The sequence below is a fragment of the Notechis scutatus genome, chromosome 1, assembly GCF_049901735.1.
Source record: "Notechis scutatus isolate UNSWTSFEM ecotype Mainland chromosome 1, rNotScu1.2, whole genome shotgun sequence".
Classification (NCBI taxonomy): domain Eukaryota; kingdom Metazoa; phylum Chordata; class Lepidosauria; order Squamata; family Elapidae; genus Notechis; species Notechis scutatus.
The window spans coordinates 143,414,440-143,655,953 of NC_142009.1; the positions used below are offsets into that span (position 1 = coordinate 143,414,440).

The window sequence follows — 241,514 nt, forward strand, 5'->3', positions numbered from 1 at the left end:
TTTCTGTCCACAGTGGAGCCTTTTTGATGATCAGAATCAGTGACAGAAAATCTATGACATTTAGGGAGCATCTGTGTATTGAGCATTTAAACAGAAAGCATTCCTAGGATAAGCTGGGTCATGATGATGTCATTATTTAATCCATACAACACACTGAATCTTAATTACAGAGGGTGGGTTTATGCAACAATCTGGACTTGTGTTTATTAGCTAGATTGTGGGACAAAGGTGATACCTATTCATTGTGGCTAACCCACACCAAAATAGGGAAGCTGGATGACCAATAGCCTGAATTGTTTTGCAAAAAACAAAGGAAAATACACAAATTAAAAAATTAAAAAAGGTAAAAGAGAAGAAACAAACACACAAGATGTATATTTACCAACAATAAAGTGATGCCATAGTTCATTGCAGACTTATAGTAATCAATTTTTGGGGTCATATTTGCATTTCTGGCGCTAAACAGTAAGTTTTGATTCTATTTTCTTTGTCAAAAAGTAAAAAATAAAGTGTTAACTTCAGTGCATCTCCAGTAACAAATAAAATAATCTCAAAACATCATTTGTTATAGAAAAAGGCTATAAATCTAAAAAAATCAAACTGTTGCATATTTTTTTAAAAAATTATTATTGGTTAAGGCATGCAAGCAAAGCAAAAAAATAATAATTATATGTATATATCTAAAGAGCTTTAAAAAATTAAAAAGCAAAACAAAAGGGAATTTTAAGATAAATCAAAAGAACGTTTCAGAAGCAACTTTCCCTTTCTTCAGACCCCATTTTCCCCAGCTACTAATTGTTACTTGTATATTTTAATCCTACTTTGGATATTATTAACTCATATCTGTTTGGATCACATTAATCATTTTTACTAATGAAACCAGTTCCCCTGTGCACTTTCTCCTTCATACAGAATCATAATTGAAATCTGAGAATAAAGAACATTTTCCCCAAACTTATGCTGTTACAGCTTGAGATAGCAGTAGCTTTCTTCTCTCTCTCTCACTTCCAGACCAGTTCAGGGCTACAAAAAATGATATGACAATGTCAAATGTAACAAAGCAATTAAGTTCATAGCATATTGTCAGCAATAAATCAGTGGGACTCCTTGGTTTTGGTTTGCTTTTTTACTTCCAAAAAGTCATCTCCCATCATTTTCTGTTTCCAGAGTACAAGGTATTGGTCTGCTTTTCCTCAAATTTGGGGATGCAAAGCCTAAGAGAGATGGTGGCTAATTGTTTCCAGTTCCTCTATTGCTTTGAGGGGAAAAGTGCTGCCTTTGTTCTCTGCTACCTTTAACAGGGTTAGTTTAGGTCTGCAGTGAAAGGCCTTCCTTGTCCATTGATTTAAGAAGAGCCTCTGTACACTACAGTGGGAAGATTGGATTGGCTGTGCTTTTCTACCTTGTTTTGTGGTCCAAGTCGATAAAAAGGGGGGTGAAAGACGAAGAAGTAAGCCTAGAATAGCCAATATAAGTTAGGAATGTTTGCTTTCCTTTTCCCTTCCCACTCCATTCTTTTCTGAGCTCATTGTGGCCTCAGTGATTTCCCTAACCTTCACCCACACTCGGATGTTGCCAGAGGTGATATTCAGCAGGTTCTGACCAATTCTGGAGAACTGGTAGAGGAAATTTTGAGTAGTTCAGAGAACTGGCAAATACCCACCTCTGACTGGCCCCGCCCCCATCTATTCTCTGCCTCCCGAGTCCCAGCTGATTGGCTGGATCTTCTTTTGTTGCCCTGCACAGGAGAACGGAGCTGGAAAGCAGGTTAGTAGGGTGGGGAGAGAATGGGGATTTTGCAGTATCCTTCCCCTGCCATGCCCACCAAGCCACGCCCACAGAACCGGTAGTAAAAAAATTTGAATCCCACCACTGGATCTTGCTGTTCAGTCATGGCTGGTGCTGGCTTATGGTATCAACAAGGTGTTTACAGAATTGTGCTGGATATGGAATTTGGTACTTTGAAATATGATGTTATTGTCATTGGTGGGGGCTCAAGTTGAACCAAGTGATTATTCCCCCTCCTGCTTAAAACAGACATTCATAAACATATAGCATGCATGTTATATGAAATATGTATAATAGTATATCAGAGGTGGGAGACTATGGCCCCTTTATGCCTTGTGGACTTCAACTCTCAAAATCGAACTCATGGCTGGCTCAGGAATTCTGGGAGTTGAACTCCACATCATAAAAGGGCCATAGTTCCCCCACCATGCCTTAAAGAAATGATTGATGTGGCCCAGGGAAATATCATTGCAACATGGACGGATTGAACAAGAGATTTAATACCGGTAGTAAAGGTTAAATAATGATCTAAGTGATTGTGTTCTTCACTTTTGATCCTTGGATAGAATGAACTTTATTCAGGCATGTTGAACTTGCTTTCCCCTTGGCTCTTCTTTGAGTGAAACCGTTGGGTCAAACCTTTTCACAGCTCCTTTTTCCACTATTAGCAACAAATAAGGTTACTCTGAGCCAGTTTACAAGATGAAGAAATAGGAGTTGTCATTCCTCTTGTGAAAGAAAAGGAAAACTGTGGCTGTTAGCAGCCAACAAAGCAAAAGTTGCCACTTTCTTGGTTGCTGGCAGCTACAAAAGTGCCACTCAATATAGAAAGCAGTACGGGATTTGCCGTAAAAAACTGCATTTACCTATTTTCTTAACCAGAAACGAGCTAAAGAACCACCACTGCTTTGCGGAGGGGTGCATGCCCTAGAGCAGGGGTGTCAAACTTGCGGCATCACGGCAGTGTCACGTGACATATCAGGACTTCTCCCCCCCCTTGCTAAACCAGGCGTGGGCACGGCCAGCACGTGACACATCTGGCCCGCTGCTCGCAAGTTTTGACAGCCCTGCCCTAGAGCAATGACAAACTAATCCTCTCTCGGCTCCTGTACTGACTGAATTTAGCCCTGCAAGTTTGACAGTTTACTGATTCAGCTCCACTACCAGAAAAATAAGCTTACACTATTGCAATTGCATAACTAAATAATCTACGTCTATGGAGATTCTAGGTCATCCAGGTCAGGGTTGTCCCAAAGGTGCCTTTTTTTTCAAGAGGCAACTGGACTTTCTGGTTTTTCTTTGAAGATGTTTCGCTTCTCATCCAAGAAGCTTCTTCAGCTTCTACAGCAAGATCCTCCTTAACTGAACTCCATAAACCCGCCAGGGTCCTCCTCTACGTGCAAGCAGCTAATTCAGCATATGCTGACTCCAAATGTTAGATTCACCACAGCCCTGTGGCTCAGAATGTCCCCTGAAGAGGCAGCAGCACTATAGACAGGCATGATATTCCGCTCTGAAAAAAAAATCGGGGCCGGCCAAAAGAGACCCCCCGCCGCGCGCCCGGGGAGCGCCCGCTGCCTTCCTCGCCAGGGCCGGGCGGCGGCGTGTTGCACGGAGGCTGGTCTGTGGCTGGCCCAGCTCCCTTTCCTGCCGTTCAGTGGCCTCCACTCGCATCGCCCGGGCTCCGCTCAGGTATCCGACTGGGGCTGTCAGGAGTTGCTACCGCCGGCGCAGCTCACGCGGCTCCAGTCCCGCGTTGCCTCGGGAAGGAAAGGCAAAACCAGGAGCCGCTGCTGCCGTTGCAAAGCGCCGCCGCGGCTCTTCCTTTTGCCTTTCCCTTACTGAGGCAACGCGGGACTGGAGCCACGCGGAGCCGCGCCAGCAACTCCTGACTCGGGCCTCCGAGGGGAGGGAAGGAGAAGAAGGGGTGGGGGGAAAGGAGGGGCGATTCCCAAAATCGGAATTCGATTTTAATCGGAAGAATATCATGCCTGATAGAGTAGACAGCCAAAGTTAACAGAACAGGACCTCTGCTTTCTACAGCTTTAAGAAGTGAAGGGGATTCAGAAGCTACAACTGGAAGGGAAGGCAGTAGCGTGGGGAGTTCTTAGGGCCCCTAAAGTGGCTCATGTTATATCACTACTTCATGAACTGCACTGGGTGCCGGTCTGCTTCCAGGTACAATTCAAGGCGTTTGTCATCATCTACACGGCAGGAGTCCAGTCTACTTGAGGAACTGTCTCTTCCTGATGGGAACTGGTCTGTCCCGTCTGCCTTGGTCTAGGGGGCAAATTGTGGCTCCTGTCAAAGAATTTTGACTGGCAGGATCCAGGAGAACCTTCTCTGTCGTGGTTCCTGCCCACTGGAACCTCTTACACCCTGAAGTGAGATGGGCTACTACCCTCCTGATGTTTTGTAAGAGCCGCAAAACTCGAGGTGGTGACTAATTAAAATTCAACGCCACCTTCCCCACCTCCCTCAGCTTCCTTCTTTGCCATTTTGTCTCCTGGATTTTTATTGTTTGATGTTTCCATTTGCTATGTTTTTATAATGGATGATCTTAATGTTTTTCAATGTTTTTATGTTGTAAAGTGCCGAGAGTTGTTGGATATGCGATGGCAGTAAATACATTTTATGAATGAATAAATGAATGAATGAAATCTCTGCGTCAAAATTGTTCCTAATGGAATAAATCAGGATATAAAACTAGAGCAACTTTAATTACAAAAACTAAGGAGTGCTCAGAAGATATGTGCCTCAGTAGGAGGTACTTTTACTTTTTCCCAAGCTAGTTGGGGAAGGGAATAGGAAAGAATGGTACATCTAAGTCCACCTTTGTGACCCATAGACCCATAGACCCTAAAGCTGGATCTATGGCTCCCCATTAACAAGAGGGTTTTATTTTGCCAGAGCAAACGCCAACCTGAGTGAACCCACCTATCAATGTACACCTAAAATGAAAACATAACCATTATTCAAAACAATCAAGAGACTCAGGAGTTTTACTTGTCCTCTTTATTCAAGTATTTCACAGCAGTTATATTACAAATTACAGTAATATGTTCAAAATATCCAGAATTTTAAAAAAATTAAATAATTTACTTAACTAATGCAAATAAAGTCAAGATGCAAAAAGCATAACACAATTCTCTGAATACAACTTATAGAATCCAAGATTTATTATAGCTGATGAAGTAAATCTTATTTTATCAAAAAACAGACACACATGAATAACCCAAAAGACATCCCCACTTCTGAAGTAAACTAATGTACAATACAGAAAAAAGCAGGTACAAGCTCCAATTCAAGCTTAATGTTGAATTTATATAAAAGGGAGAGAATTATGAGTTGCTGCACATATCCAAATATGACCTCCAACTTAACAAAAACTAAAAGAAAAAAAATGTATATAAAACATGGGAATGTAAATTGTTAGCAAAATCAAAACAAAACAAAACCAATCACCCAGTAATGCAATAAATACATTGGCATATGAGAAAACTCAAATAATAAGACTGAAAACACAAAACATAAATTAATCACAGCTGAAATTCAAGCTTGCAAACACAATTAACTCCACAGCCATGGTTATCTTAGAGCAGTTTCATCATTATCCCCACAGAAATTTAACCTCCGCCTGGCCTAGGATGTGGCCTTGCACAGGAGCTCATTGGTGATTCATAACAAGATACAGGAATTGAATTTATTGCCAATTCTCTATGGCAAAACAAGAACAAAAATACAAAGAGAGGTGACCTGACAACATGAATAGAATAACAGGTTTAACTTTACAATTGCTAAGCTATTAATAAAGAAAAGTAATACATGGTTAGTGTGGTTTTGGAGCCAGAAGGATGGATATATAATTTTATTCATGTTGCCCACTAACACATTTATAGAAGCTAATTCTTCTCAAAAATCTATAACAATTAGAGGCAGTTCCTCACTTTTCTTTTTATCAACATTAAAAACTACAAATATTTTCCCCCTCAACTGATAAACTGGAAGCATTCTTAATGCCAGACTTGAATTTAAGATACCCTTTTGAAAATTATTTGACAACTATTTTAAAGGATTTAAACTTGTACAAATTTAACAACCTGTTAAAAATGTATGCAGTTTTTCTTCTCACAAGTGCTGCTGCTACATGAACTAAGGAATCGTTGAACTACAATATCTTAAAAAAATGCTGCAAGAACCTGAGACTTGCAAAAAATTATTTTACCAGAAACTTGCTACAAAAAATCTGCTACATTTTATTTCTGAAAGTTTTATAACAATCCTCATCATATTACAAAATGCTAATGGACTGACAGAGAAATGGCCTAAGCAGATATAATGGCAATAAATATTGACAGAAAAAATGAGAAAGTCCCCCCAATCAAGTTTCTAAAACGAAGTACTAATTTAAAACGTTTTGATTTTAATCGCACTTTCCCATCTAAAAATACAGCATTTCTACAGAAGTCACATTCAGAATAGCATCCCCTCAATGCCTCTCAGGGACCCAAGAGCCAGTGAGCGAGCGAGCGAAGTTGGCTTGGGGAGCTCAGCTAGAAGGACCAGGCTCGGATGTCAACTTTGCAAAGAAAAAAAAGGGAAGGAACTACTGGTCTAGCCGATAGCCAGAGCCAGATTCTCAGCTGCGGCCAGCACACGGGGTGACAGGTACCTTAAGCTTCAGCATGTAAATGGCAGCAGGGCAGATTACAATCTCCCGTAAACACTGTTGGTAACTGAAATACAAAAAAGCTGAGGTAGCTGAGCATCTCTGCAGTAGTCCAACATTGAGTGATTTCATTTTTGCTTCTTGGAAGCAAAACACAATGAACTACATATGGGGGAGGGGGGGGCGCTGTACTCCCTCAACTACAGCTTATATTGTAAAGGGATATTAGTTTATAGATGACACTAAGACCAAGAGAAGCCACGGAAACATGCTGGTCTTTACATGTTGATGTGAAACAAATCTGAGTGTAGCAGATTGTTGGCTGCCTGGAATGTCCTCTTCCTTTAATTCCTACAACAGGAAAAGTGGCTGAAAACATTCAACTATCACTGAGCTCTGGAGAACGGCAATAATTCAGGGGCAGAATTCAGAGGTTCAAGAACTAACCATTTAAGGCTACTTGGTCATTTCCTCTTTAATACTGTCCCAAAATGAATTGGGGTGAATCAGTTTGGTCTAATTCATACGGAGATGAAGAACTGCAGGACCTACTTGCCTTTCCTGTCTATGACCACCCAGCAAATCTTCACTTCCACACTAACGGAAGTTTAAAAAGAAACCTGTTTTTAAGGACTTTAAACAAATAAAATGGAGCAACATCAACAACAAAAAGGACCCCACATAACTACAACCATCTTAGATATCCACAGTGAGACATTTTTTTAGGAGTATAAATTTGTTTTAGAAATGAATGTATCTTATCATTTCAAGATAATATGAGATTAAACTTATTTTCATAATTTGGATCACCTGGAGAGCAACAGAGAAACGTTAAAAAATACTACTGGCTGCCATTTGACAGTGCAGGAACCTGAATCTGTTCTTTGGGAACACAGGCTTTTAAAAATAACTAACTCTGTCATTGGCTACAATCTCAACTTTTTAATAACTTCCTCCCCCTCCTCCTCCTCCTCCTCTTCCTCTTTCTCCACCATCACCACTGACTAAAAAGGCACATTGAAGGCAGCTCTAAAGAGCCTCATCTTCATATTATTGTATACCGAAGTCAATTCCTTTGTACCACAATTCTTCACTGCCAGCTTTAAAAACAGGCTTCTGTCCTTTACCTCAGAGAATAAAAAGAAAGAAAGAAAAACAAATCTTGGAAATTGCCCACTTAAATAATCAGATCTGCTCTATCCAGTTTGTGGGTGTTTTGTCAGCCTGCTCCGTTTTGCCTGAAACTTCTCATAAGATAACACATGTAGACAGCAGAAATGAAAGCAGTTTCTGTAGCACCAAAAAAATCTCTGTGTTGTGGCATTATATTCTTTATTTATATCAAGATACAAATATTTTGAAGTTCTGTTTGGTTCTTGTAGGCTGGCTGGTTTCAGTTACCTGAGACGATAGCACCAAATTCATAACAGAACGTGAGACCAAGAGCGAGCATGTTAAGACCAAGGCTCTGCATATACTTGGTGCAAGTGGAAAGCGAATGGCTCAGAAGGCTGCTCTCCCCTGAGCAGCCAATGAAAAGACAAACCTGCACAACTTGGAGAAATGTGTTCACAGGAATGTTTCAAACATATCAACTGTTCTTTCCATTTCCTGGAAGGAAACAAGATTATTTGATTATTCACCATCAATAATGTTAAACAATAACATTTCTCTACAGAAGTCTCAAGGAGACTTCAGTCTCGTTAGGGTTCTAAGAACTTCCATGCTCTTCAAAGTAGTGCCAAAAGCTCAGAGACAATTTGCACTATAATTTGGATAAACTTTACTTAAACCAGAGCATCCAACATTAATAAAAATGACATTTTGTCTGGCTTTGTCTAGTGCTCCTTAAATGATAAATTAAATGGGAAAGTGACAATCTTTACGTTTTACTCTTAGAATACTGAGATAAACTTTCTCATGAATATATTTCACGAAGGATGTAATTGGATGTTTTAATTTGTTTAATACTCTATTCCACAAAATCACTTCATAGATACATGTTTAACCTTAAGAAATCACACCAATACCATTTGACCTTAGGAAACGTAGACAGTTATCAATCAATCATGGATCCGTCTTTCAATAATCAATTTTGCTCTAGCATAGCATTCCAAAAATCAATACCATAATAATATTTTCACTACCAAATTAAAAAATTGACAACTACCAATTGCTAAAATCTTGATTCTTCTTTTCCAAATAGAGCTCAAAGTGTTTAAATAACATTTAATGCAATACAAGCAATTTCTGGACAAAATTGAATAGAATTAGGTGTGATACTGGAAGAAGTGCCTCTGCCCTTAATCAGTGGGGATGGAATGATTCCTCTTGTTGTGATTGTGATGCTGATATGCAAACAATTAAACATATTATGCCCACAATATGTGTTCCCTAGAAGAACTGCACGAAGCAACGCCAGATGCGATCGCCTGGAGAGCTGAATTGGATTCCGGTTATGTTTTGCAAATAATTTATTTGGGCAATGTGCATATGTTTACTTCTCTTCTCTCATGTTCTCATCTTATGCTAAAAAATATAAATAATATTGAATATGAAAAAAAAAAACCCAAAACATTTTTAACAAAGTAGTCTAAACACTTTTAAAATAACATTTGTTTTCCTACTAGCAGAAAGCTCCCTGAGACACAACTAGCTGGGCTTGCCTTGACTTAAAAGAAGATCAGATGAATCGCTTACAGCATGTTCTAAAAACAGGTTGCAAACTTACTTGTACAAGTTGCGATTTGTCATAATCTTTACGATGCCGATAGATGCACTGGTTAAGTAGAGAGTATAGCCTCTCCAGCTGGTCAACTGTCAAGTTGTCACTTTTTTTAACCAATAAATCGAGTAAATTCTATGAAGAGAAGTTTGGAAAAAGCTCAACATTAAGTTTGGAGGCAGTGTAACACTTTGCTTAATAACTGTTTTCTGTGATTGTTAACTATGTGCAGGATTGAACAATGAGGCTTTGAAGATTTGTTTATAGATAAGATATGGGAAGAAGGTATTTTTGTTGTTGCATTTTTAGAGAAAGTGATAAACTATGGTATCAAAATTGAAGTTACATTTGCAAAGGAATTTCTGGAAGGAAATGAAGAGAAGGTGATAAAAAATAATTTGTGGGACATTATTTGATGGGGTTAAATTACAGTATGGTAATTGTCTCTGGTATGGAATATTTTCTGATTAACTTTGAATGATGATGCTTTAAAGATTTGTTTATAGATATAAGACTTGGGAAGAAAATATTTCCTTTGTGTTTTTAGAGAAAATTGTGTTATTGTGTAAGTAAGTGAAAGGACTATGAAATTTACTTACTAGATTAAAGTTAAAATAGTTATTGTTATTTCTGGTAGTTCTTAATGGATTTTTGCTGATTTAAGATTAAATGGTAAGGCTTTATTGATTGCGAATACATAAGTATGGAATGAAGAGATTGTTAGAGATGCTAGAGAAGATAAGTTACTGAAATTGTTTGCACTTCTCTTGATGAAGGGGGAAGTAATTTATTTATATACTTCTTCCTTTTTTCTTTTATATATTTTTCTTGCCTTACCCATAGTTCTTTTCTCTGCACTTCCATCTTTTTTGTATTTTTCTTCGTATAATTTTTTATCTTTGAATTTTTAAACTCGAATTTACAATTAAAATTATTTCAAAATTCTATATATTAAGAGATTTTTCATTTTTTGGTTGAGGTAAATTATAGTAATTTGATCCAACTTGACCTTATGAAATACATTTATTATATGTGAAAAAGAAGGGGACACATTTTTAATTTTATAACAGATACTTGGGGGAAAAGAAAAGAGAAATAACAAAATGTTGGTATTAAGATTTAAGATTGTATATCCAGTTAACCTTACCATTAGTCTGACACGATCAACAACTACAGGAGGTATAGGATCTAACTGTTCTTCTGGAACTTGTGTCAAAGCAATTTTACGAAGTTTCTTATTTTTCAATGTACCTGCAAATAAATATGGATAAGATTACAATAATAATTCAACTGCATTCCAAGCAATGGAGCTAAATTTATTAAATGGAAATGTTTAGATTTATATAGTTCTTGCTAACTTATTTATATAGAAAGTGGAAGCAATGACAACTGGCTTTTTAGTTATTTTTCATCAGTTTCCTGTCTCCAACTCATCATCAAGGCTAATGTAACAATGTGGTTTTTATAAATAGCATTCCCCTCGTAGAAATGGGAGAAGTTACAATGAAATTTCAAATCAACCTTGATTAAGCCTTTCCTTCCCAACTTCTTCTGAATTCATGCATCTATCAAGTTAACAAGATATTCTGAGGTTTTTCCTAACATATAAATATTAATAATATTATAAATTAATATAATTTATGAAAACTTCAGAATATCTGGTCAACTGGATAGATGCATGAACTCAGAAGTTGGGAAGCAAAGGCTTAATCTAGGTTGATTTGAAATTTCACTGTGTCTTGAAGCCAAGATAAACTTGGTCAAAAATGATTTGAATCGAGAGAGAGAGAGAGATACATATTACAAGCAAAATATTTTGTACTAGTGGTGTGCAGAATTCAAGTGCTCATCTTTTTCCGGGCTTCTGTGCAAAACGCTTCTTTCAAATCATTTCTGAAATCCTGTTCTGCATTTACCTCAGTTATGAGATGAAGAAAAGAACAAAAAGTAATATATATTTCATATACCTTCTTTATCTGATTCCGTTTCTTTAGTTTCCATATCTGTGCTTGGTGATTTCTTTTCGTTATTGCTGCACTGTGATATCTCACTACCAGACTGTTGTAGTACATGTTCTCCTTCTGGACTATAATTTGAAGCCTCTGATTTTGGGGGAGGGTGGTCATCAGTTGTTACCACTTGTTTGGGTGTACCCATATCAACAATGAGACTGACATTTGACGGTTCACATTTGTCATACTGACATGGTAGAAGAGGTGTGCCTTCAGAGGCCTCACCATTTAGATGGTCCCTCTGGGAACCCAACTCCTCCTTAGAGTCTCCTTCTACATTGATCATAACCTTGTTATTTACTACCAAGGATTCATTGGAGCTCTCTTCTGTAGACGGAATGCTATTTTCTTTCCCGACTGTCCCATTATCAAGTCTCTGTTCTCCATGTATATCCATGACATCACATGATGACTCATCGTTTGTTAGAGAAAGATCTCCGGTTTCCTCTCCGTTCTCCTCAGTGCAGTCGATGCTTCCTTCAAGCTCCCCATTTTCCAGGAGTTTGTTATCGTCCACTGGATTTTCATCATCTGCAAATTTGGCATCATCTTCATCTTTTTTCAAATTATTCACTTTTCTCTTTTTAATAATGCCTTTCCCCCACTGTGAACGTCGTCTTGATTTCCTTCTCAATCGAACTGTATCATGAAAAGACAATTATTTAATCAACTTCATTATTAGATATTTAAATATTTGTTTGACATTTATGCTTTTTAAGCTAAGAATAAGGTATTAATAAAGTCAATATTGTAATGTTAAAATACCATCTACCATGGTGATATTAAGGTCATCCAAGGTACTTTTGATTCTAAAAATGTTTTTTTTAAAACCTGTACATGCATTACTCCAAGTAAAATATTGCAGCAAACTTCTGAATAGAAATATTTTATTCTGCTGTCCCGAATAGAATGATCATTACTGCAGGGTGGATTAACAAAGTTGGAGGCAGTTTTTATATTTTTAAAAAATAGAATTGTAATAATTATGTGTTGAAAATCAATCCACAAAGCAGAAATCAAAGAATATTATTAAAAATGTAAATTAAAAATGGATTAATTCTTGTCAAAGTTCAGTACCTTCACAGCCATGGTGTCTGTTTTAAAGCAAGTACAAACTTTTATAAATTTAACAGAAAAACAATGTTTTATATATAGCAAAACAGGATACATTTTCAATTTCTGTTATCTTACGAACAAGCATTATCCTGTCTGTATGATTCTATTTAAGAATTCCATCTTAAGATGTGGGTGGAGAAGTAATTTGAAACTTAAAAGAGCTTTTCTTCAGAGAAAAAGAAGCCATTAACAGAGATCAAATAACCAAACCAATTTCTAATTTATAAAATAAGATTCAAAGATATTACAGAATTTGAGAGTTTAAATTAAAATGAATCTCCTAAAAGTATAATTGTGACTACTATCACATGGCAGTCCAATTAGGAAATTCTCTAAAACCAATAATCTTCATGCTACCTCTTCAGAATTACAAGAAACTCCCATTCTACCATGAGACATGAGAAGCTGAACCCAAACCTTTCTATATGTAAATTATATATTCTTCAATAAGCCAGAGCATCTCATTAAAATCAGAACTAGCAATTTAAGCAATGCAACAAAAGAGAAGACTTGAAGTGCATTCTGTCAGGCCAAACAAGAAAGACAAAATAAGTCTGTATCTGGAGAATATTAGTTGTCATCTACAAAAGAAAGAACTACATTTCTGATGTGAAAATGGGCTGGCAATGTTAAGGAAAAAAACAAAAGTTGGCATGTATTTCTAATATTTTGGGAGCACATTTTTAGAACTTTGTCCTTTCAAGTGGGCCAGGCTATATATAACTGAAGGTCTTATGAGTTATTGGACACTGTTTACAGAGGATATTTCTGAAAATACATTTGGGCAAGGGTAAGTCTCAAGCCTTAAAGCAAAGTAGTTGTCCATGAGGTTTCACCAATTTTACATGTTCAAGTCAAAATTCAACATCAGATACAAGTCAAGCAAGTGAGCTAAATAATTAAATAGCATCATCGAAAATGTAAAGTAATGTGCTTTTGACACCATCTACTGGCAATGTTAAGCAACAATCTAGATTCTATAACTAAGTAAAATTTATATTTAGTATAGTTGTATTTGAAATATGTTTTAATTCCCAAAATTCATAATGTGCACTTCACCCAGTATTGAGTGAAAATACAATTTTTTAAAATTAAATATAAGTAAGGAAACTAGCAACCTGTGTGTGTGTGAGACAGAGAGAGAGAAGCTTGTGCTGTGGCACATGGAAGCAACAATTAATGACTTAATAGCCAGACATCCACCTTCCAATTAACAGCTAAAAGCCATACACAACCAGGAACCAAACAAATACAACATACAGAACAGCCCAGTGCAAATATTCTGGAGAGAGAGAGGTTTCCCTGATGATATGCTACAGCTTGAGCCTGAAAGCTAGGAAGAATAAACCTTTGGTTCTGGTGATCAACTCAGATTGAATCCTGTATTAATCACATCCTCCCAATCACATTGCAATTTCCATATTTAAATGAGAAAATAAGTAGATCTTGAATTTCTTTGTTTAAAGATGAAAACATGCAAATAACATACAGTGTTTCTTCCTCAAAGCCTATGTTTCCCAAGCAACCTTCAGACGCCATCTACCTCATACTGCTAAAATTTGGTCACAAAATGGTGGATTTTTTTTTTTTTACTTTTTAACAGATTATTTTTTTTATAAAATTCAGACTAAAAGTCCAAAAGTTTCTTTTGGGCTTCATACATTTCGTTTGAGCAATTCTATCTATAAGCTCTAACAACGGAAAAAAAATCATCTACTTCCCATGATGACATTCTAATGCACCTTGGGGCTTTTATGAGACCAATCCCCCCTCCTCCCTGTTTATTTTTCCTAGTTCTCTAGAACCTGAGCAAGACTTTTAAAAAAACTGTTAATTACAGACAGGAAACAAATACATGATATCAGATTTGCATGAACAGGTACAGTATAGCAATTTAGTTTCCTATGGTATCCAAAAGGAACTCAGATGTCTAAAGCTAAGAATGTTCAAAAGCCTTTCCACAGACATTTGATAGAACAAAACATCTGAAGAGGACGCATTCAAGTTCTTGATTTCTCTGCAATGTGGTGATTCATTTCTTGATCATATTTATTAACTTATTGCAATGTTTAAATGTGCTGTTATTGGTAAAGAAATCGCAAATTGTGATCTCATGACTCCAGAACTCTGCAACTGTCATAATACTACTAAGATTTTAAAAATCTAGTGTACAAAACTGGTCCAAGCAAAACCTTCCCAATTAAAAGTTCTTTCATCTCTTTTAATATATTCATATGGTTGAAAGTTGATCTCTTCCATATATATGAGAACAGTATATCCAATTAAGTTTTTAAAAGGCTAATAAAACTGTTTTCATTGCCAAAACAATCTAAGAAGAGGTAGAGACTGAAATGGTGGTGAAAAAGGAGGAAGAAGAAATAACAAAGAGTCTTTTCACATGATACTTCTGGTCACGCAAAATAATCTGAAATACTCACATGCACATTTGTTTGCAGAATTGTGCCACACTGTCATTGCATTTTTTTGCCGGTTCAGGAATGCCTCTTCAGCTCTGTTTTCTGTTTTCTGCACAGTGGAACTATAAGCATTTGTTTGCTCTGTTACAACTGATAAGCCTGTGCACAGAAAGTAAACACAGAAGGTAAACACATTTCAATAATCCGAGCAGCATTAACCAGCCAAGTTTTGGAAATCTGCTGGAGTGCTATATTAAAAATTACACAACAGTTAACTGTGTTTACCTTAACACAGATTTACACAAAATATTTACATCAAGAAACTTTTACTTTTCTCCAGCAAACACAAGCATCAGACCAGTGGTGGGATTCAATATTTTTTACTACTGGCTTGGTGGGAGTGACATGGATTGGTGGGCGTGGCAGGGGAAGGATACTGTAAAATCTCCATTCCCATCCCACTCCAGGGGGAAGGTTCCTGGGGGAAAATCCCATTCCCTCCCCACCCCAATAACCTGCTTTCCAGCTCTGTTCTCCTGTGCAGGGCAACAAAAGAAGACCCAGCCGATCAGCTGGGACTTGGAGACACAGAATAGATGGGTGGGGCCAGTCAGAGGTGATATTCCGAACTACTCAAAATTTCTGCTACCAGTTCTCTAAACTACTCAAAATTTCCGCTACTGGTTCTTCAGAACTGGTCAGATCCTGCTGAATACCATCTCTGCATCAGACATATAGCTTCAAACCTATCTAAAAACTGTTTTAAGGAACATTCATTTGGCTTATACACAAAGTTTAATATCCTAAGAGTGGTCAGGTGATTTGCTGGTTGGCATGCAAAAACATGGCAGCAAAACATACAGAGAGTATATTGCCTTAACTCTCCTATAGTCAGTCACCTAGCAGGCTCCATCCTATCAGGGATACCCAAACTAGCTGACAAAAACCATTTTAAGTCCCTTCTGGAGGCAAGAAGGTTTGGGGTCAACCGCACCTCAATGGGAATGATGTTCCACAGGGTAAAGGCAACAATAGAAAAGCTATCCTGGGCTTTGCCCAACAACACTCCATGGCTGATGGGACCCACAACATACCTCTCTTCATCCTATAATTGTGCTGTAATCCACTCTACAATGCCAAGGATAAAATATTAACCCCATATTGGACACGAGGATTAAACTTAGAATGGGATAGTTTGTATAAAATAATCCAATCATTCAAGAGTAAATGTTTGGTTCTAGCATGATTTATAACTTAATTTCTGTGCTGTAATCCTAAAGTCCTATGAGTAAATTCTATGAAAGGTGTTAATGCTCGTTTACAAAGAAAAGGGGACAGAACTATGCTACTTGTTCAAATACTATTTCACTTTGACAATAAACTGTGCTCAAAGTTGTTTAGCTTCTCCAGGAAGTGAATTAATTATGCTTTAATCCTTAAAAATCAATAGGACAAGTAAATCATGACTAATTTAAATTCCTCTGATTTCAACAGACCTTAATTTAATGTACATCCAATTCAATGTTTTTTTCTTACACCATATGTACTGTTATTTAATGTTTTGGCAAAGGTTGTACCCAAGTGCTTTTTTGTAGATTATTTGTCAATAAAACACCATTACAGCTCCAGTAAAAGACAGTATACGTTTTAATTATGACTCCTGTAGCTTCAATGGCTTGCAGAGTGTTTTATAGCTCTTTTCTCACCATTACCCCCATCTCAGGAGGACTGCTACTACAATTTTAGGGAGTGTCAATCAAGAGTGATGAGAAACATGCTCAGATTACTGATAAGAAATTATGGTTGAGCAAAAATCTGAAACCCTGCATTTAGGATAGGAAGAGGAAGATTTACAGAAAACGACTTCCTGCGACTGCCACAGCAGTCATGTGATAATTGGATCACATTTATGAGAAGAATTGCAATGGGAGGCTGGATCCAGGCTGGCAAAATCTCTCTGGAGGAAAGAGAGATGTCCCAGCAAGTCCTTGTGAATAGACCACAAGGAGCTGCCATTTTGCAGTTGGCTTATATAATAAGAGTCCAAGAACTGGGATTCCGTCAAACGCACACTTGTAATGCAAAAGGGTGCTTGGAATAAGCATTTTAGAAAGCTAATAGAGGATTAAGGGTTCCAAATGGATTTGGAATTATAGTTTTGAATTTATTAGAAGAAATTTTCCCATGGGAAATGATTATTGTTTTGGGGTCTTTCTATGAAAAGAGTATCTTGATGTTTGGACCCTAGAGGGAGCTAGAGAATCAAGAAAAGAATGGACGTTTTGATAAAACAGACAGAGTATGTTGTAATGAAGTGATTAGAACAAGCTGCAATTGGTAATTTTGAAATTATTCTGAAGAGGGATTTAAATATGATAAAAAAGGAGAAAGAAATGGGCATACAAATGGAATTGATTGATTACTTATTTCATTAAAGGAGGTGCACTGAATAATCACTGAATCAGGAAAATGACTCGGATAACTTTTTTATTGGATATACACAAAGCTCTGTTAAGTGTTGAACAGCTTTATTAGAGGTGACAAACAAATGAACAAAATTTACTTATTACATAAACAAAATAAATTTGTTTAAGTTTTGAAAAAGGTTAGCTGTAAAAAGATGAACAGAAAACTAGCCCTCAGGCCCTTTTGGAAGGGGTTAAAAATGTAATAGTTCAGTCAACAGTGGAAGCAAGAAGATGGCAAAAGTCAGTAGGGCATCAGGGACCGCAGAGTGCTTGGCCTGGGGGGAGGGGAGGGGCAAAAGGGCATAAATGGGGAAGAAGATAGGCAGGTAGGGATATTTGAAGTGTTCCTGAATCAAAAGTATAGGCAGGCTGCAAATACCTGAATTTTGGCCACGTGACAGCTGGGGTGCTGCAACAACTGTAATGTCAGAGACTGGTCATAATCCCTTCATTCAGGACTGCTGTAACTCTGAACAGTTGCTGAACAAATTGTCCTAAGTCAAGGACTATCTACATCTCCTTCACTTCGCATACATAGGCATCGTTAGAAGCAGGATTTTGTCATACATATAATCCTAAAAATGTTCTGATAACTTCAGAATAATAGCCTTGATGATACCGCATTAATTATACTATTATTCAGTACTCTACCTAAAAATTCAAACACTTTTATATGGATGATCATAAAGTTTATAAAACTTTATAAACTGATTTTGATTATTATAAAATGCTTCCAGTGTTCTTTCAAAAATAAAATTATCTCTGTTCTCCTGCGAAAATAAGAGATTTTACAATGCCTGTGTCATAGAAAACGGCGAGAATGTTTACAAATATATACTATTTGTAATTAATTAAATATGGCAAACTATTAATAGGCAGCTCTTAGATAGGATTCAATATCTACAAGCAGAAGAAAAACAGAAATGTATTCTTTTGTTCCATGCTTCTTGCGGTGACCCCATGTGGCAGGGATCTGTGATGAAGAGAATGGAGCATACAGCTCCGTGAACCGAGAGTAAAAGATTGTGCAGTAAAAAAAAAATAAGAAGCACTTTTGTGATTCCTTCATAGAACATCTTCCATGCATTTATCCATTACAGTATACTCTCTTTTCACTTTGAACGTTTCACTTTTCCTTGGAGAGGTGTCTGAGGACATAGGAAAAGATGTAGCAGAAATATATTCCACCCACCGTATGCTGCTGAAGGATCTTGGATATTATCCCATGGTATGTTAAATGGCCTAAGGTTAAAATGTTGTTCAGTTGATACAACAAACATGACTTATATTCAATAATGAATGAGACCGACCTTACCACTCTTCTCTTATAACCCCTCAATGGCCATTGCTAGCTCATTTTAAAATTCTTTGAGCCTCTTCCTGCAGCCTAGCTTGTGTAACGATTACTATGCCGCTTGCCTGTAGCTGCTACATGCTGTGAACCAAAGGAACAAAACTAAAACAAGCTTTGGATTATTTTGTGTTTGCCTCTCTGATTAGTGGAGGCAGAAAGGGCAGAGAACACACTGTGCTTCAAAAAGGAACAGTCATTGGGAAGGTCCATGGAGTGGAGGGCAGTAGCCAGCTGACCTGATCAGATAAATGCATTCATAGCTATCAATGCCTGGGATCGCAGAAAAAGCTAAAGGTTACCATTATCTATTCAAATATTAAAGTTAAACAGATATAATTATAATTGGTCTTGCAAAAGCCACTTAGGAAGAAGCTAAAAATCTATTTTTAAACTGGATCTATTGTTAAAAGCATCTGTGGAACAAATGTATAAAACTGCAAAAATGCCTACAAACATAAAAAAAGAACACTCTACTGAAATGCTTGAGTTTGGTACAGTGCCGCAGCAGTCGTCAGATTTCTTATTCCAAAAAGATATATCTCATTTTTGTGTTTTCTAAATAGCATTTCCTGAGACAAATTGATTTTTTCCCTGCATGTTGGAGTTATTTGAATTTAAATATTCAACTTAACAAGTTGATTCGTGTATTCTAAAACCATTATTTAAGGTAGCATCTAAAATAAGCATGATTATTAATTTGCTTAGTCTTCCAGCAGCGACTTGAACAAACCTCATCAAGTTTTATTACAAATAATTAGTACTACAAATATTCTGTCTGATGACTTCAGCTCACTGGAATCTATGTGTCCTTTTTCAAAGGAAGGAACCATAGAGAAGGATGAATAATACACATTGTTGTGCATATAAACTTTTCTTATAATGGGTGTCCAATGAATATTTCACTAACAACTGAGAACTGGGGATCATACAAACAGTATTAAATTTACAAACTGGACTTAAAGGGTCCACTCTCCAAATCAAAATAATGTAAATTAAAAAACAATACAGTTCAAAAAATTCTTTCTTCTGACAATAGGCTCATTAGAGACAGTCTATCAAGAATTCAATTACATTTATACATTTTCCCTACCATAGCAATAATACAGAATAAAACCAGGATTATAATACCTCGTTTTTTTCTTGCTTCCTTAATTTCTTCACACATTTTGTTGAATTCTGGATCCAGCTCAGCAGCAATGATAGCATGTGCCGTATCCTTCAGAGTACAGGCTCTGTGTCTAATAATTTTATCTATAAAATGAGTATAATATAACTTTATAGTATCATAATGCACCACAAAGACATTTTTTGTTGATTTTCAGATTTCTAATCATTTTTTGCCCTAGGAGGTGTAGGTATATAGAAGTACCATAGGAAAAAATGACATATTTACATCAAACTGCAATTAACAGAGAATAAAGAAATCATATTTCCAGCATGAGTCAAATAGTAAATAGAATGTAAATAGAAAGACAACTTAAGTTTTTTCCCCCCACATAATAGAAGAAAAACAGAAAATGAACAGGATGCGTCACTGGCTGCAAAACCAAAGCAGAAAATGAATGATGCTTCTGAAAATTAGCCTCTCAATGGTCCGAGCTCCAGACGAAAACCAAAGCAAGATGCCACTCGCTGTGATTTCCCAATGGTTTATTTCACTGGAATCTCGGCACACAGTGAGTTCAGTTCAAAAGGAAAAAAGTTAGCGCTGGAAGCTTCTGACTCCTAGGGCCCTATGAAGGCTGGAGCAGTGCCCTTTCTCTGCTGGAGCAGCTAAACATCTGGCAAGCCAATCAGATGTTTGTCAGCCAGCTGCAGGCAGCCTCGATCAGCTGCTTGTCGGCTGGCTTGTAGGCACACAGGATCAGTTGCTCATCGGCTCTGCTCCGATTCAGCTTGCCGCTTGCTGCTCGCAACGGAAGGTCCAAAGATCTGAAGCTTCATTAGCCACCACCCACCTTCTGTGCCTCCCTCCCCAGGTATGGCAACCCCGAGATGGCGTTTGTCATTGTTGCTGTTTTGGGGGTTGTCATAGCCTAACAATCAGTTGTTGCGTGCAACTAACAGTTGGCCTGGTGAATTTAACCTTGTTACTATTCGTCTGTCATTTCATGCCTTTTCCTACCCTCACGTCTATTCTGGTCTTCTCCCGTCTTTTTCTCTTTCTTCCCCTCCCCGCAGCACTTCTCCCCCATTGCTAGCCTTACTTTTTTCTGTTTGTCTATTTCTTCTGAAAGGATACTGGATGTGTATTTGTAATGTGTTTGTGGTAATGTGTTTCTGTGTGAAAAAAAAAGACCAAATGGCATATCTAGACAGGAATCAATCAATTTTTAAAAGTAGGTAATTTATTTTATAGGCAATTAACTTTAAATGATACTTATTTATGCAATTAATTTTTCTCTTCCCCTTAAAGCTATTAAATCATCAGAATTCTTCCCAACGGGCAGGAAACGTTATACACTCTTGAAAAGATTTGGATGAAAGAACTGGTAACACAGAGATCACTATAGTATCTGTCTCTGGTGATATTGGCCATTTATGTGACCATGAATTTTTTGAGGACCTTTACACAATACATATGTATCTAATTATAACAAACTAACAGGAAACAACTGGAGAAAATAACAAAATACAAAGACCTGCAAATAGAAGTAGAAAGACTGTGGCAAAAGAAACAAAGATAATAATAATAGGTGCCTTGGATATAATTCCAAAATGTCTGAAGCACCACTTGAGCATTGAGAAAATCACCATCGGTCAATTGCAAAAGGTAACCTTATTTAGAACAGCTTCCATCCTTTAACACCATCAAATACACACTTCTGGCAAAACTAACTTTCAAACAATTTATATCAATAGGAAGCCATTTACACAGATATTTAAACTGAAATTGCTTTACAGTTAAATATTCTTTCATATTTAAGTAAAAGTTGAAATAATATTTTCTTACCTCCAGGATCTTTGTCAGGATTATATTCCAAAGCATTGCTGCAGATGAGATCTATATCTATTAGAAAATCCTTTGCACTTAAATAGTTGTGTTTATCAATTTTACTTATTATTGTAGAAAGATCCATTGGTTCTTTGATCACTTCAAGATAATCTGAAACCTATAATAAAAATGCAAGAGTGACACAGATTTATCATAACTCTTATATTCAACAACTTATTTACATTTTCAGAATGTTTCATTCAAAACACATGAACAATCAAGGCTACAACTAGCATTGATATAATCAATATATTATGCTGCTCTGTTCACTCTGAAATTAATTTACTCTGAGGTTTCAGCACAATTTTAACATTTCCTTGTTCCAAAGTCATCTTGTTTTGTATAAAACAAGTAATTTAAAAAAATTCATTTTAAATACAGTGTATGAATAAAAGACTTCAAACAAATATTAAAGAAGCCCATTCACATATATTTCTATGGTATTTAGAAGACCTAGCAAGTTTTTACATTGCCAGTTAAAAATGGAACCACGAGAGTTGAAAAGTCTAAATAGAGATTACATATTTTGGGCAAAGCTATGCTATACAATCAGGAAAAAAGTGAAATTTCACCTATATTACTCGTGACAGATCTTTTTATGTTGGCCATCCATATTACTATATACTCTAATTTGGGGGCAGGAGAATTAGGTCAACATTTGTGGATCTCTGCACAAACGTCAGATATTGTTGCTCAGTTACACTGAATCAGTAGAAACATTCTTAAAATATAATGCCTGCTTAGAAGTAATGTGTCCAAAGTATTAATCCAATATGTAACTTAAATAACTTTAAAAATATTAGTGAAGAAAAGGAAAGAAAAAGAAAGGAAAGGAGATAATTTCTCTTATTTTAAAAAAGCTGTAAAATCAATTATTACAGGGCTATGCAGATCCTATATTTGAGGCCGTGTAGGAATTACAAACTGAAATATTCATAATTAAAAATTTTAATGTGCAGAAGTATTCAAAGGATGTAGAATCTAAAGCACACAACATGCAAGAAACTCAAGCAAAATACCAAACTATAGCACAAACAAAACAAGAAATCTAACTTGGGAAAATGCCTTCTTAATTTAATCCATTTATTCCATTCTCTCAAAAGAAAATTACATATTAACAAATCTGGGCCAAATTTTACTTAGTTCTGAAAAGGAGAAAAAAATTAAATGTCTTGTGTAACAGAAGACAAATTTGCAATAGTTAATCTTAAAATGTCAATAATATGCCAGGAATGGATTTTAATGCAAAGTTTATTATGTTGAACTCTTTATTTTTTTTTCTCTTGGTTATATAATATTCAAAAGAAAAAGATTTCCTAAATTGGATCAGACTCAACATATACAGCAGTATATGATGGAATACTTTAATGATTCATTCCTATTATGATTTATGACACATTTGTTACCAACCCCTTTATGATTACTAATCAAAATAATTTCACCCTTTAAACATACACCATTCTTTAAAATGCTACCATTTCTTTTTATGACGTCAGGCTGAGATTTTGAAGCCATTAAAGCAAGAAGGCTCACTGCTTAAGATATCTCTGACGGTCAGTGCAACTGGAGAGGACAGAATAACCCACCAACCACAGTTTCAAACATCAAGACTTGTTTATTCCTTCTAAATGACTCTTAAGAGCCAGATGGGTTCAAAAGCAAAATCTTTAACCCAAGACACTCTAGAATGAGTCATTCTAACCTCACTCACCAAACTAAAAGACATGCATTTTTAAGTAGAGAGCTGGAAAATATAGCAATGAAATTCTGGATTTTAAAAAATAATAAACTCTAGCATCCATTCCTTTTCAGCCTGAAAGTCTGCTTTTTAGTGTAAATTTTTGTTTTTACAATACTGCTTCTTGCTCATCCTGATTTCAGCACTGATATTCTCCCAATTGCAATTATAAACTGTAAATTAAAATAAATTAGTACATATACATACCTCTGTTAAAATGCCAGGATTCTGAGATGTTAAAAAAAAAACCAGACCAGGATAGCAATAGCAGTTATACTTATATACCACCTCATATTGCTTTATAATAGCGGTCCCCAACTTTTATGGTTTGCAGCCTGGCAGGAGTAAGGAGATGGGAACCATTCTATACAAGTGCGCAAACAGGCTGCGGCCCAGGGGTTGGGGTCACCTGCTTTACAGCACTCTCTGGGTGGTTTAAAATATCAGCATATTGCCGCCAACAATCTGGATCCTCATTTTACCAACCTTGGAAGGATGGAAGGCTGAGTCAACCTTGACCCATCAAGATCAAACTCCAAACAATGGACTGAATTAGCCTGCAATGTGTTCTAACCACTGTATAATCAGGGCCCCTATTTCTCCCCCCCCCCCCCATTTTTAATGTAACGTAAGTTGTACAATTAAAATTGAAAAACAGTCTCAAACCTCTTAAGCCAGAAAAATAATAAAGATGTCCAATAACATGGTTTCATGAGTATGCACGCCCTTAAACTAAAGCACTTTTTGATTTATGACAACATTCAGTCTTTGGGGATAGGAGCCTATCAGCATGGCATATCTTGCCTTGGGAATCTTTGCCCTTTCTTCTCCTTGCAAAAGTGCTCCAAATTTGTCAGATTGCTAGGACATCTGTTGTGCACAGCACTCTTCATGTCACCCCACAGATTTTCAATTAGATTCATGTCCGGCCTCCTACTGGGTCATTCCAAAATGTTGAGATTTTGGTGAAGCCATTCTTTTGTTGATTTGAAAGAACGCTTAGGTTTGTTGTTTTGTTGAAAGGTGAAATTCCTCTTCATCTTTAGCATTTTAGCAGAGGCCTGGAGGCTTTGTGCTAAAATTGACTAATATTTGGAACTGTCCATCATTCCCTCCATCTTGACAAAAGCCCCAATTCCAGCTGAATAAAAACAGCCCCAAGCATTATGCTGCCACCACCATGCTTCAACTGGGGGTATGGTGTACTTTTGATGTTTAGTTTAGTTTAGTTTAGTTTATTGTCATTGCACCTCGTACAACGAAATCAAACACCATCTTCAGTGCACATCATGGCCATGACCATGAAAATAAACACAAACACACATCCTTCACCCTTCACACATTGAACTGGAAACCCCCAACACCACACCAACACTGCACTATACAGCAGAATTCAAAAGAGCTACTGCCCTGGGATAGAAGCTGTTTTTCAGCCTATTTGTCCTTGTTTTTATTATTCTGTACCATCTGCCAGATGGTAATAGTTCAAAAAAAAGGGTGCCCAGGATAAGATGGATCTTTGAGAATATTTTGAACTTTCTTAAGGCAGCAGGAGCTATAAAGCTCTTCCAAAGAGGGGAGAGGGCAAACAATGATCTTCTGAGCAATGACGTTAACCCTCTGGAGTGCTTTCCTATCTGCCACTGTGCAATTGGGAAACCATACAGAGGTGCAGTAAGTTAAAATGCTGTCTATGGTACAGCGGTAGAAGGTCACCAGCAGATTTTCATTCAGTTGTTGTTTTCTGAGAAGTCTCAGGTAGTATAATTTCTGCTGGGCCCTTTTGACCAGGGCTGCAATGTGGGCACCCCAGGTTAGGTCCTCTTTTATGTGCATGCGGTGTTGTTTTTGCATTAAACATATTTTGCAATTACGGCCAAAAAGTTTGACCTTGGTTTCATTACACCATAACACATTTTCCCACATGCTTTTGACAGACTTGATGTATGTAGCCAGGTTTGGATGTTTTCTTTGTAAGACAAGGCTTTCATCTTGCCACCCTACTCCACAGCCCAGACATATGAAGAATACAAGTGATTGTTATCACATGCAGTACATAACCAGTATTTGCCAGAAACTCCTGCAGCAACTTTAATGTTGCTGTAGGCCTTTTGGCAGCCTGTTGCACCAATTTTCATGAATTTTAGAGCTACTTCAAGTTCCTTATAATATCACTGTTGTAAGCTCTTTGCAGATTATGGCTTTTGTTGTAAGAAGCAACTGGGTAAATGTCGAATGTGATGCATCCGGCCCGTGGGCCACTATTATGCAGTCACATTATTCTAGTTTTGTATTGTTATTTTCCCCCTAAAAGATTTTGGTTTATTTTTCAACTGACTTGTACAACTTATAGATTGCAGTAGGTGGGAAAAAAATCGGAACTGGTTTATCTTGGTCTGATTTTTTTTAACATCTCAAAAACCTGGCTTTTTATCAGGGGTATGTATACCTTTTATATCTACTTTAGGCTCCAAAATGTGTCAACTTCTACTACTTCTCTGAAATTAAAATCCAGCTGAGTTATACACTTGCAAAGCGCCATTTCTTTAGATCAGCCTTTCTCAATTAGCACCCTCACTTGTTAGATTATTCACATGCTGATAGAAATATTAAAGTATAATTGAACAACCTGAAAAAAGTTAGGATAAGAAAGGCTGGTTTAAATCATATAAGAGCGCATAAATGGTACCCTGGTAAATATGATTAGGGGGTCTGGATTGCAAAATTCCCTTTCAGTTTCTGTACCTTTTTGCTGCCACTTGGTGATCTGGATTTTTGCAGCCTTCATCTTTAGCTCTATCCATGAAATAATCAAACCCTATACATGCTAGCATAATGGAAATTACATTTTTTCCTAAGCACATCACAATTTTTATTTCTTGAATTATTTGTGCAAAATTGAGCTCTGAAGTTGACCAAAATGAGTAGATGTCACAAGATTTGTCTAAAAAGTGACATCCTATCCATACAAATGACACTGTAACAGCTTTGCCTCATGACGTTTTTTTTTTCTGTGCAAAGCCCAACATTTTTTAAAGTGCCTCAAACTTGACTAGGCAATTCCAATCCTTTTGTTAATTTGTTATACAATAATTACAGAAATAGTAAGATCAAATAGCGCAGCTAAAGCCTTTAATTTTTCAATTCTCTCTTCAGCTAGAAAAAAGTAAAGAGGAGAGATTAATGTCCAATTTGCAGAATTTTCTGGATTAGGCAATACAATTCACTAATTTTTTTCTTATACTTCCAATAGCTCAATGTTGTTTCTTCAGGCATTTATTTCTGTGACCAATTAAAATCATTGCCATATTATAGAAGTTACAGCCTGAATAAGGCAGTGTTAGCCAGATGTTTACGGCAAGATAGCTGTGGCTTTAAGAGTTACAATTATGCCACCATCCCTGAAAATGCGCAAAATAGGTTAGATGTAAGATATTGTCTATGAAAATAAGTAAGAGGTAAATTTTGGATTAATTGCTAGTAGGTCAACTTCATTGTTTGCACATTACTGAAACAAGACCTCTTCAATATCCACCGGTTTGCTGAAGATGTTAAAGCGCTTGTCTGTAGCCAGCCTCTTGGTAACATCTCTGAGAAACAATCGCAGCTCTCTCAATGTGTTTTCTTCCTGGTCTTCCATTCTCTGCTGTTCTGTCTCTGATAACTGGCGGTTAGGAGGTGGAAGTGCAAGAGGAAGCACCTCCATATCGGAAACAGCTAAAACAAAACTTGAAGTCAGACAAAGTAGGCTTTTTAATTATAACCTCCACATACTAAAACCCCAAACCATTATGCTCCTCATCTCAGTTTTATAGATCATGGAAGAACCACTGAGATGGTGAGTGTAAAGTGAGTTGTAGAACTTTACAATAAGCAATTGTACGCATCCTTCTTTCAATCAAGGAGGTATTGACACCAAACATGATGGCAGGCATTTCAAGCTCCTACGTGGCTATTTATATTAATGAATACCAGGAAAATTGTGCAGAGTATAGACCACAGAGAATCTATGCTCCTCCAGATATTCTACAAGTTTCCAACATTCCTCTACTACTGCCCATGCCAATTGGGGCTAGTTGGACTGAGAAATTCAAGAATTAAGAAATTAAGAATTGGAGGACCAGAGTTTCCCCAGGCTGCTATAGAAGATTATGCAGTAGACACATTTGTGACACTTAATTCCAAAAGGAGTTGGGACCAGGCTTAAGAGCCATAAACTGGGAGATTATAAATTCCACTCAAGCATTTTCAAAGGGAATAAGAGGCATGCAACTTTTTCAGCCCATTGCATTTAATTTTTTTGTAATGGTATGCCAGATAGCTTTATAGGTTTAAAAAATTGGCAAAGACTACTATCAACTATCTATATACTACTAAATTTTTTGGGTCTGTAATCTTTAACTGGGCAAAATAGTGCATCACATTTCAACCAAAGTACCTCAAGTGGGCTAATTTAAAAAATGCAAGGACCCATTACTCTCAAGAGTAATGAAATATGGGGAGGTTGTGGCTGCTTCGATGCTACTGGGCTGCTGTTGCTTCAGTGCCGCCTCCACCATGTTGCTACAGTCATGCGATTTTCAATATTCCTTGACAGCTTCCTGGTCCCTCGTATGTTCCCCTCGATCTCTCCCCCACCCAGAAGCAGCAACTTACTTGTATTCTGGGAAGGGAAGAAGAGGGAGGGAGGGTTTCCAACTCTCATTACCAGCTTTCCTTAAGGAAATTCAACAATGACCCAACAAAAGTCACAAATTGTGTGGTTTGATTTCTAATTATCCTCACCAATGAATTTCCCCCCTCTTCAGAGCTATTACATAAAATGTTCGTGCAGGTCGTATTTTTAACTGAACTACAAAAAAATATTCTTCTGGTTAGTCATTGCCAGTTCAAGTTCTATCATAATGTAATTCAGCAGCACTCCATCTTCATTTATAGTGACTTATATTAGTTATTTCACTCCACATTTGCATTTACCCAGTTTGGAAATATAATCCTGGAATTGTTAACCATTCATCTTGGTATGACCTGCAATCTTTGTCACTTAATTTTTCATGCTCAAGTCCGCAATGTGTATTAGGCGCTAACTGTGAACAGATCTGGGACTTGAACTTTGATGCCACCTCAAAGCTGAAACTGAAGACTTAGGAAATTATATTTGAACATAAATCCCCTACAGTATAATGGTCTATTGATGTTATTTTTAATGTTCAAATATACAAACAATATGATTTTCATATGGAAAAGCCATACATTCCAGATTTTCTAAATTATTAATTTACCTGTGTGTTTTCTCCTTGGAGGAGGCATTGATGCCTGATTGAGAACCAGCTCTTGGAAAAATTTGAGCCTGTCTTCTTTGCTAGGTCTTTGAATATAAAAAACCTCTTCATACTGAATTTTAAAGATGCACTTCACCTACATGAAAATAGCAGCAATTAGAAATATTGAAAATATATTCTGGCTATTTCATAACCAATGGTTAATGATTCAGCAATGAGGAAGAATACCATTCCATATGTAGAGAATTGAAATATTATGCTAATTTATAGTTTATGTTGTCAGGAATATTTCAAGTCGCTGTAGATATACCTATTGCCCTTTCTCTATGAATGATGGAATACAATTCTCATAGGTCCATATCAGTTATTCCAGTGGTCCAAATAATGAAAATAGTAACCCAACACTACTGATTAAATGCTATGAAATTTTTATGGTGTCTATAAAGTAGTAACTGGTCTCAAAATACTTTCTCGAAATAAACTGACTTAAATATCTGTTGCCCAGAATATCGAGTCCCACAAAACATTGAAAAAACAGAGCAGATGGCTAGAGCCATGTGCCATTTGAATACAATAATAGATGAATATCAAAGAGGCTGGTATCCAAAGAACACTTTAGGCCAATCTAAATAATTATAGGAATTTTTCTCTCTGTCCCTTCCAAATTGCTGTCCTATGACCATGTATTTACTCTCTGCTTATGAATTTGCTATGAACATAATAGAAAGACTGATCAATATTACTCCTTGTGACCCATGCTACGTTTAAAACTGGGCTCCTCTTTCGTATCTATGATAAGTTTTATAACTTCTTTTTGTCTGACTTTTTAATTTGTAAATGTTAAAAACATGATATTTTTAAAAAATTAAAAAGACAATCCCTTCCCTCCCTGCCGTTTCTCTCCTACTTTATGACTGGGTGATGACAATTCAAACTTTTCTATTATATATGGTATAGCTGCAGAATTAGATAGGTCATCTTGGCACGTAATAATTTATTATTAACTAGTTATACTGAGTTCAGTAATACAGAAGAAAATCAACAGTTCACAATGTTTTCCAATTAATGCAAAGCCAGTTATTTCAGCAATCACAATGTAAGAAGCCTGAACATTTAGATCAGATATTTCTTCCATTTTAGATAATTTGTAAATATAATTACCATCTGGACAAAAATGTGGAGAGCTAGTTTGGTGTAGTGGTTAAGATACCAGGCTAGAAACTGGGAGACTAAGAGTTGTAGTTCCACTTTGGACACAAACTCAATTGGGTGACCTTGGGCCAGTCACAAAGAAAAGAGGCAGTGGCAAACCACTTCTCAAATTTCACCAGTAAAACTGCAGTCAACACCGTCTCAGAGGCATGCACACACACATACACCCCCCCCCCCATTTTTTTAAAAATTCCTGTCTAATAATTCCTATTATCAAATTGCAACCTCTATTTTTAACACATAGCAATAGAATTGTTAAATTCCCCCAGATATAAAAAAATGCTTATCTAATGCAGTGGAGTGGAGGTTACCCTCCCATATACAAAAAACTGACAAAGTTTAGCATCAACAAATTAGGATGCTTCAGATCTGGTTTGCTATTACCTAAGTGGTGCTTGTTATTTCCCAAGAAATAACTCTATGCTCACCTCTTCAGGCAACTCACTATACATTGTTTCAGAGGTAGAAAGTAGAAATATTGGTGAGAACGATGGAATATCTTGCAGCAAAGTTAGAAAAGTTGCTCTCACAGTTTCACTGACAGCTTCCCACCAATCACCAATATGAGGCATGTAAACAATACTTGGTAGGGTTCTTCTTGCTTCACGAAATATCTAGTTGAGAATATTAACATTAACAAATATTACCATTAACTAAATATTTAACTAATACTTACAATTGCAGGCAGAAATAGTGTTATGAAACATTTCAAACAGATGTTTTTAGTAGAATATCCCTAAGTATTTATAGGTGTATATGAGCATTTGTCCCATAAAATGTATTTATAGTTTCAAATTCTCCTTGGATAATTATACAGTAAAACCTTGATTTTATAGGCCCCCATTTAGCAAACTTTAACTTTACTTGCAAACAGTGAAAAACAATATTGTTTCACAAACCAATTTAGACTATTTACGTGAATTACCTAAAGAATGTACACTAAAATAAATTTAATAAATTTTGCAAATTCCGTTTTATCAAATATTTCACTTTAGTAGAACTCTTCCCCCAACTGTTCCATTAAAGTATTAAATAAATGCTATTACAATAAAATCTCAATCTTTTACTATAAACAATGGGTTTACATCTGAACATTAAATATAACATGTACTGCACACATAAAATTTGATATTTAAAACTGCTATTAATTTTGAAGCATAACTGCTTATTGAAAAACTATTTTTCTACACACCAAATGGGATCTATGAAATCCTAAATTTTCACCTACAGAGTTAACAAAGAATAAACTATTTCTCTCTCCCTTGCTCCTCCATTTAAAAAAGGGACACAATATATTCTATTTGCCTGAGAGTTTCACCTCCTCACAAGGCAAATGAAAAGATCTTCTCAATGGTGGCCCCCATCCTTTGGAAGATGCTTATCCCAGAGGTATGACTACAACAAATTAAGTTAAATTCTACTACTCTGTTTAAATGTGTTTTTCGTATTTCATTCCTGGAGCTTTTGTCTCTCTTATAATTGGGATGGGATATGAAATAAAATGAAGGACTGTGAACTACAATACAATAAAACTGAAAGAAATGTTCACTACTCCAATACCTGGCTTGGGCATAAACTGAAGTCCAGAAGAAAGGAAAAACTATTTTAAAATATGAAAACACCTGTTTTTCTATGCTGTCCTGAAACACAATTTGGTGGTGAATAGTTTTGTTAAATCTATCTATCTATCTATCTATCTATCTATCTATCTATCTATCTATCTATCTATCTATCTATCTATCTATCCATCCATCCATCCATCCATCCATCCATCCATCCATTTCTATATCTATCCATCTCTATATCTATCCATCTTGGTATCTGTCTGTCTGCCTGCCTGCCTGCCTGCCTGCCTGCCTGCCTATCCATCTCTATATCTATCCATCTCGGTATATCTATCTATCTATCTATCTATCTATCTATCTATCTATCTATCTATCTATCTATCTATCTATCTATCTATCTATCAAGTTGGTTTCTGAAATGGTTGCTGCAGCTATTGTTATCCTGCTAATATCTTAAGCATATTTGCCTTATTCAAACTTCACTAAGGAGAGCAAGTAGTTCATTCTGTAAGGATTAATCTTAATCTAATTTAAACAGATTCCTTTTCTCCACTTGCTGTTTTTCATATATAACCTGTAGCTGTATTTCTTCTATAACTGTGTGCTTAATCTGTTATCATTTAAAAACAATATAAGCATAAAAAGCTATCTGACTGCCAAATCAAAGTAAAAATAATCAGAAAGAAGGTTCTATCTTTACTAAATTATACCCATCTTTTTTTTTACTTTGTTTTACATATGAAATCTATCACAGAAGAATCTTTAAGTATTTCTAGCAACACTATACCTCAGAGAAACACTGAGATATTCAGCATTTATAATTTAATGAAGGCCTCCATACACATTGAACATTCAATAGGTGCTGCATTAATCAAAAGCGATATAAATGCAAACTAACCTGTGCACATGATTCTTCAGGCGTTTTGGCACTGACCGAATAAAGTGCTGGCAGATCTAATCTGTGTACAGCAATTTTTTCAAGAGAATGTAATAAAGCTGGAGCAAGGTGTGAAGTCTGACCTGAATCCCTTTCTCCGGAAAGCAGTAATCTCGGCCTGTAAGATGTGGGCTGGTGATAAGCTGACCTGCAAAAAAAATAATATTTTGTTCAGATCTACAAAGCACTTATCATTACTTCTATGTTTTTACTGCATTAGCAGAATATGAATAGCCTGAAATATTTCATCGTAGTATATTTTCAACATTATCTAACCATTTATCAATACTTCGATAGAATCAAAATATTGTTTATAATTTACACACAAAGAGATTAATGGGAATTGTGTTATATAAGCAAAAAGCAAAATGACTAATTCCACATAAAAGACTTGTTCCAGCTGTATTATCCTCCCTGTTCCAGGCAATATAATAATCATAATAAAAACTACTGAGGAATAACCCTGAATTATTTTATCCTATTTTATTTTATACCTTACTCTGTTTTAAAGTGGAAATTCATTGTGGCCAGCTGTTGCCAAACGGTGGGCTGCGGCCCACTGGTGGGCCATGAGAAAATTTTGGTGGGCCGCAGAGAAATCTCACCCCCCAGAGCACCCCCACAAAGCAATCAATCCAGGCTGCGCAGAAACACAAGGAACCCTCCCCGCCCATTCACTCCTTACCCGGTAAACTTGCCTGCTAAATTGCTATTTTTCCTTTTTCTGACCATCATCTGTTCTGCTGTGCAGGGAGATTTAGATTAGCTAGGAAGCAGGAAATGGTTGGATTTCTTGCTTTCTAGCTAGTCTTTAGATCTTCAGTTTAGCACAGCCGAACCTCCCTTAGGACTTAAGGCAGGCAAATTTGAGAGACTGAGCTAGCCGATGGCAGATAGATAGATCATGGAATGATTCTGTGAGCAACTCAATCTGCCTGCTTTGCCTGATTTTGGGTAAAAGTTGCTCTTTTTTAAATAAAAAATTCAATATGTACATACATGGTGTATTGTGAGTTAATTTTGTGAATTTGCTTGCTAGCAAATTTTTATGAGTTTGCTTGCAAGCAAATTTTTTGTGACAGACTGAGCTATGAAAATGGCAGATAGATCTCTGAATGAATCTGTGATTCTGTGAGCAACTCAATCTGCCTGCTTTGCCTGATTTTGGGTAAGAATTGCTCTTTTTTATAAAAAATTCAATATTTATATATTTATAATATTTACATACAAGTCATGCCCAGCCAGTCACATGACCACCAAGCCACACCCACAAATTAGGCCACGCCTACAGAACCGATTAGTGGTCCCTGGGATCTAAAATTAGGAGTTTGGTGGTCCCTGAGGTCCAAAAGGTTGGCGACCCCTGATTTAGGCAATGACAAACTATAATGATAATGAACAAAAACAAACTAGTTCAATTTTAACAAACATACACAATTTAAATAACCTATACATTTTCTTTTGTAAAATTTTAAATATGAAGTTTATTTGAATAGTCTTTTTGCTTATATTATAGGGATGTATTAAATATTAAAAGAGTTTCACAACCCAACACAAAAAAATTACACTTCTTTGAATCATTAAAGCAACCTTGTCTCTTGCAAAACTCTTCTGGGTGTTCTGGAAGATGCTCTGTTATGCCCACTTCACTTTGCTTTCTTCCTACTGAAATTGACAATCATGCTGTTTCCCTAGAAAAAATTACCCTAAAAGATTTCCTTGAAACACTACAAAGTTTTTTTGGAATCAAAATCCGAATTAAACTTTCATATTAACAGATGAAAACCAGCATATTTACTAGAGAAGTGGTATCACAGATTTTAAGCATACTACTGATTTTTTAAATTAAAAATATCACTATTCTTATCATAAATCTCCCTATATTTTATTGGTTTCATTATGATTGTAATAAAACTATTCTGCGTAAATATATATAGCAAAATAATAAAATGCAGTCTCTGACCTGCATGGAACTTTCTAGACTGTTCTACACAAGTTGGAGTGCCTTCCTATCCCCTAGATTGCTTCCATTGATTCCCAAAAACCTGCAGCACTGTTTTGTTTATTGTTTGTATTCCGAAAAGAAGCCTGGACCAGAGCCATGATCCATCTATGGATTAAAAAACTTCTCTTTTTTTTCACTGGAAGGGAAGAATATAATTGTTTCCATCTGTTCTCAAGAAAACCTCTGCAGATTCTTTTTCTCAGTCAGAGAATTGGGAGTCTCAACAAGTCTCAGTGCCACAATGCCTCCTATTCATTGAGAGTGGGGGAGTTTTTTAGAATGTTATATAAAAAGCACAAGTAAGGAATTAAGTATAGGAAGTAAACACTTTTAAAAATGGACCTATCTGCTTTGGTTTATGTTTTCCTCAGTTTCTGAAATCAACAGCCTCACAAATCCTCTCACTGGGCAAACATCATATAGGCCTCTTTTTTTTTCTTTTTTTTTTGCAGAGAGTTGTCCAACAGTCCCTTTTAAAAATATGTATTTGCTGGAGAGGGACAAGCCACAAGATTATCTAGAGGTTTGCAGTGAGAAACATTCTGGCATCTGGAAATAGTCACTACTGGCTTCTGACTGAACAAATCCTCTCAGGATGACAATAGCAAAATCTTCTGTTTGAGTCTAGTTTGAGTCTATAACTTCTCAGGTCTCTTCTCAGGTCAAATCTACTAACACAACCACCTGATTCCAGATAATCCCCATTTCACCACCAGTCACTTAGTGATATTCAAAGTTACAACAGACCCCACAATTTGGTGGGTCTTTCTGAATTCACAGTTGCTACTCAAGGGTTAGACGGCAGCAGTGGCCAGGAAAACCTTTATGCAAATTCATGAAGCATATCAATTTTCCTATGTCAAAAGCAGGAGATAAAATATTTCATGTTTGCATTTGGACTATAACAATGCATTCTACATGGGGATGTCCTTGAAGACCATTCAGAATGTGTAGCTGGTCCAGAAGGCAGCAGTACAGGCCATTAAAGGCATGTCCATATAACCTCTTTGTTTTGTGAGTAACAATAGCTATAAGCAGGTTTTTGGTGCAAATCAAGGTGCTAGTTATTATCTACAGAACCGTTCATGATATAGGGCCTGGGGGAACTGTCCCTTATCCAAAGCTCCTATCCACCCTAAATTATTTGGCACAGTTGGCATAGTCAGGGTCCCATCAATTAAACTATATCACCTGACGGGGAAGTGCATCTTAATCTGCCATAGCACCTGATTCTGGAACAACATTCTCCCAGAGATTTGTACATCCATTACAATGACCTTGTTTAAACAAGCCCTTAAAACATGCTATTCTCTCAATGCCTTGGGCTGGAAAAAGAAGAATTAATGTTAAGAATTAATGTTATTTTTCTCTAACCATTTGCTTTTTGTATTGTTTGTACAGTACATTGTACACTACCCAGAGTCATTCTGGAGTTGTGTAGCCTATATCTTAAAATATACAAAATATGATGCAAGGCCTATTTCAATTAAATATTTTACCACAGCAATGTTATTTGTAAAATAATATTTAACTTCAAACTATGAGGCCATATTACTCTACCACAGATAAACTCTTCCTATTATAAATACTGTACATTGGATTACTACATTTAAATATATACTTTTCCACACAGTCATTAAATATCTATCAAGAATCATTATTTATACTGTTTGGTTCTTAAAAGCCTAATATCAAGATCTGATATATGAAAAAATGGTTATTCATCTCAATTTTTATATTAAAATAATGTCGCACATTATATACTAATAAACTTATTTGGCACTACAAGAGATATGTTGGTTAATTCTTGACGAATACAGTACCAGAGTTATTAACTTACATTGTATAATGAAGGTAAGGTTTATGTACAGCAGCTGGTAATTGTTTCTTTGGTGATTCCGGCTGGCAACTTGATTCAAATATTGATGAAACATTTTCATCTTCACTATCATCCAAAATTAAATTTGGTGCATCTGTTAATTAAAATAAAATTTTTATTTTATGTGTGTGTGTGTGTGTGTGTGTGTGTGTGTGTGTATTGTTTCCTTAAGTTTTCGCGGGTATTTATATGTATGATATTCAGCTTTGTTCGGGTATTTTCCCACATCATTATATATTGCCAGCCAATCAAGACAAAAAAAGCTACAAAACAGACAGAAGATATTAGAAACACCAATCAAGCAGAACACAGCAAACTCCAAGACCAATAAACACAGACCAAGACTCCCAACCAATCAGGATGAAGAAAAAACCATTCTGGCACAGCGTAGGCTAGCACCAAATTTAAAACAGAAACGGCTGTGAAAGTCTGACTCACAGACGAACACAATACAGAAGCCTAATGATGGCAGATGAGATTCTGCCGAAACATTGCTACAACTTTAAAAGCACAACTACAATGACGTGGGAATATACCCGAACAAAGCTGAATACCACACACACACACACACACATAATCTCCTTGACAGTATTAAAAGTACAATCATTTTCTAACACAGATTAATATGTGCAATCCTTTCACATAGAAAAATTTAAAATGTCAACCCCAATATATTCAAATATTTAATCTGCTTAAGCTCTTTCAACTCTGTTATAGAATTTATGTTCTCAACAATCAACACAGTTCTTTTAGGAGCTATCATTCTGGTTAGAGACAGTGATAAAAAGTAAAGGAAATAAAAGTATTTTGTATCAACTACTTAAAAACCTCGTAACAGTCTTCATCAAAAAAATTATCAGAACACAAGTTCCAAGTAGTCTCAGCATTTTCTGACCTTGAGGACAAAATTACAAGCAAAAACTAAACCAATGAGATTTAAAGGTCATTCATGCAATTTCTGCGTTCTTATACAAGGGGAAAGCTAAGGCACCTTTTGGGTTTCTGAAAATGTCAGATTGCCAAGTCCAGTCTAAACATTGCTAAGCAAAATAAGCTAGGAGCAAATCTGTACTCTGAAGAGAGCAATAATAATTATAGAACAGGTTATGTCGGAATATTCAGATTTAAAATAAATAAATATTTTTCTAATATTTAGCACTTTACTCAAGTTCATACACAAAGTTGTTTTATTTCAATGCCTTATCTGTAATTGTTTAGAATAATTATGGACAGATTACACAATATTTTTCCCACCCAAATTGGCTAAACATAGTCTGGCTAAACTATGTCCAGTGATTTATTTAGCCAGGAGAGATTTATAACTTTGCATTTGCAAGACTTTTCACTGCATCACATTAATGTAGAAGAAGCTCTGAATGATATTCTTCCCACAATATTTTCCAATAAAAATAAGTGTCACACTTATACAGAAGTGATACTCATTTCCCATTATCTCACTTTATTCATATAATTGTTGAGGACCAATCACAACAATTTCTGAAAATCAGTAACAGTCATGTATCAAATCAAGAAATATATAACTGATTAAATTATTGTACAGGTAGTCCTTGACTTATTACTGGTTGCTTAGCAACTGTTCAAAATTACAATGGGCCTCCATAGGGCTACTTCTGACCTGGATTTGAAGTTACAATGGCCGCTCTCCCCCCAGTCACACAATTGGTGGTAGGGAATCAACCCACAGTTATGGCCATTTGCAGTGTCCTACAGTCATATGATTGCAATTTAACTTTTTTTTTTTTGCTGGATGGATACCTGCATTTACTTCTAGCAAAAAAGGCCCATTGTGGACAATGGATTCACTCAATGATCATGGTAATCCACCTAACGACTGTTGCAAAGCAAATCATAAAATTGGGTGCAATCACATGAGGACTCACTTAATGTCCAGCATGACTTCCAGACTCAATTATAATCATAAGCTAGGGACTATCTGTATTTGCTGTATTTATTGGGTTTATGCCCTGCTGCAATCAATCACCTCTTAGTGGCTTGTAATAAAATGATAATTTAAACATCTAAATTCTGACATATATGAGAATGAGGAAAAAGAAATAGGGTATAATACATTAAGTCAGCAAACTCATGAAAATGCTTTCTGGAATAATTCATTCTGTAATTGTTTTCAAAAGGCTAGAAGGGAGGGAATATGGATTGACAGACAGCTTGAAATTGTGTTCATCTTCTCTTCTTGGCTCTTCCTCATTGTCAGGATGATTTATCTGCAAATCAAATTACAGCTGCCAATCAAATTGCAGCACTGGCCAGGAGGGCAGGCAAGATGGCTGCCAGGAAGTTCTATCACAGGCCTCATTAGGAAGAGGTTGGGAACCCCAATCCAGGAGTCAAAGTAAAGAGCCAAACTAAAAGATGAGAAGAAACTACAAAAAGGAGGCAGTGGCTGAGAAAACTATGGTGGAGGGACAGAGATGTTTCCTTCCCTCAGAACTGTTATGAGGTAAAGGTCTTCAAGCCTTTTCCTTCAATTGGAATAAAAACTTGGAAGAGGAAAAAGGTCAAGAAAGCCAGTCAGAAACAAGAACACAAAGATTTTTTTAAAAAACAAAGATTAAAAAGAAAAGTAAAGACTTTGACAGAACAGAAATCCAAACAAACTAAGAAGAAAAGACAGATTGAACTCTATTGAAAAAAATGTCTAAGTGTCTAAGAGTGGTCTTGAGCAATTCTGCAGAGATATACTAGGAATAAGACAACAGAAATATGGAAGTTGGTCATGAATAAATACATAGAGAATATTGAATAGAAAGCTATGAAAATATAGTGAGATTGAAGAAAATAGTGTAGATAAACAGCTTAGAAAGAACAGTTAAAATAGAAAAATGTTTTACTATTAAAAGATTCATTTCTGCACTAGTCAAAGGCATTGATGATTTACAATATTCCTCTTTTATTTGTAAGCTTTCCTTTTGCAAAATAAAAATCTCTTTCCATCCATTGAAGGAAAATACAAAAACCCAATCAATTTCCAGTGTTTTGTGGCTATTGAGTCTGGGTCAATTTGGTTATTAGGGATTTTAAAAAAAAGATTCACAAAAGTGATCTTCAATGGGTTAGGTAACACTGAAGGCAACAGTGTTACAACAGAGAAGCAGCGCCATCTAGCGGGAACTTCAAGGACCAATTGTAATTACTTGTTAAATGTCATTGTATAACTTCAAATGGTTTCTGAATGAGTAGTCATTAAGTAAGGATTACCTGTATTTTTTTTCTCAAAATTCAAGGCAAGTTTCTGAACTTTTTGTTTTCATAATGGTTTCTGAATGTTTTCCCCAAAGCCATCCCCTTGACTCCTTAAATTCAGAGAGCAAAGAACTCTCTTAAATTATTTCATTTATGTCCATTTTTTTTTCTGCAATCAACTTGTTTTTATTTTATACTTTATTGCCATTCACTTCTACCGCTCTACCATTTCAAAAAAACAATCTTGTTTCTACAGGAACTAAGGAGTTGCCATAACATGGATTAAAAATATAGAAATACCTTCTCTTTTGTCACCCTGACTGAATTCAGCATGAGGAAATACTTTATGTAAAACAGCCAGCATTTCGTTGAAGGTTCTTTCCAACAATGGCCTTATGATGGGAGACAAAGCATGCCCTGATGATGTTACAGCACGTTGAGAAACAGGCACGATATTCTGCATTGCATGATAGAAGTCTTGTGCACTGAGAACTATTGAAGAAACATCAAGCTGCAATTTTTGACTGCTCGCATAGATCTGAGGATAGCGCCGTCGCAGGGCAATCAAGGCAGCTTCAGTACAAAGTGCTTTTATGTCAGCGCCACAGTATCCTAAGGCATGAAAATAAAACATACAGTGGTTCTGTTAAGCAGTATCAATATTTTGTGTATGCCAAGCACATCCACAAAGCTGAATGTGAGCAGCAATATTCTACTGGATTCATACTGCACTGAGCAGTGTGCATAACTTAAATGCTCTAAGAAAATAAATATTGAAATAATCTTTTAAACAAAGAATGCTCAAGAATCCATGTAAAGAAACCTGTGACAGAAAATCTAGGAACCTATAAAAAAAGGTGAAAATATATATATACGAATTAATGTTTATGGTGGTCTATACATACATGAGTGGAATTGCACCCAAACTAGCTAGCTAATAAAGCAGTAACCATGACAAAATGGATTCTCTTCCTAAACCAAAATGTCTTTCGGGAAATGAGAACCCAAAAAATCAGGCAAGAAAGAATTTGAAAATTTTGTCATTTCACATATAATTTACACACACACACACACACACACATGGAGAGAGAGAGAGAGAGAGAGAGAGAGAGAATTTCAAGGAAGTATTTGGCAGTGACATCTCCCAATTTAATTTAAAAAATCTTTGCTTTGGGTTCACAGGGAAGAATTTCTATTTTCTACACTGGAAAGCTCAGTAACTAAACAAGGTGGTGAGTTCTGTCCCTCTGCTTCCATGGTAACTATTTAATGATCATCCTCTCCAAAGATCAAGGAGCAACCTCACCGCTAAAGTGCAAGTTTCATGAATCAGTCTCTGAAAAGATATAGTTAATGTGATCCTGCAAACCTTCACAAAAACTCAAAATGTTTAGATTGCTACATAATTCGGACTGGAGTATCTTGCAAGATTATTTTCCATTTTCTAAGGAGGTTTGAACAAAATTAAGTGGTTTGTAAACCTAACTCAATTTTATTTCTACTGGCTGAGAGATATTCCAGTGTAAACAGAAAAATCCCCATTTCAAAATCCATGTTCTTTCATAGTATTTGCTATTAGTAAATGTCACAAAGAAATCTAATTTCTGTGCTTTATTAGTCTCAATTCTACCTCTCCATGGAATTTTTAATTAGATTATGGCTCATTTTCTCAATTTACTGTATTTTTCACACCATAAGACTCACTCCCTCCCCCCCAAAAAAGTGGGTAGAAATGTGTGTGTGTCTTATAAACCTAATGTTGCTGAAGCTCCGCCCACCCATCGGCCCCCGCCCTTTGGCCTCTGCCTCCCAGCAGCAAACAACCTGGTCAGCTTTAGCACAGCCTGATTTAGCATGAGCAGCTGATTGGTGGTTGGATCTGCCTCCCCGGAATACTACCGATCAGCTGTTCCGGGCTGTGGGGATTTCTGCTGCCCATCGCCATCTCCACACGCCCCATTTTCAGCCTCCGCATGCCCCATTTTCGGCCTTCATGCATTCCATTTTCAGCCTGTTCCAGGCGGCAGGGATCAAAAATGGAATGCGTGGAGGCCAAATATGGGGCGTGCGTAGGTGGCTGTGATCCCCGCACCCTGGAACAGCTGATTGGCGGTATTCTGGGAGGCCAATCCAACTGCCAATCAGTTGTTTGTGCTAAATCAGGCTGCGCTGAAGGTGACCAGGCAGTTTGCTGTTCGCTGCAAGGAGGCAAATTGCTGGAAGGCAGAGGCCCATTTTTTTTTCTTGTTTTCCTCCCGAAAAGCTAGGTGTGTCATGTAGTGCAAAAAATACAGTATTTATCAGAAGATCCAGTCTAAAATTAATCCTATTCACTTTCCTTTTGGAACAAATTGCATTCCAACATGTTTCCTTCTTTTAGAGCAACTCTGCAAGAAATTATACTGTTCAACAAAGTGCAAGCTTTCAAACAGAAATTAGATACTTCTATAGTGAAATTTGCAACACTTAAAATGTATACAACTTGGCTGCAATCATTTTATGCAGTATTTTATCATTCCTCTTCACTGACAATTGGTGTCCTAGTGCAGGGGTTGCCAATCTTTTGGACCTCAGGGACCAACAAACTCATAATTTTAGATCCCAGGGACCACTAACTGGTTCTGCGGGCGTGGTCTAATTTGTGGGTGTGGCTTGATGGTCATGTGACTTGTAAGTAAATATTATAAATATTTATATAAATATTGATTTTTTAATTAAAAAAAGAGCAACTTTTACCCAAAATCAGGCAAAGCAGGCAGGCAGATTGAGTTGCTCACAGAATCACAGATTCATTCAGAAATCTATCTATCTGCCATTGGCTAGCTCAGTCTGTCACACAAAAATTTGCTTGCAAGCAAACTCATAAAATTAACTCACAACACACCATGTATGTAAATATTGAATTTTTTATTAAAAAAAGCAACTTTTATCCAAAATCAGGCAAAGCAGGCAGGCAGATTGAGTTGCTCACAGAATCATTGAGTAATCTATTTATCTGCCATCGGCTAGCTCAGTCTCTCAAATTTGCTTGCTGTCAGTCTGCACTTAATTTGCTTGCAAGCAAACCTTCAGTCCTAAAGGAGGTTCGGCTGTGCTTAGCTAGAAAGCAAGAAATCCAAGCATTTCCTACTTCCTAGCTAATCTAAATCTCTCGGCACAGCAGAACAGATGATGGTCAGAAAAAGGAAAAATAACAACTTAGCAGACAAGTTTGCCAGGTAAGGAGTGAGTGGGCAGGGAAGGTTCCCGTGGGCCATGTGGGCTGAGCAGCCTTGTGTTTCTGTGCAGCCTGGATTAATTGCTTTGGGGGGGGGGGTGCTCTGGGGGTGAGATTTCTCTGTGGCCCACCAAAATTTTCTCGCGGCCCACCAGTGGCGACCACTGTCTTAGTGGATAGAAGTACATTTTAGTACTAGGTGCTAGTAAAAACTATCTTGATAATAAAACTCCCCTTTGAAACTTTTTAGACAAATAAAAAGGTAGCTATTGTCAGCCACTGTCATATCACTTGATTATCTGACCATCCATTGGCATGTCCATCCAGTGTCTGGTATAGTGCCCCTGGAGGCTGCTAAAATAGGATGTTTCTGGATGAATAAGCCCTCAAATTAAAATGATATAATGTTCAAACTTGCAGCTGAACTATAGATTACCAGGCAAAATACACTAGTTTATCAAGAAAGTTATTTACTTGACTCTATAGTGGAAAGCAGAAGCTTGATAAATAATTAAATTTAAAACTATGAGGTGCTCCTGGTTATTTATTTATTTATTCATTCATCAAATGTATATGGCTGCCCATCTCACAAAAAATGACTCTGGGAGACATACAACAATATGATCAAATAATACATACAAGAAACAATCAATACAAAAATATAAGCATCAATATTAAAAGATAAATATAAAATCAAATATACAAACCCTAGATAAAGAGAGAATAATAGCCAGCTCAGCAATGGAACCATCTAAGCATGTCTCCGATTCCCTGGGAGCCCCACGCCTGATGACACAACTAGGTTTTGAGGAACTTCTGGAATGTCAAAATTCCAGAGCAAGATCATCCTACAAACACTACCAACTGAAGTTTTATGCAACGTAGTTGCTAACCTAGGCTATCCACTCAGAATGATTCTGGGTAATATGCAGAAGCATGGAATCAGTACAACAGTCAAAACCATAAAAAAAGGAAAAGGCTGCCAAACTGTCAGAGAAGAGAGTCAGGATTGTTTGGATCTCTGAGAGGAAGCTGTTTCACTGGGCAGGTGTCATGACAGAGAAGGTGTGTCTCCTACATATCTTCAGATTACATCACTTAATAAATGGAAATTGATGCATGCAGACAGTCAGTTCGTACAAAATGGGCAGATATAGGCAACAACCAACATCTTGAATTGCACTTGGAAATCTACTGACAACGAGATCAGGTAACAGTGTTGGTATAGCATGCCATGGCCATAAGTCCTTGTGCCACCATGTTCTAGCCTAGCTGAAGTTTCCAGGTAGTCTTCAAAAGCAGTCTTCTGAACACTGCCATTGCAGTAATTCAGTCAAGAAATAACTAAGACATGTGACCATGTGAATAAGCGCAAGCACGTGCACACACACATACCACAGATTTAGGTGTAAGTGCAATTGTAGCACAAGAAGGATTTATACAAAGGTCTCTGGGCTGCAGCTACCATCTGTGAGCTTTTTAATGAACCATTATATAAATGGTTAAAAAGAAAACTCTACCCTGCTCATAACGTTGTTGATTTTAAAGTACAAATAAAGCCAGCATACTATGATATTCTTTGATTTACTCTTTCTGACTTGTAACAATCAGAAAGACGAAACTTCAGGATAACATTCTCAATAGTCTGATCATAGATTATAGGAGAAATTGCTTTCTTGCAATGTGCCTAAGCAATATTATGTCTAATAGTTTTGTGTTTTATATTTATATTTATTATATATTTATATATTTATATAGATAGATAGATAGATAGATAGATAGATAGATAGATAGATAGATAGATAGAATTCACATTTTAAATTTTAATTAACTTCTATATTTTTATTCTGTGTTTAATTTTATTTTTCCAGCTGTGCACATTGTTCAACAGTAAAGTATCTTATTTTTTTCTGCATTAAAAATGGCATATAAAGCAAATAAACAAGAATACATTTATGCAATGTGGAAATTCATAATATTTTGAAAAAAGATGGAATAATAAATGGAAAAGAATTCCACATTTAAAGATATGTAATGTTAAAGAGTATTATATGAAGTATGATTTCAGGAAAGAATTGGCATGCAAGAGATTGATATGAGAGCCGTCGCATGTTTTGTATTTACCAAATCGTATTTTGGAAGATGGTTCTTTACAGTTATTTTGCTTCAGTATTTAAAAAGAATACAGACTGAAAAATTTGCACGAAGTAAAACAGTGAGGAAATGGAAGTTGAAACTAATATAACTTGATATGCTCTGATCAAAATAAGAAACTATAACTATCCATCAGAAAAGTTAGTCTTAAAGTGGAAATAAAATGAGAATTATCCAAGCTTTATGGAAGGACTACAAGCATCCTAAACAGCATTGGATCAGTTAGTAAATCCTCACAGGCAGAAGATGCCTTAGAATATACACATAAAATATAGAGAAGGGGATACTAATGTGAAGTAATATAATCTAACTTCAGCTTCAACTGATGGCCTCTGCTAGGTAAAGAACTTGCCATGGAGTTGAAATTCAAGAGAGGTTTTTGAATTTTAATAATGTCTCTGATGAGGTAGCTTCTCAAAAATTAAGTATTTTAATCACAGAGTACACAATGTGTAACAGCAAGCAATGAGTTAAACAGAACATGATGTAGTTAAAGATTGAGGGAAATAAGAGCCACATGGAAAGTTATAAATTCCCAAGTAAATAAAGTTCAGTTGTCAAAAACCTTCTATAATTCAGCCTTGTCTTCTATTAATACATTATTTTCATTCATAATATACAGTATATTTAGATTGTAAGGAAGAGTGACTAAGAAAATCAAGTTGTCCAAAGACTGAAGGCTTAAACCACATAAACTAATATCATGTTAAGATGTGGAATTAATATAAAGAAATTATAGATGAAGCAAGTGTTCTCGGAAAGAGGCATAAAGTAAATTTAAGTGATAAAAACAGTGAGATTTGTTACCAGATGGAAATGGAAGGGGAGGAAAAGTTTTGAATGTTAGTTCACGTCACAAACCATACATTACAGAAGCAATTGCAAACTGGAATAACTAAATTGCCTAAAGAATAGACGCCCCCATTTTTAAGAGCAGATTTTAATATTGCCTTAACTGGTTTACCACAAAAATAAAGTATATGGATATCAGCACAAATGTATCTGATAGATACCATAAATTAACCACAGACTGGAAGAGAATTTTGACTGAAGAGTACTCATGCGTATGCAAGTAAATGTTTATAAATAAATTACCTATTAAGTACAAGTTGATGCAATCAGTCAGCATGTAAAGTACTTGCATGGGTTAAAAATTTTCAAGAGCTGGAAAATGTGACTTTTATTTTATAACTTTCTATGATTATCATCCTGATCCATATTTTTTTTTTCAAATTGTCTAGAAACTTAGAAAATGTTACATTTCCATTTAAACCTGCATTTCAAACGACAGGAAAATTTCTGCGGGGCTGCAAATTGTGGTTTCCTAAGACCCGAATGATATAAGACACAGGTAGATCACCACCTATTTTGACAATGCTTTCTGGGTCACTTTTTCAACAGATGACCCAACGAAGTATGCTTCCATTGTTTTTATGCCTTTTTTTAGCCATGTTGCATTATATAGGTATTTCATGCAGGTTTGTATCCAGGATTTCTTAAAGCCCCACACAACTATAAAGTCTATTAAAACCTTCCAAAATAATTCAGCCTTAAGAAGCCATACAGTAATAATTAGGATTTGCGTGCAGTTTCTAAGATCAAAATAAAACATTAAAATGTTTAAACTAAGTACAAATCGTTGAGTGAAATCCACGATTATCAAGCATATTAGTTCTGCAAAATGCAGCCTTTTCTTCTATATGATCCAAATCTTTCTTAGTGGCACTATCAAAAGCAAGCAAACGTTTCTCCCTAGAATTCCCCACAAGGGGTGAATAATAGAAAGTGTTTATCAATGGCATCAAATAAAATACTAAGTAAACATGTGAGTCTAAAAGATGCACATACATTTTTAAAATGCTGAACAGTATTACAAGCTTTTAAAACCAAAAAATGATTCATCTTTGTAAATGATGAAAAATGTTAATTCTTTTATTAGACTTGCACAATGTCTGTGAGATTTAAACATATAAATCTGTCTTCAGTGGAAAATTCAGAACAAAAGCTCTGGGAAATTCTCTATTTTAGACTTAGATTTTCCTGTAAATCTAAACAATCACACCTCATTATATGGCATATTTTTATAAGATCTGTAAGAAAGTCTTCACATTCATAAAATATCACTTTTCAGACTGGAATATTGGCCAATGAAGGACCCAACTTGTATTTTCTATCTGCTAAATGGTTGTTGTAGAGTCACTAAAAGAATCTACATGAAATGGATTTGGCACATGCTTTCTTACACCAGACAAAGCTTAATTTGTCCTTTGTTGGATAATTGTTTTCTTCTCACCAGGAGATGTTGGGGTCTTTGCAGATCAAAAGTGGAAGAATGCTGCTTCGGAGATAGATGTTCCTGTGGATGAAGAGGATAATTCGGATGTGTACAGTAGCTGTCTGAATGGATGGTGCTCAGTTTAAAATGTTATTGTTCTGTTGGAGAGTTGAATGATCTGATGCTGTCGTTGTTCAAAATTGAAGACTAACACAAGATTGACAGAAGAGGAGCATTGTTTTGAAGAGACTGTGTTTTTAGTGATGTATTTGCAATACTAAAGTATGTCTCTTAGCAATCTTACTCTTTAGTAAGAAACAACTACAACAGTTGCTAGTGTAGTAAGATTTATTTTTTCAGCAAATCTGCTATACAGTATTTCATGTCTGGTGTTCTTTAGGTATATATAAGTGCCCAACTCAAGAGACAGAAAATCGTATCCTGTGCCAGTCATTCACTTATGCTAATTATACTTTAGAATTTGGAGGGTTATTAATGTAGATGTTTTCTTAGTGCAAACCATATCATTAAAAATATTATAAGAAAGCAAGCATTTGTCCCAATTTTATTTGTGGAATAATCACGGCTGATATTAATTTTTCCTTATAAAACTTTATCATATTCATTTTGGAGTTTTTTTGCGTAGTCACATAAAAGAATATGGATCATGCCAAGATTTTTCAAAATATGTTAAGATTTGAGATAATGACAAGAAACTTTGGCAAGTGGCATAAATATTTACATTTTCTGACATGACACTTCAAATATAAAATGGAAAAATTGATTACAATTAAAAATTTAATCAGAAAGCTTCAAACATTCTTGAATGTTCTTTTAGGAATGAAAATATAGAAGGCAAAAGTAGCAAGATAATACCACTCACCAACACATTTTTCAGCTAGCTCTCCTAAAAAATGATTGGACAATTTTGGATTCCAGTCCCTGGTATGAATTTGTAAAATGTGCTTTCTTGCCTAAAAGAGAAATTAAGAGATTTTAAGAATTTCATCACAAAACTATATCAAATACATCAGTCATACAAATAGTTCATCAGCTTCTCTTTATTTCCCCCCAAATCATTTAGTATAGAAAATTTACTGAACTAAAGAAGTATCATAATAAAGATTTCTATTGGAATGTTTAGAGTAGAAATATCAATAGATAACAAAACTGACCCTAATACATTTTATTCTAAAAGCAGCTAAAGAAGTATGCATTATTCTCTTTTAATTATTTACTACTCTATATAAATATTGTAAATATAGCATTTCCAGTCTAGTAAATATAACTGTAATGATTCAAAGGAACATTTCAATAAACATATGCTAACATAAAAATTGATGTTGTGAGCTATGCAGCAATACTTCGGTTGGTAAACAGTATGCTCATAATCAATGAGCTTGGGCATGGTTGCTTTGAATAAGTTCCAAGCTCATATTGGAATGAAGTGCATTATATATGGTTTCAGGCAAAAGCTGACAATTCCACTGGGAATGCTGAAGGGTCGAATGCCTTAGATTGGGACTGATATGATTTAACTGCAGCAACTGTTTACAGGTAATAGTATTATCTCAGACTCTGAAGTTCTCACCGTTTCAAAAACATAAAAGCACAAGAAAATGTAAGACACACAAAGATAGCCTTTTATATGCCTACCTTTTGATCAGGCAAGCTAAAAAGAAATTCCCTGTCAAAGCGACCTGGTCTCCTGAGTGCTGGATCTATAGAATCAAGTCTGTTTGTAGCACCAATGACAACTATTTCACCTCTGTTGTCCAATCCATCCATGAGTGCAAGTAATGTAGATACAATAGAGCTAAAACATATTTCAATATAATTTGGTTTAGGGCAAAGCATTAAGAGATACAGGCATTTCAAACTTTAAACAAACAATACTAAAGTGACAAGTACATATTGCCAAAATGTAAGGTAAAGATAAAGGTTTCCCCTGTCCAGTTGTGTCCGACCTGTGGAGGCAGTGCTCATCTCTGTTTCTTACCCGAGGGAGCCAGCATTGTCCAAAGACACTTCCGTGGTCATGACTATATGCTGAGGAGCACAGAATGCTGTTATCTTCCCACCAAAATGTCCCCTATTAATCTACTCACTTTGCATGCTTTCGAACTGCTAGGTGGGCAGCAGCTGGGGCAAGTAATGATAGCTCACCCCATTGCATGGCACTTGGGTCTCAAGCCTCGGCTGTCAGCTTTCCAGCTGACAAGCTCAGCCTCTTTAACCACCATCATATCTCCTTTTCCCGAAAAATAATTAATCCTACTTATTTAGACGTTCATGAATTCATGAATTGGTTCCAGTTTGTGGCCCCTTTCCTATTTCCAAGGCACTTAAGTTTCTGTGTTTGTGTGTGTGTGTGTGCGTGCGTGCGTGCGTGTGTGTGAATTAAAACCTAATTTTTTAAAAAAATCTTAAATACTTAAAATCATTAATCAGCTTGAAAATCTTGACTAAAGTGAAGGTCTTACCTTCTTTCTTAAACATGGAAACTATGGGAGTTAAACACAACTCTTAAGTAAGTATATTTTTTAGTCTGGGGGTGATGTAAGTGATAGATCACTTCTATGGGCTAGATAAATGGAATTTTGAAATCAGGGTACATTTTTAGGAGGTCTCCTATTTTTAATATTAGTGCTTGGGCACACTAAGATAGGTGGTTCTTATGTATTTTAAATTAAACCTGAAAACAGTCTGAAAATTTCATGCACTTAGTGTCATTACAGTAGCTAATAAATGCTGCAGTAATTGTTTAAGACAAGGAAGTATTCATCATCAGATGCCATCTGATGCCAACTTCTCTCTCAGACGCCAGCTCAATTCTAAGAAAATGTAAAATCTAGAATAAGCTCTACTGCGTGGTATAGAGTTTAAGATTTTAGCTGAGAGTCATAGTTGCTATCCTGATCCATTCAATAACCTTAGTCTAAATGTTAATGTTAGACTTACAGAACAGTAAATCTAGGACAGAGGTAAGAAAGAAAAGCTTCCCTTTCCCTCAATTGTTTCTCACAATATTTTCATTTAGAATTAACCTGGATAACATAAATCTTTTAATTGTGATGCTATTAAAAAGCTAGAATACCATCTAATTATCATGAAGATTTTCTTTGTTAGAAGAAAAGAGAAGGAGCAAATTTGAAAAAGGCCTATCCTTTTCTTGAAATAGCCAGCCTCTCAATCTATCTCCAAGTAGGTAATTAATGTTTATTCTCATCCATGTCCTTTTTGTCTCAGACTCAGTAAAGTAGCCTTATTTTTATTGCACAAGTTAAAATAACTCCTTTTTGTATGCCAAGAACGCACTAAGTCATATTCAGCATATAAGAAAGGTCAAATGTTACAGTCACTGGATCAATGGAATAAGGAAGGCTAAAGGAACTGAGTTAGGCTGAGTGGCACAAGCATTTGATAAACTAGATCTCTAATTGTCCCAAGGTGCTTTTCAAAATGGCAACTGGACTTTCTTGGGGTTTTTCTTCTTTTATTTTTCATTTCACTTCTCATCCAAGAAGCTTTTTAGTTCTGATTGAATGCTGGGGAATGGAAGAAATGTATGCATCCAATAGTACATATGCTATAAGTAATATTCTATTCTCACCTGTGAATTTGGTCTTGTCTACTGGAGCGAACTGGGGCCAAGCCATCTATTTCATCAAAAAAGATTATGGATGGCCTCATCAGGTACGCCTATGGTAAACAACAAACAAAATTAATTGTGGATATGAAAATAATTGTTATACTTTTAAAAGCTATGAAAAAAATTATCTTTAATTCCTGTACTGGATCAGAAACACTCATAATTATAAAGCCAAGAAAAGGCATTAACTCTGCCCTGACTACATACTGCAGATTACCTTTGACAGCTAATAGGTAGACTTCATGATGCAAAAACCTGGTAGCCTCCACACGAGTAGTGATAGGGTGGATTAGGATTGGGAGTAGCCCCAGGTCAAATGTGAAAATAAACTTTAAAAGCTCTGAAAAGAAGAAATTGCACCATCTTTGTAGAAACTTATTGAAAAATATTTCTGCATTTAAAAGCAGTCGATCTTTTGGGTTTTCTGAAAATTTCCTTTGAGCTAAACTCAATTCCCAATGACTTTTACTTATAATCAGAGCTTTCTTGGCAACCTTACTAAAGTGGCTTGCCTCTTCCTACTTCCAGGATATATTTCAACAGACTATCCTACAGCTGTAATCTTTCGTGGTGGTCTTTCAAATATGTACTAACCAGGTCCATCCCTAGTTAGCTCCACAAGATTATCTATTAGTGGCTAGGGTGTAATCTATGTAAATACCATCTCATCCAATGCCAGCTACACAGATACTTTTTTTTCTGACATTTTCACCTCCCAGAATATACATGCTTTGAGGAATTTTATTTTATTCTTCAGCCAGTATGAAAATATCAAGAGTGTCTTTGAAGAAGTACAAGCAAAAATACAAGACTTCAGAGGTGTTCAGTAATCAATATCACTTTTTTTAATCTCTTGAAGCAAAAGGAGTCACTGCATTTTCTACTGATTTGACAACTCATTCTGGTTTCTTTTTTTATCAGCAACTTCACTTATTCATCTTTCTGAAACATAAATGTTTTTATGGGCATTTCCTAACAATGAATTGGCCTGCAAGACCTATTAAATCTATAGAATTCCAAGTGGAGATTCTTTCCCTTTCTGGAACTTCGCGCCTCAGTATCAATCATCTAATGATGGAAGATGAACCAAAGCAATGGATCTTCCTCCACCCAAGAGCTTCAGTGTCAAAGGACTACATTCTGGGAGAGGATATTGTCTCACTCATTAATACAATTAGCCTTTTAAAACAGGGTGACTGGATACAATTTGTCCTTTGGACTAGAGATGCAGCAAATTATATTTGCTTAACTTTCAAAATGAAAATCATAACTGCAGGAAACAAAATATTTCTTTCATGTCTTCTTATATTCATGGTTACTCCCCAACAATTGTTTCTATTCTTTGCTGTTATTTCACATTTAATAACCTTTTTCTTCTTCCTATAATGACTCCAGCAAATATTAATATAGGAACTACCATGATCCAAAGTAATGAACTCAATCTGGTAATACGACAACAGGAACTGAAAACAAAGTCAGTTGTCATCCAGCTATTCTGAATGGGAAATACTTTTGCTCATTGTGGTATTACCTTTGCGAATAGAGGGATATATTAGCAATTAGCAAAGGTGTTCAAAAATTTCCTGCTTCAAGCTGAAGGATTGAATACATAAAATTGTGTACTAACTTGATCAAAGAGGAGTCGAAGCTGCCGTTCAGATTCACCAACCCATTTACTGAGGCAGTCTGCTCCCTTCCTCATAAAAAAGGCAACTTTTCTGTCCCCATGAGTGCATTCATTGGCCAGAGCTCTAGCCACCAAGGTTTTACCTGTTCCAGGAGGACCATAAAACAAACAGCCCCTGAAGACAAATGGACAAATACAGAAATCACTATTTCTTTTTCTTTATAAGCAGCCCAGTATTTGCTACTCACATAAGGGACACAAGAGCTCAGTGATCTGTTTTGGATACCCAGTGAAATGAAAGTTATTGCTAATTAAAAACAATGAAGGAGAAAAGTAGAAAATTTTACAAGGAGTTATTATTTCTTTAATCTGTGCTATTTTTTTCTATTTTAACAAAAATGTCATTCTTTTTTCAATATGCAGGGCCAATTTATTGTTGCATATAAGCATCATAAATTAACATGAATATCAGAGATAGGGCATACATGTGACATCTCTGATGTTGGGTGTCAAGTGGGCAGCTATAGAAATCAAACAAATATTCTAAATCAATGCAAATGAATGAAGTTATAACACTAGCTTTGTTATAACTAAATAACAATTTCCCGGGTTTCCTGTGTCTCATGCAACATTAGTTCTGATAAACAGGGTAAGGAGGAATAAAAACAGTGATGAGTCTTGGGACAAAAATTAAGCTTTGTTTTATTAGGAAAATCCCATGCTTAGCTGTCTCATATAGCACATACACAGCATCAAACTTTTACAGTAAGGAATTTTGCCAACTCTTAGTTTCTCTGGAGGATCTTCATGACTATTTCCATCTTTATCCATTCATCTTTAAAATTCAATAGCTTCTTTCATTAAGTTGAAGAACCCATCATGCTATTCTGCTTGTGTGTTACATTTAAAAATCAAGCTGCTTTTTTCAGGATCTTGTGAAACATACCAAGCAATCAAATCTAAATTCTGCATTCCTAGGTTATATGGATATGAACATAAGTCAGTGAGGTCTTATACATATCTGAAGACTTGACATACTTGGGAAGCTTTTAAAAAATTCCAGTTTTCCAACTATTATTAAATCTAAAGTTTCATTTTAAAAGATACTTCTGAATAAACAAACTCAGTTGCATTTTTCTTTGTACAAGATGGATCAATATTGATTTATTTCATATTTTGCAATATTACTGAACTATTTTGCTTTGTTAAATTTTTCAAGAAGTAGAGAATGGTCTTTGTCTGACAGCTCTATTTTCCTTAGCTTTCTCACACTTCTAGATTGGCAACTTTAAGGGAAATTATACAACACAAAATCGTTAAAGATATAAAATATCTTTTCTGCAAGGAAAAAATTCAAAGCAAGATATTTCATCAACTGTCACACAAAAGTTTTTGACTTTTCCCATTATCTTCTCTCAGCAAACTTCAATTCCAGCAACTATCTCGTAACTATTCCATTATTCCAGAGATTTGGAGGCATATTGGGGCATGGGGGAGAGAATCTGATCTAGGAATGGCTTTTTTCCTGCTTAAGTCAAACAGCTAAACCCAACTGCAGTCAGCCAAACCTGGAGTGTCCCCCTTCAAATAATTTGCACCATATTGTACTGACAAATAATAGTATTTTAAAATAATGAAATATGGGAAATAATCATGTTGGCCCAATGTGGTTTAAATTATTTTAATTTAATTAATTCAGATATTTTGTCCACTTCTTTATTAAGCTATTCTTTAAAATAACCCTAAATCCTACAAAGTATGTGTATTCTGGTAGTGTAAATATGAACAAAGCCTACCTTGGTGGTTGAATTTTGAATTTTTCAAATATTTCAGGATACAGAAGAGGAAATATAACCATTTCCTTAAGTGCATGAATATGATTGCTCAACCCGCCTATACTATCAAAACGGACCTAAACAGAAAGATAAAAAGCAATAAAAGAAATTAACATTTGGAAATATAACTTATCATTTGCCCAGTTTATGTGGAAAAGCCATCAACATCTTTCAAAATTTCAGTACCAAAAATATTATCCAAAATGGTCTACTTGTAATCTGGTGTAAGCAAAGTAGCTATAAACATTTAATCTTTTAAGATTGAATTTTACAAAGCAGCTTAAAGATTTTCGTTTTAGCAGATTTTCGTTTAAACAAAGAAAAAAAGCACACCGATTTGTCAAGAGTCATTGGATCCACGTCAGCCAAACTTGCTCCAACTTTCACTCGTTCACGTAAGATTCCACTAGCCAAATCTTCTGCTCTGAAATTCATTGGCAGACACCTATGACATATTTTTAAAAAAACCATAAAATTCATGCTGAATAAAAATCCATTCATGCAATAGATGGGAATGGTGACTTTTCAGGTACAGTATTTCATCTTGTCCCACAAATAGAATGAGAATTTTATTTTATTTATTTGATTTGATTTGCCAATCGCTTACAAGATACAGATATAAGAATAAACATAGTTATGAATACATGGATACATATAAGAAAAATAAAAGAAACAATAGGACAGGGACAGTAGGCACGTTGGTGCGCTTATACACGCCCCCTACAGACCTCTTAGGAAAGGGGTGAGGTCAATAGTAGACAGTCTAAGGTTAAAGTTTTTGGGGTATGGGGAAGAAACCACAGAGTCAGGTAGAGTATTCCAGACATTGACCACTCTGTTGCTGAAGTCGTATTTTCTGCAATCAAGTTTGGTGCAGTTAACCTTGAGTTTGTATCTATTGTGTGCTCTTGTATTGTTATGATTGAAGCTGAAGTATTCATTGATTGATTTTAGTCATTAGAAAAAAATATAATTTTCATGAAGACATAATGGACAAATGACTCCACTGCCACCCCCAAAAGTAAAAAAAATTCAAATAATACATTCAAATAAATTGGGCTGCATCTGAAATTACATTCAGTGGAATTTTGCTAACAATGGAAGGAAGGAAGGAGGCAGTACATTTTAGAAATGTAGGGATGGGCCCAGTCTATAGCTCATGTAAAGTCCCTGGCTGCCCTTATTCAGATTTCTTATTCTTCATATTCTTCTTCATTAGGACTTCAGGCACTTATTAGCAATCCCACACAAAGGGGAAAAAACAAAACAAATCTGAAGGTAAAATTTTTACTCCACACATTCTGATAACATCAGAACATCAGAGGCTTGTGCCCCTATAACCTTCAGAAGAGTACAAAGACAATATTTAGCCCCCATTCTTTTCTTTACAGCTCCATTTGCCCTGAAAAGTTGTCAAATGGATGCATGATTCTATGGAATAACATTGGAGGTATTCTGATCCATAATGATAAGAAAAGTGTTATATTCTGTTCTGGCATAGAAGGTATCAATTAAAACCAAAAAAGAACAATAATCAAGAAAAAACAATGCCTCACTCTTTACCTCCAATGCAAATTTATGTTCACAGATGGGCAAGTCTGAAGAAATCCCATGATATAAAAACATATTTTCTATGACTAGAATAGATAATTTGTAGCTTAGAGTTGAGCTGTGGAGTCCTTGATGTTCTCTGAGTGTTGTTGTTTTATTGCAGACATTTCATTAACAATCTAAATAACATTATTAATGAGCACTGATGAAGTTTCCTAGTTTGGTAACGAAACATCTGCAAGGAAACAACCAAGCTCAGAGAACACCAAGGACCATACGTAACCATGCCTCATAACAGCACCTTTAATTAGAATAAAACAATTTCCACATGGTTGGCAAATTTCATCAGGCACATGAAACCAAGCCATTTTTTCCCCTTAACAGAATGATGACAAATAAATTGTTACCGGTTTCTCGCTCTTGCCATGCTTTTAGATTTTCTTCTTTCAAAACGTTCTTCATCTGAAGAGGTTGTATCACTACTATGAATGGCATGTTTCTTTCTCCTGCGGAAGCAATAGAACATTTCAATGAAGACAACCGTGCACTGAATTGTGCTTAGTGAATGCTAACAAATTAAAACAGATAATTTAAAGGTCACAAGGTCTTTTGTTTAATGCTTCTCTTGTTTTCATCACTTGATATGCCAATATGATGCATTGGCTTAGTTTTTTGTTTTTTTACCCAGCTGATTCAAGAAATTATTCCTGAAATTTCAACATGGTAGCATAATGTCAATAGAAAATATCCTAATATATTATTTACCTGATATGGCTTCTTCTTGCAGGAGATCTATGAATGTCAAATAATGTGTTTTCCCTTTTCTTTTGGTGAGCTGGAACTAGATAAGATAATCAATTTGACATGTAAACATTTTTACATAACTATATAAAAATCTAGTTCCTTGTATAAAGCATCTTAATACCGTTTCTAATAAATCAGAAGCGTTTGCAAATAAGGTATATTTCTTCATTCTCTCTTCTCCAAATTTGTTTAATTGTTTTTATGTAAGATACTCCTTACATTAAATACTCCTGCTCACAACTGTATTTGAATGAAACGTTAAATTCTAGTTTTAGAACACCTTTGACTAAACATTGTAGCATAATAAAGAGAAAAGCTTTAAGACAGCAATCTCTGCATTGCTGACTTACAAAAGAATTCTCACTGAAATACAGTAATGTGCAATTCTGTATCTTTCACTAGTACGATGTCTTGATTTAACATTACCCACACAAACAGAAAGGTAAAAAAAGACAGGTTCAAATACTTCCCAATTCTCCTCTCCAACATGATGAAGAAAAGTAATACAAACCAAAAAGTTGGTTAGTTTAAGAGTTTGCATGTAATAATCAGCTATATTAAACAAATTCTGTACTGTTAAACAAAATACCAAAATAATCACAGAGCTTAATTTATCAGAAATAAATCCAGGCAAGCACAAAATAGCAAAGTATACATTTGTTAAATCGAAACTATTTATTCTTTATGAAAAGTGTAGGGAAATGGGGGGAATAAGTAAGCATTATGTCTTGCATGAGTTTATATTAAACACTTTGCATTCAATCCCCAAAATATTTTCTGAGTGAGTTGTCTAATGAGTGGACAGAAATCTTAGAGGCATTTTTAATTTTATCAAATCTATCAAGTAGACACTGTTGCAGAATTATTCATTTATTTATTACATTTATATCCTGCCACAATCAAATAACTCTTGGTGGTCACATAAATACAACCACAGAATGTACCTACTTTTTTCATTAAGTAAATCAAAGAAAGAAAAATACAGGACAAATAAGATGCTACCATAAGTACCTATTCAAAACAATAACATCCCAAACTATCAACTGTTACAGAAATCTCTCTTTATACTATATGTTCAAATGCAAAGAAAAAAGAAAAAAAATAGAGAAGAGGTTGAATACATTTTAATTTTTTTCCTACATGCTTTCTTACAGAGACTAGCAGATGATTTTTCCTTCAGCCATTTTATCCTATTTAGTTTCAACATTAAATAAATTAAATTTAGAGGAACGATTATTTGCTAAACTTTATTATTATGAAGTTGATCCATGATCCATCTAGTTCTAATCTAATACTGTAACAAGGGTAAAATATTGCTGAACCAAGTTATTTCAGTTACATAAATCATTTTTAAAAATATTACCTATAGGAGGCGCTTGATATCTTTCTATTGTTTTTCTTTGTCTGAGATTATACGGACGATCATTTTCTTCTCCTTCTGCCTCCTCTGCTTCAATATCCCCATCTTCTTCTTGAGATTCTAGAAAAATCCCCATTAAACATTTATAAAAAGTACACTAAGGTAATTTGATAATATCTATTAAAGATCACCTGTTACTTTACAGATTAAATTTATTTTATAAAATATAACACTGATTTGGATAGTTTGCAATATTCCAGAATAAATTTTATAATATATAATTTTAATATTTGTAAAAAACACTTATTTCAATATTACAGGTATCTATGAGACTTTGAATACATGACAAAGCTGTTACAATTTCAACATCAAAACTATAAAATGACAAGAAAGATCAAACAGCAAAGATATTTTCAAATTAGAGTCCTGAACAATTCATTCAAAAGCATGTATCAAGCCATGAAGGAATTACCAAGGCCTGAATCCATAACTGTTTATTGGTATCCAACATTTAAATGTATAGTTTGATTAATAACAGTTTTTCCAGACTATTAAGAACTCAAATAACTTGTGCTGTTTTTCAACATAACATTTCACTTGTATTTATCAAAGTAGCTCTCAAATTACTATCACCATTACCTTCTTCTTCACCTTCTGTGGAAACCTCATGGTGGTTCTGGATTCCATAGCTATTTCTCCTTAATGATTTCCTCCTCCTTTTCACTCTTGAGTACATATCCATGTTTTCCTAAAATAAAAACCTCAAGAATGATCTGCATCGCTATAATATACACGTAACTTCCAAACTATATAGTTAACCAAACTCTAATAGTCATAATAAGTATTTTAATAAGAGAGAATCTGCATGTATGAAAGGGAGAGAAATGCTAAAATCACAGGCTAAACAAATGTAAGTATCTTTATTGGAAATTCTGATCAGAGTACTGAGTGTTCTATCTTAGGAAGTATAAAAGAATTCATGGGAGAGTTCAGAAAATAATTCAGTTATTGTATCTATTTGGCACATAGAAATATCTGATTTTATAAGAATGGAGCATCTGTTCTTGAATAAGCCCCCACATCTGGACACAAAGGAGGCACAATCAGCACTGTAGAACTCACAGCAGCAAGGCACTCTGACTAGCTGGTTACAATTCTCTGGCCTTGCCACCATATGGCAATGTGAGGCACAGGTTGTTGCTGCCCCAAGAGCTGGAATCTACAGAAATGAGCCAGAGAGTCAAGAATTCTACCACTCAGAGCCACAGCTTCCCAGCAGCCAATAAGGTAGCTGGGAAGGGTGGGGCTGTTGCAAGCTAGCCAGCTCATAGAAGGGAAAGCCTTGTTGCCTCATCAGCTAGCTTCCATTTATCCACTCATCCACCACAGCCTGTTAGTAGTTGTGCAAGTCTCCAAAGTTGCAACAGATAAGACAGAGGAGCGGTTTTTCCTGTTCCTGAGACTTGATTTTGGATATCAGTTGCTACTATTTAAAGGGACCGTGGGAGTCATAAGCCTTGAATGCCAACCAGTAAAACATATATATGTAGATGGACTGTTTCACATTAATCATATGCCTTACAGATGGTTGACTACCATATAATCCACCACAACCCATGTCTCTTCTTATGAGTTATTATTGTATTGTTTATGAGAGAGTACGGTATTGACACGTGCTTTCTCCCTAGCCAGCTGCATTGCTTTCTCTTTCCCTTCTTTCCCCCCCTCTTATAAGGATTGAAAACTGTATACAGAATATTCAAAATCCATTTGATCCATTTTTATTAACAAATGCTTTTGATGCTAGGCTATAACATACTCAAGGCTTAAACAAAATGTAAGGGGAAAAAAGATGAGAAGTGAATTAAACTTACAAATTCAGTATCTGTCCACATACGCAACCGTTCCACTTCACCTGATCGCCTGTTCCGTCTGATGTTAATATTGTCCATTTCCTGAAGAACAGCTTCAGCAGTACTAACAAGAAAAATGGTAGTAATGTATTTACCTATTTATATTATGGTTTATTATCTTTATAAATAACTCAGCATATACAATATTCCCACCTCCCCATTTTCCACACAATAACTCTATGAGATTACTTGAGTGACTGGCCCAAAGTCAAATATATAACAGCTGCCTTGTGATATTGTAAATAAATACAATAAGCTGGATCATAATTAAATATGGTTAAAATTAAATAGGACCCTTGGAAAATTTTGGTCCAGTAAATATGTTTGCCAGTAGAAAACACAAAAAAGTAGTTTTTGCATTACAACATTCCTACACCCTTTTTAGAAGGAATCCTCAGTGCCAAAGGCAAGTTTTTACTGAATACAAGGGGCTGCATTTAAGGAAATGAACATTATTACCCTCTTCCAGTGTGAGCAAATTCACTATTTTATCCATGATTTACAGACATAGTTCAGAGGCAAAAATCAAATTAGAAAAATAAGAGTCCAAAGTTTATTCCCATATTCTCCATAATTCTTAAACAAACTCAGCTCTTAAAATTCTGGTTCACATCATGTATTGCAGAGATAGGGATTTCCCTTTCTTGCTGGGAACCTCATTTTTTTAAATGTAAAATTTTGCCTCTAAGATGCAAAAAGTAAAGTGTAACTGTAAAGTTGATAGGCTGAAATGTCTAATCCATACAGATTACATAAAATAAATACAACACAGTTCTCAGAAATTGGTTTGCTGAGTAGATTAAATGTTTACATTGTTTGGAAGCTGAATATTCAAGCTAGGGGATATCTTTTTAAATATATAAATAAATATAAATTCTCATGGACTGAAATATAGTGCAAACATAATTTTAACAATACCATGAAATTATACAACATACCTGTTTACCAATTGGTCAAACAGTAAACTCTGATTGAGACTTTCAAATCTGTTTTTTCTAGACCGGCAACTTTTTCTAATTTCTCTGCCTCCATTTATACAGGCATGGTCACTGTCTCCCTTTTTTTCTCCTCGAAGAGAACAACTTTTGAGAGCTGCAAATTTCAAGTTATAATATTAATACTGAGAAATCATAAATATTTAGGAGGTTTATAACAAGGTACATAGACTGTTGCAAATGTGTACCAGTTGGGTTTATATAGTTGTTGTTGTTTTAATGGCATTTACATGAATGACCTACCCAGAGCCTTATGATTAAAAAGATACAAAAATTGTGTAAAATATTTCCACGCACAGACATACCACAGTCATGCTATTTTATCCAAAATAAATCTTTCAATTTTAATGATAAATGTATATTACAGCCTTCATGCCAAATTTGCTTTGAGGGATTTGGCGTTCAGTCTAAGTAAAATGAGCCTAAGTAGAAATGGAGCCAGGAGCAAAAAAATGGAAATAAATTAGGTCAGTTTAACAAGTAGGTACTTGGTCATGGAACAATGAATGTAATTTTTTTTAACTTTTTGCACTGAAAAGAGTAATATTGCATATTGAAAAATTAGAGAGACAGAAAGAACATTAAAAATATAAAAATGTTAAGCATCAGAATTAGCAATTTAACTATGAAGTACTTACATAAACTACGACCATTTGGTAGAGTAGCACCAGATTGAGAAGTTAACCTAAGAACAATTTAATTTGTAAAATTAAGTTGTTGCATTAAAATTACAATTCACATAATATTGATAATATTTCTATTCCCAAGTGTTACATATTGAACATAAGCTGTTATAATTTCAACTCTTCAAGTGATATGAAAACTATTTATATCCCATCTGTGTATTTTAAAGCAATTAAATAATTTTTGTGCTGCTTCTACAAATGAGGAGCAAAGTTAGTAATTCATTGAAAGCAGGAAAGTGAGTTTTTTCATTACAGAAGTTCACACAGGAGACTACTTTCAAATGATAGACAAAGCCAAGACAAAAAATGTAATTTATTTTACTTCTGAGTTGAATTACGTAGTCAATTTAGTGATAATTTTTAGAATATCTCTAGAACCACATCTGCTTCCAAAAGTTCTGCGCAGCTTGGAGAACTCAAGTTCTCTACTTCTGGTCTAAAGTCATCAATAAGAAAGTCTGGTATCAGTCTTTAAATCTGGTATTCATTTAATGAAGTTTAGCATTCCTAATTTTTTTTACCTTTCTAGAAAGCATTCAGGTAAGGTTCATTCCCTTGAAATAATGATTTGTGTTGATCTACCATCATACTTCAAACAATGTCAAGCTATTCAATTCAACATTTTAAATTTGTATGCTAATGTGATAAATACTTTCAAATGCAAACATTTGAAAAGAAAATATCTATTGTAAAAAAAGTTTAAAGTTTAAAAGTTTACATTGATCATTTTATGTTCCAATGCTATAATGCAGAGTCTATATTTTTCTTTGAAAAGTAGAACACTTTCAAGCTGAAGTAGAGTCCTACCTCACAGTCACAATACAAAATAGAAAGTAACGTGTTTAATTCTTAGCATCATCAAAAACAGCTAAATTTCTTTTCCTTAGTTTGAACAGTAATTATAGTGAAAGTTACATAAAATGATAAAGATCAAAAAACATTCAGAGTTCCAAACTGCAGTTTGAGTATTCCCAGGTCAATGAAACAGTTCTTATTCTAGAATTTTGCCTTAAGCCAGTGCAAATAGATAACCTATTGTGAATTTACCAACCACCCAACCTAATAACCTACTTTAATGGTTCTAAGACAAAAAAATAAAGGAGTAAAGAGGTTTATTTTGATTTTGTACTGTTTCTTATTGTGGAACATTCAACATCTTTCAAATTTTCTTCAATTGTTCAAGATGGAATACAAGAAATATTCTAATGGAACATTTTAAATGGGATTTATTCAACTCAGAACATTTTTTCTTCCATTTTGTCTACTTACCTAATAACAGGGACTTTCCACTTGTGGAAAGTGCTAACTAAAACTAATGTTACAAATAGTACTATTCTAAAATTACAAATAGAACAATAATATCTACTATATCAATTATGAGATGAAAAATGGCAATAATCAAAACCTTGGTTTTTTTTAAATTTTAATATGCTTTAGCCACTATTACAAAATGCAACATTATCACAGAAAGAACTTGTAACTTAAAAACTTTACATAATTTACCTTCCATAATAGCTAAGGAGTTAAACTGAAAAGAGGACAGAGATATATGCAGTGGTGTGCTGGTAAACACGTAACAACTTCGCTGCACTACTAGCCACCTAACAGCTGATTGACACAATACTAGGTATAGCAACTCAGCTCTGCTATCTACTGGCTTGCAAAATTCTAGAAAATTTAACAATAGGCTCTCATGAGCAATACAAGCCTGTTCCATTACATCATTAGATGTATGTGTGTATCCCCATCACTAATGCTATAATAAATCCAGTCAGACGGAAGAAATCTTTGTTTTTGATGCAAAGCTAGGAAACTTATCTGTAAAAGCATTCAGGTGAATGCTCTTATGGCCCTGCCATAATTAGAAAATTCGCCTTCACAAGTTTCCATATACATAATTTTTATATTAAATCTAGCATCTAAAGATAGAGAAATCAGTACCAAAGCTTTCATGCTTTTCTGTACAAGTAGTCCTCAATTTATGACCATAACGGAGCCTGGCAATTATGGCCATGCGCTGTGTCAATCATAAGGCAGATCATCATGGGATAACCCCGATTTGACAATCTTTTTTTGCAATGATCATTAAGCGAACGCAGCAGTTGTGAGGGGAAAGGAGCAGTTATAAAATGAATACTGTGGTCGTTAAGTGAACTCATTGTTTGCTGAGATGTTTTTTCCCAGAAACCAGAAGAAAATGTTGGCTTCTGGGGAAAATAAATGTAATCGCAGATACGTGATTGTGGAGTGCTGCAAACAGCTGTAAATGAGGGCCAGTTGCTAAGCACCCAAAATGTGTCCATGTGACTGCAGTGTGTGTGTGTGTGTGTGTGTGTGTGTGCGCGCGCGCGCACGCATGATAAACAGTTTTTCAGGGTCTGTCATAACTTTGCACATTAAGCAACTCAACATAATTTGAGGATTTTCTCTTCCCAGTTTATCCTCCATGTCAATACTACAGATGAATGCTAGTTTTAAACTGATGTTGCCATTGTAAGTATTACTGCAATCAAACAGCAGAGAAAGAGAAGTGATTGTGTCATCTTTGAGTGTTCTTACTACAAAAATCAGGAAACACACACACACAAAATGCGCCTCTTCAGAAATATACAGTATATAAATAAATTTTGAAAAATTCAGTATTTGTAGCTCACTATGGAAATAAGAGCTCTTAATTTTTCCTTTCCAGAGACTAAGTAGTAGTTGTATTTTTAAATGTACAGTATAATTATAGAATTCTTGCGTAAAACATATGAACATTGGCTTTTAAAAAAGGAAGGGGGGTTAGATTTTCTTGTGTTTCTCCCTTGGGGGGAGTGTATACATCACCACACCATTATTATTTCAAAATGGTTCTCTTAGCAATAGAATAACAAAATAAAAGGATATTTAGATATTGGCTCTAATTAGCATAAATATGGGAAATTATTTATCAAGAAATAATATTTAGCAGTGCCATTTTAAAAAATCTATGAGCCTTTCATTTATGATTTCACATAGTTCATATTTAAATGTTCATAATGGAAATTCCATTTGGCATGATGGTCATCTTGAAATGGACATTATCCCATTTCAGCTTTTAGAGTGGGGAATCAGAAATATTAGCATTCATTTGTGTAGTTCCAGATACCTAATACAATAATTTTAATTTATGTATTACCTCTATCCACTCTATGCTTTGTTTTATCTTTGTTTAAAGTAAGAATTGTTCTCTTTCCTGCAGAACAAGTAACACATGCTGGAAAGAATCATAAATAATGTTTGGTCAATTCAACCCCAAAGTCTAATTTGTGTGTGTCACATTGATTAAACTATGTAATTACTAGGGAGCAATCTTACAAGACAAATTTGGAATTAACAGCTAAAAAAAACTATTAATTTGTAGCAGAAATAAACATGGCTAATGCTTTCTTATTGCTGAAGAAAACATGGAACTAGTTAAGCTTATCAACATAATACTATATGCATCGAACAGACAAAACTGTACTATAATCATAAGGAATTCCAGATGTCTTAATGTAAGCAACAGATGGAGTTGCTCTTTTTCTTTCCCACAAACAAAATTTGTCATCTGAAATAAAGTTTGGAGGGGGGAAGAGAACAAGCTGTACATCATGCACTTATGCATGAAGTCAGAATGTCTGGCTAAAATCAGTTACAAATGGTGAATTACACATGATGAGAAAATGGGATGGGAGTGAGAACAAAAATATCACCCCAAATGTAGTTTTCCCTTTCTCTGTAGCATACAATAGATTTTAGTACATAGGCTGGAACAGAACCCGATATAAGGAGTCTATTTTAAGCAGCAGAAACATTTCTATAGATTTTGCATGAATCAATAATTTAAGCCATTTAAGAAAATGATTAAAACTGTGTATGTGTACACATGGATGCACACACACACACACACAGGTTTTTAAATCTTTAACATGCTTACCGGGACTGACCAGTTGAGACACTCCATTCCTCTCGCTGTCCAGTACTGCGAGATTTTGATTTGTCTTTGCATACAGAATCAGCATGTTTCAAGGTACGTTTGGCTGGAGGAGATATGTGACTATCACTCAAACTACCATCACTACCATCATCTCTCTAGAGGAAAAAAAAAAAGCAAAAAATTAATAGTTTCATTCATGATATTGTTCAAGATAAACATTCTCCAATTCAGGAAGAGGGGGGGAATTGGTTCTTATTCAGATAATAGCAATCATCCTCAGCTGAAAACTATAAATTTAATTCTAGAAAGAATGAGAGAAATTGAGGAATTTGTTGTATCTTTTTTTGAGGATTACATCAGTTTTGAGCTTATTTGTTTGTTTTGTATTTATATCTCACAATGATCAAATGCGCCTCTTAGTAATTTACAAGATATATAGAAAATTACTGAAACATCAACAGTTGCCTAATGTTAAAATGTCTAATGTCAATAAAACATAATGGACTCATATGTTGAATCAATATAGGCATTAATGGCTAATTCTACATTATAAATGCACTACAAAATTTTCTTAATGCAATCAGGGAGGGAGCCAATCTGATTTCCACTGGAAGCAGTTCCAAATGCCAACATTTATATTAGCAAGAAATATGTTTCTTATTATTACTTAAATTTATACTTTCTCCCTTCAGTTCTAGGGCAATCAAAGCCACTCATACACCCCAACAATAAAAAAAACAATTTAAACAAGTAGCTCAAATGAGCAATTAAAATTATTTGAAACATGAATTAATTAAAGAATGATATAAAGAATATCAAAATTCAGAATGATTACACTAAGCCAATAGAATTTAAATTACAATTGATTTTAGGACTTGTTTCCTATATGGAATTTTATGGTGTTAACTCACTATATATTTGACTTTTAATACAATACTGCAAAAGCTAACACAATACATTCTAAAACACATACACTTTACACTTTTTCTAAGTTTCATACTTATGTATAGAGAAGGAGCTCTCCTCAAAAATATCTGATACCCAACTTATGTTTTGAATGCAGGCAATAAAACAAATGCTCCAGCAGGATTTTCTTATTTCCCTCAATAAGAATGCATCGCTTTGAACAGTTTGGCTGATGTAAGTCTTGCCCTTGCTAAGTCTTACAAACACAAGCAGAAAGTCCTTGCTCTGTCTTGATCAGAATCCCCCACTCCCATATTTCAGTCACAAGAAACTATGGCTCCCCAGAAATAATTATAGGTAGTCCCCGATTTTCAACCATCCATTGAGCAACTATTCCAAGTCACAACAGCACTGAAAAAACTGACTTTCAACTGCTCCTCGCATGTATGACCATCACAACATCCCTGTGATCCCATGATCAAAATTTACAACCTTCCCAGATGGCTTCTAACAAAATTAATGGGGGAGGGGGAGCTGGATTTGTTTAATGACCACATGATTCACTTAACAAATGCAGTCATTTGCTTAAAAGTATGGCAAAAAAGGGTGTAAAAATGGCCATGACTCACTTAATAATGCTTAGCAAATTGGGAAGTGTTGATCCCAATTGTGGTTGTAAATCAAGGATTATCTGTAGATCAGGGAGCAAGGTTTCTCTCCATTATGCTCCATATCCTTAATATCACCAGCCCACAAAACGAGTAGAGGAGCTGATCAACACCATTTCTCCACTCCAACACACTATCACAGGGCCCCTGTGATGACCCAGAGTATATCAGAAATATAACAAAACCCAAAATGTAATTACAAGTCCTTTAATGCCTTCAACTTGGCTTCACTGTTTAATTGTTCACCGTGGAGGAGTAAACTATTTTCAAAACAACATTTCAAAGGAAAGAAACACAGTTCAAATTCAAAGAGCCGATAACGAAGCAAAAACCAAAAACAAACCGCACTGAATAAAGTTCCACGACAGACCAGGATAGATAACTGCCAACTTCAGGAAGATAACCAGGTAGAACGCCAACCAAGATAAACCTTCTTTAGGAATAAAACACTAATTTGTCTCCAGCGTCTGTTAGCATGCAGGTCCAAACTCTTATGCAAATCTCATACCTGCAACCCGTGAAGAGGATCATGGCCCTCTCCTCCTGAGTAGACCACGTTTTACCCTGATCCTCTCCTCCCTGCGTGCCCTAGGATGGATAGGGGATGGGCCTGGGTCCTTCTCTAACTGCTCAAAGTCAGTCTCCACCAGGGGCATGACAGCCCCTGAAGTACACAAAATGGTGTTTCTGAATGTAACACAGGAAATAAAATTGTATGTGACAGTACAAAACATGCATAAAATAAATCCCTGCATTTTTTCCCCCAACAATTATGCAGGATGTTTGTACCACTCCACACGAACCTACAGTAGTTACTATATTCAGAAACTTCAGATATATTCCATACAACAAGAAACAGAGTTCTGGAGGAAAAATAACTAAATATACTTAAAATATTAAATAGTCAATGGCCAAGTCACACCCTACTTTATACATAAAGGTGTGTCTAAACTGTTAATAACATACAAAATGCTGGGATTCAATCTTGTAAGGGTTCTGAGTAATTCGATTCTATGTAGAAACTGAAGCTACACAACTTGTTTGAAACCTGTTTCAGTGGTGTGGGAGGGTTTAACTAGATAAAGCAAGCAAGGCAAAAATATTATAGCATCATTGCCTGAAGTCATTAAGCAATTTTCAATGTAGAGTAATTAACACCAATAACAGTGAGACACAAAGAAGGGAGGCAGATGGGGGGGACTCACTTTCAATAACTTCAAGAGATATTTCTTCTTTATTTCCAGTGACTATTTTAGGCACTTACCATTCATCTTCTAAAGTCTCCACAAAATAAATAAGGGGAGACTAGGTGTAAAATTGTCAAATTCAATTTAAGTTAAGAACTGAAAGATTTGAACTTGTTTGGGTGAAGTTATCTCAGAAAGCTCAGGATGTGTACAATTTTACCCAGGTCAGGCAAATATAGGTTTAATTTTTTTTCTGAATAAGAAAAAAAATTGAAGATTTAGACTTTCCATCCCCACTGCAACCCACCCCTTAAAAACATTACATAGAGAACTATACAGCCCTAGTAAATGTTATTAGAGCTATGATGGGAAAGGGAAATTTTCACAAAAAATATACTTAGGCTGAAGGAAAGGTTATTTCTTGATATCCAGCTGAAACAACAATCTACTTCTCCAACTAATAGATGTTCTTCTTTGCTTCCTCTTTTACCATTTGAGAGACCACTTCGGATGTCAAGGAAAATACATGTTACTATTGTAATTAAAACAATAAATGGAAAAGTATGGTATCTTATGCATCTTTTTCTCCAATACTAATAAAGCAAAATAAGAAAATATTAATAGTCCAAACAATCATGTTCTCCACATATATTAATTAGATGTGTTAGTTAGCTTATGAACAAAGTGCATTAGAACAGTCAAACTGTGTATAATTTTAGAGGAATATTTTAAGAAGGGGGGGAGGTCAATGTTTATTTTTAATTAAAAAACACTGGCCATAAATCTGAAGTAAAACTATATGTGACTGCCTGTTTTTGTTCTCCAAACATATTATTATCTGAGAATAAAATTAAATATATATTATCAGATAATATAAATATATTATCTGAGAATAAAATTAAACTATATCTGGCAATTAAAATAAAACACTGTAAGGAAAAGAATACTAATAAGTATTTTGGAGTCCTCTGTACATTTTCATGCCAGAAATATAAAACGTTGGGCAATATCCATCAAAATAGGCCTATTTGCACAACAGTGTATTTTTTACCCTCCCTCCAAAACCCTGCATGATTCCCAAATTTACTTCAGAAAATTCATAAATCTCCTAAAGCAACTTTGGCAGAACAAAATATATAGAGGAATGCTAGAGGAACACTGTCTCATCACTCACAGCTCTGTACAGTGAAATGATACAATTAGGTTAATCCCTGATTTGGACTGAATGAGCTACATCGAACTCCTCCAATTTAACACCAACGAGGTACCTCACAATTACCATCTGTCTTGATGCTCGGTTTATTACTGTTGTTGTTGTTGTTGTTGTTGTTGTTGTTGTTGTTATTCATTTTCCTTTATTATACATCACGTTGATGCTCAGTTCTGAATGTTACTTTTAAATAGATTATATTTATGTTAAGTATCTTAAATATTTCCAGAACAGAATTCAGTGTGGCCATACTGTACTTGTTGATGGCCTTTGGCAGAGCCAGGTTGGGGATGGTTGCACATCCATCCTTGTGATCCTTGATTACTCAACATCTTTTGAAACCATCAAACACAGTACAGGTAATATTTGTTTAAGAACCACAACTAGAGCCAGCAATCTGGGCATACAGCAAAGCAATCACTAAGTGAAAACGCAATTGTGATTCAGTTTTCCTTGTTTTACAGGCTTATGAAGACCTTTAAAGGCCTTTTTCATCATGGATGTAACTGTTGCTAAATGAGGAAACCAGTAAAACAAAACTTAGCATCCTGGTCCGGGAATTGGATACTCCAAGGCACAGAATTAGATTATGTATTATAAAGGGGCCGTTTTTCTCCCATGGTTTCTGCTTATACAGCAAGAGCTGTCAGAGATGGCATATTCCAAGTTCCCTTGATTTAAACAATCTATCAGTATCCACAAAGCATACTATGTCAGCATATATCAGAAAAGCTCAGGAGGCTCTTCAGCCGACATAACATATGTGGACACTTCAAACCCAAGCATTCACTAAGGCAGAAGCTTGTCCACCCCAAGGATAAAACACCCAGACAGAAACTGAGCAACATGGTATATGCAGTACAATGCAGTGTGCCATGTGCAGAGCTGTACATTGGGGAAATGAAACAACCACTTCATCAATGCATGGCACAACATAGGAGAACAAACACATCAGGACTAGATTCAGCAGTCCCTCTACATTTAAAAGGCACAGGCCACTCTTTTGAAAACCACAAAGTCCATATTTTGGACAGAGAGGATCACTGGTTTGAAAGAGGGCTTAAAGAGCCCATTTATGTCAAAACTGAACAGCCCCCTCTCAATAGAGGGGGAGGGATATAACATCATCTATCTCCAATCTATAACACTTTCAACACTTTCTTTTCAACAGTTGCAAGAAGGTTCCACATCCATTTGCACCTCTCAGGTAACCCTGATGACACAGATAAACCTCCAGGTGATCTTAACCACTGCTAAAATGCAAATGACCAGCTGTCTGCAAGCAGTATAAATCCTTCCATTCCCCACCATCCAGTGAGAGCTGAAGAAACCTCTTGGATGAGAAGCAAAATGTCTTCAAATTGTTTTACAACAGTTTTGCCAAAAACGGGCATTTCTGGTTTTCAGCAAAACCACACCACTTGGTTTACTTAATAAATGCTGAAACCACTTTACAACTGATCCTCTCCCAAAAAATATTTGGGACCCCCCAAAAATGGTCACATGCCTGACTTGTTTTATGACAGGTACAATATAAACTGTAATGGGAAGGCTCCATTACAGTCGTATGCTGAGGACTACTTGTATCTAGTGCATTGATAGGACAGATGTTTACTTTGCTTATCACTGAGTTTAATGTTTTTGTTGTTGATGATTAATATTGTGAGCAGACTAGAAATGTTTTGGAGTCAAGTGACACCTAAATCTAATAAAATAAATAAATTTACATTAATTATTATTATTATTATTATTAGAACTTCTGTAGTTTCTCCTAAAAACATTCTCAAAATTTTAGTTATGTGAGTGCCTTTAACTAAAAATGTTATTCAGATGCTCTCTTACCAAATTTAGAAATGCCCAGTTTACAATAAGTTTAAATGAGATACAACTGAGAAAATATGGAACAATATTTTCATTAACTGAATACAGAATACAAATTTTTGTCAAGGTACCGTACAAAGTATAAATAGTCAAATCTGCAGCATAGCTAAATAAAATCACTATGAAACAAATTAAATCAACTCAATATTAATTCTATACAACTCTACATTAATATAGAAGACAGTGTAAAGCAGATATTCCCAATAATGGATTCTTAATAAAGCCTTCTGCCCCAAACATACTTTAATTACAAACATGAGGAAAAAACTTGCAGTTAGAAAGTTGGAGAGCTCCACCCTGCAGCCACCTAAACTCCTATTTTCCTATGCAAAGAATGACTCTCACTCACTCACTTTTGGTTCCAAAACATTTTTTCAAGACAAGATAGTGGATAATTGCAGAGCACATAAGTTTAAATTAGGAAGGGAGGGTGGAGAGTAACCTGGAGAGACTGGAAATACAGCAATCTATTGAAGACAACAAGGAGTCTGAAGGATGCGGGGAGGGGAGGGGAGGAGGAGGAGGAGGAGCAGATCTATAAACCAAATGCTTACAATGTTATTAGATTAGCCACTGAAGAGATGTGGTTAATTTATGTTGATATAACCAGCTCTATTTTCAAAATCCCCGAACTTCCTAAGCCTGCCAAGAGATGCCTAGAAGTAAATCTATAACCTCATTTAAAATTTACACTGGAAAGTGCTTTCATACTTTTAAATCAAGATTTTCTGGAACTCTTGCAAAGAACATACTTAAGTTAGATTGCACGTACAATTTTTCAGTAGTACTAAGTAAGAATCGCTAATTGTCCAGGGAGCAATAATTTACAAAGCATCATTATATTTATTACTATAACAATTGTTATGTTTCCATCATAGATAACAAAAGATATGCATTCTTACTTATAAACAGAATGAGTATTTGAGCTAAACAAAGTTACTATGAGAATGCTTCAAATTTTATCCGACACTTTACAGCAAGGGTACATATCTCTTTTAGGTTGAAAGATGCACAACTGTATTTTTTCTTCTTCCCTTCAATCATGTCCAATTCCTGCCTTGGGCATAAAACCAGATAGGTGACCTTGAACAAGTCACTTTCTCTCAGCCCTACAGAGGAGACAATGGCAAACCACTTCCAAAAAACCTTGCCAAGAAACAGCACAGGTTGTCTAGGCAGTTTCTGAGAATCAAACAGGTCTAAACGGAGGGGGGGGGAAATGGAATGAAACTAAGGACCCTCTATCAGGCCAGAGTAAAGAATATTCTAGGCATCGAAGGGATAAACTTACTCAGATTTAGACTGAATGGGCAGATCCAGTTAATGTGAGAGAAGGTTTTTCTTGGTTACATGGCAGGAGCTCAATCCTGTCACACCAGAGAAAATGGACAGAACGCCTGGAACTGTTAAGATGGTCACCTGTTAGTTAGTCTTTGCCTACCCTGGTTTTATGAAATTGGCTTAGGAATTAAACGCAGCCGGGTCCATGCTGTGGTATTGACTTCTCTGAAAGATTAAGTGGTTCCACCAGCCTTTTAAGTAATCATGCACTCTTCCTTCAAGAACTGATCACTGAACTCAATCATCCTGGATAATATTGATCCAGTTTTCAATCTTCATCTTTTGGGGAAGGTCATTGAATAGTGGTAAAACTGCAGCAGCTATAGGTGGTCTTGGTTTTAACAAATTATCTGGATCCTTTCCAAGTCTGGGTCCATTGACTGTTTATGACCTATGACAGAAGTGAGGTAGGAGTGGTGCAACAACAGTGGGCTTCTTAGATCTCTCAACAGTTCTCATCCTTGGACCATGGTATGCTTGAACCAGTTGAAAAGAGTGAGAATTGGACCAAAATAATATCATAGTTCTCCTCTGTGCCCAGTTGTAGTTAGTGTTAGTAATACAGAGACTAGAGCCCCCAATTTGTGAGGTGCCTCAAAGATCAATGCTCTCACCCCTACTGTTTAACATCTATACAAGGTCATCAAGAGAGATCTGAAGTCAGGTATTATCTTTACATTGATGATATTGATTATACAAGTCAATTCCTAGACTATTAAGCAATGATGCTCTAAAAATTTCACAAATAAAAATCAGTTGATCAATTAGTATGCAATGCATCTACCTCATTACTTTTTAAGCTCCAAATCTTATTTCCATGGTGCAATATCAGAATATTCATGGCTGGATTATGAAATATCACATGCCATGTGGTATGTACTTTTTAAAGTTTAGAAATAATTGCAGTACTTTCGTGTATAACAGCTTTTAGCCAAATGTATTGGACAAGTGAGTTAGTTTGGGGCACTACTTTTTCCAAACCATTGCCAAAGTACCCTTAAGATTTTCCAGGAAATCAACAACAAAAGCATATCCTCACTGTTGCCTAGGTCTGTGTGGAAGTTGCAGGCACACTGGCCCCTCTTTATAACACACAAGATAGCTTTTAAATTCTCTCAATGCTCTGCAAGATTGAAACAGCACATGAATTCAATATGTGAATGACAACTATGATTCACACTATTAACATACACATGAAAACAAAATTAAAAACAGCTATTTCTAAAAGTCCATGAAGTAATCACTTATCCTGCTTTTCATCAAGGTAAAGAAATGAGACCTGCATCCAAAAATGTAAAACATTCAGTTAAAATATATAAAATAATCTGAAACATTAGATTATCACATTCACTTGTAAGTCTATGTATTTATTTCAAACACAGACTGAAAAGCATACAGGTAGTCCTTGACTTAACAGTTCATTTAGTGACCATTCAAAGTTACAACAGCGCTAACGGTTTTTCACACTTAGGACCACTGCAATATCTCCATGGTCACGTGACCAAAATTCAGATGCTTGTCAACTGACTGGTGTTTATGGCAGTTGCCATGTCCCAGGGTCATGTGATCACTTTTTGTGACCTTCTGCCAAGGAATGTCTGTGGGGAAGCTAGCTTCATTTATCATGTTACTAACTTAACTGCAGTGATTCACTTAACAACTGTGGCAACGAAAGTCGTTAAAATGGGCCAAAACTCACTTAATAACTGTCTCACTTAGGCAACAGAAATTTGGACTCAATTGTGATCGCAGGTCGAGGACTACATTGATATGGGGGGGGGGGGATTCCAAAGATAACAGTGTTTGTGGGGAGGGGGGAGAGGAACGCTCTTCAAAATTGCTTAAAGTTGGTGCAGTTTTAAGTCACTTGTGTTTTTCTTTTAAGTGGCACTTCCACTTTCAACCAGAGAGGGAGCTCTGCTCCAAATCCAGCTTGCTGCCCGGCACAAGAGACCCAGAAATGTGGGTGAAAGAGAGAGAAACCCACACATTTTCTTGCAGCGCTGCCTTGCCAACTGTCCAAAGCCAGACAAATCCCCTCTTTTGCGCAAGGCCTCTCCCCTCCGCCCGCGCCAGGCCGTCCCTTCGCGTCTCCCCCTCCCCACTTGCAACCACCGCCTGCTTTCTTTTTCGGCTAACACTCCAGGCTCTTCTTCTCTAAAGTCGCCCTACCTCAAATGACCTCCCTCGCAATCGCAGCCCGCCTCCCTCCTCTTTTTTTTCTCTCCCCTCCTCCTCTCTCGCCGCTCACGTCTCCCTCTTGCAAACATTCCCCAGCCGCCAAACGGCGCTTCTCTCGCCACAACCACCACCCGCTCTTCCCCAGGGCGTCCTTCCCAAAAATCAGACACCCCCCACCCCACCCTTACTCCTCAACCTCCCACGGGGCTTTGCAAGCCCCTCATCCACACGCCTTTTCCCCGCTCCGCTCACCCCAGAGTTCAAGCAGGACCCCCCCTCTCTCTCCAGCCGCTGACACTCCAACCTTGACGGCCGCACCGAGACAATGAGACGCTGCTCCGATCCCCTTTGCGGCGGCGGCCCTTTCCTTCTCCACCCCCACCCCCACCCCCACACCACAAGCCGTCGAGCCGCCGGGCTCTTCGGACTCTCTTCCAAAAGGCCCCCGCTTGTCCCGCTTTTGGCTCCCGCCGAGCCCAATCCTCTTTCTAGCCCGCGTTCCTCCTCGTCGCCCCCTCCTCGGCTTACCCGGACCGAGTCCTCATCCTGACTGGCCGCCGCTGCCGCCGCCGCCGCGGCTGCTGCTGCTGCTTTGGCACTAGTCCTAGACAAGCGGGTCCTGGATGAGATGAAATGGCTGCCGGACCCCGGGACCACCGTCGTCGTCGCCGCCGCCGCCGCCGCCGCTTTCCCGGAGAGACGCTGAGATTGGGAGCTCTTTCGGGTGTTCACCATGGCCTCACTGCAGCCACCCCGGGAAGGGCGGCGCTGCCGCTGACTCCACCGCCTCTGCTGTGAGGAGCGACGCCGCCGCCGCCGCCGAGCCAAAGAACAAGGGCCCGAAGCCGCGGAGCGCTCCTCCTTCTCAGCTCAGTCACCCACCACTAACTGGCCGCCATTACTCGTTCTCTCGTCCCCTTTCTCTCCTCGGTCACAGCGAAGCCTCCCGCCTCCACTGCGAGGCGCTGCTCCGCCGCCGCCTCTCATAGGGCCGCCTCTTCTTCCACCTCCTCCCTACACCTGGCAACATAGAGCTGGGAAATGATGAGAGCGTGACATGCAGCCTGAACTTCCGGTGAGGATTGAAAGCCGTCATAGGCCAGGAGTGTCTATGAGCCCCGGTGGTGCCTCTAGCATCTATCAACTCTATGGTGGAGGTTCTCTTCTGTACTGTACTACTTTTGACAGCGGCAGCCAAGGGGGGGGAGAGAAACAGTCAAGTTTTATGCCGGAAGTGCCTGTAGGGAACGCTCTGATGTTTACTATGCGTGATGCAATACATGCGGCGCTCTGCAATGGCGTGCTCTATGATTGTTTTAGACGGGGCGGGATTAATGAAAGGAGAGGGAGGCGGGAGGAAGGAGCCTCTTGGGACTGAAGGAAACTATAGAAACTGGGTTTGAGAAACGGTAACTAACTGTGATTCCGTATTTGCTTTTTTTCAGAATGGAGAAAGTGGAGAATCTGATTAAAAAGAATTTCTTCTTAGAAAAGCATGTTTTAATCCATAAATAATGGAAACCTGTTCACACGTTTCATTCCATTGATTCTACCATAAGGATTGTCACCTGGAGAGTAGCGAAGTTTATAGCTCGAAGTTTGTGCTTGCTAAAAAAAACCTGAAGTAATGCATTGCGCTCCCCGAAATTTACTGACAAAACTCTGCCTATAAAACTCCAGTTGAATATATTTTGTTTTCCAACTTAAATGGATACTTTATACAAAATGGTTAGAGGGGCAAATACTATTGAGAATATATAATCATACATATATTCATGTGCTGAATCTTGGAGGTGATAACTAATACCTTGAATTGCATCCATAAGATAATTAGAAAATCTGAAGTCACCCACATTTTGGACCTGTAGTTTCTAAATTGCTTTCAATGACATAGAACACATTGAAGCAGTTTGGAAACCTTACCATTCCAGGAACAGTTGTAAATGACAGACCTGATGGAAAAGTCTTCCTAATCACAGCTACCACCTGCTCATTGAACAAGAGCTGTGAATCTAGGAGGATCACAATGTTACTAACCAAGGACCACGAGCCCATCTTGAATTCATGTCTGGAATGGGATGGTTTCTGAAACCAAAACCACTCCACCGTGCTTGGATTATATCTGAACCTTTCTTATCCAACCCAACCCAAATTAGTCATCAGACCTCTGGCAATCCCTCAATGTCAACAACTATGTGCTGTAATGCCAAAGATGCATTATTAAGTATCATCAGTTGTGCTAGACAACAACCTCACTCAGTGCCTTCAAATCTGAGTGAAACAGAGTGAGGAGAGCATTTGGCTCTGCCGCATTATACAGCTAAGAACATTGTGTCTGATCTCTACCACTGCTTGTTTATTTAGAGGCAGAACTAGTGAACAGTAGTGCCACCCACTTCCAACTTTTACAGACTGTCCAAAACAATACAATACAGGTAGGCCTCGACTTATGATCACAATTGAGCCCAAAATTTATGTTGCTAAGCAAGACCGTTAAATGAGGTTTGCCCCCATTTTACTACCTTTCTTGCTACAGTTGTTAAGCAAATCATTATAATTAATAAGTTAGTAACAAGTTAGTCATTGTTAAGTGAATGTGGCTTCCCCATTGACTTGGCTTGTCAGAAGGTCGCAAAAGGTGATCAAATGAACCCAGAATACTACAACCTTCATAAATACATTCCAGTTGCCAAGGGGCCAAATTTCGATCATATGACCATGGGGGTGCTTGCAACAGTTGTAAATGTGAAAAACAGTCATAAATCATCCAAGTGCTGTTGTAATTTCAAATGGTCACTAAATTAATGGTTTGTAAGTTGAGGACTACCTGTATGCATCACTCTTGTGTGCATACACAGATAATTCATTTCTGGCAAGGCATGCTGCAGTTGCAGAGTTGCTCTCTCTCTCTCTCTCTCTCTCTCTCTGTCTCCATATATGTATATGGAGAGTCCAAAATTTATGTTGCTAAGTGAAACATTTGTTAAGTTAGTTTGTTCCATTTTACAACTTTACTTGCCACATTTGTTAAGTGAATCACTGCAGTGGTTAAATTAGTAACACCGTTGTTAATTGAATCTAGTTTCCCCATTGACTTCGCTTGTCAGAAGGTCACAAAAGCTGATCACATGACCCTGGGACACTACAACTGTCATAAATGTGAATCAGTTGTCAAGCATCCAAATGCAAATCACGTGACCATGGAGATCTGCAACGGTCATAAGTATGAAAAAGGTCATAAATCACTTTTTTCTGTGCCACTGTAATTTTGAACAGTCACTAAGTGAACTGTTGTAAGTCAAGAATCACTGAACACATTTTTGAAAATTAGTCACATTCAATAAATTTATTCTAAATCCAATCAAAAGTGATAAACATTGCCAATTCTGTTTCTACAGTTGAAATATCTTTTCCAAGAATAATATGGCAAATAGGTGAACATTCCCAACCATAAAAGATTGGAGGACCAAATCTGGCTCTTTCTTTTCCTTCTTTCTTTTTGCTGGAAGTTTTGTTTTCCCTAAATTGTTTTTTCTAAGCTGTTTGCCCCCCTCCCTTTTTATGTGGGCTCTATTATTTATTTATGCATACTTTCCCTGCAGTCTTCCCAAGGCAATTTGTAATACAGTACTGTATCAGCAATATTGCAACATGAAAAGTTCATAAGTTATCTTCAAGAGAATACATTTCTATTTTTCTATTCAGAAAGATTTCAAAAATAAGCAAGTAAAGCCAATTTAACCTATATGGTATGTTATTGTATAATGTCATTGAAAAGTATCTCATGAGAGAAAATAGAGAACATTACTCAGTTGATGCTTTCGCTATGCAGAAAGTCCTTGGGTTTGTTCTTTGAGAACTCATATAGACACTACCGCATTTAGTGTGCTGAATATACTTTCAGTTAATCCTTGAAAGGACCTCTGGAAGCAATTCCTTCCTTCATTGCTCTTCGTGTGTGTGTGTATATATATATATATCATCCATCTCACTTGCGTCTCTGAAAACAATGGTACTACACAGAAACTTATTAAGGGTTGCAGAATTACCAAATGAAATATAATATCCTTGGGCAGAGTTTTTATTTATTTGTATTACTGTATCCTGCTTTTATTATTTTATAAATAACTGAGGTAGCAAACATATCAAAAATACCTTTCTCTGCTTATTTTCCCCACAACAACCACCCCGTGAGGTGAGTTGGGCTGAGAGTGTGTGACTGGCCCAAAGTCACCCAGCTGGCTTTCATGGCTAAGGTGGGACTTCAACTCATTGTCTCCCTCTTTTTAGCTTGTTGGAAGTCATCTGTGTATTTTCATTTTCTTTCTCCCACCATAGCCCCGAGTACCTCTTCCTTAATACAGGTAGTCCATAAGTTACAGCAATTTACTTAGTGACTGTTCAAAGTTACAATGGTACTGAAAAAAGTGACATGACCATTTTTCACACTTACGACCGTTGCAGCATCCTCATGGTCACATGATTTACATTTGGATGCTTGGAAACTGATTCACATTTACAATGGTTGCAGTGTCCCAAGGTCATGTGATCCCCTTTTGTGACCTTCTGACAAGCGAAGTCAATGGAGAAAACAGATTCACTTAACAACAGTGTTACTAATTTAACCACTGCAGTGATTCACTTAACAAATGTGGCAAGAAAAGTTGTAAAATGGGGAAAAACTCAAATTTCTTACTTAACATTAATTTTGGGTTCAATTGTGGTCACAAGTCAAGGACTATCTATATTATGGAAGTTTTTCCAAAAAGGGACATAGGGAAAGAAAGACAGGAGACTGTAAAAAGAAGTTTCTTTCCTGTTAAGCCAGTCTTTGCTGGAAACATTCCCCTATCAATAATGGGAAGATTTTCTCACCTATAGAAAGCTTTTGTTGGTTTCTTGACATTACCATCACTTTTCTGTCCCCTTTTCATCTTATACTATGTCCCTTTTTCATCCATACTGTACTGACCTAGGAACATCATTACGAAACATTTTTGAGAGTAAAAATCAGTTTTTAGACATTGGCAACACTATCAGTGCAGTGTCACTTAGCTCTGTGGATGCAAGACAGTAAAGATCAGACAAGTCACTGCACATTAGTGAAGCCATCTGCTTAATGTTAATTTTCTCTTGCACAGAGATATGATTTCAGTCATTTGCATTACTCTCCTTCTCAGTCATTCTCTTTGCTTTTTGAACCTTAGTCACATGAAATATGTTCTGCAAAAACTAGTAGTATGTATTGAAAAAATGCCCAGAGGGATTGGAATCCCTAAAAGAGCATTATGAACATATGGGGAAGGGAGGTATCATTTTTCTAAGCAACTTTGAAACTGTTAACCATTGGTTAATATTTGTCCAGTTTGCATTTTATTTCAAAACAAATACGTGTTTAAATTTCAAGTTGGAAAATTACTTCTTCTTGTGTCAGATTTTCATTATTTTCTATAACTGCAATGTAAATGTTTATCAGTTCTTTGTTAGAATCCTTTTGTTAGAAAATACTGTATTCATTCTACCATTTGTGGTAGTAATTCTGCAAAGTTGCTATTTGACCAGCACAGGGGACTGAAACAGATGTTGGGAAAGGATTTTTAAAATGAGGATTAAGGAACCAAACATTCTGCTTATTGATATTTCCCTTCATAACCCTTGCAAAATTGCTGAATACCTGTTTTAATAAGGAGACTAATTGTTCTGAAAAACCTGAGACTTCCTCCATATGCCTCAAGGGATATACTCATTTCCCTACCCAGTTAATCAAGGATGATGTAACTTAGTCCTGGGTGAAAAGAAACAACAGAAGGTCTGGCTGAGTTACGGAATACAACAAAGTTACCAGCTTGAAAAATAAATCTTGGTCTCCAGGAGAATATAGGGCTCCTGATCAACAGATGTTTGAAGCTAGGTTCCACAATTACATTTATTATTTATGTTTGTAAATAAACTCAATAAATGTTACTCAACTTCCAATGACTATATGCTATCTTCAGGATTTTTTTATCTTTAAAGAAAATATTGTAACAAGATGTTTCTCTGTGGCTAATGGATATATTGATTTCATGAAACAGTGAATCTGGGATCACAAAATGGATGCATTACAACATCCATGGCAGAATTGCAACTGCCAGTATTCCTCACCATTGCTTAGGACTTGTAATTAAGCAACATCTAGAGCTGCAGCTTCCCAAGTCCCCTAGAGGGATACAGATGTATAATCTATTCCAAATGAAAACTCTGAAGTCAGAGTTATGGATTTTTTTTCTCTATGTGCCTTATGATTAATGAATTTGGTGGGACTCATCTCCGGGGCAGATGAGTCTGCCTACCGAGATATGGTGGACCGGTTGCTTTCGTGGTGTGGAGACAATAACTTGGTCCTCAACACCAATAAGACCAAGGAGCTTATAGTGGATTATAGAAGGAAGAGATCAGACATCCAGGCCTTGCTTATCAATGGAGACCGGGTGGAGCAAGTGGCCAGTTTTAAGTTTCTGGGTGTTACCATAAAAGAGGACCCTACCTGGGGTGCCCACATTGCAGCCCTGGTCAAAAGGGCCCAGCAGAGATTACACTGCCTGAGACTTCTCAGAAAACAACTGAATAAAAAACTGCTGGTTACTTTCTACTGCTACGCCATAGACAGCATTTTAACTTACTGCACCTCTGTATGGTTTGCCAATTGCACAGTGGCAGATAGGAAAGCATTCCAGAGGGTTAACGTCATTGCCCAGAAGATAATTGGTTTCCCTCTCCCCTCCTTGGAAGAGCTTTATAGCTCCCACTGCCTTAAGAAAGTTCAAAACGTTCTCAAAGATCCATCTCATCCTGGGCAACCTTTTTTTGAACTATTACCATCTGGCAGATGGTACAGAATAATAAAAACAAGGACAAATAGGCTGAAAAACAGCTTCTATCCCAGGGCAGTAGCTCTGTCGAATTCTACTGTATAGTGCAGTGTTGGTGTGGTGTTGGGAGTTTCCGGTTCAATGTGTGAAGGGTAAAGGGTGTGTGTTTGTGTTTATTTTCATGGTCATGGTCATGATGTGCACTGAAGATGGTGTTTGATTTCATTGTACAAGGTGCAATGACAATAAAGTAAAGGAAAAAGGAAAATATGCAACATATTGATAAAATACTGCATGTTGACAAAAAATTATACTTAACACAAGCAACTTCCCATTATTGCAAATATTGCATCAGAGAACAAGTAAATACTATGGGTTTTTTTACAAACTTATTGTTGTATAGATATTTGGTAATATGGAATGGTTCTGCATTAATTTATCAGATTTGCAATTGTATGAAAAAATATCCTTCCTCCTTTTGGAATTTTTAAGTTTTTATATATTTTGACACATCAAAGTGTTGGGTCCTAATGATTTAAAACTGAGTCTGAATAAACAAGTAACATCAAACATTGGTGATTGTTTATTTCATAACAAAATAATCTAGCTTGCAGTAGACCAATGTGAACAACTATTGCCCCTTTGTTTCAGTAAGTAATTGCATCACGTTTAGCTGTAAGAATTGCATGCAAGCACCTCCTGGAATTGGTGATCAGATATCATCTATGGGGATTTAATCCCATTTCTCTAACAGCTAAGTAACATTAGAGGTTTTCTTGGCATAAACTGCTCATTTTGAGTCCTGACAGTGTTATTGTGGAGCTTTGATTTGGACGTTGACTTTGCCATTCTAAAATATTGAATTTGTTCTTCATTATTTACTTGCTTTTATGTCTGGGGTCACTGTCTTGATTCACTTGCATTTCATATGGCAGATTGACCAGTATTCTCCTGTAAAATTCTCTGATACAAACAGAATTTATGTTTCATTCTTTTCTCACTTATTCATAAACTTTCCTTCTCCTGACCTCCCCTGGCATCTTTCAAACGCTTTCTGACAAACTTGGGACAAGTGTTAGTGTTCAGCTTTTTAATGATTTCCATCTTGCTATTCTTCTTTGAACCACATTTTTCATCAACTACTTTTCTGAAATTAGGATCATGAGGCTTTAGCCAAGGGGCAAGAGCCTTAGATTATTTTTGTATGTAAAAATTGGAAGTGAAGAATCTGTTATCATGCAGAAAATTGAATTCTCATTAACTCGTTAGTCTGACCAATGGTCCAAAACACTTGGAGTGACTGAGATCAGAACGAAGTACACAATACTTGTGGCTTAGTGGTTGCAAGCAGTCCATCATTCTTTTCTGATTCCCAAGAATCTCCCCAAATGAGTTGAGTCAAAATTTTAGACACATTTTGGGAAACCTTGGAGGAGTTAAAGAATAATATTAGTGCATTAAGGTTTGCAGGTGCTTGCAGCACTAATTTTACCCTTTAAAACTTCTGAAAATTATTTCCCAAATGCCCATAGTCTCTCCCCTCCCCCCAGTATAATGTGGTTCATTAAATGTCATACAAACACTGAAGCAGTCCTCAGGAGCCAACATTTGTTCATCCCTAGATTAAATGGAAAATTATTGCTTTGTTATGGCAACATAAGGCACATTAATCCTGTAAGTGGCAGGCATTCTAACACATTAAATCAAACAATTTAAAATTAATCTTTTGGTCTCTTGTTTCTAAGGATTATTGTGATAACAAGTCATGGAAAACACAATGCTATGATAAGATAATGGTAAGATGTAGTTGACAATGATATACCATCTAAGCATGCACCACAGGCAGTCATGCCTTTGTAAAAAATTGATGGTTCGTCCAGTTGTTTCCAAAACAGCACTGAGCAGATGGAATCACTGGATACACCCAAAAGATGCAGACTGATATTCCTGTGAGCAAATGAATCAGATGTTTTGCTTATATCGTTTCTAAAATAGGTCAGCCCATTTCAGTGCATTTTTCTACTGTTCATAAAATCTTGAGAAATGGCCTCAGAATATTGATAAGCTTTCTTTAAAAAAAATGATCTAAAACTTAAATTTAAAGAAGCCTATTAGAAATAGAGGAACCAGCCATGTGATGTCAAGCTGAACTAAGTTTCTGCTGTCCAGTATGCAATGCCTCATCAAGAGCTTCAGATAGGACCCTTTACCAGTCCTCTTACTCAGTCACAGTCCTTTGCCAATGACAGTATTCACAGGTTAAATCATAAACGTGGTCTCGTTATGACTTGACGTGATCCATGAACCAGATCAACTCATTCAAGAAACCATCGTTAAACAAACCACGACTTGGCTTGAAATGCGAACCATTTCTTTTGCAGATGGGGTAATGCTAAACCTGAAATAGTAAAGCCGCCTCGCCTCGCCCAAAGCCTTAACAATTTTGTACAAAAGTCTGTGGTTTCTATCTTCACTCTGCAAGTCCGGTGGAGTAAGCGATTGCGAGAGCTGTTTTTAAGACAACCTTTCTTTATCACTTTTTTTTTCCGTGAACGCAGACACAGATTAAAAATGCATTTTTTTAAAAAAAGAAAATTGCTTTACTATCTAAACTTGTACGGTCTGAACCCTTTTCTCAAAAGACAACACCGCCGTGCTCCACGGGGCTTCCTCCCAGCTTATTTGTATTTAGGGGAGCAGGCAGACGATTTCCGATAGCTGAGCTGTTGCTGTCGCATCTCTCCGTAAGCGTGGCCAAACTCCGCCGCTGGAGCACTCAACTCCCGCTCCTACTACAGCTAACAAGGGCAACAAAGCAGCAGGGATACCGCTTCCAGAAGCCGCCAAAACGTTCCAATCCGCTCCTCCCTCCGGTTCAAGAAGAGGCAGCAAGGTCCTCCCCTCTATGGGCGGGAAAAGAGCCCTTGCCTCTTGGTCGCCGGGGCCTTTACGCAATCGGTTCCAAATCGCGCAGCGTGGCGGCTGCCGCTTTCTCCCCTTTGGGGAGGGGAAATAGGTGAGTCTTGTCGGAGGGAGCGACGCACCGGCCCTGGAAAAGCAAGCCAGGGCCTTCCGCAGCTTGGAGCGGAATTGGCGGGGAGTCTCGAGCCCTTTATGCAAAGAAAGCCCAGGAGCGCAAAAGTTAGCGCCGGAAGCGGAGAGTGGCCTCCCGTCGAGCGGGAAGCGTGACTCGGCACCTCGGGGAGTTCACGGGTTGGATCAAGTTGCGTGAAGGAGGGAAGAGCCTTCTCTCCCCACACTCGTGGGAAGGCCGGGAGTGGAGGCTTTCGCGGGGAGGCAGGATAAGCAGCAGTTTGATTTCGGGGATGGGTTGGGGAAGGGAAGGGAAGTCGGGCGTTTTGGGCGCCGAGCCCAAACTTAAGCGGTTTCTACGAGAAGGCGCCCGGGTGGCGCGGACGTTTTTACTGGCGCCGCCCACAGGCGCTGTAATTTTTCGCGGTCAACGCAAGTTCTTTAAAAAAGGATGCTGAGTCTGCAAAGTATAGTTTGGCTGAGGGCCAGACCGTGCTAAACCACAATGTTTGTGTGGCTTTGGCCGGTACCCAGTTGTGCTTTATTGGACGACAATACGCGTCCAATAGTAATACGCGTCCAAAAGTTAGTGCAGTCCAGTAAGTACGCGCGTGTCAGTCTCCTCGCCCCGTTCCTTTGCCATGTATTCAGTTCATCGCTTCGAAGTAACCTCCGAGGAGCTCATACTGTAATGGTATTTTTAGACCAAAGCGTCCAAGTCCTTTCTGATTTCTGTTCTTCCGAAGTAAAGCAAAAGTACCTCTCCTGAGGAAAAAGAAAATCCATATTGAGAAATACCTTCAGTATCCTAATTAAATACTTAAAAATCATTGGTTTCCACGTGAATTCCACATCGTGCTACAGGAAAATGTGACTGGTTAATTTATTATAAATAGGACGAGATCTGATTAGGTAGATCTGCAAACCCAAGGAGCTGGATTTCTTCAGTAAACTATGGTTAAGTTGATTGTGTGTTGTGTTAGACATTGACAGTGAGGGACTAGGAAAGTAAGATGGTAACATTTGGGAAATAACAACTGACACAGGGGTAAAGAAGATCCTTGACAAGTGTTTGTTTTAAAGCTGGAACTGCAGCTTTAAGATTCAAATAAGATTGTGAAAGATTGAGGGCAATAGGAGAAGGGGATGGCTGAGAATGAGGAAAAAAACAGAATGAGAAAAAAACAATGAGGTGGCTGGATGGAGTCACTGAAGCAGAAGGCGTGAGCTTAAATGGGAGGATGGTAGAGTACAGGAAGGCCTGGAGGAATGTTGTCCATGGGGTCCAGGACATGACTTTGCATCTAACAACAACAAAAGATTAAGAAACAATAGCTTACATTACAGCACGTCCCTTCATTTTTGCTCTATCAATTGTTATTATCAGTATGTTTGGATTGTTGAGATATAGGACTGCTTATTTTGTGCTGTGTTACAAATAGATTAAAATATCATCAGCCTCCTGCTCTTTATCTCCCTCTACAGCAGAGGTCTCATTCTCGCGGGCCAATTGCGGCCCGCAGGACGATATCCTGTGGCCCCCACTGTGATATGAAAGTATAATATTAGTGTATAATATAAATATAAAGTATAATATAAAGTATAATATTATGCGGCCCAGCCTCACCCAGACTCTGCCTCCAGCGGCCCCCAGGTAAATTGTGTTTGATACCCCTGCTCTACAGTATTCATATTATGTGAACCTCAGCTGCTTTGGTACCAAAAAACCATTGTACATTTGTTTCTTCTTAACTGGGTGCAGTTCATCCTTTTTCTTCAACGCAGTAGTGCCTTGTGTGTTTCTTGATGCCCCCCAAAATGCACTAATCTTATTAGAAAAATAGGGCTTTGGATATGTCTGTTTGCAAATTTGTCAGAAATCATTTAACCCCTGCATACAGTGACATTTTTTAGAAGTCATGGGTTTTCTGGACTTTAGTTGAGATATAGTACTGACATTTCTTTCATTGTCATGGTATCCTGTACCAGAAAACTGTATGGGGATCTGGTCACACTCCTGGTCTTCTCAGCAGCTTCTGATAATACTGATTAGAAACCAGATTAGAAGGGCAGAGTATAAATCAAATATCTTAAAAGTAGTTCCATGCATAGAATTTAGCTAGTGTGATTGATTGGTTTTGGCTACTTTATAACAAGATACTTGGACAGTTTGGCTTACCATATTTACTGAATAAACAAATCATGACTGCCTTGCACTGAAGTCCCTAGCTATGATTTAACATATCATTGGATAGGTTTACAAAATATGTTCAGTTATAAACCATTATTTACAAAATAGGGTGGCTTAATTCACATATTCTAATTTAAAACCAAGAAACTTCGTTATGGCTTTGCATGTTATGAGAACCTGAACAATGGACAGACAATATTGGCTTGGAATTTTAGGAATTACGGTGCCAGCGTAATTTGTTTATATGTAATGTGACTTTAGGCCAGTTATTCTCTTTCAGTCTTGCCTATAGGGCTGATAATGCACATGTAAACATAAGAAAGGCCCATTGAAAGCTATGTTGTTTCTTAGAAAAATGTAGGATAAAGATGTTATAATAAATACATTAGAATTACTGAAACTTCATTACTGCTATTATTGCATTGGATTACTTACCTTCCCCTCCAATTGTTAACAAAGCAGTTTCTGCTTTCTAGATAAAGGTTTCTTCACTTTTATCTATCTGCTTATATATTCACACAGTATAATTATGTGAAGAAATATTTGCTCCTTTCAGATTTTTGTCCGTCCTGCCAAAATTACTCTGAGAGCAGCATAAAATAATCTTTGAAGTCACAAAGAATCCAACAACAGTCTGTAGATTTATATAGGGATCAGGTTACTGCTGAAAAGCATTTGGATTTCTGGAGGAACGTGGAAAATAGTAAAAAATGAACCTTGGGAGTTACATAGATGGTATTCAATTAGAAAGCAAACACTCTGTTCCACAATAACAATCATATACCAACACGCTTATCAAACAGAGAAGATAATATGTATGATCTGGAGATGCTTTGCTGCCTCAGGAAAGGAATGACATACCGTCACTGAAGGAATCTTGAATTTGGCTTTCTATCAGAATTTTATAGAATTTTTGTCTGTCAGCAAAGAAAAAAGTTGATCATGCAGCAGGACAATGATCCTGAACATGCAAGAGAACAAATGAAGAAAACTAACTTCAGTGTTTTACAATGGCCAAGTTAAACTCCAGACCTGAACCTTATAGAAATGTTGCAGCAAGAAGCTGAATCACGCAATTCATGGTTGCAAAACCTCAAATGCTACAGAGTTCAAGTAACTGCAATGAAGGAATAGGGCACCATTACCCATGGCGATGCAAGCAATAGACCATCAGTTATAGAAAGTAGGCTTGATTGCAGTTATTACAGCTAAAGGACTTTACAAGCAGTTACTGAATCTAAGGAGGCAATTACTTGTTCATGCTAGCATATTACCTATTATACAACAATTGTTTATGAAATAAAAGATACAGTTGCACAACTTTGACGTTATTTATTTACTCAGGTTCCTATCATTAGGATAGGGCAGAAAATATTTGGCAATATAGGTAAATCAGCAAATCTAAAAGAGGGCAAATACTTTTTCACAGCATGTTAGCTATCATGACTGGCAGTCAACCACAGCCTTGTGGTACATACATTATGTGAAGCCATCAGAATTTATTACCGTTATTATATGTTTTAATTAAAAAATTCCATAATTGAACTACAAGCAGTCTTCAGTTAGCAACTTTAATAACTTTAGTCTTCAGTTAGCAACTTTAATAACTTTAATGAAAAAGTCACCAGTCACCACATTTATGATGTTCACAGGTCTGTAAGGTAAAAGAAAAGTGAAATTCAATCATAAACACAATTGTGGTTTCACTTAGCAACCAAGTTGCTAGTCCAATTCTGCTGCTAAATGAGGACTACTGTATATGGACTATATAAAGAACTATTCTACTGCAATAGGCTAAATATGTACTTTTAATAAGCCAGCATGTATATACAGGTGAAACTTGAAAAGTTAAAATATCATGCAAAAGTTCATTTATTTCGTAATGCAACTTAAAAGATGAAACTAATATATGAGATAGACTCATTACATGCAAAGCAAGATAGGTCAAGCCGTGATTTGTCATAATTGAGATGATTATGGCTTACAGCTCATGAAAACCCCAAATCCACAATCTCAAAATTAAAATATTACATGCATCCAATAAAACAAGGATTGTACATAGAACAATATCGGACCTGGTTTGGGCCCCTTTTGCAGCAATTACTGCCTCAATGCGGCGTGGCATGGAAGCTATCAGCCTGTGGCACTGCTGAGGTGTTATGGAAGACCAGGATGCTTCAATAGCGGCCTTCAGCTCTTCTGAATTGTTCGGTCTCATGTCTCTCATCTTTCTCTTGGCAATACCCCATAGATTCTCTATGGGGTTCAGGTCAGGCGAGTTTGCTGGCCAATCAAGCACAGTAATCCCATGGGCATTGAACCAGGTTTTGGTGCTTTTGGCAGTGTGGACAGGTGCCAAGTCCTGCTGGAAAATGAAGTCAGCATTCCCCATAAAGCTCGTCTGCAGAAGGAAGCATGCAGTGCTCCAAAATCTCCTGGTAGACGGCTGTGTTGACCCTGGATTTAATGAAGCACAGTGGACCAACACCAGCAGATGACATGGCTCCCCAAATCAACACAGACTGTGGAAACTTCACACTGGACTTCAAGCATCTTGCAACATGTGCCTCTCCATTCTTCCTCCAGACTCTGGGTCCTTGGTTTCCAAATGAGATGCAAAAGTTGCTCTCACCAGAAAAGAGGACTTTGGACCACTGAGCAACAGACCTGTTTTTCTTTAGCCCAGGTAAGACGCTTCTGACATTGTTTGTTGTTCAGGAGCGGCTTGACAAGAGGAATACGACATTTGAAGCCCATGTCCAGGATCTGTCTGTGTGTGGTGGCTCTTGATGCACTGACTCCAGCCTCAGTCCACTCCTTGTGAAAGTCCCCAACATTTTTGAATGGCCTTTTCCTGACAATCCTTTCCAGGCTGCGGTCATCCCTGCTGCTTGGGCACCTTTTTCTTCCACACTTTTCCCTTCCACATAACTTTCTATTCATGTGCTTGGATACAGCACTTTGGGAACATCCAACTTCATTTGCAATTACCTTTTGAGGCTTTCCCTCCTTATGGAGGGTGTCAATGATGGTTTTCTGCACAACTGTCAAGTCAGCAATCTTTCCCATGATTGTGATTCATGACTGAGAGACCATTTAAAGGCTCAGGAACCCTTTGCAGGTGTTATGGCTTCATTAGCTGATTAGAGTGGGACGCTTTGAGCCTAGAATATTGAACCTTTTCACAATATTCTAATTTTCTGAGATTGTGGATTTGGTGTTTTCATCAGGTGTAAGCCATAATCATCTCAATTATGATAAATCACGGCTTGAACTATCTTGCTTTGCATGTAATGAGTCTATCTCATATATTAGGTTCACCTTTTAAGTTGCATTACTGAAATAAATGAACTTTTGCACAATATTCTAATTTTTTGAGTTTCACCTGTATATATATATTTCCGAATGAACTATTGGTGTTCTAATAGGGGAAATTGGCCTGTCTCATAATTACAGCATGTCTGGAATCTTTGAAACAAAATTAACCATGGATATACAGTAGTTACGCTTGCATAGGTGAAGGCAGCATAGAATGAGAGAAAAAGAAAAATCAACTGTTTCTTTCTTATTAAAAAAGAAGAAAAAATTATAAGTACAAATATAAGATATTTCAATCTTTGAAAAAGAAAGGAAACGAAGCTTATATTTGCAAAATACAAACAGAACAGTATTATTATTTGGAATAATAATTTACATGAATATCATCTAGCACTATGCTAGTTTCCTTTAGTATTCTAATTTAATCCATTCTTTAATCTATATTTTATGAACTGGAATTTTAGCTGCATTGAAGGTGCACTTTGAAGTACCGGGATGCCTCCCAACATTGGGCAATTTGACTTTTGTTGACAGTTTAAACTAGGGAAAGTAAGTCTGGTTCTTTGTATAGTTAGCAACCACCAGGGGCTTATTTGGCTGCCCTTTTACTCCAGAACAAATACAGGTAGTCCTCAACTTATGACCAAAATTGACACCAAAACTTCCTGTGGCTAAGTGAAACATTTGAGAAATTCAGTGAATTTTGCTCCATTTGACAACCTTTCTTGCCACTATTGTTAGGTGAATCACTGCAATTGTTAAGTTAGTTACACGGTGGTTAAGTGGATCTGGCTGCCCCATTTGACTTTGCTTGTAGGAAGGTGTCAAAAGGCGACCACATGACTCTGGGACACTGCAACCATCATAAATATGAGTCAGTTGCCAAGCATCTGAATTTGATCACAGATCCATGATTGTACAACCACTACAATGGTTATAGATATGAAAAAGGGTCATCGCTTGCTTTTTTTCAGTGCTATTGTAACTTCAAATGGTCAGTAAACGAACTCTTGTAAGTCGAGGACTACCTGCACTTTGTGAATTGGGAAGAAACTTGCCCACCTCCTGCCTAGGAATACTTAGGCATGTAACTAACTGGTTTATGTTTGGGAATTAGAAAAGTTGTTCTCTTTCATGATGGAAATACTTTGTTTTAACATTAGGGGGAAGAAAATGCAGGAACTTGACAAGATTGAAATCTTGAATCCAGAATGGTAGGTAGATGTTACTGGTTTGATAATTGCTTATTAATAAACCTAATAAGAACTCAAGCATATGTTTCCACTAATTTTCTGTGTAAAGTATGGAGCTACTATTAGCATTGTTTAGAGTAGAATAAAGGTTTAAGCAGATGCTTCAGTCTTCTGAAGCTTTTAGCTGCCACTAAGTTGGCTGTTTTGGAAGGCTTTTCAGAGTTAACTGCTTTCAGTTTTGGAGGAGGAAGATATTTTGATGGAAGAATTACTCTAGCCTAATGTCAAGATATCAAAAATCAATAGCAAGGCTCATTAGAAGAAGATCAGGGTGGGATACTACAGGTTCGCACCTATTCGCTAGAACCAGTTGTTAACATGCTAAGCAGTTCGGAGAACCGGTTGTTAGAAGAAATTACTGGCCTAATCCTGTAAGGAAGACAGGAAGGAAACATTCTGGTGTTGCTTACAGAAACTGCCTCTCCGTTAACCCTTATTACATTTCTTGGCAGGACTAGACTTCCTGTCTCAGGAACTTCTCTGGAGTTTTTTCCCCCTCCTTTGCTGGTACTTTGCTTGTGTGGAGTGATCATTCAAAGTTACAATGGCACTGAAAAAAGTGACTTATGACCATTTTTCACACTTATGACTGTTGCAGCATCCCTACAGTCATGAGAGGCCAGGTGAGGAGATGCATGCCTTGATGTGAGTGATATTGAGTTGGCCACGCCCAGCCAATAACATGACCACCAAGCCATGTCCACCCAGTCACATGATCACCAAGCCACACCCACCACCTAAGCCACGCCCACAGAACCCGTTGTTAAAAATTTGAATCCCACCCCTGAAGAAGATACTTCATCCAGAATTGTAATTTAACACATGACATGATGGGATGAGTGTTCTAAATAACTACAGAAGAAAAATTAACTCCACAGAAATCAAAAGGAGTTGCCCAGATGCAAAGATTCTTGTAAACTTGTGAATACAGACGGAAGCCTCTCTTTTATTGTACAGTCCTAATCAAATAGTTGTATTCCAAAGAATTTATGATAGAAGTGTGAAAAGCCTTTGATTCTAAAACAGCTGTTTCAAGTTCGGAGTAGGGTTGTTCCAGTCTTGGTGGCAGTCTTCCAGAATTATTTCCAGACGTTATTCTGAGCTTGAAAAGATCCTGTTTTGGGCTTAGAATGCTATATCAGTTCTAAATGGAGCCATTTGAAGCTCAGAACACTTCTGGGGAGTTGGAACTATTCATTTCAAATTTAAGACATTTTAAATTCAAGACACTTTAGTCTGTCAACTTGATGCCATGCTAGTGCCTGTTTTCAGTAAGTCTTTATCTTTTCCCTCCTAGCACAGAGTGGTAGCTTATCATGAGTATTTCCAAGCAGCAGAGTTCTGCACTGTGTGAATCTCTGAAAAAACTGCTGGAGTATCAGTGCATGTTAAAAAAAACAGGTGAGAGGGAGTGGAGGGTAGGATTCTATGTGTATTTGTTTTATATGCACAGACGAGATAAAGTGTACAGAGGCTTTTGTGTCTCGGAAGCAATCAAGTTTTCTGCAGATACAGTAATATCCACTGAACAACCACATTTGGGATCAGTAAGTCTTGTCACTAAGAGAGACATCACGTGACTGCAATGGACCATCACTTCCCATTTGGTTGTTAAATGAGTCACACTAGGTCATTAAGTGAGTTGTGTAACCACAACTCACGATTTTACTGCCAGCTTTATTATTGATTATGCTTGTCAGAAGCCACTTGTGAAGCTTGCAAATGGTAATCACATGACCAAAGGGACACTGCAATGGTCCTAAGTGCAGGAGCAGTTGTGTAATTACTTTTACAGTTAAGCAAGGATTAAGTACTTAAATCTAGAAAGAGGTAAGATTTTGAAATAGGTAAGAATTGAAATTTTTGAGGATTAGAAACCATGGTGATTGCGTTGATAGCGTAAGGATTCCTTCTTGTTATGTTCTAACATTGCTTTTAAAATTTAGATTGTTAGGCTGTTGTGTGCTAAACATGACTTGTCTAGCATTCCCCAATTTGGTGTCCTGTAAATTTCTGGGGCTTCAATGCTCACAATCTCATAATGCTGAAGACTGTATAAATTGACTTCTGATAGACTGTATTTAATCAGAATGGGAATGGCATCAGAATGAAAAAGGTTTCTTTAGGTAAGGTTTCTGTTTCTTGTATTTATTGTTCAGCTGACTTTTAAATGTTTTTTTCAGAGCAGTAGATTTTCCTTTTCAGTGCTTTCTACAGTCCTGAGTGAACAGGTTGCTACAGCTGCAAGTGATATAATTTGTATTGGAGTAATTATTAACTCTTCTCCTTCATAATAAATTATTGAGTTATACTTGCCATTAAAGAATGGAGCTGCTCTTGGCTGAAGATTTGGGTAGAGAAGGTTTCATTTAAAAAAACAACAACTCTGCATATAAGAAAAGACAGATCGTGTTTCCATCCCCTTGATAACTGCAACTATATTTTCTAGGAGAAGGAAATATTTTCTTGCTATTTCTTTGATTGTACATACGCTAGCAAGCAAATTTAAGAGGGTTGTTTGCTTTTTCTCTTGCTTCATTGTGTCACACTGTTTTAATAAATGAAACTTTTTTTATATATATGGCACAAGTACAACTTCGATCTTTTTCAATCAAGATAATTGCTTCTTTATTTGGTGTTATAGTGAGATGACAAGCTGTTAAGAAAGCTGTGGTAGATAGGCTGACAGCTTGAATGATTATCAGACACCCTACATCGTATATTAGGAGACCAGAGACTGCCATATGCAGTGTCTTGGAGACAAATTAAAAATTAACATGAAATGACAGATCTTCTCAACATCCTTAGAAACACCACTTCGGTAAATAAGCAGTTCCAGCAATTACACTATTATGTCCTTTTAAATAAGATGGAGATAGGGATCTCAAATTAACTGAGCAAGGCTTCCAGCCACGGTCTGTAATCCACAAATAAGCACGATATCTTGCAGGAAATTTCCAGTAGGACGGTCCAACTGATACAGCCAACATCCATTGCAGTCACTGGGGTAGAAAATGCTTAGCATTCACTGTATTATCAACTGGTAACAGCAGCCAGAGATTTGAAGGGTGGCTCAAGTGTCAGGGAAGAAAGAGTGGGGTTGCTCAACAGGTAGCACTAACACACAGCACAGGCCACAAGTTACTTACCGGAGCTGAGAGTCTTCTGGGGTTCCATGCTGCCTCGCCTTTTGTCATTCCTTTCCTGGCGAAGGGCTGAATGGCAGTGGTGGTGCTGACTCCAATACTGTGAATCCACATACGTCTTTCAGACAAAAGTTTGAACTCTTTAACAGCTGTTGTTTTAGAAGCACCCCACTCAGAACATGGAAGAAGGTGAAGGCACTTCATTCCAGATCTGTCGACAGTGGCAAAGAACTTTTTTTTAACCCAAGTAGAAATATTTGTAATCCTGCAGTACTATAACCCACATGTTTTCTTAGCTTAATTTTAGTTCTATATAAAAGAAATGCTGGTCTAACAAATGACACACTAAACTAGACGACGGAGGGACAGTCGTGTGTGATGTAGAAGGTTCTGTTTGTCTTACTGGAGGAGAAGGAGGGGATTTTTATCTTCTCCTTTTTCTATATAACTCAGGGAAGTGAGTATATATAATACTCCTGCCTCCTATTTTCCTCAAAACAATCCTGTGAGGTAAGTTGGGGGGGACAGGAGAGAGAGAGGGGAGAGAGAGAGGCAGAGATGTGTTTTCATGATGCTAGATTGGCCTTTTCCAGTGTGACTCCTTCATGATTATCAGAACTGTATTTGGAATTGAGAAATTACTCCTTCGTGGTTGGATTGATCTGGAATTGTCTTATTAAACTAAGGGCTATTAAAAGTATAGTACACATGGATGCATTCTGAAATGTTTTAATAGTTCTGTGAAAAGCAAATTTATCAAACATAACCTGTAGGCTATGTTTGATTTAAACAATACATTTTATGTGAGCTTTCCATCTTACTTTGCAGGATTTGCCAACCCAAAACTGATGACAGAATTCAGAATGGTACAAAGCAGAATAATTATGTTGATTGTGTTGATAACCTTTTTGAAGAAGCTCAGAAAATTGGGGCCGTATGCTCAGAGCAGGCTAAGGTAAATGGATGTGGGGTGTGAAGCAGTGGTAGTATTCAAATAAAGTTGCCACCGGTTCAGTGGGTGTGGCTTGGTGGCCGCGCTTTGTACACTTTGCATGCACGCGCACACCAAACACGCACTTTGCGCAGGCGCAGAGGCGTTCTTACTTGCCTCCAGCAAGCCTGCACAATGTTGGTCGCTGCAGCAGCTGCCGCGCGGCACTATCCTGCACCACACTCTCGATGCAGCATGGAGGAGAATGGGCGTTGGTAGAAGTTACCCTGAACGCCCTTTCTATCTATGCTGCAAGAGAGCCCAGCCCCTCCCTTGATTCGTCCGGAGAGGGTAAGTCATATTTCTGTATTCATTTGTGCTTTCAGAGACACCTTTCAGTCTGTCAAGTATCTTCGCCAAAAGCTGGGGTCTCTTCCGGGGGCTGGCTTTTATATCTTAGTACAGACTCAGCTAAATGACGTCATAGGAAGGAGTCAACCCATCCTGGGCTCTCTCGCAGCATAGATAGAAAGGGCGTTCAGGGTAACTTTTATCAACACCCAATCTATAGATGACAATGAGGAATTATCTTATTGTTCTACTACCAAAGAGGAAAGTAGCAAGAATTAATGCAAAAACTACAAGGGGGTTCATTTGATCAGTGTCCCTGGAAAAGCTATTTGCCAGAATTCTGATTGCAACATTTGGGAAGTACAGTGAAGCCAGAGAGTGTGCAGATCAGATTAATGTTCTTGATGTCATTAAGCGTCATTGCGCATGAATGTGGAAAAGAAAGCTACTGTGTGTCTGTTGAGTTAGGAAAGTGTGTGATGAAATGAATACTATAGGCTTGACTTAAGGAATGTCTTGCGTATTTATGTAATGAAAGGATGATTGGTGAAGGCAGTAAGAGTGGTATATGATGGAAGTTAAGCATGAGTATACATAGAAAGTTTAGTGAACAGCTCAACACTGAGCAGAAGGTAAGACAAAAACATGTGGTGGTTGAAGTGTGTGTGTGAGAGGTGTGTGTGTTGTAATGGTATGAATATGTTTTATACACAATGTCATATTCTTGACTGAGAATCCTGAATGATTTACTGTGGCTGCTAGACCATATGATGCAGCCAGCACTGTGACTTTAGAAACAAATGTATTGATGTAGTTGCATTTGAAAGGACAATTACAAGAAAAAAAAAAGCAGGAAAAAACCAACAGGCAGGTTAATTTGTGTAGTACAGTAGAATGAACGAGTTAGAGAAATTTTAAGAGAAAGGTAATTCTCATTTAACAACTTTTTGAATTAACAGCAGCCTCAGAAAGGTTCCTTCCAACCATCATCCAGCGGTCACCTGATTGCAGTCTGGGCTCTTGGCAATCCATTTGCGCTTACAACCAGTTGCCAAGTGCCCCACACAATCATGCGACTGCCCTTTGTAATTTCCTTGCTGGCTTCCCCAGAAAGCCCATGTTTTTTCTGGGATTTCAGCAGGGAGGATTTTCAAACCCTGAGCAGAGAGGGACACTGGTATGTAGCCAGTGCTAGGCCTCTCCTAACCCCCCACCCTCTCGGGCACCCTGCATTCCTTACCTGGGATTCTGTTTGCTTAACAATCTGCAAGTTCACTTAACAACTGCATCCAGTAGTGCTGAGATTGTAGTCGTTGAGCAAGGCTTGACATCTCACTTGAATGAGCACTGTGCTCAATGACTGAGATTCAGGTCCCTATTGTGGCCATTAAAGAGACAACTACATGTAAATAAATGCTGGTAGAAAAATAGCGAGTAGTATATGGTCTGTTGCAAGGAGCTAATGCTTTGTTTGAAGATTACAGATAGTCCTCAACTTACAATCACTCCTTTAGTGACCATTCAAAGTTACAGCGGAACTGAAAAAAGGGACTTACAACCATTTTTCAACACTCACAACCAATGCAGCATCCCTGGGATCCCGTGATCAAAATTCAGACTCGTATTTATGTGATCACCTTTTGCTAATTTCTGACAAGCCAAGTCAATGGGGAAGCCAAATTCACTCTACAACCATGTTACTAACCCAACTGCAGTAAGTCTCTTAACAACTGTGGCAAGAAAGGTCGTAAAATGGGGCAAAACACACTTGTGCCTTGCTTTGCAATGGAATACTTTGGACTCAGTTGTGGTTGTAAGTCGAGGTCTACCTGTACTTCCACCCGCTATATTATTTGATGAAGTTAGAATGAGACATGTCAAGAGGAACTGAAGAGTAAGTTGAATGCAGCAGAACTAGGTTAATTCCTGAAGCATCTGTGGTAAAACAGGAGAATGACTCAAGAACAAATAAGTGAGGAAGGAAAATGCATTAAATAGAAAAGTGTTTGTCCATGAAAAAATAAATACATGAAGAAAGGGTGAATGGGTCAAGGGGGAGCAGAGGCCATAAGTCACAGTTGGATGAAGTTGATAGGCTAGTGGCCCAGAGTCACCTTATTGGTGAGAGGGGCAGCCTACAAATTTAATAAATAAATAAACAGAAAGCTGTGAGTGAAGTACAGGGCATGGTTAGAAGGAAGGAAAATTTACAAGCCTCAAAAGGCATAAGTGGAAGATGTTGGTCTGTACAGGTATTTTGGACTGATATTCGTGAAGTTGTACTAATGTTTATACTACTATACGTTTATTGCATAAATGGTGTGGCTCACTCAGCTCTTGATATAACTATAATTTGTGTTTTCATTTTACAGGCCGATACAATTATTACGTTATGGAAAAACGGGTTTACAGTAAATGATGGTGAACTCCGAAGTTACACAGATGTTGCCAACCAGCGCTTCTTGGATTCCATTAAAAGGGGGCAAGTCGGCTTTGTATTAATGGGGTTGGCACATTACACTCTGTAGTGAGTTGCCCAGTTTAGGCAAAATTTTGGATGGACTGTCTACTCAAAACAGTGCATCAATCAAAACTTATTTTTTTAATGGTACCCCTCTTTGAGATATTTGAAAGGCAAACAAATAAAATGGCATTTTATGTCTATTTGTAATATATTTGCTGAACAGCTGGGCTGTTTCAATGGCCAAAGTATGATGACATTTAAATGCAAAAATGGTCTTGTGGTATATAGGAATGCTTCATTCTTGTACAGTGTATGAAAAAAATGGGGAGAAAAACCTGACAACAAAATGTTGGACTGTGACATACAGGTAGTCCTTGACTTATGTCTGCAATTGAGCCGCAAAATTTCCATTGCTAAGCAAAACAGTTGTTAAGTGAATTTTGCTCCTTTTTACGGCCTTTCTTGCCATAGCTGTTAAGTGAGTCACTGCAGTTGTTAAATTAGTAACCCAGTTGTTAAGTGAATCTGGCTTCCCCATTGACTTTGCTCGTCAGAAGATCGCAAAAGTTGATCACATGACCCCGGGACACTACAAGTACGTACCAGTTGTCAAGCATCTAAACTTTGATCACATGACCATGAGGATGCTGCAGTGGTTGTAAGTGTGAAAATCATGTCACTTTTTTCAGCACCATTGTAACTTCTACCCAACGACTAAACGAATGGCTGTAAGTTGCAGACCACCTTGTACTGGTTTGAAGTAATCAAAACCATAGTCTGTGTTTCCAATGAAAGTATAGAAATGGTCTGTATTTCTCTTAGGGAGCTGCCTTTCGAGTTGCAGAAGATCTGTGACAAAGAAGAGGTGGATGTGAAGGTGGATGATAAGAAGGATGAGTTATATACGTCGCCGAAGGCAGTATTTCATCCTTTCTCTGGAGCAGGGTATCGATTGGGAAGGTGAGCAGCTTCATGTAATTGAAACTGGGTTATGAAATGAATGGAAGGGATTGCTTTCTTTCATTCTTCTTAATGCTTCAATCCTATGCCTATATTTACTTTTGAGGAAATCCCAAGAATGGGTAATGTGAATAAGATGGCGCCTGCATTTCTAGATTTTGAAGAAGACTTCTATACGCAGTTCTCATCTTAAAACCACAATAGGGACCAGAATAGACACACAGACATTAACATCATCTATAGACTATATGCAAAAGAGACAATCAACCAGCCCAAAAGGGAAAAAAAAAAAACCCTCCAGCACCTCTCCATCAGTAATCAGCACCCAGATCAGCATAGATTAATTCCAAGGTTAACTTTAGATCAACAATCAAGTAAGCAACACCCCAATCAAGAAACTGCCAAAGAACCATCAGTCTTATTTTCGGAAAACACAGTATTAAGCTATATAGCTTATAAATAAGAAATAATCTAGAATGAAGTGCCATTATAATCTCATATGATTAAAACTTTTATTTTTCAGTGCTACACCTAGAATAATTTCCAAAGTAAAAAAAAAAGTTGAAGAAACTGAAAAGAGAAAACCGACAGTAATGCTAAATAATTCAGAACCTATCACTAGAATCCAGATTTGGTTAGCAGATGGAGCACGGATAGTACAAAACTTCAATATTTCTCATAGGTAAGAACAGATCATGTTAACAGAATTCATTTTGGGCAATATACTGTGCAGTTTACAGGATGTTTACTTTCTTTCAAGACAAATTACAGCCCGCCAAGCTATTCCTAAGAATGTTTACTTAGAAATGAAATTCTATTGCAACCATTGGGGCATACTTCTAAGAAAGTATTAGATTACAGCCAAAGTGCCTTTAAAACATTGTTTTGAATACTGAGCCATGAAATACGTTAACTTTTCAACATGGATAAAACCTAGATAAATATGTTTAAAGTATACACAAAAATGATAGTGTATTTTTTTTAAATCCAAAAAAGAAAACACCTTGTTAAGCAAAGTGGTACAGCCATTGTGACAGAAATGAGCCTCAGTGCATGCTGCATTCATTTTCCACAGGCTTCATACCAAATCAAAGCATCAGAACTTTTGGGAAATCTTACATCAGAATGATTGCTGTGGCAAGATTTTTATGTTAGGTTTAGTTTGCTTAGCCTTTGTTGAATAAGCCACAGCTGCAATCCAAATTACTGTAAGGTAAAACTGTTTTGATTTGTTAATAAAGTTGTGCTTCTGCTTTTTCATGCTGGAATCTGACTGGATTTGATCCAGTATTGCAAAATGTGAATAGTTTTAAACTGTGTTTTTCTGTGGATAGAAATACATGGCATGTGGAGGGAAGTTGCATTACTCCAGACTGATGGTTTTTCTCTGAGATGTTAGTGCATTGTTTCCCAATCACGGCAGTTTTGAGGCATGTTGACTTCAATTCCTAGAATTATCATCAATGGATATGCTGGCTGTAGAATTCTGGAGGTTGAAGTCCGCATACCTCCAAATTGCCATGATTGGAAAACCAGTGAGTGAACTGACTCTCTGGCTAAAGAACAGTCTATCCTTTGGTTTTTCCAAACATGTTGTCCTCCATATACAGGACACTAAAGCTTCTGCATAGAAAAACAACAGATACAGAACAACAGGCTAGGAAAGGCTATCCTACCCCTTTTAGTATCTACAGAAAAACTGTTCTTCTTATCAATGACTAACCATATGGTTCGGATTCAGCGGTCTTCTAGGGAAAATTAATTTGGAATAGAGGATTAACAATTCATTTGGATATGCAATGCGATATAACAATAGCACTTAGACTTATATACTACTTTACAGTCTTTTTACAGCCCTCTAAGCCAGGGGTCCTCAACCACCGGGTCGCGGACCGGCACCGGTCCGTGGAGCACTCTGTACCGGGCGCAAAGAAAAAAAAAAAAAAAAAGAAAAAAAATGGCGGCTTTCTTCGCCTTCGGTGAATGCTGCTGGGATCGGGGATCAAGGACACAAAGGAAAGAAGGGGAGGGAGGAAGCAACCGAAGCCTGTCCTGCTCTCTGGCTCAGCGGCTTCGGTTCCTCCGCCTTGTTCCTCTCTCAGTCGCTCTCTCATGCTCCACCAGCCCAGGAAGAAACTGCTTCAAAGAAGCCGGGGGTGGCTTTTCCTGTCGCCGCAGCTCCTCCAGCGCCCGCCACCCCACCGCCCGCCCGCGGCGGTCAATTCAGTGCCCAGTGCTCTGCCTGCCTCCCCTGCCTTCTTCGCTTCGGAGCAGCTTCGCTGAGAATAATAACTATTCGCCTCTTTTTATCAGCCGTAGCTGCTCCGAAACGAAGAAGGCAGGCAGGCAGGCAGGCAGAACGGAGCACTGTGGATTGAACCGCGCGGGCGGGCGGGGTGGGGGTAAACGGGTGCTTCGGAGGAGCTGCGGCGACAGGAAAGCCACCCCACCCCACCCCGGCTTCTTTGAAGCAGTTTCTTCCTGGGCTGGTGGAGCAGCGAGAGAGCGACTGAGAGAGGAACGAGGCAGACACCTGAGGGATGGAGGGAGACACCTGAGGGATGGGGCTGAGGAGGCAGGGCCGGGCGCTCCTGAACTTGGTGGTTTGCTGGCAGACGTTTTATTACCCGACTAGGTAACAACATCAGATGTTACCTAGTCAGGTAATGAAACGTATGCAAGCAAAACCACCAAACTCGGATCCCCGGTCCTTGAAAAAGTGTTTGTGCTTGAAACTGGTCCTGGTACAAAAAGGTTGGGGACCACTGCTCTAAGCGATTTACAGAGTCAGCCTATATTGGCCCCAGCAATCTGGGTCCTCATTTTACCGACCTTAGAAGGATGGAAGGCTGAGTCCATCTTGCTTTTTTTTTTTTTTTTTAACAAATTTTATTAATTTTTAAAAACAATACACAAACAAAAAGTAAGACATAAAAACATAAGACATCTTTTCTGAAAAACAAATAAAACATCTTGTTTAAAGACAGCATAATTCCAAACTATCACATTTCTATACAAGCACAGTTTAATATGCATATTTATCTTATATATTTAACTTCATATCTTTTCCCAACTTCTCTCTATTTCTCCCTTTCCTTCCATTCAATTATATTTCTTTTACCTTGATTTGTATATATTCATTGTAACCATCTGTCTTATTTGCAATTTCATTATTCTCTTCCAACATTCTTCTAGAGTTTTATTAATTCAAACATAGACAAACAAAACACAAAACATAAATACATAAAACTTCTTTTTAGAAAGCGGCTTAACCCCAGGTTACATCTTTTTTATACAGACATAAATCAGATTCATGCTCACCTAATATACTGTTTCATATCTTATTTAACATTCTATATTTTCTATATATTTTCTCTCTTCTATTCACTCTCTTAATTCTATTTTATTCATTTCATCTCAATTTAGATAGTTATACTTTCATCTTTTGTCCGTTCTCTTTCAATTATCTATTTATCTTTTCTTTCTAATACAATATTTCTCCTGTAATCACTGGTTGAAGTATGACAACTTTTTATCTTTCCCCTAAATTTAACACTTAAAAATACATACTTTCCATACTGATTCTGCTTAGTACATTCTAAATACTACATTTTAGAATATTGAGACAAAAAAAGAAAAATAGGCTTATAATATAGTAAAAACAATGTTCCATAGGAAATTAAACTCTATTGTTAAATCTTAAACATTTTTATACATTCCCTTTAATATATTATTAACATATAATATTTCAGTTTTCTAACTCGATTTCAAATACTAATATCTAGAATACAGTCTTACGTACTTTTGCAGAATCTCTTTTTTTAAAAAAATTATATTTTACCCTTTGTCTCTGAAAAAAACCTGTTTTTTAACATCTTGTTTTAAACCTTTAGGACTTCTTTTCCCTTTTCCCCTTCCTTTCTTATCAATTCTAGCCTTTTTGCCCCCCCCCCCCATCTCTCAATCTCCACTCTCTTAGTCTCCCCTCTCTGTTGTATTTCTCTTTTCTGTTGCTTTCTGACATTGTATCGATTTTTCACCTTATTTTTCCCTTTCTTGGTTGCTTTTTTAAGTTCTAAATTCTCCATTTTCTTTCCCCCCTTTCTCTTTTCTTCCTCAACTAAGATTATTTGTCCATTAAAGATGGCTTCTTCTTCTCCATCCCAGCTTTCTTGTTGTTGTATTTCCTGGTAGGTGGAAATTGCCATTTCTAAAAAGTGAAAAATAGATCCAGAAGAGCCCTTGCCTTTTTGTTCCTCTTCTTTTAGCTTTTGAAATTCCATTTGCAATTCTTCAACAGATAATGCCATTTTTTTTAAAACAACCCAAATGTTTTTATTCTTTCAAAAAATAGTTCCCCAAAGTCACAAAGCAGTCCAAATCAAGACAAACTATTTCATTAGCACTTTCTTATTTTTATATTTTCTCTTCCTGGGGTAGAATTCAATTACACAGTTCCAAAATAATTTTTAGAAGTCTTATTGCAATTTATTTCTGGTCTTATAAACTCCAAGCAGCCTCCTCCAGTACAATCTTAAAATAAGTTCTTTACCTCTTCCTTCCCACTTATAGCAAAAAGATTTTAAAGTTTTAATTCCAGTGTTCAGAAATCTTTTATCCCCTTGGCTTTAATTTTCAATTTTAATTACCTTCTGTGCCCAAGCAGGTTTTTCAGATTTCCATCTGCTATTTCCGTAGGGAAGGAGAGTGAGAGAAAATAACTTTCCCTTTCAGACTTTCTTCCGCCGCTTTGCAGTCTTCTTGGGAAACAATGTATCGTTCAAGAGATTGAATTTCCAGGATATTTAAAGGTTCCTCGTTGTCCCGGTTCAGCCAGAAACTTTCACTTTCTCCGACTTCCTCCTGCACAATCTTGTCCGGCTGCAGGCTTCTTTGTGGCGGCCATTGCTGACCGCTGCTCCACTGCCTTGGGAAAAGGGAGTTTAGCCGGCTGGGAAGGGGGTTTGCGATACCCCCAAGCCCCTACCCGGATCTCCCCTATCTTCGGTTGCCTCTACGGGGAAACCATATCCTCCAAATCCAACTGGATCGGAGGCACTTCGGCGGTGAGCACAGCGGGAACCGCGCACGATCGTGGATTCCTGCCGCTGCTGAAGTCTTGCAAACCGGAAGTTTGAGTCCATCTTGCTTATAGCCATTCTGTTTGAGGTTAGAGCACCTCCTTTCATTGTATTGCAGTCAGAAAAAACTGACCAGATTTTTTCTTACATCACCATAACATAACATACCATGAAAGACATTAATTTGGGAAGAACTGTTTCTCTAATGAGCAGCTTAAAATGTGTAAATGACAAAAGTATTTCAAAGTGCTGGCTGTAGGAGAACTTAGAACAGTGGTAGATAACATTTTTGGGCTCCTGTGCCAAAAATTGCACGTACTTGCGCACTCGCACTCGTGTGCCAGCACCCTGAAGGCAATGCATGCCCCCACGCCCCCTATGCATGCGTGTGTAATCCGCACCCACGCACCCACGCCGCCCCCTTACCTGCACTGTGCCTCACAGCTGATTTTCGGCCGGTTTGAGGCCTTTTTTGGCCTCCCAAAGGCTTGAGGAAGGTTTCTGCAGGCTTTGCAGGCCAAAAACTAGTTTCATCACTTCCGGTATTTTCGGGAAAAAAAGGAAGTGATGAAACGCGGCTAGGTTTTAGCCTGCAGAAGCCTTCCTCAAGCCTTTGGGAGGCCGAAAAAGGCCTCAAACCAGCTGAAAATCGGCTGTGAGGTGCGTGCATGCCGAGTGAGGTAAGTTTGCCTGCAGCTCGCATGCTGGCACAAATGGCGCTGTGTGCCACCTGTGGCACGTGTGCCATAGGTTCGCCATCACAGACTTAGAGTATGCCTGTGTGGTGTTGGTGAAGGTCCTGATTTGCTCAAAATCAGTTTCTTCTAATTGCCATGACTCCATGAAATGTGTGCTTTAAAATTTTGATTTAAAATATCAGGCTTTAATTTTTGTTCCTTTCCATTTTAGAATAAGCCATGTCAGAGACTTCATAACTGACTACCAAAGACATCGAGGAAGAAGACCTTTCACACTGACTACTTCACTTCCTTTTCAAGAGTTGTTGAACGAATCTCTCACCCTAGAGGAAGCTAACTTAAAAAACACTGTTGTTGTGCAAAGACTTAAAAATAATATTGAGCCTTTCCGAAGTTTCTCTTCCTAGCATTCTCTACCTAAAAGAAAGAACAGTTGCAGGAAAGATCTTGGAAAACTGGAAGACAATAACTACACAATATATCCCCAGTTGCGATTCTTTTAATGTAGAACATCCGACTGTTAGTTGAGTGATTTTAGCTGAATCACCTCCACTTAGGAATAGCAGTAATTCCTGGGTTTCAGTGCGGCTTTGAAAAGACATGCAATGTACTGCATGCTGAACTAAAGCTACCCCAAATACTTTTTCTGTGTTGTTCGTTTGTTTGTTTGTTTTAAATAGCCTGGCAGAAAGTAACAGAGCCAATCCTACTGAGCTAGGCATTCTGTCACCAGTAAAGGAACATATAGGGAAAATCTGGAACATTTCTGTAAATTTGAAGTTGAAAAAAATTTGAAAGCACAATTTGACTTCATCTTTGCTTACTTTTTATGTGTTATAATACGATATATTTTATTCTATCAATGCTGTTGATAATATTGACATAAATTAATATATAAATTTTGTTTGTACAGCAAAACATAGGTACAGTTTTTAAGCGGAGTGGCTGTTTCTTTTGTCTCCCAATTTATGTTTTAGGATATCAGAGGAGCAAATGACTAAAGCAGCATCATGTCACAAGCTCTTTCATATGTATACACACACACACACACGTATGAAAGGGTCAGAGCTTATGATGTCCTGGTTTTACTATTTTGACAAGTGTATCCTAGGGACATTTGACTGTACATGTGGGAATAATTCCACATGTAATAATTCCATTTTAATTGCATTGGCATACCTATGGATAGACCTAAATTTCAGTTGCATTTTATGCCATTAAAAAAAGAGATATACATTATCTGTAGTCCTGAATGATTTATTTTGAACTCAGCTCCACTGCTTTACTTCTGAGGAATGTTTCGGTTGTTAACTTTCAGACTGAAGCACTGAATACTGCCTGCTGCAGTATATGAGAAATAACGTTGGGCTTTAAAAGGCAAGCCTTCTCCCTTTGGATTTCTAAATAGAAGCAAGCTTTGAGAACACGTTTCAAGCAACCTTTAAGAAATGAAGCAGATTTAAGTGCAGTATGAGAACTACATGTTTGAATTGATTCAAAGGCAGATGGTTTAACATATAAAATGTATAGCTTTCATCATAAAAAACGTCTTGGCAGATGGCAGTTCTGGATAGTCTCATCTGGACTTGGAAGCTAAGCAAGATCAGCTTGGTTGCAACGTGAATGGGAAGCTGCCAGGGAATCCCAAAGGTGTAGAGCAGGCACTAAATTTAAGAAACAAAATCCCATAAGGAAGAAGCAAACCAGTTCTGTACTGTTGCCAAAATTCTGCAAAGACATTTCTATGAAATTACCAGCTCAAATAGTAATTTGTCATTTAAAAAGTCTGAAATCATTAGAATTACCTTTTATCGTGTTGGGGTTTATCAAGTGGAACCGTATTATTGAGTCATCCTATCTGCAAGATTATTCTAATTAATTCATTTATTAAACCTAACATTTTAAAAATGCTGGCTATGAAAGAAACAAGAATAATCCCTTCAAAAATTATAATCTGGCCTGATATCCAAAGGAAAAGGGGATAAGAAGGAAATTGGGCAGAATCCTAATATTTCATAGCTGTTGATTGAGAGAAATGGCCAGGAAGAGGAGGAGGAGGCAAGTCCCAATTGGGCCATCTTGCACAGGAGAGTCCACCTTGCCTTCTGTGGATAATTCAAACATGGATATTCTAAAATGTCCTGCTCTTGATCACCTGACAAGGTCACTTTTAGGAACAATAAAAACAGCTATATGGAACTTAAACATGGATCCTGCCACATTAGACAGAACTAGAACTGAATAAATAAGTCCGCCCCTGCTATCGTTCATTTTTTTTATTAAATTAAGGAATGTGAGCTTTGCAGCTGGGACATTTTTTTCTTTGATGATCCATCTCAGCAATAAGGCTTCCTTTCTCCCTCTGTGCTGCAACAAAAGCAACAAACAAATTATCCCCTAATAACCGGGTTTTTTTTAATACATCAGAAATGGGATTTTGCCACCAGGATGTATTAACATGGCCTTATTTGTGAATTCCATTGTTGAGCAAAAGTTCCTTTCTTTTGCATGGCTGGATATGCATCCAATTTAATTTTTTCTCCCTTATTGTGGTATGTGAACCAAGGCCTTTTAGCTTATAAACTTTGGCTTGTAATTTAAGAATGATGTGTGAACCCAGCCAGTTATGGCTAACTTATTAACTAATCATTGAATAAAACTTAGCCTAGCAAAGTATACATCCAGTATTTTTTTTTTCTCTAGATAACTATGCTTTAGCAAAAGCACTTAGACTTGTATACCGCTTCACAGTGCTTTACAGCTCTCTCTAAACTGTTTACAGAGTCAGCATATTGCCCCCAACAATCTGGGTCCTCATTTTACCAACCTTGGAAGGATGGAAGGCTGAGTCAGGATCAAAATGCTGGCAGTCCACAGAATTAGCCTTCAATACTGCATTCTAACCACTGTGCCACCATACTTCTTGGGTGATTTCCAAATCCTGTGAAGTTGCCTTTTTTACCTTTTTTTTTTTTACATCTTTCATTTTAGTGTAGGTAGGTAATGATGGCCTGCTGATGCATCATAATGGTGCAATGCGTATTGTTGGATAGCCATGGGGGTTTTCTGCTAGATTCAAGCTAAGTATAATGCTTAGTTTTACTTTTATTTGTATAAATTGAGCCAATTAATAAACCAAAGTAAAGCAAAATAAGGCTTTGTGTGGTATATGATTTTTTTATCCATCTGCAAATTACTTCTAGCTAGTGACCGAGAGAAGGAGCTAAGAGTCAAAGCCATAGCAGCATACAGATCTTGCAATTTTGGGAAAGTGTCATTGTTAAATTTGCAGCTGAAAAATCAACAATTTCTGTGTTCATCCCAAGTTGAGACTCGGGCAATTAAAAGGGGCAAAGAATAAAAACCTGTTTCAGATTTGGTATTTCCACCAACACGAATGGATTGCTACCTTTGACAAATGTGGAATTCAGTTTTGCTAACTTTAGTCCAAAGCCTAATAGTACTAAGAAGTAATCATGCTTAGTTGGGAATTACAGGTTAAACTGAGAGTTGTTCCTATTTTATAATATAATATTCTCAAAGTTACATTTTACATTTATTTTCTGTACAAAATTGAATTAGGAAGCTGAAGCATGGATGTAGAATAGGCTATTTGTATCCATAGTGGAATTCTTTGTAGTTAAAAGTTGACATTTGAAGATAAATATTAATTTTTTTAAAAAATGGATTATTTCCACGATAATACAACTTCACATTTGCAAGTGCTTAAAATGTGGAATATTGTTGGAAATTACCGATGGAAATATGGAATGTAAATTTGAACAAGTGACTTCCCCCTCAAAGAAAAGAAAAACTACGTCTGCCCCATTGCAATATATTCTCAGAAAATCTAGAACATCTTTCCAATTTTGAAAGAGTAAATTAGAGGGTGGAGAAACACCCCCATAGTCTTAATTTCTGAGGAATATGTTCATATATAGTTTGCATTTGTAACGTAACCAGGGGTGGGATTCTACAGGTTCGCACCTATTCGCTATAACCGGTTGTTAACATGCTAAGCAGTTCAGAGAACCGGTTGTTAGAAGAAATTACTGGCCTAATCCTGTAAGGAAGGCAGGAAGGAAACATTCTGGTGTTGCTTACAGAAACTGCCTCTCCGTTAACCTTATTACATTCTTGGCAGGACTAGACTTCCTGTCTCAGGAACTTCTCTGGAGTTTTTTTCCCTCCTTTGCTGGTACTTTGTGTGGAGTGACCATTCAAAGTTACAATGGCACTGGAAAAAGTAACTTATGACCATTTTCCACACTTACTACTGTTGCAGCATCCCCACAGCCATGAGAGGCCAGGCGAGGAGATGCATGCCTTGATGTGAGTGATATTGAGTTGGCCATGCCCAGCCAATAATATGACCACTAAGCCATGCCCACAGAACCAGTTGTTAAAAAATTTGAATCCCACCCCTGAACGTAAAACAGTATCATAACACATAGAGACGGTCGCCAAGTCTTTCCAGTAAGCACAGGAAAATCTCGTAGGAGTGATTAAGGCACCATTTACAGGGTGGCTCGATGGCTAACACGTTGAGCTTGTCGGTTTGAATCCCTAGCTCAATGGAGTGAGCTCCCATTACTTGTCCCAGTTTAGCAGTTCGAAAGCATGTAAAAATGCAAGTAGAAAAATAGGGACCACTTTGGTGGGAAGGTAACAGTGTTTAGTCATGCCAGCCACATGACCATGGAGACTGCTGGCTCTTTGGCTTTGTAATGAGTGTGAGGGGAACCTTTACCTTTACACTGTGATTTCTAAATCCCACTTTAGGCACGAAAGCCCACTGGCTTTGGGCCAGTCACTCACTGTCTCTCAGCCCAACCCCCACCTCACAGGTTGGGGGGAAATGTGTGTTTGATATGTTCCTCGCCTTATTTTTAAAATAAAGGAGGGAGGAAAAAAAACACTTTTAAAATTTATTCAATTAACGCCAGGGTCACATATCACGGAGCCGCTACCGTAAACGGTGTACTGTACTTTACTGTAAACCCATCCCTCGTGGCTTGCATTCCACTCGTTGCAACCAGAGTCTTCCTGCAAAGTTGACTTCCAAGATGAAGCGCCCTGAGCTGCGTCCCTGCACACCTCAGACTGCTCCCTCCGTACGACGGCAGGTTTGCAAACCCGCCAACGGGTTTCCCGGTTTTGCGCGAACCCTCCTCCCCCGCACGCCCCGGGGCAGCAACATTTGGATGTAGTGAAATAAAACAGTGCCTGGCGGGCAGCCTGAACTTTATAAAGGGAGAAGGATTTGGGACTCGTTGGGTGCAATGCAAATAAATAATAAATATTTATTTATTAAATTAATTAAATAGATAGATAGATAGGTAAATAGATAAATAGATAGATAGATACATACATACATACATTAATTAATTGAATAAATAAATAGATAGATAAATAGATAAATACATACATGCATACATAAATTAATTAAATAAAAAGATGAATAGATAAATAAATAAATACATGCATACATAAATTAAATAAATAAATAGATAGATAAATAGATAGATAAATAGATAGATAAATAGATAAATAGATACATACATACATACATACATACATACATACATACATACATACATACATACATACATACAATAAAATGCCTGCTTTCGCACGGGGCTCTGGGCTCAAAGTGGAAGCCAACGGCTCCTGAGCGGGTTGCAGGCTGGGTATCCCTCCCAGAAGACGCGAGTCTCCCCTCCGCGGGACAGGAACTTTCCGCGTCCTCCTGAACGGGTCGGGAAAGCTCTCCGGGCGACCCTCTAACGGGCGAAGCGGCGCGCTTTTCAGCGCTCTCCACGCCAGGCTCCCTCCTGCGATTGGTCCCGCCCCGGATTATCAAGTGCCGAAAAGCCGGTGACAGAAAGCTGGAGAGGCTACTCTCAAAGCTGGGATGATGGCAGGTGTGGGAGCCAAAGATCCGCCGCGGGGCCAACAAGGCAAGCTGCCCCCGAGCCCGCCATCGCAAGCGGCTGAGCCATCCAGCCCCTTTCAAGAGCCGGAGCAGTCGCTGGGACGGTCGGTCGAAGGGGTGAGTCTCGCGTTCCTCCGGCTTGAGCTGTCCGGCTTCTTTCTCCAAGGCACGTTCCCGCGCTTCAAGGTTGCGGTGGTGCTTTAGAACAGAGTTGGAAGGGACCTTGGAGGTCATCTAGTCCAACCCCCTGCTCGAGCAGGAGAGTCGATTCCAAAGATTAGCCTCTGCCTAGGATCCAATTCTCCGAATCCCTTCAAGACGACGAAGGAAGGAGGTGCAGATTCCGTAGTCCAGGAATCCTTGGAGCACGAATGACGTCCTAATGTGGATCTCTTGGCAACTGTAGGAGATTCGCCATTGACTTTCTCCACAATACTCCTCAGACTTGACTGATCTGGCCCATAGCTCCTGGTTTCTGGTTATTTCCCTTTCATGGATTAAATCGTGCTTAGCCTTTGGGGGACTAGAAGAGGCTATTCAGCTGGGCATCTGGTAATAGGAGATAAGATATATGAAAGAAAAGAGGTTGGTGGAAAGATGGAATTCAAGTATTGTTATCAAAACTTTGTTACCTGAGGGAGGCAAAAGCTCCATCTTTGTTCTTTCACGGTGCAGAACTAGATTGAAGTAGCTTCAGAGGGTAGATTTTAGATCAACTTTAAAAGGGATAAAACTGCTGACAATGGAAGTAGTTCTTCCTTGACCAGAGGTCTGGCTGGCATATCTGTTGTGGAGATGTCTTTTCAAGAGCAGGGCATTTAGGCCCCCTTCATTTTGGTGGCATCATTTCCAAGGGGGTTAAAACTATAAAGCTTAACAGTGCCTATAGTCACCCAACAATATTAAACCAAGGTGAAATGAGCATAATACGGCTTAGTGCAATATGTAACTCTAGGTACCATCCTTCCAAAAGAGTGCATTATGATGGTGAGGTTATTCCAATTGAATAATACAGACCATGAGGGATGTGGGAGGTTTGGGCGGAGGAGGGGGGGAATAGAATTTTTCAGTCTCTGCTTTTTACTCCATGATAGCAATGGACATTGGTTTCATCCTCGAAATGATGGTTCATCCTCGAAATGATACAAAAACAAGTATATCTTGAAACTTCAGAATTATAAAAGGGGGAAATCATTGTCCTTTTCAAGAATTTAAGCAATAGAAACATGTTTTAAGTTAAACCAGATCCTTGTATAGGTAAAGGTATTGGGGTAATCAGGTAAAGAAGTTTGTTTTTGGCTAAACACAGTCGTAGTGATGCATTCAACAAACTATAGTTATATGAGCATGGACCAGGTCCGAGTCTATGATCCAGGGACAAGCCAGGTTGAACGCTGGGAATGTCAGTGAATTATGTTAATAATTACGAGGAAGATGGTGTTATTTAGATCTCAGTAAGAGGGCTGCAAAGAAAATCGTACTGTATTGTACTGCAATTTAAAATTTTCTTCTAAAACTGTTTTCAATAAGCTCTAGTAGAATTACTAACTCCCCATTTAAAATAGGCAAACTAGATTGTAAGATTATACATTTAAAACTCATTTGCAATTTTTTTTTAGAAAGTTGTCTTTGCACTGTGAGTTCATGAAATACTTTCTTAAAGACGAATGCTCAAAGAAAGTGTCTACGGGCATTGATGATAAGGCTGGCCTACAATTTTATCTGACAGCTCCATATTCTGTTGTTCCTTCCAGCCCTGACTGGACCACTCTGATAATAATGAAGAACAGGAGTAGCTGCATTAGCAACTTATAATTGATGAATTGTTCTTTGTTTTATATATCAAGTGGAATTTGTTATTGTCATTCAGCTATAAAATTCATAAACACCAACACATACAAACACACACATTTAGACCAAGGAAGTTGTACTTTTAAACAACTTTTGTTATTCACCACATTTCTCTTAGCCCATGGTGCTCTTTTCAATATTCTCGGTAATGGGGATTTTTTCTGACACAAATTTGCTTCTTGGTTTGCATGAGGGATGCCTTTTCAAATTACAATTTCTTCGAAACCTCTGGCTGCCTTATAACAGGATTCTCACATTCCACAAAAAATGTAAAGTAGTTGATTTGGATTTACCATCTTGTGGACTCAAAAGAAATATGAATATGATGAAACATATAGAGTTAATATGAAAAGTGTGGTGAAACAAACCTCGGCTTAATGCAACTAGGATAGTGACTGGCTCATACTTAAGTTATCAAATGATGGTGGTTTGGATTAATGCAACGTATGAAGCCACAGCTATAATATCTGGGTCACAAAGCTGCCCTAAGTAGTGTTTTAGCTTAGTACAGTAGTACTTCAAATAAGTTATACCAAACTATTGTGCCCTACCATGGTTTGCTGAATAAATTAGTTGGTTGGATTCACACAGCATGCAGCCATAGTTGAGCCCAAAATTTCTGTGGCTAAGTAAGACTGTTACGTGTGTCTTAGCCCACTTTATGACCATTTGTTCCAGAGTTGTTAAATGAATTACTCCAGTTATTCAGTTGATAACACAATTGCTGAGTGAATCTGGCTTCTCCATTGACTTTGTTTGTCAGAAGGTTGCAGAATGTGATCATGTGACTCTGGGCACTGCAATCGTCATAAATATGAGCCAGTTACTAAGCATCTGAATTTTGATCACATGGCCATGGGGATTCTGCAATGGTTGTAAATGTGAAAAATGGTCATAAGTCAGTGCCATTGCAACTTCAAACGATCACTAAACAAACTGTTGTAAGTTGAGTACTATCTGTATTTGCCTGGACCCATCCAATATGATTTGTATATCACAATAAATGAGTTTCACACAACCTCTCAAGCCACAAACAAGCAAATGCAAATGGTGTTTTGAATGAATTCAAGGTATAACCCTCTAATTAATGGGTTCATACATTGTGCTAAGGCTTGAAATGGTTGGTTTAGTGTTGGCTTAACATCTGGAATATATCTAAACCCTGCAGCTTGCAAACAGTGTGTGAACCTGTCCAATAGTGGTTTATTCACAGACTTGGATTCCTTACCATGATATGTGAATCAATTAATATGTTTTAAAAAGAGGAAACAATCTCTTTCATTAGTTACAATAGGAAAGTTCATGACATCTCACCATTCAAAGTAAAATAAATGACTATTTTCTGACCTTTAAAAAAAACTCTGAATTGAATGTCTGAGTCTTCTTGACTTACTCAGTGCATTTCAGGCCTGCTATAGTACAGGCGAAACTCAAAAAATCAGAATGTCGTACAAAAGTTCATTTATTTCAGTAATGCAACTTAAAAAGTGAAACTAATATATGAGATAGACTCATTACATGCAAAGCAAGCTGACTGAACATATTTACATTTTTAGATTCTATTAGTAATCTTTTTCTTTCTGCTGAACAGAAAGTTAAATGTTTGCCAAAGCAAACATTTCTTGAGAAAAGAGGACTCTTTGCCCTTAGCATTTTCTCAGAAGAAGCCTCAGTAGCATGAACAAACTGAAAAAAACAGTGTGAATTTCTAGTGATTTTAGAAGTAGAAAGCAAAATTGAGTTATGTTTAATAGTGTATTATAAGACAAACTATTATACCTGTAGTTTCTGCATTATTACACTACTTTTAACTTTGCTATTGTACCAGTGCCTGTTACAAATGTACTTGAAAGTTATGAGACTACTACAAGACTACTAGTGAGTACCAAAGTCTTTTGGATATTTGAAGTCCTTCAGTACTGCAACTAAACTTGATTCATTTTTACTCAGTTGTGTCCAAGAAACTTTTCCAATACGCATGTAAGTTAAATAGCTCTCATTTAAAAAAAACAACATTAAAAATAACATAATTCACAATAGTTGAAAGGCTGTCAACTAGCAAGTTTGAAATACAGGTGAAACTCGAAAAATTAGAATATCGTGCAAAAGTTCATTTATTTCAGGAATGCAACTTAAAAGGTAAAACTAATATATGAGATAGACTCATTACATGCAAAGCAAGAGAGTTCAAGCTGTGATGTGTCATAATTGAGATGATTATGGCTTACAGCTCATGAAAACCCCAAATCCACAATCTCAATAAATTAGAATATTACATGCAACCAATAAAACAAGGATTGTACATAGAACAATATCGGACCTCTGAAACGTATAAGCATGCAGATGTACTCAGTGCTTGGTTTGGGCCCCTTTTGCAGCAATTACTGCCTCAATGCGGCATGGCATGGAAGCTATCAGCCTGTGGCACTGCTGAGGTGTTATGGAAGACCAGGATGCTTCAAAAGCGGCCTTCAGCTCTTCTGCATTGTTTGGTCTCATGTCTCTCATCATTCTCTTGGCAATGCCCCATAGATTCTCCATGGGGTTCAGGTCAGGCGAGTTTGCTGGCCAATCAAGCACAGTAATCCCACGGTCATTGAACCAGGTTTTGGTGCTTAGGGCAGTGTGGCAGGTGCCAAGTCCTGCTGGAAAATGAAGTCAGCATCCCCATAAAGCTTGTCTGTGGAAGGAAGCATGAAGTGCTCCAAAATCTCCTGGTAGATGGCTGCATTGACCCTGGACTTAATGAAGCACAGTGGACCAACACCAGCAGATGACATGGCTCCCCAAATCAACACAGACTGTGGAAACTTCACACTGGACTTCAAGCATCTTGCAGTGTGTGCCTCTCCATTCTTCCTCCAGACTCTGGATTCTTGGTTTCCAAATGAGATGCAAAAGTTGCTCTCATCAGAAAAGAGGACTTTGAACCACACTGAACAACAGACCAGTTCTGTTTTTCTTTAGCCCACGTAAGACGCTTCTGACATTGTTTGTTGTTCAGGAGTGGCTTGACAAGAGGAATATGACATTTGAAGCCCATGTCCAGGATCCGTCTGTGTGTGGTGGCTCTTGATGCACTGACTCCAGCCTCAGTCCACTCCTTGTGAAAGTCCCCAACACTTCTGAATGGCCTTTTCCTGACAATCCTCTCCAGGCTGCGGTCATCCCTGCTGCTTGGGCACCTTTTTCTTCCACACTTTCCCCTTCCACATAACTTTCTATTCATGTGCTTTGATACAGCACTTTGGGAACATCCAACTTCTTTTGCAATTACCTTTTGAGGCTTTCCCTCCTTATGGAGGGTGTCAATGATGGTTTTCTGCACAACTGTCAGGTCAGCAGTCTTTCCCATGATTGTGAGTCCTACTGAGCCAGACTGAGAGACCATTTAAAGGCTCAGGAACCCTTTGCAGGTGTTATGGCTTCATTAGCTGATTAGAGTGGGATGCTTTGAGCCTAGAATATTGAACCTTTTCACAATATTCTAATTTTCTGAGATTGTGGATTTGGGGTTTTCATGAGCTGGAAGCCATAAACATCTCAATTATGACACATCACATCTTGAATTCTCTTGCTTTGCATGTAATGAGTCTATCTCATATATTAGTTTCACTTTCTAAGTTGCATTACTGAAATAAATGAACTTTTGCACAATATTCTAATTTTCTGAGTTGTGGATTTGGGGTTTTCATGAGCTGTAAGCCATAATCATCACAATTATGACACATCACGTCTTGAACTCTCTTGCTTTGCATGTAATGAGTCTATCTCATATATTAGTTTCACCTTTTAAGTTGCATTACTGAAATAAATGACCTTTTGCACAATATTCTAATTTTTCGAGTTTCACCTGTATTGTTTTTCTGTCATCAGGGTGGGTGGGGGCAGATAATTATTTATAAGACAGAATGTTATTTGAGATTGAGAAATAACTCTATCCAGTGGGATTTAATTTCTATGATAAATTCCATTGTTTGTATTAATTGAATTAGTTGTATTAGTGCATTTGCTATTTTTCATATTCTTACCGAGGAATAAAAACAGACGCCTGGTGCAAAACAGATGTTTCATTTTTTAACCTTGGCAATCCATTACCTTGAGTGGGACTGATTTTTTTTTTGTTAAAGTTTGAAGTCTCCTTTTTTTTCTTTACTTGAATTTATCAGCAATTAACAATATAACAGAGTATATATATACAGAAACAAAATCCACATAATTTTAATTAGAGTATCTTGGAACCTGGAGCTGGGGAATAGAGCATCATTATTTCTTTGCTGTGTCAACAAAATATCTTACTATTTTTAAATCAGGTGAAGTAAAAATAATGTTCTGTATTTTTATGATATTACCTTTTTTTCAACCAACTTTTCCATTAGGGTTAGGGTTGTCTGACTGCAGCAGGTACTATCAGGTGAAGGTTAATCTTTCCAGGTGTTGTTTAGATTATTACTATTTAAATAGACCAATTTAAGATTTTATACAATGGCCTGGATTGTGACGTGGTCCATTTTAATAAAATTTCCATCAAAGAAGACTGAACCACTTTAAAAGAAACCAAAGATATATACCCATTTCTTTACATTTTCTCCAGTACATTGATCTTATATTAGAATTCATCTTGTTAAGTTTCCTTGGTGTTAAGTAACTTCTATAAAATACTTACCATAAATGAGTTTTCTCTAATTTTGGCCAATGTTGACTCCAATGCTCTTTATGTCAGCCATAAAATTAAAAGTAAAGGGACTTTTATACCCGATTCCCATGTTGCTTTTAACAGATTCAAAAAGTTTGTCCTCTCTTTCAATAGAATTATTTATTTAGCAAATTTAATATAACAGTTCAACGCACACATTGGTGACTCAGAGCAGCTTACAACATTTTAAAAAATTAAAAAATCCACCCTATAATAAAACTCTTTAAATAAGTTGTACTTCCCCTTCTCATGAACAGCTTTACTTCCTTTTGTAGTCTCCAGGCCCACTGACAAAGCTACATTTTTATATCCTTTCGGAAAAGCAACCACACCTCGGGGTGAATGATATTCCATAAAGAAGGGACCACCACCAAGAAGGTCCCTTTTCATGGCCCCACCAGATATTTGTTTTCGATGCTTCTGAATTTGAAACAATTAGCCAGCTATAAGTTTTTGTCTGGGCTTGACTAGTCTAGTAAAGAGAAGGACCAGGGGAGACATGACAGCGGTCTTCCAATATTTGAGGGGCTACCACAAAGAGGAAGGGGTCAAGCTATTTTCTAAAGCACCCGAAGGCCAGACAAGCAATAATGGATGGAAACTGAACAAGGAGAGATTTAACCTGGAAATAAGGAGAAACTTTCTGACAGTGAGAACAATGAACCAATGGAACAGCTTGCCCTTGGAAGTTGTGGGAGCGCCATCACTTGAGACTTTCAAGAAGAGATTGGACTGCCATTTGTCAGAAATGGTGTGGGGTCTCCCACTTGGGTGGGGGGTTGGACTAGATAACCTACAAGGTCCCTTCCAACTCTGATTATCTGTTATGTTTCAGACAGTCTAGAGTAGCTTTCCTGATGCTGGTTAAGCATATTAGGTACAACCTCCCAAAAATGAAATGAAAAACAAGAGGATGAATTTTTTTTTCTTGCAGGATCCAATCTAGATTGGTAACTGGGACCAGACCACATCTGTGTCCAGTTCAGATTTGACCCTAATTCCAATATTATTCTAATGACACGTATGTTTTGTCTGGACTATTATAAAGCTATAGGAGCAATATCAGGATAATCTAGCATATTTAAAATAATATTCAGAGTAACTTTACTTATAACTGTTTTGCTTATTTCTCTGTACAGAGAAATAAAACATTATAAAAGTAAAGTTACATAAATAGCACATAAATATGAAGTTACATAAATAGCACTCCAGTGAAAATTAAAATTACTTAAAGCAGTGGTGGGATTCAAATTTTTTAACTACCGGTTCTGTGGGCGTGGCTTGGTGGACGTGGCAGGGGAAGGATACTGTAAAATCTCCAGTCAGAGGTGGTATTTGCCAGTTCTCTGAACTACTCAAAATTTCCGCTACCGGTTCTCCGAACTACTCAAAATTTCCGCTACCGGTTCTCCGAACTACTCAAAATTTCCGCTACCGGTTCTCCGAACTACTCAAAATTTCCGCTACCGGTTCTCTGAACTACTCAAAATTTCCACTACCGGTTCTCCGAACTACTCAAAATTTCCGCTACCGGTTCTCCAGAACTGGTCAGAACCTGCTGAATAATACCACCTCTGCTTAATACTCATTTAAGTAAGTACAAGCGATTTTATTGTGGGGAGGGCCGGTTGAATGCTCATAGCAACAGAATAATAATATTCTTGAAATATATTACAGAATTGATAAGATCCATTTCAGAGTTCATGAGCCAGTTTTTAAGATATTCAGGTCTCTTTTTCAGTCTAAAAGTTAAGCAACGTACAGCCAAAGGGAAGAAGAGAAGTGAGGAACGATTTGACAGCAGTCATAAAGTCTTTATATTGTGCCAGATTCGTGCATTACGTAGAAGGAGCTATCTTTGTTTTTTGAGTCTGTATATTTGTATATTTTAATTTTTTGTATTCAATAAAGTTGATAAATTAGAAGGAGGTATCAACTTTATATTGAATCGTATCCTGAACGTTCAACAAATTCTTTGGTCTTCGCTCACCTTTTCAGCTTGCTCATGAAGACAAACTCTCTGTGTGCAGCAAACTATGCTATGGCATTGGAGGGGCTCCAAATCAGGTTGCGAGCAGCGCCACCTCCTTCTTTTTGCAAATCTACCTCTTGGATATTGCTCAGGTAAGCATTTTCGGAAGCCTAAACATCCTCAGATTCCAAGTTTAAGCTTGAGATTTATTTATTTATTTATTTATTTATTTATTTATTTATTTATTTATTTATTTAAGGAAAAATTACAGTATAAACCAGGGGTGTCCAACCTTGACAACTTTAAGACTTGTGGACTTCAACTCCCAGAATTCCTCAGCCAGCTTTGCTGGCTGAGGAATTCTGGGAGTTGAAGTCCACAAGTCTTAAAGTTGCCAAGGTTGGACACCCCTGGTATAAACTCACCTCCTTGGCTCACAGTGGCTTACAAAGCTATGGCCATGGTTGGCCATGTCATGTGTGATAACTTAACATTTAATTCAGTTTATTCGGTTTTCTCTAGATTTCATACACAGAGAAGCAATTAAGATACGAATGGTTAGTTTATATTATTTGAACCAAAACCATTTCCAGATTTTGTTTGCTGATTATTATAAAGGTGAATTTTTGATTCATAGAAATTATTTTATTTATCTATATCTCACCTTTCTTATTTTATAAATAATTCAAGGTGGAAAACATAGCTAATACTCCTTTTTCCTCCTATCTTCTGCACAACAACAACCCTGTGATGTAACTTTAGCTGAGAGAGAGTGACTGGTTCAAAGTCACCAAGTCAGTTTTCATGTTCTCCCCATTTATCCTTCCCCATCATTCAGAGAGCAGAGGGAGGTTCACTCTCTTGATCTAATAAAGGAAAGTCTCCTTTAAATCATTTATTTTATTTATTTTTATTTATTTTATTTTATTCGTCAATCACTTACCAGATAATTGATATAAGTATAAACATGAGTAAGAACACAGGAAATAGGTACAAATAAATGGGGACAATAGGACAGGGACGGGAGGCACGATGGTGTATTTATGCACTCCCCTAACAGACCTCTTAGGAATGGGGTGAGGCCAAGAGTGGATCGTTTGAGGTTAAAGGAGTGGGGGTTTGAGGATGTAACAACAAGACCTTGACTATGTATCAGAATGGTCAATCAAATGGCAACTTCAAATCTCAACAAATAAATGCTCTGTCTTACATATTGGCAAAAAAAAAAATCAGAAAATAAAATACAAGCTGAATAGTCAAGACCTTGTTGATGATCCAAACTCTGTAAGGACCTTGGAATACTCATCTCTAATGATCTAAGTGCTAGAGCCCACTGCAACTACATAGCCAAAAAGGCATTAAGAGTTGTTAATCTAATCCTATGTAGCTTCTTCTCTGGTAATATCACACTACTAACTAAAGCATACAAAACATTTGCTAGACCTATACTTGAATACGGCTCATCAGTCTGGAACCCATATCATGTATCTGATATTAACACAATTGAGAAAGTCCAGAAATATTTCACAAGAAGAGTTCTCCACTCCTCTACTCGTTGCAGAATACCTTATGCCACCAGACTTGAAACTCTAGACCTAGAAAACCTAGAACTATGCCACCTTCGGTCCAATCTAAATATAGAATATAAAATCATACATTGCAATGTCCTCCCTGCAAATGAATACTTCAGCTTCAATCATAACAATACAAGAGCACACAATAGATACAAACTCAAGGTTAACCGCACCAAACTTGATTGCAGAAAATACGACTTCAACAACAGAGTGGTCAATGTTTGGAATACTCTACCTGACTCTGTAGTTTCTTCCCCAAACCCCAAATACTTTAAACCTTAGACTGTCCACTATTGACCTCACCCCCTTCCTAAGAGGCCTGTAGGGGGCGTGCATAAGCGCACCAATCGTGCCTACCGTCCCTGTCCTATTGTTTCTTTTTATTTTTCTTATAAGTATCCATCTCACGTATTCAAAACTATGTTTATTCTTATACCTGTATCTTGTAAGCGATTGACAAATCAAATAAATAAAATAAATAAATAAACAGAGTCAGGAAGTGCATTCCAGGCATTGACCACTCTGTTGCTGAAGTCGTACTTTCTGCAATCAAGTTTGGAGCGGTTAACATTGAGTTTGTCCTTCACTTTCACACATCTTTCACTGTTAGTGACTTTATGGACCAATCATGTAATTTTCTTTTTTTTATATATATATATAAAGAAATTTTATTAAATTTACAATTAAAAAACATATCGACATTACATACACAAAAAAGGAAAAAGAAAAAAAAACACTCGATCTTACGAACCGGAAAGAGAAGAGAAGAAGAGATATAAAAGAAAGAAAGAAACAAAGAAAGAGAAAAAGAAATGAAAAGGCTACATTTAAAAACAGACAATATCCTTTTTGACAGTTTGCAAGATCCAATTCTCCTATCTTAATTTGAATACACACATCTTATCGATATCTATGCTTAAATTACCCATTGTCTTTTAAGCAGTTTATTTCTGAACTAACCAATTATACCAAGAGTTCCAATTATCGTAAAATGTTGAAGGTTCTTTATTTTTAAGTGCTATAGTTAATTTGTCCATTTCTGCACAATCACATATTTTCTGGATAACCATTTGTTCTGTAGGTGTATAAGGTGATTTCCAACACTGAGCGAACGCTAATCTGGCCGCAGTTAGGATATGAATTGTTACATATTTCATCTTTTTGGGTAAATGTTTATCAGAGATCCCTAGTAGGAAGAACTCTGGTTTGTATTTGATTTGTTCTTTGGTTATCTCCTCCAACCATTTTCTGATTTTTTGCCAATATTTCTGGGTTTCCTTGCAAGACCACCACATATGAAAGTAGGTTCCTTCTATGCTTTTACATTTCCAGCATTTTGGACTCGTGTTTGGGTTCATTTTCGCCAACCTCGAAGGAGGCAAGTGCCATCTATAAAAATTTTGTATGTATTTTCTTTATATGCTGCCGATTTTGTAATCTTAATATTTCTGTTCCAAATCTTTTCCCATTCTGATAATGTAATACTTCTTCCAACATTCCTGCTCCAGGCTATCATGTTCCCTTTGACTATCTCTTGTTCTAATTCTACTTCCAGTAAATATTTATAGAATTTAGATATGTTCTTTTTGTTTGATCCTAGTAAAATTTTATCTAAATACTGCAGTTTGTTATAAATTCCAAAGTCTTTAGTATCTTGTTTGTATCTGCTATGGATTTGAATGTATAACCACTGATCAATTTTAAATCCCTGTTCCTGTAATTCTTGTCGAGTTTTTAATTTTCCTTGCGGGTCTAATAAATCTTTATATTTAATCATTTTTGTTATGTCCAAATTATTAGGATGCACCATTGCCGCCATTGTTGATAGCCAGATCGGAATTTTTAGATAGTGTTTTTTGCATATTTTTTCCAATTAATTAATAATGAGTCCCTAATGTGAAAGTAAGACTGCTTGGGTTTCCCCACTTCCCATAAGAAGGCATGCCACCCTCTCTGGAGATCATGCCCTTCTAATGCTAAGATTCTTTTATTAAGTAAGTTCACCCAGTCTTTTAACCATAATAGGATAGCTGCCGAATAATATAATTCCCAATTTGGAAGAGCTAGACCCCCTCTACTTTTCGCATCTTGTAAGGCCTTTACATTGATCCTGGCTTTTTTCCCCTGCCAAATAAATTTAAGTGTAATCTTATTTAATTCTTCGAAAAAAAATTTTTGGCAACTTAATTGGAATTGTCTGGAATAAATAAAGAAATTTTGGTAATATGTTCATTTTAATCGAGGCAATCCTGCCCAATAGGGAGAGCTACAGCTTATTCCAGGATTCTAAATCTTTCTTTGTTTGTTGAAGTAGTTTATCATAATTGTTCTCTTTGAGTGATTTACCTTGTGGTGTTAACCATATTCCTAAATATTTGACCCTTTTTGTTACCTGTATCCCCATCATTGCTTCTAATTCTTCCTTCTGGTTTTCTGTTAAGTTTTTGGTCATTAATTTCATCTTTTTTCTATTAATTTTTAATCCTGCCACTGCGCCAAATCGTTCTAATTCTTTTATTAGATTATATCCTTTTTCCATAGGTTCCTCCAAAAAGAAAACCATATCGTCAGCAAACGCTTGTAGTTTATATTCTTCTGATTTGACTCTCACTCCTCTAATTTCAGAATTTTGTCTAACCCATGTTAAAAGTGATTCTAGGGCAAAAATGAAAAGAAGAGGTGAGAGAGGGCAGCCCTGTCTGACACCTTTTTCTATATTTATTGGACCTGTTTGTTCGCCATTAATTAGTATGTTAGCCTGTTGTGTATTGTAAATTGTTGTTATAATGTTTTCAAATTTGGTGCCAAGACTCATATTGTAAATTTTTTAAATTAAAAAGTGCCAATTTAAGTTGTCAAATGCTTTCTCAGCATCTAAAAACATGAGTGCGGATTGTTTCTCCAGGTGGGCTTCATAGTATTCTAGGACATTGATAACGGTTCTTAGATTGTTCTTTATTTGTCGGGATGGAAGAAATCCATTTTGATCTTCGTGGATATGTGGATTTAAAGCTTGTTTTACTCTATTAGCTATGATAGAAGTAAATAATTTATAATCGGCATTTAAAAGTGAAATCGGTCTATAGTTGTTAATGTATCTATGATCTGCATCCTCCTTCGGGATTAGCGAAATCAGCGCCCCCCTCCACGAGTCCAGCATCTTGGCTGCCAGAAGTACCTCATTAAACACTTCCAGCATCAGTGGTCCTACTAGTTCCATTATTGCTTTATATAGTTCTGCTGGGATCCCATCTGGTCCTGGAGATTTGTTATTCCTTTGATTCTCCGTTGCTGACTTCAATTCAGACCATGTAATATCTTTATTCAATAATTCTATCCATTCCTCTCCAATTACCTTGTCATTTGTTTCCTCTAAATAAGTTCTTATTTTATCTTCATTAACTTCCTCCTTTTTATATAATCTTTGAAAATAGTTGTAAATGATATCTTTTTTTCTTCTCTATCTCATGTTGTAAGACGCCTTTCTCATCCATTAGTTGGTGTATCAATCTCTTTTCTTTCAGTTTTTTAAGTTTATGGGATAACCATCTTCCTGGTTTATTTGCATGCTCAAAATAATTTTGTTTGGACCTTTTCAAGTTAACTTCTATTTTATCTTGTTCAAGTAAGTTCAATTTATGTTTAATTGTTATTAACTGATTTTGTATTCTCTGGTTTTTAGGGGATTTTTGTAGTTGTATTTCTAATTCTTTAATTTGTTGTTGGAATTTATTTTGTTGGGCATGTATTCTCTTATTTGTCATGGCGTTATAAGAGATTGTTGTTCCTCTTATAATTGCCTTCATTGTATCCCAAATATTTTGTTTCGTGGTTGCTTCATTATTATTTTCTTTTAGAAAATAATTTAATTCCTCTTTCAGCTTATTAATGTACTCTTCATCATTTATTAACTGAGTATTTAGTGTCCATCTTTTCTTTGTTTTTCTCCTATCTCTCCAAATTAATTGTATAGGGTTGTGGTCGGCCCATTCATTTGGAAGGATTTTAATTTCTTTTATTTCATTGGCCAATTCCCCATCCATCCAGGCCATATCTATTCTGGTCCAAATTTTATGTGGATTTGAATAATATGTAAACTGTTTCTCTTCTGGGTTTAGTTTTCTCCATAAGTCTATTAAGTTTAGTTCTTTCATCATGTCCTTACAGGGCATAGAAAATTCTCTTTTCCCTTTCTTGTTCTTATTCACATTACTATGGTCTTTTTGATGATCAGCAATGGAGTTGAAGTCGCCTATCATGCAGATATTCCTTTTTTCAAAACCTATTATTTTCTGATGAAGATCTTTAAAAAATTTCCCTTGTTCTTCATTTGGCGCGTAGATTGCTACCAATAAAAATGTAATATGATTAATCCAAATTTGTATAGCCAGAGTTCTTCCTTCCGGATCCGACCAGATTAGTTCTGCTTTTACATCATCTTTCACAAACATTGCAATTCCTTTCTTTTTATGTTTGTCTGCTGGTGCTGTAAAGAGTTTTCCAAGTTTCGGGCAAATTAAATATCTTTCATCCTTTTTCCTGATGTATGTTTCTTGTAGGCATATTATGTCGGCGTTTTGTCTAATTAATTTAGTTAATATCCTTTTCCTTTTAGATGTTGAATTTAAACCATTTATATTAATGGAGAGGAGTTTCTTTCCTATCTCCATTTATCTAGGTCTGTTTAGTTTTTTGTCTAGTGATAATTCGGTTTTCTTCTTGCTGTTGTTGTGAGATTGGTTCTTCTCTCCCTGGTTGTGGTTTATCGTTCCCTAAATTTTGAGGAAGTCCTTCTTTTTGGTTTCTATGGCTATTACAATCATCCTGTGGTTTCCTTTTAGTTTCCTCCTTGGTGTATTGGTCATCCGTGCCTATTAGCTGATCATGAAAGTCTTGGGCCTGTTCTATGGAGTCTATTTTGATTTTTCTCTCTTTCCAAGTTATTAACATCCCTTCCGGGATTAACCATTTAAAAGGGATTTCTTTTTTATTTAAATAATTGGCCAAAAATTTATAATCCTGTCTTATGACCCTCACTTTCCTTGGGATTTGTTTTAGGATCATAATCTCTTTACCTCTATATGTTATTGTTTCTTCTCTGGACATTTTAAGAATTAGGTCTCTCACACACCTCCTAGTGAAACGAATATGAATTTCTCTCAGGCAGTTATGTCATCTAGCATAACTTGTGCTGACCCTATACACCTCGTCAAATTCTTTGATTAGATCATCTTTTTCTTTCCCTAACCATTCAGCCAATAGTTCTACCATTAATTGTTCTAATTCTTCATTTTTCGCTTCTGCCACATTTTGAAACCGTAAATATGCTGCTGCTTTATCCATTTCGAGGTGGACCAGAGAGTCTTTGGTTTCTCTAGTTGCATTTCTAAATTCCTCCTCTATCCTTTCAAAATTTGTCTCCATCCGTTCTGTCCTACTCTCTATTTCTCTTATCTTGACTTCATTTTTCTCCATAGCCTGTTGCAAGGACTCTATCTTATCCTCCACCTTAAGTAAATCTGCTTTCATTTCCACTTTAAGCTTTCCCATCTCATCTTTTAATTTGCTAATGTCCGCTCTGGTTTCGTTGTGATTCTTAATCATTATTTCTTGCATCTTAGACATTGCTTCTTGCAAGGATAGTAGGGTAGCTTGTATACTAACGTTAGAAACATTGGACTGTTTTTCCCCTATTAGAGATTCTTCAATGGTTTTTTGAATTGTTGGTAAAGCAGAAGTTAACGTAGTCGTTAGGGTCGGGGTGGTCTTCCTTCCTGATTTCAAAGCCATAGTTGTCGTGGAGGTCATCTCTCTTAATATTTGTTTTTGTTGTTGCACTATGTTGGATATATTGTCCCAGATCACCATTCAGTGTTTAACTCCTAAAATAAAAATTCTATTCTAATACTTCAATCAAATATATAGATAGACAGTCTCTACACCTATATTATAGAAGGTTGTCTAATAATATATAATAATCTTTATAATTAATTTATATACCGAGTATCAATATTAGTCACCAATAATACATCAAATCCAACCCAACTACTACTTTAAGAATTAATCTTAAGTATTCTAAGTAATCTAAATCAGCACTGTTTTTCACTCTTTGTTGTTACTATTTAAGACAATCAAATCAATTGTCACTAAAATCTATAAGGACAATATACCCTTTTCCCCCCCTTTAAGTAGGTAAATTTATCAAACTTATTAAGGAATTAAGATGAGAAGGAGAAAGACTGAGAAAATGGGAAAAGAGAAGAGAGAAAAGTTTACCTTAATTTCAGGGAGTCAATAAGCAAGGAACTGGAGGTTCAAATTGTAAAAATAGTGCCAAGATGATAATATTAAATTAATATTAAATTAATACCAAATAGAAATTCCAACAAATAAAGTGATGTGAAAAAAATAAATAAATTTCATAATCTTCAAGCTATAGGTTTCTGTTTTGCGTTTCTTCCCAGCACTCCAGGAAGCGAATGGTATAATATGCTGACTAATCGCTGACTAATCACAATAAGAAGTCAATCCTTCCCAGCCTTCCGTTGGTCTCTTCCTCCTTCCTCTTCTTCCTTCTTTCCCCTTCCTGATTTTAAGTTCAATGTATAAATCTCCTTCACTTATTATCCCCTCCAAAATCCAATAGTCATCTCTTCTTGATCGCTTAACAATCTGTCCTCCCAACAGTGCTAAATAAAGCCAATGATCCTATTGCACTCAGTTCAGAGAGTTAATAAGACACTTTCAGCGCCACAGTTCTTCCTCCTCCGTCGCCTCCTTCTTCTCAGATATTGTCAAAAAGTTAGTCCCAAATACCAAATCACTCACAAATTCAAGTCCTCCAATCTCAGGTTTCCGATGTTCTTCCTCTCTCCCAAGGGTTTCCTTTTCAAAAGCTATAATCCACACTTTCGTTCTAACAATCACGCCTTTCCGCTCGCATTTGTCACACTTTCACTTTTCAAGCTGCTTTTCTGGCCACTTTTCTCTCCGGCTTCCACCAGGTGCTGCTCATAACCAGGAAGAGAAATCTCTCACACCACTGTCATTCTTCTCTCTTCAATATTGTACTATGATCTTTCAGCACCTTTTACTGCTCCGATCTTGCAGGCTGTCACTATCTTGCTTAGTCACATCGGTGGCAGACCGGACTTTGGAGGCGCCATAGACTGGCAGCTAGCTCTTCCGCGCTGGGCTCAGGAGCACTTCTCTTCGTTGCCAGGGGGTTGCCTACCCCCACTCTGTAACTTGAGAGTCTCCTATGCTGACACAAACCTCTCCGGGGTTCGTGTATCCCCTAGGGATCGCTCCAGACGCTAGAGAAGGTATCTGAAAACCGCAGCAGTCTTCTCCACCTCTGCACGCCCCTGTCCTGCCACCGGAAGTCCACCCCAATCATGTAATTTTCATGCCAACAATATTGAAGTGGTTTCTGTTGAATTTTTCTGTAAGGTTCTTCCAATATTTGGAAAAACTACCTCCAAAATTTATGGTGTGCGGATTATATGACACCACACACACACAAAAATCAAATGAAAGTTGTTTATGGAGCACAGTTCAAGGTTCGCTGTCCTATTTCACAGACCGTTAAAATGATAAACTATTTTTGATAACCCTTAGTTACAATTAGAGTGTGGGCTGGTGCAATATTTATTTAAATATATAGGAGCAAATTCCAGATGAATAAAATTATTTCAAATCAACAAAGTTTCTCATAGGACAAAGGAGTCAAAAAATGTCCATGCTTTATACAAGACAAAATATTGTGATTTGGCCAAGTTATTTAGTACTGATAGCTTCTTTAGATAAGTAGATTGGACTTCAGATAACTGATGCTTGTTGTTTTTCAGATTTCTCCATTCCAGGCCTCCTTGGTGCAGGTCCTTGGCAGAGTATGTGGAGCAGCCGCAGATCCTCTTGCAGGGTTCTTCATTAATCAGAGCAAAAGAACCAGATTTGGGCAACTCATGCCTTGGTAAGCAAAGCTGATATATCCTCTTTTTTGTTGAAGGGTTAGTAGTTGTTGTTTTTTTAATGCATTCATTCACTTGCACGGTCTCCAAACCAGGTACATGTTTTTGAATTTATTTGGCCTGGTTCATACACCATGCTAAAACTACATTGGCTGCTTCATCTAAAACCCTTAAGAATAAATCATGATTTAGAAATCACTATGACTTTTTGAGCAACATGTAAGCTAAAATCAAATGAATCCGATTTTAGTCTGCAGGTAAATGTGTATAAATTAATTTGCTGATTTTTAAAGTTTCAATTTTAAATCATTTGTTAGTATTAAAAACATGTTGAGTTATATGCAAAATGGTTATAGAGGCATCAGATTAGGAAGTCTGAAGCTATGATAGATAAAGGAATAGGTTTTCCCCCCCTTAAATTCCAATTCAAAAATATAAATTAGAAATCTAATCCAAAAATTTCTTTAATCATTTATAAAAGGGAAAATAGATGACAAATCTTTCCAGACCTTATTTCTCAAGAAACTGTATATTTCTTAGATTATTTGATTGATTCATTGATTGATTGATTATGTGCTGTCAGGTTGATCTAAACTCCTAGCAATCCCATATTTTTCTCCCTGAAAATCAATTCCTTACTTGGTCTTCCAATGGTGCATCCATCACCACTATAATCAAGGCCATCCACATTGCCGCTTATCTTCATCTTCTCTTTCCTACTATTTTTCCCAACATTACAGTCTTCTCTACAGAGCTAGATCATCCAAAGTAGGGTAATTTGAATTTGGTGAGAACTTTGGATTTGGATAAACCTATTTGTTTATTTTCTAGATTGTCCAGCATATTCTCTGAAGTTTTCTCCAATAGGAAAGTTCAAAAACAACAATATTTTCCTTCCGTGCTTCTTCAAATTCTAGCTTTCATTTCTTCGGTGTCACTGGGAACACCACTGCTTGTCCTCCTCTGCTCTTTGTGGATGTAGTCATATCAGAGGGTCTAAATATCTTTTTGAAGGCCTTTAATGATGGCTGCACCAAATGTTTGGTGTATTTCGGGACTGCTCCTTTCTTTACTCTGAATGGTTGATCCTAAAAGGCAGAAACTGTCCAACCTTTCAGTACCTTCACTGTAATTTCTAAGACTGCTTGTTGTAGCTCACACAATTAACAAGATGTTCTGGGATTCCCATTTTTCCAAGCATATTCTATCATTTAGCATTACTGATTCAATCCAAGGCCTTTCTATAATCAATGAAGCACATACTAGCTTTTTTGGCTTTCTTAGCCATCTAGATGCATCAGAAATAATGTTTTGTGTTCCTCAGCCTTTCCTAAAGCCAGACTGAGTATCTGACATCTCTTTGTAATAAAGTCTGTGTCAAACTAAGCACTATTTTACTATCATGTGAAATTAAAGACAATGCATGATAGTTTGTTCTCTCTTTCTCTCTCTCTCATATTGGAATGTAGATTGACTTCTTCCAATCAGTTGGTCACATTGTCGTGTAGCATAGCTTGCTTAGAAACTTTACTACTGCTTCTTCTGTCGCATGCCATATTTCTGAACAGAATGCAATGGAAAAAGAATGGAATAAGAATGGAGTAGAACAGAGCAGAACAGAATAGAATATTATTTATTGGCCAAGTGTGATTGGACATACAGGGAATTTTCCTCTTTTATTTATTTTCAGATACGCCCTTTCATTTTCTATTATTCATTATAATTTTTTCATTGATTAGTTTATGTATTTGTATTCATATTCCAATCTCCTAGTATGGATGAAAGTGTACTCCTTTCCTCTTCAAATAACCTCTATATGTTTGTAGTTTAGGCTAAGATAAAGGATCTCATAACGAATGAACTAATGATGAACATTGTTCTTTCAAAAAGAAACCAACTCACAATATTTGTTGTTCTGTTGCTGTTTCTATAAGACTCTGTATTCTACAAATGATAATCTACACTGGAAAGAGGAAAAGTGTGCCACACAGCTAGACATTAGCATTATCATGGTTGACTGTTGTCTTATCAACTTTCTGCACTGTAGAGTAGATTAGCCTCTTGTACATTTCCTTTTTTCCTCAGGAGAAACTGTATTAAATGATGACTTTACAAATGTTTTTCTTTCAAACAGATTGTTGTCCTCTAGACAATTAAAATTTAAAAAGAAATCATTTTGTAATAGCCTTAGCAGGCAGCATTACATAGCTGACCTTGGTTGATCGTAAAGATTTGATCCAGGTTAATACCTAGATGGAAGACAGCCTGCTAGATATAAAATCTGCCTGCTAAACTGAATAGTTAAAAACAAGAATCAAAAGAAGGTAATTGCAAGACACTTCCCTAAGTCAGTAAGAATTGAGTTTTACTTGAGGGCATCTGTATTTTTTTTAGTAAACATAGGAGCCAAGCACCATGCCCTATTTCCACAAAAAAAACCCAACAACTTAATTTTATTATACCATAAGATTAGCATATTTATTCTAGTACAAGATTCCTTAAGATATTACCTATTTTATCAGGTGGACTGAGCATTATTCTATATTATTCTATTACTAAATAAATAAATATAGAATAATGCTCTGTCTGCCTGATAAAATTAATTATTTTTTTTTACTTCTTAATCTCCCATCTCCCTTGGATGTCTCTCCTTATATGTCTTTAGTTGATTTTCAGAATTTTAGGTACAATGGAGCTGATTTAGAAAATAATGGAATGGGCTGCTGAACATAATAATGGAAGAATGTAAAGCCCTAGACTGACTCTAAATGCTCTCTTTAATCCGTACAAATAATCTTCGATTTATAACAGTTCATTTAGTGACCGTCCAACGTTACCTCAGCACTGAAAAATATGACATGACTGTTTTTCATAGTTACGACCTTTGTAGCATCCCCATGATCATGATCAAAATTCAGAGGCTTGGCAACGGGTTCATACTTATGACCTTTGCTGTGCCCCAAGGTCATGGGTGAACACTTTTTGCGACCTTCTGGCAATCAAAGTCAACGCAGAAGCCAGATTCACCTAACAGGCAGGTTTCTAACTGATCGACTGCAGTGATTCATTTAACATCCGTGGCAAGAAAAGTCGTAAAATGGGGCATAACTCATTTAACCAAGGTCTCACTTAACAACATAAATTTTGGATTCAATTGTGATCATAAATCGAGGACTATCTATACTTAACAACCCATCACTTAACAACTCCTCACAACCCTTGACAGAGCCCTGGTGAAGTTGCCTTCTTCTCCACCTCCTCAGATGACCCATGGAAATATCTGTCACTGCTGGGGGACTAGGAAACAGTGACTTGCAAACCACGAGGAAAATGTACCTCCCCATTCTGGGGAGTCTCCAAGGCCCACTGTCCCTCCAATAAAGAAGAGAGCTTATCCATTAACTGTTGGTACATCTCTGCCCACCCTACCACACTAACAGTTATCTAAGTTGTTCCCTTGTCTTTCCCTTGCCACCCACAGCTATTAAGAGATCTCAGTTTTCAGCCTTGGTACCAAAGCAGTCAATCATGGGCAGCTGTTGGGCCTTGCCACCAGCTGATTGGATATACTGGCCAGAGGGAGGTGGGAAAAAAAAAGTAGAGATCAGGCCCTCCCACTTCCCAGTACACAACCTATGGGTTTTTGGGAAGCATAGCCTGAAATTATGATCCATCACTGTGTCCAATTGTAGCAACACTGCAGTGGCCCCAACTTTGCAAATACAACTTGGTGTGAAAATCCTTGAAATTTCAATTACAGAGAAGTAATGGATCCTGAATCTTGAATGCGTTCTTTAAATTATTTGAAGTACCTTGAATCAAAAAATGTTGCCCTCTAGTGTACCATTTTGACCAATTGAAGGTTACAAATAGGCCAACAGAAGAGTTTTAGTAATACATAGATGGTTTCATGAAAATGTCTTCTTATGTGATGGGACTTTATATGTGTATTTCATTTCATTTGGCAAACATTCTTTCCATCCATCCAAAAGTTTGGGAATGTATGGAAGGCAGAATGCTAATGTGCACAGAAGATCAATTCTTTTCCCCATTATGCTATATCTGGCCATGGCAAGTACTGTTGTGGCAGATTAATTCTTTATATAAGCATCAAAAGATTAATTAATGCAACAGTCTAGAAGCAGACAGTTTTGCTTGATATAGAATGAGGTGTCCAACCTTGGCAACTTTAAGACTTTGGGGCTTCAACTCCCAGAGTTCCTCAGCCAGCAAAGCTGGCTGAGGAACTCTGGTGAAGTCCACAAGTCTTAAAGTGCCAGGTGGACACCTTGATATAGAATCAAACATGTGGTGATAACATAAGCTTGTCTAGAAGTATGCCACTCAGAAGGCTGACTTGCATGTCTATTCTGAAGAAGACAAACCTCCTGAGCCAAATAATTTTATCATTTTGGGTCTCAAATTGGAAAGACGTAAAAGTAGGAGGAACCCCATAACCATTCTGGTATTCCCCTAACATAACCTCTACACACAGTTGTCCTTTTGAAGTACTTCCTCATTCAGTAACTGCAGTTGGAACTGTCAACTCAGTTGTTAAGCAACACAATCGCTAAGTGAAATTGTGAATGTACTTGTGAACTTATTTCAGCCTTCCTTTGCTTTGCAGACCCGTGAAGGTGGTAAATGCAAGGATTGGTTACAAAATTAGTTTTTATCACCATCATAACTGTGAACAGTCTCTAAACAAGACAATTGCTAAATGAGGTCTATCTGTAAAGTTTATTCAGTTTTGAGGGACTCTTTCAACTTTGTGTGGTGGTTTTTTTTTTTACTCTGAATTATATGAATTGTGTTAACTTATACATTGTGGCTATTTCACTACAGGCCTTCATAAGCAGGCTCCAAAATGTTCCACCTTAAGAACAAGATAGAAACATCAAATATGCTGAACTAAGTTTTTCATGAACTCTACCTTTTTCTTTTCTTTTGTTCTTCATTATTTGTGATAATGTATTCTTGTCTATGTTGCATGAATGGGATGGTTAAAAATGCTCTTCTGATAATACTATTCTGATGGGATTAATCTGTGTGTTATCTATTCTTCCCAGTTTTTGTTAATAACATCCATAGTCATCTGATTACATTGTGTAGTAACAGTTTTACAAGAATGCTGGAGAGTTCTGTTATAACTAGAGGTCATGCTCTGGGATGCTCACCCCTCACAAACAGTAAAGCTAGAATAGACTGCCTTTTGTCCCTTAATGTTACACCAGCTTGATTGATACACAGAACTGTTTACCAGGCATGAGTTCATTTAAAGGTTGTTTAATCTGTTTTACTGATTGATCTGTTTATTTGGTATTGTTGCCATGAAAATAAATGGAGGCCACTTCAGGCCCACATCCATAAAAACTGCATTTAGATGTCAGTACTGTACATTGGGCATGGGTGCACAAAATGATAACCATGTTTAAAACTAATCATGATTGTGGCTATCTGTAGTTTGCCAGTCAGCTTTCCTTTCTATGTTTGTAAACATAATTGAGTTTATGAAATTATGTATTGAACATTTGTAACGATATTTTTATAATGAAATTTAAATGAGCATTCACATTTTTGGTCTCAGCAAATGATAAAATGTAGAATCTAAGATGTACATTCAAATGTTAAATGGCTGTATTCTGCTTTCTAGGAGGGAAGAAAAGTAACTTGAAAAACAATATTTTCAGTTTTTGTTTTGATTTGTTTTATTTCAATATTTATGAAGTATTTATTATTTTATTCCATGTGTTCTCAACTTCTGCGTAGGGGTAGATTATCTGAGTGGGGTTATTCTTTCCATTTTACTTCATGAATACTTGTTTGCTTTCACTCCAGGTTGTTGGGTTGCACACCATTCACAATTGTGTCCTATATCTTGATGTGGTACTTACCTCCCTTCATATCCAACCGAGTTCTGTGGTATCTGTCTTTTTATTGCCTTTTCCAAGCCATGAGTACAGTAAGTTTACTGGTTCTGAAAACCATTTTTTTTTTTCAAATATAGCAATCATATATTTCTGGCTATCATATCAGTGAATTGCACATTTTTCTCAGATAAAATGGTTTGCCTGTTCAGTCATATAGTTCCAAAAGGGAAGTACTATGTATCTTTGGGATTATTGTATTAATTGAGCAATTCAAAGAATTTTAACAAAAGTAGCTAGTAGAAGATACTGTTCATTTTATTTTTAATTATCATACTTCCATTTCTCTGGAATAAGGTTTTCTACTCTAGCAGGGGATTGTACTGAAAGACCTCCAAGGTCTCTTCCAACTCTATTACAGCATGTCAGCAGGAGTCGGATTCAAATTTTTTAACAAACGGTTCTGTGGGCGTGGCTTAGTTGGTGGGCATGGCTTGGTGGTCATGTGACTGGGTGGACACGGCTTGGTGGTCATGTTACTGGCTGGGCGTGCCCATCGAGGCATGCATCTCCTCGCCTGGCCTCTCGTGACTGTGGGGATGCTGCAACAGTCATAAGTGTGAAAAACAGTCATAAGTCACTTTTTTCAGTGCCATTGTAACTTTGAAAGGTCACTCCACACAAGCAAAGTACCAGCAAAGGAGATTTAAAAAAACTCCAGAGATGTTCCTGAGACAGGAAGTCTAGTCCTGCCAAGAATGTAATAAGGGTTAACAGAGAGGCAATTTCTGTAAGCAACACCAGAATGTTTCCTTCCTGCCTTCCTTACAGGATTAGGCCAGTAATTTCTTCTAACAACCGATTCTCCGAACTGCTTAGAATGTTAACAACAGGTTCTAGCAAATAGGTGCGAACTGGTAGAATCCCACCCCTGCATGTTAGCCTTTTGTCTGTGTTGACCAACTGGTTGAACAAAAAAAGAATCATGCTCCCAGAATGCCAATGCTTTATTATGAAGATGAAAAGATGTTTTTGTGTTGTTTGGAATTTCCATCCAATGATTGTTTGATTCTATTGGTTGACATATTTTTAAAGTTATGATTGAAGCGTGACTTTTATGTCATCAATACGTAGAATAGCTTAGGATTTAAATGTAGGATTAAATAGGATGTAGGATTTAAATAGATTGGGACGAAGCTATGAGTGGAGGGGAAGTCAGGTTGATTATGCAGATATGTTATATGTGCAATAGATGATCAATTAATAATTGGCATGTGTTTTAAAAAAACATTGCATTTGTTGAGACCTTCAGAGAGAGACTGAAGCCTTTTGAAGTATGCTTTCATACTTCAACCATCTCATTTATGCTGTAAAAAAATTTTTTTTCCAAGTTGATCATTCCAGATGATCATTTGTTGGGATCTGTGGTGATGCCATTGGTGTACATTATTGTACTATAATGTTGTAATCCTGTAAAAGTAAAGATTACATGGCACTATTGTGATGGTATATCACAATTCACTGGAAAAATTGTATTATAACACCATAATACTATCATGCTGATTTTTATTTATTTTATATATTAGATTTGTGTGCTGCCCGTAACACTGATGAAAAAAGGGGATTTTTAAAATGAATAATAACACAATTTTATGCTACGAAATAGTGTCTTATTAACAATTTTCCAATGCCTCCATGTTATGAGTAGCAAAAGTTAATGCAAATCATCACTATGCAGATTGAAAATGAAAATGCCGTAATTATTTATTTTTTTAAACTATTTGTGATAGAGCTGCTAAGTATTTTTGCTATAGCTGTACCAGGTGCCATTTTCTGCTCTCACCATGTTTCTGAGCACAAATCAAGCAGATCGCGATTCAGCAACTGCCTACCGTGAGTTTCAAAGCCAGCTTTTGATTTTGGGAGGGTGGGGGAGACATTGGGTAGGATGGGGATGCAGCTGTGGTCTCCATCTTAGGACGGGGCTACAACTTTCTTGGAAAGTTTTTAAACGAGGAAGACTGTTTGTTCATCTTTTATTTTCAACTGTGTTCAGTTTATTCTAAAGATTATGCAATTTGCTCCTTGGGTTTTCCGCCTCAAAACAGAAATATCCTGAAACTCAACAAGGTCATTCTGTGGGACATAGAAAGAAGCCATTAGAGCCACCCCATCACTTTATCTATATAAACCTAATGGCTGGTCAAATGAGCATCCTGATGAGATTTTATTCATTGTTAAATCCCTTTGATGACATTAAGACAATATTGCTAATAAAATGAGAAAATGAGAGAGAGAAGGTGACTAATTTGACATTAAGCCTTGGTGGCGCAGTGGCTAGAGTGCAGTACTGCAGGCTACTTCTAATGACTGCCAGCTGCCTGCAATATGGCAGTTCGAATCTCACCAGGCTCAAGGTTGGCTCAACCTTCCATCCTTCCAAGGTCAGTAACAGGGGTGGGATTCAAATTTTTTAACAACCGGTTCTGTGGGCGTGGCTTAGTTGGTGGGTGTGGCTTGGTGGTCATGTTATTGGTTGGATGTGGCCAACTCAATATCACTCACATCAACACACGCATCTCCTCGCCTGGCCTCTCGTGACTGTGGGGATGCTGCAACAGTTGTAAGTGTGAAAAATGGTCATAAGTCACTTTCTTCAGTGCCATTGTAACTTTGAATGATCACTCCACACAAGCAAAGTACCAGCAAAGGAGGGGGGAAAAACTCCAGAGGAGTTCCTGAGACAGGAAGTCTAGTCCTGCCAAGAATGTAATAAGAGTTAACAGAGAAGCAGTTTCTGTAAGCAACACCAGAATGTTTCCTTCCTGCCTTCCTTACAGAATTAGGCCAGTAATTTCTTCTAAAAACCAGTTCTCTGAATTGCTTAGAATGTTAACAATCGGTTCTAGCGAATAGGTGCTAACTGGTAGAATCCCACCCCTGGTCAGTAACATGAGGATCCAGATTTTTGGGGCAATATGCTGACTCTGTAAACCACTTAGAGAGAGCTGTAAAGCACTATGAACGGGTATATAAATCTAAGTGCTATTGCTATTAAGTTTTTTTTTTTTTTAGAATTCAGGTTAACGTAGGTAAAAATGGCAAGAGAGGAAATATCTTTTGAACTCACTACAAAGTGCACTGTGTTGTAGGTCTGCTTTTTCATTTTCTTAGGGAGGAAATCATCATTCCACATTCACCCACAGTCCCTCATGCTGCTTCATATATTAGCATGTTCTTGAGCAAGTTTTTGAAAACCAAAACAATTCAGGTGTTCATTTACATATAATGGCAAGCTAAACACTGGGACAACCTTTCAGTTTCCCCTTACTTCCTTTGCAAATTCTGAACTTATTGCCCACTATATGGTTGGAGTAAGTGGAAAGCACTATGTGACTCATTCCAGTTCTGATCTGAAGGGCAAATGCAGGCAAAAGTTGAACAATTCAAGCACAGAGACAAACTGCAGTTTCTGTTCACCTAGAGAAACCTAGAAAGAAATGGAGCAGAGAAAAGGAAATGTGTGGGCCTGAGGCTCAGTGAGATAGAGACAATTTATGACATGTCGATTTCCATTTATTCTCTGGGGTCTGTGCATTATGCTGGAAGAGATAGCTTTGTAATAAACCATTGGTCTTTAAGTAATCCCACTTTTTTATTTCCTTGCCCATATTATTTCCTGAATTTCTGACTGCATGTTACAATGGCCCCTTCCTCTTGTTGTAGTTCTGTTTGATATTCATTGCAATATACATATAAACCACTGTTTTACTATTGAAAGCAGTCTAGAGGGACACGTATGTCAGAATCTGCAAGGTGTGCTGCTTTTATAAAAATGATGGGGTTTTGCTCCTGATGCTTCACCCACCATCCTGCAGATTTTGAATGCCCTGTGGAGAACTTAATAGGCTTAATAATAGGCTTATTAGCAGTAATTGTGAGAAGGATCTTGGAGTCTTAGTGGACAGCCAGCTAAATATGAGCCAGCAGTGTGCAGCAGCAGCCAAAAAAGCTAATGCAATCCTAAATTGCATTAACAGAGGGATATAATCACCACACTATAAAAAAGATGTTGAGACTCTAGAAAAAGTGCAGAGAAGAACAACCAGGATGATTAGGGGACTGGAGACTAAAACATACGAAGAACGGTTACAGGAACTGGACATGGCTAGTCTAGTGAAGAGAAGGACAAGGGCAGACATGATAGTGGTCTTCCAATATTTGAGGGGCTGACACAGAGAGGTGGGGGTCAAGCTATTTTTCCAAAGCACCCGAAGGCCAGACCAGGAATAATGGATGGAAACTGAACAAGGAGAGATAACCTGGAAATAAGGAGAAACTTTCTGACAGTGAGAACAATCAACCAATGGAACAGAAGTTGCCCTCGGAAGTTGTGGGAGCGCCATCACTTGAGACTTTCAAGAAGAGATTGGACTCCCATCTGTCAGAAATGATGTAGGGTCTCCCACCTGGGTGGGGGGTTGAACTAGATGACCTACAAGGTCCCTTCCAACTCTGTTAAATTCTCTGTTAAAAGAACGCTACCTGTGTCTGTGGCTCAGCATTCATTAAACAACCCAGATTTATAGATGTGGTTTGTTTTCTTCCCATAGGAATGGCATTTGAAGTTCTTGGAACACTGATTGGAGCTGCGCTACATGGTCAAATAGTTGCCGGTGCTCACACTTCTAGTCGCTGTATCCAGAATGAAACTATTGGGCTGCAACAAAACAGCTCTGAAGTCCTAGATGTGTCTTATGGAGTAAGTCAAGAACATTTCGTAATGTTTTTACAGTGCTAATGGCAGCGTTCCAGGGAACCTCCATTCCAATCAGTAACTCCAAGACAGGCATCTTCTCAAAAGTACCTTTATTAGAATAGCACCTGGCACATCTGTGAAATCTCAAAACTAAAAGTTTCCCAGACTTCCCACAATGTCCCAAACTACAAGCCATCCCCTTTTCCCTCATCATCACATCACATGAACCAATCCCAAAGTAAGTCCCTTTTTGTTCCTGCGCCACACTCTATGACCTTGAACTAACAAAAGAATTCTATTTTGTCTACTAAGAGCTACTCAATTAAAATCACCCCCCTCCCACTTTCTTAAGCTATGTGGCAGTGCTGAATAAGGTTTCCAAAGCTAACAGCTACATTACACTGGAATGTGGAGGACACATTTAATGTAATAGATTCCGATCTTAAAAATATTTTTGCAAAGCAAGTCGCATTTGAATTTAGTAGAATTTACCAAGAAATGTTTCTAATGAGGACCCAGATTGCTGGGGGCACTATGCTGACTCTGTAAAGCACTGTAAAGAGGTATATAAGTCTTAAGTGCTATTGCTATTTCAAATGCAACTGGTTTGGCTCTTCTATTCACATTCTAATATATAGTTATGTTGTAAATTTTAATGTAGGTATTTAAACTTTATCTTTGACAGATTGAGTTCAGCAGGGACTGCATCTAGTCCAGTAGATTTTCAGAAGACGGAGGAAGGTACTGCTTTAAGAATAAGGTCATGCAGGCAACTGAAGAGAGATTTCCCCTGATAAGACTGACAGTTCTTCGTCTCTGCCCTCTACCAACAAGCTAATTACTTTACTTACAGAGTTGCTTGTCATTAGAGCTCTATTTTGTTTAGGCCATTGTTTGTTTGTTTATCATTTCTTTCTTGCTTATGTCATTTGATTGAAATCTCCTATCTTTAAAGAAAAAAGTCTACATGATTGCAGCTGGACTGATAGGAGGCATTTACCTTGTTGGCGTCCTTTCCCTATTCTTTGGAGTGAAAGAAAAAGTTGGTGAGCACATTGAAAGCTTATTAAAAATTTCTGGGTGTCTATTTTCTTCATTTAATCTACCATCTCATATAAACAACCTTGTATATATTCCACCCATTATAGATCCATACACCTTCATGCCAGAGAAAAAAGTTCCTTTCTTTAAAGGACAAAAGCATGCCATGAAGCATCAACCATATTTGATATTTACAGCAGCATTTCTATTGATTTTAACAGCAGTTCAGGTAATTCTTATTCACCTAGCATCTGCATCAATAGTTTGTTATAAATGGCATTAAAAAAATCTATGCAGTTACAGTATAAGAACTTGCTCATGTATACTGTATGTGATCTTATTTTCCCTAAAGAGCACTCCTATTTTCCCTAAAAATCAGCCTAATATCTTCTGGGGGGCATTCAGAGATTTTACTGATTTTGGCTACTGTGGCATTTTTATTATTTAATTATTAAATGTATAGATTTTTAAGTTGAAAGTCAGTGAGCATGATCCACTGATGTCACTGTTACAGGTTTGCTAACCTCCTTCCTGGGTTCATATCAAAAGAAAAGATACAATTTATGGCATGCCCAGAGATTTTTAATATGTTTTTATATAAAAGCATATCATATTATTTATAAGAATGATATGTAGTCATTTTTAAAGGATTAAAAAGTCAATTATTATGTAATCATATCAAGAAATGTATGAATTGTAAATGGAGAACATTATTAGCATAATCATATTTATCCATCCTCCTTCACATTTGAATCATGGCTACCCTCATAATATAGTTCTCTTTTCTTTTAATGATAATTTATTAAATGTATATGCCACCCAACTATTAGCACTCTTTTCTTTTCTCTTGTGCTAGATTGAACAAGGAAATTTCGTTCTCTTTTGTACTTATGCAGCGAATCTTCGCAGTCACTTTCAGAATTTAGTGCTTATTATCTTGGTAAGTGTGCAGACAAAGCTAAGCTTTTTGTATGATATGTCTCTTATCATATTTCTATGGTCCATACCTATGTGAAAATCAAGCTTTCATGGCACAATATAATTAAAGGAAAAATATTGGTTTGGACTGGACTGTTATCTGTCAGAAATGGTGTAGGGTTTAATCTGGTCACCTTTTTAAACTCATGGTTATCTCTTTAGGCCAGGGGTCCTCAAACTTGGCAACTTTAAAACTTGTGGACTTCAACTCCCAGAATTCCTCAGACAGCATAGCTGTCTGAGGAATTCTGGGAGTTGAAGTCTACAAGTCTTAAAGTTGCCAAGTTTGGAGACCTCTGCTTTAGGCTGACTCCAAGTTTCTCCCCTTGTTGTGATGTGTAGCTATTGATATTTATACAGTACCGCAATCTTCAAATTGTATACTTAATTCTCTTGGAAGCCATAAACATATTTTCCCTTTTCTGGCATTTTTTTCCTATTGTAACATATAGGTATCAGCTACAGTGAGCGTTCCATTCTGGCAAAGATTTCTGAAGCATTTTGGCAAAAAAAAAGCAGCATGTGGAATATCAGTAAGTAGGCTATTAATAGTTATGGCTGCACAGCATTTCAGATTCCAGAAAGGTGCTTCAGAGCATACAGAGGCACGAATGGAGCACCTGTCTGTAACTCTTTAAGGCAGCCATGCCATTTTCCATGGTCATGTGGCAACAGCAGAAAGCAGCTAAGACATGCCAGGTAAAGATGTGATAGCTTTAAAAAAATTCTAGAAGTGCTGGGCTTGTGCTTCTAAGCGCTTTGAAATACCCTTTTGAAAATGAATTTAAGGCACTGCATAGTCATAATAATCAAAAAACGAATGCAATCATTTGATCGATAGTAAGGTGACCAACTTTTTTACAATGAGAAGGAGGACACAAATAAATTGAAGGAAAAAAAACAAAGCCACTTGTATGTGGTGCATTCTTGCGCGTGGCACACTCTCTCAAAACAATTCTCCTGTGTGGGGCACATGCGTCTAATAATCGCATCTCGCCGTATTGTACCAAGCCTTGACAAATCGTCATGTCAAATACAAATACGTCACATTACACACAACGGATCGGATTGGCACCGATCAAATACGGAGATTTACATATTAGTCTTGAAATATCAAAAAGGAGGACATGCAGGAGGACACTTTTCAAGAGAGGACAGAACTTACAAAAGGAGGACGGCTGGTCACCTTATCAATAGCCTTTTCTATCTAGGCCAGAGGTGTCAAACTCGCATCATCACGGCATAATCACGTGAAGTATCATGACTTTTTCCCCCTTCGTTAAACCGAGCTTGGGTGTGGCCAGCACCTGGTGCATCTGGGCCATAGGCCACAAGTTTGACAGCCCTAATGTAGGCCATGCCTTTTTAGCTATTTGTAAACTTTTTGTTGAACTCTGTGACCTCCCTTTGAAATGACTTGATGACTTAATCATAGCTAAGTCTCCTGGTCCTTGTTCTGTAGATTAAGAATATCTTCCTGTTATGGTTTATATTCTGTTCAGACCAACAGACCCCAGATTATGTAACTGAAAGTTAAAGGGACGCTGTCTCTAGGTATAACATCTCTTGTCCTGCTATTTATGGTGGATCTGAAATAGAAGGATAAAGAGTACAGTCAAATGCTCCCTAACAGTATTTTTCAAACTTGGCAATTTTAAGATGTGAGAACTTCAATTCCCAGAATTCTCCAACCAGCATGCTGGCTGGGGGATTCTGGGAGCTGAACTCCATAACGTTCTTAAAGTTACCAAGTTTGAAAGGCACTGTTGCAAAGCATGTGGCCAGTAACACGTACCCTTGATGTACATTTTTGAAAAACACTGCTCTATGACCTTCAAAACAGAAGGAAAACCAGACTTAAAATTAAAAGGTTGGTTTCTGCAGCAAGAAAGACTACTCACCGCTGTAGCACTTTGAAGCACATACTTGCATTTGGAAAAATCCAGGGTTTTGTCCCAGGTCTGAAATTCTAGCAAACGGATGCCAATCATTACCAATGATATTAATCTAGACACGTTGGTGGTGACTTACTACACTGCCACATCTATAATGATTATCGTTGTCTGTACAGCAATCTTAATCCTGTTTATATCATTGTCCAGTTAAGGCATTACCCTTTCTTAGACTTTCAATTAAGGATGAAACGATTTATCTTTTCTCCTTATTTCCATTCATTCTAGTTGATGATTCCTTCTGTAATCATGTTGGTGACTATCCCCAATATCTTTCTTGCCTACTTCGTGGCTTTTGTATCTGGACTTAGCATTGCAGCATCTTTCCTCCTGCCTTGGTAAGAGTTCCTTGTAGAGCGGTGAGCACAAGGGGCAGGGTGTGCAGGGAATATCTGCTTCATTTGGCTAAAAGCAGCACTTTAACCTTTGGATGATACTCTGTGGTCTGCCTCCAGAAGATGCTTCATTTAGTTTAATTAAAAATTAATACTGATGGAATTGATTCAGTGCAATGATACATAGAGGCGTCTTTAGGGCTGGGAGCTCTTGGGATTACAGAAAATCCCAATCCAGTCAGGGATTGGATCTTTCAAACATCCTGTCGAGAATCTAAAGACAAACTTGTGGAAGAGAAGTCTAACGCTAAATGATTAAAATCCTGGTGATTTTTAACAGCAGCTTCAAATATCCAAAAAGTGGGGAAAAAATTATTGGATTAGGCAATAAAGCATATGAAAGCCTCCCTACTAGCTATGTATAAAGTATTGTTTAAACTATTAAAAGTATTTTAATAAAAGAATTATTTTAAAGCATTTTAATATGAAAATATAAGAGCTCTATTATCACAACGTGCATTTTAGATCAATTACCTTCCACTCACTAAATTCTGAATCACGTGATTTTTAAGGTCATGTGATTGTGCACAATTTGCATATTATTGGGGGAGGGTCATGTGATCATTAGTTTTTGTCCTTGCACATTATTGTTATTTGCAAGGACTGGAATGATAGAAAATTTATTATTGGAACAAAAACTACCAGAAGTTTGAATGACCGTTATACAGATAGTTGCCACTCTTCCTGTGGTATTCCTATATACCTAACTGTGATGTGCATCTTTTTGATCTGTTGGTTAAAGGTCCATGCTGCCTGATGTAGTTGACCATTTTCGAATGCAGAACATTCACTTACCAGGGCATGAAACTATCTTCTATTCATCCTTCATCTTTTTCACAAAGATATCAACTGGTATTGGAATGGGAATTTCTTCCTTCAGTCTGCAGTGAGTATTTTAAGTTTTGTTTTGCTTGGGAACTTGCATTGGTTCAATTCAACAAAGAGGCCCAGGGATACACAATCTGTGGCACTCCAGATATTGATAAATTACAACTCTGGCATTCTTTGCCATTGTCCTGGTGTCTTAGGAATGTTAGAAATTGTACTTTAACAACTAGATGGTGCTGCCTACACCTGCTCTTGTTATTCTGCTAGCAGGTAATTCACTAAGTTCTCAGTTTGGTGTGATAAAGATACTACATTTGTTTATTTTAAAAATGTAATCAATTTATAGCTATCTCAGTTGCTCTACTACCCATACATGCTGCCATATAATAAATACATTTTCAATGTGAACTCGGTTTAAGAAAGGATTCGTAGCGTCCCATACCCAATCCTTCAGATTTTTATTCTGCTTTTATGCTTCTTTCAATACATGGAAGATTTTTTTAAAAAAAGTTCTATCAAACAGAAAAAGAATGATAATTGTTTTTGAATTTCTGAATTGAGATTTAGATCTGGGGCCCAGCTCGAACTGGAGCTAAAATTGATTGGGTTGTTTTCAAACCAAATCTTGTTTTGGTTGACATTGGGTGATTTGATGGGAAATACTGTGTGCTGGCTATAACAGAAAAAAGGGGAGTCCAGAATTTATTGTCATTTTCACTCCTGTTTCTTCCCTGGGTCCAGATAATTGTGTTACTGGCTACTTTAGCTTCCAGGTTTTGCTAGTTTACGGTAGGCCCTAATAGGCTGGGTTAACGGAACTGACCAGTGTTAATGGAGATCAAGGTACGGTTGTTCAGATTATAATGAATGAATTGCTCAGATTGCTTTATAAATATAAGAGGCATTGTTTTAAGGTCAGCCATCAGTGTTATAAAGACTGGTCTTTACATAAAAAGGAGCCAATAGGAAAAGCCAGCAAAATTTAGAAAACAACAGGAACAACATTCAGATTGAAGGGGGGTGCACAGAATGAGGTTTAGCTGTGTATTATTATTTGAATGAATTATAGTAACAGTTGCATGCTTTTTAAATAGATTTGTAGGCTACAAATCAGGGATGTGCACACAGTCCACCCGTGTTGTCATCACGCTGAAAATCTTGGTTGGTGGAATTCCATCCATCCTCATCCTCTTAGGCTTATCCATACTCCTGTTATACCCAATCAATGAGAAAAGTCAAAAGGAAATGAAAGATGCTTTGGAAAATTCAAGGTAGGTTTGTACTAATATTAGCCTCTCTAGTGCACATCTTTCTTCAGTGAAAAAAGGTCAAAGGTCAACTGTATTACAGTAAAAATATTTGACTTTGATAGAGTGCAAGATCTTTTTATTTGAATGTCACATTTCCCATTTCGAGAATATCCCCACTTATTCATCCATGTGCATTCATACACAAAAAGTTACGCTTCTGGTTCCTAATGAATTCAGAAAATTTATAAAGCCAATAAAATATAATTGCTGCATTGGATAATTAAGCACATGGTAAAGTTAATTCTTTGAAAGTTGAATCTCTTGAATTTTGGAGGCTTTCTTAAAATTAAATCCAATACTAATCTTCATAGTTTCAGAAAAGCCAGAAGTTAAATTTGGAATTATGTGTGTGCAAAATTTCTACTTCATTGTTGGACTAAATAAAACACTAGCCTTGAATAGAAATTCCTGTACTAGTAGTCCTCGACTTATTACCACAATTGAGCCCAACATTTCAGTTGTTAAGTGAGACGTTTATTAAGTGAGTTTTGCTCCATTATACAGCCTTTCGTGCCACAGTTGTTAAGTGAACTACTGCAGTTGATAAGTTTGTAGCATGGTTGTTAAGTGAATCTGGCTTCGCCATTGATTTTGCTTGCCAGAAGGGTGCAAAAGGCGATCATGTGACCTTGGGACATAGCTATGATCATAAGTATGAACCAGTTATCTGAATTTTGATCACACGATCATGAGGATGCTACAAAGGTCATAAGTGTGAAAAATAGTCATAAGTCACTATTTTCAGTGCTGTTGTAACTTTGAACAGTCACTAAATGAACTGTTATAAATCAAGGATTGCTTGTATTCCCTCCTACAGACTTTGGTGCTTGGTTTTGGTGTGTCTTACAATGCACCTATTTTGCATTGTCCTGAAAATGGCTTTTCCACAGAAACGACATACAAACAATAGGAAATAAATTCTGATATACTGTACTTGACCAACAAGTAGTCCTTAATGGGTCTAAGTCTACCTGGAGGAAAGTAAGCAGTGAGGTGCCACAAGGTTCCATCTTAGGCCCAGTACTCTTCAATATCTTCATTAACGACTTAGATGAGGGAATAGAAGGGGAACTTACCAAATTTGCAGATGATACTAAGCTGGCAGGAATACCTAACACCCAAGAAGATAGGCTCAAGATCCAGATGGATCTTAACAGACTAGAACATTGGGCCATATTTAACTAAATGAAATTCAATGTAAAGTCAAGTCCTACACTTATGCAAGAAAAACCAAAAGTACACAAATAGACTGAGTGAAACCAGGCTTAATAGCAATAACTGTGAGAGGGATCTTGGAGTCTTAGTGGGCAACCTGATAAATATGAACCAGCAGTGTGCAGCAGCAGCCAAAAAAAGCTAATGCAATCCTAAGTTGCATTAACAGAGGGATACAATCAAGATCAAGGGAAGTACTAATGCCACTCTATAAAGCCTTAGTAAGACCACACCTAGAATACTGCATTCAGTTTTGGTCACCACACTATAAAAAAGATGTTGAGACTCTAGAAAAAGTACAGAGAAGAGCAACCAAGATGATTAGGAGACTAGAGACTAAAACATATGAAGAAAATTACAGGAACTGGGCATGACTAGTCTAGTAAAGAGAAGGACCAGGGGAGACATGATAGCGGTCTTCCAATATTTGAGGGGCTGTCACAGAGAGGAGGGGGTCAAGCTATTTTCTAAAAAGCACCCAAAGGCCAGACAAGGAATAATGGATGGAAACTGAACAAGGAGAGATTTAACCTGGAAATAAGGAGAAACTTTCTGACAGTGAGAACAATCAACCAGTGGAACAGCTTGCCCTCGGAAGTTGTAGAAGCGCCATCACTGGAGGCTTTCAAGAAGAGATTGGACTCCCATCTGTCAGAAATGGTGTAGGGTCTCCCGCTTGGGCGGGGGTTTGAACTAGATGACCTATAAGGTGCCTTCCAACTTTGATTGTCTGTTATCTGTTACCAGAGCTTACAAGGTGTTATAATTAAAGGCCATTTTATTGATTTGGATTCTGAAGCTAATGGGCAGCTTTTGAGCAACCATCTTAATGTGGCAACTTTTGTTTCTTTTTATCAAGTGAGCAGCCACATTGTGTACCAATCAGCAATTCGCACCTTACGCAGTGAAATACATTAAGTGAAATGTGTGGCAATTAACTTGCTAGATTTTAGCTTATTCTGGAAATGTTTCACATATACATCTCTGAAAGAAAAACTCACGATTAAAAGGTGGCATCCAGGCCCAGTAGACACTATGTTTCAATTACCATGCAAAGTGCTTTTTACACAATATTCTTTCATATCTTATAAAACAGGAGGAATCATTTGAACACTGAAAAACTTGGTGAAGAAAGCACTTCCGCTGGAAAGCCTGAATAAAAATAGAAATCCAATGGTAATGCAAGTGCAACCAGAGGGGACGACTTCAGCATGCTTGAAGGCATTTGTCTTATTCCACCAGTGTTTAACCACCAATATACCAAGGCTGCTGTGATCAAAAAGACGATGTTTTGGAGCATGGCTTGGAGAGCCTGTACATCTATAATGCTGGGTTGCTATGAAGCCTTGCATGAGCTAATTTATAAGATGCAATAGGTGGTGCTGTCTCCTTTCATTTACAGTGCAGTACATGTTATATACTGAGGAGAACAGCTGCCTGATGAGATAAAAACCATGGTCTTGTGAGTGCTATCCATAAGTTGTTAACCAAGATAATGGTTAGGGGCAATTTCAACTCATTATAACTGATGGTTCCTACCAAAGGAAATCCCATCATTTTTGTTGATCACAGAATTCCATATATCCTTAATGCAATGCCATTTAAGCTACTGCTTCTTTTATTTTTTTGTACATATTTTTTAAATCTCAACTTTATTACTTTATGAATAACTCAGGGCAGAGAAGATACCTAATACTGCTTCCTCCTCTTATTTTCCCCACAACAACCCTGTAAAGTGGGTTGGGCTGAGAGAAAGGGAGAGAGAGAGTGACTGGCCCAAAGTCACCTATCCAGCTTTCACGCCCAAGGCAGGACTAGAACTCTATCTCCTAGTTTCTAGCCCGGTGCTTTAACCACTACATCAGGGGTGTCAAACTGGCGGCTCATGGGCTGGATGCGTCATGTGTAGGCCATGCCCACCACAGCTCCACGAATGGGGAAAACATCACAAAACATCACCCGATGGCAATGTGATGCGGCAAGTTTGACACCTGTGCAGCAGATCAAACCGGCTTAAGCTTCTATTGTGAGATTGTGAATCAAGAACTTATAAAATCCAGCAGTACTTGACTTTGATACTCCCTTAAACTCAGCAAGTTTTGAATAACCCAAACCATTCTTATAAAATGGCATAGATATACGTACAACTTGAAATAAATCTTTCCTTGATTAATGGAATGCAGGATGAAACTCAGTAATTCCAAGATTCAGAGGTTTGGTTGATTATTTCTTCAGTTCAAAACCATTCGCAGAATAAAAATGGTACAGACTTTTGTTGACTTTTTTTTTTTCATTTGTGCATTCTGTATCATGTGAACAATTGGCATCCATGGAAAAAGGTTTCCACAATGGAAATTGCTTTCACAGTAATGGAGGGAAAAAGAAGAAAGAAAACAACTGCATTGGACTTTTGTCTGTAGTACAATAATATATACAGAGAATTAGAGGCAGTTCACTAAATGATGGACTCAGACATATTATTATTCAAGATATCCCACTTTGGGATTAATCTCGAGGAACAGAACGCATGAATTTTAAAAGTCTGATCTTCAGGCATTTTATTATATTAAATGGGGTTTACATAAATACTATAGGAGCATGTAGTGTCATCACTAATTGTGGAAACATATATATGGAGGTGCTCCGTCAATTGAACATTTTGAGAGGCATTATAATTAGCTATGAGTTTCCTTGATGGAAGCACTAGTTTGCACTACTTTTGCACAAGTACAGCCAATAGAATTTAGGTTCTTGGAACTTTCAGTGTTAGATCGGGTACAAAAGAGACGCGAGACCAGTGTACTTCAAGCTCTTTATTTTATGTTAAGATCTGTACAAGATCTTGGAGCCACAGCAGCCCTTCATATAGGAACTGCTCGCGGCTCGCCGGCCAATGACAGGTCTTTGAATCTCCCGTGATCGGCTCGGCCAATCGCGGTTGATTCTTAGCAGACCAATCACTGCCGTTCAGTAGACCAATCGGATTGCTGTTCGTGCGGACCAATAGGAATTCAGTATTTGGAGTATGTTAATACAGAACAATTTAGGTTCTTGGAACTTTTAGCTTGGAGTCAGCTCATTCACAGAAACATAGACAGGTTCCTCACTGGGTGCCTAGTGATGGTGAAATGTAGTAACATATAAAACCATTATTTTTAATGCTGCCAGCAGAAAAAGTTACACTTTTTAAAAAATTCGATGCAGACTTTCTAAGCCTGACACCTAATAGCCAAAACTATAGTCAAATATATTTGAAAATTGATTTTTGTTTCTGTTAATGAATTTGTAAATTAAAATCACCCCTAGACTGGAGAAACGTATTACTGCTTAATTATTTTGAAAGTAATTCAGCTCTCTCAGTAGACATTATGAAATTGTTGGAAGTTGGGCAAGAACTGGGGAGTATTGTGATTTAACATTAATTTTCAGTCAGGCTTTTAGAAAAAAAAAAGTACACCCGGTAAATTGTGTGTCTACTTGCTTTTAAAATACACATAAACAGGCACTGCTGCTCACCAGATACAGCTCAGTAGGATATGATCTAAAATCAATTGAACTGTTATTGTATCATATGCAAGGATCATAGTAATGAGTAAAATAGTATTCCTGGTTGCAGAATTAAGTGTAATTGATAGAATAAGTCTATGAAGGGCAGAAATACAGTCCGAACCCAAAGTAAAGATAATTAGAAATAAAAACAACAACACAAACCCCACTGAAGCATGGCAGGCCAGAATGATAAATTGCAGACTTTGAAAGGATAATGCAGCACCCACAGTTGGGAGGACGCCAAAACTCAGATAATGCATGCTTTGCTTCCAGCAAGGAGCCGTATGCAAACGCCCCACTTATATCCTGTTCTCCCAGCTGCAACTAATGAAAGGGATCAGGGCCTTCTTCTCTCTCATAAGCCACGTTGCCCCCTTCTCCGTTCCTCCCCGCATGCCCTAGGATGAAGAGGGGATGGCCCTGGGTCTTCCTCTGAATGCCCAGATGGACTGTGCCCTTCTCCCGTTTCTTCCACAGCCACTGGAGCCACACTCCCACTCCGTCAGCTGCTCAATCTCCCCCTCAGAATCAGATTCCAACAGGGGCATGACAGTTTTGTTTGGGAAGTTCTCAAGTACAAATTCCAGTGTCCTTTTTGATTTAAGCCCCACACTGAGCTAATGTCTTATTTGGCTGGGAGGAGAGCAGAGTGAATGGAGTCAAATGTCATATATTGGCAGAAAATCTTCAGTGACCTCTGAAGGGCAGCAAAGATGTTCAGAGAACTCTCACTTCATAGTCATCTTAAGTTTTTGCATCTTGGGCCAGGGAAATTTTGTTTGATACTTGATGTTTTTAAATAATTGTTGCAATGTTGTCCTTTACAGTTGTTCGGGGTTGTTTTCCTTCCCCCCCCCCCCTTTTATTTAATAAAATAGAAAAAATAACTAGGAGAAAGAGAAAAAAAGCAATTCAACAATAGCAAAAATGTAAAGAACTCATAAGTATGAACTTTTAAGGAAAATTTTCAAAAAAAAATATAGGTAGTCCTTGACTTATGACCACAAATGGGCTCAAAATTTTCATTGCTAAGCAAAGCAGTTAAGGGAATTTTGCCTCATTTTATGACCTTTTTTGCCACAGTTGTCACTGCACTTGTGAAGTGAATCATTGGTTATTAAGCAAATTTGGCTTCCCCCATTGACTTTACTTGCCAGAAGCTGGCTGGGAAGGTTACAAATGGTGATCATATGACCCCAGAACAGTGCAATTTTCAGAAATACATGCCAGCTATCAGTCCAAATTTTGATCATGTGACCCTGAGGATGCTTCAACCATTGTGTGAAAACTGGTCCTGTCACTTTTTTCATTGCTGTTGTAACTTCCTGGATCGCTAAATGACTGGTTAAGCCGAGGACTAACGCTAATCATATTTCATGGTAGCCATCCAGTCATACCTTATAAGGAGCATATTAAGTCACCCTGACCCTAAAATATACAGTATGACAAATAGTTTGACTGCAAATAGTGTTTGTTATATAGTTGGCTCAATGCTTATTGAATAAATCTGCTAAGACTTCAATGTGTTTTGCTATGCAATTTATCTGTGGAATATTGTGCAGTGCTTTTATCTAGGACTTCAAACAGATACCAAGCAGTATACTTTGGCTGTATGTGTCTTTAAGCATGCATGCATTCAAGCACATGAACATAGAGTTACCACTATACTATACAGACAGTGCCAAAAAAACTATCAATTCTTCCAAGAATATAATAGGAAACTATTAACAGCAATCAGCAAAAGTTGCAGTGATGTACAAACTACTGGAAAACTTGAAATGATGACATTTTGTTACCCTTACAATATTTTAAATGTTGAACCAAAAGGAATAACAAGAAGTTAAACTGTTTATTGATTGATTTGTTCCACAGTTAGGAGAACCAATTTGTCCTTTGGGGGGACTTGAGAGAAATAACAAGCTATCTTTTCCCATTTCCTTTGTCTTTGTAAAAATCTGCTTCTTGCATTTGTGTGTTTATCATGAAGGTTTATAAAATGAATGGGATAAATGAAATACATACTATATATCTACAGGGAAGAGTTAAATGTTTTTCATAAGGCTTGTTGGACACACAAGTAAACGAGTTTGAATAGTAGAAGCATTTAAGCAGCCTCAAAGATGACATTCTAATATTTATTTTTCCCTTCAATCATGTCTTCGGCACTGCCTGGACAAGTCCCTGCAGTTTTTTTGGCAAGGTTCTTTGGGAGTGATTTGCTGTTGCCTTCCTCCTATGGCTGAGAGGAAGTGACAGCTGGATGATCTTGGGCCAGTCCCTTTTTCTCAGCCCTAGGAAGGAGGCAGCGGCAAACCATTTCTGAAAAAACTTGCCAAGAAAACAAGAGACCTGTCCAATCTCCAAAAATCGGATATGATTAAACAGAAATAAGCAGCCTCAGAGAAGACATTCTAATGATAACTTAAAAGTACTTACAACTTCAGTGTGATTTTATGGAGAAGATGTGAAGTCCTGTGTTTTCCCTGGGTGGCAGCTAGCTCTGCGGAGACCTTGGAAAGTGGCCATTGATGGAATATAACCAGCACTGCAGCTCAAGAAGAGCCATTGAGCTACCTTACAGGTTCCTCAACTACTGTGATCAAACTTTTTAATCTCAGCATTGCTGAGTTCCCTATTGTTCAAAATAGTGTGTGAACATTCAAAATGCTACTTCTTACATTTAAAGAATGTGCATAAACATGTCATAATTTAATAGGGATGGAATTGCTTATTCTGCTAAACTAAAACCAAAGAAATTACTTTGTTTGACTCATTGTGTGTAAAGCCAGATCTTTATTTTAAAACAGTCTCAAACCAGCTACTTTAATTTACTCATATCAATCTTCTAATATTTTAAAATCAGGAATTATTACAATGTAAATTGTAATAATGACAGCTAAAATAAATTGCTGCTGTACTTCACTTTGCTGTTATGCCTAGCTAGATGGTTGAGAAACAATTACAAGAATTCCTTCTTCCAACAGTTGAGCCACTGACTTCTAGTCCTCAACTTACAGCAGTACATTTAATGACCGTTTGAAGTTGCAATGGCATTGAAAAAAAGTGACATGACCATTTTTCACATTTACAACTGTTGCAACATCCCGTGGTTGTGTGATCAAAACTCAGGCACATGGCAACTGATTCATATTTATGACAGTTGCAATGCCTTGGGGTCATGTGATCATCTTATGCGACCTTCTAACAAACAACTCAATGAGGAAGCCAGATTCACTTAACAATCACGTCACTAAGTTAACAACTGCAGAGTCCCTTAACAACTGTGGTGAGCAAGATCATAAAATGGGGCAAAATTAACTGTCTCACTTAGCAACAGAAATTTTGGATTCAATGGTGGTCTTAAGCAAAGGACTACCTGTATGTTGCATGGTCCAATATTGTTTACATGTAAAAATGAGCATGATGTGATTCGTGAATTTAAGATTTTCAATGTTGAAATTGTCCTCGGGTTAGCAGACATGGGAAAACTGAGCTGTGTGGGCAGGGAAAAAATAGGAAGTACTTTTATAAATGCTTGGAAACCTTTTGTAGGCTGCTGAAAATGGAAAAAGGTAAAAATATGTTGAAAAAGGATTGAATAAGAGGCTGAAGGGATTATTATAACGTTAAGGCAGGAGAGGGGGTAATGTAAAACTGGATAGACTGATTTTGAAGATCAATTCAGCCCCTCATCCACTATAATTCAGCTTTCAGAGCAATACAGGTGAAACTCAAAAAATTAGAAAATCGTGCAAAAGTCCATTGATTTCAGTAATGCAACTTAAAAGGTGAAACTAATATTTGAGAAAGACTCATTACATGCAAAGCAAGATAGTTCAAGCTGTGATTTGTCATAAATGAGATGATTATGGCTTACACCTGATGAAAACCCCAAATCCACAATCTCAGAAAATTAGAATATTGTGAAAAGGTTCAATATTCTAGGCTCAAAGTGTCCCACTCTAATCAGCTAATGAAGCCATAACACCTGCAAAGGGTTCCTGAGCCTTTAAATGGTCTCTCAGTCAGGTTCAGTACGAATCACAATCATGGGAAAGACTGCTGACCTGACAGTTGTGCAGAAAACCATCATTGACACCCTCCATAAGGAGGGAAAGCCTCAAAAGGTAATTGCAAATGAAGTTGGATGTTCCCAAAGTGCTGTATCCAAGCACATGAATAGAAAGTTATGTGGAAGGGAAAAGTGTGGAAGAAAAAGGTGCCCAAGCAGCAGGGATGACCGCAGCCTGGAGAGGATTGTCAGGAAAAGGCCATTCAAAAGTGTTGGGGACTTTCACAAGGAGTGGACCGAGGCTGGAGTCAGTGCATCAAGAGCCACCACACACAGACGGATCCTGGACATGGGCTTCAAATGTCGTATTCCTCTTGTCAAGCCGCTCCTGAACAACAAACAATGTCAGAAGCGTCTTACCTGGGCTAAAGAAAAACAGGTCTGTTGCTCAGTGGTCCAAAGTCCTCTTTTCTGGTGAGAGCAACTTTTGCATCTCATTTGGAAACCAAGGACCCAGAGTCTGGGGGAAGAATGGAGAGGCACACACTGCAATATGCTTGAAGTCCAGTGTGAGGTTTCCACAGTCTGTGTTGATTTGGGGAGCCATGTCATCTGCTGGTGCTGGTCCACTGTGCTTCATTAAGTCCAGGGTCAATGCAGCCATCTACCAGGAGATTTTGGAGCACTTCATGCTTCCTTCCGCAGACGAGCTTTATGGGGATGCTGACTTCATTTTCCAGCAGGAAAATGCTGCCCAAAGCACCAAAACCTGGTTCAATGACCTTGGGATTACTGTGCTTGATTGGCCAGCAAACTCGCCTGACCTGAACCCCATAGAGAATCTATGGGGCATTGCCAAGAGAAAGATGAGAGACATGAGACCGAACAATGCAGAAGAGCTGAAGGCCGCTATTGAAGCATCCTGGTCTTCCATAACACCTCAGCTGTGCCACAGGCTGATAGCTTCCATGCCACGCCGCATTGAGGCAGTAATTGCTGCAAAAGGGGCCCAAACCAAGTACTGAGTCCATATGCATGCTTACACTTTTCAGAGGTCCAATGTTGTTCTATGTACAATCCTTGTTTTATTGATTGCATGTAATATTCTAATTTTCTGAGATTGTGGATTTGGGGTTTTCATAAGCTGTAAGCCATCATCATCACAATTATGACAAATCACAGCTTGAACTATCTTGCTTTGCATGTAATGAGTCTATCTCATATATTAATTTCACCTTTTAAGTTGCATTACTGAAATAAACTTTTGCACGATATTCTAATTTTTTTGAGTTTCACCTGTATTTCAAACTTGCTAGTTGACAGCCTCTCAACTATTGTGAATTATGTTATTTTTAATATGTTTTTTTTTAAATGAGAGCTATTTAATTTACATGCGTATTGGAAAAGTTTCTTGGACACAACTGAGTAAAAATGAATCAAGTTTAGTTGCAGTACTGAAGGACTTCAAATATCCAAAAGACTTTGGTACTCACTAGTAGTCTTGTAAATGGTCTCATAACTTTCAAGTACATTTGTAACAGGCACTGGTACAATAACAAAGTTAAAAGTAGTGTAATAATGCAGAAACTACAGGTATAATAGTTTGTCTTATAATACACTATTAAACATAACTCAATTTTGCTTTCTACTTCTAAAATCACTAGAAATTCACACTTTTTTTTTCAGTTTGTTCGTGCCACTGAGGCTTCTTCTGAGAAAATGCTAAGGGCAAAGAGTCCTCTTTTCTCAAGAAAAAGCCCCTTTCAGCTTTGGCAAACATTTAATGTTCAGCAGAGAGAAAAAGATTACTAATAGAATCTAAAAATGTAAATATGTTCAGTCAGCTTAGAACAGTGGTTCCCAACCTTTTTTTCGCCCCGCACCCCTAAAGAAATTTCACTCGAACCTCGCACCGCCTGAAATAAATAATAAATAAAAATGCCAACATATAGCCAATATCCTATTATTTACCTGGACTTTTCTCGCGCCCCCTGGAATATCGTCTCGCACCCCCAGGTTGGGAACCCCTGGCTTAGAAGATAGGCTTTGTAGAGACTGAGGTGCCTTGTACAGCTGCTACCATCATATTACCAGGCAAGAATAATTTAAAATTATGTGTCAAAATGGCAAGTAAGCCATGGAGTAACAGTAAAAAAAGAATCAAAGGCAGGAGCAATGGTTCAGTAAAATATCAGCCTTTTGTGAAAGCACAATATATAATGGAGTCCCAACTTTAATTATGCTTCATGAAAGATTTCACTTCTACGTTGATCAAGTTGCAAACAGTCATGATTATGAAGAGCTGTTGGTTTGCTCATAGGAAGGGCCGCCATCCACTAGACATGGAGAAGACGGTTCTCTCAAGACTTCCATAGAGCTGGCTGTAAAATCGAGACTTTGGGAGGAAAGCTTCCTGTATCCCTCAGTGGAATTGACCGCAACTAATGCTTTGCAGGAAGCACTACTGCTGTCATTAGACATAGCGTTCACGTCCCTTATAATGATCTCCTGCTGGGATTCAAATGTTAATGGAACAAAGCCTTCACCGTCTGCTGTAAGAACAATCCAGGACAAATCTGTAAAAGACAAAAGAGACACAAACAATATTTTAAGGAATTCCAAAGAGGAGCAGTGACTGTTGGCATTTGCATTTGCAAGATGCCTGAGCAGTTAATGGGCTTCCTTGCTTACCTCTCTACAAAGGCCAGTTTAATAATGTTAGACCAAGCAGCTAGGGTACAACATAGGCTGGACACAAGGTTGGTTTCTCCTGTGATTTTTAGATTTGCTTTTGCTTACAGAGAAAATTGTTAACAATGTGTCTTGAGAAAGAAAAAAAACTTTTGAATACAGAATTTATATGACTTACAGCCATTTGTTTAGTGACCAAAGTTACAATAGCCACTGAAAAATGATTTATGTCATTTTTCACATAACCATTGCAGCATCCCCATAGTCATGTGAACAAAATCCAGACGCTTGGCAACTGACTCCTATTTATGATGGCTGCAGTGTCTTGGGGTCATGTGACTACCTTTTCCGGCTTTCTGACAAGCAAAATCAATGGAGAAGCCAGTTTCACTTCATAATGGTGTTATTAACTTAACAGCAGTGATTCACTTAACAATTGTGGCAAGAAAGGTCATAAAATGAGGCAGAACTCACTTAACAAATGTCTCACTTACAAAGAAAAATGCTGGGCCCGATTGTGGTCTTAAGTCGAGGCCTACCTGTAATAGGCTATTTTTAAATTAGATTCTATCTATTCAGGATTTTTTTTTTCTGGCTGGAAATAATCAAGTCAAGCTAAATTCCTGTATTCTTGGCCTATCAAGTTCACAGAAACCAAGGGGTGCTATTACAGGGTTTAAACCAGGGGTGTCCAACCTTGGCAACTTTAAGACTTGTGGACTTCAACTCCCAGAATTCCTCAGCCAGCAAAGCTGGCTGAGGAATTCTGGGAGTTGAAGTCCACAAGTCTTAAAGTTGCCAAGGTTGGACACCCCTGGTTTAAACTGTACTCTTAAAATTAATGGGGTTGTGTATAAGCTGGCAGGAGGCAGGCATAAAGGTCCAAATGTACTCTCAAGGAGGGAAACAGCATAAGAGAAAGTCCTCTCAACAACTGAAGAAGTCACTATTGAACAATCTGCTCTGAGCAATCCCGCTGTAACATATATGAAGAGAACCTAGTTTTTCTGCCATGGCTGACACATATATTTTCCTACATAAAATTATGCCTCAAATGTTCATGAACGTTCCTGTTTATTAATCAAATGTCCACCAAAGGTAACATACACAACTGGATAGGAAGAGGTGCTAAACCCTGGAGCTGCCAGAGCTCCGCTTTCTGTGAGGAGTTTCTTTCATTGGTTATGTAAAGCTGCGTTGCAAGTGACATCATGAGAAGATTGCTATCATGTGAACCTTTAATCTTTCTGCTTAGTGTCTTATTTGAACTAGTCAGATAAGGCCAACACTAAGATAGGTTTTCAAAATATCTCTATAGGCACAAGCAAACAAGCCTACATATGTAACATAATATTTAAGCTGATATATCAGACTGAAAATTACAACCCAAATGAGTCCAGGTCATGTGTAAAATTATAACTGTTAATTATAAACTGTAATTAACAAAGCATCAAATGACTGAGAACTATTAGCTGTTGCTGAATTAGATCCAGTTTATTGCTTTTATTTAGATGTGCAGACCTATGTGTTTGCAAAAAATTACAGCCATAGTTCAAGAGATGTGAAAAGAATACATGTCTCAATCACTAAGTATAAAGTAATAGTAAAAGTTTGTGAGAATAATTTAGACCACTAAATAAAGGATTTGCTCATGTATATGATAGCATCTAAGCACTTTGAATAGTATATCGATTTATAAACTGTGTACAGTATTCCAAGTATGTTTTACCATAAGACCAAACTAAACCTTCAGCAAGACACAAGGACTTCTTCCCATAGTCATGATTGATAATGCATCCAGCCCTATTTAAGTTTCTCCTAATTATTTTCTCTAAATTATTTTCCACCTATCTCCACTCATTAGTTCAAGTCTCTCTCTCTAGAAGAACCAAAATGAGTTTGTTCCATCTTGCCCCTGGAACCCAATCTCAATTGAAGGCCACTGATTGTTTTTTTCCTCAGGTTAAACATTCCTAATTCTTTTGACTATTCTGAATATGAAGCTATTCTACATATTTCCAGACTCTTCACCATTCTGGCTAGCCTCTTCTAGATTTGCTAATTTTGTTCATGTCCATAAACTATAGGGCCTATGCATGGTTACAGTATTCAAATATAGCTTACTAGCACAGAGTGGAACTACTACTTCTTGTGACTTGAAGTATACTGAGATATTATTAGTTTCTAACAGAGACAGAGTTATGTACTCCAGCCCTACCCCTTCTATTTTGGCCTCTCCACATTTTTATAGAACAACCGTTGTGAAACTGTTTCTTCATTTAGTTATAGTCAAACATGATTACATTCCTCTTTCAAACTTTCAGTAATAAAGAGATGTTATGAATGCAGCCATTTTTATAGTTATGATTTGAAGAGAACTGGTGATGCCTGAAGAGAACTGAGTACAATCAGTGAAAAATTTTCACTGTAAAAAATGTAACTATTTGGAAATGCCATTTATATATAAAAAGGAACAAATATTTTTGTACTGGCAAATGGGCTTGTTATTAGTGTTCCCAAAGTTACCTTTCATACTTACTGTGCTGCATTTCAACTACACCCACATTGAAAATCTTCTGAATTATGCTCAGACGGAGTTTCCCATCACAGAGGATAACAGCATGCTGTTCAGAAGTAATAGATCCTGAAGACTCCTTCTGTTAATTTAAGAATTATTATTATTATTTTAGGCATAGTGATTCATAACAGCTAATCCCATGCTCGCAAACTCAGTTTTCAAAGTGTGGAAATAGATGCCATTCAGATGCCATTTTGTTACTTAGTGCCATGTTTTATGCCCACTGGTAAGAGCTACAGAGATACTACTAGGATTGACTTTGCATAATTTTCACCTTGAATATTGTAGTACTTTGGACCTATTCAGATCAATGGCTAGAGCAAAGGATGTCACAAATAAATCCAGTTCAATGTTTGTTTTCTCTGTCTCTATAGGTAAAAGGTACTATCAATTATGTCAGATAGTCACTATTATTTATGAAATAATGCATGTAATTTTGATACGTGCAAGACAATACTTATTGATACAACACATAAACATACACACACACACACACTTATTCATGGTCCTTTCTCCAGCCCACTTCAGGAGATATGTTCACAATTCCCACAGAAGGAAAATTAGGCTAAGAGAAGACAGCTGCCTTAGGATCATCCAAAAATTCTTGAGACTTAATGGAGATTTGAACCACAGTTTTTCTTGTCTTAATTAAGTGCGCCTCTAGCCAATTACTGGCTCTCAGATGGCATTTCTGTAATATTTTCAACCTCTTGAAAATGACTTTTTAGATTGCATTGGGCCCCAATCATGCCGATGCCTCCAAATGAACCCAAACCTTCCTTCTCCTGTCTTTAAAAATAGCTTTACATAACTAGGTTTTGGCAAACGGTTCGTTGCTCTTCAGAAATTTTACAGCAAGAGTCTCAAGGAAGGAATTAATATTACTAGTTTTTTAAGTACAGCTGGCTATATTAAAATTGTGACAGCATACTCTTTTTGGATTGAAAGTTACCTGGCAAATTACGTTAACAAAAGAAGGTTCACAAGATGGTGGATACTGCGGAACAAATTTTTTTCCTGATCTTAGAAGTTCAGTTATCTCAAAAAGTTGATGCTGAAGTTCTGTAAAGCTGTAGCACAGCTCTTCTAGATTTTTAGAGACACAATTAGCTTCTTTTTCACTTTGCAGTAAGTTCCTTTTTACTTCATGAGAATTCTGCATTTGTTTGTCATATGAATTAGAGGATTCATGAGATCCACCTCCTGGTGTGCTTGAAACTGGTATATTAAGTGATCCTGAAGAGTTTTCAAGCTGTTGAAGAACAAAGGAATGAGTTATTGGCTCAACGTCCAAAGTTCTCAAATCTTGAGGAAAATCCTTGGACCTCTTTTTCTCAGCAGAATCCACAATGCTCGTTGGCAGACATTGCTCATCAGCAATTTCTTCTATCAGTTTTTTCTTCCCAGAGGATGGCATGCTCATGCAGTCTGGGAGCATCAATCCTTCCCTCAGAAAGTGAGCCTCGGAAGAATGCCTTTCAACACACTCTCTTTTCACTGGTATGTTCCTAAAGCAAACCTGAGTAGGCCCCAAAAGTGCCGAAGGGCCTTCTCTAGTGGCGATCTTTTTGACTAGCAAGCGGAGGATGTACTTATCAGAGCGTGAAGAGGGAAGAAAAGCAGGATCCATTAATTTTTGTTTTCCAACCAGGATCAGTAATAGTTTCTCTGTTAAGAAACATAATCCCTTTGGCCTCTCATTCTTCTCCAATTGAATTTGCTGAATGTTAGGCAGGAGTGATGAAGATAAGGAATAAGTCAAAATTATATTACAAGTATTGGAGGCAACTACTACAGTCTGTGTTTTAGAGTCAAAAGCCAGGATATCCGGAACCAGGACACCCGGAATGCTGACTTTTTTACTAGAGGTCGCTTTTTTTTCAAACGTCACCAAAATCAAATGTGACGCATCGTGACCACTTCCAGTGAGGTAATCCTTGGATCTTAGATTAATGAGGGGACTTTTTTCAGGTAGCTGTTTGCTCAAAGGCAGATGAGTCAAATCCACTGGGGATGATGCAAGCATTTCCTGGTCCGTTACTTTTTTCCCATCTTCTACAGAGGCATCACCATCACATTCTAATGGGTTACTTTGAGAAGGAATCGCATTTCCAATAATCCCACTTGGGATTTCAAAGGAAACGCCAGCATTTAAGCTGCAGATCTTATCTAGTGGCAGTTCAGTAGCAACTGCCACTTGTGTGCTCATAGTTGGTTCAATTGCACAAACATAGCCCCCTACATCAAATATTGGACAAAAGGAGCAAGCATTTAAAGTTTTCTGATCATCATCCCACATGTAGGAATGGAGCGTGCTACCTATCCCAATCACCAAACGTTTGCCTTCCTCAGTCCAACAAGCACAATGAATGATACCGGTACCTTTGATATCGGCTTTAATTCTGGAGTTATTGAGTCGCACTGAATGGAGCACAGAGGTTTCTCGTGTAGTGAGCACCGCCAAGATTTCTTTCTGGGGATGCCACACACAACCCTGAGGAAGTATAGGAAACAGCTCGCTGATTTCACTGATTTGATAAACCATCAGCTTGTTCTGTTCTGAAACACTGTAACAGAGTTGCCACATTGTAATGTGTCTTTTATGCTGAATAGCAAGAAGTGCAGGAGCATCTGGTGCACAAAATGGACCCCAGTAGAGCCCATGAACGTGTTCAAATTGACCCACAACATTTGAGTTGCCAAAGTTAGGTTCTCCATTATGTTGGTATAAAGAAGTCAGTATCACTTGCTTTCCGTCTGTCCAAGCAATCCCATGCACAGGATGGATGGCCTGGTGTAAGGCATTAAGGCCAGTTCTCAAGAGCTTCCCTTTCCCCAGCTCCATGTTTAAGTTTTCATAGAATACATCTGAAAAGAAAAGAAATACTGTTTTAATTCCATCATTACTAGCTAATTTCCCATGCCGGTAAGTGAAGGCAAACTATTACAGTTTTATAACTGTCCAGTACTGTTTCATTATTCTGTTGTAGCTTTTGTTGCGCTTCTTTTAATTGATACACAGGGACTCAACCTGACTTAGGTTCTCAATGTCCTACGTAAATGAATTATTTCAAGTGAATTTGACAACCACAGGAAAAAAAAACCAGATCATCAGTTCTCCACCACATATAAAGATATACCTTATAAGAAATACAGGAAAAAGCAACAATGGATATCTGAATTCAGCTTCCCAATCTTCTGGAGCCATATGCTGTGACATTTTGGTGTATTGGAAAAAGAATGGCTGAAAATGATCAGCCTGTTTTTGACTTATGGGATATTGTAAGGGTGATGTGAGAACAAGAGGCCTAGCAAAAGGAGTCTAATCCCATTGTCACCCTGAAATCACCCCCATAATAAAACCAGTTGGGCCACAATCACACTGCAGAAATCTATTTTGCTACTGAATTCTAGAGAAGCATTTTCTGGATACTGAAAGCATAAAGGGGATCCCCTATCTGGCCCACAATTGATATTTATGTTCTAATCAATTATGAGGAATATTTCCATTTTTAATTTAACCCAAAGAGTTTGTTCATTCAGGAACAGGAAAATGTGAACCTTCAGATATTGGTGAAGGGCAACTTTCAGCAGCTGCAGTCGGTTTGGGTCATGCTGAGGTATTTTTACAGTTTAGCATCTGGACAGCAAAATGTTCCCTCTCCTTGTTTAAAAATGAACTGGGTGACCATGACACATATGCGGCTATTTTGTATCAAATTGTGACTACAAATAGTCCTTGACTTACAACCATAACTGAGCCCCAAATTTCTCTTGCTGAAACATTTGTTAAGTGAGTTTTGCCCCATTTGATGACCTGTCTTGCCACAGTTGTTAAGTGAATCACTGCAGTTATTAATAACAGTTGTTAAGTGAAATTGGCTTTGGGTTGACTCCTTGCCAGAAAGTCACAAAAACTGATCACGTGACCCCAGGACACTGCAACTGTCACAAATATGAATCAATTGTCAAGCGTCTGAATTTTGATCACCCGACCTTGGGGATGTGACAACGGTTGTAAATTTGAAAAAAACCAATCATAAGTCACTTTTTTCAGTGTCGCTGTAACTTTCAACGGTTAACTATGTAAATGAATTGTAAGTCAAGGACTAGTTGTATCCAATTTAATCAAGAGTTATTTCCCAATGGGAAAAATCCCTTCTTACATCACCCCTTCCACATTTCAAGAATGGGATAAATTCCAGAGCAGATCTCAGAATTACCCTGAGTTGCAATGGCAAAGCCAAGCCGTGGAAATATTCAGACATCAAGCTGAATATAGTCTATCGTTTGCAAGGTTAGATCTTTCAAGATGGGGCCACTTTATTTTTCCCCCACCAGGATTGCAATTTGGAAGTGGCTCTCCTTGACCACTACCTGGGAGTCACCCCTCACTCCCTATTTCAACCTTTTAAAAACCCGGGTCCCCAGAGCTTGTCGGGATAAAGACTTCACGTTAGGAAACCGGCGTTAACTAGTGGCTGGGGCAGATGGGAACTGTAGTCCAGTCAGAAACCTAAAGACCGGCTAAGTCGAAAGAAAAGAGACCGGACAAGCCGGGTTTCGGGGTTTTTAGAGAGCCATTTCTCATTGCGTTTGCCACCCTTGAGCCTTTTTTATTTTTGATTCTCCCCACGGGCAGCGCCTCGGCTTCTTTTGCTGAGCCTCCTCCCGGTTCTGACCGCCCCTCCTTTGGATCCAACGCCGCCTCCGCTCGTGTTCGTGCCCTTGTGGCTCCATCCCCACATCCATTTACCTCCTTTAAACACACCGCGATCCGTCTGACCGTCTGTGTAACGACATCGCCCTCTTTTCACGCCCACTCGGTGCTCCGTTTACTGCCGGAATCCCAGCCTTTCGCTCTTGGAGAGGAGGAATTGCCGGGCAGGACCACATGGACTTACCCCTCTTGCCACAAGGGACGCTGCAGGCGGAGGCTTTCCGAAAAGGTTCAAAAGGGAGGCCAGATCCAAAGCCTATACAGGACTAGAGGCACGCACCCACTTGCCGGCCTACGATGTGGCGTCACCGGAGCTCTATTTCTTTATTGGTCCGTGTGTGATCTAACAAACGCCCCCCTTTGCGACAGAAACGCAACTCGGGGAAACTTCACGCTCCGGCGACGCTTCCCGTCATGGTGTTTGGTGGTGGTGGTGGTCAAACAAACACACACACACCCGTCCTTGGAGGGGGAAAAAAATGCCGGGAACGTTGGGTTGCTTTTTGGAGCCTAAGCGGCTGCTACAATGCGAGACTCCCTTTTTCGGAAGAGGGGCTCGAGAGGCCTAGGCCGCCTTTCTACAGTTTTGCGTTCCTGTGGCTCAGGCCACAAAGTCAGAAGTCATAAAAGCTTCAGGGTCTTTTAAGCATCGCAAATGGGTGGTGGTTCAGAAGGGCAGATGGCTCCCTTTTATTGTTTTCTTTGGTTTATTGTCGTTGATCTTGTTTCCTTCCTTCAATACTACAAGCAATAGGTTGTTATTGTACTGTTCTGTGTAACGGCAAATTTCAAAAATAGGGAAAGCTAGACTGTTATTAACAGCGTATGTATCGTAACATTTAGGGGTTGTCAGTGTGTCAAGAGTTTGAAAATGTTTACAATTTTTGGCAAAATTATTGCAGGGACTCCAAGATTTAAGAAACACTTTATTTTTTGTGATAAGGTACAACAGAGGCAACTATTTTGTGTTATAAATGCTCATTTAGCTAACTAAGCTCAGTTATAATTTGAAGTCAGCTTTATTTTTTCCCCTTCAAAACCAATTTAATGCCATTTATCCCTCAGCTTGCTACAACTGTGCTTAAGTTTGTGAACTGTTGAATGTTCAATATTTCATAATTATGATGTAAAACATGATAGGTCCTCCACTCAAGTCCAAAATTAATGAGAACCTAATTATATAAATGAATTAGAAACATCATACATGCATTGATTTACTATTTTGAGAAGATAGATGATCCAAAGGTACCGGAATATATTTGTCTGGGACAAAACTATGTTAATCTTTGCTTTTAGTAATTGGTGTGCCCTCACCCCATTGGGAAGCAATAACTGCAACTAAAAAATTCCAATAATAGTTGATCAGTCCTGAACAAGCGCTTGGAGAAATGTTTGCCGATTCCTCCTTACAGAAAACCTGAACTGGTATTTTATCACTCTTCCAATTTTGTGCTAACCACCAGAGGAAGTTTTGATTCAAAAAATAATGGACTGTGCTGAACTAGATAAATTCACTATGGAACTGAAAGGCAGAGGATCGAGAATATTATGTGACATGGGAGAGGTGGTACGAATGGGTGAAGGATAAGGATAAAAATAATGTATAAGAAACATGTATACACAATGACACAATAACTGTTAATGAAAAAAAAAAAGAAAAGAAAACCTGAACTGAGGATTTATGTAGGCTTCTTCATATGGACTGCCTACTTCAGGTCCTTCCACAACATTTTCTTTAGAAAGGTCAGAACTTTGGCCAATCAAAAATACTAACTTCTATTTCCTTTAATCATTTTTGAATTAGATGATCAGATTAGATGAGCGCATAGCTTTGAGCCATTGTCCTGCCGCATGACCTACCTTCTCTTGAGCTTCAGTTCATAGGCAAATACCCTGACATTTTCCTATAAAATTTATTGGTAAAATTCAGAATTCATAGTTCCATTGATGACAAACTGTCGGTCCATAGTGGGCAAAGCAAGTTCAAACCATGATACTGCCTCCACTGTATGGTTCTTGCATGGGAATGCAATATGTGCTCTTCACCAAATAGAATGCTTTTCATTCAAGCCACAGAGTCCTACTTTAGTCTCATGCTTCTACAGAACATTCTTCCAATAGCATTCTGGCTTATCCATGTGATTTTTTTTTTTTTGCAATCTGTAGATGGAGTAGCAATGTTCCTTTTAGAGAGTACGATAATGACTTTCTTCTAATACCTGCCATGCATGCTATTCAAGTGTTCTCATGAAAGTGGCCTCATGAATACTGATATTTGCCAATGCAAAGCCTTTGCTTCTTTAGATGAACTGATATTCCTAGAGATTTGCTTACATTTGCCATACACAAATAATTTGGGTTATTTATTTAGCATATGGCAAATGTTAATGTCCAGTCCACCTATCCATTCGAGGACAGGGTGGTCTATGTTGGAAAAAATCAGACATTGAGCCAGTCTTGATGGACATTCGGACACAATGTGATGAATATTTTGTCGAGGAGCACCACAGTCACACTGAGTGGTAGAGTCAAGATCCCATTTAAACAATGAGTCCTGGCAGACACCATGTTGAGTATGGATCCTGTTCAGAGTTGACCAACACTGGCGAGGAAGGAACACTGACACCTTTTGTGTAGCGTCATCTATGTAACTGATTGTATCTGGGCCTACAGCAGCACATTTGGCTTTCCACTGTGAGTTGATGTCAAAGTTGTTAGCTGTTGAGTGAGTGCCAGAGGGGGCTTCCTGGATTTAAGCCTGCCAATTGATAGATGAGGAAGATCAGCACGCACAGGAAGAAGTGGGTTTCTCATAATTTTGTACTCCTTCACTAAGGCTTCCTCCCTTCATAGGGCTGGTGGTGCTATGTGGCTCAAAACGGGGAGCCAACAAGTAGGAGTAGATTTTATGCAACCACTTATGATCCTCGTATCATTTAGTCTAGAATCGATCTTGCTAGTGTGGCAGCTATTAAGCCAAAGGGACGCAGTATTCAGCTGTGGAGTAGACCAACCCTAGTGCTGATATTCTGAGAGTAGAGGCTGAGGCTCCCTATCTAGATCCTCTTAGTTTCTGGAGTAAGTAGGGATAATAAACAAATGTACAGGTATAACAGGTTTTGGACTCATTTATTTAACTGGATTCTCCTTATCTAGTTTTATGACCTGTGAACAACAGATCATATTTTAGGTTATGTTTATGCAGAAACATTGAAAATCCAAAAGGCTTCACAAACTTTTAAGCTACTGTTTATACAAATAGCATTTAGGCAAATGGTCCTAAAAGCACAGTTTAGATATATAGGAAATGATCTGGAAAAGATGGAGTAATGGAGTTAACTATTTGTGCAGTTATTAATAGGTACTAGTGCGCCCATGTATGGGTATTACAAACATTTGAGATATATTTATATACAATATATATTATAGCAGGACCTGTACATGTTCTTGCCATTCCCTCCAATACAAGCTTTTTCCCAGTACAGATAGGAATAGGATTCTGAACCATGTTAGAACCATAATAAGGAAAACCCAGTTTAAAAGCTTCAGGGTCCAATTAAGAATAGCCTCTTAGCATCTGCAATTTAATTTTTTTTTAAAAAAAACTCTAATATGAATGATACAATCCCATCCCAGTTTTTGTTATCTATTCTGTAAAATTGTTTAATGTCCCTCCCAAAGATTTTCAAAGGGAATAAAGGGGGGGGGAATGAAAAATACCTTCATTCTTTGATCTGTGGGAGTACTTTAGGAGCAGTATTCCACTCACAGTCACTTAAAATCCAATTATTTGTTGCTTTCATTGTATTCCCCATGTTAAGTGGAAGATGAAAACAGTATTATGTTATTTTAAAATAATAATATATGGTTTGTTCATCTGCAGAGTTCCCTAATGACAGTAATAACTTTAAATAAACACATCTGATAGATTTTTTGCACAGAATATTGGATTGCAGGGACGGGATCCAACTGGTATAACTACTGGTTCTGTTGCTCTACGTCGCACAAATGCAATTTACGACTTGCTGAGCTGCCCGGACAGCTGAGCAGTGCTTCGTGCAAGTGCGCAGCAGTTCAAAAAGCACTTGTTTCCTGCTTTTTCAACCGCAGTTGTGTCGCACAAAGCAGCTGCGGTTGAAAATGCAGGAAATAAAGGTCAGGCAAGAGCCCGGGCGGGCCAAAACAGCACATAGGACTGATTCTATGTATGCTCTCTGCTGCTTTTCATAGCAACCAGTCTACAGAAGTGGACAGAACCGGTAGAATTCCACCTCTGTTGGATTGGCTTCAGAGCTTATTCTTTATCATGGCTTTATTTTAAATCCAGTATTCCCTTCTTAGTGTTGAGAACCATCCTGATTACTTAATGTAAAGGGAGCACACTGCTAGGCAACTCTTGTAAATTACACTTGAAAGTCCTGGTAATCATATTCTAACATTTCAGTTCTTTTATGTTCCAAAATGGTTTTTTTAGTGTCCTGACTATCTCACCATACTTGGTGGTTATGACGAAAAATTTGCTTTGAACGCGTAACTTTGTTGGAGATCAAAATTATCCTTGCCATCTCTTATAATGATCTCCTGCTTTGCTTTAAAAGCTACTGGAATAAAACCGTCACCATCCGCAGTAAGAACTATCCAGGAAGGACCTAGAGAAGAGGAAAAAAATGTCAGAGGATGTATGCATGAGTTAAGTATACAAGCACTTGTCTAAATGTTAAGTGTGCATCTGTATATAATCCTTTGTGCTTTTTAAAATAGGTTTTCTTCAATACTATTACAAAAATTACATGTCTGGTTTCACTTTTAAGCCAAAGTAGATAACACAGCAAATTATTTTTTTTTACTTTTGACACTTACAAAAACATAATCTGGCTCTGATATGATATTTACATATTATAGTGATATATTTTTCTATGAAGAAAAATGAAGTTACCTCTTGTTGCAGAGATAAAATAGCCAGTTAAGTAAAAGTTTATGAATATATTTTAATTACTGTAATATACAACAGGGACCCACTTGCCAGGCGCCATTCCGCACGCGGGCGCGTCCGACGGGTCAACGGGCGCCTCTTTACAAAGGGCACGGGGCGCCACCGGAGCGCTTTGCAAAATGGGGCGGGGCAGGCTTCGGGGGGGGGTGGAAAGGCGGGCTTTCACCCGGAAAGCTCACCAGAGCGCTACGCCGCCATCTTTATGACGCTTGTGGTGAGCGTTTTACCGGAAAGCTCACGGGGAAAAAGGGGGGGATGGCAGGGCAAAGCGGCCCGGTAGGCTTTTTTTTTTCAAAATAAAATTTGAGGGTTATATCTAAAAAGAATATTAAATATTTATAGTGTATCCCCTTTGTTTTAGTTTTCAGGGAAAAGTAAATTGTTGGAGGGCACAGTAAACTCAACCTGAATTTCTTTCTTGATTACTCAAAATATTTTAATTATTTTTAAGTTTCTTTTAAAACCCATATTCTAAATTCTTATCTTGTTAATGTGGTATGTTGTACATAAGGGAACTATTCTTGCTCATGTATGCATTTTTGATAAATTGAGAAGTTTAAATAAAACTAGTAAAACTATTTCTTATGAATTTAAATCATTTAAGAAGAGGCAACAAGAAGAAAGCTTATTGTATAATTATTATTAACTTTGTTAAAAATTAAAACTGCATTTATGTATTGTAGTGAGTCATTGTTTTGACCATAGTTTGGCTCAGTTTAGGCTACAACATGCTAACCAAAACAAAGCAAGTCACATATGACTTAGCATCTGTGTTCAGCCAGTTATTTTGTAACAGTGATTTTCTCTTTAATACTACTATGGGAATAAATTTGACTAAACAGTAGTAGCTTGATCAGATTGCTATGGTATAAGAGGACAGCTTTATTGGGCATCAATCAGTGTGTAGATGTCTGAGATCAGAGGGATAGACTTACTTTGCAAATTGCAATAATCCATTTGTTTAATCATTTAGTAAAATCACAACGTTATACAGTTCTATACATAAACCACTAGATTTAGTGTCTAAAATCATTGACCACACTAAATTATCATGTGGTTTGAGCAGGGTAAAAATGCTTAAGTAGGTTAGAGAAAGTGTTACCTTGCTATCAATTTATAGGCAATCCTTGTTATTCAGTAGTTCTGTATTTGTAAATTCGCTTACTGACGAAAATGTTTTTGTACCCCCAAATCTGAATTCACAGCACTGTCATGCTTATTTGCTGTCATGTGGAGCTGCAAAACAATCAGAAATGCCCAACATGCAGGCTCCCAACTGAGGTTTCAGCATTTGTTAATTTGCTAATATATGCAGCATTTTCACAGAACTGCAAATATATGAGAATTGCTTGTATTTCCAATCCATTTTCTACATTAATACATCCATAAATAGAGTATTCAAGTCTTGTCTAGGCTCAGAAATGAAAGTCAATTGAACATTGTACTGCTGGGTTATGGGTGGGGGGGGGAAATCCGGTTAACTCAGATTCCCAAAAGTTAGTTCTCACTAAAACAAATTAAATAATAAAGAGGACTTGCCATGTTTCATTTCAACAATATGCAGATCAAAAAGTTGCTGGACTAAATTCAGAGGGATTTTCCCATTGTATAGTAGAACATTGCGAGTTTCTTCAACTATTGCTCCATCTGAAGAACGCTTCTTCAGGCACATATACATAAAAAAAAATCTATTATTAAAACATTGGTGATACTTGACATCAGTCATTCAATTTGCTCAGCTTATTCTCAGAAACACAAAAGAGGTAGTGTGCTTCATGGAGGAAGCAATCAAACATGTCTATTCTTAAGATAACCCCATGAAATCAACATGAAGCAATATGGAGAGGTAAGAGTGAAGCAGCTCAGAAATAATATTTGAAAATATTGGATACTGTGTAATGCCTAGCAGCCCAAACAATTTGATCTTACCAGGAAAAGCAGTTGGTAATTTTTCTGAATAATGAGAGTGAAGTCTACATTTGGGATACCTTGTGAGGGTAGAGGGTATGTTGTGACATTACTAATAAATATTCATATCCTTAAGATTAGTCATCACACAGTATTACATTGTTTTCAATGGTTTGTTTTTACTGCAATAATTATAACATATTCTATTATTATTCCACCATTCTGGCTGCAGTCCTAGATTATAAGATAGTAAACCATTTTGTACTTACTAGGATTTCATTTTCTTGAATACCACACATTTAATCCTATTCACTCTATGTCTATTGGAGTTTGCAACATTTCTCAACTCAATTTCTGCAAGGAAAACAGCAGTGGGAATGGTGGGGGGATATGCATGTGTGTATTTGAATCTAACGAGTACTAGAACCTAGAATTTATTTTTTTAGACTCTGGGTTAATGTTGCATTTTTACATTTTGAAGTAAGCAACACATCAGGCTGGAGACAGTGGTACTTTGTCTCCAGTACTATCTTGTGCTTTAGGAAACATTAACCACCAATATTTCTCTGCCATGATTGATTGATTGCGCAGTGTGCTCTCCAATGTGCTTTTTTAAGATTAGGTATTTCTGTTGGAAAGTGGTTGGCCATATTTTTTTTTTTTTTTTTGCTAGGCATGTTCTGAAGAAAACACCTCATGATAGTTTGCTTGACAGCTTCATGAGAGAGGAACTTTTGAAGTTGTCTGGCATTCTTTTGAATTTGTGAACTCCTAAAAAGTGGACAGAATTTTCTGTGGAAAAGGTTTCACCATTTGGGGGCTCCTTACTGCTCCCAGATTGCCTAAAGCTGTCAAAAGGAGATGAAGCACAGCATTCAGGAAGCAGTGAATACTTTCTTGTGGGAGAAAGTAAAAACAGCACTATAGTTATAGCTGAACCACAATAGTTATCATTCATCCCCAATTTTTCCTTTTTCTTTATTTTGCTCTCCTGTCATTAGCTCTTTAACCGAAATGTGTATTTTCCTGAGCCTCAAATCACACATAAACCTTTGGGGGGGGGGAGCAGCTTCTTTAGGGTACAGTGAGCAAAGTCTTCCCATGTACAGACAGCTTATTTCCAGTGTTTATTTCCAGTCCAAAAGTTTGTTTCAGAGCAATGTAAAAGAATTTGATTTATATATATATAAATCAAATATAAAGGAATTGACTCCCAATACAGAAATGCAAATGAACATTATTTTCAATTCAAATCAGAGTCTGGGGCAGAGAATGATGAGGTGTGGAAAGAAGTAATGGTAAGGTAAAAAGAGTCTGGTGATTTCAGCTGCTCAGAGCGAGCTGATGCTTAGGAATCACATCTTCTAATTCTAATGGAAGGTTCACTGGATGCCTGGCCCCTGCAGAGAATTACTGGCTCTCTTTGACCATGTCCACCCAGGGTTAGCTAAGTACTAGGGGATTTTAGGATATAAGGTGAGTTACAATCATTAACATAAATAAGTCAATTAATGCTAGACATGGAGAGACAGATTAAAAGGGCTGGCATGGCATCCAGACTACCACAAGGCAGAACTCAGAGGATGCCCACACCAGATCTAAAGCATCCTTGCTTCAGATCTAAATATTGAACATTTAAGAGAAGAGAAATCTGTTTCCATTGGGGAACTACAACTCCCAACATGTCTCAATATATTCATGCTGGCTAAATATTTGGGAGTTGTACTTTATTTCCCTACCTCTGGATTTTTTCTTCTTGTATTCTGTTTGTTTGCTTTGATGCAAACTGCTATAAAGGAATAATTGTGAAAAGATCATTACCATACAGAACGCCATCTGTTTCATACTACCACCACTTGAACAGAACCACAACTAGGAATTAATCAGACTTCAAACCACAGAACTGTTAGCACCAGAGAATGTAGAATAAGTAACACAATTCTCACCTTGGACAACAAATATAGTATTCTAAATATATATTCAAAATTATTGTTCATTGTGAACTTTATCGTTTTCTCTTCGCTTCAAATTATGCACCCAATATCTTCTATTTTAATTATTGCCCTTCCACCTTTTTAAACTGTTTAAATGTTGTTTTTCAAACGTTAAAATGCTATATGCTGTTTTCAATCTAGTTCCTAACTGCTTTCCTGATTGTAGTTATTAAATATGATTTTGACAAACTACAGTCATTCTAGTCTGATTTGGTGAATTGACTTCCTCAGACTTATTTTCCTCTCTGTCCTCTACCTTCCACTACTTATGTATGTTTAACTTGGTTTATTAAGATCACTTTCTGTTCCTTTAATACACTGTTGACTTTTTTTTTGGGGGGGGGTGTCATTTTATGATCACTGAAATATCTTCATTTTCTAAAATCTCCTTAAAACAGAATATCATCCAAGTGGTTTATAATACCTCTTTTTCCTTGCAACTATGTGATATAAATGAGTTTGTTTTTAACAAAAGAAGTGTGCAACATTTTCAGATCCAAAGGCCACGTATGAACTTTTAATACTGCGCTAGGAAAACTAAACCAAAAATTGGAGTTGGGGGAACTGGAGAAAAGTTTTTAAATTTTCATTTATATTGAATCAAAATTCAATATAGCTAACATGACTGCTGTCAGGCATGCATTTAAAGACTTTCTATTACATAAAATTAACACTGATACAAATTTTGGGAGTCTTGTGGGTTGCATTTGGGGACATCTGCTTTTAGGAGGTCAAGTACAGAGGAAAAGAAAAATGGGAGGGAAGGGAAATGAATTGCCTATGACTGTAGGGAATCGTCTGTACAGTCACAGAAACACTTCCCTAGTGGGATGGCTTATGGACATTATCAATCCTCCCCATCATTTGTTCTTGACTTCTATGGTGAGTGAATGTGGGAACAATCAAGAATGATCCTGAATTTCCATTTTTCCTTTACACCTACTGGAATTTGACATAGGCAGCCTATCAACTTGATAAATAAATATTTCTAATCAGTCTAATCAACATAACCTTATATCCCTTTGACCCTCTTCTTCCATTCCTTTCATGTTCTGTAAAATGCAATTTGTTAATAAGCATATTCCAAATTTTCAAAATACATCCTGCATCAACACAAATGCTTTTAAAGAAAAAGTTAATAATTCAGGCATTTTTTTCCAGCTTCTCCTGCAAGGAAAATAGCAATGGGGATGGTGTGGTATATGCATGTGTGTGTTTGAATCTAACAGGAGTACCAGAACCTTGAATTTATTTTTTTAGACCCAAGATTAATGTTGCATTCTTACATTTTGAAATAAACAACAAATCAGACCGGAGGTGGTAGTGCTTTGTCTTCAATACTATCTTATGCTTTAGGAAACATTAAAACAGCAGGATTTAAAATAAAAACTTTACAGTAGAAGAATGTTTTTTATACATAGGGATATTTGGTACTGCATGAAGATGCGAGAAAAAGAAAGGAATTTCTATGTTCTTGTGAAGACAAAAAAAACCTGGGCCATTGGATTTATTTTTATTTTTAAAATTTCTTCATTATGTAAGCAAATATATTTCTCAATGCTTTGAATCTTTAAATGAATCTTTTAAGCATGTGTACTATTACTGACATATATTGATCCAGTAACTTGTTTTTCCAAAAATTATTTTAAAAACCACATACCCGAGTATTTATTACAATAGGCAGTGCCTTCAAATTGAAAAGCAAATGGACATATAATACATTAATGACAACCACCCAAGCAGAAAAGAATGTGCAAATCTCACTTCTCTAAAGCCAAACACAAAACACAACAGCCATTATTCCCTGGACAATACTTCAACCAAGCACAGAACGATGCATCCTGCTGAATAATTTAAAGACTTCGTCAATTGGTAGCAAATTGCCAAAAACAATTTACAGGGAAAATGTTTTACAACTACCTGGTATTTGATGTGTATGAAAGGTGGTTCTTGAGAAGAAGGGTAGACAAGAGATAATCTCCTCCCATTTTTAGTGTATTCTATTAATTCAAGGAGTCTCAAATGTAAGTCATTGAAGCTGCTATAACATCTTTCCAGGTTTATGGATATTTCAGTTGCTCTTTTATCATTATCCAGTATGCTATTTTTAGGAGAATTTAAAGATTTATGTGCTACTTTAGATGAAGTCGATGTATTGGAAAATCTAGTAGGTGTTTCAGCACCAAACAAGGTCACTGACCGATTAATTGGTTCAGCTTCCAAAGTTTCTAGAACAGATGAGTTTCTCAAGGTTCCCTTTTCATAAAAAATGCACACATTGGATGGGGATGTTTGTTCATAATTAGGACTTTTCACTTCCAGCATGTGTTTCCTTCTACTGGGTGATTGAATAAAAGTATTAACTGGTCTTGAGAGCTCCTGCTCCACAATACAATCCTCTGAAGCAAAGTTCTTAAAATGTCTTCTTTTCTCAGGAAGGCTAACAGAAGGCTCAAAGGTGAATGACAAAGTTTGGCTAGTCCCAGACTTTGACGAAGAGTCTTTGCCAGATATTAATTCTTTCATCATCAATCTTGTGACATATCGGTCTGAATTAGAGGAAGGAATAAATGTGGGATCGGTGAATTTCTGCTTGCCAACCAAAATTAATAAAAGCTTATCTGTCAAAAAGGATAGACCTTTGGGTCGTTCATTTCTATCTAGTTGGATCCGTTGCAAGTTGGGCACACAGGATGATGTAACCGAAGAGACCAAAACAATATTGCAAGTATTAGAAGCTACTGCAACCATTTGAGCACTAAGGTCAAAGGCAATTATATCAGGGACCAAAATGCCTGGAATGCTGACTTTTCTAGTTGTAATTATCTTTCCTTCATAAGTAACCATGATCAATTGTGAAGAACACTGACCATTTCCTAAAGGGCTGACCTTCCTCCTCAAAGGTATACGACCGTGATCCAGTTTCCTGTGGTTTGCCAGGATACTGGTTAAATCAACTGGGCCTGATGAAGATGAAGCTACAGAATGCCCTGCTACTGATTTATCTGAATCAAAAGACTTCCTTCTCGAATCCATTGAGTACTCTTCATCCCCAAGCACCAGAGTAGACTGCGAAGAATCTGTAGACATAAAATCCATTTCAGAATTTATTGGTAATTCAAATGTAATCCCAGCATTTAAACCAGGCACCTTATTAGGAGGGAGCTCAGTAGCCACAGCAATTTGAAAATCCGAAGTAGCTTCAATAGCACAGATATAGCCTCCAACATCAAATATTGGGCAAAAAGTGCAAGCATTCAGTGTTTTCTTGGCCTCGTCCCAAATATAGGAATGAAGAGAACTGCTTATAGCAATAACTAGACGATTGCCCTCCTTGGTCCAACAAGCACAGTGGATGAGTCCCCTGCTTTTAATGTCTGCTTTAACCTTGGAGTTGTCTAAACGAACTGCATATAAAACAGAAGCATCCCTTTTGGTAAATACTGATAAAATATCTCTCTTTGGGTGCCACACACAGCCTTGAGGAAGCAACTGGAACGGCTCAGCAATTTCACAAACCTGGAAGACCATCAACTTATTCTTTTCCAAAACATTATGGATTAGCTGCCAAACGCTAACATGCTTCTTGTGCTGAACAGCAAGCAGAGCTGGCAAGTCAGCAGAATAACATGCATTCCAATAAAGTGCGTAGACATGTTCAAACTGACCAATAAGAATCGAATCACCAAATCTCCATTCTTTCCTATGAAAATGCAATGGTATCAGTGTAACTTGCTTGCCATCTGTCCACGCAATCCCATATATTGGATGAATAGCCTGGTATAAAGCATTAAGGCCAGTTCTAGGAAGTTTAGCTTTTCCTAGCTCCATTCTTGAAATCTTCTATCAGTATTGTTTGCTGTGAAGTAGAGGTTCCATCAGATTCATCAGAACAACTTGAGGTATCCAAGTCTTCTAGTTGTAGATCAATTCCATGTTGGTAAGTGATTCCCTTTAAGTTTGCAGCTCCCTTCTTTGTGAAATTCTACTGCTACTACTCTAAGAATAAATCTACTTCCAGACTGCTCTTTCTATGTTCTTTTTCTGGGAGAAGCTAATGAGCTTTAACTAATTACTGATCTCATCTATTGCAGTTTCTTAAAAGACTATTTTTAACTTCTAAAGACCGGGCTTTAAAAATAGCACTTTAATACCTGAAGTATATCAAGATCTCTTCTATACTCAACAGCTTTGAGTGCTGGAGAATAATTTTAGTTGTAGCATGAACTGAGCAACCAAGCTCTTCTGCTCTTTGAAGGGAAAACTAAGTAAAAGGAATCATATCTTCAAAGAGTACATTTGTAAATAGTTCAAAGCAAATAATATTAATGATAGAGAAACAAAAGAGCAAAAAAAAGTATTACTGTATTCTGTTTGCAATTGACTGATACCATCATTTCCTTCTTCTGCATCCAACCTCTTTTCATTTTGCTCCTTTTAATTTGGACAAAAAGATTATAAAAATATTTATTTCACACTTGCAGAAAGAAAATCTGGATCTTAATCTTGTCATATTATTTTTTGGAATAGACCTCTGATCAAAGATGTCTGTAACTATGCTCAGAAAAATAGGCTTTACAGTGTTTAATATATTTGAAAGCTGAACCACAGCTTTTGTAAAAAATCCTGGATATGACAAAAAAGCAGATGTTTCAGTAATATTAAATAGATTTAGGGGTATCTTGGTACATTTTTCACAAACTATGAGTTTTTAACATACTATATTGTAGATGTTACTTTAGATGTAGATGTTTTTTATTGTAGAAGTACTTGTAATGTCTCACTAGTAACCTACATCTACATAATCAACCTGTCTTGCCTTCCCCTCCATAGTCTCACTCCAGTCTATTTAAATCCTACATCAATTAAGCCATTCCATGAAGCTGATGAAATGACAAAAGTTTATGCCTTAAACCAGGGGTCCCCAACCCCCAGTGGACCAGTAGCGGTCTGCAGCATGCCAGAAACTGGGCCATAAATGAAGAAATAAATGAAGCCCCATCTGCGGATGCAGGCAACATGTGAAACCATGCCCCCTCTGGTCTATGAAAAAAACTCCACAGAACCGGTCCCTGGTGCCCAAATGGTTGAGGGCCACTGTCTTAAATTCTGTTAGTCAAAAAAGATGCTACCAGAATCCTTTTGGCTTTAGCTATTACTGGCAAAGAATTTGTACAAAACACAAAAGCCATACCTCAATCATCACCTTAAAAATATGCCAAGCACTCATTGGATGGATACAACCAAAAACACAGATAGTCCTCCAATTACAATTACAATCATAATTGAGCCTGAAATTATAGTTGTAAGTTGTTATGGTCATAAGTTGAATCTCACTTGACTGGACCTGATTTTTTAATATTTTTGTGGCAGTCATTAAGTGAACATCATGGTCAATAAGAGAATATGGCAACTGTTAAGTGAACATTGCAGACATTAAGTGAATCCATTTCAATAAAATATAGAAAAAGTGCACTTGGAGAAAGAATCTAAATTAAACAGACATGATATTCTTCCGATTAAAATTGGAATTCCGATTTTTTGGAAATCGCCCCCCTTCCCCCTTCTTCTTTTCCTCCTTCCCCTCCCCTCGGAGGCCCCTGAGTCAGGAGTTGCTACCGCCGGCGCGGCTCCAGTCCCGCGTTGCCTCGGGAAGGGAAAGGCAAAAGGAAGAGCCGCGGAGGCGCTTTGCAACAGCAGCAGCGGCACCGGAGGCTCAGGCGCAGCAGCTCCCGGTTTTGCCTTTCCCTTCCCAAGGCAACGCGGACTGGAGTTGCGCGAGCTGCGCCGGCGGTAGCAACTCCTGACAGCCCCAGCCGGACACCTGAGCGGAGCCTGGGCGGTGCGGCGGAGGCCGCTGAGCGGCAGGAAAGGGAGCTGGGCAGCCACGGACCATCCGTCTCTCCGTGCAACACGCCACCGCCCGGCCCTGGCGGGAAAGCAGCGGGCGCTCCCGGGCGGCGGCCTCAGCCCCACACCCAGGAAGCGGCTGCCCAGCCCCGATTTTTTTTTCAGAGGGGAATATCATGCCTGATTAAATGAGGAAAGCTTACAAACTTCTCTATCTGAAGTAACCATGAAACAGCCAGCTTTTTCAAAGTCCTTACATTAGGCTATCCCAATTTCTCAAGTAGGACAACAGTGAATTGTTAACTAGGGCATACAAAACCTTTGCCAGATCAATTCTCGATTACAGCTCATCCACCTGGAACCTGCACAATATATTGGACATTCACACAATTGAGCGGGTTCAGAGATATTTCTCGAGAAAAGTACTCACTCCACTCCTCCCCTCACAATAGAATCCCTTATGCCTCCAGGCTCAAAATTTTGGGCCTGGGAAATCTAGAACTGTGCGCCTGCGGTCCGATATAAGCATAGTTCACAACATTGTCTGCTATAACATCTTGCCTATCAACGACTTCTTCAGCCTCAATCACAATAATACATGGGCAAACAATTGATACATACTCAAGGTAAACCGTTCCAAACTCGATTACAGAAAATATGACTTCAGCAATAGTGGTCAACGCCTCGAACGCCCTACCCGACTCCGTTGTTACAGCCTCAACCCCTCACAGTTTCAACCTCAAACTGTCTACTGTGGACCTCACCCCATTCTTAAGAGGTCCTTAAAGGGGGTGTGCATAAGCGCACCAGCATGCCACACCTAGACTACCGCATCTAGTTTTGTTCACTACATTACAAAAAAGATGTTGAGACTCTAGAAAAAGTACAGAGAAGTACAGGATGATCAGGGGACTGGAGGCTAAAACATATGAAGAACGGTTACAGGAACTGGACATGGCTAGTCTAGTGAAGAGAAGAACCAGGGGAGACATGATAGTGGTCTTCCAATATTTGAGGGGCTGCCACAGGGAGGAAGGGGGTCAAGCTATTTTCCAAGGCAAATAGGCCAGACAAGGAATAATGGATGGAAACTGAACAAGGAGAGATTTAACCTGGAAATAAGGAGAAACTTTCTGACAGTGAGAACAATCACTGTCAATGGAACAGCTTGCCCTTGGAAGTTGTGGGAGTGCCATCACTGGAGGCTTTCAAGAAGAGATTGGACTCCCATCTGTCAGAAATGGTGTAGGGTCTCCCGCTTGGGCGGGGGGTTGGACTAGATGACCTACAAGGTCCCTTCCAACTCTGATTATGTTATCTATGCCTACGTCCCTGTCTTACTGTCCCCATTCATCTGTACTTACTCCCTTTGTTCCTGTTTATGTTCATACTTATCCTTGTTATCTTGTACATGTTTGACAAACAAAAATAACATAAAATTAAAAAAAATAACATAACATTAAAAGAACATCACAGCTGCACCTCAGCTATTCTCAACATTGAAAAGAACCATTGGTTTCCTGAAGATGCCTGTGTGTGTGAGTTCAGTGAACACGGACGCAGCGAGGGGAAAAAAAAAAAAGAAATCAGAATACTTTTAGTCTTATCTTATCCTGGTCAAGAGCAGCTTCTGGCCAGAAACGAACAGTTGCGGCCTTATCAAGTGGCTCGGCCCATCTGCGTAGGTGGTTAGATAGCACTGACGCTGACCGCTGGAATGCATTCAGCACCCATCATGGATGAATTCAGCAAAGCCAATGGATGCTATCTCCGTGCGTTAAAACACGCACACAGACACCCCAAGGCTGGCCCCGAGAATAGCTCTGCCCGCACGTCTGAACGAGCGAGCATCCCGCCGCCAAAGGAGCAACCGCCGCTCTCCAGCAGGAAGCAGATTGGCCCATTCAGCTGTGCTTTTAGCCGCTCGCACACCCCGCCCCACCCTTTACTCCAAGCTGCTGCCGAGCAAGTCCAATGAAGCAAAGCCGGGGGCTTTCCTCCCCTCCCACTCCGAGAGCCCCGCCCTTTCTTCTGCCATGGAGTAGGGGGATTGGCTAAGGGGAGCCGAGAACAACCTCCCCATCTTTTTCATTGGTTGGACATCCTGATGGACAGCACAGAGGACAGGCGAAAGGGTTTGCCGAAGAGTCTTGAGGAGCCGGGGGCTGTAAAAACGGCAACGTTGATTAAGAAGCGGGCTTGGCGCGCGTGTGTGTGTGTGTGTGTGAGGCGGGGGGGAAGGAGGGGAGCTGCTTTTGGATTCTAGGGCGTTGCAGCCATGGGAGTGGAAGTCGAGACCATTTCTCCGGGAGACGGTACGGTCCTACGGGTTGTTGTTGTTGTTTTTAACCTCTCTTTGGGTTGGAAAAGAGACTGCGGAGATAGGAAGGGGCAAGGCGGGAGTGGGGGAAATTGTAGCCCGAGGGAGCCGCGCTAGCGCTTCAGCCGCCGCCACTTCTGCTGCAAGGGCCAAGGTGTGAGAGAAGGGTGTGTATGTCGTTATTGTGTGTGTGAGAGAGAATGTAAAATAAATAAATAAAAATGAAGGCAACAACGGAGGAGAACTGAAATCCAGTATTTGGGACAGAAAGCCGAATTTGAGATTTTATTTTATTTTTATCCCGCGAGAGGGGGTGCTACACAGCAAAGGTGATGGACCAACAACCTCAATCTTGGTGAGTCAGTGTAAGGGGGAGAGCAAATAGACTTCTCCGATGGACTAAATAAAATGCTGAATTAAGAATAGCTTAAATTCTATGTGTTCATGCATTTTTATATACTCTGTCCCTCACCTGTGGTTTCCTTTGCCCGTAATCTCTGCTGGCCAGATTAATGGCTGGTTTCCTAAAATAAGGTCTTCGGTAGTGTTTGATGGAAGTTTCAGATCAAAACCGGTGCGTTGGATCACTTTCCTTCAGATGTTAGGAACTGTGATCCAGAGAGAATTGGAAACCTAGAGGCTTTAAAAGCAGAATCCTCGAAGAAAACTGCCAGGAGAAAAGAAAAGAGTAGCAACAAGGCTGTCAAGCAAGGAAAACTTGAGACTTCCTGATTTAGAATACGGAGGCTGGTGCCTTGCCAGAATGGCATAAAGAAGGAAAAATATCTAGAGGGCTCTATGGGGTCACAGTCATTTGCAGTTTTTGGCAAGAGCAGCCACCCCTAGCAATTAGGGTTTATTTAAGTGGCATTTACTGACAGCTGCATAAATCCAAGCATGGTGAAGTAATTTAGGAACAAGAGTAAATTATAGTCACCATCACCATTTAGCAGACAGAGGAGATCCGTTTCTTGGTGCCAACCTGGAAAAGACTTTTATTCTTAGAGCAGCCAAGATTACAACTGCAGCACTTAGCAGCACAGTTTTGGGAGAATTGGGAGAAGTTGTCAATAATTAGCAGATTATTTATTATTAATGGATATTAAAAGAGTGGTCATGCAAACCCATGTTGGTTTGCAAAGTTCTTGCTATTCTTTATTCTTTACTCTTTATTGGCCAAGTGTGGTTGGACACACAAGGAATTTTATTGGCCAACTGTGGTTGGACACACAAGGAATTTTATTGGCCAACTGTGGTTGGACACACAAGGAATTTTATTGGCCAAGTGTGGTTGGACACACAAGGAATTTTATTGGCCAACTGTGGTTGGACACACAAGGAATTTTATTGGCCAACTGTGGTTGGACACACAAGGAATTTTATTGGCCAACTGTGGTTGGACACACAAGGAATTTTATTGGCCAACTGTGGTTGGACACACAAGGAATTTGTCTTGGTGCAAATACTCTCAGTATACATTAAAAAATGATACATTGGTCAAGAATCATAAAGGGGCATTTCTGGTAGCATCTTTTTCCAATCAACCCATTTAATTAAAAAGTATAAACTTGTGATAACCATCAACTTACATTTTCAAATGAGTAACAGAGGTGGAAGGGACATTGGATGGTTTGTAGACCAATACTCTGCTTACTCAAGAGACTATTATTTCAGACAAATGGTTATCCATTCTCTTCTTAAAAACTTATAGTGTTGGAGCACCCGCAATGAAGCAAGTAGTTTCACTGATTAATGTCAGGAAATTCCTCCTTAGTTCTAGGTTGCTTCTCTCCTTGATTGGTTTCCATCCATTGCTTCTTGTCCTGCTTTTAAATGCTTTGGAGAATAGCTTGACCTCTTTTTGGGTCAGCTCCTTAGATATTGGAACACTGCTCACATGTCACCCCCCAGTCCTTTTCATTAAACTAGATATACCCAATTCCAGCAACCTAGTATAGAGGCTAGACTGATGCAGAACTTAAATTGTGGTGGGGTACAAGGAGGGGAAGGCAGGTTGGTTAAGCAGGTGCAGCTTACTGTGAAACAAATCACAAGTACTTTATCAATTAACAATCATAATGTGTTAAAAAAAACCTGTTAATATCCCCCACCCTTCTTAATTTGGAAAATGTCCACTTTCTGATTTTTTTGCCATCATAAACTAGCACAGATTTTCTCCTACGGCATCTGGGGTTCAGTATTGAGGAGAATGTGTTTCCCAGATGGCAGGCTGACATTGTTGTCAATGGCATAGGCAAAATGTGGTTTTGTGGTATCTTTGCAGAATTGTACGTGTGAAACTTTTGTTTAACATGTCTCGTGACACAGAAATGACTCCTGTGAATGTCTAAAATAGTCACAATATGCTTGTCCATAGCTATAAAGTTTTTGCAAAGCTTTCACTCTTTAATATTTAAATGAAATGATGACTAGATTTGGAGGAATAATAAGGTGTTCACAAGACTCTTGCGTTTCTATTAGTCATGATGAATATTTAGCACTTCCTGATTCAGAGGATGAATATTTCTGATGGATAGTTGCTGGGAAAATTTAAAAAAGGGAGCTATTGTTTTCCAATTAAGTTTATTAGCTTTTCAAAGGCATTAAGTTTGCCACTGTGGGAAATAGATCATTAATGTGAACTGAGATTTTTTTCTGTTACCCTGTTCAGATAAAATCAAGAGCCTTTTTTTAATAATTGCTGAGCTAACAGGTTTTAAAGGAGATGTGTAGCAGGGATCTTAGAATAAGATAGTTTACTATCCCCATATATGGCTGATTGATCTGTTAAAAACATTAGTGTATGATGATTTATACTGGAAACCTTTGATCAAACTGCTGATCTGAAAACATTAGTTGTGAATGAATGTCATTTAGTAAAAAGACTGTTGATTTCTGTATACAAGCTAGTTTATTATTTTGGTTCATTGCATAGTCAGCCAGATGTTCAGACTGGATTTGTTATTTTTATCCATCTATTGAGTCTTTCCCAAAGACTCTCTGGGATAGGGAGATGTGGATGTGTTAAAAGTATCATTTTATTGATTTGTATCAGTGGTAGGATTCAAAAGTTTTTACTACCGGTTCTGTGGGCAATGCTTGGTGGGCACGGCAGGGGAAGGTTACTGCAAAATCCCCATTCCCTCCCCACCCCACTAACCTGCTTTCCAGCTCCGTTCTCCTGTGCAGGGCAACAAAAGAAGACCCAGCCAATCAGCTGGGACTCAGGAGGCAGAGAATAGATGGGGGCGGGGCCAGTCAGAAGTGGTATTTGCCGGTTCTCCGAACTACTCAAAATTTCCACTACCGGTTCTCCAGAACCTGCTGACTACTGCCTCTGATGAAACCTAGCTTCCTATCTAATGATAGCCATCCATTTACCCGGAGCCAAGCTGCACTAAAGGCCTCCAATAAAGTAATGTTGCCAGCCAATCAAGATACAAAAAGAGCCAAAAAACAGACAGAAGATATTAGAAACACCAATCAAGCAGAACACAGCAAACTCCAAGACCAATAAACACAGACCAAGACTCCCAACCAATCAGGATGAAGAAAAAACCATTCTGGCACAGCAATAGGCTGCCCCAAATTTAAATCTGAAACCACTGTAAAAGTCTGACTCACAGATGAACACTATACAGAAGCCTGATGTAAATCTTTCACGTTTCTTTTCAATATTTATCAATCTTTGAGAACAGTTGAAATATTTCCCTCCCTTCTTCATTATTACTTAACTGTTAATAAGCATACCATTGGATAATCATACAGTTTTATCTTATAAGTTATTTACTATTAATAAGCAAAATAATTATTCAAATTCATTCAAGTAACTGGTATAAATTTCCTTATAAATCTTTCACATTTCAATATTTTATCAATCTTTAGAAACAATTACAATGTTTCCCTCTCTTCTTTATTATTGCATTAATTATAAATAAACATACCATTACATAACTACAGTTTTATCTCATAGATTATTTACTTATTTCATTTCTAACTCATTACAGTATTCTACTGTCACAATACTATCTTTTGTACCTTTGCAGAATCCTCACTTTTAGCCATTGTCTCTGTATTTTCTAGCTGAGCAAATACCTTTAATCCTAGTACGTTTCCCCCTTTTTTTATTTCCTGCTTTTGTCCCTCATGAGTTCTTTCCCTTTCTATCTCCCCCCCCTTTTTCTCATCCCTTTTTTTATACCCTTCTCTCTCTAATTTTCCCTTCTGTGGTTTTCTTTTCTGCTTCTCCTTGCTGTTATACTTCAGACTATTTTTCTTTTTGGCTGTTCCCTTTAATCTCAAACTTCTAACTCCTTTCCCCCTTTTTCCCCTTATTACCACACTTTGCATTATTTGATCATTAAAAATGGCTTCTTCTTTGTCCCGCCCTTTTTCTTGCTCTTGAAGCTTTTCCTTTTGCTTTTCATAGTTCAGGATCTCCATTTCAAAAAATTCAAATATGAAGCCAAAGGATCTTCCTCCCCTTTCTGCATCTTCTTTCTGTTTTTAAGTTCCTCCAGGAGTGATGGCATTTTAAACACTTTTGAACAACAATCACCCGATTGACTTTAAGTAAAAAACAGAAAAAGAAAGAAAAAACCAATGCCAAATACTTTTTTTAATATCACCAAATGATCCCAGACTGTTCCTTCTTGTTTCTTTCCTTTACTTTTCCTTTCCATGGGTTACTGTATCTTTTAATAAGGTTTCAGTTACAATGTATCCTCGGGAGTCTTTTCAAAGTTTTGCTGTTAATCCTCTTTATTTTTCCAGGTGGCACTCCATTTTTCCATTATTCCAAGTTCCACCCTTTCGCCTCCACTCTTCTCCTTTTTAGGGCTTTAAAATGACCAAGGAAAAAATCTTTATTTTCCTTTTGACAATTAAATTTCAGCTTAAAGTTGCCTATTAGTGTCAAAGTAAATTAATATAGATTTCTTTCCATATCATTTGTAATTGTCAAAGGTAAAAAAAAGGGTTTTTAACCTTTTCTCTCTCCTTTGCCACTTAAAAGTCTTCTTTCAGAAGTATCCCTCTAAGTACTTTTAGATTCAGGGTACCTTGCTTAGATGTTCTCTGTTGTTTAGCCCGGTCTGTCCTGCTTTCCTCTTTGTCTTCCTCCTGCACAATCTTATCCAGTCGGGTTCTTCTTTTTTTAAAAAAAATTTTTTTATTGGTTTTTAAAAACAAACATAAACAAACAAAACATAAAAACATCAAGCTGTCTTCCATAGGTGTACATACAGTGTGCCGGTTGGTTTACAAATTGTTTTGTGCTTCCATTTCGTAGTCTTCAATTACAATTACATTACATATAATCTCATATTGTCAATCAAAAACTAAATACCTTAGTTTCATTATTAATCATTTGACTATACTTTTATTAATTCATGTTTTACAAGATAACCATAATTTACTTAATTTATTGTATAACAGTTCATATTATCATCCCAAATCTATCCTAAAATCATTTTGTAGTTATAATAAAAAAGTACATCTTTATATATTTATTATTTTCTAGAAATCTACTTATTTCATTACTGTACTTTTTTATCTAACCATTGATAGAAAAGATCCCAAATTTTATAAAATTGTTTATCCTCTTGTTCTCTAATTTCAAATGTCAATCTACTCATTTCAGCACATTCCAATATTTTCTTAATTATTTCCTCCTGTGATGGTATCTTCTCATTTTTCCAGTTTTTAGCAAATACAATCCTAGCCGATGTTAATACATTTACAATCATGTATTTCAAGTCTTTGCTATATATTTCAGGTAAAATTCCCAATAAAAATATCTCTGGTTTCAAGTTCTTCTTTGAGGAGGCCATTTCTGACCACCTCTGCAAACACCTTCGGGAAGGGGAGTTTAGACCAGCCAAGGAGGAGAGATGCGGCTCCCCTCCACTCGGCTAGCAATCTCTCCGCTCTTCACCACCTCTACGGGATGGCTTCAGCCCTGAAGCCAAAGGATCGGGGCGCTCCAGCGGTGAACACAGATCGAAACTGTGCACGATCGCAGATTTCGGTCTGTCGCTGAAGCAACCGGAAGAGCCCCCCCACTTCTTTTTTTTTAAGTACAGCAAGAAGAGACTACTGGATATTGTCATGGCATATTCTCAGTTTGTTGGGCTTAAGAAAACCTTGTAGTGGTTAGCACATTGTAGGTACCTCCTGGGATACATTTTACCAGAGACCATAAAAGATATGACAACAGATATGGAAGGTTTTCCCCAGGGAAATTTTGAAAACCTCAGGAATGCCAGCATGAAAGGAATAATATAGAGACATTACACTGATTATGTGTGTAATTTTGCAGTGTGTGACTTTCCATTACATGTACAGACTGTTTGGCTGACTTAATATAACTGGCTTTATATTTTTGTTATGTAGTTTTATGTATTGGTTTATTATGGTTTATCTTTTTAAAAGAGTATTTTTTTTTTACCAAGGAGATATTTAATAACTTATTTTAAAGCATGTTTTATATTTTTAACAGGAAGGACTTTCCCAAAGAAAGGCCAAACATGTGTAGTCCATTACACAGGTAAGGTTCATTATAAATAAAGTGATTTGTTGTTGTTGTTTTTTTGGCTGCTTATTTTAATTTCCTATAGTCTCTCTCTCCCACCCACACAGTTATACATGAATCAATGTCATCCTAATCCACTTAGTACCTTATTTTTGGATTAACATACATTCTATTAATTTATGTGAAGTTGATAGTTTATATTCATTTTAGCTATATGCTCATCTACCTAGCCTACACCACTTTGTAAGAATGACCTTGATGGAGATAGAGGTTGAGGTTGTAAATTGGAAAACAGCAATTTAGTATAATTTGAACAGCAGAAATAGTTCTATTACTAGTGTGCTACTTTTCCCATCCTTGAGTTTAATGCCCTTCCCCAGTCATTTATGGCAGGATAATAGTGAGGAGATAAGTCTTCCAGTGTTCCAGATAGTGTCTTTGAGGTTTGAAGAGGTAGAACTCCTCTTGATTCCAGAATGAATTACGGAAGCTTTAAAAACTATCAAGCAAGAAGCATTAGAATCCAAGCATTTCTTTATCTTTACAGATGTGACGACTGATTTAAGAAGTTATAATATAAAAAAATTTCTTCCAATATAGCCATGGTGGTGCAGTGGTTAGAATGCAGTACTGCAGGCTACTTCTGCTGATTGCCGGCTGCCTGCAATTTGGCAGTTCGAATCTCCCCAGGCTCAAGGTTGACTCAGCCTTCCATCCTTCTAAGGTTGGTAAAATGAGGACCCAGATTGTTGGGAGCAATATGCTGGCTCTGTAAACCACTTAGAGAGGGCTATAAAGCACAGTGAAGCGGTATATAATAAGTGCTTTTGCTATGGTCAGTATTATTCCAGTAAAGACTCCATCAAAATCTCAGAACAGATTATACTAATAGTACCAAATATTTTACTCCCAATATTTGAGACAGGTGTTTCCTAAATGATGAAATGTTCTAATCTAGCTCTATATCTAAATTCTAGAAGAAAATATGAGTTGCTTGGAAGAGCAACTTGGATTGGGTTCATAATATGGCTGTTCAGATCCCATTTATCCAATTCTGATAACAATTGCCATATGTAGTATATATTTATGGAGCAAAGCTAAGTTTTAGAACTGGGAATGAATATGTGGGAGTAGACTGTTATAACATCAGTTCTTACAAATAATGATTGTATCAGAAGTAAATTGGATCTGGTACCTTGCTGTAATTTTGGTGTAAATACATTGACTTTGAAACTGTGATAAAATTGGATCTAAAAGTCTATTAAACTTGAATTAGAAGTATCAAGAAGTCCACACTTGATCATGAATTTCCACTGGACAACTGGAATTGTCCAGTTACTCTCCCTTGAGCCAATCTATATGAAGGGCTGCTTAGAAATGAAATTAGGGAAGACAGTTGTGTATGTGATAGAAATAAAATCAATGTGGGGAAATGTAGAATATCAACACAATAAGTAAAAATTGGTACAGAATTAAAGTGAGCAGATCCTTCTCCAAGTCTGATAGTAATCTAATTGTAAAATATTTGTGCACTCTGGAAGGAAAGATACTTTTCATATATTCTCCCTCCTCCTTCTGTAACAGAAATGTAGTTTGGCTTTTCTGTGATTCCTTCTATACTATTTTTTCCTTATGTTTGAATTTTTCCATTATGCACTGAAGCTCATGAATCCATTTGATTCAAGACAGAGCAAGCTTGGGGACTGTAGTAAGTATGCTTTTTGATACAGGAAGGAAACCAGGTGCCTGATAAAGAAATATAATCTAATAAGGAGATTCGTTGTGTCCTCCTGGCTAGATGGAAGACATCTATTACAGCTTAATGCAAATTATACTGGAAGTCACATTACTGAAAATTACATCACCACACACATTGCAACTGTGCCCTAGGAAAGATAAGCCAGCCAAAACTGGATTAGCTACACCCCCCTGCAATTTTATTGTTTTTGCAAAGTTTCATCGTTTAAAACCATTGCAACCTGATGTGGGATGTTCATTTATATGGCAAAGATTCATAACTCATTTTTCACTACATCATGACCATGCCTTAAAAGATGGAGATTTTTCTTGTCTCAGAAAATTGTAATGGCATCTGATTATCTATAAAATGCATTGCCGAGAGTTGTGGGAGTATTTAATGGTTTATAATAGCAGAAAAAAAAACTGTATGTTTTGTGTAAAATATGTCTTCTGAGACTCTGCAGAAACAGTTGTTTTGAAAAAGTCCCAGATGTAGTCAATAAAATTCCCATTTTGCTTGTTTAGTGTTCTGTTTTTTTAGAATGAGAGAAACTTAACAGGACTACAGCATTGTGAATTGAATTAGTAATAATTTATATTGGTAATCATACTATAAAAATAATTAAAGTGGTAGTTCTTGTTCTCATATTTCATTTTCCTTCATAACAGGAATGATAAATTATTAGTGTTTGTTGCTTTAATTTAAAATGAGATGGGCCAAAACTTTAATAGCATGTGCACTTTATGGGATAACTTACATTACAGAAGCAAAGTAAACAGAAGTATATACAGGTCTATCTATGACCATAAATGAGCCTAGAATCACAATCATAAGTCATTGCTGTTGTAAGTCAAGACACCATGTGACTGAATTAGAAGTTACAACTTCTAACTAATGATATCATTAAACAAATGCAGCAATGGTTAAGTGAATCCATTTTCCCCAATGGGCATTTTATGCTGGAAACCAGAAGTAAATGCTCTGAACCAGCATAAAATGTTGCAAATCATGGTTATGTTCTGGGGGATGCTGCAAATAGCTGTAAAAGTGAGCTAGTTCTGATAGTAAGTCAAGGACTACAAGTAACTGAATATAATATAAACAGTGGTTTGATTTCCATATTTCTGTTTTTTACAGTGCTGTAAAAATAGCCATTGTCATTTATTCATTTGTTATTTATGCCTAGCATTTTATGAAAACTTAGCCAGTTGTTGTATATTTAATTTACTATGGGCTGGCAGTGTGTGAAATTAATCAATGTAAGCTTTCCTCCAAAAGACAAGTTTTGACCAAGGAAACTATGGACAAAATATATGGATTATGGCTGTATGGCAGTATGGTAACACATGGCACTGTAGTGGCCACAACTTTGTCAAATTTCAATCCCATGGGAGTTGTGGGTCCCAGATTTTTGATGCATCCATTTGAGGTATCTTGGTTCAGAAATTGTTGCCCGATGATCACCGCTTCATCCATTTAAAGGTTACAGATAAACAACCAGTTTTAGTAGAATGCAGATTATGGACTATAATAGGGAGTGCATAATACATAGGTACTATTTCTAACAGCATCATTATTCTTATAATTTTAGGCCTGCTTAGAACCCATGCAATAGATCTGTAGGAGTGAGATTATGCTGTGACCTCCATGCCCACCATCAAGTTCCTGCTGCCCAATTAAAACATCTTCCAAAAATTAGAAAACAAAGCAGGTTAAAATCATATTCTCTATGTTTTGGCTTCCCATACCATTTAAAGCATAATCTGAGTTCTACACTCTGCAATGGGGAAGGCACAAGGAAAGTTTATTTGCTATGGCAGATGTTAGTCCTTCAGCCTATGAAGTGTAAAAATGTGAGATAACAATACAACAACAACAAAAAAAAGGCAAAGTCAGTGAGTGATTCAGTTTCAGAGCTGAATTCCTAAACACCTCAGTTGCTCTGACTTGCCATCATGAAAATCTGCATTTTTCAAGATGTAAGAACTGCTTCTGCATGAAACTAGCTGAAAATTCTCTGAACAAGACACTTTAGGCACATCAAATAATAGAACATATCAATTTAAATGAAGAAGGCTCTGTGACTTTATATTTGCATCTGAACCAAACCCCCCCAAAGTAATGTTTTTGGCCCAGATAAGGTTGCTTCCAAATGAAAGACTTTTAACATTGCAAGTTAGGACATTGTAGAGCTATTTCATTCTAGTGTGGGTACATAGCTGCACTTAACCAACCTCAAATGATCTCACAAGCTAAGATGGATTGGTGTTAGTACTTGGGGGAACATTTGAGAAAAGCACATTGGCAGACCATTTCTGTATTGTTGCCAAGAGAACTCTGTGAATGAATCAAGCTTGGCTCTAAGGAAACCATTTACATTTCCTTAATTTGGTTTTCCAAGGAAAGGACAAAATAGAAAAGAGGGGATTGAAAATGGAAGACATTATCAACTGACAAATTCCCACTCCATCCGCACCATGGATGGAAAACACCTAATTGAGGAAAGACTTATAAGTATTTTGGATTTTTCTTACTAATTGTGGTGGTTTAACCGTGTCCAAGTTCTATTTTTTGCCTGGATCCTATGTCAGACCCTGTAAATGAAAGAGACTTGAGCGATGCATCCCAATGGTGTTATGAAGGCTGGGATGCTTGAAAGGATATACTGTGGATTAAAAAACTACTTTGCTTTTTATGCCAGTGTTCTTATATCTTTAATAACGCTACAAGAGGCAGAAGTTCAGTACTGCTGATTCTTAATCAAAGGACTGAATATTTAGGGCCGTGGTGGCGAACCTATGGCATACATGCTGGAAGTGGCACACAAAGCCATTACTGCCAGCACTCGAGCACTCGCCCAGAAAAGGTCTACTGCGCATGCATGCTGCCCGCCCAACAGCTGATTGTCGGGGTATCTGATGCATGTGCGTAGGGGTGCGATGGCGCACAGGAGACACTTGTGCATGCGCAGAAGTGCGCAGTGCGTGGGGGTCATGCATGCATGCGCAGAAGCGCACAGCGTGGGTCATGCAGTTCGCACACTCATGTGCAGGAGGCATGGGTGGCCGCATGCGTTGCCTTCTGGGTGATGGCACACAAGCACAAGCAGGCAAGTACGCACTCAATTATAGGCACGGGAGCCCAAAAAGATTAGCCACCACTGATACTACGTGCTTTTCCAAATATTTTGAAAAGAAACTACAAATTCCATTCCATTTCCAACAAGAATATTAGGATCACTGTTTGTGGGAGATGTAGTCTCAAATATCAAATAACGCCACCCTGTTTGGTGTCGTTGCATCCAGATGTTTGGATGGTTTCCATCCTGATAACGTTCAAGAAGCTTGCAGAGATTTGGCTATTATCCCAAGCTTTACCCAGGGTAAAGTTTGAGTGCTACTAAAATGGGGTATAGAATAGATAGTCCTCAACTTACAACAGTTCACTTAGTGAGAGTTCAAAGTTAGAACAGCATTGAACAAGGGACATGACTGTTGCAGCATCCTTTTGGTCATGCGATTTACATTCAGATGCTTGACAACTGGTGTTCGTGTTTGTGACGGTTGCGGTGTCCCGGGGTCAGGTGATTGTCTTTTGCGACCTACTGACAAGCAAAGTCAATAGGAAGGGCAGATTCCCTTAACAACCATGTTACTAACTCAACAACTGCAGTGATTCACTTGACAAACATGGCCCAAAGAAGTTTGTAACATGGGGCAAAACTCACTTAACAAATTTCTCACTTAGCAACATAAATTCTGGGCTCAGTTGTGACTGTAAGTCAAAGACTACCTGGTATTTTGGTTGTATGTTGTTTTGAGGCCAGTCCTGATTTCTTTTTGTCTTTTATAACTTAAAAGAAAAGTTTTAATTATAAGCTGCCCACAGTAATTGGCAGTCAGGTGACTATGTACAACCCATCTCTGCGCTGACGGAAGCTGCATCTTTTGACTGTGGGCTCGCCCCACATGCAGCTGTTTATAGGGTAAACACCACTTCTAAGAGAGAGCCTAGCACTCTAGCTGTATTGCTGGCACCTGTCCCTTCACATGTTTATTTCCTCTCCAGGAGATCAGACAATGTGTGAAAATACAGTCTAGTGTGAAAAGTATCGATGAGTGATTGGAAATAAGTCATAGAGGTGATAATATGTGAATAGTTGCTGGTGCGACTAAGGACCTCTTGATGCATCAGTTTGGTCTCTCAGTTGGATATGAACAGCTGCTAATACTGTGTCAAGTAGAAAACGAAAAACAAGTAAGAATCAATCCTATCTTTTTTTTTTTTCCTGTCTCAAGCTCATTTTTACAAACAGAGTTATTTTTTAAGGGACAGACTTTTCTGATTGGTGAATACGGTATATGGACATGGCTAACAATGGAAACTTTTTAGCTTCCAGCCCAATTTTCTGTGAAATTCATATTCATACATATATGGCAATAAAAATGTAAAGAAAATTCTCAGCTTACTGTAGACTTCATTTTCTTTTAGTTGTCCAGCTCTATCAGTGGCTGAAGAGTTGGGGCGGAGTGTTGCCTCTGCTAGAAAAAATGTTCATCTGCCCCATCACAGAGGCACCGAAGATGACACTGATAATGTTGGAAGTTAAAGCCCACCCCTCTCCTAGGAAAATGAAATATTTTTAAAAGGCAGAATATTTCCCCTAAAAAGAGAAGTAGAAACTCAGAAGCTCACCCCCCACCTTTGTTAATGGGCAGGCCATTCAGGCCTGGGCCAGAGTATTCTACATAACAAAGCCCTCTACTCATCTCACCACATGGCCTGGGAAGATTGCATCAGCCAGCACTCAGGTGAAGCCATTTGGTCCAGACAAAGCCTACAAAGTTAGCTAAGACCCCTGCCCTTGGGAGTCTTGACTGCCAATGGGATACATTTCTTACACAGGAACAGGAAACACTAAGGTGGGGCCCAACAGAGGGTATAAAATTAAGGGTCTCTCAGCATCTTGCTCTTTTCTTTTCCTTCACCCAACATCTTGAAGCATGTGATCATCCTTTTCACTTTGGTGCTCCAAGCCACGTGGTCCTGTCTACCATTAAACCATCTTTCCAAACAGCCTCCATGTTTCCAGTGTTCCATTTCTTCCAACAATAATCTTTGAATACAATTCTGGCTTTGAGCCAATCAGTTTGCCTTTATGCAGCATGCCCAGATCTTTTCCCCATCACAAGTGGCAATTGGCAAATATCACAATTAACGTTATTAAAATGTTTCTGTTTAAGATATTAGCAACCCAGTGGCTTCCTTTAGTGCTCTTTCTTGTTGAAACACAACATTGGTGCACATTTTGAATCCCCCCCTCCAATTCAAAACTAATCCGGAGAAAGCATAACATTTAGCCATACAGGTGAAACTCGAAATATCATGCAAAAGTTCATTTATTTCAGGAATGCAACTTAAAAGGTAAAACTAATATATGAGATTAACTCATTACATGCAAAGCAAGAAAGTTCAAGCCGTGATGTGGCATAATTGAGATGATTATGGCTTACAGCTCATGAAAACCCCAAATCCACAATCTCAGAAAATTAGAATATTACATGCAACCAATAAAACAAGGATTGTACATAGAACAATATCGGACCTCTGAAAAGTATAAGCATGCATATGTACTCAGTACTTGGTTTGGGCCCCCTTTGCAGCAATTACTGCCTCAATGCGGCGTGGCATGGAAGCTATCAGCCTGTGGCACAGCTGAGGTGTTATGGAAGACCAGGATGCTTCAATAGCGGCCTTCAGCTCTTCTGCATTGTTCGGTCTCATGTCTCTCATCTTTCTCTTGGCAATGCCCCATAGATTCTCTATGGGGTTCAGGTCAGGTGAGTTTGCTGGCCAATCAAGCACAGTAATCCCACGGTCATTGAACCAGGTTTTGGTGCTTTTGGCAGCAGGCAGATGCCAAGTCCTGCTGGAAAATGAAGTCAGCATCCCCATAAAACTCGTCTGCGGAAGGAAGCATGAAGTGCTCCAAAATCTCCTGGTAGGCGGCTGCGTTGGCCCTGGACTTAATGAAGCACAGTGGACCAACACCAGCAGATGACATGGCTCCCCAAATCAACACAGACTGTGGAAACATCACACTGGACTTCAAGCATCTTGCAGTGTGTGCCTCTCCATTCTTCTTCCAGACTCTGGATTCTTGGTTTCCAAATGAGATGCAAAAGTTGCTCTCACCAGAAAAGAGGACTTTGGACCACTGAGCAACAGACCAGTTCTATTTTTCTTTAGCCCAGGTAAGACACTTCTGATGTTGTTTGTTGTTCAGGAGCGGCTTGACAAGAGGAATACGACATTTGAAGCCCATGTCCAGGATCCGTCTGTGTGTGGTGGCTCTTGATGCACTGACTCCAGCCTCAGTCCACTCCTTGTGAAAGTCCCCAACACTTTTGAATGGCCTTTTCCTGACAATCCTCTCCAGGCTGCAGTCATCCCTGCTGCTTGGGCACCTTTTTCTTCCACACTTTTCCCTTCCACATAATTTTCTATTCATGTTCTTTGATACAGCACTTTGGGAACATCCAACTTCTTTTGCAATTACCTTTTGAGGCTTTCCCTCCTTATGGAGGGTGTCAATGATGGTTTTCTGCACAACTGTCAGGTCAGCAGTCTTTCCCCTGATTGTGATCCCTACTGAGCCAGACTGAGAGGCCATTTAAAGGCTCAGGAACCCTTTGCAGGTGTTATGGCTTAATTAGCTGATTAGAGTGGGACACTTTGAGCCTAGAATATTGAACCTTTTCACAATATTCTAATCTGAGATTATGGATTTGGGGTTTTCATGAGCTGTAAGCCATAATCATCACAATTATGACAAATCATGGCTTGAGCTATCTTGCTTTGCATGTAATGAGTCTTTCTCATATATTAGTTTCCCCTTTTAAGTTGCATTACTGAAATAAATGAACTTTTGCACAATATTCTAATTTTTCGAGTTTCACCTGAATTTTGAAGATGCTGATTCCAAAAAGGGTGGGGGTACCTTGATGTTTTAAGCTTTAAGCTCATTCTTATAAAAATGTAAGTACAACATGAGAACGTTGCTATAAATTTATTTGTTGTGGGAGAGAAATTGGGAAGAATGGCATATGCGAAAGAGTTTTTCGGCTCAGAAGAGCAGTCTGCACCTGGGACTGAATCACTTTTCCCTGTGACATTCTCCACAGGTCAAGGTAAGCCAATGCAGGCCACTAGTTCCTCTGATTGTATTTTTGGGTTTATACTAAGCACTAGACTGACTCCCCACCTTCAGCCTCACTCTACTTCTGTGAATATTGTTGCTGTTGGTATCTATTGTTGGCAGAGAACACCAGCTGAGAGTTCTCTTAAAATCTTTCCTTCATGTGTGGCTCTGTGCCAGTGGAAACTAGTCTCTCTTGCTTAGACTGGGGAGTGCAAGGGTGAGCAAAATGAAGATAAGCAGTAACGTTCTGAGTACAGTTTTCCACCAAATGTTTCCTGCGTGGAGAACAAGTTGTTGTACACCTATATTTTAAACACAGAGAAGTTTATAATGGTTGCTTCCACCAGTACCCAGCATGATCCAATTGGCCAGAGGAGAGGAAGAGGAGGGGGAAGAGGAGGAGGAGGAGGAGGAGGAGGAAGAAGGAGGAGAAAGGAGAAGGAGAAGGAGAAGGGAAGGGAAGAAGGAAGGGAAGGAAGGAAGGAAGGAAGGAAGGAAGGAAGGAAGGAAGAAGGAAGAATAATGATTGTCTGCAGCTCAGGGTGGGATAGAGGGTGAATGATTGCCATGATTGTGAAAGATTGTCTGCAACTCAGGGTGTGGCATAGCAGGATTTTTGATGGTGATGAGGAAGTCTGTTCCTCCACCCAACATGAGGAAAAGGGTGAAGAGAGAAAATGGAACATCTTGTGAAAGAGAGAGCAGAGGGTATATGCAGGAACATTCTGCTTATTTTTGCATGATGGCCTGGCTGACAGACGTTTGCAAAAGCACCCACCACAGTTTCTCCACATTGCCAATATTCCCCCTGTAAGCCAATATTCCCCCTGTAAGAAAAATGTTGGGGATGTTACTGTTTTCTTCCTATTAAGGGAAGAATACCCTATACAGGTAATCCTCATAACTGCAATTGAGGCCAATGTTTCTGTTATTAAATGAGACATTTGTGAAGTGAGTTTTTCCCCGTTTTAATACCGTCCTTGCCACAGCTGGGAAGTGAATCACTGCAGTCAGTAAGTTAGTAACCTGGTTGTTAAGTGAATCTGGCTTCCCCATTGACTCTGCTCATCAGAAGGTTGTCAAAGGGGATCACGTGGGAAAACAGCAACAGTGATAAATATGAACCAGTTTCCAAGCATCTGAAACATTTGATCGTGTGTTCATGGGGATGCTGCAAAGGTTGTAAGTGTGAAGCATGGTCATAAGTCATTTTTTCATTGCCATTGTAATTTTGAACGGTCACTAAACGAACTGTTGTAAGTCGAGGGCTACCTGTTGTAAAGACATCAACTTCATGTAAGTTCAGAAATAAGCCATACTGACCTCAGGGAAAGTTAATGCAAGTTTATGAAGTGTACATGAATTGTGTAAAATCCCATTTAGGGGGCGTGACAGAATGAAACATCTGTATCTCTCTGCTTTGGGATGTATATATATTCTAAAAATATATAATTATCAAGGGAGCAGGGAATAGAGAGTTGAGTATGGAGTTCAGTTCAGCTTTTAACGGTTGGCTGGAGTTTATTCTTTGTATGTGAAGTTACTATCTCAAAGTTTGTTTTCTGAAACTGCTTTCTGTCTGAGAATGTGACTAATAACTGTTTTCTTTTCTTGCGGGTGATACTAAAAATAAAGGGCATTTTCTTTTGTCTCCTTGCAAAAACAGGTGGTTGAAGAGGAGTTTGCATGAATTTGAAACAAATGGGATCAAAGCAAAAGTGATAGTGCGGATTATAGAGGAGAAAATAAAGGAACGAGCTGGAAAAAGGGCAGTTAGTCAAAAAGGGGGCTTGGGGGGGGAGAGGAAGAAGAGAGCAGATTTGGTTTGGATAGTCTTGACAACCTTATTTCCGTGAGCTATTCCAGACTTTGTAAGTGGTGTGAGAACTTATCAGACTGTGTCTGTATTTTTGTGTTAAAGTTCATTAGAGAATATTCTATATTTATAAGTCTATTGAGAGATGGGGTGACACGTTTTCAACACTTACTCAATAAATACAGCTCTTATGCTTACAATTTTTAATACTTACCTGAGTGACTAATTAAGTGTCATCAAGTTGTTGTTGACTCTCAGTGACCATATCAATAGATTTTCTTCCTAACCTGGTCTTCCAACATTATACTCATTGCCACTGTAACTGAATCCATCCACCGTGTTGCTGATCATCTTATTTTGTTTCCTTCCACCTTTCCCAGCTTTAGAGTCTACTCTAATGCTGGAGAGATAGGTCTTCATGAATGAGGGCAGATATATGTATCCCAACATAACGTTGCAAGATCCAATCTGGGTCAGTCACTGGGACCAGAAGTTTACTCTTCCAAGCCTGGAGTCCATCCTCGGAGAACTTTTCTCTACAGGAATATGGAGCTTCTCTCTGCTACTTAAGTTAGTGGAGCAAATTCAAGGGGGAAAAAAGCCCTTCTGAATAGGAAGAGCAATTTTAGATACATCTTCATGTACAAAGTAGGATAATTTAAGTATTGTTATTTGTGCCTCAATGAGAACTTTGGATTGATTTAGTGATCCACTTATTTGTTTTCTTGGCTGTCCATTTTCAGGAGTTTTCTCCAACATCAATGGAAGTATGCAAAATACTTCAAGACAAAATGTTCCATCTTTGGAAAGGGCCTAATAGGACATTCAGAATTTGGAACATTTCTGCCTCAAAACATTTACATAGCTCTACAGGTAACATGTATGCAAAAGCTTAACTGGCACTTCCCTTGTTTAAGTTAAAGACTTTACCCTGTGGTAAGGTCATGTATGTAAATTGGGTTTTTCTTTTTTGTCTTCACATTTCTTGTCTTAAATGGGCTTTGAAAATAAATTAGCTTCAGAGAAAGATCCTGTTTGCCAAACTAAGTTCAGACAGTCTGCTAATGTCAACTTTACAACTTGTGGACGTCAACTCCCAGAATTCCTTAGCCAGCATGCGCTGACAGAGGAATTCTGGAAGTTGAAGTTCACAAATTGTAAAGTTGCCAAGGTTGAAGATCCCTGCGTCTATGGAACCAGTCCTTGGTGACCAAAAGGTTGGGGCCATCTCAGTGGTGGGATTCAAATTTTTTTACTACCAGTTCTGTGGGCGTGGCTTGGTGGGCATGATGTGGCTTGGTGTGCAGGGGAAGGATACTGTAAAATCTCCATTCCCATACATGATGGCCTCCTGTAGTCCTTTGCCAGCAAAAATGGAGCTCGGGAGAGGCTTGCAGTCCCTCTGAGCTCCATTTTTGCTGGCAGAGGGCTGCAGGAGGCCTTCGTGGCTGAAAACAGCCTCTGAAGCTGTGCGCAGCTCTCCCACGCTCTGTTTTCACTGGCAGAGGCACTGTGGGCCACTCCTTCACTGTTTCCCAGGTGACCCTGCGGGCCAGATGTAAGCACCCCCTGGGCCGGATCTGGCCTGCAAGCCTGCAAGAGTTTGACACCCCTGATATAATACAGTACATAAGATGTTGAGAAATCCAGTTGTAGAATATGGAATACATTAATATATCTGAAACTTCATTGGAGATAGAAAAATTAGATAGAAAAGTTTAACATGTGGTCAATGAATACGCATTTTAATATTGTAAAATGGAAAAAATAACTACTATATTTCCTGCCTATGAAAGATTAAAGGCTAATGCACAAGTTGATTAAAATGCAGTGGATCATTACAGAACATCAACTTGGGTAGTAAATCTCAAAATAATCCCTGTGGCTCACTTGGTCCTATACCTGGTATCCATTTGATCGATAAAGAATTGAGTAGCAGCTACTCATTACAATAGGAATAAAAATAAAGCTTGCATTTTCACAAAGACTGCATGGCATTTCTGAACAATATGTATAGAATTCAATAATAAACCAAACATAACAATTATATGCTATTTGCTTATAATGCAAGAACTGCTTTAGTGTGCCATTCACTAACCAGAGATCTCTGGGCACTTGACCAGGTAAAAGTTATGACCACAAATTACATACATATAAATACAGACATAAAATTGGAAACGGGTGAAAACAGCTTTACAATAATACCTTGGATTTCAGTATGTTTACTGCAGAATGGCAAGAGTGTTAAGCTAAGAGATGGTTAAAGATATGGCTAAAGCCATATAATAAGCTCAGCATGACAAACATCTTCACTTCATTCCTAAGGAGAACCATACTCTATGCCAGGCATATCCAGCCCACAGGCCACATGCAGCCCTGAACAGCTGCTAATGCAGTCCCACAAGATTGTAAAGTTTTCACATTATTATGGAATTTATATGCATTAACTATAGGTGACTACCAACAGTTGACTAACAACAGTTGACTAACAACAGTTCATTTAGTGACTGTTCAACATGACAACTGCACTGGAAAAAGTGACATGAGCATTGTTCACACTTATAGCTATTGCAACTTCGCCATAGTCATGTGATTTACATTTGGATGCTTGACAACTGACTCACATTTATGACAGTTGCAGTGTCCCAGGGTCATGTGATTCCCTTTTGTGACCTTCTGACAAACAGCCAATGGGGGAACCAGATTCACTTCACAATTGTGTTACTGATTTAACAACTGCAGCTGTTCACCTAACAAACATGGCAAGAAAAGTCATAAAATGGGCAACACTCATTTAACGAATTTTTCTCACAGCAACATAAATTTTGGGGTCAATTGTGGTTTTAAGTTGAGGACTACTTGTATATTACATAGACTTTATGCAACCCAAGACAATTCCTTTTCACTCAGTGTAGCTCAGGTAAACCAAAAGGTCAGGCACCCATGCTCTATGCCAGGGGTAGTCAACCTTTTTATACCTACGGCCCACTTTTGTATCTCTGTTAGTAGTAAAATTTTCCCTAACTGCCCACCGGTTCCACAGTAATGGTGATTTATAAAGTTGGGGACAAAACTCCTACCGCCCACCATGAAAGCTGGAATGCCCACTAGTGGGCGGTAGGGACCAGGTTGACTACCACTGCTCTATGCCATAGACAGTGAACTATACAAGTTGAAGCAATAATGACTGGATTAGTAAGAAATCTGCTGTCGGGTTTTATTTTGATGCAAAAGATTCAAAAGGACCATTCAACAATCCCCTTTCTTGTTGCAGTTTTTTAGCTTTGGTCTGATCCACATATTTTGGTAAGCAACGAAGGAGATAAAGACTAATAGTAATGTTGATCAAAATGGCCAGGTTTCCTAGGCTAAAAGTGAGAATGTTACAGGTTATGTATCTTTCCTGGTTTTTCTTGTGACGAATGCTTTGGTGGTTAGAGTACTGCCTAAAATAAGTGCTCTCAATTTTTCCTTATTATTTTTCCTCCACCCCCCCCCCCCATCACCCTTTCATTTTTCTCTTTTTTTGCTTCTCTTTTATACATATTCATTTATACACAATCATCATAAAGTAAGCTGGGGTGGTAAAAATTTATCCTAAACAAGAACTACGCATATCAGCCTACAAATGAAGCACAAGTAACTTCTGAATACAAAATACACTGAATATTCCATGGTTGGAAAAAGCTAAACGGATCTGAAAGCAGCCCACTAAATCTCAATATCAAAATGACAGAGTCTCAGTAATATTAATTCCAGATACAGTGCCCAGTCCAGTCCTGCCAAGATTGCTGACTTGCTTCTCTGAAATGAATGGTATCCAGGCAGCCAATGCCTTTGCCACAGTCTAAGATCCTACGTGCTACATTGATAAAGGAGGACATAGGAAACGGCAATTAACTTGCAAGCCTTGCAGAAAAAATTTGCACTCGGTGACTGGCTGGGTTGGAGATGATGAGCAATTCTGAAGCCAAAGCCGTATTGGGTTTTCAAAATCGTGACAGGCTCGTAGCAAGAGCTATTAATAGCAGTGGCAGAGTTAGACATTCCCCAAATAACAAACTGCAAAATATTTTACTGCATTTATGGGGCCTAATCAGGATTTAGAAAGAAATGAAAATCTTGTTGGAAAATCACCAACAGACAGTTCCCTGGATGTGTAAAACATGTATTTGAATAAAGGCAAAACTGTCCATATCACATGCCTTTATGACGTTTTAGATTATAGTTCAAAACAGCTGTAGCTATATTAGGGTTTGGCAGATGTTCATACTATCTGCTGGCTGTTTAATTTTTCAACTAAGCCATAAGTCCTGAGGTGCCTGAGGCATCAGCACATCTTTGGTGCAGCAATACCTCATAATGTAGTTGAATGTTCTAAATTGCATTCTCGCGAGTAGAAAAACCTAATTAACTCAGATGGGCTGCAAGGCATGAAATGAGCAATACGGTAATCCTTCCTTGATCATGGATGAGATGCTGCTCAGCTACAAGGCAATGACTAGTGTCAATTTTTGATATAAAGAATAAGGAGAGTGATAATTTTTTGCCTTGCATTCTACATTCTTTCAGTTTAGATTATTTTCTCCTAGGCTAGCTCATTTTCTACACTAACCATCACAGTTGGAAAGAAAATGTGTTTAAATCACATTTTTTTGTGGGGAGCTAAGGAGTAAATGCATTCAGTTCTTCCTGCTCTCACAACTCTCTTTAAAAAATGTATGCCAACCTTCCTCTTAATCATATTTGCCAACCAGGCTGGTGTATTTTCTTTTTTCTAACATGATTGTGTTCTGTTTAACTGAGAATGGCCTTGGAGAGTTGAGTTTCTTCTAGTTCTGGCATTAATTTGAAATAAAAATTATGAATAGGAGAATGAAGACATAGTAACATATAATATTTTGGTGTCTTCTTAATGAGTTGGACTAACTTCCACAATGAAGTAGTTTTGCTATGGATGGGATTCTGTTGCAATCAACATTCAGACCACAAAAACAAATATTTTATTTTATTTATTTATTTTTCACATTTCTCATGTCTCTCAGAGCGTAACTCTGGGAAATATACAGCAAAATGTTAAAATATAAAACAGTATATATAAAAGTTAATCATTTTAAGAGAAGGCAGCAATTGAAGGAACATACATACAGTGCCTGTTCATGGCACTTTAAAGTGTGCTTAATATACTCTTGATTCTTTGATATGCTGCATGCAAATGATAAGGTATCAAATATAAAAATACAAGCCAGAGGCTTCAGGAGATGAAGTCTCCTTTTCTTTATAGTCCTTCAACTCCCCCTCAATCCTTTGTGAGAGTTAGAAGACCCATTAGAATTTATCCTAGTAGAGGGCTGTGGCTAGGGTGGGGGACTCAGAAAAAAACAAGTGTTTTGGCTAAAGCCAATGTTTATGACTTCACCATCAGAAAGATACAGATAAAATGGGATTTATGGGAGGCTAGTAGGATGGAAGTAATATCTCACTAAGAAGAGCATTGAGGCTCATTAAAGCTTTGCCAAAAAGCACTTAGATAATCTCCCAGACTTCTGGAGGAATGTTTACGTACAAATGAATTTGAAGGTGAACTTTTGACGCTAAAGAAGTATTGTTATGTCTGGCAGAACTACACCCTGCATTCCACAATAATAATCTCAGACCAATTGGAGCATGATTTGGGAAACTTTGCTGCATTAGGATATGAGCAATTTGCCATCATGAAAGAATCGTGAAGCGTACTTGTATTAGAGAATATTACGGAGGGATAGGAATTATAATGTGAAGTGTTCAAATCTAAATGCCACCTTTGTTGTACCTCCTGGTAGCTCTTTAAAAGCATCTGTGACTTTTCCTGGACTGACACAGTAGCTATGCAGGCTCAGGAAAATACATATTTGAATTAAGATACAGTAAAGAAGTTACAACAGGCATATAAACTTCATTCATAGTGGCCTTGGGCCCATAACTAATACGTTGCACTGTTATTCATAATACACTCTAAGCCAAAACCAAAAAAAATCAAATTATGATTTTTGTACAATGATTGTGTCCAGCCAGCATCTCTGAGCCTAATCTACTTCACAAGTTGCTGTAGTGAAATGTACTCTTCTTTAGGAGAAGAGTTAGACAAAAATTCCTAAAGAAAAAAACAAAATACAAGTTCCCATTTGTTAGAGTTTCCTTGGGGCTGTAGACTTCTTTTTTAAAGCTTGTGTTTATGTCATCTTTTCCCTTTAATAGTTAAAGATCATCTTGTTCATCTGTAACTGGATACCTTGCTAAAGCTGCTTTGCTTGCCAATCGGTCTGGATGACGCAGGCAGCAGTACTGGCAGAGGGTAGTTACATAAAAGTGAGAAATTTGCTGCTCCTTCCCAGTCTGGCACTTGAAGTATAATGACAATCCTATTTAGAATACTACAAGGAAATACCTTGCAACAGAATAAAAACGGAGAGGAAATTAAATCAAACAAGAAAAAAAAAGTACATGGTATATGGTCTAACATTAACTGACCCAGGACTGTATATATATATTGATGCAGTGCCCCAGACTCCCTTCCACTTTTCCCCAAATAATCCTAATTTGCTCTGAAATAAGTTTCAATTGACACAAATACATGGCAGCCACCATTCCATTCTTTATTCCATAATCCATGGAGCAGATACTTCGATTCTGATATAGAGGTGATATATTTTTGTAAATAAGGGGAAAGGTGGAGGGATACCAATATTTTTGGCTACATGTGTAAACAGACCTGGCTGCTACTGCTGTAGATGCCACCAGTCTTTCCTACCTACAATCTTTAAGATTCCTTGGGCCAGTTTTTTCAACCTTGGCAAGTTGTAGTAGTATGAATGCTGACTGGGGAATTCTGGAAGATGAAGTCCATATAATTTTAAGTTTCCAAGGAGGAGAGACACTGCCTTGAGATCTCAATTCCCTTTTAATCTTAGCTTGGCCCTCTGTTAGAGACTTCACCTTATCCTGTACCCAGTCTCCCTTCTAATAATCCTGTCCATTTTGTTTAGAGTCTGAGGTAAGACTTTTCCTAACTCAGGCCTGACAAGAATAGGAAATGTTTATGTTGCTTTGACAGGAATGCTGCAGAATGGAAAGAAGTTTGATTCCTCCCGAGATCGAAACAAGCCTTTCAGGTTCAAGATTGGTAGACAGGAAGTCATTAAAGGATTTGAAGAAGGAACTGCACAGGTAAGAGAATTTATGTTTTCAGAACAGAAAAAGCTACAGTAATAATGCTAACAATATCATAAATGAAAGTGGGGGAGGTATGAATTTAGAATCTCTGCAATGTGTGTGTTGGTATGTTAAAATTAGGCAAGCTAAGCAAACAGCTACATTTTAGCCCCTGACATTGTTACTCCTAAGGCATATTTACTTTTAAGTAAATCCAGTGTATTCAACAGGATGCTTCAGGTAAGCATTAGATAACCCTAACAGTTTTGTTTTGCTTTGCTTTTTTCCTTGGGTTTTCTGCTGAGATTCTCCTGTTTTATATAATTTCCCCCTTTTGTTCCTAGGATTGTTTGATTTCACCCCTGCCTCTATTTTTGGGATCACAATTTCATATGGAAACACTTCTGAAGAGAATAAAACATAAGCTTAGAAACCTGAATCATCCTTGCACCATTTCTGCATCCCTAAAATTTTCCAAATGAACTTAGAAGTGCCTTATGAATTTCTATACTAATTCTACACTAATTGAGTGGTTAACTAAATTGACAGCAGCCGACTATTTACTCTGCTTAATGTGAGCTGCCCTGCTTCCTACTTTCTTTATGTAGGCAACTTAGAATACCCTCTTCTACTGGGAAGTAAGGGGACCTGTTTAATCCTGTTTGTGTTTATTATAAGAGCAAGCTTCTTACTAGCTTCTGTAGATGTTCACTTTTAACAGCTACTTGCTGTCTCCACCTAGTGGTTTGTTGTATACAAAATTAAATTTAAATGAATATGGCTCACAAAGATAAAATATCCTTCCTGTCAAGCAGTCATTTTGGGGGGCAATAATATAGAGGTAGTCTTCGAGTTATGACCACAACTGAGCCCAAAATTTCTGTTGCTAAACAAGGCAGGTTTTAAGTAAGCTTTGCTCCATTTTACTACCTTTTTTGCCACTGTTTTTAAGCGGCAATTAATTTTAGTGGTTAATTGAATTTTAATTTAGTGGTCAATTAACTTTAGTGGTTAATTGAATCTGGCTTCCCACATTGACTTTGCTTCTTAGAAGCCAGCTGGGAAGATTGCAAATGCTGATCACATGACCCGGGACAGTGCAACAGTCATAAAAACATGCCACTTGCCATGTGCCTGAATTCTGATCAGGTGACCATGGGGATGCTGTATCAGTTGTGTGAGAAATGGTTACTTCAGTGCCGTTATAACTTTGAATTGTCACTAAACAAATGGCTGTAAGTCAAGGACTATCTACAGGTAAAACTTGAAAAATTAGAATATGCAAAAGTTCACTTATTTCAGTAATGCAACTTAAAAGGTGAAACTAATATATGAGAAAGACTCATTACATGCAAAGCAAGAGAGTTCAAGCTGTGATGTGTCATAATTGAGATGATTATGGCTTACAGCTCATGAAAACCTCAAATCCACAATCTCAGAAAATTAGAATATTGTGAAAAAGTTCAATATTCTAAGCTCAAAGCATCCCACTCTAATCAGCTAATGAAGCCATAACACCTGCAAAGGGTTCCTGAGCCTTTAAATGGCCTCTCAGTCTGGCTCAGTAGGAATCACAATCATGGGAAAGACTGCTGACCTGACAGTTGTGCAGAAAACCATCATTGACACCCTCCATAAGGAGGGAAAGCCTCAAAAGGTAATTGCAAATGAAGTTGGATGTTCCCAAAGTGCTGTATCAAAGCACATGATTAGAAAGTTATGTGGAAGGGAAAAGTGTGGAAGAAAAAGGTGCACAAGCAGCAGGGATGACTGCAGCCTGGAGAGGATTGTCAGGAAAAGGCCATTCAAAAGTGTTGGGGACTTTCACAAGGAGTGGACTGAGGCTGGAGTCAGTGCATCAAGAGCCACCACACACAGACGGATCCTGGACATGGGCTTCAAATGTTGTATTCCTCTTGTCAAGCCGCTCCTGAACAACAAACAACGTCAGAAGCGTCTTACCTGGGCTAAAGAAAAACAGAACTGGTCTGTTGTTCAGTGTGGTCCAAAGTCCTCTTTTCTGATGAGAGCAACTTTTGCATCTCATTTGGAAACCAAGGACCCAGAGTCTGGAGGAAGAATGGAGAGGCACACACTGCAAGATGCTTGAAGTCCAGTGTGAGGTTTCCACAGTCTGTGTTGATTTGGGGAGCCATGTCCTCTGCTGGTGTTGGTCCACTGTGCTTCATTAAGTCCAGGGTCAACACCGCTGCCTACCAGGAGATTTTGGAGCACTTCATGCTTCCTTCCGCAGACGAGTTTTATGGGGATGCTGACTTCATTTTCCAGCAGGACTTGGCACCTGTCCACACTGCCAAATGCACCAAAACCTGGATTACTGTGCTTGACTGGCCAGCAAACTCGCCTGACCTGAACCCCATAGAGAATCTATGGGGCATTGCCAAGAGAAAGATGAGAGACATGAGACTGAACAATGCAGAAGAGCTGAAGGCCACTATTGAAGCATCCTGGTCTTCCATAACACCTCAGCAGTGCCACAGGCTGATAGCTTCCATGCCATGCTGCATTGAGGCAGTAATTGCTACAAAAGGGGCCCAAACCAAGTACTGAGTACACATGCATGCTTATACTTTTCAGAGGTCCAGTATTGTTCTATGTACAATCCTTGTTTTATTGATTGCATGTAATATTCTAATTTATTGAGATTGTGGATTTGGGGTTTTCATGAACTGTAAGCCATAATCATCTCAATTATGACAAATCACGGTTTGAACTCTCTTGCTTTCCATGTAATGAGTTAATCTCATATATTAGTTTCACCTTTTAAGTTGCATTCCTGAAATAAATGAACTTTTGCACGATATTCTAATTTTTTGAGTTTCACTTGTATATGACAGTGCTTTCCCATTGTCTTCTTAGTGAGGTTTTTTTTTTCTTCCAAATTCCCAGCCAAACGGGAGCATGCATTGAAACTTACTACTTTTATCAAAACAATGAAGGGAGCATTGCAACTACCCTAGGCTGCTGTCATAAATCTATTCATTTTGACTGCTCCCTTTGTTCCGTAGTCCTAAAACTCAGATTTATTTATTTTTATTTATATCCCAGGATTATTATTTTTACAAAAAACTCAAGGGGCAAACATATCCAACATACCTTCCTCCTTTTATTTTCCCAACAACAGCAGCCCTGTGAGGTGAGTTGGGGTCAGAGAAAGGAAGTGGCTAAAGTCACCCAACCAGTTTTCACGCCAAAGGTGGGAGTAGAATTCACCATCTCCCAATTTCTAGCCGGGTGCCTTACCCATTAGAGCAGACTGACTCAGATGACCAGGTGTTTATTAAAGTAGATTACTGCATCGGTTACCCTCTTCCATCAGAGCATTCATCTGAGAATTTGAAAACACTTTTATTTTTACCATAGAAGTGAAGTGGCCCCAAGTATCCTTCCTTATCATTCTGCCAATTGCTATATTCTTCCTGTAGTATTTGAACCTGAACGTTGGATTGATGGATGAATGGGCATGAGATTCTGGTCTGGGAACAGTGGAAACGAGGCTGTAAGAATCCTACATATATTTTAAGCTTACAATTTTGACGTAGTTTTTGGTTCAAAATGGTAGGAAATAAATTTGGGTGATATGAATTGCGTTTTGATCTCATGATTTGATGTATAGAACTTTGACTGTTATTGCCAGTTTTAAAACTTGATACAACCTAGGACACTGGGCTCTCAACATTTTTACAAACCTTTTCTTCTCTCTTTTTGATTTCATACCATCTAATGCCAGATGAGCCTTGGACAAAGAGTAAAACTCACTTGTACACCTGATATGGCATATGGAACAACAGGTCATCCTGGAGTTATCCCACCAAATGCTACTTTGATTTTTGATGTGGAGCTTCTCAGGATAGAATGAAATTGGGACTAATAATTTTTAAAAAATCTGTTTATCAGTGCTCTTTCCCCATTCTTTTTAATGGAAGAAATCTCACTGAAATTTATATCTTCACTCAAGTTGTCATGCCAATAATGCTTATGAAGTTGTTTTCCCTACTTCCTTTCCCTTTTTTTTTTTTTTTTTTAACAAACTGATTATTGGTATTTGTTCAGTTAATTGCTTCTTTGCTATGGAATGGAAGTTGTACATTTTATTTTGCACGTGAAACTTCAAAATTGTGATTAGAATTATATATATAATTGAAGCTATATACAGATTTTACTTATTGGACAACCACTGCCTTATAATCCACTAAAGGAACACCGGTGCTCAGAAAACAAGTGTACATCATGTACACACGGAGGCATTAGCCAAACCAAATTACCTGCGCTGCCACTTTTTTCTCAAGCTGTTCCACTTGCAGCTGTTTTAATTAACACATCATGTGAAAACTTTCCAGAAAAATAAAAGTATTGATACTCTGTTGCCTTTCTCTTGTTTTAAACTACTGTCGAGCCAATACAAGGATTTATTCTGTTGTTGAATGAATCAATCTTACCAACCAAAATCATGCAGTCCATAAATCCAAATATAAAGTAGCTTAGATTTGAATTACACAAATTCCCTATCAATATACCTCAAGATCTACATATCAAAGGTCACAGAAATTTCCAAATCATCTGAGGGTTTACAGAGAAATCTGCTCCAAGCTCCAGTTTAGTTGTCCACTTCTTTAGATTAAGGAACTTCCTAAGTTAGCACTTGCTGAAGTGGGAATTTATACCTCAAAGAGAAAAAGATGGCATCCTGTAGAAAGAGTAGTCCCCTTTGCTTCCAGGTAAACCCTTTGCCTCATAAACTGGTTCTTCCCTCTTGAATAGAAGTTGGGATGTATTCATTATACTGACACATAATATGGTTTGTTTTAGCTTAGAATGAATGTGAAGGAGGGAGGTGGCTGCAAAATTGTGTAATATATGTCTGGTGACTGATTCCTCATGGCACTTCTTAGTACAAGTAATGCATTTTAACTAGTAGAAATGGGAGAGTGGAAGGGTCAGTTGCAGTTGTGAACATAAAAACTTAACTATATTCAAAACGGGTCATTGCTCAGTCTTGATACATCGAAGATCTAATTCATCACCACCCAGTTTGAGGATTCAAACCTATCCACTCTCTAAGTATGAGGAGTAGAAACCACTTTCAACGTTTAATCTTAGACTTATTTCTCAAGCTTAGGTTCCTAGAATTTATATCAACATAAACCTCTGCCTATGTTGTCAAAATTAGACATAAGCTGAAAATCTGGACATTACTCTTTTTTAAGACAACCTAAATATTAAAATTCGCACAGTTTAACTCCATTGACCTTTGTATTATATGCCAGTGAATTGGATTTAAGGGAACTATTTTTTCCATTATTTCTATTAAAGGAAGACAGATACAATTATGTCCAGAAAATAGCATGTGTTTTTTTAAAGTGTTGCTACAAAAGTGCAACGTATGTTGCATTTATACTGTTAATTCTTCCATATATTTAGCTAAGCTATTTGTACAGTGATACTAAGCTACAACAATCTTGAGTTAGATCTCCAGAAATTTGCTTCCCATTTCGTTCTAATTATTTCACCTCACCCAGAAAACTAGACCAGAAATAGGATCCTTAAAGCAGACTAATGAAAGATCAAGTTTCTGGTCTGGTTTCACAAGTTGTAAGAATTTTGGATCCAGCATATCTACAATCAGTGCATGGTATGGAGCAAGATGTAGGTTGTGTTATTGCAGACAACCCAAAGTAAGGCACAACCACTAGTTAGATCAGGGGTGGGCAAACTAAGGCCCGAGGGGTCAAATTTTAAAAGTCAATGAGGCCCCGAGCCAAAAGTTTGCCCACCCCGAGTTAGATATTTGAACCATATCTCTGAATTCTCAAGCTTCTCAGTGATATCAAAATGCTGGAAAGGGACTACTCGCCATGGCCAACTTGCCACAGGACAATTCATCACAGGATAATTCAAGAGAGGGACAAGTAGAATTGCAGTTTACCCAGCCTTGAGGACTTGTAACTTGAGAAAGGTTCAAACGTAAAGCTTTTCAGTTTCGACTTTGAAAAAATCTGAGTGAAAACACAGCACGTAGTTACAAAAGCTTTTTTGGAGTGTAAGTAAAATGGGCCTGGGTATTTATGCAAAGAGTACTACTTTAACAACAACAAAAATCAAAACTGCACAACACTGGGTATGTAGCAAATTATAACATCTGAAACAAATGTAGAATCATTTAATCATAAAATCACATAGTTCTCTTAAAGACCCAATAAGCTCACTTTATTAAAAAAACACCTTATTTCTAAAAAATAAAGACATTATACAAGAGTTAACCAAATATTTAACCTCTACTGTATCTGATTGCAAGTGTTATTCCGCACTTATAAAACAAAAGCAATACAATAGCAAAACTGAACATTTCTATACATTTTAGCAAAGAAAATTCGGATTGCATGTCCGCACAACCCCATATTCCTTTTGTTTTTTGAAGCAGTTAATGTGATCAAGAAGGTTTATTTTTTTCAAATGCTGTCAGATTCTTGGTCCAGCACATTGCAACAGAAGAGACACAGAAGTGGATCTCTACAGGTTTCCCCACCAAACGCATCATGCAAAGAAAACAATTTATGGGCTATACTTAGGTGATAAAGTTCCAAAATATATTTTAAAATACACATGCTTCTCCATTACAAATTAAATATGAGACTGAGCCTTCAGAAGATTTTACACATTCCACTGACTGTAATGGCTAAAAAAGTGATATTAATGGTCTCTCAATTGTGGAAAAATGTTATTCCAAAGCCTTAGCTAATTTCAATATCCAAGTGCCTATCATTATATACAGCAGTGAGCAATCTTCCAAAGGTGAGAATAATCAAGATGGTTATGTAATCAAAGAACTAAAATTACCAAATCTTCATATACCAGGTGTCCATAATTGGGGGGTGACATTTGGCCCAGAAACACTGATGTTTTTAAAAAACACCAAACAACCAGTTCTTTAGGAAAAGTTTTATTTTGGTGGGTCTGTGTTTATTCCATATTTCTCCTTCAGAAGCTTGAGCTGTTCTTCTTTCTTCTTTGTATCCATTTTTTGGAATGCCTGTCACAGGACAAAAATAAATATTAAAAGCAATATATTATAAATGTAAAAAATATTTAAGCCACTTTCACTTTGGGAATAATCTTGTGCAATTCAGGTTACTTACCATCAAAATGGTTTGTGATTTAACTATACAATTCATACATCAACTTCTTGAAAACAAGCAAAATTGAGGGTAAGATATGGTATGCTACAATAACATGCTGGCCTTAAGTTATCTTGCTCAAGCTGCCCCTCCCCCATTATGCCAGTACTGCTATAAGAGAAAGAGTGGGAGGGAGAGAAGGAGGGAGGGAGAACTGAGAGAGAGGGGAGAGAGGGGGGGGGGGAGAGAGAGAGAGACCTGTATGTCTATTTGTAGGTTTGTGAAATGCTTGTGATAAATGGATGTTTGAGACCACCCATACACCACAAACAATTAAGCTAGATAGAGTAAACAAGCTGGTAGGTGGTTTCTTTAAGGCGTTCAATTTTTGTAAACATCTCTGGAGGGCTACATCCAAAACTGCTGATAGACTAAACATGACTTTGGGGAATAGTCAATAAAAAGGAAAATCTACACTAAGATTCAGTTTTACTCCTCTACACAAAGTCTTTGTGTAATCTTTGTTCTTTTAAGAGTGACTTGTACATAACGCTTGTCTCAGTTTCTCTTTTAATACAATGCAATCATAGAGTTTCTATACATTTTTAAACTTTGAGATATGTCAATGGTTAATTATATCAGGAGCAAATATTAAAACCCTAGACTGGGAAATTAAAATGGTATGGTCAACTATTATTCATAAACAGTAGAAAAGACACTGAAAAGCAATAGCTGTTCTGTATTCTTAGTAACTGAAGAATAAATCCTGTATGCAAAGGACTATCTAGTCAGCAAACAAAAATGTTTTTATCCTTTAAGTACTAGTCTAATAACTATAACAAATGAATGATCTAGTAAAAGAAGGAGAAAATATTTGTTCCTTTTCTCTATTTAGTATAAAACTAGGTTTCTACAGTAGGAAATCCTTCTCTGACTAGAAATCTCCAATTATCAGCCTCCCCACTTGGCAAGTCAGCAAATTCTATGGTTATGTTTTACAAAAATATCCTTAACATTCACCAAAATATTAAGAAATATATTTTAAGACTGATTGAGGCTATTATACCATGCTACAAGCACTCTGCAGATTTTAGCAATGGTATCAAATCTGAAAAAAATATGAAACTGAGAAGGCTACTGACTAAATACATTGGTTTTTATTCCCAATGCTACTTCCATATCCAGGATTTACAGGTGAAACTCAAAAAATTAGAATATCGTGCAAAAGTTCATTTATTTCAGGAATGCAACTTAAAAGGTGAAAACTAATATATGAGATAGACTCATTACATGCAAAGAAAGATAGTTCAAGCTGTGATTTGTCATAATTGTGATGATGATGGCTTACAGCTCATGAAAACCCCAAATCCACAATCTCAGAAAATTAGAATATTACATGCAATCAATAAAACAAGGATTGTACATAGAACAATATTGGACCTCTGAAAAGTATAAGCATGCAGATGTACTCAGTGCTTGGTTTGGGCCCCTTTTGCAGCAATTACTGCCTCAGTGCGGCATGGCATGGAAGCTATCAGCCTGTGGCACTGCTGAGGTATTATGGAAGACCAGGATGCTTCAATAGTGGCCTTCAGCTCTTCTGAATTGTTCAGTCTCATGTCTCTCATCTTTCTCTTGGCAATGCCCCATAGATTCTCTATGGCAGGGGTCCCCAACCGCCGGTCCGCGGACCGATACCGTCCGCTGAACAACTCTTACCGGGTCGCTGGTTGCTGGCGCCGCCATCTTTTGGGGTAAAAAGTGCTTCCGGTGAGCTTTTCCGGGTAGAAAGCTCACCGGAAGCACTTTTTCATCAAAAAGATGGCGGCGCAGCGCTTCGTGAGCTTTCCCGGGTAGAAAGCCATTTCTACCGAAAAAGCTCACCGGAGCGTGCGCCGCCATCTTTTTGACGAAAAAGTGCTTCGGTGAGGTCACCGGAAGCACTTTTTCGTCAAAAAGATGGCGGCGCCCAGTTGATGCCGGTGCACCGGGCCGCGCGCCCAGCTGATGCCGGTACCGGGCCGCGGCGTCAAAAGGTTGGGGATCCCTGCTCTATGGGGTTCAGGTCAGGCGAGTTTGCTGGCCAATCAAGCACAGTAATCCCACGAGCATTGAACCAGGTTTTGGTGCTTTTGGCAGTGTGGGCAGATGCCAAGTCCTGCTGGAAAATGAAGTCAGCATCCCCATAAAGCTTGTCTGCGGAAGGAAGCATGAAGTGCTCCAAAATCTCTTGGTAGACGGCTGCGTTGACCCTGGACTTAATGAAGCACAGTGGACCAACACCAGCAGATGACATGGCTCTCCAAATCAACACAGACTGTGGAAACTTCACACTGGACTTCAAGCATCTTGCAGTGTGTGCCTCTCCATTCTTCCTCCAGACTCTGGGTCCTTGGTTTCCAAATGAGATGCAAAAGTTGCTCTGACCAGAAAAGAGGACTTTGGACCACTGAGCAACAGACCAGTTCTGTTTTTCTTTAGCCCAGGTAAGACGCTTCTGACGTTGTTTGTTGTTCAGGAGTGGCTTGACAAGAGGAATATGACATTTGAAGCCCATGTCCAGGATCCGTCTGTGTGTGGTGGCTCTTGATGCACTGACTCCAGCCTCAGTCCACTCCTTGTGAAAGTCCCCAACACTTTTGAATGGCCTTTTCCTGACAATCTTCTCCAGGCTGTGGTCATCCCTGCTGCTTGGGCACCTTTTTCTTCCACACTTTTCCCTTCCACATAACTTTCTATTCATGTGCTTGGATTCAGCACTTTGGGAACACCCATCTTCTTTTGCAATTACCTTTTGAGGCTTTCCCTCCTTATGGAGGGTGTCAATGATGGTTTTCTGCACAACTGTCAGGTCAGCAGTCTTTCCCATGATTGTGATTCCTACTGAACCAGACTGAAAGACCATTTAAAGGCTCAGGAACCCTTTGCAGGTGTTATGGCTTCATTAGCTGATTAGATTGGGACACTTTGAGCCTAGAATATTGAACCTTTTCACAATATTCTAATTTTCTGAGATTGTGGATTTGAGGTTTTCATGAGCTGTAAGCCATAATCATCACAATTATGACACATCACAGCTTGAACTCTCTTGCTTTGCATGTAATGAGTCTTTCTCATATATTACCCTGTTTCTCCAACAATATGGCTTCCTGCAATAGGAAGTCCCACCATGTTTTATAGGCATGAAATGAAATTATGCCCCTCCCCCCAAATTAAGGCCTATATTAAAACATGCGAAATGGGGGGAAAATGGCAGGGGGGCTTGCTGTTAGGAAGTACTTTTGTTGCACACCTGTATATGGTGCTGCCTGCGTTGACCCTGATACAAAGTGCCCCACCAACGCCGAGGTCAACATCCAAGCCATCGCCGCCCGCCCTAAGATGCAAGGGGGGGAATTAAGTCACCCTCGAAAAGACGGCCTAGCTGTTTTTTCGGGGCTCAAAAAAAAATAAGACCCGGCCTTATTATATGAGAAACACGGTAGTTTCACCTTTTAAGTTGCATTACTGAAATAAATGAAATTTTGCACAATATTCTAATTTTTTGAGTTTCACCTGTATAACCCATAATTAAAAATAATCAAAACACAGTAGGAAAGCAATAATGCATATATACTGTATATGGATCTTTATGCAGGAGGTTGATTTTTCATTTTTTTAAATAGATGGATTTCTTTCGGAAAACTATGTGTTGAACTGTTTTTCTTTATGCGTTGCAGAATATAGGAAAACGTACAAAGCACCATCTCACTTCTCTAACCAGATCCTTTAGTTTACTACAGCTAAAATCTCCCTGGTTAGACTATCCGAAAATATCCCCATAATATTCTCATCAAAAGAGAAAAACACAGCAAAATTGAAGAACTGATATGCTTTAAAGAATATACTTGCCCTGTTTGCATTGTAGTACAAAACGACAAGGTATCTGTTGCACACATTGAATCCTGACAGATGATCACAAGCATTTTTGGCATCAAAGATATCTTCATAGACTACATAGGCTGTTCCCCTCGTCTCAGGAGTATTTCCTCTGTTAGGATAACAAGTTTCATGTCAGCAAACCAGTATTTTGAATCTTTGAGATGACATTTGTCACCAATACAATTTTTCCTGACACTTGAGCTAATCCTTAAAATCAGTTAACACCACAATATATGAATTTACTTGTGTATCAGCCAGGAATAGACAGGCACTAGGCTTCATACAGTATCCTATCTGCAAACGTCAGATTCTGTCACCCCCCACTCCCAAATTAACAGAACTAACATTTTCAGAACTTTTTCTGCTGACCTAGAGGTATTACGGGATGAAATAAATAGCTTAATATTTTAGCATCCCTCTGACCTAGTAAACCACTCCCTTAACGGGGAAAAAAATCCTAGATTGAGGCAGTATACAAATGGAATAAAACTGAAATTATCCACTCTGGTCACTTCACAATGTTATTAGCCATGTCTCTGCAGCCCGAGGCAAGACACAAGCTAAAATTTAATCCTAAAACTGAGCAGATTGCTCATCTCTGATTTAAATGCATTTCATTACGCATTCAACTGTGCTACACAATAAATCACAGGCACATAATTTCCATCATATTTTATCAGACCGGCTGTAATGTAATTTGTTTGCTTTGGCTTAGGGCAGAGATGGCTAACCTTTTTGTCGTCGCGTGCCAAAAGTGCCTGCGTGCCTGCACCCATAATGCAACGAATGTGTGACACCCCCCACCTACGCATGTGTGCATGACCCCCCTGCACGCCCCACCCACTTGCGCATGCACGTGCATCTCCCACACACGCATCTCTCCCTGCGCATGCACGGAAGATACCCAATCAGCTGCCTGGCGGGGGGCACGCACACATGCACAGTGGATCTGTTCCGGGCGACGGCTCGCATGCCGGCAGAAATGGCTCTGCATTCCACTTCCGGCACATGTGCCATAGGTTCGCCATCACAGGCTTAGGGTGATTGAGATTAGTTACAGAGCCGGGGAAAGTGTCTAACATATCAAAAGAGTTCTAAGCAGCTAGGCCAGGTTGAGGAAGTTTCTTGCACTCTGACACTATTATAGAAACCATTTTATTAAACTGTGATCACGATTTGTTTACCAACTAAAAAACTGCTTTGTGTAACTACATAAAGTCTCATTTGAAGTTCAGTTTATTCAAATACACAACAGACTTACACTCTGATTTGTCGAATAGGTCCATATTTTCCAAAAATGTCATACATTTCTTCAGCTGTGATTTTATATGGTAAATTCCTGATATACAAAATTCGGTTGACTTCGGGTGGCAGACGGATCTAGATATAACAAGCATAACTTTTAGCAACATAAACATACATATAAACATTTGGTTGTTTTCACTACATTAACTTTCAGAGTTCCCAGAATCTGTCTTTTAAAAGATAGAAACAGGCAACTTTGATGACCTATTACTGATTTAAAAGCTTTGCTGTTCTCTCCCCTCCTGTTTAATATATACACTGCTCAAAAAAATAAAGGGAACACTTAAACAACACAATGTAACTCCAAATCAATCACACTTCTGTGAAATCAAACTGTCCACTTAGGTAGCAACACTGATTGACAATCAATTTCACATGCTGTTGTGCAAATGGAATAGACAACAGGTGGAAAGCATAGGCAGTTGGCAAGACATCCCCAATAAAGGAGTGGTTCTGCAGGTGGTGACCACAGACCACTTCTCAGTTCCTATGCTTTCTGGCTGATGGTTTGGTCACTTTTGAATGCTGGCAGTGCTTTCACTCTAGTGGTAGCATGAGACGGAGTCTACAACCCACACGAGTGGCTCAGGTAGTGCAGCTCATCCAGGATGGCACATCAATGTGAGCTGTGGCAAGAAGGTTTGCTGTGTCTGTCAGAGGAGTGTCCAGAGCATGGAGGCGCTACCAGGAGACAGTCCAGTACATCAGAAGACGTGGAGGCCATAGAAGGGCAACAATCCAGCATCAGGACCGCTACCTCTGTCTTTGTGCAAGGAGGGACAGGAGGAGCACTGCCAGAGCCCTGCAAAATGACCTCCAGCGGGCCACAAATGTGCATGTGGCTGCTCAAACGGTCAGAAACAGACTCCATTAGGGTGGTATGAGGGCCTGACGTCCACAGGTGGGGGTTGTGCTTGCAGCCCAACACCATGCAGGATGTTTGGCATTTGCCAGAGAACACCAAGATTGGCAAATTCGCCACTGGTGCCCTGTGCTCTTCACAGATGAAAGCAGGTTCACACTGAGCACATGTGACAGACGTGACAGGGTCTGGAGACGCCGTGGAGAACGTTCTGCTGCCTGCAACATCCTCCAGCATGACCGGTTTGGCAGTGGGTCAGTAATGGTGTGGGGTGGCATTTCTTTAGGGGGCCGCACAGCCCTCCATGTGCTCGCCAGAGGTAGCCTGACTGCCATTAGGTACCCAGATGAGATCCTCAGACTCCTTGTGAGACCATATGCTGATGCGGTTGGCCCTGGGTTCCTCCTAATGCATGACAATGCTAGACCTCATGTGGCTGGAGTGTGTCAGCAGTTCCTGCAAGACGAAGGCATTGATGCTATGGACTGGCCCGTCCGTTCCCCAGACCTGAATCCAATTGAGCACATCTGGGACATCATGTCTCGCTCCATCCACCAATGCCACGTTGCACCACAGACTGTCCAGGAGTTGGGGGATGCTTTAGTCCAGGTGTGGGAGGAGATCCCTCAGGAGACCATCCACCACCTCATCAGGAGCATGCCCAGGCATTGTAGGGAGGTCATACAGGCACGTGGAGGCCACACACACTACTGAGCCTCATTTTGACTTGTTTTAAGGACATTACATCAAAGTTGGATCAGCCTGTAGTGTTTTTTTTCCACTTTAATTTTGGGTGTAACTCCAAATGCAGACCTCCATGGGTTGCTAAATTTGATTTCCATTGATAATTTTTGTGTGATTTTGTTGTCAGCACATTCAACTATGTAATGAACAAAGTATTTAATAAGAATATTTCATTCATTCAGATCTAAGATGTCTTATTTTTGTGTTCCCTTTATTTTTTTGAGCAGTGTACATAAAGCATTTGATGAGATCTTCTGCAGGTTTTGGAGTTCAGTATTACAAATGGGTTATGATGCCCAATTATAGCTCTCAACCCTAAACATGAGATGATATAACCCAGAGATGTAAATGTCAAATAGTGATACTATTGAAATCCTTTACTGGTGCCTGGAGATTGTGTGTAGTGCACAAACATGTCCAAGTTACTTCATAGCAAACTTATTACAATGCTGTATATCTTGAGTCTGCCCTTCAAAAGCTTGAACTGGTCCAGGATGCAATGATGCTGGCAGTGATGGGCAAGCCTCAATGGAACCCCATGACACCTCTGTTTTGCGAACTGCATTGTTTATCACTGATACCAGGTGCTATTCAAAGTGCTGCTTATCATCTATGTTACCCTGCAGGGCACAAAACCAGATTACTTCAGGGACCACCTATCTCCCATGGTTTTTGCCCAGCTAGTACACAGCCAGCTGAGTTGACACACTCTGGATCCCTTCAATTAAAACAGTGCATCTATTGGTATCCAAGAAGTGTGCTGCTCTATTATGGTGCCTTCTGTTCCCACCCTCTGAAAGTCTGAAGAGATATGGCTGTTCTTCTAGGCCTTGAGCTATGCTGGACAGAGCCCTTTATTGAATGTTTACATCTATGATTTTTTTTTTAAATAAAGCACCAGATCCTGCTTTGTTTTGCACTATGTTTTTAACTGTTTCTTACCTTGTAAACTGTCAAAACTCAAGAGCATCTATATTGAATTAAATAAACTACTGGAATAACCGGGGGTGGGATTCGACTTTATGATAGTGAATAGGATGATGGTGTGGCAATGGAACTGCACCCAAATTTTGCCCCAATACACATAATGTATTCCAATGCCAGTTAATTCTTGATATTCTGCTACCCACAATAAGCGGTTCTAAGTGTCAATAACTGAACTACAACTGTGGCTGCCAAACAATGTACTACATTGAACTCAGGGTGCTTATAACACTATATTACATTCGCCTGAGTCCAGCTGATGGCAAGCTGTACAACCAAAGCTGAGGAGACCCACAAGCTTCTCTATTCCCACCCCATCCAAAAAAAAGCATAACTTTAATTCTGTGTTTACAATGTTACTGGTTGCTGCCTTATTCAGCAGTGGGGGCGGGGCAGACTTCAGTTCCCATATTCCCCTATTCAACACCGGCCATAAGGGCAGGAGAGTTGGGGGTGCCAACGGCCAACCTACTTATGGGGCACATGTCAGGCATTAGGGCCATTCAGCCCACATATCCCCTCCAAAAAAGCTTTTTTTTCAAAGGCAAGAAGTCTCTAACCTTGGCAACTTTAAGACTAGTGGACTTCAACTCCCAGAATTCCTCAGCCAGCAAAGCTGGCTGAGGAATTCTGGGAGTTGAAGTCCACTAGTCTTAAAGTTGCCAAGTTTGAGCACCTCTGCGAGTCAAAAGGGGAAGCTCTCGAGAAGGCCGGGACTACAATTCCCATCACACGCAAGACAAGTTTGGAAGACGGGCCTATTAGCCCAGACGGGCGGGTACGAAATCGGGAAAGCTGCCGGCTTCCCGTTCACGTTTTTCCTGGTTTTCCCAAACGACAAAAGGCAAACAGAGGGACGGCAAGTTAAGGGGGAGAAGAAGCAGGAAAAAAAAAGGGGGGCGTTCAAAATGGCCACCCTGCCCGACTCACATTCGCACGTTTCGCCGCTTGCATCGCCATGGCAACGGTCCTCGGATATTTCGGGTTCACCCGCAAAAAAAGGAAACCTCCGTAGACGCCGAAATTGCCGAAGGCAGAGAAGGTACGCCGAAGCCCCTGCGCAGGTCGTCGTACGCTTCACCCGGAAGAAGATCCGACTTCCGGCCGTCGTTACTGTCTTCCTCCGCCCCCCCCCCAAATGGCTACCTATACGTCTACACTACCACGATTTCCGGTTCCGATTAAACACTTACTATCTACGCAGTGTCAGAGTGGAAGGGGTTTCCTGCGACTAAAGGCCAAAATCGATATACCTATATTCTTAAACTGGGATATTCGCGGAGAAAATATTTTTTTTGTAGATGACTTGGAAAGAATCATGCTTTATCCGCCACCAGCATTCATTCCCCAAATTGAAGCAGAATTGGGAATGGATGCGTTCGTTATTTACCTGGCTTTGTGATACGTAAAAAAAGAAGTACAGTATATTGGACTTTTGCTGCTCAAAAAGAAAAACGGAGCCATTTCTTCGCTTACCTGGATCAAATGTACCAGAATACAATGAAACAAACGGAAATGGTTTCAAAGAAAGGCTGCAGGGATGATCAGCAGATTAGAAATCAAGACCTGTGAAGAAATGTTACATGGATGCTCTTTAAATAACATGAAAAGTTATCTTAAAGAAGAAAGTCAAGGCCTGTTCTCCAATGTTCCAGAGTGCAAGGCCAAGAATAACGGGTTTATTTTGTGGGAAAGCAGATTCTGGTTGATATTGGGAGTGGCTTTTTAAAATTATTTATTCTTTTATTGCTTTTATAATAATGACAGAGAAGGGGGGGGGGGGAGAACCCCACAAAGATACATGCACTGTCAAAGAAAAGGGGAAAGCACTTTTTTTTAAAAAAATGAAAAAATGCAACAAAAGAAAAGGTACAGTGTATCATTAAATAATATTTTATATACAATCCAAGTGTGTGTATAATACATTTATATAATTATATTTTATTAACCTACTGTATTTTGTATAAATAACTACAGTCCCATATTTCATTATATTTGTCCATGTGAAGTCTGGGTCTACAGGTAATCTGCTCATAGGTGGCAAGTACAATGAGGTCTTCATTGAATGAAAGGAGCCATACATCTTCCTAATACTGCAATATCCGTTTTTTGGCCATAGTAGAGGCATAGATAATCCATTTCCTTTGTTCAGTTGTCAATTTCCATGTAATAGGTATGTAGTTCAAAAAAAAATCATATGAAAATTTTGCTGGTGTGCATAATTACATAATCTAATACTTTCTCCCAAAACTTGATAAGTAATAAGACAAAACCAAGAGTTTTAAAGAAACATAATTAGCACATTAAGTATGATCTTTACCTGCTTTTACTATAATTGTGATATAAGCCTGGTTAAATGCTGGTGATAAAATTCCCTTATCAAACATCTCTTCATATACTTGACAAATTCTTTGCCCCAAATGTTTTATACTACCATACTGAAAGGGAATCTATTTATTCCTGATGTTTTACCAGATATTGGAAGAGGTTACAGTAATAGCAGTTCTATGTATGTATATATGCATGCATGCATGCATGTATGTATGTATGTGCATCATGTATGTACACATGTACATGATAAGTTTCAAAGTTGGTCCATCCAAATCCTTGCTTTTGATAGCAGCATACAACAATAAGGAAAGGGGAAATTTGCACAGTCTCATGATTTCTTCCTTGAAGTGGCAATAGTTAGGAGCTGAAGTCCTATAATTTAGCCATGAGATGGCACAGAATTGTCCCTCAGGTGTTTGCAAAAGGCAAGTGGACTTTCTTGGTTTTTTTTCCTTGAAAACATTTACCTTCTCATCCTAGAAGCTTCTTCAGTTCAGGACTGAAGCTTTTGTTACAGCTTTTGTGTATGACATACCTCTTCACCTAAACTAATCATCATGCAGGGATGCCTACTTTGGGCTGATCTGTCAACATCTAAAAAAACTACTGTAGATGTATTCTTCATTTACTTTTACTGATCTGTAAAATTCATGGCTGAAGATAAGAATAAATAATCATATAAATCATATAAATAATCTGTGTGTGGTCTGAAGAAATACACTTAGATCTTACGGGCCATCTTACGGGGCGTGCATAAGCGCACCAACGTGCCTACCGTCCCTGTCCTATTGTTTCTCTTATTCTTTTATTTTTCTTATATGTACCCATTTCATGTATTCACAACTATGTATACACTTATACTTATTATCTTGTAAACAATTGGCAAATCAAATAAATAAATAAATAAAAATAAATAAATATTTATGATCCAAAGACATTGTGCATTATGGCTCCAAAGCACGAGGATTTTTTGGTTATGCATTGTAAAACCTGGTTGCCCAATAATCTGCTTTAACTTAATCCAGTTCCCAGAACTCTCTTCACTGTTACTTTTCCTGGCAAAAGATGGCAGCAAAGAACTATAAGATAAACCTTTTCTGCTATTTTTTCCCCTTCATTCCCTAAAAACAGCCATGGCCCATGTAAAACAATAGAAAGCAATCTGGATGTCACAATGCTTTTCAAACTTGACAATTTAGAAATGTGTGGACTATGTGAGAAATTTGTTCAATGTGTTTTGCCCCATTTTATATCTTGTCATAGTTGTTGTGAACCACTGCAGTTGTTAAATGAGTAACACTGTTGTTAAGTGAATCTGGCTTCCCCATTGACTTTTGCTTGTCAGAAGGTCGCAAAAGGGGATCACGTGGCCCTGGGATGCTGCAATGGTCATAAGTATGAAACAGTTGCCAAGCATCTGAATTTTGATCAGGGGATGCTGCAATGGTCGAAAGTGTGAAAAACAGTCATAAGTCATTTTTTTCAGTGCCATTACAGCTGTAAGTCGGGGATTACCTGTATTTTTACAGATGTTTTTGAATCACGCCTATGATTATTTTTAGAATAGAATAGAATTCTTTACTGGCCAAGTGTGATTGGACACACAAGGAATTTCTCCTGGTCCATGTGCTCTCAGTGTACATAAAAGAAAAGATACATTCATCAAGAATCATAAGGTACAACACTTAATGATAATCATAGGGTATAATAAGCAATCAAATCATACTAGGAAACCATCAATATAGATCGTAAGGATATAAGCAACAAAGTTACAGTCATACAGTTACAAGTGGGAGGGGATGGGTGATAAGGAGTGATGAGAAGATTAACAGTAATAGTAGTGCAGACTTTGTTATAGTTGAAGAGTGTTGAGGGAATTATTTGTTTAGCAGAATGATGGCTTTCAGGGGGAAAAAACTGTCATTGTATCTAGTTGTTCTGGTGTGCAGTGCCCTATAGAGTCGTTTTGAGGGAAGGAGTTGAAAAAGTTTATGTCTGGGATGTGAGGGGTCTGTAAATATTTTCACAGCCCTTTTTTTGACTCATCCAGTATACAGGTGCTCAATTGAAGGCAGGTGGGTAGTAATTGTTTTTTCTGCAGTACTAATTATCCTCTGAAATCTGTGTCTTTCCTGTTGGGTTGCAGAACCAAACCAGACAGTTATAGAGGTTCAGATGACAGACTCAATAATTCCTCTGTAGAACTTTATCAGCAGCTTCTGGGGCAGTTGGAGCTTTCTGAGTTGGCGCACAAAGAACATTCTTTTTCACTTTCCTCTTTTTCGTCCGTTTTGCATCCAGGGCCCCCGTCAAAAATACAACAATCCCGATATATTTGAGACGGTAACAAGAGTTCAGGGTAGTTTCACCGCCTCCGCAGAGCATCCGCTGCTTCCCAGGCAGGGAAGGCAGCTTAGCTGCCTGCGGCTGGTTTTTGCGAGCCGCAGTGAGGATATTTTTCAGACTTGACTCGCAAGCCAAGCGGCACTTGCCGCTCTACCCTTTTAATACGTCTGTGGTTAGTTAAGCCAAGACCTGCCACTTCTTTAGCAGAAGCGAGATGCCGAGCGGGAAGGGGAAACCGCTGGCGGCTCGGCCAGAAAAACGCGGCGGCGGCGGCGGCGGCAACAGTAGTCGCCAATGGGTGGTGGTTCTCCCAGGTAACGTTGACCCAGACCCAGCCGATCCTGGAGTGTTGAAAGAAGCGGCTCCCTTCCGTGCACGGGGGCGGGGGAGGAGGGTTAATTGCGGGCTGCATTCAAGCGATTGAGCTTGTTGATATTGCCTGGAAGCAGCCCGATGGGTGGCTGTGTGAATGGGCTTCCCCGTTTGGGATCTCACCCTTCTTACGATGTTAGAGATACGGATCCGTGCTATTATTCCTGCCCTCCCGAAGATGTTGGCTGGTCCAAAGTAAAATGAACCAGGCTTCAGAATCCCAATTCCCAGAAGGGTAGGACAAGAAACAATGGATGGAAACTAATCAAGGGGAGAAGCAACCTGGAATTGAGACACTTGCTAACAGTGAGGACAGTTAACCAGTGGAACAGCTTTGCCTTCAGATATTGTGGGCGTTTTCATCTTCAGTACAGCTTTTTCAGAAGAGACTGGACTGTCAGTTGTCTGAAATGGGATAGGACGTCCTGCTTGAGAAGGGGGTTGGACTAGAAGACCTCCAAGGTCCCTTCCAGCTCTATTCTGATTCTGACTTGATGGGTTAGTTTGTATAGGGCATTTTGGCTAAAATGCAGGGGAGATTTGTTATTGTCCCCTCATGGCAGGGTAGGTTTTTGTTTTGATTGCCCAATTGATGCTGTGGTCTCCCATCCAGGCCTGTCATTGCTTAGTTTAGGACAGTGTTTCTCAAACTTGCTAACTTCTAAGATGTTTGGACTTCAAATCCCAGAGTCTGGTGGGGAATTGCTTCATCCAATTGTTTGATGAGGTTTTACCTACTATCTTACGACAACGTGGTTCCTAGGTGTAAAGTAGCAGGTGATTGGTGCCTTCTCCCCTTGATTCATCTGTTCCATGCTTTTTAGACAAGCATAGATCAAAGAAGCTTGATCAGCCACTTAGCACAATTTCCCCCCAAGTTTATGTTCTAGCCAAGGTAAACCAGGCACTGCATCCATCTGGTCTCATTGGGCTTTCAGCATCAGTCTAGACCAGGGGTGTCAAACTCACATCTTCACGCGATGTATCGGGACTTTTCTCCCCTTTGCTAAACTGGGTGGGGGCAAGGTCAGCATGTGACACATCTGGCCTAGCGGCCGCGAGTTTCACACCCCTGGTCTAGGCCACATTTGGCATCTTTAAGGCAAGTAGACTTCAATTCCCAGTACATGGTGGGCTGCGTAGTTCTGAGAGTTAAAGTTCACATATTTTAAAGTTGCCAAATTTGAAAAACACTGGTTTAAGAAACAAAGAAAAAAGGAACCTGGTAGAAGACAGTCATGCTCCAAATATTGCATTTCTTCTATTTTTAACCTGAATTTTCACCTAATTGAGTAATGAAATATTTGCAAACAAGTTCAAAGAGACCACAAAGGACAACACAAATGTGTTGGTGGGATCCAGGCAAGCCCAGTTGTCTTCTGAATCAGATTATGACATCAGGGTAAAGTGAAGTGGCTTGGCCATCTTACTTCCATGCTCATGAACATTGATAGTTTGGGAAAAGCAACGTCTGGGCTTTTCTTTCCAGCCTTATTTATAAGAAGGCTGTCTTCAAGAGGTAGGGTTCAGCCAATAAACTCTTTTCAAGTTTGAAGAGGACAAAAGGAAGATTACTTTGGCTCTTGGGAGGAGAATTTCTATCCCTCAGAACTGACCAGACCTAAGGTGCTATTATAATTTATATATGGGTATCACAATTCTAGTATTCTCCCTTTTTTAGAAACTGCAACAGATCTCCCAAAGAAGCCGGGTGCTGGACCTTTGTTTTCAAGGCTGCCACATCCAAGTACAGGCAAGGCTCACACTATAAAATATTACTTGCTTAACACCATCTGTTTTATTTCCCTGTGTAATAGTCTTGTCCTCATAATCATCCCTTTGTCAGCTGAAACTTTAAAAGCAGACATACTATAGTATACAAGGTAACTATACTCAATTATTATATTGTATAATTGTTATACTATTAAATAATCAAACAATATTATAGTTGATTATTTAAGAGTGGAATAATATGATTGATTTCCTCCTATTCCTTTTTTTTGCCTTTTGTACATTCGCTAAATTTTCTTTTGCTTACAATTCATACCTATTGAAATATTTTTCTGTAAGAATGCTATCGTTTTTTCTCTAGTCAGATGAGCCTTGGAAAAATATTGCACAACAAAGCCATAATGTGATCGTGGTTTCTTTCTTAACAGGACAAGCTGCCCTGTATTTATTTGGTAGCGATGCATGCCAGATATTTGAAATAAAAGCTTTTCATGAAGAATACCGGTCATGGTTTATTGGTCAAGAAGTTCAATGTGGTAAGTGGAAAGTTGAACTTAGTTCAAGGAAAGTTGAACATAGATCTATCTAATCTAATGGTATAAGGCAAGGCTGGGGAATCTGCCTCTCTGGATGCATTGTCAGTGATGAGATATGCTGGGAGTTGTAGTTTAATGTAACATTCCTGGAGTTGAGCTCCATAGACTCTCCACTTCTTTTGCAAGTCCTTGAGTCACAATTGCACTTCTTAAAATATTTTCTCTATAGCTTGAAGTAATTCATATTATGACTTCTTAATTCTTCCACCCCTCACAGAAATAGAAATTGGGATGTTCCAACAAATTTGCATTTATTTCATTGAATCGTCATGACTTGTATCAAGTGTTATGATGTCTCTTCACAGTGATTTGAAGGTATCACCATCCGCCTCTGGATCTGGTGTAATCTTTATGTCTGGTGGGGGAGGAAGAAGCCAGTTTTTTGATGTCACCTTTTCCTCCATGTCTTCATTGCAGTCATGTTTTGAGAAAATGTTGAGAAGGGGTTATAGTTATACTTTACATTTTTCAGTGATCCATTTACCTTGGAAAGAGATATTGGCTTTTTCCTGAAATCTCATTTATCTTGAGGTTAGAGTTAGACAGAAGATAGGATGATGGCCTTTTTTGTTAGTCTGTGTTGGGCAAGCTATTCTACTTAAAGTCAGGTCTTTCTGGGGTGTGTGGGGGTAAATTAAGCTATTCATCCATGATCTCAATTTTTTAAAACACTTAGTAGAAAATTACTATGCCCAAATAGGGCAATTCTGGATAATTTTTTAGCAGAATCATACTTACTTAAATCATAATAGCCAATTCATTTCTTCTCACTTTGATTCACATGAGATCCAGTTTCAAATTCCAAACATATATTGTTTTCCACACACATACAAGACAAGATACATAAAGGAGAATTTTTACCCTGCAGGTAAAAATTTTAGAACCATAAGTGAAGTAACTAATACAACAGTTATTTTAACAAAAATATAGAGGTTTTTATGAAATTTGGGGAGGGCGCTATGGACACTTCAAATTTGATTTCAAAAATGGCTTCAGCGCTGATTGAGCTATCGGCATAAAACTTGCCTGCAACTCTTTAAACCAGCTACATCTTTTCCTGGTTTGCATGATGTTCTTAGAAAGGTAATACATTTTGATGTATCTGAAGTAGTATAGCATATAATCCTATTATTTTTATTCTCCTTTATGTATCTTGTCTTGTATGTGTGTAGAAAACAATATATGTTTGGATTTTGAATGTACAACATCTTTCCTTTTTATAGTATACTTAGTCTTTTTAAAACTTTAAAGTCTAAATTTAAATTGTCAGGAATAGATTGTAGGTCTTTGACTTTGCTGCTGAGTCATTGTAGCTTTTGTCCCTAACTTATATGGAAGCAGTCTGAATTGTGTATACAGTTCCTTTAAGAATAATATTTATTTTTCCACCTTCAGATGGACGTCTATTTTTTGCTACACCAATGGATTCTTTGTTTCTTGTACTTTTTTACCTCATGAAAGCAGAAAAAGAGGTAGGCAACTAAAATGTTTCAGAAAAATGACATTACATTATGTATCTCTGCCTCCCTCCCCCCAAAATATCCATCATTTCTAAAATATCTCAAAAACCATTTCTGAAATTGTATTTAATGGTCTGCTGCCTTCTTATGTATTAGAACATTTGGCTCAGCAGTGAGATAGTCTTGTTTGGGGGGAAAAATCCATTAAACTCTCTGCGAACCATGTTTTGGTTAAGAATTGTTTGAATCATTTTTTTCTTACTGATTGTTCCTCTGCCTTCCCCTCAGCAGGGAAAGTTTCAGCCACTGGATCAAGTTTTGGTGGATGAAGAGTTTTCTTCCAGCATACAATTGCTACAGTGCACAAATACTTCACAATCAATTCACCACATAGCTGAGCAAAAAGGTATAAAACAAGCAAAAATATTAATAATTAAGGTAGACCTGCAAACTTTAGCCACTACTTAGATTAAGCTAGTTGTCTTAGTCACACACACACCCCTTTCAAACCATCCTTGCACAAGGACAGAAATGAGATAGAATAAATCTGGTGTCCTGCCTGAATCCAAAGAGATCCTAAGACAAACTGCTGAGGTTGCCTTCCTAGAGTCTATATCCATGCTTCTGTCACTTGAAGTGCTACTAGAGAAAGTTCTGCTTAGGATAGTCCTCCCAGTCAGGTAGAGCCAATGCTCTCCTAATTCCTCTGAGCCTAACTCATAACTCTATCTCCTATGCTGTTGCTGTGTGTGTGTGTTCATGGATTATAGCTAGTCTTTGTTTAGCACTGCAATTGGGACCAGCAACTCAGTCATTAAGCAAAGCGGTCACTAAGTAAAACTGACTGATCTGACTTCAGCTTTTCTTTGCTTTACAACCTCTGAAGGTTGTGAACGCAAAGATAGGTTGCAAAGTTACTTTTTCATCACTATTCATAACTGTGTACTATCGCTAAATGAGGACTACCTGTATAGGAATTAGGGAATAGGGCAGGGCATCTGGTAGTTTTTGTAGGCAGTCTGCAAAAATTGCAGACTTGCAAAATTGCAAAACTTTTGCAGAATTGCAAAAAAATGCTGCCTGTCCAATGCTTTCTATGGTTGAAAGGAGCTCATCTATTTTTAGGAGGCAAATTCAAGATCCAGCCCATGATATTCATATTTCTGGAAATGCCCTCTATAAAGATTTGCTCTAACTGTATCCAATAAGAAGTATCAAACTCAGTGCCAGAGTTCCTGCAAGATTGTGAAAGTGTGATTCTGAACCTCTAAAGCAGTGTTTCTCAAACTTGGCAACATTGAAATGTGTGGACTTCAACTCCCAGAATTCTCTAGCTAGAATGTTTTGTTGAGGAATTCTGGGAGTTGAAGTCCACACATCTCAATGTTGCCAAATTTGAGAAATACTTGACTACAAGGCTGCTACCAGTTGTGAAATGTTTCAAACCTGGTTCCCCCAGCTCTCATATTTCCTACCCCCTATTAGCACAGCTATTCTGAGGATACTGGGAGTTGTAATGCAGCACAGCAGAAAGGCACTATTCACAAAAGAAAGGTGTTTTAGATAATACTCAGATAAATTAATTAGATTGTGGTTTGGATTTAGTATTAGTTAGGTGTGTGTGTATTCAAGGTCTGTATTCATCACCTCCAAAATATTCAGTGTTGTTGATAAACTTCTCCAGATACTGAAATAAATTTGTTTTTTGTCTCAATTGCATTAATGTGCAGACTAAATATAGTTTGATTATTCCTCTTTCTCTTTATTCTCAGAAATAGGTGGTAAGAAATTTTTTAGATACAGTGAGAAGAAAACACTGACATGGTTAAATAAAAAGGTATATTTTTCTCTATCGCCCATTTTAATATTAAGTATAGCATTTCTTTCTTCAGTGGTGGATCGACTGCATAATACATTGTATAGAAGTATAAAGCAAATATGTAATAGTTACATAACTGGAAAACAATGATTAAAAAATTGATTTTAAGGCATATTTCCTCTCATTGTGTAGAGAAAATGCTAGCTATTTCATACATGATTTTTATTTGCAGTTCTTAACTGAGGGCTGATCTTGCTTCTTGAGACTTAGTTTTTACCGTATTTGCCAGCGTATAAGACGACTTTTTTGCCCTGAAAAAGATGCCTCCAATTGGGGGGGTCGTCTTATATGCCGGGTCGTCTTATACGCCGGCAAATAGTAATTGGGAAGCACTGCGGCTGCCTGCGGCTGAGGCACTTTGCACCGTGGAAACGAATCCCGTGAAGCCGAAAGGAGCAGCCAGCCTTCTCCCAGCTCCCAAGGAAACGAGGCTCGCACCGCCCGAGCTCCGCTGAGGTATCCGGCTGGGGCTGTCAGGAGTTGTTACCGCTGGCGCGGCTCCAGTCCCGCGTTGCCTCGGGAAGGGAAAGGCAAAAGCCGCGGCTCTTCCTTTTTGCCTTTCCTTCCCGAGGCAACGCGGACTGGAGCCGCGGAGCCGCGCCAGCGGTAACAACTTCTGACAGCCCCAGCCGGATACCTCAGCGGAGCCCGGGCGGTGCGAGCCTTGTTTCCTTGGGAGCTGGGAGAAGGCTGGCTGCTCCTTTTAGCTTCACGGGATTCGTTTCCACGGTAGACAAAAGTGCCTCAAAAAAAAAAAAGTGCAAAAGTGGAAGGCGTGCGGAAGAGGGGGCGAGTATATAACAAACTATATTTTGAGTGGAAATGTTGGGGGGTCGTCTTATACGCTGGGTCGTCTTATACGCCGGCATATACGGTATCTTTTAAAAAATACACACCCTTCTAACTTAGCATTAGATTGAATATTTATAAAGTATCATACTAAGGACTCAGATCCACATGTCATCAGTTTCATAATTTTATAGTTGTTTCAATATTAACGGTTCTAAAGAATCTGAGGGAAAAATGATAAAGAAGCAGCTTTTTAGAACACAATGATTGAATTAAATTGAACGGAATGCCCCTTGGTTTCAGTAGATATTTACAAATACATCCACTTTTTAATCTATAATATAGTATAATCAATTTAGTAATAGTCTAAAATGGAACAGGCATGGGCCCAGTAACACAACTGTTACTTTTTTAAAAAAGAGCTTTTTGTATAATTTCAGGAGAGCAATTGCAGAGAAATGACTGACACTAGCATAATTGTGCTAACTTTATTCTTCCTACCATGGTATGATTTACTGTAGAACAAATGTTGTTACATTAAGGAATTGATTTAGATATTGCAACTTAACAATGTGCATTAATCACTTTCTAAAATGTGTTTATTTGTTTATTTGAGTTCTACAGCTGCCTTTCTTATAGCAATGATTCTAATAATGATGTGTACTATGAGTATAATTCTTTATAGTCTTCTGCTGAACAATTGAAATAGGAATATTTTACTCTTTTAAAAAATCTCATTGCCTCGAAAAATCTCATTTCGATAAGCGTCTATACTTCCCATCCCTATGACAAAGAGGCAGTATTTGCTATGAAAAATATATAATGGATTTCAGTGTGTGACTTCAAACTTTGATTATGGTGGTATTATTTTGTGGCTTTTGCTAGGTTAACCAACTGGTGAAAGTAATAAAAGAAAATAACATACCTGTGGGTGAAAAAGTTCAGGCTGCTACATTTATCAGCAATAATCAGGCCAACAGAGGCACAGAAGGTAAGGTCTTCAACATTTGTTGAAGAAAGGTATTTAAAGTAAAATATACTACTTTGTGGATTTTGATGTATGAAACTTACTTTTGGGTTTTACTTCCCTTTTTAATCATTGCCAAAAAGGGACCCTAGCAAAATCATTTATGTCTCGGGTTCCTCCCCCCTCCAACACCTGGGAGGAACTGATAAAGAGGGGAAAAATGAATAGAATTGGCACATTTGAGACACAAGGCTGCTAAATAAGATAGATGAATAACATGCAACAACTATTTCATTCATTTTTCAGAAGATTATATTCGTTATGCTCATGGCTTAATATCAGAGTATATTCCTGAAGAGCTAAGTGCAACATTAGCTAATTATTTAAGGTGAGGATTTATTTATTTTTTTTAAAAAAACAACTAACTACTTTAAGGAAGAATTTCCCTGTCATGCTTCCATTACTAATACTGGGTTAAAAAACTTGCTTAAGTAGTGTAGTTTCCCTGCCTCTCTTCCATACAGCTGCTTTTCTTGTCCCCTTTTCCAAGTTGGGAGTATACTGTTCAGTGAAGCAAACTGGGTTAAACAGGACTGCATAGAATGGTGGGGATATTCCCCAAAGCAGCAGAGACTTTTATGTGATTAGACCATGCTTTGCATAAGGTTTGTTTGTCTGGTTTCTGAAGATCCCTGTCAAGCTCCAAAACCAGGAACGACACATGGTAATTCTTCCAAACACAGTTTTTTTATTGTTCCACATCTGTAGACAGAATCTTGCTGAATTGAAACACTCTACTAACTACATCAAGCATATGCTCTAAGAACTATTAAGGAGGAGCTGTCTTTATCCTCTTTCTCTCACACAACAATATCTTAACTGAACTGCCTCTTATTCCTCTGGAATGTGTCCCCTCCCTCCTCAAAATTCTATATTCTATCACATTTCCAGAGGAGAGTTGTATAGGAAAGAAGGGGCACCCCAGTTTTGTGTTTGTGTGGTTCTTGTGTGTCTAAGTCCATGTTTTGTTGTCTTTGCTACCTTTTAATCTTTGGGATAAGGTTCACGTGCTTGAAGTGTTCAATGCAGGACTGTTGCAGTAAATACATAGTGACGACTCGGAAAATTAGAGACACAAGGCTGAAAAATGGTTCTCAAATAGCACTCTTAATATTTGTTTTCATTAAGATGAGTTAATAAGTGTATAAAAACATATTTGCCCAGTTAGCTGATCATAGCTGATCTTGAAAAAGCTTTAGTTTGGTCAAATCTAGTTAATACTTGGAAGATGGAAGATGGTGAAAATATCAGGACTGGAGTAGTGGGGGGAAAACATCTTGAAAGTAGGCAAATAAATCTTTCTGTATTACTGTACTATTAAAAACCATTAGGACATGTTCATAAAGTCACCAGGAGTTTATTTTATTTTTTATTTTATTTTTATTTGATTTGATTTGTCAATCACTTACAAGATAATAGGTATAAGTATATACATAGTTATGAATACATGAAATGGGTACATATAAGAAAAATAAAAGAAACAATAGGACAGGGACAGTAGGCACATTGGTGCGCTTATGGCCTCTTAGGAAAGGGGAGAGGTCAATAGTAGACAGTCTGAGGTTAAAGTTTTTGGGGTTTGGGGAAGAAACCACAGAGTCAGATAGAGTATTCCAGACATTGACCACTCTGTTGCTGAAGTCGTATTTCCTGCAGTCAAGTTAGGTGCGATTAACCTTGAGTTTGTATCTATTGTGTGCTCTTGTATTGTTATGGTTGAAGCTGAAGTATTCATTGACAGGTAGGACATTGCAATGTATGATTTTATATACTATACTTAGATCGGACCGAAGGAGTTCTAGGTTTTCTAGGTCTAGAATTTCGAGTCTGGTGACATAAGGTATTCTGCAATGAGTAGAGGAGTGGAGAACTCTTCTCGTGAAATATTTCTGGACTTTCTCAACTGTGTTAATATGAGATACGTAATGTGGGTTCCAGACTGATGAGCTGTATGAGACTGATGAGTGTGATATTACCAGAGAAAAAGCTACATAACTTGACTCAAGGGAAACTGCACAGTCTTTAACATTTTGTTGAAATTGTTGATGAATGTGTTATAATTCTGTAAATTAATTTCTGTGGAAAACTCAAAATAGGCTTCATAATCATATAATTAGGTGAAGTAAATTTGCTGATGTAATCAGATAACACTAGCGTTTAACTTGATTTTTCTGGCTTCCAGACTCCCACAAGGTACAGATCTTCCCTCAGAGCCAGCATCAAAGGTAAGACTTCTTAAGAAAGGCAGCTTCTCAAAACTTACAAGAAGTTCTTGAATTCCAAATCCCATAAACTCCATTTCTGTGGTCACTGGTCGGAAATGGTGGGAATCATAATCCAGCAATATTTGAGAAAACCCTATAGTTTCTCCACCCTTGCTTTAGCAGTTGCTGACTAGTTTTACAACGGGACTAAAAGAAATCCTGGCTATAAAAGAACTGCTTCAAATTCATTACTGAAGTAGATATTAATTCTTGAAATATTTATTACCTTTGTTATAAGGGGAATTTGCTTTTTCAAGCATATAGGTGACTTCAGTTTAGTTAGGCTGCTTCAGCAAGGGCCAGTGACTTTTTCACATGCTGGGCATCTTCATGTAAAAATAAACATGAGCTCCTTATAGAAATGCTAAAGCCTTAGGAGAATTAAACAAGAATAAAACCTGAATCATTTTAAAAACTTTTTCTCAGGAAGGAGTAATTATTTAATTAGGAGAATTGTATCTCACAGAGCTCAAGCTGGCTCGTAAACTAATATGAGTGCTCAAGAAATGAAGAATGTATTTTGTTTTGAACTCCAGCCAAAATTGCATTCAGAAGTTCAGCCAATATATTAAAGATTGGCTGAGGATGAGAAGAAACAAAAATCTGAAGTAATTTAAATATTCTGTGATTGCGTGGAAACAAAACTATTACGGTAGATAATTTGGCTATTGGAAACAATAGAATTCAGAACTTGCAGAAACCTGAACAACCACCAGATGGCATTAAAGATACAATTTTCAATTACAGCAGCTGAAATGTAATGGAACACCTGGAACAATGGTGTTTCTGTCCATATCTGGACAGAAGATCTAAAACAGGGGTGTCCAATCTTGGCAACTTTAAGACTTGTGGACTTCAACTCCCAGAATTCCTCAGCCAGCTTTGCTGGCTGAGGAATTCTGGGAGTTGAAGTCCACAAGTCTTAAAGTTGCAAAGGTTAGACACCCCTGATCTAAAACATAGAATTCATGACAAAGCAACGGAAACCATGAAATGGTTTATGGACAAACTGTTTTGTATATTTTTCTGGTTACATTGATATGTATTTTCAGGTGGCAAAGTGGTACACAGTCCAAATTCCAATTGTGTCATTTCATGACTCTCATTTTGGTTTTTTTGACAAATGTGAGAAGCATAGCAGCACTTTCAAAAATTCACCTCAGCTTTAGATTTATTAATTAATCATCAAAAATTAGATACTTCGTATTTCCCTACGGTGCATGTCTAAGTTTATTCCATAAAGTCTGGACGTTTCTAACTGTGAAGTCCACAAGCTCAACATGTGATTTATGACACAAATCATACTTTAACACTACAGAAAAGGAAACTGTCAGATGGCCCCGTGGAAGCTGAGGAGGATTATACTAAATTCAATACTGGTGATCTGAAAAACAAAAAGGTATGTATTTTTGTGTTTTCTTGCCTCATATTTTGCCTAATAGTAAGGTGGTCTATTAAAGAGGGGAGGGGAAACAGGGCAGCTATTTAAGCAAGTGCGATCTACAAGGCATAAATATTCTGCATTTCAGAATAGTGTAGAGAGATTAACTGTCAAAACAGCTGGATAAAATATTAGGAAGAGTGGGAAGAGAAGGGAGAGAGAGAATTAAAAGTACTACCCTTTTTAAAGAGCTGATATTTTTTTAAATAATATTTAAAAACATGGTTTCTAGAGGTTCAAATTACTTTTCTAAAAGATTCACTTATCACACAAAAAGCCATAATGTAGTTTGCTTGATTTTGGTTCAGTCTGGTATTTGAACACTGCCAGAGGGTAAATGTTGCCTTTGTGCGATGTGCACAGTATATTGCAATAGTGGCATTAATATATTCAGTGTTTTTCCTAACGGTGCCAGGTTTTAGCTCCACAAGCATCTTAAAAGGGTTATTTTTAGAAAGTGCAGCTCAGTACAATGTTTCCCACAGAGATCAGTGGGGCTTGGAATATTCTTGTGATACCGATTTAGTATAAAACCAGGCCTGTCACATAAAAGTACCAGTAGAGGACATAAAAAATAGCACAGAAACTGAAAGCACTGGTTAGACTGCCCAGTTAATCTGGTCTCCTACCAAGCCAATGAACTAAGAGTTGCAAAGAAGTGACTGATTCCTCACAAGGCAGATTTTCTATGCATGTGGTTGCTTTGATATCCATAATCGTGTTAGTAGCCTCTCATTCACATTGTCTGCTTTACGTGAAATATCAGTGTAAATCTGTTTTTAAAAATTGTGTGGGTTAGAATAATATTTTTGTCGGCAGGGCCAGAAATAGATTCATTCTTAGGAATGTTACAGAAATACAATACAAATTTTAGCTATACGTGTAGCCAAAAATTTGACTAGCTAAAATCAGTGGAGAAAATAAAGCCGTTTTCTTGTTATCTTGCTCAGGTCTCATAACTATCCAAGTCTGTCTTTACTATTGCCTTGGTGAGGTCTTTCCTCTGATAAGTACTCAGTTTAGTCACCATAAGAGCTGACTAACAGTTTATAAATCAAGACTGAAGTACAAATTTTATTCTGGTTTTTAAGTCAGGCTTTGTTTCATGGTTATCAAAATCATATCAACAATGTTAAAGATGAATATATCAATATTTTCAGGAGGTTGCATGGTTTAAGAAGAACATGCTTGTATTTGAATTTTTTCACAGTGTAATCTGAAAAAGGATGTTTTTACATTAATTTGCTTCTCAGATCACTTGCTGATTTAAAAAAAATCTTAGCTGATTCTTTAGGATTGGTGTGATTTTTATAATGGCCCTCTGAATAAAATGTTTGAGGGATTCTGTGCAGTTACCATTTATGAATCCTGTACATAAACAGAATTGTATCCTAAACTTTGCTGATGTTTTGTTCTTACTTGCAGGCAAGCAGTAAAATGTCAGCTGCACAAAAAGCTTTAGCGAAAGTTGACAAGAGTGGCATGAAAACAATGTCTTCTTTCTTCAGACCAAAAACCACCACACCAAAATGAAGGGAGGAAGGTGCTGTTTGGTTTAGTAATTATCTTGGATGTTTTTTATGATGCTCAAGCTCCTTACAGCTTTCTTTCTTCTCCTATTTTCTCCTATTAAGACTTGTCACAAGTAGAAATCTACGATACTGATATGAACGTAATCAAAGTTAATTTTGTGTTTGTGTTAGGAAAACTAGGCTCAGTCATCTGCTCCAGATAGGAATCTGTCTTTATATCATGATGACTGAAAAGTCACAGTATAATGAAAACAGTACATTAATTTCTGAATAAATTATTTGCACTTCTTGTTTTTTAAATTGATTATTTTTGGCTGAGGGAAATCTGTGTCTTCTTTGTATTTTAAAAACTGGCTGGGCATTATTGTTGGCTGCTTATTTTTCCACACTGGTGACCAGGGTGATCAGAGTCTTCGCTTACAGAGTCTTGAATGATGAATGATTTGGGGTATTTTTTTCTAAACTGGGAGAGTTTTAAGGATAGTGTTTTAAGGAGAAGCTGAATTATTAATATAAAGCTCATCAATCCAGGCAGTCTTTGACTTATGACCATTTGGTAAAGGACCATTCAAAGTTACAATGGACTCACCAAAAATTATTTACAACCCAGCCTTGAAGCGTGACCGCTCTATTACCCCTGTGGTCATATGATCCCATTTCGGATGCTTGGCAACCAGCTTGCATTTATGACTGGTTACAGTGTCCCACAGTCACAACACAAATCCACTTGTTTTTCTGATATAGTTTTGTCTTCACAGTCCCGAGTGAACATGTGATCAAATTTTGTGATGTTTTGGCATTGTCCAACAAAACGCCCATTGGATAAGCTGGATTTGGACTTTCGACCGGGTGGTTCAATTGATGACCACATTACTAGCAATCAAGTCTTTGTGGAGTTGCAGGGAGTGCATTCCCTTGTACTTTGTGGAATGAAACCCAAAGCGTAGTGTTGCCTTATTCAACATAGGTTGATTTTTTTTTCCTGGGGAAGGGGATTCTATGTTTTCTTCAGGCGGGTGGGGATTACTGTTGGCGGGACAGCACCTGGTATATCCATTTCCAGAATGGAATTTCATCTTTATCATCTTTGCCTCCTTTTAAATTTTATAAACAGTTTTATGTTTTAATATTTTATTTGTACACTGCCAAAGTCCTTCTACGAGGGAGATGGGCGATTTCAAAATTTGATGCATAAACAAGCAAATAAATAAAATGCAGTTCCCTACTATGGATATCAAAGGATAAATGATACCAAGCATGCAGATTTCCTCTCAGGAAATGTGAAATGAACACTGTGATATCAAGTTATTCTTACAATCCCTAGTCAGGGAATAGGATTAGCCAAGGTTCAGGGCAAATTGTGAATCAGTTACAGAAAGAGCTGAGAATTATTTGTTTCAATAGCTGTTTAAACAAGATATCTGGTGTGAATAAATGGCTTTAGTCCAGTGGCTGTGTCCTGAAGGAGGGATTTCCAAAATCTGTTTACATATATTTCCAAAATTTCCATTCTATCCCCAGAATTGGAAATAGTTAGCAATTTCTCAGGATCACCAAAGAGAAAGACTTTTCTGTTCTCTGAAGTAGATAAACAGTAAGATCAGATTTCCTTCCTCATTACATTACTTACAATAGAGTATAACCTTCCTCTCCCAACAGTCACCACATTGTTATGGCTTCCCAGCAACAGAATAAGGTAATAACAGTATTAGCAGGCTCTTGATTTCTCCCACCTTTGCAGCTGCATGTATGCTGAAAAGCAAGAAAATATGAAGCTTCCCATTATATGAACCACTTTTTAAAAATATGTATTGTTTATCATAAAAAGTAAAATAGAAAACAAAAACAAAGCAAAACAAAAACATACATTCAACACTAGCAACAACAAAAAGAAAAAAATTGTGTGTGTGTGTGTGTGTGTATGAAGAAAAAGCAATCAATGGGTTAAGCTAAACATTACACTAAATCTTCAAACCCCTCTGTTAACCATCTGTTATTGTATTTAGTGTGTAGAAAGTCCACAAATGGTTCCCAATCTCTTATAAAGCTGCCTAGTCCATTAACTCTAATCAAAGCAGTTAATTTCGCCATCTCTGGTAATTCAGTCAATTTCAAAATCCATTGTTCAATAGTCAGCATCCCTTTTTCTTTCCAGTGTTTAGCAAGTATAATCCTCACAGCTGTTACCATGTGAAGGAATAGTGCCCCCAATTGTTTTTCAATTGGCTTGCCCATCATAGCCAAAAGAAAAGCTTCATTTTCATTAATATCTGTATCTTAAATATTTCTGCATTGTCATCGTTAAGTT

The 241,514-nt window shown here is 37.9% G+C and overlaps 8 protein-coding genes and 1 long non-coding RNA gene across 18 annotated transcripts; 5 read left to right on the forward strand and 4 right to left on the reverse strand.

Annotated features, from left to right (window-relative positions):
* Positions 1-4,788: 4,788 nt before the first annotated feature.
* On the reverse strand, positions 4,789-75,772 carry ATAD2B (ATPase family AAA domain containing 2B). 2 transcript variants are annotated; one of them, XM_026675539.2, is made up of 28 exons: positions 75,296-75,772; positions 65,394-65,548; positions 61,406-61,452; positions 60,711-60,864; positions 59,734-59,836; positions 58,499-58,607; positions 57,863-57,979; positions 56,461-56,536; positions 56,103-56,201; positions 54,478-54,589; positions 54,106-54,221; positions 52,310-52,484; positions 50,644-50,732; positions 48,687-48,846; positions 47,914-48,004; positions 39,685-39,996; positions 36,124-36,256; positions 32,240-32,426; positions 30,205-30,390; positions 28,565-28,700; positions 26,818-26,999; positions 21,503-21,662; positions 19,678-19,800; positions 14,749-14,886; positions 11,150-11,833; positions 10,330-10,433; positions 9,189-9,317; positions 4,789-8,068 (listed from the first exon to the last, which is right to left on the reverse strand). In XM_026675539.2, the coding sequence occupies exons 1-28, from the start codon at positions 75,500-75,502 to the stop codon at positions 8,027-8,029; spliced, it is 4,326 nt and encodes a 1,441-aa protein (XP_026531324.2). In that variant the 5' UTR covers positions 75,503-75,772; the 3' UTR covers positions 4,789-8,026. The 2 variants fall into 2 exon arrangements, with proteins under 2 accessions (XP_026531324.2, XP_026531323.2); XM_026675538.2 differs by having other exon boundaries at positions 26,803-26,999.
* Positions 75,773-84,563: 8,791 nt separating this feature from the next.
* Positions 84,564-106,283, forward strand: UBXN2A (UBX domain protein 2A). 2 transcript variants are annotated; one of them, XM_087947387.1, is made up of 7 exons: positions 84,564-84,841; positions 91,324-91,374; positions 95,388-95,514; positions 98,214-98,327; positions 99,132-99,265; positions 99,789-99,947; positions 105,256-106,283. In XM_087947387.1, the coding sequence occupies exons 2-7, from the start codon at positions 91,334-91,336 to the stop codon at positions 105,449-105,451; spliced, it is 771 nt and encodes a 256-aa protein (XP_087803513.1). In that variant the 5' UTR covers positions 84,564-84,841; positions 91,324-91,333; the 3' UTR covers positions 105,452-106,283. The 2 variants fall into 2 exon arrangements, with proteins under 2 accessions (XP_087803513.1, XP_087803508.1); XM_087947382.1 differs by having other exon boundaries at positions 84,564-84,634.
* A 4,551-nt stretch (positions 106,284-110,834) lies between these two features.
* MFSD2B (MFSD2 lysolipid transporter B, sphingolipid) lies at positions 110,835-149,660 on the forward strand. Of its 2 annotated transcripts, XM_087947394.1 has the most exons (14): positions 110,835-111,096; positions 119,525-119,650; positions 128,923-129,047; positions 134,884-135,007; positions 136,727-136,805; positions 139,526-139,674; positions 140,627-140,717; positions 140,820-140,941; positions 141,569-141,652; positions 142,143-142,223; positions 143,871-143,980; positions 144,780-144,923; positions 145,960-146,136; positions 148,487-149,660. In XM_087947394.1, the coding sequence occupies exons 1-14, from the start codon at positions 110,959-110,961 to the stop codon at positions 148,548-148,550; spliced, it is 1,614 nt and encodes a 537-aa protein (XP_087803520.1). In that variant the 5' UTR covers positions 110,835-110,958; the 3' UTR covers positions 148,551-149,660. The 2 variants fall into 2 exon arrangements, with proteins under 2 accessions (XP_087803520.1, XP_087803526.1); XM_087947400.1 differs by lacking the exon at positions 148,487-149,660 and having other exon boundaries at positions 145,960-146,140.
* A 7,021-nt stretch (positions 149,661-156,681) lies between these two features.
* Positions 156,682-157,116, forward strand: LOC148133028 (uncharacterized). The gene is made up of 2 exons (XR_015745972.1): positions 156,682-156,807; positions 156,995-157,116. It is a non-coding gene; the product is annotated as an uncharacterized LOC148133028 (long non-coding RNA).
* A 9-nt stretch (positions 157,117-157,125) lies between these two features.
* LOC113417248 (WD repeat and coiled-coil-containing protein-like) lies at positions 157,126-165,236 on the reverse strand. 3 transcript variants are annotated; one of them, XM_087947409.1, is made up of 4 exons: positions 164,977-165,236; positions 161,173-163,088; positions 160,182-160,299; positions 157,126-157,527 (listed from the first exon to the last, which is right to left on the reverse strand). In XM_087947409.1, exons 2-4 carry the CDS (start codon positions 163,063-163,065, stop codon positions 157,244-157,246), a joined length of 2,295 nt encoding a protein of 764 aa, XP_087803535.1. In that variant the 5' UTR covers positions 163,066-163,088; positions 164,977-165,236; the 3' UTR covers positions 157,126-157,243. The 3 variants fall into 3 exon arrangements, with proteins under 3 accessions (XP_087803535.1, XP_087803543.1, XP_087803548.1); XM_087947417.1 differs by having other exon boundaries at positions 165,125-165,226; XM_087947422.1 differs by having other exon boundaries at positions 157,360-157,527; positions 160,169-160,299; positions 164,977-165,136.
* A 2,818-nt stretch (positions 165,237-168,054) lies between these two features.
* LOC113417246 (WD repeat and coiled-coil-containing protein-like) lies at positions 168,055-178,558 on the reverse strand. Of its 3 annotated transcripts, none has more exons than XM_087947431.1 (3): positions 175,753-178,554; positions 171,473-171,593; positions 168,055-169,589 (listed from the first exon to the last, which is right to left on the reverse strand). In XM_087947431.1, exons 1-3 carry the CDS (start codon positions 177,664-177,666, stop codon positions 169,444-169,446), a joined length of 2,181 nt encoding a protein of 726 aa, XP_087803557.1. In that variant the 5' UTR covers positions 177,667-178,554; the 3' UTR covers positions 168,055-169,443. The 3 variants fall into 3 exon arrangements, 2 of the variants coding, with proteins under 2 accessions (XP_087803557.1, XP_026531314.2); XM_026675529.2 differs by having other exon boundaries at positions 175,756-178,553; XR_015745974.1 differs by lacking the exon at positions 168,055-169,589 and having other exon boundaries at positions 171,508-171,593; positions 175,496-178,558.
* Positions 178,559-181,808: 3,250 nt separating this feature from the next.
* FKBP1B (FKBP prolyl isomerase 1B) lies at positions 181,809-210,869 on the forward strand. Of its 2 annotated transcripts, XM_087947442.1 has the most exons (5): positions 181,946-182,000; positions 188,505-188,552; positions 190,200-190,245; positions 206,389-206,501; positions 210,238-210,869. In XM_087947442.1, exons 3-5 carry the CDS (start codon positions 190,203-190,205, stop codon positions 210,364-210,366), a joined length of 285 nt encoding a protein of 94 aa, XP_087803568.1. In that variant the 5' UTR covers positions 181,946-182,000; positions 188,505-188,552; positions 190,200-190,202; the 3' UTR covers positions 210,367-210,869. The 2 variants fall into 2 exon arrangements, with proteins under 2 accessions (XP_087803564.1, XP_087803568.1); XM_087947438.1 differs by lacking the exon at positions 190,200-190,245 and having other exon boundaries at positions 181,809-182,000.
* Positions 210,870-213,431: 2,562 nt separating this feature from the next.
* On the reverse strand, positions 213,432-222,637 carry SF3B6 (splicing factor 3b subunit 6). The gene is made up of 4 exons (XM_087947449.1): positions 222,369-222,637; positions 218,805-218,923; positions 217,514-217,652; positions 213,432-213,537 (listed from the first exon to the last, which is right to left on the reverse strand). The coding sequence occupies exons 1-4, from the start codon at positions 222,396-222,398 to the stop codon at positions 213,448-213,450; spliced, it is 378 nt and encodes a 125-aa protein (XP_087803575.1). The 5' UTR covers positions 222,399-222,637; the 3' UTR covers positions 213,432-213,447.
* A 3,637-nt stretch (positions 222,638-226,274) lies between these two features.
* On the forward strand, positions 226,275-239,506 carry RNASEH2B (ribonuclease H2 subunit B). 2 transcript variants are annotated; one of them, XM_087947454.1, is made up of 11 exons: positions 226,275-226,429; positions 228,169-228,240; positions 228,647-228,754; positions 230,210-230,286; positions 230,563-230,680; positions 232,047-232,111; positions 233,828-233,933; positions 234,216-234,297; positions 236,152-236,194; positions 237,552-237,632; positions 239,100-239,506. In XM_087947454.1, the coding sequence occupies exons 1-11, from the start codon at positions 226,330-226,332 to the stop codon at positions 239,205-239,207; spliced, it is 960 nt and encodes a 319-aa protein (XP_087803580.1). In that variant the 5' UTR covers positions 226,275-226,329; the 3' UTR covers positions 239,208-239,506. The 2 variants fall into 2 exon arrangements, with proteins under 2 accessions (XP_087803580.1, XP_087803586.1); XM_087947460.1 differs by having other exon boundaries at positions 226,278-226,429; positions 230,566-230,680.
* The last annotated feature ends 2,008 nt before the right edge of the window (positions 239,507-241,514 follow it).

Bases quoted from the DNA above. Each gene is read 5' to 3' on its own strand.
- LOC113417248 (XM_087947409.1), bottom strand. From the start codon at position 163,065: ATGGAGCTGGGGAAAGGGAAGCTCTTGAGAACTGGCCTTAATGCCTTA. The intron at 160,300-161,172 runs GTAACTTTCAAT...TTAAATTAACAG, and splicing joins TTGTTAACGTAATTTGCCAG to AAGGAGTCTTCAGGATCTAT. The intron at 157,528-160,181 runs GTAAGTATGAAA...TGTCTTTTACAG, and splicing joins TGTAGTTGAAATGCAGCACA to ATTTGTCCTGGATTGTTCTT.
- UBXN2A (XM_087947387.1), top strand. From the start codon at position 91,334: ATGCAGGAACTTGACAAGATTGAAATCTTGAATCCAGAATG. The intron at 98,328-99,131 runs GTCGGCTTTGTA...TCTCTTAGGGAG, and splicing joins ATTCCATTAAAAGGGGGCAA to CTGCCTTTCGAGTTGCAGAA. The intron at 99,948-105,255 runs GTAAGAACAGAT...TTTCCATTTTAG, and splicing joins AACTTCAATATTTCTCATAG to AATAAGCCATGTCAGAGACT.
- SF3B6 (XM_087947449.1), bottom strand. From the start codon at position 222,398: ATGGCGATGCAAGCGGCGAAACGTGCGAAT. The intron at 218,924-222,368 runs GTGAGTCGGGCA...TGTTATATCTAG, and splicing joins AAGCGGCGAAACGTGCGAAT to ATCCGTCTGCCACCCGAAGT. The intron at 217,653-218,804 runs GTAAGTCTGTTG...TTATCCTAACAG, and splicing joins CCTATTCGACAAATCAGAGT to AGGAAATACTCCTGAGACGA.
- ATAD2B (XM_026675538.2), bottom strand. From the start codon at position 75,502: ATGGTGAACACCCGAAAGAGCTCCCAATCTCAGCGTCTCTCCGGGAAA. The intron at 52,485-54,105 runs GTAGGCTTTGTT...ATTTGTCTTCAG, and splicing joins TTCAAAATTCAACCACCAAG to GGGCTGTTTGTTTTATGGTC. The intron at 10,434-11,149 runs GTATATGAAATA...ATTTATTTGCAG, and splicing joins AACGGAATCAGATAAAGAAG to GTACATTGAAAAATAAGAAA.
- MFSD2B (XM_087947394.1), top strand. From the start codon at position 110,959: ATGATGGCAGGTGTGGGAGCCAAAGATCCGCCGCGGGGCCAACAAGGC. The intron at 139,675-140,626 runs GTAAGTCAAGAA...CTATCTTTAAAG, and splicing joins TCCTAGATGTGTCTTATGGA to AAAAAAGTCTACATGATTGC. The intron at 143,981-144,779 runs GTAAGAGTTCCT...TGTTGGTTAAAG, and splicing joins GCATCTTTCCTCCTGCCTTG to GTCCATGCTGCCTGATGTAG.
- RNASEH2B (XM_087947454.1), top strand. From the start codon at position 226,330: ATGCCGAGCGGGAAGGGGAAACCGCTGGCGGCTCGGCCAGAAAAACGC. The intron at 230,681-232,046 runs GTATAAAACAAG...CTTTATTCTCAG, and splicing joins CCACATAGCTGAGCAAAAAG to AAATAGGTGGTAAGAAATTT. The intron at 234,298-236,151 runs GTGAGGATTTAT...TCTGGCTTCCAG, and splicing joins ACATTAGCTAATTATTTAAG to ACTCCCACAAGGTACAGATC.
- LOC113417246 (XM_087947431.1), bottom strand. From the start codon at position 177,666: ATGGAGCTAGGAAAAGCTAAACTTCCTAGAACTGGCCTTAATGCTTTA. The intron at 171,594-175,752 runs GTTGTAAAACAT...ATGTGCCTGAAG, and splicing joins TACACATCAAATACCAGGTA to AAGCGTTCTTCAGATGGAGC. The intron at 169,590-171,472 runs GCAAGTCCTCTT...CCTCTTCTCTAG, and splicing joins TATTGTTGAAATGAAACATG to GTCCTTCCTGGATAGTTCTT.
- FKBP1B (XM_087947438.1), top strand. From the start codon at position 181,964: ATGGGAGTGGAAGTCGAGACCATTTCTCCGGGAGACG. The intron at 188,553-206,388 runs GTAAGGTTCATT...TTGCTTTGACAG, and splicing joins ATGTGTAGTCCATTACACAG to GAATGCTGCAGAATGGAAAG. The intron at 206,502-210,237 runs GTAAGAGAATTT...ATCTAATGCCAG, and splicing joins TTGAAGAAGGAACTGCACAG to ATGAGCCTTGGACAAAGAGT.